Source organism: Arvicanthis niloticus, chromosome 24 (genome assembly GCF_011762505.2).
Source record: "Arvicanthis niloticus isolate mArvNil1 chromosome 24, mArvNil1.pat.X, whole genome shotgun sequence".
NCBI classification, from domain to species: domain Eukaryota; kingdom Metazoa; phylum Chordata; class Mammalia; order Rodentia; family Muridae; genus Arvicanthis; species Arvicanthis niloticus.
In genome coordinates this window covers 26,066,024-26,349,708 of record NC_133432.1, presented here as the reverse complement: position 1 = coordinate 26,349,708, position 283,685 = coordinate 26,066,024, and the positions used below count along the sequence as shown (strand labels likewise).

Genomic DNA, 283,685 nt, shown 5'->3' with positions numbered 1-283,685 from the left:
GATGACAGAGAGAGAGGGAGGAGGAGGAAGAGTAGGGGGAGGAGGGGAGGAGGGGAGGAGGAGAGAAGAGAAGAGGATAGGATGTGGGAGAGAAGTGGACAGGGAAAAGGGAGGGAGGGAGAGAGCGAGAGAGAGAGAGAGAGAGAGAGAGAGAGAGAGAAGAGTTAAATTTATAGCAAGCAGGAAGTGGAACTTGGTCAGCTGAGGCGGCGGGGAGCGGAAAGTGTTTGGTGAGGTTAGGATTTCAGTTTAGCAACTGTCACAATATTCTAGAGATCTCTTGGGCTACAGTGTGTGTCCCGCATTAATGGCTAAGATAATTAACAAAATCATAGAGTAAAAACTTCACTGTTTATTTAGTAGGGGGACACGTTGGCCACATCGAGCTTGTGGCGGTCAGATGACACCCTGTGGGAGTTCCTTTTCCCCTTCTCCCCTTCTTTCATTCGAGTCTCGGGGTTCGAGTTTAGATCCAGGCTTGGCAGAAAGCATTATTTTGAGGCAGGGTCTCCCTGTGTTGCCACCACGGGCCTGGAATTCATAACTTAGAGCAGGCTAGCCTCTGAGCTATATGGGTCAATCCTCCTGATACCGCTGCCTCTGGAGTGCTGGGGCTGCAGGCTGGGTCACCACACCCAGCTCTCTTCTGTAGCTTCTGGAGCTGCCTGCCTTGTTTGGTTGCTGGCTCGGCTTTCTTCACACAGTTCATGAGTTCCTGGCAATCTTGGAGCTTATTCCAAAGTGAGAAAAATGTGGTTACAAGTTGTTTCCCTGCTCCCTGTGGCATTTGCAATGCTAAATTTAACAATGAATAAACCTGACAGGATGTTACACTCAGGAGACATTTCAATGTTTCATTTTGTTTTGTTTTTTAATCAGAGGTGATGAATTTTCACTTTTCAGCTCTCAGAGACTATTCTGGTTTTGTTTCATTGGCTTGAGTTTTGTTTGTCTTTGTTGTTTTGCTTTTGAGACAGGGTTTCTCTGTGTAGCCCTGGCTGATCTGGAACTCACTCTGTAGACCAGGCTGACCTTGAACCCATGGAGATCTGCCTGCCTCTCCTCCCCTAGTGCTGAGCTCGAAGGTGTGTGTCAAAATGCATGGCTTGCTTTTTGTGTTTTAATTTGAAATAAGGTTCTCTGGAGCCCAGCCTGGCCCAACACTTACTACAGAGACAAGAATAATCTTGAACTCTGGACTCTACCGACTCCGCCTCCTGAGGATTGAAACCAGGACCTCAAGTATGACCAGCCAGCGCAGTACTGGTAAGTATATTAGCATTCTCTAAAAACACAGAGCTGAGCTGGGCAGTGGTGGTGCACACCTTTAACCCCAGCATTTGGGAGGCAGAGGCAGGCAGATTTTTGAGTTCGAGGCCAGCCTGGTCTACAAAATGAGTTCCAGGACAGCCAGGGCTACATAGAGAAACCCTGTCTCAAACAAACAAACAAACAAACAAACAAACAAATAAAATACAAAATAAAAATAAAAGCCAGGCGGTGGTGGCGCATGCTTTTAATCCCAGCATTTGGGAGGCAGAGGCAGGCGGATTTCTGAGTTCAAGGCCAGCCTGGTCTACAGAGTGAGTTCCAGGACAGCCAGGACTACACAGAGAAGCCCTGTCTCAAAATAAATAAATAAATAAATAAATAAATAAATAAATAAATAAAAAAAACACAGAGCTGACAGAATGAAAACATGTATGGGTTTATGGGAGTGGCTTACGGGCTGTGGTCTGAGCAGCCCCAAAATGGCTGACTCACAACAGAAAGGCCAAGAATCTGGTAGTTAGTTGTTCAGTCCAAGAGGCTGGATGTCTCAACAATCCCAATATGGTGCTGGGGGTGTGGAAGATTCCTGGAGAGCCGCCGGTCTTCAGTCTATGTTGGAATTCCAAGGAAGTTTGTTCTAGAACAAACAAAGAAATGCCTCAGCAGCAGGATAGATAGACTTCCCTGCGAGAGCCAGAGTAAGCAGGTGACCGACATGGCCTCTGAGAGCTTACATCTCAGACTGCAAGCAGGAGGCAGAGTGTGAACTCAAAATGGTTTAAGTCTTTAAGTTCTCAAACCAGGACTCCCCCCGCCCCCCAGTGATGTACTTCCTCCAGCAAGGCCACACTCCTTGATCAATTTGGGATCAAGCATCCAAATGCCAGGGATTATGTGGACCATTGTACTCAAACTCTTACAAAGAGCCAAGCCAGTGAGGATTTGGGACTCTTCTGTGCTGAGGGAAGATCGCCTGCCACTAACTTTTCCCTTCCTTCCTACAATGGCCGGGAAGTGTCACTGGCAGCTACTGAGGAGGCTGTAGACCCCCATAAATGGGACTGGAGACATTGGAAGAAGAGGGAAAGTCCTATAAGGTAGCTGACTTAGGGTTTCTACTACTGCAATGAAACACCAAGATTAAAAGCAAGTTGGGGGGCTGGAGAGATGGCTCAGTGGTTAAGAGTACTGACTGCTCTTCCAGAGGTCCTGGGTTCAATCCCCAGCAACCACATGGTGGCTTACAGCCATCTGCAATGGGATCTGATGCCCTCTTCTGGTTTGTGTCTGAAGAGAGCAATGGTGTACTCATATTCATTATATAAATAAATAAATCTTAAAAAAAAAAAAAAAAAAAAGCAAGTTGTGGAGGAGAGGGTTTATTCAGCTTACACTTCCAGGACAGGAACTCAAACAGGGCAGGAACCTGGAGACAGAGCTGATGCAGAGGCCTTGGAGGGTGCTGCTTACTGGTTTTCTCCTCATGGCTCGATCAGCCTGGTTTCTTATAGAACCCAGAACCACCAGCCCAAGGATGACATCACCCACAGTGGCTGGGACCTCTCCTGGATCTCATGGAGCTGGATCTCATGGAGGTATTTCCTCAACTGAGGGTCCCCTCTTTCAGATAACTCAAGTTGACATAAGATCAGCCAGCACCGTGGATAAGAGAAGGGTGGTGGAGAGAAAGCTGGGAGTCGGACATTGTTGGTAGAAGAGATAAGCCTGCCCAGAGGTCTGAGGGAGCCAGATCAGAACCTGCACATGCGTGGCATAGGAGGACAGACCAATTCCAGAACCAGCCTATGGAGCCACGGTAAGCTCTAGACTGACGAAGTGATGGTCAGCTGTGAGCAGCCAGGAGGGGCGGGCTGAGTTATTCATGCCAGACTCAGCATGTCCCCCAGTGCCACCTGCCCCGGTGATCTGGCCACAAACCACCTCATCTAGAGAGCTGGCATTAAATAACATTCTTAAAAAAGGTCCACAGTGAAGAATGTAGGGGCAGGGTATAGACTTAGTTCAAATCCTGATTCTGTTACCAAAAAAAGTTAAATTACCTATTGTTCCTGTTTTGATTACAAGAACCAGCCACGGGATATCTCAGACTCATAGGGTACAGCCCACCGAGGCAGAGGAGACTTGGGGACAGGAGCTGGGAGTGGGTAGTCACCTTATAGCCACAGTCAGGGAGAAGGAAATGTGCTACACACAGCTCTGTCTCTCTCTACTCACACTGTTTAGGGCCCCTGAATGATGCTGCTGGTGGCTGGATCTTCCCCTGTAGAGTGAAAAATTATAAAGGCCATTTTATGAAATATGTGTAGATTTCTTTGCCCTTAGACCTGGGCAGAAAAATGCAGGTCCCAGAACGTGGAACTGAAAATAAGATTTCAGGACCCCCAGGACACTTGCTGGATGAATTACATTCCTCAAGACTCAGGGAGTGGGCCGGGCGGTGGTGGCGCACGCCTTTAATCCCAGCACTTGGGAAGCAGAGGCAGGTGGATTTCTGAGTTCGAGGCTAGCCTGGTCTACAGAGTGAGTTCCAGGACAGCCAGGACTATACAGAGAAACCCTGTCTCAAAAAACCAAAAAAAAAAAAAAAAAAAAAAAGACTCAGGGAGTAGGCCCACCTATGGGTGGGAGAGGCCCAAGGCAGGAAGACACATTCCTGACTACAGATAAAGATGCTGCCACGTAGGTAGGGCTATAGCCGGAAGAAGTGAAGATAGTTAATCTGAAATAGTTGGTAAATGACAGGGTGGGACACAGTGACATGGTAAACCATTCAGGGTGGGTTTCTCTGGAATGTTTCACTATTCTTATGTTATGTATCCTTGGCAACCCCTCACCCCCTCCCCACTCCCCTGGTTTGTGGTTTTCCTCTTTAAAAGACCATCACTGGAGGCCAAACCTTGCTCTTGAGAGAGAGCTTGTGGTTTGACCACCGGCCAACTTCCCTAATAAAGCCTCTGCTGATTGCATCCAGGTATGGTTTCTTGTGATCTTTGGGTGGTCATGATTTCCTGAGACTTGAGGAAGGGTCTCCCGAGTATGGGGGTCTTCACTCCCACCAGCCAATCTCATTAAGACTTTCCCCCCACAGGCATGCCTACAGGCCAACCCAATGTAGACAATTCCTCATTGCAATGTTCTTCCCAGATGACCACAGACTGTATCAAGGCATTAAAGCTGACTTCCATGCTTGCTGTGTGGCTCTAAGTAAGTAACTCGGCCTCTCTGAGCTTCCAGCCAGAAAGAGAAGGAAGCATAATCAGTTCCTCAAGGATTGCTTGGACTAGGGAGTGAGTTCAAGATAAGTTTGGGCAGCTAAGTCAGAACTTGTCTCAAAGAGAAAATGAAGGTTAAGCTATACATTCAACAGTAGAGCCCCTGCCTAGAATCCCACCCCCAGTGGGTTAGGGGCGTGGCTCAGTGGTAGACCACCTGCCTAGAATCCCCCAGTGAGGGGCTGGGGTGTGGCTCAGTGGTAGAGCCCCTGCCTAGAATCCCTCAGGAAGGGGCTGGGGGCGTGGCTCAGTGGTAGAGCCCCTGCCTAGAATCCCCCAGGGAGGGGCTGGGGGCGTGGCTCAGTGGTAGAGCCCCTGCCTAGATTCCACCAGTGAGGGGCTGGGGTTGTGGCTCAGAGGTAGAGCCCCTGCCTAGAATCCTCCAGTGAGGGGCTGGGGGTGTGGCTCAGTGGTAGAGCCCCTGTCTAGAATCCCCCAGTGATGGGCTGGGGGCATGGCTCAGTGGCCTGGCCACCCCACCCCCCAGCAATTGCAGGTCTCCTGTGCAGGCCATGCTGGTAGGCATGCACACAGATTGAGGAGAATGGCAGAGCTTTGGGCATTCACAGAAATTGGGACAGTGAGGACGAGCCTAGAGACAATTGTCCCACGATAGGAAGTGAGTCCAGAGGTGTTCGTACAAGGCTTCCCGCTCGGACTGAGCCTAGGACAGTATTGGATTCTAGTTTGCTTTTTCTTTTGCTGTGATAAATACCATGACCAAAGCCAGTTAAGGGATGGGAACGTGTTTGACTTACAGGTTTCAGTCCACCGTCAGGAGTCATCGAGCCAGGAAACTCAAGACAGGAACCTGGAGGCAGGCACTGAAGCAGAAGCTATGGAGGGTGCATGTGACTGGCTTACTTGCCTTGGCTGTCTTTCTTACAACCTCCAAGGCCACCTGCTCCAGCATGGCACCACCCACAGTGGTCGGCCATGCCCACCTCAATCATTAATTAAGAAGACAGCTCCACAGATTAGCCTACAGTCCAATCTGATGGAGGTAATCCCTTAATTGGCAGACTCTCTCCCCAGGTGTGCCAAGGTTTGTGTCAAGTCGACAAAAACTAACCCTTTAGAATGTCTTAGAACTTTAGGCCTGTCTGTAGATCGGCTGAAGATCTCGGCGGGTTCTCAGCCGGCTTCTCCATTCACCTTGGCTGCTAAATTCTTAATTCTGAGTTGCAGATAACTAAGCCCTCCTGAACCAGCCCCTGCCTAGGACACTTCCCCTAACAGCCCTGGCTGTCAGTCCCTTTAACTTTCTCAGAAACTGCTCTGGGACCCGATGGACACAGGCTGAGTGACGGAGGTGCTGTCCCCACCCCACCCTTGGCACGCAGCCTGGACTTGGGTTCCTCTCTTCCCAGAATTTCATCCCCTGAGTGGTGTTACATATTTTGTCCTCATTAACCTCCTGAACCTTCTAGAGAGAGGATGGTGACGCCCTGTCTAATTCTTCCTCCGTGTAAGGAGTGGGTGGAGTCAGGGGAAGTAACAAGACCACCCAGGGCTGGGGATCAACCATCCAGGCAGGGGATTTTCCCAGGAGGGTGGAAGAGCCAACAATTCTAGCCTCCCACCAAGGGCCCTTCCGTCCTGCCCTCCACCAGCAGCCAGGCCCTTCCCCTTTGTGCCGTGGCTCTTCCAGTTTGATTTGGAAATCCAAAGAGGCTGTCAGGCCTGCTGTACAGACTCCTCTAGGCTTCCATCCACTGTCATATACTCTTGACACCATTAGAGACCCAGCATCCTAGAGGTAGCTCAGTCTTCCTCTTCCCTCCTCCCTTCTTCTCCCTGTCCCTCCTCCCTCTCCCTCAGTTTTCTTTTTCCTGTCTTCTTCTTCCTCCTCCCTCTCCCATCACCTCAGCTTTTTATATTTGATGCAGGGCCTCACTATGTAGCCCTGGCTGGCCTGGAACTCTCTGTGTGAATCAGGCTGGCCTTGAACTCACAGAGATCCACCTGCCCCTGTTTCTCAAGTGCTGGGATTAGAGGCTCACTGTTATGTTTAGAATCAACTCTTTTTTTTTTTTTTTTTTTTCAAATTTAATTTATTTTGGGCTGGAGAGATGGCTCAGCGATTAAGAGTACTGACTGCTCTTCCAGAGGTCCTGAGTTCAATTCCCGACACCCACATGGTGGCTCACAACCATCTGTAATGAGATACGTGTACTCATATACATAAAGTAAATACATCTTTAAAAAAAATTAATTTATTTTTTAAATTATGTGCATGTGTTTGCCTTAGTAATTGTTCTATTGCTGTGAAGAGTCACCATGACCAGGGCAACTCTTACAAAAGAAAGAATCTAATTGGGAGCTTGCTTGCAGCTTTAGGAGGTTAGTCCTTTACCATCATAGGCATGGAGTGGAGTAGTAGCTGAGAGCTTTACATCCTGATCCACAAGCAGCAGATCGTGAGAGAGACGCTGGGCCTGGTGTGGGTTTTTGAAACCCTCACCTACTCCAGGCCACACCCATCCCAACAAGGCCACGCCCATCCCAACAAGGCCACGCCCCCTAACTCTTCCCAAACATTTCCACTGAGGACCAAGCGTTCAAACAGATGAGCCTATGGGGGCCATTCTCATTCAACCATCCCAGTGTGTATACCTGTGTGTGCCACATGCATTCAGGTGTCCACAAAGGCCAAAAGAGGACATCAGATCTCCTTAAACTAGAGTTACAAATGGTTGTGAGCCACCAAGTATAGGTGGTGCAGACAGAACCCAGGTCCTCTGCAAGAGCAGTATGTAATCTTAAACCTAAGTCATCTCTCTAGTCTTCAACTCTTTGTTTGAGACAGGGTCTTACTACATAGCTCAGTGTGGGTCTCTCACCACCATGCTTGGTCCCTACCCTGCCATGTGCTTCCCATTCCCAGGCATAGACAACACCTCTTCTTCATTCATAAAATACCAGTCATAGGATTACTCCAGGAACTTCAGGACTCATGTGTGAACTATTCCATCCTGTCCCAGGCCAGAAGCAAAGACCAGGGCCAGACTATCCAGGCTGAACCCCCTTGTCAACGTTTGTCTGGACTTCCGGGTTAGGTTGAAATGACGAAGGGGGCTGATGAGGGTGGTCCAAGCATCCCCTTCTGTCTTCTGCTGCCTCCCTTGATCAACTCTGCCAAGGATGCCCAATGAGCCCACGGCCCCTCCATCATGCAGAGGTCCTTGTGATTCAGAGGACAAGTGTCTGGGGTTACACAGACCATGGACAGCCAACAGAAGGCAACACTTGAGCTGAGAAGGATTGGAACCTCGGTCAGGAACAAGAGGTGGGTGCAGAGACCGTAGATGAAGGGTACAAGAGTCGAGGGCTGTACGAGAGCCAGGAGCCACCGTCCTGGTGACCTCAGGACCTCAGAGCTGACTCTGGACAGCTCAAACTTCTCATAGCAGGAAAGTTATTGCCTCTGGCACACCAAGTGCCTGCAGCCCTGTAAGTCCCCAGGATTCCCAAGGATAACACCCCTCAGCCTGGGCCAAGCTTTCTGTGAGACCCACAGTAGTGTGGCCAAGGTCTAGAGAGACTTCCCTTCCAGAATATCTTCCCTGTTGGGGGCCGACTTTTAGCAGAAAGTGGCTATCAGCTTTGCAGCCATCTTGAGCCATATACCCTGACATGTGACTTGGATTACAATAGCCTACAACAGCTGAGCACAGTCTGATAATCTTGGTTTAGATACCTTGGGTGTGTGAGATTAAAGGTGTGTAATTTAGAAGTGTAGAGATCAGATTTAGAGACAAGACCTAAGGGCATGATTAAAGGTGTGAACTTCTAAGCCAAAAGACATGGCTTAGAAGTGAGAGATATAAAAGGCAGAGGCAGACAGAGATCAGAGAGAGAATCAGACTATAGAGAGAGAACCAGACACAGCAGAGAGAAGACAGGTAGCAGGCACTTGGAAGAGAACTTGGAAGAAGTAACTTTGAACTTGGAGGGACTAGGAGCTAGGGACTCAAGACTTAGGACTTAGACTGAAGAATAAACGGGCTTGAATTACACTCTGCCTGGTCTGCATTCTTCGAGTCCGTCCTCACTCTCGCTCTTGCTGAACCCCGACCCACGGACCCGCGGACTGGAGCGGCAGCTTGGGCCGGGATACAGTGGCCGCCCAAACGTGGGTCGGCCCGGGCCTCAACATTTTGCGTGGGCCGCGACATTTTTTGGCCGCCCCAACGTGGGGCTAGTGTGGACCCCAACACTTCCCTGTACTTTGCATGCCCAAGGTAGAAACAACCCCCTTGACTTTACTCTGTGGGGTCAGAGCAGGAAGTATCCGATGCTCTAACACTGGGACTCCTTCTTCTTCTCTTCCACACACTGCTTGTCCATTCCTAGTTTCCACTACTCATGTCTTGGGGCGCACAGATTCCTTGAAGAAGCCAGTATTCTTAGAAGCGCCTCAGATCCACTGCCAAAAGCAGGGGTGGTGAGGGCTGGCAAGATGGCTGTATACCACCAGGCCTAATGATCTCAGCTCCGTTCCTGAGATCCACATGGTAGGAGAGAACTGGCTCCCGTGATTTTTCCTCTGACCTCCACACATGTGCCCATTATACACCAAATCAATGAAATCTAAGAAAAAGGTCAAAGGGTGTAGATACAGCCCTAAGTGGGCCAGTGGGGTGGGCCTGCCTAGCCCCCTGCTCTGCAGGCTATAAGCAGTGGGGTGGGGCTGTCTAACCCCCTGCTCTGCAAGCTATAAGCAGTGGGGTGGGGCTGCCTAGCCCCCTGCTCTGCAGGCTATAAGTAGTGGGGTGGGGCTGCCTAGCCCCCTGCTCTGCAGGCTATAAGCAGTGGGGTGGGGCTGTCTAACCCCCTGCTCTGCAGGCTATAAGCAGTGGGGTGGGGCTGCCTAGCCCCCTGCTCTGCAGACTATAAGCAGTGGGATGGGGCGGCCTAGCCCCCTGCTCTGCAGGCTATAAGCAGTGGGGTGGGGCTGCCTAGCCCCCTGCTCTGCAGGCTATAAGCAGTGGGATGGGGCGGCCTAGCCCCCTGCTCTGCAGGCTATAAGCTTAGTACACTTGGTTCCCATGGAAAGAGCCAGTTGGGTCTCTGGAGAGATGGACAGGGCCAGAAGGAACCCTCTCTGTGCCATGAACCTTGGTGAGCTGGGTTTAATCCCTGAGACCCACACGGTGGAAAGAGAGAACCAATTCTCCAAAGTGTCCTCTGACTTCTACATGTACATCATGGTAAAAATACACTTACCCGTGTGCATCGTGCACACAGAATAATGATTAATAAAGCTCTTGCTGCATTTGTATGTGTGCATCTGTGCATGTGTGCATTCATGTGTGTACATGTAGGCGCATGTGCGTGTGCGTGCATTTGTGTGTGTGCATGCATTCATGTGTGTATGCATGTGGGTACATATATGTGCACGTGTGTGCATGCATGTGTGCATGCGTGTGTTTATGCATGTGTGTGTGCTTGTGTATGCACATGTGTGCACGCGTATGTGTGTGTACACGTGTGTGTGAGCATACCTGCGTGTGTGTGTGCATGTGTGTGTGCTTGTGTATGCATGTGTGTGTGCACCTTGCATATCTGTGCGTGTGTGTGTGTGTGTACACGTGTGTGTGAGCATACCTGCGTGTGTGTGTGCTTGTGTATGCATGTGTGTGTGCACCTTGCATATCTGTGCGTGTGTGTGTGTGTGTACACGTGTGTGCATATGTGCATGGACACATACATGCCATGGAATGCCTGTGGAGGTCAGAGGGAATCAATTCTTCCCTTTCACCATGTAGGTCTCAGGATTACACTCAGGTCTTCATGCCCAACAGTAAACGCCTTTACCGAGCTATCTTGCTGATCCAACACCCATTTTGTCTGCTTACTGTTTCTTTCCCCTTCTGGGCTCAGTGAGACAGAAACCAGCGTTTTTATGTGAATTTGAGTGTATTGGAACAGCCAGGTCTGAGCCAGCTCAGAGAGTGTCCTCTTGGGAAGTGCCTTTAGTTCCCATGGTCAGGGTTAAATATAGGGACATGACACAGTACAATGTGGAAATGGGGGAGGGATCCTACAGACAGAAAACCAGACAGGAGCAGAAGGCTGCACAAGACAGGCTCTTCCCACCTCTCCATCACCGGATCTGTCGGAAACACACGGTTCCTTAGACATCACTGGACATCTCCATTTAAAATCCTCAGCTCCAGGTGGGGCTGGCCTCCAGCTGGAGACTCAGGAGGCCAAAGCAGAGGGATAGCAAGCTGGCCTGTAGAGTCAAAACTTAGTGAGACCCTTGTCTCAAAATAAAAAGTAAAAAAAGAGGGCTGGGGGCGTGGCTCAGTGGTAGAACCCCTGCCTAGAATCCCCCAGTGAGGGGCTGGGGGCGTGGCTCAGTGGTAGAGCCCCTGCCCAGAATCCCCCAGTGAGGGGCTGGGGTGTGGCTCAGTGGTAGAGCTCCTGCCTAGAATCCCCCAGGGAGGGGCTGGGGGTGTGGCTCAGTGGTAGAGCCCCTGCCTAGAATCCCCCAGGGAGGGGCTGGGGGCGTGGCTCAGTGGTAGAGCCCCTGCCCAGAATCCCCCAGTGAGGGGCTGGGGTGTGGCTCAGTGGTAGAGCTCCTGCCTAGAATCCCCCAGGGAGGGGCTGGGGGTGTGGCTCAGTGGTAGAGCCCCTGCCTAGAATCCCCCAGGGAGGGGCTGGGGGCGTGGCTCAGTGGTAGAGCCCCTGCCTAGAATCCCCCAGGGAGGGGCTGGGGGCGTGGCTCAGTGGTAGAGCCCCTGACTAGAATCCCCCAGGGAGGGGCTGGGGGCGTGGCTCAGTGGTAGAGCCCCTGCCTAGAATCCCCCAGGGAGGGGCTGGGGCGTGGCTCAGTGGTAGAGCCCCTGCCTAGAATCCCCCAGGGAGGGGCTGGGGGCATGGCTCAGTGGTAGAGCCCTTGCCTAGAATCCCCCAGGGAGGGGCTGGGGGCGTGGCTCAAGCATAGCATATTTGCCTGGTATGTATTAGGCCCTTGGTTCCAATCACACATGTGCACACACACACACACATACACACACACACACACACACACACACAAAGCCAGCCACACAGTACTGGGGTCTCCTCGTGTGGCTGAGGTCCTCTCTGGACTCAGCTCCAGACAATGTCCCAAGGAAGGGGATGGTGTATGTCTGTGGCAGAGCTGTGTCTGTGGTAGAAAGCAATCCATCTGGTCAGGGGCACGGATGGTCTGGACCTGTCCAGGAGTTAATGGGAGGACCAGAGGACCTCAGAACGGGGCAGGTATATAACAGGGCAGATCTATGTTCAGTGGGTTGACATGGGACAGCTAAGAAAAAGATGGCAACCAGCAGCAGCAGCGGGAGCCAGCTGAGGTAGGTACAGGGCTGTCTTCAAGAGCAAAATTTTGAAAAAGTCTTTCGTGGTGGTTTGTGCCTGCAATCCTAGCATAAAAAATAATTAAATACAATTGAAATGGACACAAACACAGGCTAGGATGTAGCCCAGTGTGTAGAGTGCTTGCTTACCACGCAGGACGCCTGGGTTTCCTTCTCAGCACTGGATAAACCAGGCTCACACCTCAGTGATCCCAGCACCCAAAAGGTAGAGGCAGGAGGACCAGAAGTTCAAGATCATCTTCAGCTACATAAGGAGTTTGAAGACAGCCTGGGCTACGTGAGACCATTCCCGTCTCAAAAAAAAAAAAAAAAAAAAAAAAAAAAAAAAAAATTAAATACCATTCTTGTCTCACTGTGCGTCCAAGAGTCTGGCTTCTGATTAAGGACAGCCCAGGGCAGGACGACACAAGTGGTCACGGTATCTGTCTGACTCTCTCTGGGGGTTTCTCCACCATCCAGATAAGCCCTGGCCCTGGCCTATGACTACTGTGCACACCCATCATTCTCGGGGTTCAAGGGTTCCAGCTAGCCCTAGGCCACCCACCTCCCTCCTCTTTGTAAACACTCTGGATTGCTCTTCAGGACAGGCAACCACCTGCTCACTCAGGGCATGGATTAAGATCTACCAAGCAGGAGGTTTTAAAGACCAATTAATTCAACCTTTACCTTTTCCTTCCCCTTCTGGTTTGTTTGTTTGTTATTGTTGTTGTTCTGTTTTGCTTTCATTTGTTTTTAAGACAGGATCTCGTGTAGCCCAGGCTGGCCTCAATTTACAGACAAGCACCTGCATCACTACTCCAGGATTAGACAGTGCTGGTTATGGACCTCAGGACTCCACGTGTGACAGGCAAGCATTCTGCCAACTTGTCCCCGGGCCTAGTGCCACTGCCCCCCTCCCCCCACCTTTTTGGAGACAGGATCTCTGTAACCCCAGCTGGTCTCAAACTCCCTATGTAGGAGAAGCTGGCCTGGGACTTCCCACAGCTACCTCCCATTCCTAGGATTACACGTGTGTGTGTGTGTGTGTGTGTGTGTGTGTGTGTGTGTGTGTGTTGCTACAACCAATTTCAACCTTAGCTTTTTACCTGGAGATGTGGGTAGTGGGGAGGTCTAGAAGGAGTAACCGGGATCACTCAGAGTGAGAGGATTTTGAAGGGGTTGAGGATGCAGATCAGTCTGGGGTACACAGAGAAATCCAGTCTCCAAAAACAATAACAGAGCTGGGCGGTGGTGGCACACGCCTTTAACCCCAGCACTCGGGAGGACTCTGAGTTTGAGGCCAGTCTGGTCTACAAAGTGAGTTCCAGAACAGCCAGGGCTATATAGAGAAAACCCTGTCCTGAGAAAGAAAGAAAGAAAGAAAGAAAGAAAGAAAGAAAGAAAGAAAGAAAGAAAGAAAGAAAGAAACAAACAAAGAAAGAAACAAAGAAAGAAAGAAACAAAGAAAGAGGGAGGGAAGAAGAGGGAGGGAAGAATAATAGCAAAAAGTAGTGTGCTGATTCATGCCTTTAATGCCAGCACTTAGAATGCAGGGGCAAGTTATAGGCTAGCCAGGGCTAATAGTGAAAGAAAAATATGAGAGAGAGAGAGAGAGAGAGAGAGAGAGAGAGAGAGAGAGAGAGAGAGAGAGAGAGAGAAATAAGAATGGGGCTGAAGGAGATGGCTCAGTGCCTGAGTGCTTGTTCTTGCAGAGGACCCAGGCTTGGCTCCCAGCACCCACATGGTGGCTCACAACCATCCATAACTCCAGTTCCAGGGGACCCCATGCCCTCTTCTTATCTCTGAAGAGATTAGACATACACAAACATACACACAGGCAAAACATGAATACACGTAAAATAATATAAATTAAACAAAAAAGAAAATGCTGGATTATCAGGAGAATCCGTTCAAGGTTATCTTTAGCTACATAGTATGCTGGAGACAAGCCTGGGCTACGTGAGGTTCCATCTGAGAGGGGGTGGGGGTATGGAGAGCCCAGGGTGGAATCCTGTTTGTTCTCTAAGCCTTCCTGTCTCCCCGCCAAATTACTATTTGGTCATTTGAGAATTTCCTTTACAGAGGTGCCTTATCTATCTGTTTAGGATTGTAAACTACTTAGGGCCAGCCAGCCATACCTTGCCTGACTTCCTGCCTCACTGGGTGAGGTCTTCCTTGTGGCACCAGCTGTCACCCACCCTCCCCTTGGGTCATGTTGTTCCTAAGCTGCCTGCCAGGCAGAAACATGCTGTTGCTTTTGTCTGGGCACCCTGCCAGCGTCCACCTGGCACAGGTGGCCCTCTCTATCACCAAAGCCACCCTGCTCCAGGAAGCCTCCACTGCGTCCCTTTCCAACAGTTGACTGCACTGTTCCAGGCATCCCCACCCTTGGCAACCTGGGAAATGATGAGGGCAGAGTCTTTTCTTGATCATCTCATCTGTGATGTGGAGCAGGGCTGAGGATGGTAAGCCCTGTGTGGCCTGGACTAGGTCAGAGGCTGGGATCTATTTTGCTTTGGGAAAAGTCAATACTAGTTTTGAGAGCTACAGTTTCATATATGTGTCCTGCCCCTACCCCCACCCCCCATCCCCCATCCCTGTCTGGGCTTCTCTGTCTGGAAGTGTGGGTTGCACCAGGCACAGTTTCCAAGCTGTACCACTTTCTCTTTCTCCTCTTCCTTCTCTTCTCCCTCCTCCCCCTCCTCTTCTTCTTCCTCCCCTTCCTCCTCCTCTTCCTCCCCCTCCTCCTCCTCTTCCTCCTCTTCTTCCTCCCCCTCCTCCTCTTCCTCCTCCTCTTCCTTTTCCTCTTCCTCTTCTTGATTTTTATTTCATTAGATTTGGTTTGATTTGGTTTTGGCTTTTGAGACAAGATTTCTCTCTGTAGCTCTGGCTATCCTAGAACTCACTAGGTAGACCAGGCTGGCCTCAAACTCGAGATCTAACTGCCTCTGTCCCACATGCTGGGATTAGAAGCATGTGCCACCATATCCAGCTCTATTTCGCTAGTTTTAATTGCACATATATGTGTCTGTGTAGGTATGTGTACCTGAGTGCAGACACCTGTAGAGGCCAGAAGAGAGCATCAGATAACCTGGAGGGACAGACGTTTAAGAGGATGCAGCAAGTGATCTTAACTGCTGAGCCGTCTCTTCTTCATCAACACCCATTCGTGTAAGCGACACTTCTTGAGAAACAGACAGGGGTATGCAACGGTTGTTTTTCCAACACAGAGGTGAGCCAGGGAAAAAGGTGCCTTTTTGTCTGTATGTGCTGTTCTTGCAGAGGATCTACCTTCAGTTCCCAGAACCCACACTTGGCAGCTCACCCTGCTCATAACACCAGCTACAGGGGATCTGATGCCTTCTTCCTGTCTCCAAAGGCACCTGCACACATGGTACACATACAGACAAGAAGGCACACACGCGTGTACATGCACGCGCATGCACACACACACACAAATAAATAAAAAAAGAGTGAAAGGCTGAAGTGGGGCTCTGGCTTCCACATGCAATGTGCACATTGTTGGTATTTTGCCCAGGCTCTGCCCACAGTTACCTGGCAACAGCTGAGTGTGCCTGATTCACTATAAAAGGGGCTGCTTGCCCCCCTCCTCTCTCTCCATGTGCTCATGGCTGGCCTCTACTTCTCTCTCTCTCTCTCTCTCTCTCTCTCTCTCTCTCTCTCTCTCTCTCTGCCTTTCAAATTCCCTCCTCATGCCCTGAATAAACTGTATTTTATACTATACCATCATGTGGCTGGTCCCTCAGCATGGGCCCACAGAGGCACCTCCTTCCCCTACACCTGACTGCACATCCAAACATACTCCTTCTCTCTTTATTTTTATAAAACATAACACACACACTCGCTGGCTAGTGAGCCCTGGAGATCTGCCTACGTCAACTGTCCAAGCTCTAGGATTATGCTTGATCGTGTGCCACCAATGCCTAGCCAGCCTCTTTTGTAAACTTTGGGGATCAAACTCAAGTCTTCTTGCTTGCCTGGCAAGCACTTTACCACCTGAGCCATCTCTCCATCTTCAACCACAGTCTTTGGCTAGGACGCTGGCCAAGCAGGACAGGCATGAGTGCCCCTCCTGGGTCCATGGTCTCCTCTATCTTTTTTTTTTTTAAGTTTTATCTATTTATTTTATGTATATGTATAGCTGTCTTCAGACACACCAGAAGAGGGCATCAGACCCCATCACAGATGGTTGTGAGCCACCATGTGGTTGCTGGGACTTGAACTCAAGACCTCTGGAAGAGCAGTCAGTGCTCTTAAGCGCTGAGCCATCTCTCCAGCCCCTGGTCTCCTCTATCTTGTTCCTCATGTTCTGTCTTATTGTAGGCCAGGGAGGCCATTGTTTGAGACACAGGGACATGGTGTGGGTGACCCGGCAGACTTCAAACCCTGAGTCTTAACATCTTACTTTGAAAGCGTCCCCCTGCTCAGGTGGCCCAGGTACACATATGTAATGCCAGCACTCAGGACATCAAGGCGGGAAGATTATGACTTCCAGGCCAGCCTGAGCTATACAGTGAGATCCTGTCCCAAAAGAAATGCATATGGCGGGACACATGCCTGTAATCCCAACACCTCTGGAGGCAGGTGTAGAAGAGTCAAATCAAGTTCAAGACCAGCCTGGGCGAAACAAAGAGACCCTGTCTATCCTATCAGGGCTTGGGTAACGACTCATTTGGTATCTTCCAAGCATCATGACCCAATTTTGATGCCCAGTGCCTAGAAAAAAAGCCAGGTGCAGCAGCCTGTGTTTGCTAACCCAGGTCTGGAGAGACAGAGAGATCCAGGGGTTCAGTAGCCAGGGAGCTGAGAGAGACTGGTAAATTCCAGGTTCACTGACAGACCCTGTCTCAATAAATAAGATGGGGCTGGAGAGACGGCTCAACAGTCAAGAGCACTTGCTGTTCTTGCAGAGGACCCAAGCTCCGATCCCAGCACTCACACAGTAGCTCACAACCATCTGTAACTCCAGTTCAGGGGACTCTGACACCCTCTTCTGGCTTCCTCAGGCACTCGGCACACTATACACGCAAACACAACACTTACATGTATAAAAACTAAATTAAAAGAAAAAAACAAGGGCTGGAGAGATGGTTCAGAGGTTAAGAGCACTGGCTGCTCTTCCAGAGGTCTTGAGTTCAATTCCCAGCAACCACATGGTGGCTCACAACCATCTGTGATGGGGTCTGATGCCCTCTTCTGGTGTGTCTGAAGACAGCTGCAGAGTATTCATATACATAAAACACACGCACACGCAGACACGCACGAATGTTGAAGGTGAGGGAGACGAACCCAGGTATATGCGAGTTAAAGTACAAAGGACCCGAGACATTTATTTCTGATAAAGACTGCCTAGCCCAAGCTGTGAACTGAAAACATTTCCCTAGGGTTCCAGAAGCTTCCAGGCGGGCCCCAGCTCAGGCTCAGCACTTGGCCCCTGGAGAAAGCCCTTGAAAACTCTCAGGAGCTCCTCTCGGCCGGGAGGCTGCCCACGTGGTGCGTGTGATATCGTCGCATGCGCACTTGCTCCTCTAGGCTGGACGCGGAAGTGCTCGAGCAGCTTCAGAAGGTTCGGGGAGAGAAAGGGGTAGAGGCGGGTCAGTGAAGGACCCTAACTCTGTCTGCTTTTCTGTGGTTCCTGACCCCATCACTGACCTGATGTGGGGAGTTTAGAGGAATAACCTAGCTCTCTTTCCATCTCAGTTTCGATATCCCCCGTGCAATCGTTTGAAGCTCTTGAAAACCACAGCAGAGGTTAGATAAGATCCTTTAAAGTTATTAGTGTTGTTACTGCTATCACTATTGCTGTTGTTATTGTTGTTACTATTATTATTAGTTGGGGGGACATGTGTGTCAAGGAGCAGTGGGCCAGTGAGATGGCTCAGTGAGTGAAGGTGCTTGCTGCCAACCTGACGACTTGAGTTTGATCCCTGGGTCCCACATAGTCAAAGGAAAGAACCAACTCCAATAAGTTGTCATATGACTTCCACAAGTGTGCCGAGGTGTATACATGCTGTGTTATGTGCATGCTGTGGTGTGTGCATGCTGAGGTGTATGCATGCTGAGGTGTATGCATGCTGTGGTGTATGCATGCTGAGGTGTATGCATGCTGTGGTGTATGCATGCTGAGGTGTGTGCATGCTGAGGTGTATGCATGCTGTGGTGTGTGCATGCTGAGGTGTATGCAAACATGCTGAGGTGTGTGCATACATGCTGTGGTGTATGCATGCTGTGGTGTGTGCATGCTGAGGTGTGTGCATACATGCTGTGGTGTGTGCATACATGCTGAGGTGTATGCACACATGCTGTGGTGTGTGTATGCTGTGGTGTATGCATACATGCTGTGGTGTGTGCATACATGCTGTGGTGTATGCATACATGCTGTGGTGTGTGCATACATGCTGTGGTGTGTGCATACATGCTGAGGTGTGTGCATGCTGAGGTGTATGCATACATGCTGTGGTGTATGCATGCTGAGGTGTGTGCATGCTGTGGTGTGTGCATGCTGAGGTGTGTGCATGCTGTGGTGTGTGCATGCTGAGGTGTATGCATACATGCTGTGGTGTATGCATACATGCTGTGGTGTGTGCATGCTGTGGTGTGTGCATACATGTGGTGTGTGCATGCATAAATTAAGTGTAACACACAACAAATCAAAGCTTTACAAATCAGCTTTCTCTTCTGTCCTTTTGTGAAAGTTTCTGTTTGGTTTTTGTGAGACAAGGTCTCACTGAGTAGCCTTGGCTGGCTTAGAACTTGCTTTGTAGACCAGGCTGGCCTTGAACCTCATAGGCATCCTCCTGACTCTGCCTCTCAAGTGCTGGGACTAAGGGTCTATAACATCGTGTCTGGCTTTCCCTGTCCCTTTGTAAGTGACAGTACTGAAATGAATGAAGATATTCTTTTTTTTTTTTTTTTTTTTTTTTTGTTTTTCGAGACAGGGTTTCTCTGTATAGCCTTGGCTGTCCTGGAACTCACTCGGTAGACCAGGCTGGCCTCAAACTCAGAAATCCGCCTGCCTCTGCCTCCTGAGTGCTGGGATTAAAGGCGCGCTCCACCACCGCCCAGCGGCGCCCTGCTCTTGCCTGCAGACACACTGCCTCCTCCTCCAAAAGTCTCCAATACATCCCCACATGCCTGCCTCCCCTTCACAGAGATGGCTCTTCAGATCCCTACAGGCGTGGGGTGTCTTTTCTTCTGGGAAGCTTTGTGCCAGCCCCTGGTACTTCAGCTCTGCCTGAGATGTGAAAGCAAAAGCTTTTAGTGGGCTCCGCCTGAACTCAGTTCACCTCTCTACCTGTTGAGCCTCGCTGTTGGGAGTGATTTCTGGCTACCTGCTTGCAATTCCAGTTATGGCCGCGAGGGGGCAAGCGGCGACCACTGGGAAACCAGGCCTTTGGTGGAGACAAGGGAGAAGGGATTAAGTCAACCCCGCCCAGGCTTCAGGGACTTGACCAAATGGCAGCAAGAAGCGACCAAGGCAGCAAGCACCAGCCCAGTCCACTCACCAAGCGGATATGACCAGCACGAGGAAGACCGCAAGCAGGATGGCCAGTAGGATTGACAAGAAGGCAATGATGACCACAGTCCCCTCGCTCTGGGACCCTGGAGCTCCTCGGAATGTCTGGGCTGCGCAGGCAAGCAGGAAAGAAGTTATTTAACCCAAAAGGGGGGCCTTTGGGCAGCTTCCAGATCAACCATCCTGCGCTCAAGCTGGGGACATGTGCGAATCATGGAGGGACAGACTAGAGCAGGGTGGTGCTGTGCTTCCTGATAGGGGAAGACCTACTTTCCCCAGCCCCGTGATGTCCCCAGGTCCCTTGGTGCCCCCCACCCCCACACTAGTTTTTGACCTCTTATGTCCTCCTACCTTGCTGCAGGTAGATCTCCTTGGACCACATCGTCTCAGCCACGGGTCCCTTGGCATTCATCGCCAGGAACTTCACTCTGAGCAGGAGACCAGCACTGGTGATGGGGGCGCCCCATGGTCCAGAAACCCTCAGACTTTGGTGCCTGGGAGCCTGTCCTCTGTGACCTATTCCAGCTGTGTGACTCACTTTCATTGAGCCTCTGTGTGTGTGTGTGTGTGTGTGTTAGATCACTCAATACAAACATCTAGTGAGGGAACACAGGGACCAAGGCTGGTCTCCACCTATGAATGCATGGTCAGGATCTCTCATGGTATTTGGGCATTGAGCTGGGGGATTATTACTTTAAAAAGATGTCAGGGGGCTGGAGAGATGTTCATCGGTTAACAGGACATACTAGACACATGTCAGGTAGCTCAACTTTGGTTCCTGGGGACCAGACATGTGTGGATTCTAGGAGAACCCTAATCCATGTGAACAAAGCCACGCACAGACACACAAGCATAGTTAAAAATAAAATAAATCTTTCTCTCTCTCTCTCTCTCTCTCTCTCTCTCTCTCTCTCACTCTCTCAGAAAGAAAGATGGCTCCATGTTTAAGAGCACTTGGAATTGTTGCAAAAGATCTAAGTTCGATTCCTAGCATCCACATGGAGGCTCCCCACCTCCTGTGATGGGCATCAGGCACACGTGTGGTACACAGACATACATGTAGGCAAAATACCCATACACCTAAAATAATGCAAATAAATGTGGGGAAAAAAACTATGTAAGGACCTGCCCACAAGCCCCCCCCCCCCCCGTGAGAGGCTGGGGTGTGCTAGAGTACGTCTAGACTTTCCAGGGCCCAGGTTCCATCCCTAGCACCACAAACATAAATAAGGAAGGAAGGGACAGAGGGAGGGAGGGAAGGAGGGAAAGAGGGAGGGAGGGAAAAGACCAGGGAACCCAGCCACTCCACGTGACCTCAATGAACCACCCGGTAGCTGCCCCGGGTCTCTTGTTCGTGCCAGGCAGGGTGACCACCGCCCCCCTCCAGCTTTGTTGCTTACCTGTAGGGGCCTGCCCCCGGCAAAGGAGAGTTACAGCCCTGGGACTCCAAGGAACAGTTGTTGTCATTCCCAACACGGAGGACTCGGAGCCCGCTGTCAGGATGGCCACCCTTGTAGTGTACCCGGCTGGCCCTCAGCGTGAGGTAGTAGCCATTGCGGTCAAAGTTGGCAGGGGCGTGCGCGTCCTCTACCTTCCGTGGGGCAGTAAAGCTCTGGGCGGCTGGGGGTGGCACTGAGGGTCAGCTGGCACGTGGACAGAACCACGTGATCCATCCTAAGTACCTCCCTCCCAACGCCCCCTGCCTGCTAGACCTCTTAGACCCCAGCCCTGCCTGCCCACTTCACAGTGAGAGAACAACCGCACTTACTGTTGCTGTGAGCCACCACCAGCCAGATGGGGTCTGGGTCAGAGAGGTTGACATTCTCGAATTGGCCCAGGGGCTGCTCCAGCGTGAAGGTAGATTGTGTGAGTTTCCCCTCCAGGGTGGCACTGGGGAGCTGGGGGACATATTTAATGCTCTCTGGGGAGGGTGAGAAAAGAGGGCACAGGTAGGCTGAGTGCAGCTTCAACCAAAGAGGAGGAGTTTGTCTCCAAAGCCCCAGAACAATGGATCAATGGGGGATTAATTAAATGTCTACCACATTTAATTACTTACTTAATTTATTTTTCTCCCTTACCTCTCTGTCTGTCTGCCTGCCTGCCTGTCTGTCTGTCCGTCCGTCCGTCCGTCCGTCTGTCTGTTTGTCTGTGTATGTCTGTGTCTGTCTATCTGTCTCTGTGTCTGTGTGTGTGTGTGTGTGCGTGCGTGCGTGCGTGTGTGTCTGTGTGTGTGTGTATGTGTACATACCTATGTATGCCACAAGTCTAAGGACAACTTTTGGGTTGCTTCCCCACCATGTGCATCCTGGGGTTCAAACTCTGATCACCCGACCTGATAAGCGTCATTAGCAGCTGAGCCATTTTACCAGATCCAAAATTAAGAAATGTTTAGGTGAGATGCCCTTGGTGGGTGTGGAGTTGCTAGACCCTGTCTTGCTAGCCCACCAGGGAGGAGTGGCAGTATATCACTGGGTGATGGGCAAGGAGCAGCAGGTGGACAGAGGGAGGCTCAGGAGGCTCAGATTTGGGGCATCCAGAACCCTAGTCTGGGCTTGCCCAGAGGCTCTGGGTGTCACTCCTGCTCAAGCCATGTGGTCCACACTTGTTTGTCTGACAGGAACGAACCAGAGCTGGACATACACAGCAGAATGCTTACCTCCCAAACATGAAGACATGAGGTTAGCCCAGAACCCGTGTCAAAAGCCAGCCACAGTGTGGGATGCCGTAGGGCACCTGTAATCCCAGAGAGAGTGAGATGGAAGACAGGGACAAGAGAACCCTCAAGCTGATTGGGAGACTGGCCAAAGAAACACTGTCTCAAAGAGAAGACAGAAGGTGAGTACCAACCCCCATGGTCATCTGGCTGACCTATACACACCCTATATAGTCACACATCTGTCCCCTCATATGCACATGTGTGCAGAGACAGAGAGACAGAGAGAGACAGAGACAGAGAGAGACAGAGAGAGAGGACACAGACCGTCTAGTGGGGCCAGAGGCTGGTCCATTCAAAGACATTATTTGTTCCTGTCTTAGTTCTTTGCCACTTCCCACCATCTTCCATCTTCACCGTGGTCACATGATCACGTCAGCCCTCCTCCCTGTGACTCCTTCTCAGAGCTACACAGTTTCATATGCCATAAGGACCTCAAGGAGGCACTGTGGCTCTGCCCTCCCCACAGTCCTCCCAGAGCAGCTCTCCGCCCAGGACCAGAGCCTCAGCATACCTCCAACTCCAAGCCCCTAACACTGGGGCAATTGGAAAGATGGCATGGGCTTTTCTGCAAGCTTCATATCAATTCAGGGCTGAGCCGAGATGGCTCAGTGGTAAAGGGGTTACCTGCAAGCTTGAGGACCTGAGTTCGAATCCCCGGCATCCACATACACAGCTAAGAATGCTAACATACATGTGCCGTCCCAGCTATGGTGGACACAGGCAGGTCCCTGGACACTGACACCGGAGGTGCTCCTGGTGGTCCTCTGGGCTTCACAATGCACTGGACAGTGACACAGCGGTATAAACACTTTTAAATTTAATTTTGGGCTAAAAAGATGGCTCAGAGGTTAAGAGCACTGGCTGCTCTTCCAGAGATCCTGAGTTCAATTCCCAGCAACCACATGGTGGATCGTGACCATCTGTAATGCCCTCTTTAGCATGCAGTAGTACATGAAGGCAGGGCACTCTTATACATAAAATATATGAATAAATAAATCTTTAAACTTAATTTCTAGATCAGATGTGGTGTCATGCATTTGATCTCAGCGCTCAGGAGGCAGAGACAGATGGATCTCTGTGAGACTGAGGCCAGCCTGGTCTACGTAGTGATTTCCAGAACAGCCAGGGCTATGTATAAAGACCCTGTCTGAAAAACAAAAATTCCTGTAGAATTAATCATGTCCAAAAGTCCAGACTAGATCCTTTCCAAAGCATCTGGCCTGGAGTAGGGGTGCAGGCTAGATTTCTCCTGCCTCTAAACCAGGTTCTCAACCTGTGAATCGCAAACTCTTCGGAACAGCCACCTCCAAAAATATTTACATTGTGACTCAAGGCAGTAGCAAAACTACACTTATGAAGTAGCATCAAAAATAATTTTACGGTTGGGATCATCGCGACATGAAGAACTGTACAGAAGGGCTGAAGCATGGGGAAGGTTGAAAAGCACCTTTTAAACTCTTTGTTGTCTGAGCCAGCGAGATGGCTCATTGGGAAAAGCCGCTTGCGGCCAAACCTGATGACCCGAGCTCTGTGTCCAGGTTCTATTAACTGGCTCTCAGAAGCTCCACAGGGACATCACAACATGTATTCACACACACACACACACACACACACACACACAAATAAATAAACTACCTCAGAAGACTAAGGTATCCTACATACAGTAGGTAGTTAATATTGTCTTCATTTGAGGGAAGAGGAATGGCGGTAAGGAGAGGAGTGGTTATTTAGGAGCCATTGGTAAAAATGTAGGTGTGAGAACCCAAAGAGGAGAGGACAGTCTTCTTGCTCTTCAGCTTAGGGACTGAGGGACAGACACCTGTCTGTCACCATGTGAGGAGGGCTGACCGCCTGAAGCATCCAGGAACCCAGCCCACAACCAAGGGAGGGGATCAGGAGGCACCCAAGCTTCAAAGGAAGTATTCCATCCTACAGGGGGCTGAGTATATGGGGGCACCCCCCCACCCCAGCCTCACTCACCCAGACCTGTCCCAGGCTGGACACAAGTCACCAGCAACAACAGGGGCAGCAGCAGCACGGACTGTTTCCTGTGGAGTCCCATGGCTGGCCTGAGCTCCAACTGCTGTCCTTTCTTCAGGTCTGTCTACTGTGCAGCCCCAGCTACTCTGCCTGGGCTGGGCTGCCTGGGGCTGCTACTTTAGGGTGCCCCCTCCTCCCATCAAACTGGTTGGACAGGTTCAGGGTCTGAGGCTATAGGCTCTGGGGGATTCAGCATCACAAGGGATGGGTCCAGAAAAAAAACAAAAAACAAAAAACCAAACAAACCAGAGCAATGAGGGAGACAAGCCAGGACGCCTGCACCCCACTCCATGAGGGCCTGGGCTGGGAGGGGCCAGGTATAGAGCAGGCTGCTCTGGGTGTGGACTGTCCCATAAAGATCCTGCCTTGCCTGTCCTGGGTCTTGGCCACTAGAGCACCTCACAGTCCCCTTGTGAGGGAGGGAGTCCCTTCACCTTCTAGACAAGGCACACAGAAGGGAGGTGCCCCTGCAATGTCACCCAGGCTGAAGGGCAAAACCTTGTTCCAGCAAATGCTGGCCCTGGGACTGACATTTTCTTTCTCTCTCTCTCTCTCTCTCTCTCTCTCTCTCTCTCTCTCTCTCTCTCTCTCTCTGTCTCTCTGTCTCTCTCTTTCTGTCTGTCTGTCTGTCTGTCTCTGTCTGTCTCTTTCTTTCCTCTGTCTCTCTGTGTCTGTCTGTCTGTCTCTCTCTGTCTGTCTCTCTCTTTCCTCTGTCTCTCTGTGTCTGTCTGTCTCTCTCTTTCCTCTGTCTCTCTTTCTGTCTGTTTCTGTCTGTCTGTCTGTCTGCCCCCCCCCTTCTCTTTCCTCTGTGTCTTCAGATAGAATCTCTAAGCTGGTCTCAGACTCAGCATATAAGCACGGATGACCCTGAACTCTTGGTGGTCTTTCCTGATTGCTAGTTCTCCTGATTACAGGAGAACTCTGCCTCTGCTAGCAAGTCAAATCAAAAGGTTAGGCTACAACATAGTAGCTGACTCTCTCCACTAAACAGAGGGCAAATGCCAGACTTGTTTAGCTGCCCAGGTTTCCGCCAGTATCGTCTAAGATCTGGCAAATGAATTTGTTGAATGACTGGTGATGTGGAAACTTCTCTTCTCACCGCGTTTGGCTCTAGCCTGGGACTGCCATTTTATTTTACAGCACCAGGTGGGTGACTGGAATAACAGGGCACCATTCCTTTTGGGTTCCAAAAGTGCCAAGCACCAGTGAGAACCAGCGTAAGGAGAGTGGGTCCCGGATCCCCAAAGGGGCCAAGTAGTGCCCATACCGAGCCCCGGGGAAAAGTCTACCCCTTTTGACCTTTCTTACTGTGTATTTTGGGGGGTGACTCATAAGGTAGGTGGGGCTTGCTACCTCCTCATACAAGTTAAATAGTTATACACCCAAAGACTCACCCAACTCTGGATCACCAAATAAAGACGCAGCTCCTTGGCAACGGTCACACCCATAGTCTTAGGGAGATACAGCGAAACTGTGTGCCCCCAAGGGTTGACCACGCTTGCCTAACATCTTCCAAAGAGAGAGCTAAGGGCTTTGGGCCAGAGAGAAATAATAACAGTACTTGGTGTCCCTTACTCCAAGCCCTTGTCAAGTGGGAAACGCTCTAAAGTTCTTTGACCTCACCCAGGTCTTGGGTGTTTCTACTACAAGATGGTTCAAATGCTACCAGTTGTACTGTGTGTCTCTCATGATGAGCAGCCTGCCACCTCTGAAGTCCCGAGAGAGCTTCCTGCATCCACCACCAAAAACTAGAAAGTACTTTCTCATTAGGCTGAGCAGTGAAACACCTGCCTAGAATCCCCCAGCGAGGGGCTGGGGGCGTGGTTCAGTGGTAGAGCCCCTGCCTAGAATCCCCCAGTGAGGGGCTGGGGGCGTGGCTCAGTGGTAGAGCACCTGCCTAGAATCCCCCAGTGAGGGGCTGGGGGCGTGGCTCAGTGGTAGAGCCCCTGCCTAGAATCCCCCAGTGAGGGGCTGGGGGTGTGGCTCAGTGGTAGAACCCCTGCCTAGAATCCCCCAGTGAGGGGCTGGGGGCGTGGCTCAGTGGTAGAGCCCCTGCCTAGAATCCCCCAGTGAGGGGCTGGGGGCGTGGCTCAGTGGTAGAGCTCCTGCCTAGACTCCCCCAGTGAAGGGCTGGGGGCGTGGCTCAGTGGTAGAGCTCCTGCCTAGAATCCCCCAGGGAGGGGCTGGGGGCGTGGCTCAGTGGTAGAGCCCCTGCCTAGAATCCCCCAGTGAGGGGCTGGGGGTGTGGCTCAGTGGTAGAGCCCCTGCCTAGAATCCCCCAGTGAGGGGTATGGAAGAGTGACTTTGGGTTCCATCTCCAGCATGCCAAATACAATCAAAAGCTATAAAACCACAACAAGAAAATAAACAAACAAAAAACCAGGCATGATGGCATAGACCTGAAATCTCATTTCTCCCAGGTTGAAGTCATGTTGGACTGCACAGGAAATTCCAGTTTAGGGTGAGATTTTTACCTCCAAAATACAAAGAGTGGCTAGAGAGACGGCTCAGCAGTTAAGGAGCACTTGTTGCTCTTGCAGAGGATCCAGGTTCAATTCCTAGCACCCAGGTGCTGGTTCACAACTGTGTGTAATTCCAGGGGATCCAATCTCTCTTCTGACTCTGAAGGCGCCAGGCATGATGTGACACACAGATACATGCAGTCAGGACATTCATATCAACAAAAAATAACTCTTTTTTTTTTTTTTTTAATTAAGGTGATGGTGGCACATGCTTTTAATCCCAGCACTTGGGAGACAGAGATAGGTGCATCTCTGAGTCTGAGGCCTGGTCTACAGAGCAAGTTGCAGGATAGCCTACACAGAGAAACCCTGTCTTAAAACTTGAAAAAATCAAAACCAATCCAAACCAATACCACCAAGAACACTAAAACGGGGCCCTGTTATGTCATCTTATATCTACACCTATAATCACAGGAGTCTAAGGCAGGAGAATTGACTCTAGTTCAAAATCAGCCTGGGCTACTGAGCTATAGAGGGCTGGAAGTAGGGCCAGGTTATATATACCCTTTCAAAGCGCGCCCCCAGGAAGCTGTTTCCTCTGGTGAAGTCCCACCTCCTACAAATTCCACAACCTCTCACCAGACTGAGTGGGCGACATTTCATTTTCAAACCAGTAACAGTCTGTGTGATTCAAAGTTTCTTTGAAGTCGTGGGGCCTCTGTACTGAAACTTCAGTGGCTCGAAACTGAGGTGCTGCTGTCAGAGGACAGAGGGTGGAGCCTACGTCTGACTGGTCACCCAGAAGCACCCTAGGAACATCCAGGTGGGGTGTACTCTGGGAAATACTGATTCCCAAGGAGCAATACGACCCATCTTCTTAGCCTCTGTCTTCCTGCTTCTCATCAAACGCTTCATTTACTTTGTTCTTTTTGCAAAGCTAAGGATTGAACCCTGGGGTCTTATGCAAAACAGACAGGTGCTCTACCACTGAGCCACGCCCCCAGCCCCTCACTTGCAGATTCTAGCCAGGGTCTCTCAGTTGAGCCATTCCATCACCTCAAAAGGTGATAGACTAAAACAAACAACAACATGACAACAATATTTGGACTCTTCTACTGTAGCCCAGGCTAGCCTCAGACTCTTGCCTCAGCCTCCCAAGTGCTGAGATTGCAAGCATGAGCCTTCAAGCCCAGTTTGCCTTCCTGCTTCTTATTAACCCTTTTATTAGATCTTTTTAACCTAAGCAGTCCCACGGCACATGGAAGATTTCACATTGCCCAAATACTTGGGGTAGCTTTAGGCTGGTCCATGCCTTGTCCCACACTATCTTTCCTACCTACTTTTTCCCCCCCAAGATTTTTGTTTACTTTTTACTCTGTGTCTGTGTCTCTGTGTTGGGGACTGTGGATGTCTATGTACAGGAGCCCTTGGAGGCCAGAGGCGACAGATCACCATAGAGCTGGAGTTATAGTTGTGAGCCACCACATGTGGGTTTGGGGAATCGAACTCAGATCCTCTGCCAGAGCAGAGGGTGCTCTTACCAGTTGACCTATCTCTCCAGACCCCCCTACCTTACTTTCTTGACCTGTGCTTTCACACCCTTCCACCCAGCTGGTTGATCACCTCACAGAATCAGTAATGACACCCAACCCCCACCTCTCCTCCTTCAACCCTCCCTGAAATCCCCTGCTCCCGTGGTGGTGGTGCCACACCTCCAGGAAGCCTCTTTGTGCCCCACCTGCAATGCTAGGTCATGTGTCTCCTTGGGTTCCCCCTGACGTTCATGTTGTCTCTCTCATGGTGCGTCTCCCTAGCACCGGACTTTCTAAGCTAGTTCCAGCCATGTCTAGTGGAGGGCGCCTCAGGAAAAGGTGTCAGAGATGTCTAGAGGACCAGTCCCCTCCCCGCCACTCCCAAGGGTGAGTGCTGTCCTGGCCCCATGGGTGAGAGATGGAGACACAGACAGGGTTCCAGTCACAGGGGCTGAGGTGGCCAAGCCAAGCCCAGTGGCTCTGTGAAACATGCTGAGGAACTTGGATTATTTTCATTGAGCATAGGGAGAGAGGACAGGAGAGGGAAAGGGAGAGGCCAGTGTGCTTAATGAGACATTCCTCTCAGCCCCTCACTGGAGGGAAGCCAGGCAGAAGAATGGTCGTCAGGGAAACACATTCTTTTCTTTCTCCTGGGTCCTCTGGCCTGTGTCACTCAGGAGGAGTGGCGTGAGTGCCTCGGGAGGCCAAGACTGTAGTGTGAGACACCAAAGGGCGCTGGACATCTTCTGGGTTGAATGTTCACCTCACAGAGGGGAAACTGAGGCAGGGAGAGATGGGCAGAGCTTCCTGATGGGACTAACATAGCAAATGAGGACAGAGAGCTGGGTGTGGGTTCTCTGTCGAGGCTGGGACAAGCAAGGAGAGATGGACGGGAGGTACAGGGTCAAGGATGGGGTTCCGTAGCTCTGGTTTTTTTTAAACTATCCTTGTCTGACCTCTGACCTCTGACCTCTGACCTCCAAACCCTCCACAGCACATATTCGTGTGTCTCTTTTTCTTTCTTTCTTTCTTTCTTTCTTTCTTTCTTTCTTTCTTTCTTTCTTTTTCTCTTTCTTCTTTTAAAACAGGATTTTATTCTAAAGCCCAGGCTGACCTAAAATTTGAAGTAACTGTTCTTTTAACCTCTCTGATGCCAAAGTGTAGTAAAAATATAGACGTCTGTCTGCAAAAATAGTTTTAAATTATTATTTTATTATATGAGAATGGGTGTTTTACCTGAATGTATATTATATGTGCACCAGCTGCATGCCTATTGCCTAGGGAGGTCAGAAGAAGGCATCAGATCCCCTGAAACTGGAGTTACAGATGGTTGTGAGCCACCATGTGGTTGCTGGGAGTTGAACTCAGGTCCTCTGGAACAGCAGACAGTGCTCTTAACCACTGAGCCATCTCTCCAGACCCTAAGACAGGCTTTATTGCACTAGTTTATCATGTGTGTGCTGGAGGAAGGGGGCTGTGGACATGCCCTAGCATGTGTGTGAAGGTCAGAGGACAACTTTTAGGAGATGGTTCTCTGTTCCCCACGTGGGTTCTGGGGACTGAATCTGTGTCCGCAAACTCAGCAGTGAGGGCTTTTACCAGCAGATGCGAGAGGGAGGGAGTCGTCTGAGGTCTGTTCCCAGTCCGTGTTCTAACAGCTCTGCTCTGCTGACTGATGAATCACAGTGCAGTCACCCCTGGTCCTGGATGGTTTTTTTTTTTTTCCACAAAGAATTTGTTTTTGACTGATGAGCCATGAAGTTATGGGCCAATGCGTGTCATGGCATTTCCTTATATAGAGTCCCCGGGGAGCATTTAATAAACCATTCTTGGGACCAGGGACATAGCTCAGTAGTAAAGCACCTGCCTAGAATCCCCCAATGAGAGGCTGGGGTGTTGCTCAGTGGCAGAGCCCCTGCTTAGAATCCCCCAGTGAGGGGCTGGGGGCGTGGCTCAGTGGTAGAGCCCCTGCCTAGAATCCCCCAGTGAGGGGCTGGGGGCGTGGCTCAGTGGTAGAGCCCCTGCCTAGAATCCCCCAGGGAGGGGCTGGGGGCGTGGCTCAGTGGTAGAGCCCCTGCCTAGAATCCCCCAGGGAGGGGCTGGGGGCGTGGCTCAGTGGTAGAGCCCCTGCCTAGAATCCCCCAGGGAGGGGCTGGGGGCGTGGCTCAGTGGTAGAGCCCCTGCCTAGAATCCCCCAGGGAGGGGCTGGGGGCGTGGCTCAGTGGTAGAGCCCCTGCCTAGAATCCCCCAGGGAGGGACTGGGGGCGTGGCTCAGTGGTAGAGCCCTGCCTAGAATCCCCCAGTGAGGGGCTGGGGGCGTGGCTCAGTGGTAGAGCCCCTGCCTAGAATCCCCCAGTGAGGGGATGGGGGCATGGCTCAGTGGTAGAGCACTTGCCTAGAATCCCCCAGGGAGGGGCTGGGGGCGTGGCTCAGTGGTAGAGCCCCTGCCTAGAATCCCCCAATGAGGGGCTGGGGGCGTGGCTCAGTGGTAGAGCCCTGCCTAGAATCCCCCAGTGGGGCTGGGAATGTGGCTCAGTGGTAGAGCCCCTGCCTAGAATCCCCCAGTGAGGGGCTGGGGGCGTGGCTCAGTGGTAGAGCCCCTGCCTAGAATCCCCCAGTGAGGGGATGGGGGCGTGGCTCAGTGGTAGAGCATTTGCCTAGCATATAGGGGACCCAAGTATAACCCCCAGCAGCACAATAGAGTAATAATAAATACATAAACTTCTTCCCACTGGGTGCAGTAGCTAATACTCGTAATCTTAACACTTGGGAGGTAGAGGCAGGGAAATCACAAGTTGGCTGCCAGCCTGGGTTACATAGCAAGACCCTGTCTCAAGAAGAGAACAAAAGTGATCAACACCTTCAGCCTCAGCATTCAAGAGGCAAGAGCATTCAGGGATCTCTGAGTTCAAGGCTAGCCTGGTCTACGTAGTGACCAGCCAGGCCAGCCAGGTCTACATACTAAGACATTGTCCTGCTATGTCCATACAAAGTCAAAAACCTCTTTACAACCCGGTTGGTGCTAGAGCCTCCTCCCAAGATGCCTAGTGCTCCTGTTGTATGGAACCCTGGGCCAAGATGTCCCACCAGGGTCTGATGGGGCCCAGCAGCCGCTGTTCTGGACCACTGGATTCTGTGACACCTCAGCCAGTAAAGCCCAGGCCAGGAGATCACAGGTGGCTTCCAACGACGGCCTCCAGATGACCTGAGGTAGGAATCTACCTTCATGAAACATTAGGAATTTGCCAACACCCTTGCGCCACCGGCTGCTATGAAAACAACTTTCTCGCGGTTAACAGGAGCTGTTAGTACCATGGCTATGCATCTTGGCCAGCCTCTTGGACAGGTACATGCTTTCCTTGGGTATTTAGTTCATTCCTTCATCGTAATCCCACTGTGGTGTCAAAGTCCTGGCAGGGCTGGGACAGCAGCGAGCCAGTGACGAGTGCCGGTCAGTGAGCTCTGCTGTGCTAGCGAGGCCAGCTTCTTACAGTTTTATTTTATTTTCAATTGCTTTAAACAGGGTGTTTTTAGTCAGAGCTGTTTTGTTTTTTTTTTTTTTTAAGATTTATTTATTTATTTTATGTATACTTCAGACACACCAGAAGATGGCATTGGATCCCATTACAGATGGCTGTGAACCACCATATGGTTGCTGGGAATTGAACTCAGAACCTCTAGGAAGAGCAGTCAGTACTCTTAACTAACTGCTGAGCCATTTTCTCCAGCCCCTTAGTCAGGGTCTCTTTTTTCTTTTATTTGGTGGGGGGCAAGTTTTGAGACAGGGTTTCTCTGTATAGCCCTGGCTGTCCTGGAACTCACTCTGTAGACCAGGCTGGCCTCTAACTCAGAAATCTGCCTGCCTCTGTCTCCTAAGTTCTGGGATTAAAGGGATGCACCACCACTGCCCAGCTATTAGTCAGGGTTTCTTTTCTTTTAAGATTTATGTATTTTATATATGTGAATACAATGTTGCTGTCTTCAGACACCCCAGAAGAGGGCATCAGATTACACCCATTACAGATGCCTGTGAACCACCATCTGGTTGCTGAAAATTGAACTCAGGACCTCTGGAAGAGCAGTCAGTGCTCTTAACTGCTGAGCCATCCCTCCAGCCCCTAGTCAGGGTTTCTATTGCTGCAGTGAAACATCATGACCAAAAAGCAAGTTGGGGAGGAAAGGGTTCATTCAGCTCACACTTCCACATTGCTGTTCATCACCAAAGGAGGTTGGGACAGGAACTCAAACAGGGCAGGAACCTGGAGGCAGGAGCTGATGCAGAAGCCATGGAAGGGTGCTGCTGACTGGCTCGCTCCTCATGACTTGCTCAGTGTGTTTTCTTATAGAACCCCGGACTACCAAATCCACCATGGGCTGGGCCCTCCCCCATTGATTACTAATTAAGAAAATGCCTTACAGCTGGATTTCATGGAGGCATTTCCTCAACTGAGGCTCCTTCTCTGATGACTCTAGTTTGTGTCAAGTTGACACACAAAATGAGCCAATGCACAGGCTCTCACTAATTTGTGTAGGCTGCCCTGAAACTTGTTATGTAGACAAGGATGGTCTTGAGCTCAAGGAAATCCCCTGCCCCCGCCCCCGCCCCACCCCCTGCCCCTGCCCCTGCCTCCTGAGTACTGGGTTCAGAAGTGTGTACAAATAACATTTGGCTCAGTTTTTTAAAAATTTATTTTTACTTGAGTGTGTGTGTATGCACATGTGTATGTGTGCACGCACGTGTTCGTGGTTGTCCAAAGATAGCATAAAAGGCCTGGCTTCCCTGGAGCTGGAGTTCCAGGCGGTTGTGAGCTGCTGACGTGGGTGCTGGGAAGCGAACTTGGGTCCTCTTGGAAGAGCTGCAAATGCTCTAACTGCCGAGCCATCGCTCCATCATGCCCGCCTTTCAAATTACTATTATTCTGCAGGAAGAGAGGGGAACGGAGAGAGCTTGTGTACCGGTGGAGGTCGGATGCCACCTGTGAGCTGGAGCTCTCCTTTCATTTTTACCGGGTTCAAAACAAAACAAAACAAAACAATCCTCCATTTGCTTGTTCCTTCCTCTGAAAGGGAAAGAGCCACAGCAAGCTAGCACATGGTTAACTTTCTGCCTGCCATCTTGAGGCCTGGGTCTTGAGACTCTAGGGCAATGTAATGGGGGGTGGGGGGGTGAGGGCTAGTTATCTGTGAAGAAAAGCTACTGGTTTACTTTATATGCTGGTATAATTTTAAAACAACATTTTAAATTTATTATTTATTTATTTGTACATTTATGAACGTGTGTGTGTGTGCGCGCGTGCACACTCGTGCGCACGCCAGTGAGTGAAGGTCAGAGGTTCTCTCTTCCTACCATCGATCCTGATGATGACGAAACTCAGTTTGACAGGCTTCAGCAGCAAGCAAGCACCTCCCCCCCCTCTCCCCCCCCCAGAGCCTTCTCACCAGCCATCTTTGTTCTGCTCTCTTCTTTGGTACTGGAACAGTTCAAGAGGCTAGGGATGTAAATTTTCCCTCAGTTGTTGGTAACACCTTCATGAAACTTGGACAACGACTGAAAACAAGTCTCTGGACTGGGGAGATGGCACTGACTGCTCTTACAAGGACCCTGGTTCAACTCCCCGCACCCACACAGTGGCTCACAAACGTCTGTAAATGCAGTTCCAGTGGATCAACTCCGTCTTCCGACCTCTGTGGGCGGCAGGCACAATTTCAGTGCACACACGTACATTCAGGCAAAACACTCATACACATAAAACAAACAAATCTTAAAACAATTTTTTTTTTTTTCAAAAAAAGGCTGTGTTATTTTCTATTGGGGTGGGGAGGAGACGTCCTCAGGTACATGTCCTGAATATCTGTCACTCTAGAAGTTAAGGGGCGGGGGAGCATGGAGCGTTCAAGACCTAGTGAGTTAACATATCAAGATCCTGTCTCAACACACACACACACACACACACACACACACGCACACACACACACACACACACGCACGCACACACGCACGCACGCACGCACGCATGCACGCACTGATGTCCCCCCTCCAGAACTCCTTTTTCTGGAAATCTGATAGAACTCTCCCTGGGATGGTACACCCATTTTTGGTGCATAAAGATCTCCATTCTCACTTCTGTGCGTGTTTAATTTTCTGTTTTTGAGGCAGAGCCTCAGACTGTGTATGAGAACGATCTTGAACTCCCGATCGTCCAGCTTCCCCACCCATCTCCAGAATGGTGGCCTCAAAAAATCACAGTAATTCTCCAACCTCAGGGCCCTGACCGACACCCTCTCCGTCTCCCTCTCTCCTCCACCACTCCCACCCTAACACCGATTCCATCCCCTCCACCTCACCCCACATGTGCTCCCAAGCCTGCCCTTTCCAGGTTTCTTTCCATTCACTACTTTGTAGAGACTGCAAAGGCATACTCTCGCCCCCGTGTGTCGGCGGCGAGAACCAACCCAGACTGCAAAAGTACCTACAGCAAACCACACACAGGGCATGAGGATCTCAAAGTCTGGGGATCCTTTCGCAAGTCTAGCTGATCCTTGAGCCCTGAGAGGATTTATTCATACACCTTAAAAATAAAAATCTGGTACTTATCTTGTATTTGCAGGTGAAGAGGTGCAGAGGACGCAAAGGGGCGGGAGGGAGCATGCTTGCCTTATGTTTTAGAGGTCAGGGTCAGAGGACAACTTGCCAGAGCCAGTTCTCTCCTCCCACGTGGGAACAACTCATGTCAGCTGACTTGATGGCATTTTATAGTCCCTTCATTCGTCTTTTAATTCAGCAAATACCAGTGGTCCATGGAAACAAGACAGGTGCTGGGACAAGTTGGTGCGGGGAGGTTATCTCTCTCTCAGTCCCAAGGGAGGTTGCCCTGTCCTGGTCCACAGGGCCCTGGGCTCGCATCTAATCCAATTTTAAAAGCTGCTCCATCCACAACGTTTCTCCGGCCACTGGAGCATTTGGCTGGGTGCAGCTTCTATCTGTACCTGTGAGATCACCTCTGAATGCTGGGGGTTCGGCAGGATGGGGAACAGGACTCAGAGGCAGAGGTTCATCGACTTGATAAATATCTACCACTGAGGCCTGTGCCAGGAGGGCGAGTCGCTTTGACCGCTGGATCCTGAAATGTGAGTAGGTTTCTCTGTTATTCCACAAGCACAAATTGGCGGTAATCAAGGGACAACGCCAGGACACCACCACATGCTCCTGTCATAGAGCCAGCCTGAGCAACACTCCTGCATAGTAACATTTATTAACTTCCAAAGAGCTTGATCAGACAAGTCCCGTGGGACATGGGGTAGGGTGGCTAAACAGTGTGGGCAGGCAAGTCAATGAGCCACAAGGGTCGCCATTAAAGAGAACGCGGCAGCTCCGCGGGCTTGGCCTGGATGAGCCGGAAATACATTCTTCCCTGACCCCCTAAGAAGACAGGAACGCAGATGGAGGCCGCCACATTCTCGCGGGCGCCCCCGTGTGGTGATGTCCGGAACCACTGGCTTTGTCCCAGAGATCTTTCCCTTTGATGGAGAGTGTACAGTGAGTGGCTCTCAAAGATCCACTAGGGTAATTGGGAGAGAGTGACCCTAAGGATAATTTGAGGGCATGGCGTCTCGCCAACAGCAATAGATCCCACAACTGGACAGGTGTCAGTCTGAGATTCAAAGCAAGGTAGAGTCCTCCAAAGTCGCAACCAGCTTTGCCCGAGACGGTGTCTAACACTGTATGTGGTACATAAAGGCAGATGTGCAATAAGTGATCCGTAGTGAGCAGAGAAGCGTGCAGAACCATCTCTCTGTGTGCACAGGGACTGGGATAGGTAGCTGAGCTGATGTTAACAGCCAGTTACACTCCCTAACCAGTGCACTGTGACCCATCCTCAGAAAGAGCGAGAGGACAGTAGTGGTATTTCCATGACTGCAGCCCACCCCTGGTTGTTGGGTAGGATGGAAGATGGTCTGAGCCTCATGATGGGCCGAGCCCAATCTACTAACTGCCCAGCAAGGCCACCTCCTGGGGTTGGGTGCTTTGTTATGGTTTGCTTTGTTTTGTTTGAGACAGACTCCCGCTAGTAAGCCTGGACTAGCCTGGAGCATATGACCCTCCTACCTCCACCTCCTAAGTGTAGGAACCACAGCCTGTGTTACCTGTCTCCTCCTGGGTTCGCTGACGTCTGGCTAAGGTAGGGGATGAACTGGCCACCTTCTCTAGCCTCACGTGAAGGAGGTTAAGTAAACCTGAGCTGACCTTGACCATCTACAAAAGCATTTACAGAGTAAGGGATATGAACCAGAAGCAGAAGATAAAGCAACCCGGCAGACAGAAGGGTCTGTGCAGACGCACGGCCCCACCCCATCCCCCACCCCACAGAACCTTTGTACCTGCTGTCTGCCCCCACCCCAGGCCCAAGCTGCAGAGACCAGGCTACGGGCTGAGACTGGGAAGAGGGCCCAGGCCAGGCTCACAGCCCACCGGCAGTGTGGCAGCCTCGCTGGGGGGAATATGGTGAGTCATGTAACGTTTTCCCATGAAGGAGCCAATCCGCAGCTGCTCAGGGGTTTCCGCAGGCCACCACAGGCTGGAGCTGCAGGCGAGAGAAGAAAGAGGGGGGATGCATTACATCCCTACCCCAGAATACTCCCCCCTCAGCCTGTCCCCTCACCTGCCCTCCTTTTTATTCAGTACATGAAATATGTAGTGCATAAGTATATGTATACACATCTATGTGTGTGTGTGTGTGTGTGTACATGCATGTGCCTGTGTGGAGGACAGGGGTTGAGTTGGGGGGTGTCTTCCTCTACCTTACCTCTAAGGAAAAAAATTATCTGTTGGGGAAGGGGGTACACATGCCATGATGTGTGCACAGAGGACATAGGACAACCGGCAAGAAAGTTCTCGGGCTGGAGAGATGGCTCAGAGGTTGAGAGTGCTTCCTGCTCTTCCAGAGGTCCTGAGTTCAATTCCCAGCAACCACATGGTGGCTCACAGCCATCTGTAATGGGATCTGATGCCCTCTTCTGGTGTGTCTGAAGACAGTGACAGTGTACTCACATACAATAAATAAATAAATAAATCTTAAAAAAAGAAAAAAGAAAAAAGAAAAGAAAAAAAAAAAGGAAACAGTTCTCTCCTTCTGCCATGTGGGCCCCAGTGATCAAACTCAGGACATCAGGTTTGGTGGCAAGAGGCTTTACCCACTGAGCCATCCTGCCAGCATTATCTTACCTTTGTGAGCCAGGGTCTTTAATTGAAACCTTTATTGACTGGCTGGCCACAGATTCTAGGGATCCCCCTGCCCATCCCCATGAGTTAGGTTACAGACACACACAACCACATTTGGATTTTGTTGAGTGCTGGGGATTCAAACTCGGGTCCTTGTCTGTGCAGGAAGCACTTTACTTGTTTAGCTGTCCCCCTAGTACCCCTTCCCTCTGTTTTGGAGCCATCTGGAGAGGCATCTCATCCAGGCGTACCCCTTAACCTACCCTAGTGGCAGTTACCAAGACACTCCAGGGGTCATGGAGAAAAGACAAAGACTGGGGAAAGAACCCTGGCCCCCCTGCCTGTAGCATCTACTACTGTAGCATCTGCCTGACACCCTGGTGACAGATGCAGAGTGGAGCTCCCCTCCACACTGCCTGGAAGGACATCAGCCAGCTGGGAACTGCAGTACTCAGGGGAAGCTTTCGAGATCTAGGGATGGGGACAGGGAAGGGTCCAGGTGGAAGAGGCGCCTGCAGGGTGACGCCATCACTTACAAACGTGTAGTGGAGGCTGCCAGGAAAGCCAGGAGCAAGAGGCCGGACAGGGCAGAAAGGACAGAAGTGATGACGATCATACAGCCGCTCCGACGGCCGGGCCATGTGTCAATGGAGTTGGGGTTCTTTCCTGCACACACAGGATTCATTCAGAGGCTGCCCATCCACCCCAAGGCCAACTGTCACTCCCCACAAGCTCAACACACTTGAAGGTGTGGCTGCCCCATGGCCCCACAGAGCCTCCGAGTCCATTTATCTTGTCCTTTTCCCCAGCCTGGATCAGTCATTCCTCCAGCCTCTTCTACACTGGGCTCACCTTCTAGACCATTCCCTCCAGGTCCCTACCACAGGCCCAGATACACCAGGCAGATCTCACGATTCACCTTGTCACCGTCTTGCTCCCTACAGCCTGGAATTGAAGGCCTTCAGATGACAGGCATCTGTCACCCTACCCAATTGCCTTGGTAGCCTGACTCTGAAGCAAGTGCCACCCCCAACATGGCCTCTAGGTGGAGGAGGATGCTTGGGCCCTTCTCCCTGCACACAGTAGAGAGGACCTGGGGCTGAATGAAGCTGGGGCTGGGCACCCAAGCAAGGGTTGATAGCTGTCAAGATGGAACTGGTCGGGCACACCTGTAATCTGTTACTTGGCAGGATGAGGCAGGGAATCTCAGGTTACAGGCCATCCTGGGCTACAGAGGTGATTTAAAGTCAGCTTGGTCAACTTAGACCATATCTCACTATATAAAGTAAAAAGAGGCCTGGGATTGTAGAGCCCCTGCCTAGAATCCCCCAGTGAGGAGCTGGGGGCGTGGCTCAGTGGTAGAGCGCCTGCCTAGAATCCCCCAGTGAGGAGGTACAGCCATGGATTGGTGTAGTACAGTACTTCCCTGGTTGTGCGTAAGATTCAATGCTTAGTACTAAGGGAAAAAAAAAGTTTGGTGTCATTGTGATGTTCTGACCCAGGTCCCACCCTTCAAGCAAGAGTTTCATTTATGAGTTGAGTCAGTCTTAGATCCCTCACCCCAGCACTACCTTGGTGGAGATAAATGGGATTGGACCACTTCGTCTCAGCCTTGGGTGGGCCGCCAGCATCCATCACAAGAAACTTCACACTTAAGAGACAGGAAAGCAATGGGGACAAGATAAGACTCGGATGTCTTAAGTGGGCATGGGGGCACTGGCCTGATTATCCTAGGTACTCCGTAGGCTGAGGGAAGAGAACCAGAAATTTAGTGGCTGCCTGGTGATTTTGCAAGACCTTGCTTCAAAATAAAAGGTAAAAAAAGTGTTGAGGATTCAGCTCAGTGGTAGGGCTTCTGCCTAGAATCCCCCAGTGAGGGGCTGGGGGCGTGGCTCAGTGGTAGAGCTTCTGCCTAGAATCCCCCAGTGAGGGGCTGGGGCGTGGCTCAGTGGTAGAGCCCCTGCCTAGAATCCCCCAGTGAGGGGCTGGGGCGTGGCTCAGTGGTAGAGCCCCTGCCTAGAATCCCCCAGTGAGGGGCTGGGGCGTGGCTCAGTGGTAGAGCCCCTGCCTAGAATCCCCCAGTGAGGGGCTGGGGGTGTGGCTCAGTGGTAGAGCTCCTGCCTAGAATCCCCCAGTGAGGGGCTGGGGCGTGGCTCAGTGGTAGAGCCCCTGCCTAGAATCCCCCAGTGAGGGGCTGGGGGCGTGGCTCAGTGGTAGAGCCCCTGCCTAGAATGCACAATCTCTTGGGCTCAATACCAGTATAACAAAATAGAAGTTTAGGTCCCTGGAGTTTGTGGGGCCAACCATTTTGAGAAGAGGGTAGGCTTCAAATTAAGAGCCTTGGCAAAGGCATGTGGGTGGAGTTAAGGGTGTGGTCAGAGCCTGAGGGCCTGGAGAACAGGGAGGGAAGACTTGGCACTATGCTATCTCTCAGGAGTGGGAGCTCTGGGAAGAGAACAGAGTGGGCCCAACGGACTGATGGAGGGAAGCCAGCACTAGTGGCTGACGGGAAGGGGGAGGAGCGGAATGGCTGTGAGGAAGATGCTATTGCCAGCACAGATAAAGGAGCCGAGGGCTGCCACTATGGAGTCTCTCTGAGGGCACCTGGGCTCTTCATCTCACGATGAACACTGAAGAGAACCTTGTTTGAATTCTAGCACAGCAGGCCCTGGTTTCTTCATTTGCACTACAGATTGGGAATTCTGTCAGATCTGCTTGAGATCAGTAACAGTGGTCTTATCCAGAAACCCACATTCCCCTTATAGAACACATCTGAAAAGGACTCTCTGAGTTTTGTTGTTGGTGGTGGTTGGTTTTCTTTTGTCTATTGTAGCCCAGGCTAGCCTTGAACTCAACATGCAGCTGAGTATAACCTATATTCCTGGGTTTCCTGCCAATTTACCTCTTAAATGCTGGGATTACAGGCCTGCACCACTACTCTTGGTTTCTATGGTGCTGAGATGGAGCCCAGCTTCACATGTAGAGTGAACACCTACCAACTGAGCTGCAGCCCAGCCAGCTGGTCTGTGGCTTTAACACTTAAGCAGTAGCTTGTCTCAAACTCATTATGTACTGGCACCTGCCTGGCCTTGAACTCACAATCCTCCCACCTCTGTCTCCAGAGTGCTGAGATCACATGAGTGTGTCACTACGATGATCGGCTTACTGAAAGGTCTTTTTGGTACCTTACTACAACTAACAAAGAGGTGGAGCTATATGGCAGGCCATAGTTCAGAAGAAGGGGACAGGGTCTGAATCTTAGACCAGGAAGTCCCACCTCCTCACTGAAGACACCCAATCCCAGGGCAGGGGCTCCGGACAACACACCTGTAAGGGCCCTGGCTGGGGAGGGGAGCATTGCAATAGGGTCGCTGGTAACAGCCGAAGTCATTGCCCACCCGGAGCACGGGGACACCTCCACTTCCACGGGCCAGGTCCTCACACGGCAGCTGATCCAGGGACAGGGGTAATGTCATATAGTGGCCGTCAGTCAGCAGCTGTGGGAAGGTCGGGATCTTAGCAGCAGTCTGTGGGTTCTGAAAGTCCCTGGAGGCTGGAGGAAAAAAGGGACAGATAGAGGCAAGAGCACCTGTCCTCCGAATTTCCCATGAACACGTCTGGACTGCTACATACAATAATAAACAAATGCAAAACAATTATTTTAAAGGGATAGAGAGCAGCAGATTGTGTCTGTCCCAGGATGCAATCTTCAGAGGGCTTGGCCTGATTTCTCCAAATGACATAATGGGAAGGTCTTAGGGCAGCAGTCCTGTGGGTTACGACCCCCTTTGTTGGCTCCAACAACCCAGGGTTGCATGTGAGATATTTACGTTACAATTCATAGTGGTTGCAAAATTACAGTTATGAAGTAGCAATGAAATAATTTTGTGGTTGGGAGAGTCACCACACCATGAGGAACTGTATTAAAGGGTGTCAACATTAGGAAAGTTGAGAAGCACTGTCTTAAAGTGACCAGTGTTTCAAAAGGGCACGCTGTGATTTAACACTCAGTCTGGTACAGAACTTGCCTAGCAATGCATAAACCCTGGCCTCTATCCCTGCTACCACATGAACTGGGCATGGTTGTGCATGCCCACCAGCCCAGTGATTGGAAGATGGAAGCAGCAAGCCCAGAAGTTTAAGGCCTCTTGGGCTATAGAAAACCCTGCCTCAAAAAAAAAAAAAAAAAAAAAAAAAAAGGAGAGGTAGTCCCTGTTAATCTCAAAGGACTGACATTGCCTACCCTGCACTCAACATATCTCTGGCCAGAGTACAGCCCTGACCCCCACATCTAGAGACAAAGTCAATATTGCCATCCACTCAGAACCTCAGGTATCTCCGCTCAGCCCGTGCCCTCACCCCAAGACCCCAAAGTCCTCACCACGCACCATTGCTGAAAGCCACCACTAGCCAGATGGTGTCATTAGTTGAGACATGCTTATCAAAGACGCACCGAGGCTGCTCCAGAGAGAACGTAGTGGCTGTGACCTTCCCTCTCAGGTCCCAGCCTGTTATCTGCGGTGTGTAGGGAATCAGGTCTATAGCCGTGGAGGACAAAGGTGAGAATGGAGATAAGCTTGGCAGTTCTGTGGGGCTCCCCCTCCCCTCCCCCACTCTCCCCGGCTAGGAGGTGGGTGGAACGGGTTTCCAGAACCCGGGGCCTCAGGTTTGGCTAAGAGCATCCGTTGGAAGAGTTTACTCACCTAGACTCAGGCTTTGTGGGAGCCACATAAGTACCAGGAGAAGCAGGGGCCGAGGGCGAGGCTGCCTCCAGGTGAGCGCCATGACTGCCACAGCACTTGATCAGGGCTGACCAGGCTTAGGGGCTGGTCCTGTTTCACTCCACCTCCAACACCTCTGGCCTACAATTGCTGGTCACATGGAGGGCCATGAGAGCAGGAAAGACCTGAAACAGTGACTTCACCCCCCCCCCCCATCACAGGGAGGGGCTCAGTGGGCTCCTGCACAGGGGCTCTACTCCAGAACTAAACTAAGGGAGACGAGCTATTTAGGGTCGGCCTTTATGTGACCCCCCCCCCACCTCCACCCCAAAGCTGATGTCTAAGTTGTAGTACCACCTTACTCCCTGGCCCTGGGAGGGAGACTCCCCTCCTCTATCTGGACCCAGAACCACATGCCTAGGATTCCTGAACTCTGGGTGCCAGGAGCCACCCTCTGGCCATCCATGCTCATCCAGGAAGTGAGGAGAGGGGAGAGCCTGACCTGGTCCAGCCCCAAAGCAGCTCCCAGACACTGCCCTCCATGTAACTAACCTGTGCCCGGTGCAGACACATCCTCCTCAGCTCTGAATGTCCATTCCCTTCTCCAATGGAAGAATTAGACCCTATGAGTCTTATTCTATGTTGTTTTAAGTTTGTTAGTCTGTTTTTGAGACAGGTTCTCATGTAGTCCAGGCTGGCCTCAACTCACTATGTAACAGAAGATGACTTTTGAACTCTCTTTTCTTTCTTTCTTTTCTTTTCTTTTCTTTTTCTTTCTTTCCTTTTCTTTTTTGGGGGGGTGAGGGTGGGGTTCAAGACAGGGTTTCTCTGTGTAGCCCTGGCTGTTCTGAAACTCACTCTGTAGACCAGGCTGGCCTTGAACTCAAAGATCCACCTGCCTCTGCTTCTCAAATGTTGGTATTAAAGGCATGTGCCTCCACCGCCTGGCAGTCTTTAAACTCTTGATGCCCCTGTCTTCATAAGTACACTGTAGCTATCTTCAGACACCCCATAAGAGGGCATCAGATCTCATCTTATTCCAGATGGTCGTGAGCCACCATGTGGTTGCTGGGATTTGAACTCATGACCTCTGGAAGAGCAGTCAGTGCTCTTAACTGCTGAGCCATCTCACGAGCCCCTGTGTATGCTTTTCAAGCAGGCCTTGCTAGGAATATCTGACTGGCTCAGAATTCTTCCTATGTAGTCCAGGCTAGCCTTGAACTCATGATCAGGTGTGCACTACTATAGTGGCATGGATGTGCCTTTTTTGTTTGCTTTTGAAGGCCTGGGTTGGTACCCAGTGCCTTGCAACCATGCTGACGTAGTCACTTTTCTATTACTATGACAAAACTCCGTGCCCAAGGTGACTTATAAAAGAAAGCATTTAGTTGGGCTCACGGTTTGGAGGGTTAGAGTTCATGATGGTGGAGCAAAGGCCTGAAATACCTGGAAGTTCACATACTGATCCTCAAGTAGGAGATAGAAGAAAACACTGGAAATGGCTTCTAAAACCCCAAAGCCCACCCCTAGTGACATACTTCCTCCAACAAGGCCACACCTCCTAACCCTTTCCAAACAGTTCTACCAAATAGGGACCAAGTATTCAAACATATAAGCCTATGGGGCCCATTCTCTTTCAAACCACCACACATATCCCCAGCCCCTCACTGGGGGATTCTAGGCAGGGGCTCTACCACTGAGCCACGCCCCCAGCCCCTCCCTGGGGGAGTCTAGGCAGGTGCTCTACCACTGAGCCACACCCCAAGCCCCTCACTGGGGGATTCTAGGCAGGGGCTCTACCACTGAGCCACGCCCCCAGCCCCTCCCTGGGGGAGTCTAGGCAGGTGCTCTACCACTGAGCCACACCCCAAGCCCCTCACTGGGGGATTCTAGGCAGGGGCTCTACCACTGAGCCACACCCCAGCCCCTCCCTGGGGGAGTCTAGGCAGGTGCTCTACCACTGAGCCACACCCCAAGCCCCTCACTGGGGGATTCTAGGCAAACACTACTGCTTAATCATCCCCTGAGCTCTTCACTAGGGTATTCTAAATAAATTTTCTACAGCCCTAGGTCGGTGGTTTTGAGTATTTTCATAAGATTCACAGTAGGGATAGCTCCTCAATGAGAGAACAATTGCCTGGCATTCATATGGCCCCTAACTAACTAACTAAATAAATAAAATTTCAAAAAAATTATTTATTAAATTAAAAAGAAAGAAATATTTATAAAGTTGTATGGCCACCAGTGCTGATGCCAAATCCCTTTCATTATCCTAAGTGAGGTTTACTCTTAAAGAGTTTTTCTTGGTCCTCACTGACTCCAGCTCCTCTACCAACTCCTGGTCTACCTTCTGTCTCTCTATACTTTGCCTATAATGGATGGCTTATAGCAGTGGGCTTTACTGTTGGGTTGAAGTAGTAAAGACTGAACGCGGGACTTAGAGCGCACCAGGCAAGCATTCCCTACAACTCTACCCTGCCCTCCTTTCTATTTTTATTTTTAGTGTTGGGGACCAATCCAGAGCTTTGCATTTGCCGGGCAAACACTCTACCATCGGGCTAAATCCTCAAGCTCACGAAGGAGCCGCAACAAATCTTAGGATGGATCCAGGGGTCTCCGGCATGCTAGGGGGTGATAGTCCCACCCTCTCTTTCCACTTTTAAATTTAAAGCAGTCTTTCTTCCTTTCTTTCTTTCTTCCTTTTTGTTTTTTGAGACAGGGTTTCTCTGTGTAGCCCTGTCTGTCCTGGAACTCACTCTGTAGACCAGGCTGGCCTCGAACTCAGAAATGCGCCTGCCTCTGCCTCCCAAGTGCTGGGATTAAAGGCGTGCGCCACCTCTGCCCAGCTTCTTTCTTTCTTTCTTTCTTTCTTTCTTTCTTTCTTTCTTTCTTGACAGTTTCTGTGTGCAACAGCCCTGGCTATCCTAGAACTTGCTATGTAGACCAGGCTGGCTTCAAACTCACAGAGATCTGCCTGCCTCTGCCTCAAGAGTGCTGGGATTAAAGGCCTGTGCCACATGGCCCCATTGCTCAGTACATTAATAAGGGTTTTTATTGCTGTGAGAAAACCCCATGACCAAAGGCAGCTAACAACTCTCAGATCACACTCCATCCCTGAGAGGTCAGGGCAGAAATTCAATGCAGGAACTGAAACAGAAGCCATGAAGGGACTTTGCACCTTACGGCTGAAGCCTGCTTTCTTATCTAGCCCCAGACTACCCACCTAGGGTGCCCACAGTGGGCTAGGTCTTCCCATATCAATCAGAAATCAAGAAAATGGCCCACACTTGCCCACATGTCAGTCTGGTGGGTGTTTCCTCAATTTGAGGTTCCCTCTTGCCAAATGTATCTAGCTTTTGTCAGATTGACAAAATAAAACAACAACCACTACAACCAAAATACTAACCAGGACACGGGAGCTGGCCTGGGCCTGGGACCCAGGACCCCGACCCCCACCCCCAACTCCCACCCTCCCCTCAACCTCTGAATAGACAAATGGCCCGGCTTCCTCATCCGGTGTCTTTGCAGGGCTCAGACATGAGTGGTTCATCTTAGGATGAATGTACTATCACGTGCAGATACCAGACTTTTTGTTTTTTTTAATGGGCTGTTTCCACTTTTTTGACTATTAGATACATTGCTACACATATTTGCATACAACTTTTGTACAGACATATTCTCGTAAAACAGCCCTCTGTAGGTCCCTGGGCATAAGCTCATGTGAGTTTTTGAGGAACTAATGGCAATGTGGCAATGTTTTACATATCTGGCAGTAATGGGTAAATGCCCAAATTACCCACCCAGTACTTAAGCAGTTATTTTTGCTGTGCTGGGTTTATATTTGGTTTCGTGCTTGCTTTTGAGCTATCTTGTTCTATGTCCTAGAACTGGTGGAGGCTTTCCCACCTTGTCCTCTGGATGGCTAAGGATGCCTGGCCCCAGTGCCTGGTATGTTTCTTAGTTTTGAATTACCCTGCCAACCAATCGCTCGGCATTGTTTCAGGGACTTGAGGGTCATTTGCCTCAATTTCAGATATGCTCTCATGTCTACTGCTTTTTAGATGGGAAAAACAAAAGCCTCATGAGAATTAGCTGGTTTTTACCACCGAGTTATGCGGTCCCTGTGACGTGTTCGTATGTGTGCATGTCACTGCCTTGGGAGGTCAGAGGCATCAGATGTCCTGGAGCTGGAGTTACAGGCAGCTGAGTCATCCAATGTGGGTGCTGGAAACTAGACCCACAGTTTTTTGCAAGTATGTACACTTAACTATCAAGCCATGTGTCCAGACTCTGTCCCCCCACACCCCCCCAAATTTCCAGCTGGTGGGGCACACCTTCAATCTTAGTACTGGGGAGGGAGAGGCAGACAGATTCCTGTGAGCTCAAGGCCAGACTGGTCTACAGAGTAAGTTCCAGGACAGCCAGGGCTACAAGGGAAATCCTATCTCAAAAAATTATTTCTATGGGTATACGTGTGCACATGCGTAAGGAGGGCACTGGTGTCCTGAGGCTGGAGTTGCAGGCAGTTCCAAGCTGCTGGTCACCAGTGCTGGGAATCAAACTTGGGCCCGTCCTCTGGAAGGGCAGCAGTGCTCTGAGCCGAGCGCCTCTCTGGCTCCCGTCTGGTTTTGACGTGTTCTTCTGCACTCTGTTCCTCTTCTGAAACTGTGTCATCAGGTGTGCGATTTGAGGCATCCTCTTCCTGAATCTCAACGGTAAAGCACTAAGACTCCGTAAGAGATGGGGGGGGGGGTTGACGAAATTTGGGGGCGCATCCCAACTGCTGTGCTGAGGCAACATAAGATTGGGGTCTGGGGTGCAGCTGAGTTCGGGACTCTGCTGAGGAAACCGACGGCCTTTTCCCCAGAGCTAACAACCTGAGTCTTGGGCTCACAATATTTTTAGGGCCACCTGAAAATGTCCTTACAAACAAAAGAAGACAAGAAGGGAGACTGTAAGGCAGAGGTTGGAGTGCTGTGAGAGGCACATGACATGGTCACTGCACTACGTCCCGGTGAGGCCTAACCACACTCCACCATGGACAGGGAAGGGGACAGGGACCAACGCCTCTACCGGAGGAGCTTCAGAAAGTTAGTGACTGCTGGGGACAGGAAGCCACTTTTCCCTAGTGGTGTGACCAGGGCTGAGCTACCCACATTTCTGTAAACCCCTCTTCCATGTGTGTGGGGCAACTCTAACAAAACTCTGTAGCTCACAAACAAAGGACATGAACACAGGCCGGGGCCTGTCAGGGAGAGGGGGTTAGTGAAGTGGGGGGTGGGGATAGCAGAGGGTAACAGGAAGTGAAAATGACCAAAATACGGGAAAAATAAGAACTTGCCATGTGTGCTGATCTACACCTGAGTCCCCAGGATCCCAGGAATTAAATAGTGATCCAGTCTCAAAAGCCAGGGCCTTAGAGGACGGCCTCAGAGGGTCCCCATCCAGTCACTACACCTCCAAGCACCCTAAACACTGGGAAGCATGGAGATGGCACCCCTCCCTGTGTGAAGAGCGCGTTGTGACAGACACTATATAAGAGGCCGCGGTGACAGGACCAGTGCTGGGGACCACAGGGCAAGGGGCATAGGTGTGTCACAGGAGTCCCGCCACGGAGCTCAGCAGTCTTTGATTCACTTCCTAGATGGGAGATGAATGAGCATCAACAAAGATGGCTCCTGTTCCACCACAAGCAGCTCAGTGTGACATACATGTCATCACAGACACACAAACACACACACACCTCCCCACAGATGCACGTTGGCTATAGGGTCTTTATTGCAAATAAAATCTGAGGTATGAGAAGCTGACCAGAAGCTGGGAGTATGGTAGTCCCTGCTCACCCCTTGCTGGGTCACCAGTCCACCCAAGGCTGGAAGGGCCGTCCCATCCGTGCGCTGAGGTAGCTCCAGCTTACGCTTCCACAAGTACAATACTGAGGGTGCCCATTTTCCAGGCAGACCCCAGCCCAGACAGGATGGTGGCAGAGAGGCAAGAAGCCCAGACTTTAGGAGGAGGTGCAACCCCAGTGGGCTACACAAACCCAACAAATACTTTTGCCTCTCAACAAAGGCACACCTTCCTGCCCACCACCCAGGGGCTCTGGGGTGGTCGACAGAGGCAGGCCTGAAGGTCACTGCTGTTCCAGGCAGTCTTCGGTCACTCCCTGGGCAGCGAGCTCGGCCAGCACATTCTGCAGGTAGTTGGGGTCCGGATAGCCGTGGCCTGTCACATTGCGGTCCATCTCAGTCTTGTGGTGGATCTCGTTCCACACCACAGTGTCAGTCTCACCCGTGGTGCTGGAAGTCCCCACGGTAAAGATAAGTCGTCTCTTCCAGGCCACCTTCAGGAGTTCCAGGACCTGCCGGGAAGAGGGAAGGACATCCCTTTGATGGCCACTGAGGCTCTGCTCTGACACACTGCCCTTAGCTCAGGAGGTGGGCCACACAGGGCTCCGGAAGCACTTCCCACCAGCCTTGACCCAGCCCAGCCCTCTCTTCCTTCCTTTCACCCTGAGCTGGCCTTCCCTCCAGATCTGACTGGACTAGCGACCTCTCCCCTCCTGTAGGCCTCCTACTGTGAGGTCCTCCACACATAGCTTGGGGGAAGGAGTGGACCTCAGTGGGAGAACAGTTATCTGGGAACTCCACCTCAGAAGGACAGAGAGAAGACAGCTAGCAAGATGGCAGTGGGCTACACAAACCTGATGAACCAAGCTGGATGCTCGGGACCATGTAATGGTCAGGGAAGGATCCAGAGCGGTCTTAGGATTCCTGCATGAAAGCCGTGTACAGCCCTTACAGCCCCATACCCCAAATAAATGAAGAAAAAACAAAAAACAAAAACAAAGAAACAAGTCCAGCTCATCACCTGGTAGCTGGAAGAGATGTGTTTTATTTTTTGAGGAGGAATTAGGGCCTTGCCTATATACCTGAGGGTGGCTTTGAACTCTTGATGCTCCTGCTTTCATCCAAGTACTGCAGAAACGTGCACTGTGCCCAGTTTATGGGGATCTGTGCACACCAGGCAAGTACTCACAGGGAGCAGCCAGGAGAGCTCCCCTTGCTGGGGTCTCAGACGCCTGGCCGGAGGCAGGCCTGGGGCTCCCTCAGCCTTGTCGGGGCCCTGCCCTTCCCCAGGCCTATATCCAAGCTCACAAGTCAGTCCTTGCTGAGGTCCCAGGCTGGCAGGTGTCCCTAGCGTTTCCTGTGGCCCCTCACCACGCTGACCCCGCATGGAGCCCGGCTCTCCTCTCTGGAGCTGCTGTTCAGGTCAAGTCTCCCCATACATAGTGGGCCCCTGGTTAAAGGAAACAACCGGCTGGGGGTGGGGACTTACCTTGCGGCCCTGAGGGCTATCTGGCAGGTAGCATTGCCGGGGAAAGCCTCGGGCAGTGAATGGTTTCCCAGGGCTGGGGTGCTCTGGTCCCTGTGAGAAGAACGGGACATCGTGATGGCAGCCAGTTGACATGGCCTCCCTCCCAGCCCTTCAACCTCCTGACGCTGGCCCGGCAACCTCGTCTTCCCTAAGACACTCAGAACTCCACCAGGGGTGAGGACAGCACTCCTGCTTTGAGTGCCTTTCTTCATGACCCCCTGCATCAGGTTTCTGATATGAAGTCTCAGGATTGAGTCCCTTAGAAACAAGGGGCCTGCCCCACTCTTCAGCCTTCCTGCCCTGCACCCCACCACCTACACAGCACAGTCATGGGCCCCCAATTCTCCAGGCCCCAACAGTGCTCTTCATGTTTTAAGCTCGGTCTTCTGCCCGGACCACATGAGCTCGGTCGACTCCTCCTATGGGGAGCTCTCATTCACTCAGAGAAGGGCCAAGGGACTTCCAGTACTCAACACCCTAGCATTCCTCCAGGAGGGTTATCCTGACCCTGTACTGGGTGCAGGCGGTGAGAACACACTGGCCAGGCCCCTCACCTGGATGCCATGAGGGATGTTGTAAACAATGAGTATAGTCCCACAGTCTTCGTGGCCTGGGAGGGACATGTGGAACCTGAACACCTCCATCTTCCCCCACGGCTGCGTTCCAGTCTTCTCCCCATAGATGGTTTTGCAGGATGGACACTGCAGACTCCCATCCTAGAGAGGGCGGGTGAGACAGAATGAGCTTCAAGTCCCAGCACACAGGACAGCCACGTCCAGATGGCACGGTTGATTCTGGCCCCATGCAGTCTCTCCGCAAGGAACCCGGACCTCAGTGGTGCACTGTAGAAGGGTACACTGTGTACAGAGTCCTGATTCTCCATCAGTAAGACACCAGGAGACTGGCACGTGGCCGGAAAATGACGGTCCCGTCCCACTTAGTCACTTTCACAAACCTTCCTGCACATGGCTGTCACGAAGTGGACAAGGAAGTGGGCCTCAATGACTACTGTGTGACTTGGTTCCCACTCCCAGCCTGATTAACAGGACAGCAGCTGGGTCAGCTGCTCCGGGCCTGAGGACTCTTCCTACGTGACATGACACGCAGCCTGCAGTGAGGAGTGGGTCCTAGACAGACGAGTTTGTCTGATTTAGCTATTTATTATTAATTTGTGTGTGTGCATGTGGGGGCTAGCAGACAACCTATGGCTCTGTCCTTCCATCTTTACATGGACTCAGGGGATTAGACTTGTTCTGGAAGCTCTTCTGTATGTCTGCCCTGTTTGTTTGTTTGTTGTCTGAGGCAGTTTTAACGCAGTCCAGGCTGGCCTTGCACCCAAGCCTCTTGCATGAACTTCCTCAATGCTGAGACAGCAGGTATCCATGCGTGCAGTCCTGAGACTGTTCATCTGTGCATGGTTTACTACTCAGAACTCTCATACAAGACATGTGCAAGTGACATACGTGGACGTTGTAGTGTGTAGGGGATAGAGCCCTAAAGCTCAGAGGAGCCTAGGATCCCTCCTGCAGGCAAGCTGGAGAAGTCATGTACTTTAAGCCCTGTCCAACATATTCCTAAAGCTTGTGGGGGGGACTCAGGGTCCCAGATGTATACTCAGAAACATCTTTTTCTGATGCTGTGGGTGGAACCCAGGGCAAGTGTTCAACCACTGAGCCACACCCCCAGCCCCTCACTGGGGGATTCTAGGTAGGGGCTCTACCGCTGAGCCACTAGCCCAGCCCCTCACTGGGGGATTCTAGGCAGGGGCTCTACCACTGAGCCACACCCCAGCCCCTCACTGGGGGATTCTAGGCAGGGGCTCTACCACTGAGCCACACCCCAGCCCCTCACTGGGGGATTCTAGGCAGGAGCTCTACCACTGAGCCACACCCCCAGCCCCTCACTGGGGGATTCTAGGCAGGGGCTCTACCACTGAGCCACACCCCCAGCCCCTCACTGGGGGATTCTAGGCAGGGGCTCTACCACTGAGCCACACCCCAGCCCCTCACTGGGGGATTCTAGGCAGGGGCTCTACCACTGAGCCACACCCCAGCCCCTCACTGGGGGATTCTAGGCAGGAGCTCTACCACTGAGCCACACCCCCAGCCCCTCACTGGGGGATTCTAGGCAGGGGCTCTACCACTGAGCCACACCCCCAGCCCCTCACTGGGGGATTCTAGGCAGGGGCTCTACCACTGAGCCACTCGCCCAGCCCCTCACTGGGGGATTCTAGGCAGGGGGCTCTACCACTGAGCAACGATCCTGGCCTAGGCTTTTATTGGTCTAATCAGGGGTGATCCCAAGCCTTGTCACCCCATGGCTTAGCAGCTGCCCTTCAGCCTGTTGCTGTACTAGCACCCAAGATATCTTGGCTACTTCTTTGCTTTGTTTTCTTGAGACAGAGTCCCTATATGTAGCTCAGGCTGTCCTAGAACTTAATGCTTCTACTGCCTCAACTTCCACAGTACTGAGATCACAGGTACGTGACACCACACTGAGGCAGTAAGGTCAAAGAGAGTCATGGGGACCGGTCCCTGCGCCCCACCAGACTGACTGTGGTACCTTGTTCCCGTTGCAATACATGGCCAGCAGGCACAGCAGGTGGAAGGCATGGCTGCACTTGGTGAGGCGGCCCACGACCATGGGCCCAAGGACCTTGCTGTCAGTCACATCACTGTACCCAGAAGCCACAGACAGTTTCTCCATACAGATGATGCAGTCCTGCAGGGAGCACATAGCACACAGTCACCACTGTGCGCCCACTTTATGGTGACAATGAGCCAGTGCAAGGGAGAAAGTAAAGTCCTGGCTCTGTAGAAGAAGGGGATGCTAGGCCGCCAAGTCATCCCACAGCCTATTCTAGAACACAAGACCACATAGGTACCTCTCACCTATGTCCTTGAAAAGCTGACCAAAAACCACAGGCCATGAGGCAAAAAGAACCACCCAATGGCTCTTACTACAGACAAGAGCCAGAGAAAAAGGGGTTCCTTAGACAAGGCCACCTTGTTCCTTCACAAAGCTGGCCTGAGCAGAGTCAGACAGTCATGCCTACCCGACAGGCCTGGGGGGAAAGCACACTGCTGAGGACCTCAGCTTGGCTATGAGGTAAGAATGAGCTCTAGCCACCTCCTCTTAGTTATGTCTAACCATAAGAGGCTGGAACCAGTAGACCCTGAGGGCTGGGATCCTCCTCCTAGAACACATACCTCTTCGGGGGCCACTTTCAGCTCCTCAGTGTATTTTCTGATCACCTGCTCCGGCTCGGGCTTAGGTATCCCTTCTGGAAGAGAACGGGATGTGAGTGCTGTCCCAGGCATGCAAGATGGGAGAGCAATGCTGAGGGAGGAAGGAAGCAGGCAGGCAGGCAGAAGTTCCGGCTGCGAAGAGGAAAGGTTAGCAGGGCTGAGACAAGAGAGTTAGCACAGGACGCCAACACCTGACCCAGGCTACCTGCTTACAGACAAGGCTGGTCCAACAGGGGAGATCACAGAAGCTGACCAGTATGGACTCCTGAGCAATATCCCCCCAGGAAACCACCCCAAAAGTGTCAAAGACACTTGCTCAGAGAGCAAAGCACCCCAGGAGATCCTGGCAATGCTGCCTGTCCAACTGTCAACACTCTTCTGTAGAAATTTCAGTGAGAGAGGTTGTTTCCAGTCTAGCGGGCATGGGGAGGGGCAACATGAGCATCTGTGTGCACTGAGAATGCTGTCACACCTCACTGAGTGATCCTGGGAATGGCTGCTGGCTGTGCATGGAGATTAGGGGAGCCCTGAGGCAGGGACCAGAACTCTCCAAGGAGCAAAAGAGTTGGGACAGTGGGCAGCAGGGTCCCAGAGTCTCAGCCAAGCCAGAGAAGGGGCAGAAAAGGGACCAGGGAGAAGAATGCAGGCATGAAGTAAACACCCTGCCAGGACTCCACTGTCATCAGAGGTCACAGTGGTCTCCTGTTTGAGGCCATCTTGAAGCCCTCAGCCCATGGCTGCAGATTTATAACCTGAGAGCCGGACCACATGACCCCTCCTGCACAGAGAAGCAGGTGAAAACCACATGGCAAGGCTGGAATCAGGGGACATAGGGCTTGATCTAGTTCATATGTTATGACCAAATCTGAGCACTTCAGAGACCCTAGAAGTGCTGCTGATAGGAGGTGTCAGCTGTTAGCTCCTGGGGAATGTAGAAACCAGCAGAAGGTACTACACACCTCATATATCTTATACTCACCAAGGCACACAGACACACACCCCTACCTCTCACAATCCCGCAAACACTCATACTCTGGCCACTGGCAAAGAAACCAAACAAAAAGATCAACATTCTTAAGCTACCACAGAGGGGATCAGGGAGCCTTTCAGAAGAGCCCAGTCAGTCAGGCCTGGTGGTACAACGCCTTGCAGTAGCCTTGGGCAAACAGCAATCATCCATCTCACAAACTGCTCTGTGGCTACAGAGGTCTCGGAACCCTCTTCCAGCACTAGCCCTGACCTCCCTCTGTTTGGGACCAGCTAAGCATGTCGCTGCCCACCTGCCCACAGCTTTCAAGAGCTGAAAGGAGCTTCCGTTAACGGCATTGCAGGGGCACCTATACCCAAGAAGGCCTCATGTCTGTATTCTTCCCCAACAGAGTGGGTATATGAAGAAGCTGCCAGCCTGTCCTGCACAAATCTGCCTCTACAGAAGCAGAATTCCAATGTGTGCAGACAACTAGGACTTTTAGCTTAGCTGGTAGACTGCTTGCCCGACATGCACAGAGCCCTCCCTCCCTGGGTTCTAACTCAATGCTACATGAACTGGACCTAGTGGGAGATACCAGCATGATGATCAAAGTTCAAGGTTGGTGAGGCCACCTGAAGAGATGGCAGCATCACGATCTGCACCAACACTGCAAAGTCCCACGTCCTCAGTGACAAACCCATCACCCAACAATGCCGATGGGGAAATGCCAGTAGCTACCTGTGCTGGCAGACAGGGCAGGGAGAAGAGGTGCAGAAGAAGAAAAGGGCCATGGTGGGCAAAGAAGAGAGTCCAGGCAGCAAGGTTTGGAGGAAGCTGAGCAGGGCTAGAGAGTGTGTGTGAACCGGAACTACCTTTTACGGACATTTTCCTCAGCCTCTTAACTGAGCTGTGACTTTTAGAGGCCGGACGGGAGGCGGGAGGGCCGGTGGGCCGGGGTGCACGGCTAAGACACACAGGGAGTCCAATGGCTGACAGCACACTCGTCATGCCTGCACGGGTGCGAGATCAGACATGCAGAGGGACAAAGGTTAGAAGGAAGCATTTCACACTTGGTGTTCATGACCCTGCTCAGAGTGAAGTGGTGACACTGTGCATGGCCATCGAGACAAAAATCTCCCCAGGAGAGGGGATCTGATCACTGGAAGGGCACCAGTGCTTCGACAGGCCAGACACCAGAGAACCTGGACTCCCAAGTTCCCCAGGAGTCTACATAAGCAACTCCCAAGCCTGTGCCCACAGTATGTGGGGACAGAGTAGAGGACAAGGATGGTGGCTTACAAGAGCAAGGGCAGAACAGCCCAGGGGCCTCCTGAGTGGCGTCTCCCATGCTGAGCACAGGGAAGGAAAAGACAGGAATGTGGCAGGGTGCAGCCAAGCTGTGGCAACAGGGGTAGTCCCAGCAGTGCTGGCTCCAAGAGCCTGGGGCCTTCCCTTGACCCTTTCTTTGCTAGAGCCACTTGGCCCGGCTGTGCCCTCCCCTCTTGGCTTGTGATCATCTGGCCTCTACTGAGATGCTTTCCACCAGCTGCCCTCAGCCCTCTGGACTGTGTGTAACCGTGGCTGACACTAAGTGTCAACCTGACAGGCTCTAGACCCACCAGGAGACTTGCCTCGGGACACATCCATGAATCTCCAGAGTAACTGGATTAACTGGGCAAAGATCGCTCTGACTATAGGCAACTCTGTCCCTGGGCTGCTGTCTGGACTGACAGAGGAAAGAAAACCAGGCCACCAGTACTCATCTTTCCGGCTTCCAGACTGGGATGTGACATGACCAGCTGCCTTCTCCAGCATGTCCTCAAACTGAGACAAAATAAACCTAATTCTTCCTTCCTCTCTTCTCCTAGCTCTTTCTGTCTGGTTTTCTGTCACAGGAGGGTATAAGTAACCATATACAGCTTCAATGACACTGCTGAGGTGGGGCCGCTCCCCCAATGAAGCCACCCCAGAGCCCCCAGCTGTGGCTTCCTTCATCTACTGGGAAAAATCTGCAATGGGCACTGATGCTGACACTGGACACGGTCCTGTCTCCATAGGACTACCCCATTGGGACCCACACTTTCCCTAGATGGACACTCCCCTGAGGATGCCCCTTCTCTGCATCCTCTGATAACCTGACACTTCCTGGGAAAGACTGTTCTATTGCTGGAGGTCCTTGTCCCTACCACACTGTAAACCCCTCCCACCACCACCACCACACACACATACAGAAACACACATGAGTTCTCCCAGCTCTTAGTCTGATTCCAAAGGCCCTCCTTCCAGAAATAGATGCCCTGGCTTCTTAGCCACCGTGATGGCAGCTTCCCCGGTCCTCTGAGCAGGCCTCCAGTGCTGGCCCAGCCCTCCCACACCCCACGCCTTTCTAGGATAGGTTGAACTAGAGAGCACAGCCCGCAGCAGAGGTGCTGAAGAAGAGCTGAGGAGCCGCAGGGCTACCGCGCTCCACGAGGTAATGAGTAGGTGGTGCTGGGGACAGAAGCAGAGGCCAGCCACCACCTGGGCAGCACAGCAGAGGCAGGATGGGGACTGTGTGGTGGCCTCTCACTAGGAGGCACGAAATGCACACAGGAGAGGCTTATTGGGTGGGGCCACCAGAGTGGGTCATCCCACTCTAAGGATGCACCTGAGCTCAAATGCAGTTGCCACAGGAAATGGGAGTTCGTGGCAAAAGGACAAGGAGGTGCAAATGGCAGAGAGATGGAAGGGAGAGCGATGGATTAGCTTTCCTTAGGAAAGCCCTGATAGTTACTCTGCCTCCTGACTGTGCAATGTGACCGGATGCCTCACATATTCACTGCCATATACCCTGCCATGAAGAACTGTGCCCCGTGGAACCATAAACCGAAATAAAAGCACTCTGTACTTAAGGCTCAGGTCAGGTATTTAGTCACACGGCAAGGAAAACCAGTACAATGATGCTTCCCTCACATCCCAGGGGCTGAGCAACTGTGCTCTCAGCCAGGAGGCGTCACTGTACACACTGTGGGTGAGACATCACGCCACCATCACCTCAGCCTCTTCACTGTGTGCCTTTTTTTTTTCACCTAGCTATCTGAAATCCCTCAGGCTTGTATCATGTCCTCAGCATGAGCCCACAGGATAAAGATGCCACTGACCTCCTGTTGTGTGCTCAGCGCCCCGGGCACTGTGCATATCTACAGAGGAGCACCGAGATCCCCTGAACCACCACTGTCAGCCCCAGGAACCAAGTCTCATCCTTCCTGCCCCTCTGACACAATGTCCAAGCCTACCACTCCAATCACAAAAGCACCCTACACAGGAATGAAGAAAGGCCTCTGGGGTGGGGATGTGGCTCAGAGAGCAGGGTGCTTGTCTCGCATGCACGATGCTGACTTCCATCCTCAGTGCTTCGTAAGCCGGCGTGATGGCGCACCCCTCTCATTCCAGCACTTAAGAGATGGAGGCGGGAAGATCTGGAGTTCACAGACATCCTCAGCTACACTGAGTTTGAGGCTAGCCTGGGCTATATGAGACTGTTTCAATAACAAAAAGTTCCCACTTCAAGGTCACGTAACAATGAAACAGGAACACCAAGGACCACGCCGTGTCACTGTCATGGCCACACACTATCCAACAGCCGACATCACAGGAAAACCCCTCCCACCTAACATAACCTCTCCAGATGCCAAGTTCAAAGGTTCTTCCAAATGGTTGAACTAAATTAAAGCTCCTCCTGCACCCCACTGAGAGACTTTCCCTACGTGTGAGGCGAGGCCAGGCTGCATGTGACTTCCCTGTCCACAAGCTTACAACATCTAACTAGCCAGTACAACTATAGGGACCTACTTACTGAACAAGAACTCAGTTATCTAATTCCCTCTATCAGCTGTAAAGGACCAAGAGCCAGTGCACTGTTCTGTCCTCATCTAAAATAAATTTTTCTTGCCAAGCATGGTGGTGTATCCCCTTAACCATAGCACTCAGGAGGCAGAAGCAGGTAGACAGATCTCTGTTCAAGGCTGAGTTCAAGGCTGGCCAAGGTTACATAGTGAGAACCTGCTTCAAAAATAAGTAATTTAAAAAAACATTTCTTTTTAATTAAGTGTCTCTTTGTGTCTGTGTTTGGGTTTGTGCATATGAGTGTCACTGCCTACAGAGGCCAGAGTGGGAGCCAGAGTTACAGGCATTCGTGAGCTGCCCAGTGTGTGTGCACAGGACCAAAAAACTTCCCTTAAATGTGTGAGCGTTTTGCCTGCACAGATGTATACTACCACGCGTGGTGCCTGCACGTCAGAAAAGAACACTGGAATTGCAGTTACAGAGGTGGTTAACCTGTCACGTGGGTGCTGGGACCCAAGCCTAGGTCCTCTACATAGGATCAAATGCTCTTAACTGTTGAGTCATTTCTCCAGCCTGCCTTTCTTCCCACACACCCCATAAGTGGCAAATGACCTCAGTAGTTCCCCCGAATATGTCTGCTAAAGTACCAGCGTGCATGGTTACAGAGATCTTCAGTCTCTCCCACAAAGCCAAGGGCACCCACACTTCCTCTAAAGACAGCTCTCCCGAAATGGACAACCATATTCAAGGTACCTCTGGGATCCACCTGTCTACGGCACAGCCATCACCCCTGTCAACACTCTTGCTGTAACTCAGGACATCAATACACCACAAAGTAGCTAAAGGAGGGATGGAGAGATGGCTCAGCAGTTAAGAGCACTGGCTGTTCTTCTAGAGGTCCTGAGTTCAATTCCCAGCAACCACATGGTGGCTCACAACCATCTGTAATGGGATCTGGTGCCCTCTTCTGCCATGTAGGTGTACATGTAGACAGAGCACTCCTACATCTAAAAATAAATTAAATAAATACATAATACAAAATAATAAGAATTATACTGTGTCTTACTTAGCACAAGGTGGGTATTAAGGAAGGAAGGAAGGAAGGAAGGAAGGAAGGAAGGAAGGAGGAGAGGAGAGGAGAGGAGAGGAGAGGAGAGGAGAGGAGAGGAGAGGAGAGGAGAGGAGAGGAGAGGAGAGGAGAGGAGAGGAGAGGAGAGGAGAGAAGTTAAGTTCAAACCAGACAGAATTCAGGAGGCTGGGGCAAAATGATCAAGAATTTGATGGCAGCCTAGGTGACAGACTGAGCTACTATCCTAACAGTCAGGAGGTTGAGGCATTGGGCCTACATGGAGTCTCTGTCTCAAACAAGACCTAACTAGGGCTAGGTATGTAGCTCTGGGGGCAGAGAGCTTGCCTAACACGCACAAGCTCTGAGTTGCACTCCTAGCACCTCGTGAAGCAGGCACAGTGCACATGATAGTCACTCTGTCACTTGAGAAGTGCAGGCAAAGAGATCTGGAGTTGAGGGCCTTCTGTCTCCAACCAGGGCCTGGTAGGTGATCTCTGAGTTCAAGGTCAGCCTGGTCTATAGAGCAAGTTCTAAAATAGCCCAGGGCTACACCAAAAAAAAAAAAAAAACTCTGTTTCAAAAACTTAAAAAAAAAAAAAAAAGATGGGTAGATGGGTGGATCCAGGAGGCTAAGTGAGAGGCTGGTGGGACAAGGCCCTTCATCAGAGCCCAATGACTTGAGACTGATCCCCAGGACACGATAGGAGAAAACTGACCCTACAGGCTGTTTTCTGACCTCTATATACATGAGATTCCTGAAAACCCCACGACCTGACCACCACCACTCCCACACATAAATAAATGTAATATTTAAAGTTTTAAGGCCTAGGAAGATAGTACAGCCGGTAAAAAATTACTGTGCCAACTATGAGGAACTAACTTTGATGCCTAGGACCCACATAAAAAAGCTAGGCACAGTGGCTTCATTTGTAGTCCCAGTGGCTGGGGAGGCGGGGCCAACCAGATCCCAGGAGCTATCTAGCTGGGTAGTCAGCCAGCCTAGCACAGCCTGTGAGGCCCAGGTCAATGAGAGACGACTTTAAAACACAAGGTGATTGGCTGCTGAAGACACAGCCTGAGGTAGTCCTCGGGGTCCACCTGCATGCGTGCTTACAAAACACTAACCCAAAACAGAGACAGCTCAACAATTAAAAACACTTTCTGTTCTTGGAGGTTTGGTTCCCAGCACTCAAACCAGGAAGCTCGTAACTGTCCGTGTTTCCAGTTTCAGGAAATCTGATGCCTTCTTCTGGTCTTTTCAGGAACCTGTATTTATGTGGTACACATACGTGGTTCTGGTCCATACATATACATAATAAACAAATCACAACATACACAGACCTAACTGGGGCCAGAAGGTCTCCTGACTCCCTTGAGGGCCCTGGGAGGAAATGCTCTAACTGCAGTCCAACTGGCCGTAGATGTAGAGAGGTGTCCACCAGGCCTGACATGCCCCGGGGATAGAGAGGCTCCTACATTTGCTCCCTGGAAGGGTGAGGTGGGGGAGTAATCAATCATTCCAAAGAGGCACTGATCCCCAAGAAGTCACTTTGGATTTCCCTGAGGACTCAAAGGGTGACAGGGCCTTCACTCCACCATTCCCTCCCCAATAAGCCCGGTGGGTCACAGTCTGTTAGGACACTTACCTGCAAGCGCCTGCTGGACCCTGCTGGGCTTTGGCATCTGCACGGGCACAGTGGTAGGGGTGCTCCCTGGGCTGCTGGAGGAGGGACCACTGGGGAAGGAGGCACTTGAGGAGAGAAGAGAGCAGACTCAGTGAGTGGCCCACAGCAAGCCTGGGAGGATCCCTGGCTGGACTCTCTCAGCAGCAGTGGGTGGAGGCCCAAGTGCTATTTTCTTGGGTGGTTCGCAAACTCTGAAGACAAGGCGTTCAACCAGGTTTCATGTGGACGCTAAAAAGACATTTCTGCCACTTTCATACGGTGTTCCAATTAAAAACTGAAACACATACATGCATGCATACACATACGTGCGTGCGCGTAGAGCATTCAGGCCAATTAGATGGCTAAACACTTTATTGTGCACGTCCTATCACAGAGGTGGCTACTCTGAGTTTAATTCCCAGAACCCAGAGTGGAAGCAGAGAACCAGTTCCAGCAAACTGGCCCCGGATCTGCGTGTGGCTGCGGCACGTGTGCCTCCCCACACACTAACTAAGTAAATACATGCAAAAGAAATTTAAGGAAGGCTCTCTGCTGGGCATCATGGCACACGCCTGTAATCCCAGCACTCAAGGGGCTAGCCTGGTCTATATAATGAGTTCAGAGGCACCCAGGAGTCAGCCTACATCTCAAAAGACACAGAAACAGAAATGAAACAGGAATGATACCTACAGAGTTCAGCAGGCGGGCCACTGGGTGGTAAAGTCAGTATCACACACTATGCAACCAGACAGTTCCAACACTATTTCTGTGAAATTCCTATCAAAATAAAGCTTATGAATTTGGTATTTTTAGTAAGTGAGTGCTTATCTTGTATGTAAGGCAACTGTAGGTTCTAGCCTTAGATCTGTTAACAAAAATTAAAAAATTTAAAGATTTTAGTTTTAACTATATACATGTGTTGTGCATGTATATGGGTATGTATAGTCGTGTGTGTGTGTGTGTGTGTGTGTGTGTGTGTGTGTGTGTGTTTGCTCTCACACAGAGACCCCAAGAGGGACCTGAAGTCATAGGCAGCTGTATCCTCAGGGCTTCAGGCCAGCCAGTGTAGCCAATCAGTGACTTCAAGTTCAACGAGAGACCCCACCTCAAAAAACCAAAACAAAAGAAAAGAACAAAAACCCAACCAAAGAAAACACAAAACAAAAAGAAAGAAATAAAAGAAAAAAAAAAAAAAAGGAAGAAGCAAGAAGCAAGTGGATCTCCATGAGTATGAGGCCAACCTGGTTTATGTGGCAAGTTCCAGGCCAGCCAAAGTCACCAAGTTCAACACCAGCCTGAGCTACACATGGAGGTTTACAGCCTGCCTGAGCAGCTTCCTGAGACCTTGTTTCAAAGCAAAAAGAGAACTTGGGGTGCTGGTGAGATGGCTCAGTGGGGAAAAGCACCTGCTGACGAGTTCAAACCCTGGAACTGATGTGGTGGAAAGAGAGAACTCAGCCCTGAAGATTTTCCTCTGATCTCCATGTGCAAGTAAATCAGCAGATACAAGTATACATGTACATATGCATGCACACACACACAAAATACATAAATGTAAAAAGGAGACTTGTGTTTGGAACTCAGTGGTACAGCCTTGAGTGAGGCCCCGGTTCAGTCCCTACTACTACAGAATATACGGATGCATGCCCACGGCACACAGGAACACCACATATACAGAATATACGGATGCATGCCCACGGCACACAGGAACACCACATATACAGAATATACGGATGCATGCCCACGGCACACAGGAACACCACATATACAGAATATACAGATGCATGCCCACGGCACACAGGAACACCACATATACAGAATATACGGATGCATGCCCACGGCACACAGGAACACCACATATACAGAATATACGGATGCATGCCCACGGCACACAGGAACACCACATATACAGAATATACGGATGCATGCCCACGGCACACAGGAACACCACATATACAGAATATACAGATGCATGCCCACGGCACACAGGAACACCACATATACAGAATATACGGATGCATGCCCACGGCACACAGGAACACCACATATACAGAATATACGGATGCATGCCCACGGCACACAGGAACACCACATACAAGACATTCTGGCTTGGAGCAGAGCTCTACTTTGAGAACAGTTGGCTAAAGGCCTGAATTCCTACCAGCTCCTTCTCCTCCTTCCCACTCCTGAGGGAGGCCCTTCTGGGTCCTTCCATGCATCCCTGCCTGTTCTGATGACGAAATGTAAAGATTACAAAACCTTCCCACGTGGTCCCACACAGAGGCGCTCCTCACTCGGGCACAGAGGACGGGCACTGTCTGGCTCTTGCAGAGCTAAGGGCACACCAAACACTGCCTCTAGGCTCTGCCCCAGACCTGCCATACACACTGCCACAGATCACAGAAGTGGAGGGTGGAAGCTGCAGGCGGCTGGTGACCTCATCCAGCTGGGAAGCCACACACCCAACTGGAGTTGGGCTGAGGGACAGCCTCCTGCAGGGTCTGAAACAGAGCAGTGCTCCAGGGTTGGCCTGAGTGATAACACGGGCTTTATTTGCCAGGCAGTGGTGGCGCACACCTTTAATCCCAGCACTCAGGAGGCAGAGGCAGGTGGATCTCTGAGTTGGAGGCCAGCCTGGTCTACAAAGTTCAACAACAGCCAGAGTTACACAGCAAAACCCTGTCTGGAAAAACAAAAAGGTGTTTTGAGTTTCTTGCGAATAAGATAGCCCCATGTGGTGGGGCTTCCTGTCCCCTCTATTCTCAGCCCCAAAAGAAGGCAAGGCTGGGGGCATTATGGGTGCACTGAAAGCCAGAGCTGGGCTGAGGTTTTGATGTTACTCAGCTTGCAAGCTCCCCCACCTCCCCAAGCCTGTTTCTACCTCTCCCCTTCTTTTTTCCTTTAGCTATGGTAACATGCAGCCAAGGTTGGCCTAGAACTCACTGAGTAGCTGAAGATGACCCTTGACTCTGGCGTCCAAACCCTGGAGTGTTAGAATTATAGGTGTACACTACCACACCCCACTTGCACAGTGCTAAAGATTAAACCCAGGACTCTCTAGGCAATACTCTGCTAACTTAGCTATAGCCCCAGGCCACGTGCCCCTCTTTAGATAGTCTCATATATATCCCAGGCTGTCCTTGAACTCAGCATGGAAGCCCGGCTGTGCTCAAACTAAGTGCCAGGATTACAGATGCATGCCACCATAGCAGGCTGTTCCTCGTGCCTCTCCTCCCACCCCTCTCAAGAGGGTCATCCGTGGCGTGAATCACTTGGATGTTCCATTCGTAAGCGAGGGCACTCAGCCCAGCATTCTGGGCAGCACTGCAGAGGCAGGCAGACCGCCCAAGTTTGAGACAAGACAATACATAGTAAATTCCAAGCCAGGCAGGGTCACACAGCAAGACCTTGTTTAAAAAGACAAAAATAAACAAACATAACAACCATGCCCTTCACCCGCTTCACCTCTCCAGGGAGCAACGAACTTGAGCCCAGAATCAACAGTGCCAGAGAACCCAGAGTTTGGCTCTACAGCTTCCCAGCATGAGAAGGTTGTCTAGGGAGAAAGCCCATGGCCCCACAGAGATGGGGTCCCGGCTACTTCCCCACTCCCAGGTCTTCGCTCACCAGAAAGACACATGAATGGAGAGAGAAAGCTGGACTCCACAGCAAAGGCAGCTGAGAATAAGAGACAAGGCCTTTGAGTCTTCGTGTGATATGCACAGTGTTCAAGCGAGTTTCTGCATGCATATGGGGGTATGCGGACATCATGTCCGACATCACACTCAATTGTTCTTCTACCTTATTCATGGAAGGATCTCTCAATCGAACCCAGAGTTCACCAATATGGCTGCTTGCCAACCACCTGACCTTGCTCTGAGAATGGAATTCCAGGAGGAGAGCCGTGCCCACCAGGCATTTGTGGTTTTCAGGGGCCCCAAACTCCCATCTTTACACTGAATAACCAATCCTCCCCATCCTGACTTTCAATGTTCTATACAGACAGAGCCTGACAGTCCCAGGCAGAACAAGGCTCAAGTCAAAGTAAATCCAATGTCGCCCCATCCCCCACCCTGGACTTGGGCTACATTCAGCTCCCATTTGGACAGACGAACAGTGATAGTCTCTGAGGTAACACTACAAAATGGCGTGCCAGACCCACTCCAGAGCTTCCATCCCTATATATGGTGATGAATATAAAACCCAATATAAAAATCAAGATGCCTCATGACTTCCAGATGAAGGAAAAAGACAAAGCAGGCCCCCAGAGGCCGCACTGAATTGAAAGATCCACAGCAACACTAGAGAAAAAGGAAAAAGCAGAGGCCAGCAAGATGCCTTAGCCAGGGAAAGAGCCTTGCCCCAGGCCTGATGACCAGAGTTGGATCCCTAGGAACATAGGAGGGGAGAACTGATCTCCACAAGCTGCCCTCTGCCCTCCACACTTGTGCCATGGCACGATGTGTCCTGTGCATGTGTGAATGTGGACACACACATAAATGTAATGACAAGTGTTTAAAACAGCTGAGCACGGTGGTACACGCCTTTCACCCCAGCTCTCAGGAGACAGAGGCAGGTGGAACTCTGTAAATCTGAGGCCAGCCTGGTCTACACAGTGAGCTCCGAGACAGCCAGAGCTACACAGTGAGATCCTGTCTCAAAAAAAAATAAGTTAATTAACTAAAATTTAATAAAAAGAAAAACCCTGGACCTGCAACATGTAACACTCTAATCTCAAACAGGACAGTGGCTGACCCAAGGACCCATGGCAAGAACGGGAACGAGGCAAAGCCTCAGTTCTAGTCACACGGCAACGGCAGCCAGACTTCCAGGGCAGTGGCGATGGGGAACGGAGGCCCCTCAGAGCAGCACTGGGAACACAGCAGAGGCTGCTGGGTGTGGTGGCTCATGCCTGTAATCTCAGCGGTCAGAGACTGAAGAGGATGGTGAGTTCAAGCCAACTTCCAGTTACACACAAGGCAGCTGACTACACTGCAAAGTCCTGTCTAAAAGCAAACAAACAAACAAAAAAAGGAGGGTGGGGTGGGGAGGGGAATTGTGGGAGGGGGCAGGGCGAGAAGGCTTAGCTGGTAAAGGGACATGCTGCCAAGCCTGAGGATCCACAGGTTGGAAGGTGAGAAGCAACTTCATGAGCAATCCTCTCATCTCTGCACTTAATAGTGTGGTAAGCGAGTGCATACTTGTGCATACACACAAAATCGTATCAAAACTACAATCAGGGGCTGGGGAGGCAGGTAAGAGCATTGGCTGCTCTTCCAGAGGACCCAGATTTAACTCCCAACACCTACAAGGTGACTCACAACCATCTGTAACTCCAGTCCCAGGGAATCCAACACCCTTTCCTGGCCTCCTCAGATGCTCGCGCACATGCGCGCACACACTATACACATATTTTAAAAACATTTTTTTAAAACAAGGTGAGCAGGTCCTGAGGCAGGACCTCTGACTTTTATGTGTATGTAAACGCATGTCCACAGCACACATACTCTCTTGTCTTACGTAAGTTTCCAATCATGTGTTAAGCCACATTCATGGCTCAGCTAGCTGAAGCCTGTGGGACACAGGCTGGACACACCTGGCTACTGTTTCAAAGCTGCCAGCCCTTGTCACCACCCTTCATCAAAATGCTAGGCAAGTTGTCCCGCCCAGCTTACAGAGCCGGGCGTGAGCAGGACACACTTTGGAAAGTTTTCAAGCACCCTCATTAGAGGACGTGTTTTGCTGCTTAAAGAGATAAAACTGCAGCTACCAGGAAACGTCCTTACACCCAGAAGCTCAGTTACAAATGACACAGCTTTGTCTGGAGTGCATGTTTCCAGGGGGCACAGGCAGTTTCACCTAGACTGAGCAGAGGGAAGGGAAACCACAGGAGTTTTACAAAATAAAAATCTAAAGAAAGGGTATGAGTCTCCACAAAAGCCTGAGGTGTTTCTCTCAGTCAGGGGCTCAGCAGCAGGCAGAGTAGGTCCCAGGCTCCCTCAAGCTCCGCTCTGTTCAGACTGGCCCTGTCTGACCACTGCTGCCTCCCTCCAGACAGCTCAGTAAACTCTCATCTAGTGCTGCTGACCCTCCCTTGGCTGTAAGACCTGCTGCCACAACCCCTGGGGAGAACGAGGCGCCAAATGTTTGCATTTCTCCCAGTGCCAGCTGGGGGAAGAGACCAGAGGGTTAGTTAAGCCCCAAGGCTCTACACCCCATCAGAGCAGAGTTCGTGAGGAAGGCCACAGAATAATTAGATATGGGAGGCTGGCGCCATGCCACCAAGCCTGAGGGCCGGAGTGCAGCTCCCAGGACCTGGTGGTGAAGGGGAGAACTGACTCCAACAGGCTGTACTCTGACACACACACACACACACACACACACACACACACACACACAGGAAACATACATGTAATTTTTTTTAATTTGAAAAGATATTGAGTAAACGTTTGCTTATCCAGACTGGATAGGTTTGAGCAAGTGAAAGGATACCCCTCCCATCCTGAGAGCCCTGAGGAAACACGGATGCACAGTACTTATGACAAGAGGCAGCCAGCTTGCTCTGAAGCTGTCCAACCAACACAGCAGGCTGGCCCAGTTCCCCTTGTCTCCTGCTACCCAGCAAGTAACAACAGGCAGCCCCTATCCAGAAGCAAGCTGGCCCAGTGACCTCCAGCATCTGCCTGGCATGCCAGAAAGTCCTAGCAGTGTCTGTAGGTCTGGACACGGGGCAGAGAGGCCCCAAGCTTCAGGAGCACCATCTGAGGAGAAAAGATCCAAGAGCAAGGCTGACTCATCCTGAGTCCCCGGGTAGAGCTCTGGTGAGTCGCTCCCCAGTGGTTCATGTCTATGACCCTGGTACTCATGAGCTATTTATTACTTGGGAGAGGGAGAGTGTGTAAAGGAGCAGAGAGAGAACGAGAAGGAAAAGAGCAGAAGGGGAAAAGAAGATAAGAAAAAGAGGACGAGACAGAAAGATTTACCTCCGCTTGTAGCTATTCAACAAAGCTGAAACTTTGCCTCAGTGTCCTAGGCTGACCACAGAAACCCATTCCCTTGCCGGGCGGTGGTGGCGCACACCTTAAATCCCAGCACTCAGGAGGCAGAGGCAGGCGGATTTCTGAGTTCGAGGCCAGCCTGGTCTACAGAGTGAGTTCCAGGACAGCCAGGACTACACAGAGAAACCCTGTCTCAAAAAACCAAAAAAAAAAAAAAAAAAAAAAAAAAAAAAAAAGAAAAAAGAAAAAAGAAAAAAAGAAACCCATTCCCTCAAAGACTGACCTACACACTAAACCGAAGTAGCAGGAGAGAAGAATATCCCGGGGAGCCCTGCAGACTATGTCCATGTAAAGCCTGCACAGGTCTGGTGATGCCTGTCTGGACTCCCAATTTCCAGGGAGATAGACCTACATGCCTCACAGTACACATGCCCCAACTCTGGAGAAAGAACCTGAGAGGATGGTGATCCAAGCCCTTGATTCTCCCTTGTCCAGCAGGCCCCGCCTCTCATTCCACACACTGAAGCCAGCTTCAGTGCCTATGTGTCCCACACAACTAACTGCTTTTCTTTTTTTTTTTTTTTTTTTTTTTTTTTGTTTTTCAAGACAGGGTTTCTCTGTATAGCCTTGGCTGTCCTGGAACTCACTCAGTAGACCAGGCTGGCCTCGAACTCAGAAATCCGCCTGCCTCTGCCTCCCAAGTGCTGGGATTAAAGGCGTACGCCACCACCGCCCGGCTGCTTTTCTTTTTAGGGTACTACCAGTCTCCTAGGCACCAGGCTAGACAGACAGTATACCACTGAGCCACACCCCAGCCCCTCCCTGGGGGATTCTAGGCAGGGGCTCTACCACTGAGCCACGCCCCCAGCCCCTCCCTGGGGGATTCTAGGCAGGGGCTCTACCACTGAGCCACACCCCCAGCCCCTCACTGGGGGATTCTAGGCAGGGGCTCTACCACCGAGCCAGGCCCCAAGCATGGAAGATTATAGATAAGTCATTCTAGTGCTAAGCTGACCTGCAGGTCCTCATCTGCAGACTCCAGGCAGACATCTCTGATGTCCATCCCTGCCCATGTCATAAGAGTAAAAAATAAGTTTGTCAAGGTTATCAAAGCCCTGGGCAGCTCACATTTGTTCAGGTGGGTTTTACAAAATACTACTAGCTTTTGTAAGATGCCTGTGTATGCAGGCACTTTTTTTTTTTTTTTTTTTTTAAGTGGTGGTGCTGAGGATGGTGAAGTGATTGCTTAACGCTCTAACAAAGGAGGAAAAAGAAGGATGGAGAACTCCAGACCAGCCTGAAATACAGAGAGACTTTTTCTAAAAACAAAACAAAATTTAAAGAAAACAAAAACCACATAAAACACCAGAGCCAATGCGATGGTTCAGTGGGTAAAGACTGCTGTCAAGCCTGATGACCCCAGTTCAATCCCAGACCCACACATGGTAGGAGAGAACTAACTCCCACTATGCACTGTGGCACCTGCCCTTGCAGGCTCGATTGCCCACCCTCCCCCCTCCCTCCCCCAGACGCCCTCTCTCTCTGACACATACACACACACACGCACGTGATGAAGTAATTTTTTTAAAAAATACCATCTAAAGCCAGGCCTGGTGGCACACGATGCCTTTAATCCCAACACTCAGGAGGCAGAGGTAGGAGGATCTCTGTGAGTTTGAGGACAGCTTGGTCTACAAAGAGAGTTCTAGGACAACCAGAGCTCAGAGAAACTCTGTCTTGAAAAAAAAGAAACAAAAAAACAATCTGGCTTTGGGGCTGGAAAGATGGATCAACAGTTAAAAGCACTGGCTGCTCTTCCAGAGAATCCAGGTTCAATTCCCAGTACAACATGGTGACTTATAACCATCTGTAATTCCAGTTCTAGGGGATTCGAGATCCTCTCCTGGCACCAGGCATGCACGTGCACAGACACAGTACAGGCAAACCAGCACACACTCAAAAACGAAAACAAAAAACCATCAAACCAAACTACAACATCAAAATCTCACCTTGCTTTGCATGAGGGCATAAGCTATAACCAACACCTGGAAGACTGAAACAAGAAGACTGACGTCCAGGCCAGACTCACCACCTGGTTTGGAGGGGCTCTGACGTCATCCCCTCTCTTGGGCGCTGCATCCCAGACTGTCCTTCCCCACCTACCCTGCGCTACTCAGAACTGAACAGTGGCTCAGGGTTAGAGCTGCTGTCCCACTCTGTATCTGCTCACAGCAGAAGTCAGCGAGTACTGTTATTCCAAGTATCCTCTGGGTGCAGAGCACCCTCAGGCAGTATGTAAGCCCTGGCAAAGGTCTGCTGCACCCTAGGACCCTGAGAGAGGACTGTTGAGTTGTGGATAATCGTGGGTAATAGCCTATAATACCAACACTGAGGCTGAGGCAGGAAGCTTGTTCAAGGGTGACATACTGAGTTCTAAGTCAGCCTGAGCTACAGAATGTGCCTATTTAAAAAAAAAACAAAAAACAAAACAAACAAACAAACAAACAAAAAAAAAAAAACAAAAAAAAAACAAAACAAAACAAAAAACCAGAGTTGGAGCTGTGCTTAGTTGGTAAAGTGCTGGCCTGGCTGGCATTCCCACAGCCCTGGGTTTGGTCTTCCAGCACTTGAGAGGTAGAGACAAGGGGATCGAGAAGTTCAAGATCGTCCTCAGCTATACAGGGGATTTTGGGGCCACTTTGAAGCTACATGAGACCCTATCATCAAAAATACATAAAAATTAGAAAGATTAAAAGACTGCTGACCCCAGAACGACTGGGACTCAGCAATCAAAAGTGTCCTGGCATGGTAGCTCCATGGAATGTCAACGTGGGCAGCCAAGGAGGATCAGCACACAGGTGGCACTTGCAAAAGACAACACACAAGGAGCAAGCAGGCATGAAGGTGCAAGGCTGAGGGAGACACTTTCCACAGGGGTAAAAACAAAGTTATAACTGGTACCTGGCTCCACTGGAGGTGGACGGTCCTGAGGACAGGAGCTGTGGCCCCAAGTGGGAGAGGCTGGAATGGAATAGGGACTGGTTGCCTGGAACAGGAGGTGCTGCACCCCAGGGGTTGGTGGTGTTCAACCTTGGTGCAGATCTAGCCCCAGACAGTGAAGGTTTATTGTATGGGGCAAAGGCCTGGTGGGCCCCAGTGACAGTGGCAGTCCGGTGGGGTGCTTGGGGGGCAGGATATGCAGGCAGGTTGGTCATGGAGTGGCGGTAGCGACCTGACACAGGGCCAGTTCCACTACCATGGAGGCACTGTTGGCAAAAGCAGATGAGTCCCATTTGGCGTGGGACAGCGATGTCTGAAGTCACTGGGTAAACTGGCCCCACTTGGCGTCGCACACTCCGGCAGAAGCTGGAAGTCTTGTTGGTTTGAGTTAGGGTGGCATAGTTGACAGTGTAGTTATACCCCAGTGGGGCCAAGTCCACGACCTGGATGCCCCGGGCCACTTGCTGCTCCAGATAGTCACAGATTCGAGCTTCATAGGCTACCCAGGATCCATCGTCGCCTAGCCACTCCCAGACGATGCCCTGGCCTGGGGCAGAACTCTGTGAGAACAGGTGTCTACGCACAGACCTCATGGTGCCTGTAGGGAAGATCAGGACCCATAAGAGAGAGCCTCCTGCCGCTCTACATGCTCACACTGCAAGTGTACACGGCCATACCCATTCTTCTGTGGGTATGTGTGTGTGTGTGTCCATGTGACACCATTGGCATGTCCATGGTATCAATAAATCTGTGTGCTTCTGTTTTGTATGGATGACTGTATGTCTATGTGTTTTTTGTCTGTATATGCCTAAGTATCTACGTCTGCACGTATGTCTGCCCATGCCATGTCTGTGTACCTGTGTTTGTGTATGTACATCTATATATGTGTGTCTATATCTGTGTGTGTGTGTGTCTATGTTATATGTGTGTATCCATCTGTGGTATGTGTTTGTCAGTGGTGTGTTCACAGTATGTATGCGTCATGTTTGAGTACGTATGTTTGTGTCTGTGTATGTGTCTGTACATGCTTGTATTTGTACGTGTATGCATATGTCTGTGGTATATGTGTGGCATGTCTGGGGGGCATGTGTGTCTGCTTATGTGTGTCTGTGTCTGTATGTGTCTGTGTCACTGAAGATGGACTCGAGGGACCACACATATTCTAGGTATGGGTTCTACCACTGAGCTGCATCCCCCAGCCTCAGTTCTTTCCCCCCAGTAACTCAGTATCATCACTGTTGGTAGATGGTCAAATGGCTACTTGACTCAGGACTAGCACATCCTATCTCATCCAGATTTCACCGTAGGGTGCAGAGGCTCACAAGACAAAGGGCACCAAAGGTCCAAGTCACAAAGTAATGGCCGGCCCTCTCTGGCAAAAACAGTTAGCAGCTTTCTTGTCAAACATGGCTCATACTTGTTAAGGCTTTCTTTTCCCTCCATTCTCAGCCTCCCAAGTACTGGAATTACAGGCAAGAAGAAGATTCTCGAAACTACCATAGCATACTAATGCATGCCAGCCAGTCTGCTGAAGGAGGATGGAGCCAGGAAAGCCTCCACATGTACTCCCAGCACATCTACCACTACTACCACTTTCTTTTAAAACAAGACTTCGTGCATCCCAGCCTTACCTAGAACTTACTATGCAGTCATCAAGGATAGCATTGAACTCCTAACCCTTCACCCCCACCTCCAGAATGCTACAATTACAGGTATGTGCTCAATGAGGGTTTAGTGCTGGGGCTAGAAGCCAAGGCTTCCTGTGTGACAGGTAAGCACTACGCCAACTGACCTATATCCCCAGCCCTGGGAGCTATTATTAATTGAAGCACACTCCAATCAGATATGTTCATGTAAAGAAGGGATGGAAGGTGTGGCAGTCACAGTCAAAACCTAAAACCTAGCTTGATACCCAGCCCAAGCCAGGCACCGTAGGGTGCAGAGGCTCACAAGGCAAAGGGCACCAAAGGACCAAGTCACAAAGCAAGGGCCCGCCCTCTATGAGGCAGAAGGGTCTTACCAGTGTCCTGGCGGAACTGAGTCCAGCTGGGGAGGTCGATGATGTAAGGGGCCAGTGAGGGGTCAGCTTGGCCTAAGGGGATGCTGTGAGCCAGGCTCCCCAGTCCGAAATGCTGGCCTCTCTGCCGGACAAACTGCTGCTCGATGAAAGAGCAGACAGTGGCACTGTAGGGGTGCCAAATGCCAAGCCCATCCTGCCATTCCCACACAGCCACCACCACGTGGCTAGGGTACACCTGCGGCAGAGACGAGCTTGGAGCCATGGCCATCTTCTGCTTTCTCTGAAGACTTCACACCACGCTGGGCTGCAGGTTCAGGTTCATTGCCCAGCACCTCGAGGGGACCTAGAAAAAGACACAGCATTTACTCACACACTGGGGACCTTGTCAGGCAGCTAAAGAAAACCAACTTTTTTTCCTTTCGAGACAGGGTTTCTCTATGTAGTCTTGGCTGTCCTAGAATCCATTCTGTAGACCAGGCTGGTTTTCAACTCAGAGATATACCCGCCTCTGCCACCCAAGTGCTGAGATTAAAGGAGTGTGCCACCACTGCCCGGCTGCCTGAAAACCAGCTTCTCTACCACCTTCAGGGCACCTTGGATCAACTCTTGATCCCCATGTCTTGCTCTAGCAGACAGGATAATTAAAAGTCATTCTTGGAGAAGGTGACCCCACCCCTCACCAGCTACAGCATTTGGGAGAGCAGCCCCACACCTCACCTGGGCCCAGGCGGCACAGTAGAGCTGGTCCTGGTGACATGGGTGAGGGTGAGCTGGCCCAAGGGCATGAGAGTGGGAGAGCTGGTCTTGCCCCTTGCTGGCTTCACCACTGGATGATCTAGCCAGGGCAGCACTGAAGATTCACCCTGGTGGTGTGGGTGTGGGAGAGCTGGCAGGCTGACCAACTCAGCTACCACCAGATCCAGGGCTTTGAGCTGGCCCACCCCAACATCTATGGAGCATGTAAAGGGGGTACTCCTGCAGATCCAAAGCCGCAGGAGATCTGTGAGGAGTCCCAGTGAAGATCCAGTATTGGTACTGTAGCAGAAGCCAGAAGACTCAAACCAAACCAAGGACTCATTGCAATGAACATTTTTAAGTAAAGATATCTGGACATAAGGGTACACTGTGGGACACACTGTGACACACTACAGCTTCCAGGATGAGATACTTTTTGTTTATTTTTTATTTTTATTTTTTGTTTTATGTTGGTGGGGGAAGTTGCAAGGATAGTGGATAAATACGAAAAAACATGAAGATGTGTGGGACTGGGCTGCATCATATGAAACTTACCAAGAATCAAGAAAAAAATTTTAAAAGTCATTCCTGTTCCTTACCCCCACCTCAGCAAACACTCCAGATAGGAGCACAGTGAAAGTGGGGTGCTGATCGCCCAGTCACTGCCTTCTGATTCTACGACTTTCTGCTCAGTGTTTTCCATCCGTCCTTCCTTCACATGTGGCGATGTGCGCAGACAGGGCCTACACATGTCACACATCCCAGCTCCTCTCTGCTGAGCCATGCCCCGGCACTCAGTGCATTTTTAAGTCACCCCAAATCTTTGTGGACAAGGCCACAATGACCCTGTACATTTGTGTAAGAGCCCTACAGCTCCCAATGCAGGCTGTATTTGTCAGACAGAGTAAGTCCTGCTACAGTATCCTCACAGATGTTCTGTAGCTCAGAATCAGGGCTCCAGGACACCCTTGAGGCAGTAGCTGAGGTAGGACTTACACACAGATACCTAGCTGAAGAGATGGGCTGTCTGCTCTAGGAACTAAGGATCCACATTTAGACTCATAGAAGCCACAGAAAAACTGGGTATGCTTGCTGCCTGTATCTGTAATCCCAGGTCTCAAACACAAATAGGTGAATCTCAAAAGCTTGCTAGCCACCCAGCCTAGCCAAAATGGCAAGCTTCAGGTTCAGTAAGAGTCCCTGTCTCAGAGCAGTAAGGTAGAAAGTGATAAAAGACATGAGTCCTCCTCTGACCTCTGCATGCACAAACAGGCACAAGCACGCACGCACCTGTGCACATACATACCACATGTAAACAACAGCTAAGGGACTATCACTGACCACAAGAAATCCTAGATAAAAAACTAAAGTGCTGTGCATACTTTATTTAATCCAGCACTCAGGAGGCAGACACAGGCAGATCTCTGTGAGTTCAAGGCCAGCCTGGTCTCTATCACAGCTAGGACTGTTACACAGAGAAACCCTATCTTGGAAAATGAAAAAAACAACAAACAAATAAACAAAACCCTAAAGTGCTCCCCGGCTGTCTCCACAGCCCTCCCTGAGCCTTGCTCAGCAGCCATCTCCTTTCTACTCCATCTTCTGAGAACTTACATCCTTCCTGCTCAACTTGTGTGACTCAGGGGGCGTGGCTGAGTGGTACACCGCCTGCTTAGAATCCCCCAGTGTCACATGAGCTCATGACCCTGCACACCCTCCTTCTGCCAAGCAGAACTCTACTGAACAGGAACACACACAGACACAATTCTGTCCCATGACAACAGCCCAATACCCTATTCACATCTGTAGGCCAAGCACCCAGCAGGCATTCTACACATGCTAGCCTAGAACACAGCTGGAGACACTGACGTCATAACATGCCCAGAGCTGTACCATAAGAGATCTGCCAGGGCACAGTCCTGCACCAGCTCTTTGACCCTGAGCTGACAAGTGTCCCCTTCAGTCTCCTGATTCTTACAACCAGCTTCCAAAGCTCCCATCAAATTCCTTCCCTGTTGCCCAGGTGGGGAACTGAGACTTGCTCAATCATATGGCAGCACACTCTGGAGCCTCCTAGACTCTGCTAGCCTTCAAAGCTGAGAGAGGGCCAAGGCCATGGTCCTAGAAAAGACAAAACCAAGAAGCGCAGGCTCCAATGTCTCTCTCAGCTTGCCTCGTTTCGTTGAGAAAAGAGATGCTGACAGTTATATGAAGTTATCTTCATGAGAACTAAGCAGACAGTATAAAGCACCCACCCAGCTGGGTGTGGCGACACATGCCTATAAACACCAGCACTACAGAGATGGAGGCACAGAGTTTGAGTTTGAGGCTGTTCCGTACCATATAGGAACTGTCTCAGAAAGACAAACACAAAGTGTTAAGGACAGTTGAGATGGCTCAGTGCCTGAGTTCAGACTCCCAAAGCCTATGCAAAAAAAAAAAAAAAAAAAAAAAAAAAAAAAAAAAAAAAAAAAAAAAAAAAAAAAAAAAAAAAAAGTAATGTGTCTATAACCCCAGTCCTGGAGGGGTGCACACAGGCAGATTCTGTTCTGCTAGCCAGCTAGCCTAGCTGAAATGTAACAGAGGTGACCTCCAGCGTCAGTAAGAGACATTGACTCAAAATATAAGTTGGGGAAAAGGACTGAGGAAGACATATTGATTGACATCAAGTTCTGGTGTCCTATGCATCCTCCCAGGAGAGTAACTAACACACACACACACACACACACACACACACACAGAGAGAGAGAGAGAGAGAGAGAGAGAGAGAGAGAGAGAGAGAGACAGAGACAGAGACAGAGACAGAGACAGAGAGACAGAGAGAGACAGAGAGACAGACACACACATACAAAATTTAAAAAGCTGTGTGTAGTGGAACACACCTATAATCCCAGAACCTAAAAGGCAGAGACAGAAAGATCAGAAGTTCAAAGCCAGCTTGAGTTACATGAGTGGATGCCAACAAATTATCCACCCAACACAAGCCCGAGGCAGATCTCAACCGCAGGCTTTCGCCTTCCTGCTGCCTACTCACCAAACACCCTTCAGGTAGCAGAGGGAAGGGAGGCCATAGTATGCAAGCAAACACAGGTAATGAATCTGGCTTGTGAGGACACTGAGCAACAACTCTAGGTGCCAGGCTGGGCACCAAGCCCTCCAGGCCTCCAATAAAGGCCTAGACACTGCCTGAGGATGAGACTTGGGGTACCCTGGGCAAGGCTGGCTCACCTCAGAATCTACAATTTAAAGTGCTCATAACTTAGGCATAAACCAGAGGTTGACATCAGAACCTGCAACTCCCAAGATGGCTTAGGCAGCCAGGACCTGCAGCTTACAGGTATGTTCCAACATGTCTGTCCATCCTCAGATAAACCAACTTCCAGAGCGCTGAACAACAGCCAGGGGTATGGCGGAGGTACTAGTTCCAGCTCTCTGTGAAGGTGAGGCCACAGCAGACCCTGAGTCCACCACCACCACCTCCACAGTTGGGCAGTGCCCTCTCATAACGATCTCTCCATCTCTGAGACCTCATGCCCAGCTACAGCTGACTCTAGCAAGTTCCAGAACATTCCAAGTCGTTCCCAGCCATCAGCCATGGATTCTGTTGGTACCTCACTAAGCAAGCATGCCAATCCTTCCAGATGCCAGTAAGTCTTCCTCTTGAGCCTTCTGGCACATATCATCACAAGGGAGGTGACTCCACCCCCCTATCCCCTTTAGCATAGAGGCCAGAATCATCCCAGCAAGCCTGCATGTCTTCAACTTAGTCTCCTTGAGGGGACAGCTGGTACTGTCTCCCCATATGGGGCTAGATAACTTCAAATGTCCCTCAACACAGGGCATGAAACCCCAGGACAAATGAGGAGACACAGGGCTAGTGAGATGGTTGAACAGTTGGACACCTGCCACTAAGCCTGGCTACTTGAGTTAGATTCCCCAGGACCCATACAGCAGAAGAGAACTGACTCCTGCAAACTGTCCTCTAATCTCTACCCACAAGCTATAACACACACATGCATATGCACATACAAAGAATATAATAAAAATATAGGGGAGACCCACATATGCCAGGATCCTGGGCTTTTTGAGTTGGTACCTAGACAGGCCCACCAACTTGCTGCTGGAACCCCACAACCGTGCATGGTAGCCCCATGTCCATGTCTACTCTCTTACCACAGCCCCAGACAGCACCAAGCCACACTTAAAAAACCTAATTTGTTTCAGCACCTAATGGTGGGGCTACTTAGGTTATTCTTAATTATAGAAATTACACTAATTGGATGTGGGAAAAAGCCTCAATCTGGAGGCAATATAAACATACTATACAATATGGGAAGTTCTTTTAATACTGGGGATGGCACCCCAGACTGCCACTGAACTATATACCACCAGCCCTAATAGTGGAGTTTTTATGAGACTGGCTCTGGCTCCAAATTGACCTTGAAGTCCAGGCAATTCTCTTCCTTTAGCCTGTATGTGATCTGTTAGGAGCATGAGCAACTACACCCAGCTCTTTAAAAACTTTTATTATTTATGCTTTAATTATGTGCATCGGTGAGTCCAGGCTCCTGCAGAGCCTTCAGATGCCCCTGGAGCTGGAACTACAGGCAACTGTGGGCCGGGCTAGGAACGGGGTACTCTGGAAAAGCAGCAGGCACTCGTAACATCTGAGCCACCTCCAGCCCCTTTTTTATAAGACAGTCTCACTTGTAGTCCAGGTTGGCGTGGAACTCTAAGAAATCCTCCTTCTTCCGCCTCCCACAGAGCTGGGATTATAGTGTGGGCTCCCACATCTTACTCTAAGCTGTTTCCTAGGTCGTCTGAGGTAGGTGCTTTCCATGTAACGTGGGTCTGAAACTCTCCACCCAAGCAGCTGACAGAGCTAACAGATCTATAAGCAGAAGCCCAAAGACACTTCTCAGAGGCTGAGAAAGCCTACACAGTTAGATTCCAAGTACGAAGCCAAGACATTGTTTTACTTTATTAGAAAATCCAGTGTAAAACAAACAAAGAAAAAAATAAGGGCTGTGAGATGACCTGAGCTCGATCCCTGGGACCACAAGGTAGGAAGAAGAGCCTGCTGCCAGCGCCCTCCACCTCATCTGTGCACTCCACACCACAAACACATGGGGAGTACAAATACAGTATGCAAGAATGGAATTCTTTTTTAAGTTCGGGATGTGAGACTACAGTGGTACAGCACTGCCTCACACTGCCCTGGTGTTCAACCTCAGCACCAGAGGGGGAAAAAAAAAAAAAAAAAAAAAAACTAAAACAAAAAGCCACAAAATTAAAAACTGGTGCTGAGGGGGCTGAAGAGTGGTTGAGAGCACTGGCTGCTATCTCAGAGGACCCAAATTCAATTCCTAGCACCCACACGGCTGCTCGCAACATCTGTAACTGCAGTTCCAGAGGACCCAATGTCCTTTTCTGGCCTCCGTGGGCACTGGGCAAGCACATATATGAAGGCAAAATACTCACAAGACTAAACAATTGTTTTAAATTGATTTTGAGGGTGGAACCCAGACACTCATGCTAAGCATACAATCTGCCGGTGAACCACACCTAATCTCAACTCCTAGTTTTTCACATTTTTTCAACTAAGAAAGTATTAGTTTCTTCCTTTAAAATAAATATAAGGGGCTAGAGAGATGGCTCAGTATTTAAGAGCACTGGTTGTTTTTCCAGAGGTCTAGGGTTCAATTTCCAACATCTACATGGAAGCTCACAACTGTCTGTAGCTCTAGTTCTAGTGGACTGACACCTTTCACACAGACATATATGCAGGTAAAACACCAATGCATATACAAGTAAAATTATTTAGAAATTAAAATATAAGCAAATATAAAATAAAATAATCTGAGGCTGAAGAAATGCCTAGCTGGATAAGAACATTTGTTCTGCAACCCTGAGGACCTAAGTTTGAATCCCCAGCACTCAAGTAAAACAGCAGTGCCAGGCTGTACACATCAGTAACCCCAGCACTGGGGCAGACACAGTCAACAGACAGATCCTGGGAGCCAGCGGGCTGACTAGCCTAGCTGAAGAGGTGAGCTTCTAGTTGAGTCAATGACCCTGTCTCAAGGCATTAAAGAAGGAAGAGACATATAGAGGAAGACAGGCAATGTCCTGGGCTAGCCTTCCCATACACACACACAGGCACGTGTACCGTCAATCACATAGACACACACACACACACACACACACACACACACACACAGATTAAAAAAAAAAATTTTAACCAGACACTGGTGGCACACACCTTTAATCTTGGGAGACAGGGGCAGTTGGATCTCTGAATTCAAGACCATTCTGGTCTAGAAGGAGTTCCAGGACAGCTGGGGCTACACAGAAAAACCCTGTCTTAGAAAACAAAAACAATTAAAAAAAAAAAATCTCTTTAACATGCGAAACACTGATAGAGGGACACAGCTCAGTGACAGCACTCACCTAAAATGTCAAACACGTTTAAAAGGTCAGACGCACCACCAAACCAAGCCAGTGCCACCGATGTTGCTCAAAAGCACTGCTGTGGACAGCTGCTCCTATCCCTGTAGGGTTTCACTGATGGGTGGGGGTTAGGGGGAGCTGATCATCAGAGCAACTCCCTGTCAACACCCCCTTCCCATCCCTGAACTCCAAGAAAAACAAACCACCCAGGTGACGCCAGGGGATTACAACAGTCCTGTGACTGCAGACATGTAATCTTCCTTGTTTTACTGTTCTGCAGTGAAGGGGGTCAGGCCTGGTGACCTTCGTACAACTTACTGTGACTTTGAAGTCCTAATCTTCCTGCCTCTGCCCCAAGGGATTGGGATACAGGAACACTCAAGAGCTGAAAGTGTACCTTAGTGGTAGAGCATCTGCCTACCATACACAAGGCCTCGGGTTCTATAATTAGCACAGAACAAAAGAGAGCAAAGAAAAGGAAAAACAAAAAAAAAAAAACCAAAAAAAACCCCCAGCAGCAAGCTGCTCAAAACCACATGGGGCCCAACTAAGCAAGCAAGCTCTGTGGGCTGGAGGCCAGCCTGAGATACTAAGGCCCTGGAAGTGCCCAAAGGTACCATAGCTCCCAAGACTGCCCAGGATAAAGAGAGACAGCAAACCTCCTGCCAACACCAAAAGCTAGTATTTTAGAGTGTTCTAGTTACAAATCTGCTGCCGTGGGGCAAAAACAATATGTAAACTAACAGGAGTGACAGCATTCCAGTCAGACCATAGGAACAGCTGAAGTGGCTTGGTGGTAGAGCACCTGCCTAAGAAGGCCCACGCCCCCCTCCCCCCAAGAGATCAGCTGGGAGGTGTGGCTCAGTGGTACAGCACTTACCTAGAATCATCCAAATAGAGGTTAGGGGCCTGACCCAACAGTTCTGCACCTGCCTAGAATCCCCCAATGAGGAGCTGGGTGCATGGCTCAGAAGTAGAGCCCCTGCCTGGAAACACACAATAAAGGGCTAGGAGCTTAGCTCAGCTGTAAGCAATTGCCTAGAATTCCCTAGGAAGGGGCCGGGAATGTGAGTCGATGACAGGGCATTTTATTTGCCTAGGATCATCCAATTAGAAGTTGAGGGTATACCCCAATACTGCACTTCCCTAGAATCACCCAGCGAGGGGCTAGGGATATGGGAGAATGCTGACTTAGAAGCATTCTAGTAAGAGGCTGGGGCCTAACACAGTGATAGAGGATTTGCCTAGCACATTCAAGGTGCCTGGTTCAATCCCCACTGCCTATAAAAACAACAAACTTCTCTATAGGGGAAAAACCCTACAGGTATGGAACTAGGCATTGGTGGTGCAGGGCTGTAAGTAAGTTACTCCAGCCCCTGAAAGGCGGAGGTAGGAAGACTGTAAAGGACAGCCTGGCCTACAGAGAAAGACTGCCTTAAACTCCCCCTCAAAAAAGTAGAAATATAAATTAGAAACTTGAGAGAAAGATTAAAACCAACAAGGTCAGTTTTCTAGCACTTGGAGGTAGGAACATGAGGATCAAGAGACCAAGACTGGACAGGGCACAGTTAGAGACAGAGACAGACAAATCACTTTTTTTGTTTTTTTTTTTTTTTTTTTTTTTTAAGACAGTGTTTCTCTGTGTAGCCCTGACTGTCCTGGAACTCACTCTGTAGACCAGGCTGGCCTCTAACTTGTAGACATCCACCTGCCTCTGCCTCTCAAGTGCTGGGATTAAAGGCATGTACCACTAAGGTTGGGACATCAAGGTGACTCAGTGGACAGAGGTGCCTTCATGTAAGCCTAACAGCCTGAGTTCAAGTCTCAGAACCCACATAGTGTCACCCCACACAGATAAATACAAAGAAACTAAGGTCATCTTCAAATATATATAGGGGGTTTGAAGTTAGTTTAGACTACATCAAAGTGTCTCAAACAAACAAAAAACCATAATGGGTGACTCAGCAGATACAGGTGCTTGTCACCAAGCCTGAGCTCAGTCTCCAGGATCCACTGGCTGAAGGAGAGTCAGCTCTTACAAGCTGCCCTCTGACTCCACTCCTGTGTACCCACAAACACACCACACACACACACACACACACACAGAGAAAAACCAGCACACTAGTCAGTACACACATATAATCCCAGCCCTTAGGAAGCAGAGGTAGGAGTACCAGGGTTTCATCATCCTTGACTACAAAGTGAACTGGAGGCCAGCCTGGGCTATAGGAGTACATGAAACTCATCTCAAAAAAATAGAAAAACATAAAAATTTTGAAAAGCAGACCATGCATGAAGAACAATGTGTGTGCATTAAACCAGCTCTGATTTTACTTGTTAAACAATTACCTAAGACACTGCTCAATCAGCTTTGAACTCCAAGTGCCACCCAAGCCCAATCTGTGGGCTGAGGGACTTTTCTCTGTAGCCCACAGCTGCATTCCTTACTGGCCTCAGAATTCTCAAACTGTCTAAAGTTCAGCTGGTAAATCCTTGCTATATAAGCATTAGGACCTGAGCTCAACTCTCCATAATCCAAGAGTTAAAAAACAAAACAAACAAAAACCCCTCAGGTACAGTGGTGCATAATCCCAGCAAGAAAAAGGCAAAGACAAGAGAATCCCTGGAGCTCACTGGCCAGGGTCAGGGCGCTCCAGAAGAAACCCCCGGCTCAAAGACATAAGGTAGTGAGAGTGGTTAAGGAAAACACTATCAACCTCTGGCTTCTACACATGTGAACACATAGCCACATATCCAGGTACATACATGCATGTGTGCATGCACACACACCAACACACACACCCACTCATGCACATGCACACAGTCTGAAAGCATGCTGGCTTCCCTTCCAATTCTCCTTTGTCCCATGGATTTCCCAGGCTCCCCTGTGTTTCAGGCCACCTTGAGAAAACCAGATTCTTGCTCCCTCTGAACCTTCTGCCCACACCCCCCACAGCTGCCTCAGGCCTGTGCGATCAGGCGTGCATCCACTGGCAGCATCTGGTTTTGGCTCTTCCATCTCCCATATTCATAAGCACATGCTCCCAGCTGGCCCCACCAACTCATCTCTGCTAGACTCACCTCAAATCCAAGTGCAACATGAACCCTTCGATTGTCTGTTCTGATCTGATCTTGTCCCTTCCTCCCCTCCTCACAATCTGCAGAATGAGCTTCACATTCTCTGGGGCAACACTCACAGCCATCATGATATTGTGGCACAAATCCCAGCACTCTGGAGGCAGAGGTGGGAGTGTCAATCAAAGTTTGATACTCTATGCAGCCTTTAACTATGTAGAGAATTCCAGGCCATTCTGGGCAGGACTCTATCATAAACCACCAAAAACGAATTTGAAGATCTGTGTTCTCTCTCCACCATGTTCTCCTCCACCCCAAAGACTCTCCTCACCCAACCTGAACTCTATGTATGGATGTCGATGCAGGAGTGGGTGTGGGCATGTGTGGAAGCCAAGGGTTCATACTAAGTGTCTTTCTTCCACAAGCACTCGTCACCATGTAATCTCCGTAAAGACTAATTTTGTGTCTGGGTGCCAGTATCCATGGCAGACACAAGATGGGCCCCAGGAGTTACAGGCTTTTGTGAGCCACCTGATGTGGGAGTTTTAAGAGAGCAGCAAGTACCTTTTCTTCACCAATGAGCCATCTCTCCAAACCTGGCCGCCTTATTTCTTGAGATAGGATCTCTCTCCCTGAACCTGGAGCTCAACATCACCAGGACAAGCTGGCTGGCAGGCCCCTGGGGCTGACTTGCTGTCTCTACCTTCCCACTAGTTATAGGGGTTTTGGTGTCCCACACTCAGTCTCAAGCTTGTGTCTAAGTACTTTACCCACTGAGTCAACTCCTCAACCTCCACCTACATTCTCAATTAATACATTAGGGGCTAGAGAACTGGCTCAGTAGTTAAGAGCACTGACTGCTCTTCCAGAGGTTCTGAGTTCAATTCCCAGCAACCACACGGTGGCTCACAACCATCTGTAATGGGATCTGATGCCCTTTTCTGGTATGTCTGAGGACAGTGACGGTGTACTCACATACACAAAATAGACAAATAAATTTTAAAAAAGATTATTTCTTTTGGTGCTAGGGATGGAACCCAGATCCTGACTGTGCTAGGCAAGGCTCTAATAAACTGGTCCATGCCCAAACCCCTCACTGGCAGGCCACTAAGTTACATCTGAGCCCAATTTAAACACCATGCTTTGATGTGCCCAACAGAGAGAAAACACATTCTTGATTTCTACAGTTATCTATCCTTCACAGAATTCTGCTAAAATCCTTCCAGTCCCCAGAGCTTTGGTGTAGCTTTGTGGTGCTGAGTAAACTTACAAATTAAAAGAAAGTGGTAGTGTGGGCCTTTAATCCTAGCACTCAGGAGGCAGAGGCAGGAGGATCTGAGTTTGAAGCCAGCCTGGTCTACATCTACAGAGTGAGTTCCAGGACAACCAGGGCTACACAGAAACCCTCTGTCAAAAATATAAACACATAATAATAATAATTTTTGTAAAGCTAAAAGAAACTCTTTGCTTTGTTTTGTTTTTTGTTTTGTTTTTTAAGATTTATTTATGTTATATATATGACTATACTGTCACTCTCTTCAGAGACACCAGAAGAAGGCATCAGATCCCATTGCAGATGGTTGTGAGCCACCATGTGGCTGCTGGGAATTGAACTCAGGACCTCTGGAAGAGCAGCCAGTGCTCTTAACTGCTGAGCCATCTCTCCAGCCCGGTTTATTTGTTTTTTAACTTATTCACTTTTGAGACAAGGTCTCAGATACTCCAAGCTGGCCGTGAACTCATCAGGTACCTAAGGATGACTCTGACCTTCCTCCTGCTTCCTCCTGCATGCTAGGACCACAGGCCTGAAGCAACATACCTATGCAGTGCTGGGGACAGAACCTAGGGCTTTGAGCAAGGTATGCAAACACTCTACCAACCAAGCTATATTCCCGGTCTCTAAAACAGTTAGGTTGGCACACACTTAGGGAGACAACCCACAGCACACACACGATCAGCGTTAACCTGCTCATGAGCGAAGCCCCCAAAGCGAATGACCTGTTTAAACATATACAAATATGCATGTTAACAGATACACATAGAGATTTACTACTGTATGTTTGTATGCCATATATATTCAGAAGGGTGACAACGGAGGGGGCACTGCATCCCCTGTTGCTGGAGTTATAGATGGCTGTGAGCTGCCTGACACGGGTTCTTGGAACTGAATTAGGGTCATGTGCAAGACCAGGAAGTGTTCTTAACCACTGAAGCTTCTCTCTACCCTTAGACCCCTTAAAGGCTGTACAGAACCACGAGCACACTGGAGACCTGGCTCAGTGTATGCACATCTTTGGGTGACAACGCAAGGCCCTCAGATCCGGCTCTATCTGCCTTGTGCCCACATTCCCAGCTTCTCCACAGTCACTCCAGTTGTTCTAGCCAATATGGCTACATTTACAGCAGCCGGGCCCTCCCCCTAGCAGCTTCCTGACTATGCAAATGCTGACACTCCTTCCCGCTTTCTCCTGCTCATCTGAATTTCCAGTTTGTCTTACTTTACAGTCCCATAGTCTTACTTTCCAGCTGGCCTTGGCCATGACTTCCAGAAGCCCTTCTGACCCTGCCTACCTACCTCCTCCTGGAGAGGGGTTTACCTCCTGACTTACCTCAGCTCTCTACACATACCGTGACACCGTGTCACTACCTGGTGCATATGTCTTTCTACCCAAGGAGTGGCCAAAAACAGGAGATCCTGTCTGGCACCCAGCAGATGTTTGCTCAAAAGAAATGAATATTTCTGGTTCCAATGCAGTAATAGTGACCCGTTTCTCTAGCCTATAAAGCATGGGTTTGTTGGTTGTTTTTTTGTTGTTGTTTTTTTTGTTTTTTGTTTTTTTTTTTAGTTTTGAGATAATAGCTCTCTGTGTAGCCCAGGCTGGGTTGGGATTCAGTACATATCCCAGGATGGCCCCAAACTCATGATCCTCTTGCCTCAGTTTATTGAATACTGGGATTACAACTTACAAAACCTTGTAAGGGTGAACTGGCTACATAGCCCAGGCTAACCTCAAACTTGCAGTTCTGCCTAAGTCACCTGAGTATGGGATGGCAGGCATCTATCATCTTGTTAGGCCTATTTCCTTTTTAATTTATTATTATTGTGTGAGTATAGGCTTGTGTTTGAAATGGAGGGGTGTAGAAGTTGGGGAGATGGCTTTCAAGAATCTAGTCTCTCCTACCATGGGATCTGGGGATAGAACTCAGGTAATCGGGTTTCTGCAGCAAGGGATAAAGTGTTATTTCTTTAAAAAAAAAAAAAAAAAAAAAAAATTTGAGGGGCCAGTCAGATGGCTCAGCAGGTAAAGGCACTTAATGACAATCCTGATCACCTGACTCAGATCTCCAGAACTCACCTAGTGGAGAGAAGTGACTCCTGCAAACTGCCCTGTGACCTCTGCACGCACACAAATAAATGTTTTGTATTTTAAGTAATAATTAAAAAAATAAAATGAGTGTTTGGAAGTGCTGGGGCTTGAACCCAGGTCTTGTGTGCGGGCTAAGCACTTTACCAAAGCTGTTTCCAGCCCATAAAGCATGTCTAAGACTGGCTAGGCAGAAGCAGTGCCGGCAAGGAGCCAGCTGAATTTATCTGCAACAGCTTGCAATCAACAATCAACTCCCAGGCCTCATTTCACTCCTGGAACCCCAGAATCCCACCATCCGTGCGGCCTGCTTCATTATGTATGTGTCTGTATAAAAACATGTGCGTGTGCACAGATGCGGGGTGGGGGAGCTCCTTGAGGACAGCAGACAGCCTGGGTTACAGTTCCTCAGGTTCCATCAACCTTTGTTCACCCACCAAATAGATGGCTGACTGCCTAGAACACCCCAGGGGTTCACCTGTCTCCTCCCTAGCATAAAACCACAGGTCCATACCACCATGCCAGGTTTTTTTTACCTTGGTTCTAGAGAGCGAATCTGGACCTTCCTGCTTGCCAGACAAACACTGAGTGGACTGAGCCATCTCCCATCACTGCCCACACCCACCTTCTCCTTTGAAAACCAGATTTCAAAAGCAGCAAGGTTAATTTCCCCACGGCTCTCACCTCCTCTTCACTGAAGGGCTGGCACCAAACTGTCCCTTCTTGGTGGAGGCACCAGATAGATCCTCAGAAGCAATAACTTGTCTGAGCTCCCATCTTGATATGAACAGCAAACAAGAACCGGGCAAATCTGAGGGCTTGCTGGCTCAGCCACACCAACTCCGAGGTACCGTTGCCAAAAAGATGATTAAGTCTTCAATGAAGAAACGGCAAGAAAAAAAAATGAGCGCACAGATGTTGGGTCCCGTGTGCTGTGGCTGGCGACTGGAAATTACCAGGCTTATTTCCCAACAGCCTGGGCAGGGAGCAGAAGGTAAGGACAGTCTTTCTCAGCCCACTCAACTGAACCCTTTCTCAGAAAAGCCCGTATGAGGACTTCAGAAACCAGTCCCACAGGACGGTCCATGAAGGAAATCAATACACCAGAGAGGATAAAAATTTGACCAAAGTCACACAGTAAATAAACAAAGAGACTAGATACCTGAGCGGCTAAAGTCAACCTTGATTTTTTTTTTTTTTTTTTTTGGCTACTGGAAAATCTACATGACAGATCTGTTACTTTTTGTTTTTGAGCAGGGTCCACAGTATATAGCCGAGGGCTGGACTGGAACTCCTGAATCTCAATCTTCTGCCTCACAAGTGCTGAAATTTCAGGCATAAATCACCACACCTGGCTAACACTTTTTGGGGGGTTGTGAGGGGTCGTAGTGTCTTACTACGCAGCACTGGCAAGCTTTAACAACCCTCAAGCCCTAGTCTCCCAAATGCTGGGATTATAAGCCTGCAACACATCGCCGGGCTCTCTAGCACTTTCAAGGGGCTAAGACAGCATGGAGAAACAGAGTTCCTTAAAGGTCTCGCCTGTGTACACATTTCGTATTTACGCCACAGTGGAGGCAAAGCTAACGCGGGCAACGCCATCTGAGGGATAGGATGAAAAGCGGAGCTTCAAAACAGAGACACCCCAAAGTGCCCCTGGGACCCAGTTTGACACAGACTGAGAATGGAAAGGCAAACGCCTCCAAAGTCCAACTCTCAGACAGTGGTGGATCCCTATCGCCTGGATGTAGCGTGTTACACACACACACACACACACACACACACACACACGCTCTGGATGTAGCGTGTTACACACACACACACACGATCTAGGACTGAAACTGTTCCCTCAGGGAACCAGGGTAGCAATAGCCTCACTGCTCTTCCAGGTCCTGTAGGACTCAAACTGCCAGGGATGCGACCCCCGTCTCTGCAAAAATAGGGCTCTTACCACACCCAGCCCTATCCCTAACGCTCAGAGAGTCCCAACAGCGACTTCCTGCCTCCAGGACCCTAGTACCCAGGTGCCCAAGGGCTCCCAACGACCCCAGGACTCACCCATCCCGCCGGCACGGCCCTCCCTCCTCGCACGACCGCCCCCTTCCGGTCTCAGCTTGGCTCAATAGCCCCCTCTCCTCAACCCACCCACCCACCCACCTTCGGGACCCCAGCCTGAGCGCCAGCAGGTGGCCCGCCCGTCCCGCTCACCGAGTCTGAGGGAAGCAGAAGGAACAGGTTGAGAGGACCGCCGCCCTCCGGGCTCAGCTCCGGCTCGGCCTCGGAAAAACCCCCGAGTATATCTCCGACTCCGAGCGGGAGGCAGCCGGAGTGAAACTCGGCGTCGCAGCCTCCAAGCGCCGCGCTGCGCATGTCCCTCTCACGCGGCGCCTTCTGGGAAATGTAGTTCTGGTGATGCTGAGTGGGCTGAACCAAAGCGCACCAGCATATGTAAATGTACCCACCCTTCCTTCTCTTTCCCCTACTGACTTACTCCTTTATTAATTAGTGATGCATTTGATTTTTTAAAATAATTTTTATATCTTTTTATTATATGTATATATTCTGGAGGTGGGTGTACTTACAAGGGTCAAAGAACAACTCTAGGAGTCCGTCTTCCGCGTCCACCTTCCCATGGGTTCCACAGATCGAACTCAAGGTGTCAGGCTTGTCAACAAATGCCTTTACCCTCTGAGCCATATTGCCAACCCGTGATTTTTCTTTTTGTGGTGTTGAGGATCAAAGTTAATGCAAGCACATTAGGCAAGTGTCTTACTACTAAGAATCCCCAGCTGTAAGATTCACCTTTTAGGGGTGGAGAGGGTTCAGGATCTCATATGCCTAAGTGTGGCTTTGAATTTGTTATGTAGTCTAGGCTGCCCTCAAACTCCTGAGCCTCCTGCCTTTGCTTCCTAATTGCTGAGCTTACAAGCACGGACTTAAGAAACATAGATTTTAAATTTTAAAATAATCTATTTTAAAATGTTAAGCCTTGGCTTATGATGGCATGGCTCACTGGTCGAGCACTTATCTAGCAAGTAGGCAGGAGACCCTGGATTTGCAAAAGAAGTCCTTGAAATTCCACTTCACGTGACAGAGCCTGCTCCCAGCTCACCCAGCAGCCAGAGAAGTGGAGGAGGCCTGCCCTCAGCACCATCACTGAGGAGAGAGAGTGCTTGCTACTGTTTTGCTTGGAAAGGCAGAACTGTGTTGCTTCCTGCCTCTGCTAATTGGTCTCCATCTGACACTCCAGAGGGACAGTCTGATAAGACACAGCTGCTTTGCTCATTATTTCTGATGAATGGATGGCACCTGGCATTTCCTGGTGCTGATGGTAGCCACCCAGGACCCACATATAACCTATAAAGCCAGAAAGATCCTTAACTTCACAGCCCCAAGGAAAACATGTATGTCCCCAAAAGCTCTACATAAGTCCCTATTAGTGGAGGTTGGAGGAGTTTTGTTTATTGTGGAGACAGGGTGTTATATAGCCTGGCTTCAGAGACGGCCTACGAATACTAATCTTCCTGTCTCTACCTTCTGAGCCCTGGGATTGCAGGTGTGAACTGTTGGTCCCAGCTTTATGCAGTAGTGGGGAGGGGTGCATAGGGAACAGGGAGACCCAGGGCATCCAGCATGCTAAGCAGAGCTCTAACTCATGTCATATTCGAAGCCCCAGCCCTCCAAAGCATTGAATGAACTCCTGTCTGCCGATTTCCATTTTGCAAGTATGAACTCACAGATTCATATTTTTTATTTCCTTGTGCAAAGATGGGTCATGCCACAGCATGTATATAGATGACGGAGAATATGTCCTTCAGTTCTCTCCTGCCACCACAATGAGTCCTGGGATCAAACCTAAGGCATGAGCCTGTGGCAAGTGTCTCCATCTGCTGATCAAGCCATTTTGATGGTCTCGTGTTCACACTTAATTCACCTCTAAAGTTTAAGTGTTAACTAGTCACTTTTTTTTTTTTTTTTTTTTTTTTTTTTTTTGAGACAACCATTCCCTATGGAACCAGGCTGGCCCCGACCTCACTGTGTAACCAGTTTGTTTCACCCCTCTAGCCTCATAATTTAAATTGTGTGCATAAGCACAGAATTAAAACTGCGTTCTTCTAAATTTGCCTTAAGTCAACTGAATTCACATCCCAGCCAAATATCCTTAAAAAGTGGAGAAAACACCCCACCCCGTCTTTACATTCTTTTCAGTAAGAATGCAGTTGTTTTCTGCGCCATGGATCGGCTTTTCACGGCTTTGATGATACCTCTGGGCCACACCTCTAGCCCATTTTTCTAATATCTAAACAAATGAATTAAACAAGATTTTTTTTTAAAAATTGTTTACTCTTTATTCCCCTGCCTTTCTTCCTTCCTTCCTTCCTATCCTCCCAAGTACCTTCTTCTCTTTCTCTCTTCAAATCCATGGCCTCTTTATAATTTAGATTATATATATATATATATATATATATATATATATCATATGCATTCTATTATATTTACATATTTGCATATATATATGTATATAGTTATACAACCTATTCAGTCTAATGTTACTTATATGCATATGATTTTGAGGCTTAAACAAGATTTTTGACATTTTCACCTTCTATATGACAATCTCCCATCTTTTAATGACTAATTTTCATGCACCTTCCCTTTCCCCTCAGCTTCCGTGAAGCACAGGGGCAAAGTTTTCAGCCCATCCTTGAAGCGTTTCTGTAGGCTGTACTTGAGGCCTCTGGGACAAAGTCAAATGTAGGAAGCTGCCAGCGACACTAGAGACAAAGGAGGTTTGGGCAACACATGTCACGATAACCTCCAGCTGCTGGCCAGTATCCTTCCTAGGCCCTTTTGAGGTCAGAAGAGCCCATGCTCACCTCAAACTCCCTGTGTAGCTAAAAGTGGGTTTGAACCCCTGACCTTCCTGCCTACTCAGAAGTAGTGGATCTCGGAGTTCAAGGACAGCCTGGTCTATAAAAGTAAGTTCCAGGACATCGAGGGCTACACAGAGAGACTCTAGCTGGGGCGGGGGGGGGTGTGTGTGCAAGGGGGAGTTAAATGAATTTTAGAGACTGGAGAGAGACAGCTCAGTGGCTAACAGTGCTTGGCTACTTTGTAGAGGACTTGAGTTCAGTTCCCAGTACCCACATGACAGCTCACAACCATCTGTAACTCCAGTTCCAAAGCCACCTTCCCCTGGCCTTTTCAGGCACTATGAGAAAATGGTGCACAGACACACATGCAGGCAAGACACTTGCACACATAAAAAGATCTTTTAAAAGTGTTAAAGAGCCAGGCAGTGGTAGCACACAATTTTAACCTCAGCACTTGGGAGGCTGAGGCAGATGGATTTCTGAGTTTGAGGCCAGCCTGGTCTACAGAGTGAGTTCCAGAACAGCCAGGCTTACACAGAGAAACCCTGTCTCAAAAAACAGCAACAAAAAAGTGTTAAAGAAATTTTCTTAGTAAACAAGAGTGGTGAGGTATATTTCTGAGCAGTACAAATTAAGTTACAAGAGGGATGGAATAGAAACATAAAATAATTATGTCATTAAAAAATAAAGCTGCGCCAGGCAGTGGTGGCGCACGCCTTTAATCCCAGCATTTAGGAGGCAGAGGCAGGTGGATTTCTGAGTTCAAGGCCAGCCTGGTCTACAGAGTGAGTTCCAGGACAGCCAGGGCTACACAGAGAAACCCTGTCTCGAAAATAAATAAAGCTGGGCAGTGGTGGTGCATGCCTTTAGACCCAGCACTTGAGAGGCAGAGGAGGGCAGATCTGAGTTCGAGGCCAGCCTGGTCTATAGAGTGAGTTCCAGGGCAGTCAGGGCTATGCAGAGAAACCCTGTATCAAAACAGGACAAAACAAAGGACCTTTCTGTGTGTGTGCACACGTGTGGAGGTGAGACAACTTGCACAAATCTGTTCTTTCCTTCCACCATATGGGAACTAGGGATTGAACTCTGGTCCTCAAGCACTGAGCCATCACGCTAACCCAGGTTGCACATTTCATCTCTGAGTAATGACAGGTTAATTACTCCCTTGCCACCTTTGATGTGTCTCTCTTGGGAACGCACTGCCAGGCTCTAAGTGAGCATAATCTACCTTCCTCATCAGTCAAGGGAGATCACACAGTGACGAAAAGACACCACCCTCTCCCGTGTACCCATAATGCTCTGTTTTCCTTTTGGTCTTTGTTTTTCTGGGATACGGTTTCTCTGTGTGGCTCTGGCTGTCCTGAACTCACTCTGTACACCAGGCTGGCCTGAAATTCAAAGATCCACTTGCCTCTGCCTCTCAAATGCTGGGGATGGGACATCTTGCCAGCTGAAGAGCAGCAGGCCCCACCTGCAGCTCAAATTCTTGTCAAACTTCCTCTGTACCCCAGACACAGCTACTTCCTCTTTGTTAAGAGGAAATGAAAAAGTTGAATGAAAGACATGTTCTCTGAAACTTGAGGACAAGGAACAGATGGAGTTTCATTAAAGAAATGCTCCCCAGCATGTCCCCGGGAGTCACACTCACAGAACAGTGCCTATTGGGGCTCAGCAGTTAAGAGCTGTCCTGCTCTTCTGAAAGACCCAAGTTTGGCTCCCAGAACCCACATGGGGCAGCTCACATCCACCTGGGACTCCAGCTTCAGGAGATGCAATGCCCAGTTCTGGCTTCAACAGGCTGTTCTTGCTGAGGACCTAGGCTTGCTTTCCAGCATCCACAAGGTGGCTCATAACCACACCCTCTTCCAGCACTGCATACACATGGTACACAGGCATACAAAGCAAAATACCCAAACACACAAAATCTTAAAATGTTTTTCAAAATATTTTCCAACATATTTTTCTATGGGAGTCACATAGAGGTCAGACGTTAGAGTAACTTGGAGCAGTCAATTCTCCATGATGTGGGTCATTGGGGCCTAACTCAGGTCTCCATACTTCACAGCAAGTACCTCCAAAAACACTGCCCCACCCCAAAATACATTTGTTGTTGCTATTGTTTGTTTCTTCAAGACAAGGTTTCTTTAGGTAGCCCTAGCTGCCCTGGAACTCACTCTGTAGACCAGGCTGGCCTTGAACTCAGATCTGCCAGCAAGTACCTTTGCCTGCTGAGCCATCTCCCCAGCCTGATCTAGTCTGTCTTTGACACCTCTCCAAGGCTTTGCTACCAGTCACATTTCCAGACAACACTGGCGTATCAAGGCCTTCCCCTCCTCAGTAGACCAAGAGTCAATCTTGCTCATTGGTTAACACAGGTTTATAATACTAGCACTTAGGAGATAGAGGTGGGGGTCAGAGGAACTCAGGAATTTAAGGCTAGTCTTGGTTTCGGGAGACTTCCTCTCAAAAAGTCAGAGAAATCAGTCTTGGGCATGCTAGGCAAGCATTCTGCTCCTTACTACAGCTCCAGCCCAAGCCGAGTCATGCACTTGCCTTCAGGTGCTATATTCCAGCATCTTCTGGTTTCCAAAGGTCTGTACCTAACAACTGTGCATAGCAGGCAAATGTTCCTTTGGCCCATGAAAGCCCTGAGTGTCACATCAAGTTGTTAGAAAGGCTGAGCAGCTGCTGAGTCTAGCGGTGCATGCCTGGAGCAGGCTAGGAAGCACTTGGCCTAGCTCTTGGGAACAGAAGCAAATGGACCAGGAAACTCAAGGTTGTCCTTGGTTATGCCAAGCCCAAGTTTGGTTGTGCTACAAGAGATGTTATCTCAAACAAAGGAAAGGGGAGTGGAAGTGTAGCTCAGTGGTGCAGTGCTTGCTTAGCCCTGGATTCTTTTTTTTTAAAGATTTATTTATATGAGCACACTGTAGCCATCTTCAGACACATAAGAGGCCATCGGATCCCATTACAGATGGTTGTGAGCCATCATGTGGTTGCTGGGAATTGAACTCATGACCTCTGGAAGAGCAGTCAGAGCTCCTAACTGCTGAGCCATCTCTCCAGCCCTAGCCCTGTATTCTGTCCAGTCTCACAAAAAGAAAGGCTGTGTGCTGGGTGGTAGTGCATTATCTTAAATCCCAGCACTCATAAGGCAGAGGCAGGCAGATCCCAGTTCGAGTCCAGGCTGATCTACAGAAGGAGTTCCAGAACAACAAAAGTTACATATTAGAAACCCTGACTCAAATAACTAGGCAGAGTGGTATTCGGCCCACTAAGTGGGGGGTTTCAAACCCTGCAGGAGGGAAGTAATATCTTCCCACTGGAGATGGGAGTGAATGGACTTAGGAATAAAAATACACTGAGGCAGCTTGTAATGAGACCAAAGGAAATCCCAGCCACCCTTCCCTGAGGCCTCCAACCACCAGAGACTCCTCAGAACCCACAACCATAAACCCCTAGAAATCCTGCCCCACACACCTTGGTGACCGCCCAGAACTACAATTATTTTGACAACCCAATTGGGACAATATTTTTTTCAGCTTTGGGCTTGTTATCTATATAGTTAAGGTTTTAATTTATGTGTATGTGTATATCTCTACATATGGGCCGCCCACATGCAGGTGCCATGGAGGCCAGAGGAGGGCATCAACTCATGTGGAGCTGGAGGTACAAGTGGATCCCGGCATATACTGTGAGCCAATGGGTGTGGCTGCTAGGATCTGAAATTGGGTCCTCTGGAAGAGGAGCAAGTGCTCCTAACCCCTGAAACTATCTCTCCAGCACCTATATATTCCTCAGTGCTTTGCTTCCACATAAGTGTGCACATTTTGTGCACTCCTGGTACCCATGGAGGTCAGGAGAGCCAATCAGATCCACTGGAGCTGAAGTTACAGATGGCTGAAAGAAGAGCCTCTGTGAGGTGCTGGGAACTCAGCCGTAGTGTCTACAAGAGCAACAGTGTTCTTAATCGCCAAGGCATTTGTTCTATCTGAAATGGGGTCATCCATAGCCTACGAAAGCCTCCAACTTGCTCTTTAAGACCGAAACTGACCCTGAACTCCTGATCCTCCTGTCTCTACCTCCCCAAGGGTTGAGATCAAAGGCATGAGCCACCACTCCTAGCTTTAGACAGGTAACTTTCCACCAGGTGACCTGAAGAAAGGGAGCAGGAGTCCCCTTTCCTTCCTTACCCCACTGGAGGCAGGTCATGGCGCCAGCGTTACAAGCTTCCTTGATAGCCTAAGAAGTCAGTCTGGCTGGGCCTTCCTGGGTCTTTCAACAGTTCCCATCTTCATATTGATCTCCCTGGAGTTGCTACCTCATACAGCTACTCCTGACAGCTGCCCAGAGCAGGATCTACAAGTCTACATAGGTATACAATCCAGTTTAGCTTCTAACCAATCTAGCTGGCTGCTCGCAGGAGGTCCAGCTGTCCTTACTGCATTATGCTACTAGCACCCATGTGAGATGGATGTGATCTCCAGTCACCCTACCCTGATGTAACCACCACCAATCCCACCCCACCCCATCTCAGACATAGGAACTAAGCCACACTCAGAACCGAGTTTCTTCTTGTTTCTTCTTTTATTGCGGAAGGGATACAAGGTGGGAGGAGGTGTGACACTTCCTGGTGACACCAAAAACAATAGCAGCCAGGGTCAGGAATGCCACTGTGGCCAGGCCTAACCCAAGAGCCACAGAGCTTTGAGCAGAAGAGGTCCAGCCCTCCACAGCCTGGTCATTTGCCTTTCCAAGGAATATCAGGGGCCCTACAGTGACATCAGCTTCATCGGTCACTATGAAAGACCAGAACATGGAGAAAGGTTTTGTTTTGTGCTTAGTGCTGACGAATCATACCAAGGTCCTCAAGCATGTTAGGCAAGAACTCTACTGAGGAATCAGACTTCTACGCCCCTTAGGACTTCTAGGGGGGGATTCTAGGCAGGGGCTCTACCACTGAGCCATGCCCCCAGCCCCTCACTGGGGGATTCTAGGCTGGGGCTCTACCACTGAGCCACGCCCCCAGCCCCTCCCTGGGGGATGCTAGGCAGGGACTCTACCACTAAACCTTTCTCCCAGCCTTCAGGTCTGGTTTACTGAGACAGGGTTTCCCTATGTAACCTAGGCTGTCCTTGAACTGTGGTTTTGCCCGTCTCAACCTCTCCAGGACTGAGAGAGATGACAGATGTAAGCTACTGTCAACTCTCAAGTTGAGTCCAATTCCCAAGGATTCAAACTTTGCTGTGCCTCAGTGGACTGAATAAGGCATCACCTGATCATCCACATGTTCTCTTCTATCCTGTGTCTTATCTAAGGATCGATAGAACTACCCCACAAGTCTCTGGGAAGAGACACTCAGCACCCTCCCACTTGAGATTCAACAGACCCAGAGGGCATTCCTTAAGTCAATCATCTCAATGGAAGAGAAGGAAGTGACAGCGGATATCTTAAAGAGGAAGAGGAATAAGTGTCCCATGCCCGAGACATACCGTGCCTGCGGTTTCGAGAAGCTAGCTTGGACCACTGGTAGAGTCCATGGGTCTGTGAAGAGCTTGAATTACTACAGTTGCCAGCGCTGCAGCAATCACAGATGTCAGCATCGCCCTCTACTGGCGACCAACTGAGTAGCAAGACAAAAGGCTTAACTTAGATAAGACAGGAAGATGTTTGCCATTGTATAATGGAAGAGAAATCGAGTGAGTAGCCGCTGGGCGCCCACACACCAAGAGCCTGGTCTCCTCACCTCTGGGAAGTCTTGTTGAACGAACAGGCTTTGTTGACCTTATCGGGGATCTGGTTAGCTGGAGCGACTTTGAGATGGCAGGTGATATAGAGCTGAAAGAGAGTTGTGAGCTGGCTGATTTAAAGAGGTGTGGACAGCTTTTTGAAGATTTTTGCAGGAAGCCAGATGTGATTACACAGCATTCAGGAAATAGGGCAGGCAGATAGGTCGGAGTTCAAGGCCAGCCTGGACTACAATGCAAGTGTCAGGCCAGCCATAGCCATAAAGTGAGATCCTGTCTCAAAAAAAAAAAAAAAAAAAAAACACAACCACAAAACCAAACCCAGGCAGTGGTGGTGCTGGCCTTTAGTCTCAGGAGAGGTAGATGGATCTCCAAGTTCAAGGCCAGCCTAATCTACATAGTTCAACTCCAGGCTGACCAGGATACATGTAAGACCCCGTCTCAGAAAAAAAAGCAAAATAAAACAGCTTAATTAAAATTTAACTCTTGGCCCGATTCGTGTTTATGGTGCTGGGGAATCAAGCCCAGAGCCTTGTCTATCTACACGAGCTTGACGACAGAGCTCCAGGCACGGCTTAGCTTTCGCTTTGGAGACCTGGCTCATAGCTCAAGCACAGTGGGTCCTGGGAACTAAAACCAGTCCTCCATAGGAGTTGTTAACTGTTGCACCATCCCATCAGCTTTGGGACTTTGTTGTTTTGGGGGCTCGGGGTTGGGGGGAGAGACAGGGTCTCACTATGTTGCCTTGGCTGGCCTGGAACTCAGATCCACCTACCTCTACCTCTGGAGTGCTGACATTGATAGTATGCATGACCAGCTAGTAGTGTATGTATGCCAGCCATTTGGCTATTATTATTATTATTATTATTATTATTATTATTATTATTATTATTACTGTATGTGTGCCAGCAATTTAGCTTTTTAAAAATTGTATTACTGTGTGTTTTGCCCGCACATACGTCTGTGTGCTACATGCATTGCCTAGTGCTTAAAGAAGCCAAAAGAGCATTGGATCCCTTAGAACTGGAGTTCCAGATGGCTGTGAGCCACCATGTGGGGTCCAGCCCTCTGATAGGGCAGCCAGTACTCTTAACCACTAAAGCATTCTCTCCAGCCATTTTACCCAGCTCTCAGGGTTAAGGAGCACCAAGCCCTGACCTGTGAGGGCCTCTCTGAGCATTTTACCAGGGTAAGCCACTTGCTTAAAGGAAGCAAGTGTAGAAACAGCAGGAGCGTGAAGGCAGACTAGAGGTCCAGGCTTATGCTCGGCTGTGGGAAAAGGTCATTACCGTATTTCTGGAGCTGTTGGCGAAATGGAATACATCCACCGTGAACTGAAGCGTCTCTGGCCGGGGTCTAGGGGCTTGAAATGCCGAAAAGCTCTCAGATAGACCATCCACAAGGCAACTTGGAAGGGAAGAGGTGAAGAGTAAGCAGCTAAGGCTAGCACATCACCCAAGGCGACAGAAGCCAGGTGTCTTAGTTTGCTTTCTGTTGCTGCGATTTAAAAATTGACTAATGGCTAGTGACAGTACCTGCCTTTAATCCCAGCACTTGGGAAGGAGAGGCAGGCAGATCTGTGAGTTTGAGACCAGCCTGGTCTACAGAGTAAATTCCCAGACAGTCAAGGCTACACAGACAAACCCTGTCTTGAAAAAACCAACCAACCAAAAAAAACAAAACAAAAAAAACCTGACCAATAGCAACTTGTGGGGAAACCCTTGGCTTACAGGTTGCAGTTTCTCTCTGTAGGAAACCAAGGTAGGAACTCAAGGTACCTAGATCAGGAACTGAAGTACAGGCCAGAAGGAAAGAAACTTAAGGCTAACTCAAGTTACATTTTTTTTCCCCAAGTCTTGATTTTTATTACTTAAAAAAGGCGCATATTTTGCTTTCAGACTCTGCTTGTGCCTTCAACACTTTCACAATGATTTTCTGCTCCTCAATAAGGAAAGCCCGCTTGATCCTGTCGCAGACACACTTGGCACACATGGATCCACTGTAGGCCCTGCTGACACACTTCTTTGTCTTAGACAATCTCATAAGGACTCTGGGTCTCACAGCAGGAACCAGAACCCCTCACACTCTGCCACTGCTGGGGCACACACCACATGCTGATTTAGGTAAACAATCCTGTTGCTGAGGGTTTACAGACAGCCTAGTTTTGTTAGAGGCTGTATTGTAGGAAAGCCTGTATCAAATGCTGGACCATCCTGAGTGCCCCATCCTGAGTGCCTCTAAGCACCATCCCTGGAAGAGGCTCAAAGTTACATTTTTAAAATGAGGTTTTGTGTGTGTGTGTGCATTGATATTTTGCCTGCATGTGTGTTGGATCCCCTGGAACCGCAGTTATAAGCTGTCTGGGGATTGAGCAAGTGGTGGGGATTGAACCCCGGTCCTCCAGAAGAGCAGCCAGCCTCTCGGTTACATTTCTTACATAGCCCAGGCCTACCTGCTCCAATAGGCTGGCTCCTCCTACCTCAGTTAGTAATTCAGAAAATGCCCGCAGGAGGAGTTACTTCAGCTGAGGCTCCCTCTTTCCAAGTGTGTCAAGTTCAGAACCAAGGTTAGCAGTCTCACCAGACATAGTGGCTCACACTTGTGTTCCCAACACTCAAAGGACCTAGACAAGGTTTTTTTTTTTTTTTTTTTTTTTTTTTTTTTTGACAAAGTAGAAGGAACTTTGAAGAGAAAGAGGATCAACTGGAGAGTGAGCAAAAGATAAAGGGGGTTAATCTGACCAAAATGCACACATACGAAAATCTCATAACACGCCCAATTCATTTGTTAATATAGGCTAATAAGATAATTAAACCAAAGGACTATAAAAATGACTCCCTAGAAAGCAGGCCAGGCCTCACCCGTGGGAATCCACGAGGAAGTGATAGGGAGAGGAGTTCGGGTCCAGCAGAGATGAAGGCGTGGCCACACAGTAGTCCACAAACAACTGCAACGGCGGATGGCTTCCGGTCTGGACTTCTGCCTGGAGGTGCGCTACCTCTCCCAGGTGGAAGGCGGGAGAGGATTTCTCAGTTTTCCAGTTTTCTGAAGGGGCACAGAGAGGGGCTAGAAACAGCCTAGAAGCATCTGCATTCCCCCTACCAACTCCTCCAGCCCTCTGACTCACCCTCCATCAGGCGAAGAGAGAAAGCCAGTTTCTCCTCCGAGGACACAGTGGCTCTGAAGGGAACCCAGGTTGGCCGGATTGGGTGGCTGCTCACATTGCCCTGCCTATGAGAAAAACTCAGCTGCTTCCTTATAAACCCAGCCTGGCGCAGTTTGTGTGGGCTTTGGGACAGTATCATAGCCCTACCCTGTGACAGACATCTGAGATGTATAAACTCCGTAGCCCGGCTAATGTCCCCAAAGCCTGGGCCGGTTCCTTAACCCCCTGAATGCCTACACCTGACAGCAACCAGACATTCCAGCCATGGGGACAGACACCGAAGCATGGATAGACAGGGCTGAAGGTGGAAGCTCCGTTAGTTCGCTGAAATCCGGTCTGTATCAACTTAAACCCAGGTGAAAGGCAAACAGAAGCTGGAAGTGGCAGAGCTCCCGGGAGGCCGAGGCAAAAACAGGAATGGCCCGTTCTGACTCCATTTCAAAAAGGGCAGGCTGGGGGCATGGTTGACGGAGTGCTTGCCCAGCATACACTTCATCCCCAGTGCGTCATAGACCATGCCTGTAGTCCCAGTACTCAGAAGGTCCAAACAGGAGGATCACAAGTTCAAAGTCACCCTGGTCTACACAGCAACTGCCAGGTTAACCAAGCATAAAGTATAAATAGTGAAACCCTGTCCAAAAAAAAAAAAAAACAACAACAACAACAACAAAAAACAGTGAACAAAACCAAAAGCCCTACCCCTGGATAACTATGGTACAGACCTATCATCCCAGCACTCCAGAAAGGCGGAGGCAGGGGGATCACTGTATGAGGCCAGCTCTTTCTACATAGTTAAGACAGCCTCAAAAACAAAACAAAAAAACAAGCATTAAAAAGGTCAGACACAATGAAGTATCCCAGTGTAGAACCCCAAGAGGATGTCCAATCTGGGCATAACGGCCCATACCTGTAGCCCCAGAGCTGGAGATGCCGAGGTATAAGATTAGGGCAGAGTCATGGGCAGACTGTAATACATGTTCAACTCTGTGACAAGAGATCGTCATCTATATAGTGTTCACCTAAAAAGTTGTCTGAGCCAGGCAGTAGTGGTGAACACCTTTAATCCCAGCACTTGAGATGTCGAGGTATATCACCAAGTTCAAGGCCAGCTAGGCTACACAATTCCAGTTCACCCTGTGAAAAGATCCAAAACAAAGATCTGCTAGCCTACAGGCTGTAACCCAGCATTTAGGAGGTGAAGGCAGAACGATCCGAATCTGAGCCTGGGCTTCAAAGAATCCTGTCCCAATTTCATCTCTCTCCTCCTCCTCCAAAAAGCAATCAGTTCCTTAATACAGACCTGCCTCAGACTTTCCCCCCAGCAGGCTGCCTACCCATACATGAGACAATCATCACAACTGAAAAAAAAAAAAAAATTGTCCTTGTTAGGGCAAAAATCCTTTTTGGTTTTTTTTTTTTTTTTTTTTTTTTTTTTCCTGAGACAGGGGTTCTCTGTGTAGCCCTGGCTGTCCTGGAATTTACTCTGTAGACCAGGCTGGCCTCAAACTCAGAAATCCACCTGCTTCTGCCTCCCAAGTGCTGGGATTAAAGGCGTGCGCCACCACTGTCCCGCTGTCAAACATGCTACTTGAAGGCAGCCATATCCAAATCCAGAAACCCAGCAGTGCATCCCACACTGACCTGGGGTATCGGCACTCAATGGGTACCTCCACACGGTTAGTCCTTAGGATGGACAGGCCTCCCACAGGGCGAGGGTCATGGAGCAGGAAGGTGCTGTACACCAGGGCATCCTCCGTCACCTGAAACAAAGGTATAGTGTTAACCAGATCCAAACCACATACCCTGTGGATGCTTGCTTGGCCCATGGGAGGGTACAGGGAATCTAGCCTAGGAAGGCAGACAAGGCTCAGGTCAACCTGCCCTCTGCTGGCCAATAAAGAAATTAGAAGCTGGGTTACAGAGAGCATGCCAAGTTAATTAAACAAACAAGTTTAATTCCAGCCCTCACATAGTGGGTCACAACTGTCCATAAGTGTGTAGGATGCACATACCTACAAGCAAAACACTCACACACATAAATCATAAAGCTTTTAAGAGGTTGAGCAGTAGCCGGGCAGTGGGGACACATCTTTAATTTCAGTACTTGGGAGGCAGAGGCAGACAGATCTGAGTTTGAGGCCAGCCTGGTCTACAGAGAGTTCCAGGATAGCCAGAGCCACATAGAGAAACCCGGTTTCAAACAAAACAAAAAAGTTTAACAGCTGCTATTAGTTTTGGGAAATAGGTTGGGCCCAAGTTGGCCTCAAACTCAACAATCCTCCTGCCTCAGCCTCTCAAAAGAGGACTACTTGAATTAGAAACCAGTGTTAGGAGTCCACCAAGTTCTACCTTCGGATACCTATGAGTTTCCTGGGCTTATGCACTAAGTGTGGGTGACCTCCACAGCAGCTACACCCCAGGAAAACTCACCCTGGCATAGATGGCAACTTCCCTACAGCTGTGAGGAATCAGGCCCCCCACCCCCACAGCCTCACTCTCCTCGTCTTTCCATATGTTTTAGCACACTCCTAGACCCTAAGCAACAAAGGCAGAATCATAGGCAGCTGGCTGGGAGGTGTTGGGGGGAAGTGATTGAGAGGAAGCCAGTGAGATCAGGTGAGGAACTAGGCAAGATCCAGTTGGGCTTAGCCAAGGTTCACGGGCACCTGGCTCATCTCATTTGCTTGGCCCTACCACCCCACCCACTACAGCTGAACCTTTTATAAAACAAGCCTTCCTGTAGCTTCGGCTCTCCTTAAGCCTGTGATCCAGGACGCTCTGTGATCCGGGATGACCTCAGACTCCTAATTCTATGGCCTCTGCCTCCCCAGTGCTGGATTGTAGGCACCTGTCACCATACACTGGAGTTTTGTGATACTGAGGCTCAAACTCACGTGCCTTATGCCTGCTAGACAAGCGCTCTGCCAACTGAGCTCTGTCTGCAACCCAGTTGAAATGCTTAAGGTCATTATGTTAATAAAAAGACTTTCATAATACCCTCTGCCCCATACGTCTTTTAGCTCAAGGTTTCCAGGCATGGTGGTGCACCCCTGTAAACCCAGCACCAGGAGAAGCAAAGGCTGGGGTTATTTCTATAAGACCCTCTCTCAAAAAGCCAAGTTCAGGGCGCATTAGCTCATTGGTGGAGTTGTTATCTTGAACGTGCAAGGCCCTAGGTTCGATTCCTGGCACCTGTTATTTTCTCTACCAGAGATTAGGTCCAGGTCATTATTGCTTTTGTTTTGTAGTCTTTTACATATCCAAGGCTATCCTTAAACTACAATTCTCCTGCCTCTACTTCCCATGTGCTGGAATTGTGCACACGTGTTAACCATGGTTTTTTGAGGGTTTTTTTTTTTTTTTTTTTTTTTTTTTTTGATTTTCGAGACAGGGTTTCTCTGTGTAGGTTTCTCTGTGTAGCCCTGGCTGTCCTGGAACTCACTCTGTAGACCAGGCTGGCCTCGAACTCAGGAATCTGCCTGCCTCTGTCTCCCAAGTGCTGGGATTAAAGGCGTGCGCCACCACCGCCCGGCTCTTTTGAGGGATTTTTAATGCCTCTGACAAGCACCTGAGCCTCTGCATCCCTCTCCAACACTGAGTCCCATCACCCTTCTAGTCTGTTCGTGGGGAGGGACCTCAGATCTTCAGGAGAAGTCAAGAGTCCTAAGAACAGTACCTAGCTGCGGTGGTTTATGCCTTTAATCCTAGCACTCAGGGAGGCAAGCGGATCTGAGTTCCAGGACAGCCAGGGGCTTCACAGAGAAACCTTATATTGAAAAAAACAAAAGCCAGGAAGGGGAAAAAAATGAATCAGAGTGGTCCCAAGAACACAGCTACTTCCAACCGTTCTCCATTCACCAGCTTCCAGCAGAGCCCGAGATCCCCTGGCGCCTCACCCAGCCCAGGCGTCATCTTCCTTCAATAACCACTCCCGAACCACAGTCAAAGAAGACAACCCCATCCCTCAACAGCTCCATCACCAGATCACCTCCCGGCATCCGTTCCCCTAAGGAAGCCGAAGGATGCCACGCCTCACCTGTACCCCGCTGCTACACTCATGCAACTGGGCGTTGAATCTGACCACGTCAGTATCCACAGATACACGGGGCTGACAGCCTTCTGAGCCAAGGGTGAGGTCTCCGGGCTGCACGAGCTTCCCCGTGCCAAAAAGGTCTCTACTGACAGTCACCACTAGCTCAGCTTCCAGACACTTCACCTCCACGGGTGATGAGGACCCTACTGGGGTGGGAGTTCCATCTGGCAAAAGCCACAGAGTCTGGGGATAGCACAGCTCCGGGCCTCCGCACAGCAGGAGACAAAGGAAGAGGAGGTAGCTTGGCGCCATGGTGCTGTCTAGAATACAGCTGGGTGCAGAGTAAGGGGCTGACACTACCCGGTGTTCTTATATCACTGCACGGCCCACCCTCCCACCTGAATTCCCTCTGCTTCCCTCACTCTCGGGTGGAGCCATCATCAACACATTATTAGACCTGTGGCCTAACTCTCATCTGGGCCAACGATCAGAACCTGGGTTATAGTTGTAAGGATACCCCAGGTGATTCCTAGTCGAGGTTTTTATTTGATTGGTTGGTTGGGGGTTTTGTTGTTGTTTTGTTTAATTTTTTTGTTTTGTTTTGGGTTTTTGTTTTTTTGTCATTGTTTTGGGTTTTTGTTTGTCATTGTTTTGGTTGGTTGGTTGGGTGGGTTTTGGTTTTGTTAAGGCAGGGTTTTTCTCTGTGTAGCCCTGGCTGTCCTGGAACTTGCTCCATCTGTAAACCAGGCTGCCCTCAGATTCAAGGGATCTGCCTACCTCTGCCTCCAGAGATCAAAAGTCTATGCTGGGATTAAAGGCCTGTGTCACACCAGGCTCCTACTCAAGTTTTCCTTCTTTTCCCTGGGGAAAACACAGCGCTTCCTGAATGTTAGCCAAGTGCTCTACCACGGAGTCAGGCCCCAGTCCCTTACAGGCAGATTCTGGGCAGGTGCTCTAAGCTTTAACCCCAGCCTGTCTGTCTGTCTGCCTGCCTGCCTGCCTTCCTTCCTTCCTTCCTTTCTTCCTTTCTTTCTTCTTTTCTATTTTGAGATAGTTTAAGTTGCTGTTCCTGGCCTTGAACTCACTCTGTGGCTTGGCAAGCCAGAACTTCAGTCTTCTGGCCTCAATCTGTGATGAGAGGCCTGAGCCATAGAGCCTGGACTTAGCACATTAAGGCCTGGTCCGGGGCTGGAGAGATGGCTCAGCTATCTAAAGCACTGACTGCTCTTCCAGAGGTCCTGAGTTCAATTCCCAGCACCCACATGGTGGCTCACAACCATCTGTAATGGGATCTGATGCCCTCTTCTGGTGTGTCTGAAGACAGCTATAGTGTGCCCACATATATAAAATAAATAAAATTACAAATTAAACAAACAAAGCCTGGTCAGCCATAATTCTTCACTCTCTCCCTATTTCTACCTTGTGTTCAGAGCTGTACTGCTGAACACTGGAAGCCCAGGGCTCCAGGCTAAGGGTCATCAGGCTGGAGGGGACCCTGGAGAAATTCTGGAAGATGCAGGGATTCTTAGAAACAGCTGGGGATTCCTGCCAAGTAGAGATTAAAGAGGCATTAATTGGGTGTCAAGAGAAAATATTTGTGCCTGAGACCAATTCAACAGCTTTACCCTAGGGGTAAACTGACAGTCAAAGCAAATTAAATTCATTTATTTGTCTATTTCATTTATTCTTCATACTTTTTTACTTTGTTTTTCCAGACAGGGTTTCTCTGTGTATATTTCTGGAAGTCACTGTATGGACCAGGCTGGCCTTGAACTCAGAGAGACTGAGTGCTGGAGTTAAAGGTGTGCGTTGCTGCCACACACCCCTCCCCACTTATTTATCATAATTTTATTTTACTTTATTTTTAATGGGGGGTTAACACAAAGTCCCACAACCACCAATTCTGTAGTCCTATTTCTCAAATCTGGGGAACCTGCAGGGGTTAGCACATCTGTCGTGCAACAGAGGAGTCTTCCCCCCCCCCAAGGAAAAAAGTAAGAAGGAAAGAAAATACACATACACACACACACACACACACACACACATGCACACACATGCATACACACACACACACACTCCTGATCGTGGTATTTCCTCTACCAGGGAAATACTGATTTTTTTTGTTTTTTTCAGACAGGGTCTTGCTGTGTAGCTCAGGCTGGCCTTAGAACTATTGTAGCCCAGGCTGACCTTAAATATATAACAATTTTATAAATAAATAAATAAATAAATATGTTATATAAATATATGTTATAAATAAATATATAACAATTTTCCCAGTTTAGCTTTCCTAGTACCAAGATTGCAAGGTATAAGCCACCACACCCTGTTTTATTTTAAAAAAACACATTTATTTGGTGTGTATGGAGGGGGTGCTCATGTGCCACAGTATGCACGTGGAGTCAGAGGACAACTTTGGGGGTTAGTTCTCTCCTTCCACCGTGTGGGGCCCGGGGATCCAACTCACGTAGTTAGGGTGTACAGCTCTCACCTTTATGCGCTGAGCCGTTTTGCCAGCTTCTATGTTTCTATTTCTTTCTTTCTTTCTTTCTTTCTTTCTTTCTTTCCTTCCTTCCTTCCTTCCCTCCTCCTCCTCCTCCTCCTTCTTCTTCTTCCTTTAGTTAGATCATCCATGCTACCTGACTATAGGTTTTTTGTTTTGTTTTACTTTTTAGAGCCTTTAGTCTTACTGTGCCACTCGGCCACTTGGTCTAGCCTTGAACTCTGGGCTAGAGTAATTTTTCTGTCTCAGCCTCCAGATTTTTGCCACCCTCCTAGGCTTCAACATTTTTTTCTGGTGGATATATTTACATAAACTATTTTGGGGGGATGACAGGGTCTTCCTATGTATCCTAGGCTGGCCTCAAAATCAGATTCCTCCCACACACTGTGAGGGTGTACACACTAGGGAGGGCAGAGGCAGGTGGATCTCTGTGAGTCCCAGGCTAGCCAGGGTTACATGGTAAGACTTTATCTCAAAAAGCAAATGAATACATAAACTCCAAAAACTCAGGAGGCAGAGGTAGGTGGATCTCTGTGAGTTTGAGGCCAATTCCAGGCCAGCCAGAGTTACATAGTGAGATCCTATCTCAGACAAACTGCAGAATCCTCCTGCCTCTGCCCCCTGAGTGCTAGGATTCTGGGCAGGCTACCACCCTACCCAGCTTTGATTTCTTATTTTTGAGACACTGGGAGTGAAAACCCAGGACCTTGTGCAGGCTTTGGTTTTAGTACAGCTTGGCACAGATATCAAAGGACAAATGATTCACCTGAATACATCTGAGGGACAATGCTCCCTCCACTCATTTTATGGGAAACAGGCAAGGAGCCCTAGTTACGCAGAGGCAGCTGTGTGAGCCAAGATGGAGAAGGATGCTCAGGTGGGCCTGTAGAAAGGCTTAGTCCCTGGAGCCCAAGCCCTGGGAGATGAGCCTAGAAGGCTGGTGAGGTGGGCCAAGCAGGACCCTGAGGATGTCAGGCTAAGATGCTGGCCTTATCCTGTAAGAGTATCGACATGCTGAAACTGATACATGACGTAGTTAGCGCTGGGTGGGAGGAGGGAATGGATGGCTATCAGAGGCAGGTGTCAGTGACAGCACCTCTCCTGGCAGGAACCATGGAAGGGCTAATGGTTCCTAGGAGTCGGAGGCCTGGTCTCAGGACCCTGGCCTTGACAGGCTTGTTATCCACAGTTGTGTTTGCTGGCTGTGCTGAGAACAGAATGAGGAGGACTGGAGATTGACGATCAAAGTTAACCTGTGCTTCGAACTCACATCCCCATTCCTCCCTGAACTGGGGTAACTAACCTTCCCAACAGGACTGCAGAGAGGTAGGGGGGAGCCAGAGATTTGTAAGGCAGGGGTGGTGACACACTCCTGAAATCACAGTACTTGCTAGACTGAACCCAGCCTTGGTTCTAAAGTAAGAGAGAGTCTCACAAAAATAAAGAAAGGAAGTTGTTGAGATGACTTAGCAGATAAAAAGTGCCTGCCTCAGAGTCTAAGGATCTGGGCTCAATCCCTGGAACCCACACAAAGAGGGAGAAAGACTGGAAAGGTAGTTCAGTAATTATGAGCACTTCCTGCTCTTCCAGACATCCTGAGTTCAGTTCCCGGCACCCATAACACCCATAAAGGGTGGCTTGCAAACCACCTACAACTTCAGTTATAGGGGATTGGACCTCTCCAGGCCTCCTCCTCAGACATTTGTTTGCACACGGCAGACACTAACACACACACACACACACACACACACACACACACACACGTACACATAAATAACCCTTTAAAGATAAATAGCTGGGTAGTAGTGCCGGCAGCAGGTAACATGGGCCTCTAATCCCAGGACTTGGAAGCAGGGGAAGACGGACCTGAGTTCGAAGCCAGCCTGGTTTACAGAGTGAGTTTCAGGACAGCCAGGGCTACACAGAGAAAGGGGCAGGAAAGATGGGTCAATAGTTAGAGGGTTGGAGGATTCTAGATGAGTTTGGTCTGGTTCCCAGCACCCACATTGCAGCTCAGAACCATCTGTAAGTCCAGTCCCAGCAGGTATAAGATGCACAAAAACTTACACAGGCACACACACATATACATAAATAAAATATATAGGGAGGGTTAGAGATATGGCTCAGTTGTTAGAGAAACTGTTGCTATTGCAGAGGACCCAGGTTCTATTCCCAGTGCCCACGGGGTAGCTCACAACTGTCTGCAACCCCAGTCTCAGGAGGTCCAACACCCTCTTCTCACCTCCAAAGGCACCGGACATGAATGTGATACACAGGCATATATGCAAGCAAAACACTCACAAGGGGGAAAGTTTTCAATGTTCTATCAAGATTTTGTCGTTGTTGTTCTTGTTGATTTATTTATTTATTTATTTATTTATTTATTTATTTTTGAGACAGAGTCTCTACGTAGCCTTGGCTGTCCTGGCATTCACTATGTAGATCAGGCTGGCCTCAAACTCACAAAGATCCACCTGCCTCTACCTTTCAAGGGCTGGGATTAAAGGAATGCCTGGATTTTCTATAATATGTGGAGTCTGGGGATTGAACTCAATGTGCCAGGCCTGTGCAGCTCACCCTCTGAGCCATCTCGCTTGCTCTGAATGTTGATCCCTCCCCCGCCCCCGCCCCCACCCCACTTTCATTTTTTTATGTTGTGAGAGGGTCTCTCTAGGTAGTTTAGGATAACCTTGATCTCACAATGCAACCCAGGCTGTCTCTCCACCAACAATGTCTGCTGTTGGGCTGTCCAGCACAGGCATAGGGAACCATCAAGCCTTTCTGCAACCTGAGCCTGGAAGGGAGGAGCCGGCAGAGGAGGGAGGGGCCACCTGGCCTCGTAGCTCCTCCTTTTCCTCGGTGTCCTTCCTCTAGGGCTGCTCACAACACTACGGACCACCTCCACTGTCCCTTAGCCTCTCTCTGCCCCAAAGGTCAGGTGGGGACAGGCTGGGGCCACCAGCAGCTCCATGGCCAAGGATATCGCCTCTTCTCTCCTTCTAGCTACGGAAAGAAAAGAAGAAAAGTCTGTGTTGATCTGCATCTGGGGGGCCCTTCCCCCTCCTAAAGTTCCCGGAACAGAGGCAGTGATTGAAACTTGGATTATCTGGAGACCGAGGGACAGAAAGAACCCAGAACATCCCCACAGGTATGAATCCTCTAGCTTTGGTGGTGGTGGTGGTGGTGGTGGTGTGTGTGTGTGTTCTCTCTGTGTGTCCTTTGAGAACCTCCAGCGCCCTTTCTTTAAAAAAAAAATCTTAATACTTCATTTATGTATTTATTTATGTGTGTGCAGGCATGCACACGTGACAGTCACAGGGTAACTTGCAAGAGTGTTTCTCCTCCCGACATGTGGGTCCCGGGAATTGAACTTAGGTCATCAGACTTGGCAGCAGTCACCTTTACCTGCTGAGCCAACTCATTGACTAGAGACCCTTCTGTTTCATTCTATGACTTCATAGCCACAGTTTCAATCAGCCAATCAACAAACAATTCCTGAAGACCCCATGCCATGTACAACTACTGAGTGAGATCTGCCGCTCGTCTTGGAGGGCAGATGGGGACACTCATAGCAATAGCTAGCACATTAGAGCAGGGCAGAGACTGGGGAAATCTTTTATAAACATTGCCCGTTTAATGTGGCAACAAGTATAAGGGAAAGAATATGGGACCATTTTGCAAATAAAAACAAAGAGGGTTTACAGCTTCTAATCACCTGCCCCACCGGGGCTAAAAGGAATTCTGAGAACATTCGAGAACCCTGGATCAGTAGTGAAAAACACCTGCTGCCCTTGCAGAGGATCAGGGTCCGATTCCCAGCACTCACAGAAGTCTAGAACTCACAGAAGTCTAGAACTATAGGTCTAAGGGATCCAATGACATACACACACACACACACACACACACACACACACACATATGCAGGCAAAACACCCATATCCATCAAATAAGAAAATATGTATTTAAAAGAACCCTGCAAGGCAGATGTGCGGCAAGTGCCTGTAATCCCCTTCAGAAGCAGAAACAGGAGGTTTGAACTGAGTTCAAGGTCGTTTTTGGCTACATAGGAGTTTGAAACCGGCTCTCAAGAGCAAACAAAAAAGCCATGGCCATTTAGGACAGGGATGAAGCAACCTCTGTTTCTGTCCCTGAGAATAGGACAGGACCAAAGTATAGGAGTTAGTTTGAAGTTGAGGGCTGAGGGGCTGAGGCCTTATTCACTGAGCATGCCATAAGTCAGGCTGATGGGGTTTGAAGTCCCTGCAGGCTGCTACGGGGGAAAGTGGCTTTCTCTCCAGCTCCCAGGCTGCAGAAGCAGGGAATACCATAGGTGCAGTTGAGGATTTCTGGCAGGGGCCTTGGAAGATAGCCATCCCTCAGGGAGGGAAGGGAACTGGCCGAGGGCGGGGGGACCCTTAGAAGTGGGTGGCCTGGGAGCCATGGGAAGGCCCAGGAAACTATGTATCCGTACCAGAAAAGATTGGCTGGTCTCTGCCATCCTTCTTACAATTCTCGGTTCCCGTGTCCCAGCTGTCCCCAGTCAAGGCAGGAGGAACACAAAAGGTGATTATTCTGCTGGGGGCTATCCTGGGCTTCCATGAATAGCGCGTTGAAAACCCTGTGTCCACATCCAGATCCGTTTTCACCTCTCTGCCCGAATGCACTGTCTGCATGCCAGAGTGGAGTCTAAAGCCAGGGAGAGATTCTCCAGGGAGGGGCACCTCAGACTCCAAGGATCCCACACAGGACCATTTTTCCTCTGTCCATTCCTACCAGGCCAACCCCCAAGGTGGCTGGGAGGCAGGTGTGCACGCTTCTCTTCTCAAGCCCACTTAGCCACCCCCCACCCCCACCCCAGCTTTCTTCTGCATCTGTGCTTCCTTCCTGACTCATTATCCGCAGTCCTGAGAACCTGATCAGCTTCTGAAACAGCCTCCGTCTGCCCCCTGCCCAAACTCTCAACACCCAGATCCACACTCCTGCTGAAGCCTGCAAGGAGAGGGGCACCTGTGGGACCGTCTGGGGTGCTGAGAGCACACACTATGTAGACTTTCACTGAGAGTCACAGGTAGAAATATGGTTTTGTTTTTTTTTCATTTATTTATTTAATTAATTATTCATTTATTTATTTGCAGACAGGCCCTGGCTGGTCTGGAACTCTCTTTTAGGCTGGCTGTCCAACTGATAGAGGTCTGCCTGTCTCTGGGATTTATTTATTTCTTTACTTAGTTTTTGAGAGGGTTTTTTAGTTTTTGAGGGAAAGCTGAGCCTGGGTCTCGGTATCTGTAAATAGCGCAAGCTGGCCTGGTACGCAGTAGGTAGCTAGGTTTTGCCTCAAACTTGTGATAGTCCTCCTGCCACAGAACTGAATCACCATAACCACCTTTGTTTGTTTGTTTGTTTGTTTCTTTCTTTCTTTCTTTCTTCCTTTCTTGTGTGTGTGTCTGACTTTTGAGACAGGGTCTCCTGTAGCCCAGGCTAACTTCAATCTTGCAGTGTAGCTGAGGATGGCCTTGAACTCTTTTTAAAAATATCTGTTTATTCAATCTGTATGAGTGCTTTGCCTGCATGTGTGCATGTGTACAGTGTGTGTGCTTGGTGCCTATGGGTCAGAAGAGCCAATCAACTCCTCAGGAACTGGAATTAGGGGTGACTGTGAACCACACGTGGGTGCTGGGAATGAGCCTGGGTCCTCTGCAAGAGCAAAACATGGTCTTAACTGTTGAGCCATCCCTTCAACCTGACCTTGAACTCTTGATCTTCCTGGCCCCACCGTGCGTGTGTGCGTGTGTGCTTGCGTGCGTGCGTGCGTGCATGCGTGCGTGTGTGCGTGCGTGCGTGCGTGTGTGTGTGTGTGTGTGTGTGTGTGTGTGATTGCGTGATTGCAGGCATGCACACACATAAAGTACATGGGAGGCCAGAGGTTGATGTCAGATGTCTTCCACAATCATTCTCTGTGCCTTATTCTTTGAGACAGAATCTTACTTAGGAGGCAGAGGCAGAGGCAGGCAAATCTCTGTGAGTTCAAGCCCAGCCTGGTTCACATAGCCAGTTCTAGGACAAGGCAGAGCTGTATAGTAAAACTGTATTTTAAACAAAAGAAAACAAACAACCAAACCAAAAAAACCTCCAAAAAAGTAGGAAGGTAAGTAATTAAGTTATTAGGGTGCTTGCCTATCTTGTAGGAGGCCCTAGGTTTGATCCCCAACATAGAATGGGGCATAGTGCTACGTAATCTGGGCACTCAGGAGGTAGAGGCAAAAGGATCACAAGATCACACTTAGCTTCGTAACAACTGGAGGCTAACCTGGGATACATTATAACCAGTCTAAACAACAAAAAGAAGCAGCCATATTGCTGGGTAGATCACTTGCTTATCATGTGTGAATCCCTTGGTCCAAGCCCCCCTCTACCGTACCCAGGACCACACAGACACAAACACCCAGACACCCCCATGCCCACAGACACCCAGACATACAGACAGAAGCAATGAAAAGAAAATCTACTGAGCAGATTTGAGAGCACACACCTTTGATCCCAGCATACAGGAGGCAGAGGCAGGCTGATCTCTGAGTTCTAGGTCAGCCTGGTTTACATAATGAGTTTCAGGACAGCCAGGCCTACACAGAGAAACCCTGTTTCCAAAAACAAAACGACAACAAGATGATAATAATAAAATTAACAAGTAAATAAATAAAAGCTAAATATATACCTACAACCCCCTAAATTTAACTGGGTTATTTAAGTACCACCCTTGGTACCAATCACACTTGGGGATATGAAGGCCTGGAGGATGAACTCTGAGCCACTGGCTCTGCTGTGGTTGGAACCCACCACCCTGCCAAGCATATGGCATCCTTTATCGTTTTGCACAGCCTTGGCTACAGCCAAATGCAATCCCCTTATGAATCTCTCTCTCTTTCTCCTTCCCCTTTTGTGGTATTGGGAATGGACCCAGAGCCACCTATGTGAGTTCAGCAAAGACTCTACCACTGAGCAGCAACCCCCAGCTCTCCAATAGGGGATTCTGGGTAGGCCATTTACTGCTGAGCCACACCTCCAGATCCTCAATAGCAGATTCTAGGCAAGCGCTCTCCCAAGCCACATCCCGGCCCAGATCCATCTTTCTCATCTCCTAGCTCTCGCACCTGTCTTTGCCTCCACCAGGAATGTCATCCCCATGTGGATATGTCCTTCCCCCTGCAGCTGGCCCATGCAGCTGGAAGTAAACACGGAGGATCTTGAGTCACAGATGTTCCAGCTGTGACTTCTCCTCAGATTCTTGATGGAACCGTCTGAAAAGCCATCCATTGGCTGGACACCCAAGGAAGCAGAGATGCACATTGGCCCCCAGCCGGATGAATGGAGCAGGGGATGGAAGCCTGGGGATGGGGGTGCTACCCCCCTGCCCCTCCCCCCAGCACTGTCCTTCCTCCTCCTGTTCCCACTAGGTAAGTGTCCCCAGACACTCCCTGCTTCTTTCTGGCTCTCAGTTCCCCACGTTGTCCAACCATGGTGGGAGTCCAGGCATGGTGGCACAGATTTGTGATCCCAGTACTTGGAAAGTGGAAGCAGACAGGTCAGAGGATCAAGGTCATTCTCAGCTACATGTCTGGTCCCAGGCTAGCCTGGGCTACATGAGACCCTGTCTCAAAACAACAAAAATGAGCCAGGCAGTGGTGGTGTGGGCCTTTAATCCCAGCACTCAGGAAGCAAGTGGCTTTCTGTGGGTTTGAGGCTAGCCTGGTCTACAGCCAGGGAGACACAGAGAATCCCTGCTTTGAAGCAAACAAACAAACAAACAAAAAACCCCAACACTAAACAAAACCAGGACAGGCCAGCTGGCTTGGCAGTGAAGGTGCTCCTTGTCACCAAGCCTGAGCTCTTGAGTTAGATCCCTGGAGTCCATGAGGCAGAAAGAAAGAACCAGCTCCCACAAGAAGTTGTCCTATGGCCTTAACATGTGCCGCAGGCTATGCACAGGCCAACATTCATGTCTATCATTTATGCACATGACACATGCATGTATACACACACACACACACACACAGTAGGAGTGGGAGGATACAAATTCAAGGCCATTCTCATGCCGGGCGTTGGTGGAGCACGCCTTTAATCCCAGCACTTGGGAGGCAAAGGCAGGCGGATTTCTGAGTTCGAGGCCAGCCTGGTCTACAGAGTGAGTTCCAGGACAGCCAGGGCTACACAGAGAAACCCTGTCTCGAAAAACCACAAAAAAAAAAAAAAAAAAAAAAAAAAAAAAAAAAAAAAAAAAAAAAAGCCATTCTCATCTACATAGCAAGTTCCAGGTTAGCCTGGGCTTTGAGACTCTATCTAAAGAAATCATTTTAAAGAGACTGGAGAATATGGATCACTGGCTAAGAGCACTGGACTGGCTGGTCTTCCCAAGGATCCAAATTCAATTCCCAGCACCCTCACAGTGGCTCATTTGTAAACATTTGTTAACTTCAGTTCCAGGGGATTTGGTGCCTTCTTCTGGCCTCTGTCGGTACTGCATATGGGGAACAGACACATGGGCAAAACACCCACACACATTAAAATACACATTAAAATAAAAATAAATTCTATCCGGGCAGTGGTGGTACATGCCTTTAATCCCAGCACTTGGGAGGCAGAGGCAGGCAGATTTCTGAGTTTGAGGCCAGCCTGTTCTACTGAGTGAGTTCCAGGACAGCCAAGGCTATACAGAGAAACCCTGTCTCAAAAAAACCAATAAATAAATAAATAAAAATTCTAAAAACAACAATACAAAAATGGCCAGTGAACTAGCTTGGTAGATAAAGGCACTTGCTAAAATCACCAATGTTCAGTTAATGACAGTGATCCTTTGACCGCCACACACATACACACATATGAATGCAATTTCAAATTTCTAATTCTGCAGCGGTGCCACATGCCTTGGAATCTCAGCACTCACTAAGCAGAGGCAGGTGGATCTATTGAGTCGGAGACTAGCCTGGTCTACAGAGAGAGTTCTAGGACAGCCAGGGCTAAACCTGTTTGGAAAAAAAAAAGAAAAGAAGAAAAAAAAAGTAAAGTAAATAAATTAACAAATTCTTTTTTGTTTGTTTGTTTGTTTGTTTTGTTTTGTTTTTCAAGACAGGGTTTCTCTGTGTAGCCCTGACTGTCCTGGAACTCACTCCGTAGACCAGGCTGGCCTCGAACTCAGAAATCTGCTTGCCTCTGCCTCCCAAGTGCTGGGATTAAAGGCGTGCGTGCCACCACTGCCCGGCTATTAACGAATTCTTAAAAAGAAAAAAAAAAAAAAAAAGATACCAAAAGTCTGCTTTGTTGAGAAAGAAGCCTTGGGGTAAAACTCCTGCAGGTGGCTGAGAGTACTCATGGGAGTTTGTTGTCGAGTAGACAAATGGGTCAGGGCAGATCTGCAGTGGACAGTGGAACACAGGGGATAAGGAGGTTGATGGAGATCTCCAGATGCAGCGTTTGGAGGCGGGGCCTCCAAGAGCAGGGGTGTTCCTGTCAGACCCCTGGGGGAGGGGATGCTGTGAGAAAAGACCAGTCCTCCAGAGCTGGGCAGAGACTCACCTCCTTCCCTTCTGTTTCAGCCAGTGCCCTCCAGCCCACTCCACTGCCCTTTCCAGGTAGGTTCCGCCTCTTCCCCCTCATCTGTTCCCTCATCTGTTCATGGATATTCCCAAACTGGCATGGCCCAGCCACACCAGTTTGGTAGAAGGTTCCCGTGGCATCTCCTGTAGCATCCCGGTCTCATGTCCCCACTGCACCAGCTTGTCTGCATTTATTTACAGAGCTGAGGCTGGTAGGGGGCCCAAGCCGCTGCCGAGGGCGCCTGGAGGTCATGCACAGTGGTTCCTGGGGCAGCGTTTGCGACGATGACTGGGATGTTGTAGATGCCAACGTGGTGTGTCGTCAGCTGGGCTGTGGCCTGGCATTGCCGGTACCGCGGCCCCTCGCCTTTGGCCAGGGCAGAGGGCCCATTTTCCTGGATAACGTGGAGTGCCGCGGGCAGGAAGCGTCTCTGAGCGAGTGTGGCAGCAGGGGCTGGGGTGTCCACAACTGTTTTCACTATGAAGATGTGGCCGTCCTGTGTGATGGTGAGGGAAGGAGCGGGGCTGTGGAGCCAAGAAGCTAGCAGGGTTCCATGTGGGGTTTGAGTGCACAACAGAGTTTCTTTTTGTTTCCATTACTAGGGATTGAACCTGTGGCCTCATGTATGCTAAGCAATCATTTTACCACTGAGCCACATGCCCAACCTGCCCTCTGATACTAGGCAAGCGATTTATCACCGAGCTGTGTTCCCTTCCCCCCCCCTCTCTCTGTCTATCTATCTATCTATCTATCTATCTATCTATCTATCTATCTGAGATGAAGTCTCATATAGGCCTGGCTATATGATTCTCCTCTTTCCACCTGCTAAATGCTGGAATTCCAGGTATGTCCCCTCACACTAGGCTTAGCCCTCCTGCCTTTTGAACCGACCACTGGGGTCACCCTGACCATAAGCTCTACTGAGCATAGCTCTGCAGTAGAAACTCAAGAGTTGACATTGAGAAGCATTTTCTAGCCAGCGAGGCTTATGAAAACATAAGCTGGAGCTGGAGCCTAGACTTTCTAATTCTGCAGATCTAAGGTAGGGCCTAAGAATGTAATGTTTCTAGTAAGTTCCCCGGGGTTGTCAACTGCATTAGGACTTAGGCTTAAGGGATTGGAAATGTGGCTCAGTAGTTAAGAGAACTTGCTGCTTTTCCAGAGGACCCAGGTTTGAGTCTCAACACCCACGTGGTGGCTCACTCACAATCACCCCTAATTCCAGTTCCAGGTGATATAGCGCCCTCTTCTGGCCTCCATAGGTACTACATGCATTGGGGGGGGCCCAGATATACAAAAAGGCAAAATAACCATATCCATAAAATAAAAATAAAAGGGCTGCAGAGATGGCCCAGTGGTTAAGAGTACTGGTAGTACTCACGGAGGACCTGGGTTCAGTTCCCAGCATCCACACGGTAGCTCACAGCCATCCAGAATGCTTCTGAGCTCTGCAGACACTAGGCGTGTACAGGGTGTACGAACATACATACATACCAAGCACTCAGACTCATGAAATAAATCTACAAGAATTATTAAAAACAAATCAATAAACGAAGAACAATAAAGAACACTCAGCATGGGCCTCTAGTCTTTCATGTACACCTGCATGGATCCTTGGACCTACACACACACATTCATATACCACACATGCAGGGCACTCTCAAGCACTTTTGAGCATGCACATGCGTGTGCAGGCACACACACACACACAGGCATCAAAAAAATAGAGAATCTGGGCCTTAGGCATGGTGACACACCCCTGGAATAACAGTGTTCCGGAGATAAGAAGAAAAGTTCAAGTTTATTCTTACCTTCATAGCAAGTTAGCAGCCAAGTAGTGGCTCTCCAGATCCAGAATTCAGGGCTTTGGTCTCAAAAGCAGGTATCTCAGGGGTCCTGTGTGTGTGGATGGCGAACAGAAAGATCCCTGTATCTTTGCTTCCACCCTGCTTTCTCTGCAGAATTCTTGCACACACAGCCCCCAACAAGGAAGGTGTTGACCAGTATAGCACCCCCTACAGTCCTCCAAAATGGGAAAGGTAAGTCATATTGGTAATATGGACCCTTGGTAGGCTAGAGGAGGTGAGGGAAGTGGGGGTGAGGGCTTCAATGTCAGGCCTACAGTGTAGAACAAGGACCCTATGTAGAGGGGGGAAGCCTAGAGGCAAGCAGGATGTCAGGGAGCGCTTCGTGGAAAAAGAGGTGTGGCAGCTACATCTTACAAAGTGAGGTTTTCTCCGGGCAGCTGTACATGACAAACAGGCACATTTTACAAAGCGAGTAGAGCAAGGACGAGAAAGAGAGGCTGGTTTTAAGTCAGGATGAAATAATCTATTCTGGTTATCCCGAGACCCGCAGTCCAACTCTTTGGACCGCTTAGCTTGGCCAAGCGGGTGGACTGGCTAGCTTACCCCAGCTGTGGGGTATGGGTCCTGCAGTCCAGGTTGCTGTCCCTGGGGAGGCCTGATGCATTGATGAAGTAACGGAAAAAAACGCCTCCTCATCACCCTGTAAAATGCTATTTGCCCCACCCTCTCCATCCACTGTCACCAGGTGAGGGCAGCGTGCGCCTGGTGGGTGGCGCCAGCCCGTGTCAAGGCCGAGTGGAGATTCTGCATGGTGGCCTCTGGGGCACTGTATGCGACGATGACTGGGGGATGCAGGATGCTGCTGTTGTGTGCCGCCAGCTGGGCTGTGGAGCCCCCTTGGCTGCCACCACTAACGCCTTTTTCGGCTATGGTACCGGGCATATCCTGCTGGACAACGTTCACTGCGAAGGCGGCGAGCCCCGCCTGGCAGCCTGCCAGAGCCTAGGTTGGGGAGTGCACAACTGCGGCCACCACGAGGATGCTGGGGTGCTCTGTGCAGGTGCCAGGGGCAGCGGGGGCGGGGCCAGGCTAGAGGGGCAGGGCCTTTTGCAGGAGTAAAGGTGGGGAGGAGAACTGGAAGAAACTAAAGGCTGAGTGGGAAAAGGGGTTGGCTAACTGTACTTTACTGATCTTTCCAGAAAGGCTTTGAAATTGCCTGTACTATTCAGATCTGCTCTGGGGATAACTCATTCAGATAACTATTCAGATAACTCATTCTCACATTCTCAGTAGCTCTATAGAATATCATAGTATTCCTCTGTTATTAGGAATGCCTCCAGAATTTTCTAGCAGTTTCCAGATATTCTTCATGGATGATTTCAGAATAAAGCAATAGTATTCTAGAATTGCTCCCTCAAAGATTACTTGCAAAGAGCCTAACTGCAGAACCTTGCCCAGCTATCTGTAATCTGTTCTAATAATAGACTGTTCCTCCCATATGGACCCTCTCCAATTTGGGAGTGTTTTCAGCAAATTAAAGGTAGGCATTGCAGCAGAATATGTAGCTTATTTGATGGGGTGCTCACCTGCCTAGCATGCATGAAGCCCTGGGTTTAATTTCCAGCCCTACAGAAACCGGGCATACTAGTAAATAAAGCTCTAGTACTCCTTGCTTACATAAAACCCCGTTAAAAAAAAATAAAGTAAAATAAAAATATGAAAACAAAAACAAACAAACAAACAAACAAAAAAAAAAAAAAAAACACAACTGGGCCTGGTTGTCTGTATCTTTAATCTCAGTTCAAAGAAGACAATGGCAAGCTGATCTCTGTGAGTTCAGGGCCAGACAGAACTACTTATTGAGACCCTGTCTCAAAATAAAATAGAAGTGATTTTTGTCTTGTTGAGGCAGGGTCTTACTGTAGCCCAGGCTAGCCTCCCTAGTTGCAGGCATTACAGGCACTAGCCACCATACCCAGCCTAACAGATGGGTTATGGTTACTCTTACATCCTGGGGAATCGAACCTAGAACTTTGTGCCATATAAACTCTGCCACTGTGCTAAATACACCCTTAGCCCAGCAAATAAAACTCATGGGATCACAACGCCATTTCTCAAATAGACTTTTTTTTTTTTTTTTTTTTTTTTTGGTTTTTCGAGACAGGGTTTCTCTGTAGCTCTGGCTGTCCTGGAACTCACTCTGTTGACCAGGCTGGCCTCGAACTCAGAAATCCGCCTGCCTCTGCCTCCCAAGTGCTGGGATTAAGGGCATGCGCCACCACTGCCTGGCTAGACTCTTTTCTATTAAGTGGAAAGTGTTTGTAGCAAACCAAAAGCCATCATTCCCAGCTTACAGATGGGAAAGCCGAGGTCCTGAGAGGCATCAGGAGCCCTAGCAGAATCACAACTAATCTTCTCAATGAAGCCCATGCTCTGTCTCTTTTCCAGCCTCATTTTATTGATGTAGTAGGATGAAGATTCTTCAGTCTTTTCTTTTAACCTAGCCTTGAACTCAGTACCTACATTTCTGACCCTACATTTCTGACCCACCAGCCTTTGGCTCTGCAGTGCTGGGATTGCAGACATGTATAACCACACCCATTTTGTGTGATATTAGAATGTACCTAGGACCCTGTGCATGCTACCAACTGAGGCAAGCATTCTACCAACTGAGCTATATATATCCCAGGCCATAAAATGGTGGAGTCTTTTTGCTGTAAATTCCTTAGAAATGAGCATGGGGGTCTTTAGTGGGCAAAACTCTGCATCTTTCCACTTTGTACACACTAGACTTCTAAGAACAGTGGGCACAGGAGAGCATGTAACAGGCCTGCACACATGTGTGGACCTCACATAAAGGACTGTCAAAGCTGGACAGGGCTCAGTGTATTCCAGCCCTGGGTGTAGTTTGTTTTCTTTGGGGTGACACCCTTAGCCCTGTGACTGACCCTTCTGTCTTCTCTCCTGCTCTAGTTCTAAGCCCTCCAACTTCCACAGCACTGCCTCCGTCTGTCACTAAAGAAGACTGGGCGTGGCACACTGAGCCAGCAGGTAAACAGCCCAGTCTCCCGGCTGGTAGGGGTGGGAACTAAGGACGCTCTTTTAGAGACACAGGAAAGGGATTTAAGTGAAGGCTTTGGGGCACGTGATAGAGATGGGTCGAGAAGAGATGAGCAGATGGGAGCACAAATGACACCCAGAGCTCTGAAGAATTAAACGTGGATAAGAGCTTTTTCTCTGTAGCCCTGGAACTCCCTTTGTAGAGAGGCTGGCCCCTAACTCACAGAGATCTACCTGCTTCTGCCTCTTGAGTGCTGAGATTAAAAGCGAGTGCCACCACTGCCCCGGCCAGCCTCAAGAGAGCTTTTTAAAATGTTTGAGTCAAATCAGCGCTTGCTGCCAAGGTGGGGAATTGTGAGCCCATGGAAATTGGGAACCAAGGTGAGACGTACGTTTGGAATTAGAACTACGGGTGACGAAAAATTACGATAATTTAAGATTCAGGAGTTGCAGGATGTTAACTCGGGTGGTTGACTGCCTGCCTATCAAGAACAAGCCCAAGGATTCCATCTGAAGGAACTATCACATAAACCAGGCATGATGGGTCACCCCAAATTGAGGCAGGAGGCCTTGGAATTCAAAGCCAATTGAAGTTGCACAGCAAGATTTTGCCTCAAAACCCCCGAAGCTTTTAATCCTAGCACTCCGGAGGCAGATCACTTGTGAGTCTGAGATCAGCCCTATCTACATGGTTGAGTTCTAGCCCAGCCAAGGCTGAGAGCCTGTCTTGGGGAAAAAAAAAAAATGGGGAGGAAAATCCTAAAAGATGTTTATTACTGGACAGACTAGACTGTACGGGGTGACTCTGGGACTGAGGCAAGGTAAGGTGTGGTTGTGGTAAATGGCCTTCTTGTCCCCTTCAAAGGCTCCTTTGTCTCCACAGCTACAGGAGTTGGTGCCCTGCCTTCCAGGGATACCATGCGGTTCACCACGGCAGCCTGGGCCTCAGGGAAGAAAAGTAAGTGGCCCTGCCCCGGGTCCAGCAGAGGGTGGGAGCGGGTGGGACCCGGGCTGCAGTAGGGAGCCTGCTGCCCCAGGCCATCCACTGTGGCACCGGCCTGTACGCCCCGCAGGCGGTAGGCTGAGGCTGGTAGGCGGCCCGAGCCCTTGCCGCGGCCGCGTGGAGGTGCTGTACGCCGGGGGTTGGGGCACCGTGTGCGACGATGACTGGGACTTCGCGGACGCACGCGTGGCCTGTCGCGAGGCGGGTTGCGGGCCCGCGCTAGGCGCCACGGGCCTTGGTCATTTTGGCTATGGCCGAGGCCCTGTGCTGCTGGACAACGTAGGCTGCACTGGTACCGAGGCTCGCCTCAGCGACTGCTTCCATCTGGGCTGGGGCCAGCACAACTGCGGCCATCACGAAGACGCTGGAGCACTGTGCGCAGGTGAAGCTGTGGCGCGGGAGGGGTGGAGTCCGAGATGGGGTGGGCGGGGCCTAGCGCCTAGGAGATGAGATGTGGGCGGGGCTCATGAAGAAAAAGCGCAAGCAGGGCGAGGGCTAAGGATCAGGGGCGGGGCCATGCGCAAGCGCCCAAAAGCGATATGGGCGGGGCTGAATCAGGAGGGGAGGGGTATCCTGTGCGGGGCGGGACAAGACTTGGTTGAGCAGGGCGGTGCTTGGACCCTCACGGCCCTGTGGGCGGGGCCTCTTGTAGCAGTCACAGTGGGAGTGGGGCTGAGTCTGAGGAAGCATGGGTGGGGTCGTGCGCCGGAGCTCCCTGCTGTGTGAGCGGAAGCTGCGTAGCTTTCTGGCTGGCCTAAGACTGGGAAGGCGAAAGTGAAGCAGTGCGCAGGTTTTGTGGGCGGGGTGGTCTGAGGCCCTTTGTGGGCGGGGCGTCATAGCTGGCGATGGGGTGAGGGATAGATGGGGTCGGATGAGGAATAGGCGTGGCAGGCTCTGCTGCACTGCAGCGGAAGTATTGCGCATAGCGGGGGTAGCCGGATGCCCCTCAGCGGCTGAGCCGTAGGGGTGTAACCGGAAGGGCGAGTTCTCTGCAGGGTGAGAAGAGGGCGCGGCCAAGAAAAGACTCGTGCCCTGCTATCCGATTAATAAAGAGCTGTGTCCTTTATTCTCTCCCTGCTGAGTCAAGGTTCCTTACTAGCTACTAGTGATTAGTAGGAAGCAATCTGCTTTCCCAGAGCTAGCCTTTGACTTCAGAGATGCCAATGAAAAGAGGCGTTTACAAAGTCTGGCAGGACCTTGTCAATCCCTTCTGTTCCTTGCTTGCTGTAGAAAGTGTTATCTCTGCCTTTACTTGATGCCCAGGTCTAGGGGGCCCTCCAGTATCCTACTTTAGGTTGGCAGTTCTTCTGTCTTTCTGTCCAACCTGGGAAGGTTAGAAGAGGTGATCTAGCTCTAGGTAGCACGTTCCCCACCATGACAGCCATCTTTTTTTTTTTTTTTTTTTTTTTCTTATGCCCCTGTTGAGCCAGGCCCAGAGGAACTGGGTCTCCAGGTCCAGCAGGATGGTTCTGAGACCACCCGAATGCCCAGTCCTCGGCCCAGAGATGGTAGGTGTCTACTGCCACTGAAACTCAGGTTGGGACTTTAGGGATAATATCAATCTGGAGTGAAATACCACTAAAGCAACCTAGAAATTTCTACACTTGGGATCAAACTGAAGAAATGAGACTCCTATCTTGAAGCAGACAGTGAAAGAATGCAGAATTAGGCATGGTGGCCTATGGCTTTCATCCCAGCATTCTGGTGTCTTGGGTCAGAAGGACAATAACTTCAAGGCCAGTCTGAACCACATACAAAGGCTCAGGGAAAAACAAGCAACATATTAGCCCAGGAATGCAGGTGTAGAAGTGGGGACAGTAAGCTTTGGGGGACAGGATAAGACAATGGTCATAGTTTACAAAACAGCCTGTGGCTAAGGGGCTGAGACTGTCAAGGGTCTTACTACGTAGCTCTGGGTGACCGTTGCTATATAGAACAGGCTGGCCTCGAACTCACAGAGATCCAGTTGCCTCTGCCTCCCTAGTGTTGGGATCAAAGGTGCGTGCCACCTTGTCCGGCATTATTTATTTTTTGTGTCTTTGTATCTGTGTATGTGCATTCATGTGTTCACACACATGTAAACACAAAACAGTATGAAGGAACGTGAAGGTCAGAGGACAACCTGTGCGAGTTGTTCTTGGGGATAGAACTGAAGTCATTTGGTTTGGTGGCAAGTGCCCTCGACCATGGAGCCATCTCTTGGGTCCCATGAGCCCATGGGCTCTTCTGACCCAGGGCCTTATCTCCAATACAGGGCACCTCCGTCTTGCCAGTGGAACCCACCGATGTGAGGGGCGCGTAGAACTCTTCCTAGGACAACGGTGGGGCACTGTTTGTGATGATGCCTGGGACCTACGGGCAGCCGTTGTCCTGTGCCGTCAGCTGGGATGTGGCCAGGCTCTCGCAGCCCCAGGCGAGGCCCACTTTGGCCCAGGCCGAGGCCCAATCCTCTTGGACAATGTCAAATGCCGAGGAGATGAGAGTACCTTGCTACTGTGCTCTCATATCCGCTGGGATGTCCACAACTGTGACCACAGCGAGGATGCCAGTGTCCTGTGCCAGCCATTGTGACCCAGATGGCTCTGCACTCCATATCATATCAAAGGAGCCTATAGGGGAACTGTCTCTCCTTTTCCAGGATGCCTTCCTTTGATAGCTCCAGTCCCTGGTTCCCCTTTCTCCCCGTGCATGGGAGAGATGCAGTACCTGCCTGAATCCTCTTACTGTGTGGCCTGAGACTGTTACCGCCTGCTAAAGGCCCAATACAGTGAACATAGCAATGTTTTGCTCAGTCAAAACAGAACATGTGGGAGAATGACTCACTTCTCTTTGGGGGAGCTCTTATATAGTACCCCTGTTCCTTCCTCTCTACACCCATATCCATGAGGCTTGGGGTCTCTGTAAATGCCTTCAAACCCTTCCAATGACCTATCTTGGTCTCTCCCTAAAAGAGGGGCGACAGAGGGGGTTGAGGTGCTCTTTTCTATACACTGGCAGGGGACTGCAGAAGATCCCAGGGCATCACCTTCCCTGCTGGGTGATGACTTGGATTCAGATGGTGCTCGGCTGAACAAGGGGGCTTGCAGGGGCCAAAGCAGGGACCAGAGGAGCCCTTCCCGCACCATCTCTGATTTCCACTGCCCCCAGCACAGAGCCTCCACTTTTTGCAGTAGCAAAGAAGCCTGGAGGCCCATAGCCACTGTTCCTAGGTGCCAAGTCAATAAAGCATTATCCCCCAGTCTTTTAACTGAGGTCATTGTTTGAGAACCTGTACCATGGCAGCTGGAAAGACTCCAGGAAGGACTTTCTGGAGAAAACTGGCGTAGAGATGAAAGGCTATGGTCCAAGAGCAGCATCCAGTTCTCCAAGGGCCTATCACAGCCTCGAAACGTGGAAATGCTGACTCACCACTGCAAGCATCGGGCTCCTTAGAGGAGCTTCTGGTCGTCTTCTCCATTCTTTATTCACACACAAATCTAGATCCAGGAAAAAAGACATGCAGCATGCTGGTGCATGCCTGTAGTGCCTGGGCTGCTGCAGAAGGCCGTGCTGAGGGAGGTTTCAGGCCAGCCAGAGCTATAGAGTGAGAGAAGCTGACTGAACAGACCCAGAAAAGAAAATGACAAAATAAAACACAATCTCCTTTGGTAAACTACACCTGTGATATTACCTCTTTAAAGGAGTCACAGGAGGGAGGGTCAAGAGTTCAAGGTCATCCTCAACTACATAACCACTCAAGGCCAGCTTGGACTACAAGGGTGGGCAGGGCGAAGACAGACCACAACACAGGATCCTGCCTGAATTGGTGGTGGCAAAAATCTGTAATTCCAGCACTAACGTGCTTAAGCAGGTGGACTGGGAGTTTAAGGCACCCCGAGCTTCTCAGAAGGCCGTACCACCGCCGTTTTCTTCCTTCGCCTATGAACTTCTACTTTAGTTTTGTTTGGTTTTGGTTTTCAAGACAGGTTTTTGCTGGGGAGCCCTGGCTTTCTTGGAACTCGGCCTGTAGGCCATGCTAACCTTAACTTCAGAGACCTGCCTGCCTCTGCCTCCTGAGGGCTGCTGTGAAAGGTGTGCCACTACGCCTGGCATACATCTTCACGCGTGAGTCGTTATATTTTGTTCTCATTCATTCCTGCCCCCTTTATGCCTCTGCTCTTCTCTGATGCTTCCTTTAGACTCCATTCCTGCTTACTTGAGTTTTTTTTTTTTGTTTGTTTGCTTTGTGTCGCTTTTGCAGGATTGGGGATTAAACCTGGAACCTAAATCATGGAAGGCAAGTACTCTTATCACTGAGCCACACAGCCAACTTTTACCAATTCTGTTTTTTTTTTTTTCTTTTTGTTCCACAAAGATTTATTACTGTGTGTGCCTGTATGTCTTGAAGAACAAAAGATGATAATGATGATAACAAGCATCCAGTTCTATCACTCTCAGATTCCCTTGGCCCAGGGTCTCTCCCCAACCCTGAGCTAAGCTAAAGGCCGGCAAGCTCCGGAAGTCATTCCGTCTCTGCCTGTAGTACCAGAATTACAGGCATTCCTGGTCACTCTGGTTTTACTCCTGGGTGGTGGGCATCCCCACTCAGGTCCTCAACTTTACACAATGATCACTCTTACCCATCGATAAGTGTTTTCATACATGGCCGTATGTTACCCACATGTATACCCTGTGTTTACCAAGGTCACAAAGTGTTGGATCCCCTGGTAGGAAAGTTATGATGGTTGTTAACCACACCATGTGGGTGCTGGGAACTGAGCTCAGGTGCTCTAATTGCCAAGCCATCTCTCCAGGCCCCTCTTATTTAAAAAAAAAAAAAAAAGGTAATGAATGCCTGTTTGAGAGTATGTGTGAGGTACCTCACAGGAGTTCTTTCCTTCCATCATCACATGGGTACCAGAGATTCTTGATACCTGCTGAGCCATCACGCCAGCTTTGGGGCCTTCATCTATTCCATCATTGCGACCCGATGTCCTTGTCTCTATGTTCCTAAGGATGACGTGAAATTCTGAAGAGGCAGCACACGTTAGCCTCCCTTGTGTATTTGTTGCTGCACCAAGAGGCAGCTGGGATTGACTTCCTGTAAGGTCAAACTCCAAACTTCCAGGGTCTTCCCACTCAGGGGAAGTGTTCTTATCTACTGTGCAGACGGAGGAAACAAAAGATCAGTGAAAGGTCCAGGGTTTTGCTGGGTCATCAAAAAACATCAGGGGCCAGGTGTTGGGATTTCCATTAGCGCCCCATAAGCCTCACCGGCCAGGACACAGACAGCACCGGATAGGACGTGACGTAGCTCTGCTTTTCCGGGCCCCGTCAAGTCGCGCCTTCCTGCTGAGTCACCGCAGGAGCTCAAAAGAGTCGGCCCCGGTGTTAGCCGAAGCCACGCCTCTATCTTGTTGAAGGATTTTGATTGGGTAGCTCGGAAACTGGTTCAGCCAGTCGCAGCAAACTGCAGATTGCTGGTTGGGTGGGGCAGGGGTGGGGCCGCCTCTTCCAGACCCTTCCATGCCGCGGGGCGGGTCAGTTTGCGGAGAGTTCTTGGTTTGGTCTGACAAAGGAATCGTGTCCCCGGTGCAGCCCATATAAGGGAAGGAAGGTCAAGCGTTCCCAAGACACAGGAGTTTGGGCGACATTTTCAGTCCCTGCGGACATTAGCCGATTACAAAGAGCATTTACCAACAACAACCTCTGCGCCACAGGGCTGCTTTTCTCCACTCCACCCCCCCTCCCCTTTTGTAAATGTTTTAGTCAAGGTCTCTTGTAGTCCAGGGTGGCTTCCAACATTACCGAAGATGGCCTTGATTTTTTGATCTTTATTTCTTCTTCTGCCCACCTCCCCAATACTGGGGTTACAGGTGTATGCCACCACTGCTTGATTATGCAGTTCTGAGGAACCCAGAACTAAATGTATGCTAGGCAAACACTCGACCAACTGAGCTATATCCTAAAACCCTCTACCGATATTTTCAAGAAAGACAATTTGCTTGGTTGTTTTTGGGTTTTCGAGACTTTTTCTGTATGGCTCTGGCTGCCCTGGAACTCAGTCTGTAGACCAGGCAGGCCTCAAACTCAAAGATCTGCTTGCTGAGATTAAAGGCACCACCACCACCCAGCTTTCTACAGAGGACATTTAACCCACAAAGGACTGTTAAAATTATAAAACCAGTTCACAATAAAACCAGAATTGGAATAGGGTGTGGTGTCACAATAGTGTAAAAAACAACTAAAATAAATAAAAGAGAGATTAAGGGGGCTGGGATGTAACTCAGTTGGTAGACTGCTTGCCAAGATTCAGAAAGTCCTAGGGTTTTCTCAGTTTGGGCCAGAGAAAGGGTTCCACAGGTAAAGGCATAGGATATCAAATTGTGATGACCTGAGTTCAATCCCCCAGCTATAGTTGAAAGAGAACTAATCTCCATAAATTGTCTTTGTGAACTCGAGTGCGCGCGCGCACACACACACACACACACACACACACACACACACACACACACACAATTAAAATGTCATAAAAAGGCCGGGCAGTGGTCGCCCAGGCCTTTAATCCCAGCACTTGGGAGGCAGAGGCAGGCAGATTTCTGAGTTCGAGGCCAGCCTGGTCTACAGAGTGAGTTCCAGGACAGCCAGGACTACACAAAGAAACCCTGTCTTAAAAAACAAAAAAAAAAACAAAAACAAAAAACAAAAAAAAGTCATGAAAAATTAAAAATCGGCAACAACAAAAAGAAAATAGATTTTAAAAAAGGAAAGAAAACAAAACAACAACAAAAATAACCTTAGTGTGGTGGCTCTCATGTGCTTGAAATCCCAGGGGTGGAGACAGATGGTCACCCTCAGTTATACAGCTAATCCAAGCCCAGCCTATGCTGCATCAGACACGGTCTCAAAAACAAACCAAAATTAAAGAATTGGAACAGGTTCCCCACCTCTGACAAACAGGAGCAATAAACAGAGGGGGTTTGTGGTTGTGGTTTTGTTTTGAGACAAGACAATGTAGCCCATGCTGCCCTGAAATATGTTGTGAAGCCCAAAATGAACGTAAATTTCTAGACTCCCTTACCTCAGAGACAGAGTCTCACACTGCAGTCCAGGCTAACCAGGACCTCTAGCAAGTTTCCTGCATCAGCCTCCCAGTGGCTGGTCTTCCAGATGTGAACTACCTCGGGTGGGTAGACTGAGGATTTTAACACAGCCTGCTATACCACAGCAACTTATATGTATAGCATCACCCTGCTTGAGTGTCTGTCATCTTAAGACTGGCCCTTCCAGTCCAGTGCAAGTTGGTTGTGATTCAGTCTTGGCATATGGAGAAACATTCTTAGAGCCAGAAATGACCTGCCCCACGGTGAACTACAGAGCGACTGGGGCTCCAGTCTTTGCATTGGCATTGGCTACTGTTTCCCTGGATAGGGAGGGGTGGTGAGAAGCTGCAGACAAGGAGGCACCTGCTCTCTCTCACCATAGTTGATTTTCTGTCTCAAGATCTCTGTATGAGTTAGAAAAGTCTGTGTCTCTGCCAAGCTTAACAGTTCAGGGGAGCCCTTAAGGTATGATAAATATCTTGTGCCATCCATGTGGCCTCTAGCCTCTACCTTTTTTTTAAAAAAATATTTTTTTTTAAAGTTTTTATGTGTATTGGTGTAAGGGTATCAGATCCCTTAGAACCTAGAGTTATAGACAGTTGTCAGCTGCCATGTGAGTGCTGGGAATTGAACCTGGGTCCTTTAAAAGAACAGACGATGCTCTTAACCACCAAGCCATCTCCCCAGCCCCATCTCTACTTATTAAGTGAGGAAACTGAACATCAAAAATAGTGCTTTGGCCGGGCAATGATTGTGTACGCCTTTAATCCCAGCACTGGTGAGGCAAAACCATGTGGATCTTGAGTTTGAGACTAGTCTTGTCAAAGTGAGTTCTGGGACATCCAGGGCTACACAGAGACACCATGTCTCCACCCCTCCACCTCCCCCCCAAAAGTGCTTTGGGCCAGCGATGAAGCTCACAGGTAAATGTAATTGCTTGAAACAGCCTGACAACCTGACTTCCTCAAATTACATAAAAGTGGGTGAGGACTGACTCTCTAAGGTTATCTAAGTTTCTTGTGCACACACCTTCACACTCTCACTCACATACATACATACATACATACATACATACATACATACACACACACACACACACTAAAATCAAATGGGAAATACCAGTTCTGGGTCTGGATGGATTGTACTTTTAATCCCAGAACTTTGGAGACAGAGGTAAGTGGGTCACTGTTGAGTTCCAAGCCACAGCTATGTAGTGGGACCATATCTGGTGAGGGGAGGGGGACAAAAACCTGGCCTGGGATGTGGCTCAGTTGGTAAAGAATTTGCCTAGCATGCATGAAGCCCTGGATTTGATCCCCAACCCTGCAAAAACTGGATGTGTAGCAGACCCCTGTAATCAGAGCACATAGGAGGTAGACTCAGAATTCTCCTACAGAGCAAGTTCAAAGCTAACCTGAGCTACATGAGACTTTGTCTTAAACAAAAACAAACAAACAAACAAAAGTAGTGTTGAAGCCTTAGGAAGATGCATTCCTCATGTCTGTTAGGTAGCTTTCTGTCACTATGGGAAATACCCAAGAGAAAACAAAGTTACTATTTTCTATTCTTATTATTCTGTGTATGTGTGTATAATGTATACATACGGATGCAAACATGCCTGGGCCACCACACACACATGGAGTCATCTCAGGGACAATTTGTGGGAGTCAATACTCTCCTTCTACCATGTGAACCCTAGGGAATCCAACTGAGATCCTTCAGGCTTGGTATCAGGCACCTTCACCTGCTGAGCTGCCTTGCCGGGGCCCCAGTTGTTAGGGATTTCAGAAATTAAGCATCTGTGGGAGCTGCCTACACAGACTGCTTGGCTCAATTCCCCCCTGAATTTTGTTCATAATTTTGCACATGTAATGCAAGATGGCCACAATGTCCTGATCCTCCTTCTGCCATCTCCTGAGGACTAGGTTTACAGGCAGGACTCACTGCCCTTGGCAAAATCTTTACTATCCCAGCACTTAAGAATCAAAGGCAGCAGGATCTCTGTGAGTTCCTGGATAGCCAGAGCTACACAGTGAGACCCTATATTGAACTAAACCCAAAAACAAAGCCAAAACTCTTTGCAGTCTTTGTCTCTTTCTCTCTCTCTTTTTTTTAGCTTTTTAAAAAAATGTTCATGTGTGCCTGAGTATGTATATATATATATGTACACACATACACTCACAGGCACACGTGAATGTAGGAGCCCTCGGAGGTCAGAAGACATGTCATATCCCCTTGTGGACCACCTACAGTGGGTGCTGGGACTCAAAACCATGTCCTCTACAAGAGAAGTATTGCCCTTAAAGTCAGAACTATCCCCTTAACCCTGCCCACGCCCACTGTTTTTTTTTTTTTAAGAATTCATTTTTTCTCCATTTATTTTTATTTTATATTCATTGGTGTTTTGCCAGCAAGTATGTCTGTATGAGGGTATCAGATCTGGAGTTAAGAGATCATTATGAGCTGCCATAGAATCGAACCCAGGTCCTCTAGAAGAGCAGTCGGTGCCATCTCTCCAGCCTCCCTCACCCCCAGCCTTTGGCCTTTAGGAGTCTCGTACACCCTTGGACTTTCTGTGTAGTTGAGGGTGACCTTGAACTGCTAATCTTCCTGCTTCTACAACCTGGTACTTCAGTTGCAGGTCTGTACCACTGTGTCCTCCCCCAGGCTGGACTTTTCTTGCCGATCATACAGAGAGAAGAGACAGTCCAGTTGCCTAGTCTGGTGATGTCTGCATTGTTCTACGCAGCCATCCATCTTGCCCTGCTTGGGTCCAGCCCAGCAGCTTCCGGGATGACACTGGCATCTGACCAGCTTGGTCAGCGCCTTCTCTCCCTCTCCCTGTCTCTGTCTCCAGCAATCTGTCTTCCTGCTTGCTCTTGTGTCAGATATCTCTCTCTCTCTCTCTTTCTCTCCCACTCTCTCTCTCCCTCCCTCCCTCCCCTTCTCTCTCTCTCTTCTCCTTCCCTCCTCCATTCCAAACCCCTCTCTCTGTCTGTCTGTCTCTGTCTCTCTCTCTCTCCAAAGTCTCATATATCACAGGCTAGCCTTAAACTCATTATGTGGCCAAGGTTGACCTTGAACTCCTGATCCTCCTCCCTGACACCACCCCCACTTCCCTATAGCAGGGATTATAGGTACATGACACTAAGCTTAAGTCAAACAGATGTTTGTTTACATCTGCTCAAAAAGAAATCATACAACTACAGTCAAGGTCCAAACTGATTAAGGACCCTACTTCTTTATGATAAAGCCCCAAAGCTTGTTGGACTGTCTCCATTTGACACAGGTAGTCCGAGCTGCCCTGAGAATGTGAACCCCGCCCCCCCATCCCCCCCCCCAACACCAGAATGGGTGCTTGGCTTCATTGGAAGTAGAACTGGAAGGACGGATGGTGTGGGTCTCAAGGTCACTTCCTTGCCATGTGGCTTCTTCCAAAGTGCTCAGAGAAAGCCTCTTCCTCGTGGTTCACTTGGAGTTCGAGTCTTGTGCCTCTTTTCTGTCCCTTTGCTCAGAAAACTTAGTTGTCAACATCCTCCCTCTGGGACCCAAGTTGGTTTATTTCCTTTCCTGTGTTATTTTCTTTTTGCATTGTTGGGCATAGACCTTAGGCCTCGCTCTTCATAGGTTCAACCACTGAGCCAGGCTCCCAGCACCTTCCTGATGGATTCTGGGTGGATGCTTTACTGATGGGTCCTCAGCACCTCGTTCACTAAGGGATTCTGGGCAGGTGTTCTACTGTTGAGCCACACCCCCAGCTCCAGTCCAGATCAGCTCCACTATCCCGAATCCTGGTCATCTAGGGGAATCTACTCTTATTCTGTTGTCTTAGTTAGGGTTTTACTGCTGTCAACAAACACCATGACCAAGGCAACTCTTATTAAGGACAACGTTTAATTGAGGCTGGCTTACTGGTTCAGAGGTTCAGTCCATTATCATCAAGGTGGGAGCATGGCAGCATCCAGGCAGGGATGGTGCAGGAGAAGCTGAGAGTTCTATATCTCCATCCGAAGGCTGCTAGCAAAATATTGACTTCCAGGCAGCTAAATTGAGGGTCTTAAGCCCACACCCACAGTGACACACCTACTCCAACAAGGCCACACCTTCTAATACTGCCACTCCCAGGGCCAAGCATATACAAACCATCACATCTGTCTTTGGTCTTCAGCATCCCCAAGGGTTCCAGTCCCCTGTTGGCTCTTTCCTTCCCTGCCTAGAGACTAGACCAATGTCCTCACTCCATGTCTGAACTCGGCTCCCTTTTTCCATCTCACAGCCGTGCTGACCCTATCTACTCTGAGGTTCTGATTTTGACTTTCTCAGCTCCTGGTCTATACAATTTAGGGCTGTTAGAGAAAAATGTCAGGGTGGGACAGATGGCTGCCTCCTTAGAACATGACCTCTGGGCCCAGATGGCTGGAGAACGGTCAGTCTTTGTAAGCCTTTAGTCAACCCCCCCCCCCCCACACACACACACACATACACACACTCCAGGAGTTCCCGGAAACCCACAGCTTGTTCTCTAGGCTCCTCCCCTCCTGCCGTGACTCAGCAACAGACTCCAGCTTCTACCTTCAAGAGAAACAGGTTCCCGGGAACCTCCCTGCTGTCCACTCTGTAGTCTGTCCCACTCACCTGTCATCTCTCAGGATGCTCCTCCTTTCCACCACCTTAGAAGATCCACTGTCCCTGCCAAGCTACCCCAACCTGCCAGCCCGATTTTCTCCGGGCTCTTTTATTGATTTTTCAAATCTTGCTCTCTTTGTTTTGAGATAGGGTCTCACCATGTAGCTCTGGCTATCCTGGAACTTGCTATGTAAACCAGCTGGCTTCAAACTCTGAGATCTGCCGGCTTCTACCTCCTGAGTGTTAAGATTAAAGGCCTGTGACACTACGCCTGACCTCAACTCTTTATTACTATGTTATCTAAGACCAGGTCTCACTATGTAGCCCAGACTGGCCTTGAACTCTTGATCCTCTCGCTTCTGCCTCCTGAATGCTGAGATTACAAGCCTAGTCCCTACTAGGTTATCTTCAAATCTTTATCTTTATTTCATTTTTTTTTAATTTATTGGTTTTTGTTGTATTTTCTTGCATTTATTTTTATTGTGTGTCTATATATCTGGTTATGCTCCTGTTCCAGATCATAGGTAGAGGTCAGAGGACACTTGAAGATTTTTTTTTTTTTTCTAACTTATGGAGCCCAAGGATCAAATTCACATCCTACTGTGTACCCAGTACATTTACCAGGCGAGCCATCTTGCCAGCACTGTGGAGGCTGAGGCAAGAGGATCACAAGATCAAGGCCAGCCTGGGCTTCATTTAGAGACCCTATAACAGAACCAAACAACACACACACAAAAAAAATGGCTGCTGGTACACACAATCTCAAAACTTGGGAGGCTGAGGCAGGAGGATCAGAGTTAAGTTCAAAGCTATCCTGGGACACATGAAACCCTGTTTTAAAGAAAGTGCAGCCAGGCAGTGGTGGCGCACACCTTTAGTCCCAGTTGAGGGAGGTGAGACATGCCTTTAATCCCACCATTTGGGAGGCAGATCTGAGTTCCAGGCCAGCCTGGTAAATAACCAAGGCTACGCAGAGAAACCCTGTATCCAAATAAATATAATATAATACAATACAAAAGTTAGTGCCAGGGCAGGTGAGGTTGCTCAGTAGGTAAAATCCTTACCATGCAAATCTGGTAAATCTGGAGAACTCATCTAAAAATGGAAAGAGAACTGACTTCATAATCTTTTGCCCATCCATGGACACACACACACACATACACACACCACACAATATACACATATCGCAACACACATAGACTCACACATATCAAAATACAAACACAGATCACAGTACACATACATACCACAATATACACACCACAATACACATGCAACACACAGACACACACATATCACAATACACATCACAATACACACACAGACACACACATCACAATACACACATACATATCACACACACACCACAACACACAGAGAGACACACACATATCACAGTATACATCACAATATACACACAGACATACATATCACATACACACACACACCACAATATACACATATCACAACACACACACAGATACACACATATCACAATACAAACAGACACACACACACATACCACAATGCACACATATCACAATACAAACACAGATCACAGTACACACACACACATACCACAATACACACACAGACACACACATCACAATACACACATACATATCACAATACACACACACAGACACACACACACACTATAATAAAGTTTTAGGGCCAGCACCATGGGTCAGTCAGTAGAAGCTCCTGCCTGGAGCCCTGACAATCTGAGCTTGGTCTCCAGATCTTACATGGTGGAAGGAGAGAACTGAGTCCCACAACTCATCCTCTGGTTTTCATGCATGTGCACACACACAAACTTAAAACAAGTAAAATACAAACAAACAAGTACAATGGAAGCCTGCCCCCATGCAGCCCTTGCTCCAGTTTTTCCTGGATGAAGAATCTGAAGGCTCAGCCACTGCCCACTGCTCACGTCTCATGCCTCCCCCACATCCACATAATAAATTGCGTTTTAGCTGGTGACATGGCTCCCTCAGGAATGGCACCTACCTTGAAGCCTGCCACCCTTAACGCCCTGCCCTTCTAGGACCTTTTTAAAAAATCCTTCCCTCCCCCATCCCTAGAACCCAGGAAATCTCCCAGGAGGAAAGAACAAGCCAGAAAATCCCCAGGATTCCACGTGGTTCTTCTGATCTGGATGGCACAACTGGCGTTCAAAGGATCTGGGGAGAAGGCAAGAAAACATGGGACTTTTTTTAGCATTAACTCAAGTGGCTTGTTTGGAGCCACTCCGTCACTGTCACTGGTGTGTCACTTTCAAACAAAAGGGCCAAGATCAGAAACTCAAGCCCTTTGTTCAAGGTTAATCAGGTTTTTTCCTGGATTATAATCAAGTGTAAAAACTTAACCCTCTAATCCATATGTGGATAATGTTTGGTGGAGGACCTTTAAGGATAGAATTAGGGAGTGGATGATGTTATAACGCTGGCTTTAGTGGTATTGTAGGAGGAGAAGCCAGAATGGTGGCTCACACCCGGAATCCCAGCACTCTGGAGACAGTTAGGACCAGCCTAGGCTATGTGGAGCCAGACCCTGTCTCAAAACCAAAACCACAATAATAACGATGGGAACAGTAGCAGAGGGGGCTGGGGAAGAGGAGAATAAAGAGAAAGAGATTCAAGCTAGCATACTTATCCTTTCTGAGCCATTGAGACTGCATTAAAATGCAGGGAGGTGGCTCTCACCAGATTCTAAGCCACCAGGCTCTCAGGCTTCCCAGCCTCAATAATCATAAGGCAAATAAACTTGTTTTGTTTTTCCAGTGCTGAGGATTGAACCCAGTGCACAGCCTTGGCAAGCATGCTACCACTAAACTGCATCCCAGCTCCTAAAACAAAATTTATTTTTTGAAACAAAGCCACCTTATAAATCTCTGATTACCCTGGAACTCACAGAAATCTGCCTGCCTCTACCTCCCCAAATGCTGGGATTAAAGGTCTATGCTACCATGCCCGGCTTTAAACTTTTTTTCCTTTTTTAAAAATTTTTTTATTTGAAATTTTATTATTTTTAATTATGTGCACATGTTGTGTGTGTGTGTGTGTGTGTGTGTGTGCATGTGCTATGGAGCATGTGTGGAGGTCAGATCACAACTTGTGGGAGCTGTTTCATTCCTTTTACCATGTGAGTTCCAGGGATGGAACTCAGGCCTTCAGGCTTGTGGATAAGGGTCTTTGGCTACTGTGTCTCATCCTTTGAACCGTTTTTTCATTTGCATTTTGAAATGGGATCTCTCTCTGTAGCCCAGGCTAGCAATTTTCTTGCTTCAGTCTCCTCAGTGCTAGAATTACACACACACACACACACACACACACACCACCACCACCACCACCACCACCACCACTGCCACCATAATCATACATAGAGGAGCGTATGGGAGTCACCAGCTTAGTTCCCATGTCCTGGCCATCTTTCTATTCCCATTATGCAGTAAGTATTGTAGACAGAGAGAAGCACACGGACTGACTAGCTGTGGTGCATATACTTGGCTGAGGCAGGAGGAATTCAAGACAAGCCTCAGCTACATAGTAGGTTAAGGTTAACCTATGCCAAGCCAGACCTTTTAAGGTGAGGGCAGGCCAAGAACTTTTTCTTCCCTCTTGTCCAGTTCTCTAGTAGGAGAGAAAAAGGCTTCACATAGGGCTGGGGGCGTGGCTCAGTGGTAGAGCCCCTGCCTAGAATCCCCCGGTGAGGGGCTGGGGGCGTGGCTTAGTATTCATATATTTTCTCAGCTCGACTGAGACCATGGACTCTACTCACAACTCCAAACACACAAAAAATTCCCAGTATTTGGGAGGCAGAGGCAAATGGATCTCTGAGTTTGAGCCAGCCTGGTCTGTAGCGTCTGTTCCAGGACAGCCAAGACTGTACAGTAAAAGCCTGTTTCAAGGAAAGCAGAAGGAAGACGAGAAGGAGGAGGAGGGGGAAGGGAGGAAATAGGAAGAAGGGTTCACACATTCCTGGCTTCGTTGTGAAGAAGGGTTGTCCTTTTTCTCGTAACACCAGAGATCACCATGAGAACCCACGAGACACAATGGTATAGCTCTTTGAAGGCCGTTTCTACCAAGCAAGACAACCTACAATGACAAGTGGTCTGTGGCTGGAAATCTGCCAGCTGGGGCTGCTTACACTGCATAAGGGATTCCTATTCTGGATGAGCAAGTCCCTCTTGCTGTCCCATCCAGCCCACCAACCCCCAGCTCCCAACAGGAGAGAGAAGACACCTGCCCGGCTCAGAGGCTCTAGCCAAGGAGACAAGCTCTGTGCTCCTGAGTCACGTTGACTCACAGAAGGCTCGGGCTTGAATAGGTGCCTTTTGTCCTTGCCCATCCCCATGTTCAGAGCAAGGAGTTGGTGCTGGATGTCCAAGCCTCCCTGCTGCTTCTGGCGCAGCCCAGGCTCCCGTCTGCATGCTGTGTCAGCGCCAGTCTTCCTATTACATGACCAAGTGGGATTTGTAGTCTCTGAGCATTAGTGCCGGGCTGACTCTGCAGAACAGTGGCCAGTGCCAGCTCTCTCACCCTTTCCAGGAGATTCTACAGCCACTTGGATACCTTTTCAGGCAACTCAGCCTGGCCTCCTTTTAGGGACACCCCCCACACACACACTAGGATTTGAATCTGAAACATCCCCCCATAGGCTCGTATTTTGAAAACTTGTTCCCCTATGTAACAGTGTTGGTTTTTTTTTTTTTTTTTTGGGGGGGGGGTACTTTTTGATGGGACCTAGCTGAGAGAGTCATGTCTTTGTGAGTAGATGGACTGTTGAAAGTTATAGGCTGTTTCTTGTTTCTCCTCCCTCCCTCCTTCCCTCCCTTCCTCTTTCCCTTTCTTTCTTATCTTTATTGTTGGTTTTATTTTTTAATTGTTTTTACTCATGAAGCTCAGTTTATTCTTCAACTCATAGTCCACCCCCAAGTACTGGGATTCCAAGTGTGTGCCACCACACCCAGCTCCCATTGTATTATTCCTTATGTTTCAGTGTGATGGTTTGTATGTGCTTGGCCCTAGGGAGTGGCACTAGTAAAAGGTGTGGCCCCTGTTGGAGTATGTGTGGCCTTGTTGGAGTAGGTGTGTCACTGTGGGTGTGAGCTTTAAGACCCTCATCCTAGCTACCTGGAAACCAGTATCCTGCTAGCAGCCTTCAGATAAAGATGTAGAACTCTCAGCTCCTCCTGCCCCATGCCTCCTGGATGCTGCCATGTTCTTGCCTTGATGATAATGGACTGAACCTCTGAACCTGTAAACCAGCCCCAATTAAATGGTGTCCTTATAAGAGTTGCCTTGGTCATGGTGTCTGCTCACAGCAGTAAAACCCTAACTAAGACACTCCTGCAGTCTGGAGTGGACTTGAACTATGTCGTGAAGGATGACTCTCACCTTCTCTGCCTTGTTTTTTCCATCTCTGAGTGTTGGAACTGTGGGCATGCATTTCCACACCCAGTTTATGTGAGCCCAGGGCTTCTTCCTACATGATAGGCAAACTCTCTACCCGTCATCTCTAGCCGCACGCCTAATTTATCAATGAAATGTTTGATTTTGCTGTTTATATATAAGAATGAACATTTCTTGGATTGGACTGAAGTTGACCAGTGCTCAGCAGTCAAGAGTCCTTTAAACACACCAAGCACCCGTCTCTCTGCTTGTGGTCAGCTGGCTGCCCTGTTTCCAACACTGTAACTCTCTCTCCCATGAGTCTTTGCTGTGTATGGGAGTTCCAAGTATCAAACCAAATACTCATTTCAGATGCTTTTTTTTCCAAGTTCCAAACTGCCAGTCTAAGGACCGGACTTCAAGAGACGGTGCAGTGGGTAAAGTGTTCACTGCACAAGCATGAAGACATCAGCTCAGATCTCCTAAATCCATGGCACTGTAATCCCAGCCCTTGGGAAGGTGGAAAGAGGAGGACCATTGAAACTCGAAAAGTCAGCCAGCCTAGCCAATCAGTGAGCTCCTGGTTCAGTAAGAGACCCTGCCTCAAAAACTGGCTTGCATGCATCTTGAGAGGTTGAGATGGGGCATTGAAAGGGGTTTTAAGGCCACTGGAGCAGTACAAAAAATACAGAGAGAGAGAGAGAGAGAGAGAGGAAGAAGGAGGAGGAGGAGGAGGAGGAGGAGGAGGAGGAGGAGGAGGAGGAGGAGGAGGAGGAGGAGGAGGAGGAGGGAAGGGAGAGAGGGAGGGAGGGAGGGAGAAAGAGAGGTGGCTTTAATACAGAATCTTGTAGGAAACCAAAGATCTAGATTGGTAAAGCCCTTGACCCACGCTCAGATAGCTCAGGTTGCTAAGAAGTTTCTAGCTCAAGCTACATTGTTCCTCTACTTCCTGAAAAGAATTGATTTATCTTTTTATTTGAGACAATTTATTTTTTTTTCTTTCTTTTCCATTTTCTTTGATTGTACCCAGGGTGTTACTTTGTAGCCATAGTTGGCCTGGAACTTGCTATTTAGATGCTGAGGCTGCTTGTGAGGTAGATCAGCTGGACAAGGTGCTTGCCACCAAGCCTGAGGACCTGAGTTCAATTCTCCACACCCACTAGGTAGAAGCAGAGAACCGGTTCCTACAAGTTCTCTTCTGATCTCTCTCTCTCTCTCTCTCTCTCTCTCTCTCTCTCTCTCTCTCTCACACACACACACACACACAGACACAGACACACACAGACAGACAGACACACACACACACACACACACACACACACACACACACACACGCACGAGTCAATAGGGCGTAGATCAGCCTGCCCATATTTCCAACAATCAGAAGAAGGCAAAACTCGTCTGAGACCAGTTTAGTATGAATTTCTTTTTATTGCACACATGTATTTATTTAGTGATTTATTTAGTGGGATGGCATATGTGCACCACAGCGTGTGTGTGTGTGTGTGTGTGTGTGTGTGTGCGAGAGAGAGAGAGAGAGAGAGAGAGAGAGAGAGAGAGAGAGAGAGAAATAGATTGTGAGACAATGTATTGCTATGTAGCCTAGGAGCCTAGGGTGACCTTAAAGCCCTTTCAATTCTGCTCTCTCTGCCTCTCAAGCTCAGGGACTTCAGGCATGAGTCAGCACACCCATTTTGTAATTGGTCTTTTTTTTTTTTTTTTTTTTTTTTTTGCAATGTCTTGTGTAGCTAGGGTTAGTTCACTCTGTAGTCCCACCCTTCCACCTCCACCTCCCCAGTGCTGGGATTACAAATGTGTTCTATGATAGGCACCTAATTGTACCCCTAGATGACAGAGCAGAGTGTTTGGCCCCCACACATTGGGCGTGGCATGCATAATACAGCCAAGGCAACAGATGGAGAAGCTAGAACGTACATTTTCAAAGGCCTTTCAGAAATTCTACTCAGGCAGATGGAAAGATACTGATACTCAGGGCTTAGCTGCAAGCCTTGCTGATACAAATGGCAAGATTCAACTCCTCTCCTCTCCTCTCCTCTTGTCTCCTCTTCCATATTGGTTTTGCTATGTGGGCAACTGCTCTGGACCTTGTGAGCTCCAGGCTTCCTCCTGTTCAAGCCTCCTTAGCATCTAAGACCACAGATGTGGACCATAACTTAGACTGGAAGATTTCCTTGTTATTGATGCTTGAGTCAGGGTATTGTGCTGTAGCTTAGCCTGGCTTGGAGTTTATTATGTAGTCCATAGTCTTGAACTTGGAGCAATCCCCCTGTTTCAGCCTCTCCAGTGATAGATTACTGGTGTGGGCCATGTTACCTGATTTTAGATTGAAAAGATTATTATTATTATTATTATTATTATTATTATTATTATGAGACAGAATCTCACTGTATATAGCTTTGGCTGACCTACAATTTGATATATAAACCAGGCTGGCCTTGTATTTACAGTGATCTGCCTGCCTCTGGCTCTTGAGTGCTGGGATTAAAGGTGTGTGACACCACATTCCACCCTCTTTTGAAAATTTAAATTGTATTTATAATTATTCTTATGTTGTGAGTATTTGTGTGTGTGCACACCTGTGCACGCACACGTGTCCATGAGCCACAATATGTGACACACACTGTGGCTTCTGGGGGGTCATACTTTAGCCCCAAAATTTTCATTTTTAGACAGAGTCTCACTATGTAGCCCTGGTGAACCAGATCTTACTGTCTACCTCGGCCCCTCCAGTGCTGGAATTAAAGATGTGCTTGACCACACCTGACTAGAATGGAATATCTTTGTATCTTATTTTTATTAATCTGTATGAGTGTTTTGTCTACATGTGTGTCTAAGTACCTCAAGTGCACAGTGCCCTCAGAGGCCCAAAGAGGGTATCTGATCCCCTAGAACTAGAGTTACAGACCACCGTGAGCAGCCATATGGGTGCTGAGAAACTAACCAGAAGAACAGCCAGTGCTTTTAACACTGAGTCATCGCTGGGTGGTGGTGGCGCACGCCTTTGATCCCAGCACTTGGGAGGCAGAGGCAGGTGGATTTCTGAGTTCGAGGCCAGCCTGGTCTACAGAGTGAGTTCCAGGACAACCAGGGCTACACAGAGAACCCCTGTCTTGAAAAAGCAAAAAACAAAACAAAACAAAAAGACACTGAGTCATCTCTCTGGACCCTGTGCTCATTTTGTTTTGTTTTTAAAGACTGAGGCTCACTGTGTCATCCTGGCTGGCTTGGATGTCACTCTGTAGACCAGGCCGGTTTCCTCTGTGCTGAGGCATGCATCATTATGCTCTATTTACTATAAGGGGATATCTTAAGGAGCATTCATCTGGGTTGGGAACATGGCTCATTTGGTGAAGGGTTTGTCTTGCAAGCATGAGGCCAATCCCCAGCACCCATGTAAAAAATACTGGGGGTGGGGTGGGGAGGGGAGGGTGGGGATGGTAGGGGTGAAGACAGCCGAACCCCTGGGGCTTGTTGCCCAGCCAGTTTAGGCTTATCTGTGGTGTCCAGGCCAATGCTGTCTTAAAGAAGGTAAATGGCTTTCCTGAGGATGACACTCAAGGTTGTCCTCTGGTGTATATATGTACACCTATACACACAAAATCACAGATATACAGACATATGCATAAAAATGATTCTATATCCAATTTCTTCCCTTTATAGTTTCAAAACCCAGAGAGAGAATGTACTTGCCCAAGGTCATCTAGCAAGTTCCATGACAAAGTCAAGGTCTTTAACCCTTGAGTCCTGCCTCTCAGCACAGGCCTCTTCTGCTGATTTAGGACCTACTATAGAGGCTGCTCACTGAGATTCTCCCATCATCCTTTGCACCAGAACCTGGTGTTGTCTGCCCCTACTGCAAGCTGCCCATGTTAGGGAAGAGATGGGAAAGCAGACTCAGGACCCGGAAGGGTACATTGTTGGTAGATTGTCAAAGACAATGCTGCCACTGCCACTGCCACTGTCCCCTTATGCACTAATTTGAGGATGTCTCCAGCCTCTGGAAGAAACCAGCAGTCAGAGGACAGGGCTGTGATGGTTTATGACTGCAGGCCACTGATTTCTATGGCTGGCCTGCTTGTCTGCCAACTCAGCCGGAGAAGATGCAGTTAGAAGGTCATGTCCTCCAGTGTGGGAGAAGGATGGATGATGACCTTGTGTCAGAACAGTCTACACAACTGAGGCTCCTCCCTCTTTTTCTGAGCAGATGCCAAGATAGATCAGGCCTCACCGCTGGAGCGGGAGTAGGTGACCGCTGCAAGGAGCCCAGAAGGACTGCCTGCTTTTATATTTCAAACTCAGCTAGTCAACTCCTGTGTGGATTTAAGTTGATCACATAGTCTTGCTGTATTTCTGCCTTCTTGTCGGAAAAACAGGGAGAGGGCTTGGGGCAGAGCTTAGTGGTACAGAGCTAGTGGTGGTGTTCTTGCCCAGTATGTGCGAGGCCTGGGGTTTAAGCCCCAGCACTGTGGAAACCAGACCTGGTGGCTGGAATCTGCAATCCTTCCACTTGGGAGGTGGAGGCAGGAGGGTCAGGAGTCCAAGGTCCTACTGAGCTATGTGGTTTTGTTTTTTTACATAGGTTCTCACAGTCTAGCCTTGGCTGGTCTAGAACTCACACAGATCCTGTTCCCTACACGAGCTGACAGTTAAAACGTGAGCTATCATTCACAGCGTTCTGGCTTTTTTTAAGTTTTAAATATTTAATAGTGTATGGCTGTGTGTGAGTGTGTACATGTGTATGTGTGCATTCTTTTGTGTGCTTTGTGTATGCCCATGTGTGTGTGTGTTGTGTGTGTATGTGTGTTGTGTATGTGTGTATGTGTGTGTTGTGTGTGTGTACATGTGCGTGTTATGTGTGTTTGTGTGTGTGGTGTGTGAGTGTGTGTTGTATGTGTATGTGTGTGTGGTATGTGTATGTGTGTGTTTGTGTGTGTGTGTGGTGTGTGTGTTTATGTGTGTGTTGTGTGAGTGTGTGTGGTGTGTGGTGTGTATGTGTGTTTTGTGTTTGTGTGTGTGGTGTGTTTGTATGTGTGTTTTGTGTGTGGTGTGTGCATGTGCATTTGTGTGTGTGTGTATGTGTGTTTTGTGTGTGGTGTGTGTGTGTGGTGTGTATGTGTGTGTGTGTGTGGTCTGTGTGTATATGTGTGTGTGTGTATGTGTGTTTTGTGTGTGGTGTGTGTGTGTGGTGTGTATGTGTGTTTGTGTGTGTGTGGTCTGTGTGTATATGTGTGTTTGTGTGTGTGTGTGTGTGGCTTGTGGAGGTCAGTAGACACTTTTTTGGAGCAGGTTCTTTCCCTCCACCTTTAAGTGAGTTCTGGGATGGCAGTCAGACTGCCAAGCTTTCTGATGTCCTTATCCCCTGAGCTGTCTGTCTCATCCACTCCCTACTCCACTCCTCCCTCCCCTCCTTTTTTTTTTTTTCTTTTGTCTTTCTTTTTTCTTTTTCTTTTGTTTTGTTTTGTTTTTGGAAACAGGGTTTCTCTGTATAGCCTTGGCTGTCCTGGAACTCACTCTGTAGACCAGGCTGGTCTCGAACTCAGAAATCTGCCTGCCTCTGCCTCTTTTGTCTTTCTTTAAAGCCTGTCTTGGTGGTAAAGGTCTTTAATCCAGTGTGTGAAAGGTGGACCTATGAGAAGGATCAGGAGTTTAAGGCCAGCTTGAGGCTGCATAGAGAGTTGGAAGACAGATCATCTCAAAATAGAGAATAACAACAACAACAACAACTATTTTACTTTGAAATAAGGTCCAAGTCAGTCTAGATGTTCTCAAGTTAATTAACTAATTAATCCATTCTTTCTTTTCTGATACAAGGTCTCACTGTGTAGCTTGGGCTGGCCTTGAACTCTTGACCTTCCTGCTTCTACCTCCCAACTCCTGGTATTACAAGTTTGCTATCCACCTTTGCATCATTTATTGGGCTGTTTAACATCACTCAGGCAGCTCTGGTGAGGAACTGACACAGACTGGACCAGGGTCTACAGGGAAGAGGGGTGACTCAAAAGGCTTCCTCAAAGGAGAGCCAGAGGAAGTAGGAAGGTTTTGGGGTTTTTTGGTTTATTTTTTACACTAGGCTCTGACTATTGCCTGGTGTTATGCTAAGAAAAAAGAGCAGGCCAAATCATGTGCAGAAGATGGTGAGCAGAACTATTTCTAGAATTTCTCTTCATTTGGTATGTCCCTTACATGCTTGGCAGAGCAGCACCCCAAAACTGCATTCATCACTTACTAACCTCATTCATTCATTCATTCATTCACTCCTGTTTTCTTGTTTTGGATTTTTCTTTCTGTACTTTATTTTGTGTGTGTGTGAAGGAGCACATGCACTGGTGTGTGTGTGTGTGTGTGTGTGTGTGTGTATGTGTGTGTGTCTGTGTAGGTCAGAGGACAACTTATAGGAGTCAGTTCTCTGCTTCCACAAGGTGGGTCCCTGGGATTGAACTCTGCTTGTCGGGTTTGGGGGTAAGCACTCTTTTACTCACTGAGCCATCTTGCTAGCCCTCTTTTTGGATGACTTTTTATTTAATGGTACAGGTCTTATGTCTACATGTATGTCTGTGTACTGTGTGCATGTCTTGTGCCTGCGAAGGTCAGAAGCGGTGTCAGATCCCTTGGAACTGGAGCTACAGATGGCTGTGAGCCACCATGTGGGAGGTACACATTGAACCCAGGGTCTGTGGAAGTGTGGCCGGTGCGTCCCTCCAACCCGTCTGTTTTGGAGTTTTGAGACAGACAGTTATTCTTTGTTTTTTTTTGTTTTTTTGTTTTTTTTTTTTGTTTTTTTTTTTTTAAGATTTATTTACTTATTTTATGTTGTGAGTACACTGTAGCTGTCTTCAGACACACCAGAAGAGAGCGTCAGACCCCATTACAGATGGTTGTGAGCCACCATGTGGTTGCTGGGAATTGAACTCAGGACCTCTGGAAGAGCAGTCGGTGCTCTTAACCGATGAGCCATCTCTCCAGCCCCAGACAGTTATTCTGTAGCTGAGTTTAGTCTCAAATTTTTGGGCAATCTTCCTGCCTCAGTCTTCCAAATGGTAGGTAGGATCAGAGGGATTGGCTATGCCATGCTTGCATCGTTCACATGTTCAATTTCTTTATCATTTTGTGTGTCTGAGTGCTTGGCCTGCATGGGTGTATGTGCAGCCCGGTGCCTATGGAGGTCAGGAGAAGACATCGGCTTTCCCTGGAACTGGAGTTACAGGTGGTTGTAACCTGCCATGTGGGTGCTGGGAATTGAACTCCGGTCCTCTGCAAGAGCAGCAAATGCTTTTTACTTTTGAGCTGTCTCCCATGTTACACGTTCTGTATGCTTTCAGTCTACCAGGACCTGTGATAACTTCTGATCCTTCAATAGTGATGAAGACAATATGCACATCTGATTATTTTCTATCATTGTTAAAATATCTTGTGAAGGGCCTGGCGGCTCACACCTGTCACCCCTGTATTCTCGGGCCTAAGGCACACAGTTAGCTAGGAGTTCAAGGCCAGCCTGGGCTACATAGTGAGTTTCAGACTAGCCTGGCTACAGACTGAGACTATTTCAAAAGAAAAAAAAAGAAAAAACAAATAAAACAAAAACCAAACAGGTGGTAGACCTGAGGTACCTGGTACCTGGGAGGCAGAGGTGAGAGGATTAGGAGTTATCCAAGGTTATCCTTGGCTACACGGGTTGAAGTTCCCCTGAACTATATGAGGCCAGATCTTAGAACAGACAAACAATCAGCATTTTCTAAAATAAAAGGGAAAGCTAGAAAAACCAACCACCACCATTTAACCAGCCCTCAACTAGACAGACAAAATCAATCAGAACAATAATAAAGAGGTTTTGTTTATTATTTAAAAGTGACTTCATTCCTGGACAGGGGAGGGACTAGGTGAATACAGAAAAAAAAAAATTTGTGGGGTGGGGAACGTGACTCAATCGGGCAGCATTCATGTGAGACCCTGGGTGGCAGCCTCAGTACAGTGAAAACTACCAATGAAAACATAGAACTCTAACCCTGCCTCCCAACTCCTGAATTACTTAGCCTGTCACTTAACGTCCCTTATATTCTGAGTCCTAACCCCATTAGAATTTTATGATTTTGTGTCTTTTGAACTATCTTCATGTTACTCGTTCTGTATGCTTTCAGTCTACCAGGTCCTGTGATACCAGACAGCCAAACAACCTATCAATAAATCTGTTTCAGTTGGCCCAGGTAGGTAACAGTGAATACCTTTGATTCCTCCACTGGGGAGGCAGAGGCAGGATGATCTATGTGAGTTTAAGGCCAGCCTGGTCCACAGGCTCTCTCACTGGGTGGGGAATTTGCTAAGTAGGTTAGGCTTGCTGGCCAAGGAGCCCCCATGAGTCTGTCTTTCTCTGCCTTCTTGGGGCTGGGATCACAAATCTGTATTACAGCACTCAGGTTTTTTGTTTGTTTGTTTGTTTTTTAAATGTGGGTGCTGGGCTCAAGTTGAGCACAGACTCCCTACTGTCTCCTCAGCTCCTTCAGTCTATGAGGGCTAGTTGGACCCCTTGTTGCTGACCCCCTTGTAGAATCTTTTTAAGAACCTCTGTCCAGTTGAAAGTTGTTGTTTTCTTTCCAAGACAGGGTTTCTCTGTATACTCCTGGTTGTCCTGGTACTCACCCTATAGAACAACCTGGCCTCAAACTCACAGAGATCCACCTGCTTCTGCCTCCCAAGTGCCTTGTTCAAAGCCATTCACCACCACCCAGCTGAAAATACTTTTTTGTATGGTGTTGGTGGTTGAGTTTTGAAAACATTTTGTTAGAGGCAGGCGGATTTCTGAGTTTGAGGCCAGCCTGGTCTACAGAGTGAGTTCCAGGACAGCCAGGACTACAGAGAAACCCTGTCTCGGAAAAAAAAAACAAACCAAAACCAAAAACAAAAAACAAAACAAAACAAAAACCAAAAAAAGAAAACATTTTGTTTATTTGCTTGTTTTGTCTTTTCAAGACAGGGTTTCTCTGTGTATCCCTGGCCTTCCTAGAATTTACTTTGTAGGCTGCCTTTGAATTCGTAGATCTGCCTGCCTCTGTCTTCTGAGTGCTGGGATCACTCTACCCAGCTTTTGATTCTATTTTTCAAGATTTGTTTGGTTTGGTTTTTGTTTTTCGAGACAGGGTTTCTCTGTATGCAGCCCTGGCTGTCCTGGAATTTGCTTTGTAGACCAGGCTGGCCTTAAACTCAGAGATCTGCCTGCCTCTGCCTCCTGAGTGCTGGGATAAAAGGCTTTGTGCCACACACCTGGCTTCAAGATTTGTTTTTATTTATGTATTTGTTACATTTGTGTGCCCAAGAAGGCCAGAAAAGGATATCAGATTCCCTGGAGCTAGAATCACAGGCATGTGTAAGCCAGTAGACTGGAGTTAGAACCCAGTAGGCTGGGAATTGAACTTGGGGCCCTATGGAAGGTCAGCAAGCAAGCTTAGCCACGGAGCCAGCTCTCCAGCCCCTTATCTTTTTTCTGTTCTTTTCCTGTGTCTTGTGTATACCATAATGACCTTGAGTTTGCTACCTAATCAAGGACAACACCGACATTCTGGTCTGTTCATTTCCTGGGTACTAGAATTATCTGTGTGTGCCACCACATTTGGTTTATATGGAAGTGGGATCTTCTATCCTCTATTTTCTTTCTCATTCATTCATTCATTCATTCATCTTTAAGATGCCCTGTCTGGGCTGGAATTTACAGCAATCTGCCTGCCTCTGCCTTCCCGATGCTGGGATTAAAGACCAATTGAGGATAAAACAAATAAAAGGAAAGGATAGAGGTGCTCCTAGGTGTGGCCAAGGAAAAAGTTTATTATAGATACAAGAGAGACAAAGCAAGAGGCAGACACATCTGGAAGAGTCCAGAGTGATCACGACCCTCAACCATGAAGAGAGAGGAACCAGCCAGGAAGCCAGAGGTACAAAAGGAGCCAAACAAAAGGTGGGTAAACAAAATGTCTGAATTATGTAGGGATGAGCCCCTGGGGGAAGGGCAACCCAGCCTCCCTCACCCGGGCCCCAGGTAGAGGGTGTGTGTGTATTCGCAGGGCTTGCTACCCTTACAATATAACTGGTAGGAACTGAGGGAGGCCAGAACCTGGAGGCCAGGTTCACTTTGATGTGTTAAACAGTTACCTCATTTGTTTGCCTTGGGATTCAAACAATTGTCTCCTATTTTCTTGAGCTGAGTGCTCTGTCGGCTTTGTGTATTGTTGTGCCCTAATGTACAAAGTCATTGGAATACGGTTGTTGTTCAACGTGTTGAGTAGATGAAGCAAATAAAATATGCAGTCAAGGCCATTGTGTTGCTACATGCCTATAATTCCAGATCTTTGTCTGGAGCCACCTTGAGAGCTATTAAGACCCTGCTTCAAACCAAACAATCCATCAAAACACAACAAAAATAAAATACGCAGTCAAATCTATAGGGGGTGTGAGTTCAGGCAGGCGTTGGTCCAGTTTACTGGAGAGGAAGAAGGGAGTCCCCCAGGGTCAGTCCGCATACAGCTACACCATTTAGGGAAAATAAGCAATATACCGGGCGGATATGTGTCATTCCATGATTCCATCCAGTTAAGTCGGATGTTAAAGTGCATCATTGGAGACTGCAAGTTTGGTGTGTGTGTAGACAGTTGTCCAAGGGTTGCATCATTTACGCGGCCATCTCTAGGGCAGGGTCACCCTTTCGATGGTGGTGGTTGGGCAGTTTGGATTTATGGTGTCTGTACTTCTTTTGCCTACTTTATACTCTGTTCTTCTCCGACCCCCCCACCAAGACCAGTTACTTCAATTTCAGAGAGTCCAGATCTGAGGCCCTGGCTTTTTCTCTCCTTCCAACTGCCCAGAGGCCATGGGGCGAGGCCGTGAATCAGCACTAGCTTAGACTAGTGCAGCCTGCATCCCCGCCAGGGGTCCCCAGCGGCTGCGGGTTTAGACCCAGCCCCCAACCCGGTCCGCCTCTGCCTGCGCGCTATGCCCAGTGGGAGATGTAGTCTCCACCGCCCCTTTGTCCTTGGTCTACTCTGCAATTCAGTTTTCTATGGGTCAAACTACAATTCCCAGGAGGCCACGCGCCAGAAGCTATGCAAAAAAAAAAAAAAAAGGGGGGGTTCCCTCAGGGGCCAAGGTGAGGTGGGTTTGACGAAGCTAAAGATTTATGCTGAAGTGAAGAAAGGGGCACATTAGGGAGCAGTGGAGAACTGGGGATAAGTTGAGAAAATCGCGAGGAGCCACCGCGAATGTTTCAATAGGGAAGAAGCCCAGTAAATGCAGGGTCGGGCGGGACCGGGCGGGGCACGCGCATGCGCGAGTGGGAGGTAACTTTTACGTCACTCGTGTGGGCGGGACCGCAGGGGGTTGTCCGCCCGCGGCACGCATTGGAGCCGCAGCCTCCTTGCGCCGGGTCCTGCGGTCGCAGCTCGTGCCGCCTTCTTCTCGTCCTCGCCTTAGCAGCTTGCTTCGTGGGTCGGTCCCTCCGACACACGAGCTCCAAGCCGCTCCTCTCTCTTCCTAAAGCCCTTCAAGGCGGTCTTCAGTTTCCTTCTTTCCAGCCGACCCTCTTCAGTCCCGCGAAGATGGTGGACCGCGAGCAACTGGTGCAGAAAGCCCGGCTGGCCGAGCAGGCGGAGCGCTACGACGATATGGCCGCGGCCATGAAGAACGTGAGTGTCTCCTCCCCTCCCCCCTGCCTCGCCCCAGCCGCTCCCGACACCGCGTTCCTCGGCGTGGAAGGCATGCTTAGGGGCATGTCGTCTTGTCACGACTGTAGGGTCACCTCTCCATCTCACTCCTTGGAGGGATTGGGTCCGGGTCCTAGTAAGTGTGGCTCATGCACCCGAGTGGTGACGCGGCCTCTTTCCCAGCCTTTCCAAGTTCGGGGCTGGGGCGGGGTCTTGCGTGGCTGGTCTCTGCTGTGGGTTGGGGGTCTCTCTATGACCCTGAATGTCCAGAGACCTGAGTTGGGGGCCGTGCGCATCCTTTGTGCCCCACTTCCCCTCCTCCCAGCTTAGGCGTGGGGGCGGGGGGACCGCATGGATGCGGTTCCTCTTTCTCTCCCTGGTGTCTGGGCGGCGCCTTTCCCATTCACTCAGCAGGTCTCCCAGTTTGCCGCCTCCCCACTCCATCAGCACCCCCCAACCCCCATCTTCCCCACTGACACATCTTTTAAAGACATTTCGGGAAGAAAAAAAAATGTACCACCCCCCCTCCAAAAAAAAAAAAAAAAAGAAAGAAAGAAAGAAACCAAACCCGGCCTCAATGATGTAAAAACGAAACCACCTTGCTCACGTTTTTCTTAACAAAAGGCTTCTTTTACCCTTTCCCCCAATGCAAGCCTGTTAGGAAGGGAGGGATACGTGTGTGTCGCTGGCATTTCCATTCATGGCCCTCTATATGGCACCTTTATTTTTCATTTTATTTTTCATTTCAAAGGGTTAAATATAATGCCTGTGCATGTTAACTGACTGAGACATGCAGTTTCTCTTTTAATTGCAGGCACGAGTCTGCAGAAATTCGTATGCGTGTAAAAAATATTCTGTCTGATCTGATACTGCAAACAAAGCGGTGGTGGGAGGCAGTATCAAGTCATTCCAGAAGATTCTGCATTTGTCATATTGCAGAGAGCCTAGACTGGGTGGAGGGCTGGGAGGAGTTATTTTAAAGGGAAAAAAAGTCTTTAAAAAATTTTTTTTTAAAATGTATCTGAGGTTTTTTTTTCCCCCTGACCAAATGATGCATCCTCATTCTGATGAGAAGAGAATACTGTCGCATTTTTGTCTGAGATGCAAGATCCTAACTAGTTTGCACCATTTTGTCAGTTACAATCAATTTATTAATGAATTGGGGACCACTTTGCCAGCAGAGGTGGGGGAGAGTCCTGAACATTGCAAAATTCCATAGAAAAATTAATATTCAGGTTTTCAAAAATTAAGAATTGGATTTTCCACTCCCTTAATATCTAACTTCCTGCCTTATGTAACAAAGGTTGTTAAATGCATCTCTGGTGTGAAGTGGGTGCTGGAGTGCTCCTTCCCTGTTAGACCTTACAAATGAAACAGTACAGAGAGACTATTTAATTTTAAATGATTTTTTTTCTTGTTTTTTTTTTTTTTTTTAAAAAGGCCAGGTACTAATCCTTTCCTAATTAAATGAGCTACAGATGTTTTTCACGTTACAAAAAAATAACTATTGTATTAGTGTGTTGTTACAGTTGCCTTTTTATAACAGTTTAACGTTTAAAGGATACAAGTTGGACTTCCAGGAGGTCACTGGTGGAAATGTCTTCAGTTTGTGATATCTAGACTCTAATTTTCCCCTATTTCTAGTTCCACAGGAGAGCGAGTGACCTCGCACCTATATCCATAGCAACCCAGTGATGTCACACACAATGACACAGAGGCTGCAATGCACCTAAGGGCTGGTAGGGAGTTTTCAGATGGCATTTGTCCAAGGTAATGCAGAAATGAGCTGATAAAGCCAGGTGGCATCGAACTCTTCATCTTCTCCCAGATGGGCCTTGGTCCCCAAAGTAAAAATTTTATTTTCTTTTTGAAATGGCCAGTGACATCTAGACAAGCCCATTCACCTTAAACTCCCATTAGCAGAAGTTGATAGGATACATTCATGTTTTTAACATTCATCTCCCTTATTTAAAAAACCCAACAATGAGGGAATGAGTGGATTTCTAAATAAAGATGGTCAGAGTGAAGAGGTTGGGTGTGTATTTAGGGTTATCTCAACGAAACGGGTTTTCATAAAAACCTCAAAAAATGGTGGCTTCCTGCTGGCCATCTGCAATAGCTGTTAGGGAATAAAAACCCAATACAAAATAGTTTCCATCTAAATATGGGAAGGTTGTGTTTTACTGACAGTACTTTGAAAGAAAGACCATTTGTAAAATAAAGACCTTTTTTAAAAGAAAGTTTTCTCAAACCTATTTTCTGTGGTTTTGAGGAAATTACTTCTCAGTATGAATTTTCACACAACCCTTAACTGAAAAAGGGTTGGTTCCTCAGCCCGCACAGCTCATCCATCTGCCGTGTGTGAGGGTGAGAGTCCCTGAGTTCGGGTCTCAGCACCAGAACAATTGGAACAGTCCTCATTCCAGAATTTAGCATGAAGAAAGAAACATCATTTTACCACTCCAGCTGAGCTCTCCTGTAAGCTGAACTCTCGATGATGAAGGGACCTAGGTTTAGTTGTATCTAGGGGAGTTATTGTGGGAATGCTGTGGTTGGAATCCGTGCACAGCCTTTTATGTGGGTGAATAGGATAGAGATCGTGATTGGGCAGTATTCCGAAACAGAGTTAGGTCATTTAAGATGTGTGTAATCTTGTATTTAAGCAGAATGCCTAGATGGGCCCAACCTGTTAGATGACCTCATAGCTCCCTTCATCCACATTTTCAGGTTCTGACATCTTACTTTCTTTGGCCAATCACCGTCCAAAATGATGAAAATGTAATAAAGTCCTCTACCTGTCTTACAGTCTGTTTTCTTATCAGTTCTTAACTCTTTCTGTGCCTGTCTTAGAGAGTAATTGTATCACAGGTATGTATGAGATACAGTGTTCGGGAATAGCTGCAGTTGCAGGCTTCTGCTGAGGATCTTGGGTGAGGGGGAGACTGCAGGGCTGTAGTCCGTCTTTGGCTTTCAGTAGCCTCTTGAGAACTTACTATCCTGAGTGGGCCACTGGTATTTGCCTCCTGCGGGAGACCATGTTTTGGACTAGTCACTTCCCTGGAGTTAAGGGTTAGGCACTCTTAACCAGGGCATTACGTACGCTAGCAAAAGTCTGACAGTTACGTAAACATGTCTTCCTTGTGGGATCAGTGGGTTTTAAAACCCTTAATCTCTGAGTTCTTCAGTAGCCCGATCAATAGCCTTGGCCCTAATGGACAAGAACCTTTGCAGGTTCTTCTGGGTGGAGCTCTGCCAGTTCTTCTCAGTCATGGGGTTTAGGCATCTTGGAGTGGAGATAGCATATAACTTTGTTTCTCATGTTATCCTTTAAATGCTGAAATGAAGATTAAATTATTTTTTCCTTTTTCTCTTTAAGAATTACCAGCCATGTGTGTATAAGCCAGAGGACAGCCAGCTTTCAGGAGTCCTCTTTCTGCTATGTAGGTCTGGGGAATTGAACTTGGGTCATGAGGCTTGCCGACAAGCACCTTTACCTGCAGAGCATCTCACCAGCCCCTAAGTACTTTTCTCCACCCCCACCCAAATAATTGGAAAAAAAATTCTCATGTGCCTCCTGAATTCTTTGAGATAAAGGATGTGTTTAAATATGTATGTTACCATTATATTCTGATTAAAGGCAGGCCCCAGCAGCTTGGGTCCATGTCCAATACTTCAGGGGCTGTCACTTACGACAACTAATTCTGTATTATTGAAAAGGGAGAAAATTATGTTGGGTTTTTTTTTTTTTTTTTTTTTTTTGTTTGTTTGTTTCATTTTTTCTTTTTTCTTTTTTGAGACAGGTTCTCACTGTGTAGACCAAGCTGGCCTTGAACTCAGAGCCACCTGTTTCAGCCCCTTTGTCTGCCTAGTGCTGGAATTACAGGACTGGATACATCACACCCATCTGATATATACTTGGTTTTTTTGTTTTGTTTTTAACACTCACAATTTAATGGCACTTGGTACTTCATACATCTTTAAACAGCCATTGCCCCCAGTTCAAAAATGAAAACTGGGTGTCTATGGCTTGGGAAGTAGAGGCAGGAACACACAGGAATACTTGAACCTGCCAGAAGGGGGTGAAACAAGGCCTTCGTTTTAAAAAAAGGTGCTGGTCTGGACTGCAGTTTGCTGGGTTTCAGAACATAATTCCCTACTCTGGAATATGCCCACCACCAGCCCCAGTCATTGGTAATTGGTTGTCTTTTTGTCTTTATTTTCAAAGTCTAACTCTTTGATAAAGCAGAGGAAGGCTTTTTTAGCTAGGTTTGTATTTCCATTTAAAGAGTCACAGTACTTAAAAGCCATATGATGTTCACTTAAACAAACAAGAGTAATTCATCTGAAATCAGAGCAAACTGTTAAGCCCTGGGAGGCTGTGGAAACATGGCTGGTGCTCTTGGGAGCCCAGGGCCTACTCTTGTGAGTGACTTCCCTGCAGAGCAGTAGTCAGTCCCTCAGGAACACTCCCCAGGCAGTGACTGAGCTTGCTGAGCTGTTGAAGCTTGAGATGGGGAATGTGTCTCTGTTACCAACCCCTCGGCTCAGGAGAGTGCTTTTCCTCTTCTTACCTGCAGTTAGACTGACCACAGCCCTTTATCTGACTGGGCATCTGATTCTCTAGTCCTACCAGTTTCATAAGAAACATGGAAAGGATTTCTTTTTGTGTGTGTGAGTTTTGCCTGCATGTAAGTTGTATCAGGTACATGCAGTGCTTGTGAAGGCCAGAAGAGGGCGTCAGATGCCCTGGACAGGAGTTAGAGATAGCTGTGAGCCTAGGTGCTGGGAACCAACCCGGGTCCAGTGAAAGAGCAGCAGCTGCTCTTACTGCCAAGCATCTTCCTGGCCCTTCTTTTTAATTCAGAGAGACAGGGTTTCATGTAGCCCAGGCTGGCTTCAAAGCTGTTACGTAGCTGAGGATGACCTTGCATTTTTAATCCCCCTGCTTCCCCCTCTCAAGTGCTGGGGATAAACACCAGGGCATTCTGCATGCTAGGCAAGCACTGAGCTACATCTCCCACCCTCTGTTTAACAGTCCATTTTTTAGTATTGAGACAGGGTCTCACTGTGTAGCCAAGGCTGCCCTCACACTGGTAATATATTAGAGGTGTCCGTCACTGTGCCTCACACTTGTGCCTCACATGAGCCCCTGCATTCCGTCTTCCTTACTGAATATTCCGGTCTCACTATGGCGGTGCTGCCTTCCACCATTTTAGGCGATAAGCTATATGCAGCTTATGGCCTTTCCTTTTTTTTTTTTTTTTTTTTTTTTAATTGTCCTTAAATTCCATTTTAGGGATTGGTTATCACTTTGGTTATGAAACTATCATCTTTTTTTTTTTTTTTTAAGATTTTTATTTTACTTATTTATATGTATGTGGACTCAGGTGGCCACAGAGGCTAGAACCAATGAATTCTGAATCTGGAGTTTCTAGCCCCCCTGGGGTGTATGTGTGTCATAATTAGGAACTCACTGTAGTGGAGACTGGCCTTGGACTCGGGGTCCTCAGGCATCTTATTTGCCATGCTCGGGATTGAACCTAGATCCTGTGTGCCATGTGTGTACCACACCTAAGATACATGCCTAGTCCTCTTGCTGCTTTTGAGGCAAATTCTCAGCAATAAATATATTATTGCAGGGCAGTGGTGGCGCATGCCCTTTAATCCCAGCACTTGGGAGGCAGAGGCAGGCGTATTTCTGAGTTCGAGGTCAGCCTGGTCTACAGAGTGAGTTCCAGGACAGCCAGGGCTACACAGAGAAACCCTGTCTCAAAAAAACCAAAAAAAAAAGAAAGAAAGAAAGAAAAAAAAAGAAAAGAAATAGGATTATGATCTGTGCCAGCAGACTCACCACCATTTTTTTTTTTTTTTTTTTAAGGGCAGGACCATGCAGTTCTGGCTGTCCTGGAGCTTGCTATGTAGGACCATGCTGGCCTTGAATTCAGATCTCTCTGCCTCTCTAGTTCTGGCAATTAAAGGCATGTAGTGCTACTGTGTGTCACCATGCCTGGCCCTTTTTTTCTTTTTCTTGTTTAATTAGTTTGCAAGGAAGTGATAGTGTAGGCAGTAGCCGTCTGGATTGATTGATTTATTGATTGTTTGAGGCAGGTACTTGCTGAGTGGCTGGCATGATATGTATTATGCAGCCCAGATGGGCTGGGTGGTGGGATTACAGACATCGTCACTTCCTTGACCTGAATAGAATGATTCCAATGTGCAGGGAGCGTTAGCTTTGCACATTGATTGGTAAAGAGGAAAAAGCACTATGTCTTTTTTCCAATATGTAGACAAAGTTGCATGTAGACCAGACTGGCAAGTACTCGCCATGTAACCCTAGGCTGATCTTGAACAGCTGACCCTCTTCTAGCACTTTAGTACTGGGATTACAGGTACCACTTGAGCTGCCCAGGATGTTGTTACATACATAGATTTTTTTTTTTTTTTTTGAAGATTTATCCCTGGAGTTCAGGTGGTTATGAGACATATTTCCAGCCCTGTTTTCTGGCTTTTTTTTTTTTTTTTTTTTGAGATGTCTAATGAAGCCAGACTGACCTCATAATCCTAAATGTCCAATTCTCCTGCCTCTGCTACCCAGACTCTGGGATTATAGGCTTGTCCAACCATGCCTGATTTTATTCAGTGCTAGGAGTAGAGTCAGGACCTTCTACATGGTAAGTGGACCCTCTTTGAACTCAGCCACGTCCTCAGCCCACACTATAAAACATCTTTGGAAGATATGAACGTCATCATTTTGGTATCTTCAACTTTGTGAAAGTCGGTATGATACTCAGGCTGCCATATTTAAGCATCCTTTGTCTAGGAGCTGAGTCTGTGCTGCTTGTACTTTGAAGGCCTAGAAGCCCAAACTTTTTTTCTTCTAGTGTTGCTGAAAGGTGAGCTCAGGATTACATGTTTACTTACCGACTATACTCGTGAGCTCCACCCACTTCTGCTCACCTTAATGACTTGTTCTCCTTGTGCTACTGAGGCTGGCTCCAAACTGCTTGACAGGCATCTTCTCTCCTCCAGAGTATATAGGTACCCTGTTAACTTCATTGAAGTGTGTGTGTGTGTGTGTGTGTATTTGTGCTTGTGAGTGCGGTGCCTGTAGAAAATGTGGGTCTTCTGTAACTAGAATTGCAGGCAGTTGTGAGGCATCTGCCATGGGTGGTAAGAACTCAGGTCTTTGGAACAGCAGACTGGCCTTGAACACAGAAATCCATTTGTCACCTTGTAATACTAGGGTTTGAATGTAGAGCCTCACACATGCCAGGCAAGAGCTCACCCCTTGCACTTCAGCCTTTGCCCCCTTTCAAGTTAGTGTCTAGGCCACTGCCTTAATCTTATGTATGAAGTCACTATGAATACATTTCTTTTTCTAAATAATTTTATTACATCATGATTAAGTTATATTGAGAGACTGTTTAGGTCAGAAAAAAATGTGGGAGTTGGTTATCTCCTTTTACTGTGTAGCTGTCAGAGTTCAGTCTCTTCTAGCAGATACTTAGACTTGCTGAGCTATCTCACTGGCCATGAATATCTTTTCGTTAGTGACAAGATATGAACGAGCATGTAGCTCAGGTTGTCCTAAATGCTTTCTGCCTTAACCTTTTGAGTTCTGGCATGATAGACTTAAGACTGCAAGTAGAGTCACTGTACAGGTGGCTCAGTGGTTAGAGCACACAGGTCTCTTTAGGAACATGCATAATCCGCAGTATTTCATGCATAAGGCAGCTCCTGGGGATTCTACACCTTACCCTCTTCTGGCCTCCATGGGCACCTGCACACGGACATGTATTTAAGTAAAAAGTTAAAAAAAAAAAAAAAAAAAAAAAAAAAACCAAACATGACACATTCACATACAGAGCCCCAAGTGTAAGTCCTGGGGAAATAGTTGTGTGTACATATGTGTATAAGCATGTGCATGTGTGTATACATACATGCACATACAGTACCTGTTTTCAGATCTGAACCAGCTTAGCTTCTTGGATCACTTGTGTTCAGGTTGATCCTAGACTTAGTAATATTTCTCATTCTAGTTGAGGCAGAGTTCCTCTTTGTAGCTTTGGCTGTCCTGGAACTCTGTGTAGACTGGGCTAGCCTTGAACTCAGAGATCAACCTGCCTTTGAGGGCTGGGATTAAAGCATTACATCATCAGGAACATTAAGATTTTAAGATTCAGTATTAATGAAACTTTAAGGTCTTGTAGCTCAGACTGGCCAGGAGCTTGAACACTGTAGCCAACGATGAGCTGGGACCTCTGCTTCTGTTTTTCATCTGGGATTGTAGGTTTTCACTACCAAGTCTATTGGGGGTTGGTTTTGATGTACTTTTGAGGGCTTGTCAAATGACTCAGTAAGGCTGCTTGCCCCTGACAATCGACCCCTTCAGTTCTAGAACCCACATGGAGGAGGGAGAGGACCACCTCTCACAAATTGTTTTTTGACCTCTACCCATGTGTTGTGGTGCCTATATGCTCACACACAGTAAATACATTAATTTTCTGAAGTTTTAGAGGCCAGGTATAGTGGCACATGCCTATACCGTAGCAGTAAGGCAGCAGTAGGAGGATCTTAGGGTCTAGAGAAGCCAGTTCTTTTCTTAGTCTAAAAGGGGGTGGACTTGTAGCTCAGTTATGGAGATTTGCCTAGTGAGGCCCTGCATTCAATGTCCAGTGTCACAGAAATAAGTTGAGTGGTCTGGAGTGGTCTTTTGTGTTTTGTACTAAAAGCAGGAGGTTGTAGAGGGGAGTATGTGTACGGTACATTTATGAGGTACATTGCAACCCTTTACTCTGCCCTTTATTGCATCCCTCCCTACTTTTTTTTCGGGGTGGGGGGCCGGGTAGAGACAGGGCCTCTTTTTTGATGTTGTTGTTGTTTTTCAAGACAGGGTTTTTCTCTGTGTAGCCCTGGCTGTCCTGGAACTCACTCTGTAGACCAGTCTGGCCTCGAACTCAGAAATCCACCTGCCTCTGCCTCCCAAGTGCTGGGATTAAAGGCGTGCGCCACCACTGCCCGGCGAGACAGGGTCTCTTATAACATAAAGTGGCCTGGAAGTGATCTTCTGCCTTCCGGTTTTTGAGATTATCTGTGTGTAAGTGTGCACCTCCTTTTGCTACTTTGACTTTGCTACATTGACTTTATTTTCTTTAAAGAAAACTTTAAAAAAAATAAGGTTTGGTGTAAACTGCAACCCCCTCCATGTACACACACAGATACACACACAAACACTCAGCAACTCTCCACTTTACAGCATATTGGCAATTTGAGTCTAAATACTTCGCTGCTTTCCTGGCCCCCTTTGGGATTATTTACCATTTTGGAAGATGGCTTTTTGACTACTTAAAATTACCCCTTATTTGCCACAGATGCTCAAATTACCAGTAGTATCTTTGCATTCAAATATAGCAGCTTCAAAGTATAGAGTTTTTTCCCCCTTAGGACATTAAATCCAGATGGTAGATAATTTATTTTCCCCTCTTGGTGTTAAAAAGATGCTTAACCATCAGCTCCTATTGCCACAAGGGACCTGAAATCCTGGGTGGGTTGGGAGTGGGTGGAGATGGTGGTGCTGAGTACCAGGCTGGTGAGTGGGTAAGCTTTCTGCTCTCCATGGAGAGCTCCTCTGTCTTTGTTCTTCTGCTTTTTCTTTCCTTTCTTTTTAAGACAGGCCGTACTATGTAGCTTTGACTGTTCTCAAACTCACTATGTATACCAGGATAGCCTTGAACTCAGGATGCTAAAACTGGTATTAAAAGCATGTACCACCATGCCTGGCTTGCTGCTTTTTCTTAATTGTGTTCTTTAAACTCTGATAGAATAGCTCCCACCCAATTCTTGGAGATGGGGTGTGTATTAACTCCATTCTGCTTTTTGTTAGGCACTGTTGTCCTGTGTGTGTGTATGGGGGGGTGTGGGGGGGGTGTCGAGGGTGGAAGGAGAAGGGAGGAAGTGGGGTAGGAGGTCACAGGCAACTTACAGGAATGTGCTCTCTCCTTCCATCACGTGGGTCTCCTGGGATTGAACTCAGGTCCTCAGGCTTAGTGGCAAGCACCTTTATCCAGTGAGCCGTCTGTCTCCCCATCCTCTGTTAACCTTTCTTAACCCACAGGGGCAGCTGAGTGAGGCCCACACAGGCCTCTGCTGCAGCATTAGTTTGTGGAGGCCGGAGGTCTGGAGTCTTCAATTGCTCTTCGTTATTTTCTACCTTATTGTTACTATTTTAATTTTATTCTGTGTGTTAGAGGGTGCGTGGTGCAGAACATGGTAGAAGACAACTTATAACAACAGTTGGTTGTCTTCTTCTGGGTAGGTTCCTGGGCTCCAAGTCTTCGGTCTTGGTGGCAGGCTTCGTTATACTAAGCTATCTTACTGACACCTTCCAGTCTTTACTGTTGTTTATTGAGACAGGGTCTCCTACAGACCCTGATAGGCTAGATTGACTGGACAGAAAGTCCTAGCACTTTGTCAGTCTCCCCTGCTGTTGGCATTTCATGGCGTGGACTGCCACATGTGTCTTTTTATATGTGTGCTAGGAGTCAGAACTCAGATCATCATGTGTGTACTGCAGTCCCTTTGCCCACTGAGCCATCTCCCACTGTTGTAAATAATTCTTCCTTTCAATAGGCAGCAGGGTGTGGTGGCATGATCAGCTAACCCCAGTCTTCTGGGCCTCTAAAAGTTTTTTGCTTTTGTGAGCTACATGAATTGTCTCTCCCACAATGGGATTTGGCCACTTAAATATTTATAAACATATATTCAGATTCAAATTTTATCCAGCACTTGGGAGGCAGACACAGGTGGATCTCGGTGAGTTCAAGATTGAGTTTGTATTGACATTGGGGTCTGTGGTGCATGTTTCCACAAGCAGCCACGTTGCTGACCCTTTTTCCTGCATAGTTCTAGGTGGAGTCCCTGTAGACCATACTGACCTCTAATTTCTGTCTGTTCTGCCTCTGTCTCTGTGTGACTGCATTTCAGTGTAGAGGCACCACATGGGGCTGCTTGTAGTTTTCTTCCTAGATTTGCTCAGGCTGGCCATACATTTCATTTCTTTCTATCCCAGACTACCAAAAGTTGGGGATGCTAGCACGGTGCTGCCTCACTGACGTAGTGTGTGTTGATATTGGTGTGTATTCCACTGCAGATACTTTTTCACATGGAATTTTTGTTATTAACTATTGACCTCATGATTCAGTATGTTGTAAGTAAGTATCACTTAGTGCAGGAGACGTTGAGAGTTTTGGCATTAGGAGCTAAGTGCTGTCGTGCCGCTACCAGTCCTGAAGATGCTGCTAAGAGGGAAGAGATGGATGCCAGGCACTAAAGTGGAAGTACCTCACTGGAAAGAAGTGGACCCAGGAGGAAGGTAGAACCTTTTTGTCCACCAGAAATGTCACCATTTTAGCCAGGTGTGGAGGTACAAGCCACAGTGTAGCTCCTCAGAGGGCCAGTGTGAAAGGATTGCTTGAGTTACTGGATTGAGGCCAGCCTGGGAACCTAGTCAGGGAGCCCTGCTCTTTTTGTTTTGTTTTTCTTGTTTTAGTTCAAGACAAGTTTCTCTGTGTAGCCCTGGCTGTCCTGGAACTTGCCCTGTAGACCAGGCTGGCCTGAAAACTCAGTACACCTGCCTCTGCCTCCCAAGTTCTGAGATCAAAGGTGAGTGCCACCACCACCCATCAAATCCTGGTTTTAAAAAACAACAGATAGAAAAAACAAAACAAAACAAAACAACACACAACAGATAGACTGGAGAGATGGTTCAAGGGAAAAGCTTGCATTCAGACTTTCTAGACACACCAAAGCCTGGTGTGGTAGTGTCCATTTGTAACCCCGGTGCTCTTAAGGTGAGGTAGAAAGCAGAGGAACCCCAGAAATTCACCAGCTTAGCCTAACGTATGCAGTGGAAAAAATGAAGGGACCACACTTCAAATAAAATAAGCCCTGGTTCAAACAGTCGGAAAGAAGGGAAGGATTCTTATGCCCAAGATTGCCTTGACTTCTGCAAGCATGCTGTAGTGTGTGTGTGTGTGTGTGTGTGTGTGTGTGTGTGTGTGTGTGCGCGCATGTATGTACTGTTTATTATTCATTGAGGAACTATCTAAGGGAAGAGATAGAAATGATTTCTATTCTTCTCAACAGGAAGTTTTAAACAATTGTTATCATTATAGATACATCGCATCCAGGGAATCGTCCAGGCCCTGAGCTGTTGAGAAAATAGCAAGTCTGAAGTTGTTAATGCCGACTTAGAAGGGAGGCTCTTGTTTAGTTAGATGGAAAAGGAGTCTGATGGTGCAGGCTTGTAATCTCACTATTCAGTAGGCTGCTGAGGCAGGAAAGTTGAGTCCCAGACTAGCATAGCAAGGCCATGTCAGCAAACAAATAGAGACTGTGCCCTGCATTTTCAGCTTACAGCCATCCAACTCAGCCATTTGAGTATAAATGAAGCCTGACATTTCACCTTTAATCCCAGCACTCAAGAGGCAGAGGCAGGCGGATCTGAGTTCAAGGCCAGCCTGGGCTACAGAGTTCCAGGAAAACCAGAGCTACTCAGAGAAACTCTGTCTGGAAATACAAATAAAGCATCAAAAAGAAAGCAGAAAAGTCAAGGAAGTGGAGTCATAAGTGAGTGAAAAGGAGGTGTGGGGTAGGGAGGGATAGATGGGGACAGGGAGTTTGGGGTCGATGGTTGAATGCCTGGATCAGGGCACGAGAAAGAGATGGATAAAGGATCCAGTTACCTTATGCTCAGTCTATAGAACACTTTTTTGAAAGTTGACCCATTAGGTGACTTTATGAAAGGCCCCTAGAACAGTACTAACTCTCAAAGTATTAGTTCACTAAGGCGGTGTTGGAAGGGTAGCCCAGTGGCTGCATGTGGGTTAACAGGTCCAAGTCCTGTATGGTCTCATGTAGCTCAGGCTGGCTTTGAACTCACTGTAATCAGGGGATGACTCCAACTCCCTGGGAGCTGGGATTATAACAGTGCACCACCACGCCCTTCTTGCTTTCTATAGAAGCTCTCTGCCCATGTGTGCAGTTTGGCTCTGAGCCCCAAGACCCTTTCAGATTGGTAGGCGTCACTGATCTCCAGGTTGGTCCAGACTGGAGCTCAGTCAGTGTCTTTATGCATCATAGCTGGAAGTACTGAGGTTGAGTGGTGGGAGTTGACAGTTTCACAATGGCTGGAACATGCAGGCCAGGGTGCTGATGAAGACCCGGAAACTGCACTAGCAAGGGGAAAGGGAAAAGGGCAGGTCTAGTGAGGCTTTGGTGTCCTGGGATTTATCCCAAGGCCTGTACATGCTCAGCTACCATCACACCTTACCTGGGGCTACCGTGAATGAAAATATAACATGAAAGAGCTGGAGAGATGGCTCGGTTGTTAAGAACACTGGCTGCTCTTCCAGAGGTCCTGAGTTCAATTCCCAGCAACCACATGGTGGTTCACAACCATCTGTAGTGTGTCTTGATGTCCTCTTCTGGCCTTCAGGTGTACAGCAAGAGTTTGCAGTGCTGACGGATGGTTGGAGAGCACAAGACGGATGGATGCTGCCACTGTAGACTTCTTTACTCACTTGATAGGGTGGCACTGTGTGTTCCTGGCCAGCCCCATGCTCAGAAGCCCACCACTCAGCCTTCCTAGTACAGTAATTAAAAGTGTGCAGCTGTACCCAGCTAAGATTTTCTGTGGTTGGTTTTAGAGACAGGGTCTTATTGTATAGCTCTGGCTGGCCTTGTGCCTCCCTCTCTTGTGCCGTGATTAGAGGCATACATGCATTACTGTGCTGAGCCCCCAGCTAAGTTTAACCGTGTATTTATTCACTGTGCAGGGTGTGGGTGCTGGTATGTATGTATGTGTGAGCCATGGAGCAGGAGTGGGTTTTCCTTCCCCACCCTGGACCCTGGGGATAGCATCAGGTTACCCACTGGATTTGGACTATTTTAATTGGGAGAAGAGGATGTGTGTGGAGGCCAGAGATCAGTGTTGGGTGTCTTGGATAGTTCTCCAGATTATTTGCGCAAGTACTGTAGAGGCCAAAATGACTGGGAGCTCTTAGAGGAAGAGCAATCTTCTCAGCCTCAGGCTGTGTGGGTTACTGGGGTGGGGGATCACATTCCTCTGAAAGGGTGGTAAGGAAGGGCCAGCATTTCCCACTCTTTCAGAGGACACAAGTTCAGTTCTTAGCACCCAGCCCAAGAGTGCCTCTAACTCCAGATCCAGGGCTGCCCTCTGGCTTCCCACATATAACATACATGCAGACATGAATACAATGTGTGTGTGTGTCTGTCTGTCTGTCTCACTATGTAGTCTTGGCTGGCATGGAACTAATAGAACTTTTAAAGAAAGTTTTATTGCATTTATTTTTATATTTTTGTTTGAGAGTGACCCCAAAAGCAAAAATACAAAGGGGCCAGAAGTTTAAGGGAAGAGGACATTGACTTCAGGAGAGGAAGAAGCAGAGGGCAAAGGCCAGAGAGGAGGGAAAGGTGGTGGGGGTTAGTATGACTCCGGGCAGCTGTGTTTAAGGACATTTTAACCGACTTAGGTTTACCTAACTTTTAGAAAAAAACATTATTTTGACAGCTAGGCTAACATGATTCCTGGACATGACATGTCTGTATTTTTATTTACTGTTTAGGAGAGTAGCTGGTCTGGTCTGCCTCAGCAGACTGGCTGGGTTCTCTTTCTCTCCAGGTTAGGGGGAGCTTCTCCCTATGGTAGCAGATAGCTACTTAGCTGTAGGAGGGTTCAGTTCACAAAGTGGAAGAAGCTGGTTCCCCCCACCCCCCTTTAAATAAGTATTATTTTGTATGTGGGTGTTTTGCCTGCATATCTTTGTGGACCCACGTGTGTGCAGTTCATGTAGAGTCCAGAAGAGGGCGTCAGATCTGCTGATGATTGTGACTGCCCTCAGGACTATGGAAATATGGAAGCTGGGTCCTGTGGAAGAGCTAGCTAGCTACCTGCTGCTCCTAACTGTTGAGCCATGTCTCTGGTCTCAGATTCCATGTCTTGAGGGTAGGTACTACACACCTGGAAGGAAAAGGGTGGGCTCACAGCCGTCTTCATAAACATTGGGCTGGATTTATCCAGTGTAGATTCAGTCACTCCACAAATATTGACAGTGCCTTTTAGGATACCATGGTGATTGATGAGTGAGTCACTGGAGCAAACTGGTCACAGTGGGGCACTGATCTGAAAGGCAGAGGGTTGTTTCTTGCATTGGTAGGTAGGAGGTAGCACCCATGGCCTCCTCCACTAGAAGCAAGTGTAGGGCTGGAGAGAGTCCTAGTACCCATATAAGAAGACACGCTTGGTGCCACCTGTCTGTAATCCTAGCCCTAGGGAGGCAGTGACAGGTGGCTCTCTGGAACTTCCTGGTCAGCTAGCTTTGCTCACTCAGTGAGATTTAGGTTCAGCGAGATAATATCTCAGGACAGTTAAAGACATCCAGAGTTGTCTTGACCCCGGCTCCATTACACATGTCAACATGAACACAAAATGCAGGTGCTTTGGAAGTCTTGGTTTTTGCTGTCCCCCCTCCTTTTTAAAAATGATTTATTTTTGTTTTATGTATTGTTCTGCCTAATTGTAGGTGTCTGAGGGTGTCAGATCCCCTGGGGCTGAAGTTAATAATGGGCAGTTGTGAGCTGCCATGTAGCTGCTGGGAATTGAACCCCGGTCCTTTGGAGGACAAGCTGGTGCTCTTTACTGCTGAGCCATCTCTCCAGCCCTCCTTTTTTTTTTTTTTTTTTTTTTTTTTTTTCCCCCTTACGATTTATTTGGGGCTAAAGAGGTGGCTTGTACTTAAGAGCACCAGACAGCTTGGAGCTCAGCTTCCATTTCCATAGGCAGAGGGCAGTCACAGCCAGCAGACCTGATGCCCTCTTCTGAGTTCTACAGGAACTGCACACATGTGGGTCCATGAATATATGCAGGCAAAACACACATAAAGTAACATGATTTAAGGGGGGGGGGGGGCAGCCTCTTCCACTCTGTGAACTGAACTGTTGCCTGACTCGACTGCAGCTAAGGAAGCAGCTACCTGCTGCCGTAGAGAGTACAGTTCCCAGCACCTGCACGGTGGCTCTCAGTGCCCTGCCACTGCCCCTATTTTCGAGACAGGATTTCTTTATGTAGTCCTGACTGCCCTGGAACTCACTCTAGATCAGGCTGGCCTCGAACTCAGAGATCTACCCAGCTCTGTTGTTTTGAGACAGGGTCTCATGTAGCCTCTGTCCACTTGAGACAGAAACTTGTGTGTGGTCCTGGGGTGGTCTGGAACTGATTCGCCTGCCTCCTGAATACTGAGATGACAGGAATATGCCACCACCCCTTAGAGGGAGGTGGCTTTGATCCTCATGCTGCTCTGGGGTGCTGGGACTGGGGAAAGACATTTTCTCACTTGGAGTCACACCTGTAAAGTGAGTTTATTTAATTGCCCACTTTGCAGGGTAGCTGTAGAAAGAACTTGGTGATTTTTTACAAAGCCGAGAGTTCCAGCCCAGTTTCATCCCCTCTGAGAGTGTGACCTTGGCCCTGACCATGCCATGGATGGCTCCCTTTTGCCCTCTTACCCAACATGGTAGCTCTTAGCAGAAGAGCCACCTGCTCTGGTGCTTCCTGTCCTGCTGCAACCTCTGAGTTTCCCAGGCTGTTTTGTTGCCCTAAGGAGACAAGCTTTCTGAGCCCACTCTAGCACTTGGGAGGTGGAGGTTGGGGAACAGCCTGGGCTACATGACATTCTGCCTTAGACACAACAGGAAGGACCAAAAAAAGTCACACTCTTCCTCAAGAGACTGAGCCCAGGATCCATCATAAAAAAATCCATGTCCTCAGTGCAGCCCAGGTGCTGAGTCCAGATGTTCTAAGAGGTTTGATGCATTGAGATGTTCTCTTAAGTGCCATCCCTTTAAGCACATGCTCCCTTGTCACACTGTTTGAGACAGGGTTTTAATACCCAGCCATGACCTTTTACCTTAGGCTACTAAGTGCTAGCTCATTAGGTCTTAAAGAGTATGTTGCCTCAAGATTACTAGGATAAGCTTGTGTTGGGGTTCCCAAGGTTACCCTTGGATTCATTGATTTGTCAAAGCCAGTCTGCCCTTGGCTGAGATTGATTGTGGTGAAAGTTGGCAAGGCCCAGTCTGCAGAGGAAAGGCCAGGCATGGGCTGTCAAGGACATGACATGGGGTGATGTCAGGTGCAGCCAGACAAGTGAAAGACTAGTGCCCACCACACCAGGAAAGTCTTCTGAAGACCTTAGGTATGGGGGCAGGGGGTGGGCACTTTCAAAGCACCCAGGATGCACGGGAAGCTTAAAACCATGTGGTTCTTATCATGGGGGAGGAGTGGTGAGAACCTTCCCAAGATCCAATGCCCAAATACCAGCCAAGGGTCAGCCTTAAAGACTGGCCTTCTAAAGATAGCCTTGGCGAAGCTTTCCTGTTAACCCTTCCTGCACAGGTGCCATTTGGGTTTAAGGTTCTTCAGTTATATAACATCACATTCTTCCTCGAGTTTTAGTTTAGTAAGAGATGCCTGTAGGATACACAAGTAATTGTAACCAGCCAGAATTGTGCCTGGTTAATTTTTCAGTGGTTTATTACATTGCCCAAGCAGCGTACACATTCTGGAACATTCCGCAGATGCCTGTGCATGCTTTGCACTTTGCCGCCTTGTTTCTTCTCCCACTGTAGGATCTTTACTGCATTTACTTTTTTTATGGCTTCTTATCCATGTTATGCAATGGTAGTTTCGACTCGTATACAAGGTTTAAAGCAACAGTGAGCAGAGTCCCCGTGTGCCTCATGCCTCAACACAAGCAGAGTCTCTCCCTGCCAATGCCCTCACCAGAGTCATGTTTGTGGTTCATGAACCTGCATTGTTACATCTGAACTTTGGAGGACAGGATCTTGTTTGATAGTCTGGGCTAGCCTTGGACACCCTACCCTTAGCCTCCAGAGGGCTAGCTAGGGTTGCAGGTGTGTCCCACGGCACTCTGCCATTGTCATGTCTGTACCACGAAGCATTGCAGTTTACTTTAGGGCTCTCTCTTGGTGTTGTGAAGAATTTTACAAAAGGATCCATGTTTGTTGTGGCAGCACCACACAGGAGCCTGTCCCTGAACTGCTGCTCTTCCCTTTTCGTGTTAATTGCCCCAATGCTTTCTTTGTAGGGATTGTCGGTGTTGTCTGATTGTCATGCTTGTTTACATTTACCACCATAATTGTTATTTTGTACCTTTTACCCAAAAGATAGTGCAGGATAGAAAGTTCTTTCCCTTCATGCTTCTTTTCAGACCCACAGTCTCCTGTATGTGGGGATGACTAGGGACATCTGATCGCTTTGCCTCTGCCTCACAAGTGCTTACAGGCACACTCTTGTGTGTGGTATTAGGGGATTCAGACTCAGGCCTTAACTGTGTAATAGTTCCAGGGATCCGACTCTCACGTAGACAAACATAAAATACCAGTACACATAAAATAAAAATAAATCATTAAAAAATAAATTGTGCTCAGCAGGGTCTTGGGAGTGTAGGGCAGAGGATCAGGATAAGTTCAAGGTCTTTTTTTTTTTTTAAATTTACAGGAAGACTAATTTCATGGAGTTACAGACAGTTGTGAGCTGCCATGTGGGTGCTGGGAATTGAACCCAGGTTCTGAAAGAGAGCCTGTGCTCTTAACCACTGAGCCACCTCTCTAGCCTTCATGTTTTGTTTTTTTTTTTTTCTGAGAGACAGCATGTGTGTGTCTCTAGGTAGAGCAGGCTGGCCTCAAATTCTCAGAAATTCTCTTGTGCTAGTATTAAAAGTGCATGTCACTATGGCTGCCCTTACTCTTGGCTGTGTGGCAGTGTCATAGTGCCGGGCTTGAAGCTAGATTGGTGCCCCAGACTGGCCCAGGATTCTTCTGCCTGAGTGTTGGAATTGCAGGTGTGCTCTGAATGACCCAGTACTCTGGGGCTTAAGGTCAAGTCATCCTGGTATTTCCCCAGAGTCTCCGTAGTCGCCAATCCTGGGAAAGAACAGTTCTGTTCTGTAGTGAGATGGGGAGAGCAGTGGGTGCTGCTCATACTATTTCTGATGTCTTTCAGTCACTGATAGAAACTTCAGCTTGAGGTAGGAGTTCAGAAAGGTCATTCCCCCACCCCACACTACAGGTTAAAGTCAGCAGCCTTCCCATGATTCTAGGCCAGCACTTTAGTCTGTGCTCTATCTCCACCATCTTAGTTCTGAAGCAGAGCACAGCTCTGAAGGACAGGGATTTACACTTGCTAATTTTCTAGGTACAGAGAAGAAGTCTGCTATCAGGGTCACATGATTGACAAAGAGGGCATCTGCTATCAGGGTCACATGATTGACAAAGGGCATTGGTGGTGCCACCTAAACCTAACCCAGGAGGCAGAGCCAGACAGATCTCTGCAGTCTGCCCAAGGCTGCACAGTGAGGTGTTGTGTTCACCTCCCAAAAAAGGGAGAGGTTGATGACAATTCAGTGTTGGTGTCACTTCCTGACAGGCTTTGTATGTCCCATGATGAATCATCTATTTGAACATTACTAGATTTTTTTCACCTTTAAAAAAAAAAATTCAAAAAGCCTTTTGGGCCAGATGATGGCTCAACTAGGAAGGATACCCACCTCCAAACCTAAGGATCTGAGTAAAATCCCTGGGACCTAAATTATGAAAGCACCACATGTACATGCATAAATGAATAAACAATAATTTTTAAAATAGAAAAGTATTTAGGTACTAGGGGACCCAGGTTCAGTTCTTTGCACCCACAGAGCAGCCTACAACCATCTGTAACTCAGTTCCAGAAGCTGACTCTGGCACCATCAGGTACCGCACACACGTAGTGTGCATACACGCAGCAAAACTACCGTGCACATAATAGAATAAAAATACTGAGGGGCGTGGAGATAGCTTAGTGGTTGGACTGTGATGCTCTTGGAGAAGACCTAGGTTTGGAGTGCCTCATAACTGCCTGTTATCCCAGCTCCCGAGGACTTGATGCCTTATTGCCTCTGAGGGCATCTACACTCAGATGTGTACAATTAGAAATCAAATACAGGGTTTAAAAGTGTGTGTGTCTGCGTGCACATGCCTAGGGCTGTGGGTGGTGTGACATATTTTGAGGCTGAAGCTGTAGAAGGTTGGGCACTGTTGTGTGGGTTCTGGGAACCAACCCTGAGTCCCGTGAGAATAAAAGTGCTCGTAATTGCTGGGCCGTCTCCCCTGCTGACTTCAGTTGTTTTGGAATTGCAGCAGTGTCTCTGTGGAGCTATGGTTGTCCTGAAACTTGATTTATAAACCTAGCTGTCCTTGAACTCACAGATTTCCTGCTGCTTCTACTCACCGCCATGTCCAGCTGACAGAAGGGTTTGGTTTTGGTGGGGTTTTGTTATTGTTTTTTGAGGGGGCTGGTTTTTTGTTTTGTTTTTGAGACAAGATTTCTCTATGCTCTGGCTGTCCTGAAACTCACACTTGTAGACCAAGCTGCCCTGAAACTCAGAGCTCTCCCTGCTTCTGCCTTCTCAGTGCTGGGATTAAAGGTGTGTGCCACCATGCCCAGTTGACTTAAGATATTTTTAAAATGTATTTATTTATGTATATGAGTACACTGTAGCTGTCTTCAGACACACCAGAAGAGGGTATCAGATCACATTACAGATGGTTGTGAGCCACCATGTGGTTGCTGGGAATTGAACTCAGGACCTTTGGAAAAGTAGTCAGTGCTCTTAGCCCCTGAGCCATCTCTCTTACCTGACTTAAGATTTTTTAAGGGGAAAAATAAATTGTTTCTGATACTGGAGATTCTAGGCAAGCACTTCCCACTGATCCCTGTCCCCAGGCCTCTGTATTTTTTGTTTTGGTACAGGGTCCCTCCAAGTTCCCCAGGCTGGTCTTTATCCTGCTCTGTTGCTCAGGCAGACCTTGGACTGTCTGTCCTCCATCTTCTGCCTCCTAGTGGCTCAGTCTGTGGGGCTGCCCACCTGGCTCCTTCCTTTCTTTGAGCTTAAGGTTTTCCCCTCTAACTTAGTTTTCACTGGCAGAGAGCATGGAGAATGTTCCAGATGTGGTTGAGTTACTCTAGCTAAAGGTTGCTGTTGCCCTTACACAACCTCCATGTTGCAGTTGGCCACAAGGAGACAAACTTCTCTCTCCAAGCACTCACTGCTGCTTCTGGGCTCTGCAGCCAGGGCAGAGCCACCCGTGTAGTGTGCTGATGAGGTCACTGGAGCTTTAAATAGCACCCAGCTCTTGAAATAAGGACAGCATGATTTAGGGCAAAGGCCAGAACTTGATCTCCATGGCCGCAGGCACTTGAGCTCTTCTGGCGTCTGAGACGGGGATTGGGTGGCACCGCCACGGGCCTTCAGTTTCTACAGAGACTGTGGACAGGCTGGTGTCTGGCTGTCCGGGCAGCTAGCGCTCTGCAAGCTGCTGTTGGGGTTCATGGAAGGAATGTGAAGAGTTAGGGAGGAGGGAGGGGAGGGTCAGTGCGTCATCAGGAAGACAGACAGCCGAGGAGGTGGCTGTCAGGTGGCTGTCCATGAGGAAGATGAGGAAGGCGGAGGCAGCTTCGTGGGGAGTGCTGGTGCTTCTTCAGAGACATCTCTCCCTACTGTAGCACATACTTTGCCATGAATTGAGCACTCCATGGTGGCTCAAGCCTTTAATCCCACCATGCCAGAGCCAGAGGCAGGTGGGGGTGTTCTAGGTCAGCCAGGACTACATTGTAGTGAGGCTTTGTCTCAGACACCTAAAGATAGCCATGCATATAGAGAAGCATTTTTTTTTATGGGTATGACAGTTGGGATGCAGCTCAGTGGTAGAAGGCCAGGCTGCTGTGCCAAAGGCCCTGGGCTTGATCCTAACACTTCCTAAAAAGTAGTGGTGGGGCTACACAGATACAGCAGGCAAAGCCCAGAGAAGTGCAGTGGCTGCTCCTCAGGTCACCCAACAGGCTTTCGTCTTCTGAGGCCTCAGGACTCAGCAAGCGTTACACAGGTGGTCCACACTTAACAGTCCACCGTGGAGGGCCTAAGGTAGAAGGGCAGGGAGTTCAAGGCCAGGGCTTGTTTTGTTTGTTTGTTTGGTTTTGGGGGGATTTGGTTTGGGTTGGGGTTTTTTTTTTTTTTTTTTTTCCTTGTCAACTTGACACAAGCTGTGGGCAAGGCTGTATGGAGGTATTTTTTCTTGATTAGTGATGTGTGTGGGAGGAGGTGACGCCCAGCCCACTGTGGGTGGTACCAATTTCAGGCTGGTGGTCTTGGGTGGTATAAAAATGTAGGCCAAGTAAGTCTTGGGGAGCAAGCCAGTAAGCAGCCCCCCCATGGCCTGACTTCCTTCCTCCCAGTGATGGAGAGTGACCTGAGAGTTTTAAGAAATATATGCTTTTGATCGTGTATTTATTACAGCAGCAGGAACCTAACGGAGGTGACGTCAGCCTGTGTCCGTCCAGGGTGCTGTGGGCACAGGGTGGTGATAACATTGCAGCTGCAAGCCTCCCTTGTCTGATGAGCCAGAGCCTCATTCCTAACTCCTGCAGATCACTAGGAATGAGGTGGCCAGGGCTTAATTTCAGGTCCTGGGCTCAGAGCAAGGTGTAGTGCAGATGAAGCCTGGGTTCTGTCTCCAGCACTGAGTGGCGCCATACTTGTCCCTTGTTTTTCCCATTGCTGTGAATTGGACCTAGAGTGTAAAGGCGCCCTCTGCTGTTGAGCTGCAGTCCCGGCCCTGAGCATTGTTGGAGCCGCAGACGGTGTTAGTCTGTCTCCCTGGTCTGCTAAGATTCCACAGTGGTCAGGAACTTAGGTTCTTGGTTTTTTCTTTTTTTGGTTTTTTGGAGACAAGATGTTTATGTAGCTCTGACTGTCCTTGAGTTTTTACTGTATGGAACAGACTGGCTTCAAACTCAGATATTCTCTGTCTGTGGATGGTTTACCAACATGTGTCTGTGCATCACATGTGCCTGGTACCTGCAGAGGCCAGAAGAGACATTAGATGCCCTGGACTTTAGTTACAGATGGCTGTGAGCCACCATGTGGGTGCTAGGAAGTGAACCCCAGGTCCTCTGGAAAGAGCAGCCAGTGCTCTCAAACTCACAGAGCTTGCCTGCCTCTGCTTCTTGGTTTAAAGGTGTGCGCCACCAACCTCCTGGCTTTCCTGGTCCCATTTTTAAATTCTTTATTCCATTTATTCGTGTTGGGGGAAGTTTATATGGTACGTGGGGTTCAGGGGCAACTTGAAAATCGGATCTGGCCACTATAGATCTCAGTGTCAAACCTGCATTGAGACTTTACAGTAGGCGACTTCACTCTCTGAGCCGTTCTGCCTGGCCCAGTCACCCAGTGTTGACTTCCTTTCTGTGGTGTGTCATCTGTTTGTTGTTAGGATAGGAGTAGAAAAACTTCCTTTTGCTCAGAAGTCAACTTAAGGGTGACTCATTCTTTCCCAGAGGGACCGAGACTTAAATAAGGGCACTGGTCAGGTCAAGAAGCTCGCCCCCTTTCTGAAAACATAGCTATCTCGTGCTAAGATTGCTAGGTGCCTGTGTATGTGAGAGGATTGGACTTGTCTTCTAGGACAGGCTGACAGTCATTCTGTGAAGGATGCTGTTGCTTGTTACCATGGAAGCCGCCTGTGCTCCTCCTGTTGCTCATTCCCCTTGTGCCCAGGCAGAGTGCAGTCTGTCTGCCTGCCTGCTAACCACCTCGATGGCTGATGGACCTGTTGTGGGTGGTGTAAAGATTTGCTTCTCCCCATTGTCATCTTCTCTGTTGTAACGGTACCTGGTCCTTCCTCCTCAGGTGACAGAGCTGAATGAACCACTGTCCAACGAGGAACGGAACCTCCTGTCCGTGGCCTACAAGAACGTGGTTGGGGCTCGCCGCTCCTCCTGGAGGGTCATCAGCAGCATCGAGCAGAAGACGTCTGCTGATGGCAATGAGAAGAAGATAGAGATGGTCCGCGCCTACCGGGAGAAGATCGAGAAGGAGCTGGAGGCCGTGTGCCAGGACGTGCTGAGCCTGCTGGACAACTACCTGATCAAGAACTGCAGCGAGACCCAGTACGAGAGCAAGGTGTTCTACCTGAAGATGAAAGGGGACTATTACCGTTACCTGGCGGAAGTGGCCACTGGGGAGAAAAGGGCGACCGTGGTGGAGTCGTCTGAGAAGGCCTACAGCGAAGCCCACGAGATCAGTAAGGAGCACATGCAGCCCACCCACCCCATCCGGCTGGGCCTGGCACTTAACTACTCCGTTTTCTACTACGAGATCCAGAACGCCCCGGAGCAAGCTTGCCACCTGGCCAAGACCGCCTTCGATGACGCCATTGCCGAGCTCGACACTCTGAACGAGGACTCCTACAAGGACTCCACTCTGATCATGCAGCTGCTCCGAGACAACCTGACGCTCTGGACGAGCGACCAGCAAGACGACGATGGCGGGGAAGGCAACAACTAAGGCCCAGGTGGACTGGCAGCGCACGCTGATGCTACTACTGCAGTCTTTATTTTTTTCCCATGAGTTGGGGGTCGGGTGGGGGAGGGGAAAGGGAGGGCTGACCTTCCCAGGGAGAAACCCACGACTGTCCTGTCTTTGATTGCCTCTTTGACATTTTTGCCAAACTACCACTAGTGGAAAGTCAGGCTAGCTGTGCTGGTATCGGAGTAGCAGCCTCACACAGGCACCCAGTGGACTGTTGTGCAGGCTCGTGCAGGTGGAGCTGTCTGCCTTTAGTTAACTTATTGCTAGACGGTAGGGTTCTAAGAAGAAAAACCGGAGATGGATGGCCCTCGTTCAGTGCGTTCTGTGGTTCCAGTAAGGATTCTTCTGTCCACACGCTCTCTTCTTCAGTTCCGTGCCTGTTTTCTCTCTGTGGCTATGCTTTTTTTTCTTTCTCTCTCTCTCTCTCTCTCTCTCTCTCTCTCTCTCTCTCTCTCTCTCTCTCTCTCTTTTTTTTTTTCTTTCCCCGGGGTGTATACCAGAGAAGTTATAGTTTAAATTACCCAAGTGGCCAGGCTTAGAGTGGAAGGCACAACTTTTATTGATGAGTCAGTCATGGCCCTATATTTGGAAGTCTCTGACAGGTTAACAGTATTAACACTAAATTCTAGTTTACAGTATTTCTACATGACAGCCATACATGACACCAAGCCATTGGTTCTGAGTTTTCCTTTGTCTGTTCGGCTTTACATCTGTGTCCAGGGTGGTCTGGCTGTTCATCAGCTCTTATCATGGGGACAGTCCGTTAGGTTCTGCTTGATGGGTGCTTGGCAGGTGGCTGTGGGGAATACTTTTTTTTTTTTTCTTGGTTCTTCTCTACTCTTTAAGGTAAGCCCATCACAAAAATAGAAACCGTTAAGTACCACACACACACACACACACACTCACACACACACACACACACACACACACACACACACACACACAGAAAATGGAGAAAATTCAGGTCTGTATGTCATTTATCAGAAGACTCCTGCTCTCAGCAGCCAGGGCTCCGTCCCAGTGTCACTGCCTGTTGAATGTTTCGCAGCACCTGAGTCTCCCGCACCTTGTGCTAACAGCATGCAGGTGTCCCGAGGTGTCTGGCAGACTGGATTGTAGAGGTGGGGGGTGGGCAGCAGGACGTGGAGCATCTGGTGCCAGCAGCTGAGCCAACAGGAAACCCACTGGGAAGAGGCAGTTCACTCGAGGGACCCTGGTCCCTAAGCCCCTCTCCCCGGCTCCCCGCACTCCTTTCCCAAGTGCTTAGTGGACGGTAGCTGAGGTTCAGCAGGAGGCTGTGCTCACCCGGTTTGACCTAAGCTTTCCTGGTTTTCCTTTTTGAATGAAATCATAGTTGTTGGGGATCAGCTTCTCTCTTGTGAGGTCGCTGCACATGTGACATTGAAGGAAGCTATGCTGCTATGTCCTACATGGTCCGTCTCAGCCCTAGGTCCCTCATTCTCACTGTGGATAAACCTCTCCACAAACATGCCCTGTTGCATGCAGAGTGTGCAGTTTATGTCTTCTGGAGAACCCATGGTCTCGTGGGTTCCCAAGACGGGCAGCACCCAAACTTGCTTTACTGTCTTGAGAGGCCAGCAGCCACCTTCTCTTTACTGAAACCAAGCTCCCACTAAGTTGAGTACGCTTAACAGGATGCTGCGGTGACGTGGCTGTGAAGAACGAGGCCCCTCTGCAGTCCTCCCAGCATGCCCTTCCTCAGAGGCCCTCCTCATGCTAGTGTGCAGTACCCACTAACGGAGACCCACGGAAGACCACAGTGGAGGAAGCTTAGCCACCAGAGCCACGGACACAGGGCTCGGTGGGGCTTCACCCAGTTTGTCTCCTTGTCCGCAGTGAGCATGTCCGTGTCCCGCTTGTACTGTTTGGAAATTACCTACTGGAATTGCAAACCCTAGTTTCTCTTTCAATTTCAGCCTTGACCTTTGCTGTGTTCTAGAGAAATCATGTGAGGGTAGAACTGAAGAGGGAGCAGGACACCTGCCGTGAGCCCGATGGTTCCTTCTCCTTCCTTCACTGTTGAGAAGCGCACCTGCCTCTGACGCTGTCTCCAGTGCGGCCCGCGGTTGCTCCTCCATCCTATTGATACAGTATTGTGCATGCTGGTGTTGTATTTCTATACGGTAGCTTGACATTTATTAACTTACACTGTAGGTGTTATGTACTCCTATGACAAAAAAAAAAACAAAAAAACTTAAGACTTCAAATTTTTTTTAAACTTTTTTTTTTTAATTTAATTTTTTCCTTTCAGGGGTAAAGTTTGCTTTACCAAATAGTGATTGTAACAAATTGATCTGTTTTGGATGTTGCTATAGTGACATGCAGTTCTATATTTTGTTTTTCAGGGGGGAGGGGACAAAAGAAACACCAGTGTTAGCTTACTCTTAATGTCTGGTGTTTGTCATGGTGAAATTATAACTATTACAGTGTAGGAGAACACGCCTCCGTGCTTTCTCGTCATGTTATGCAGTGAAACTATTTTTAAGGTCTAATCAAGTGATCCCCCCCCCAAACTCCGTGTTTCGCTAAGGAATTATTTCGCACACGGACCATTCTTAGCAGTCTCCTCAGTGATGGAATATTCATGGGTGTGAGTCATTACGTAGCCGTCGTACATTGAGCAAAATAAACTTACAGATCTGATGTCGGCGGGACCCAGCTTCATTTAATGGAATTTAACTGCTTTGTTTTTGAAAATTTGATTGGAGGTGGGTGTCCTCCACCTCCACTTAGGAATGAGGCTGGGCGGTGGGGTGCGGATTTGGCAGTACATAAAATCAAAGGTGGGGGTGTAGCTCAGAGGCTCAGCTCTCACCTAGCAGGTGGGAGGGTTAGGTTTGACTTCTCAGCATAGTGGGGGGGCGGATCGAGCAAGTTGGGTGTGGTGGTTTTTACACTGGTGATCCCAGTACTTGAGACTCTGAGACAGGAGATCACAAGTTCAAAGCCAGTTTACATTTATTACACAGTGAGACAATTGACTCAGACTTGTGGGTCCTCTGGATTCGGGTGCCTCACATATCACGTCCCCCTTGTGCTGGTTCCGTTGGTGTTCACTTAGGAGTGATGGATAGGCCTAAAGAGTGGAGGCTGGGCGGCAGGAGCTAGGTAGGCTCACTGTCTCCCAGGCAGAGTACGCTGAAAGATCAGCCTGCTACCCGAGTGCTGGAATGACAGGCCTGGACCTCTGAGTTCCAGGACAGCCAGGGTTACACAGAGAAACCCTGTCTGGTGGGGTTCGGGGGTAAATGTACTAGTAGCCAAGAGGCACATAGCAGCACCCTGGATGCTAAAGTAAGGTCTTGAGTTCAAAGCCAGGTTGGGTGACCAACATAGGGAGAGCCTGTCTTTATAAAGAAAAGGCAATACAGAAAATGTGGTGGGCAGGGGTTGGGAGTGCTGCTGTCGGAGTGACCCACCCGTGTACTTGGGTGGGTCACTCCATCCAGGAACTCTGGAGGTGGGAGCATGGTAGGCTCTTTCTGCCCAAGACATACACTCTGGTTACTGCTGTTTACCTCACTCTATTTATGTGTGATTACCACATGCATTGGCCTTGACACTGGTCAGCTGAGCCTGCATGTTGACTCACAGGGTGATGGAGTGGCCAAGAATGGCAATCTGGGCCTCAGAGCAAGCTTGGGGAAACGGCCTCCGAAAACCAACCCAGTAACACCGGGCTCTATTTCTGGGAGTTGACATTCAGATTCATTGGAACGCTGAGGTTTGACAGACAGCTTGCCTGGTGGGCCTGCCTCTGTCATCTTTCCAGCTCTGGTGTGGCAGCCTACAATTAAGTTTGTAGAGCCACAAATCTGGTCTCTTGTGATAAACTGGGTATCTGTGGGCAGGGCATGGGGAACTGATCACATCACACAATTGAAAGACAAAAAGGGACTTGGGGGAAAAGCCACTTAGAGCTAGGACGGTGGTTCTAAACTTTTCTTATGCTGTGACCCTTTCATTTCCTCATGTAGTAACCCCTAAACATAAAATTATTTTTATTGGTACTTCATAACTGATTTTGCTACAGTTGTGCAACCAGAAGGGGTCTTGGCCACAGATTGAGAACCACTGGGCCAGAGAGGCTCTAACTTGCCAACACCACCAAACAGCTGGGGGTGGCGGTGCACTGACTATAATCTCAGGCAAAGACAGATTTCTGAGTTTATATGTGAGTGAGATAGATGGGGTTTATGTAGCCCAGGCTGGCCTCAAACTCTTAAATTCTGCCTCCACCTTTCAATTCCTGAGGTTATAGATGGTCACCGCGCCCAACCCAGCCTTTGCCCTGGTCTTACGCAGCAGAGCCCATTACCTACATTGTCAAGGCCCAAACTACCTGTCTGGTTTTTGCCAACACCCAGCAAAAGCACCAGGTTTCTTCCCTCAGACCTTTAGAAAGGATGGCTTGACTTCTGCTTTGTGCTTCTAGACATTCCAGACCCATCTTTAGTTTCACATCACATATAGCCGGATTTTCACAAGGGGGATCTTAATGGTTGTCGAATTTTCTTGGGTTTGGGTTGATTTGGTGGTTCTCGGGATAAGACCCAATGCTTGACCACTCTGCTGTTGATCTTCTTGCCCCCACCCCAGCCAATCACTAGGGAACATTTGACAAGTGTTGTATGGCTGAGTAGTCCCTGCTTGCCAGGGGATCAAGCTATGCCCTAGCCTTGGTTATTAGTGCTTTAGTTAGAGGGAGAACTTTGGATTCCACAGGGGCAATAGCGCCTTCCGAAGATACTTACCCCATATTGGTCAGTAGAAAGGGGTTTTGCCAGCCTGCCAGGCATCGGTAGCAAAGATTGCCTTTAATGGCAGCACTCTTCAATTCGAGGCCAGCCTGGTCTACAGGATGAGTTCCAGGACAGCCAGGGCTACACACAGAGAGGAACCCTGCCTCAAAGTGAAGGTGTGTGTGTGTGTGTGTGTGTGTGTGTGTGTGTGTGTGTGTGTGTGTGTGTGTGTTAAGGGTGTTCCATGGAGTTGACTTTCTGCAAAATGGTGCTGAATTCTGGGTGGAGTAAGGGGCGGGGGGTGGGGGAGAATGGAAGAGTGAAAACCTGGCCCCTCAATCAGGAAACTAAGAGTCAAGACAGATTGAGGAGCAGCTAACAGCTGGGTAAGCCCACAGGAAAGACCAGCCTGTTCTGATTGTTAGCATTTTAAGTTAGTCTTTGGGTATTAATTATTCTAACTAAATGTCCAGATCCCCACTGTGACCCCATTGTGGGGGCAGAAGCTAGAGAAGCCATATCATTGCTGTATGTGGTGTATTAACTTAAAAAAGACAAAGTCTTTGTAGATCATGCTGGCCTGGAACTCAATGCCACCCACCCCCAACGTTTCCTCCTGAGTGCTAGTGGTTATGGACAAAATGAAGCTGGGTAAGAAGAAAGTAACAGAACGTGGAAGGTAGCTCTGTTGTAAAGTGTTTGCTCATCACACATGAAATCGGGCCAGGTGTGGTGGCGCACGCCTTTAATTCCAGCACTTGGGAGGCAGAGGCAGGCAGATTTCTGAGTTCGAGGCCAGCCTGGTCTACAGAGTGAGTTCCAGGACAGCCAGGACTACACAGAGAAACCCTGTCTCCGAAAAAACAAACAAACAAACAAAAAAACAAAAAAAACAAAAAACAAAAAAAAAAAACAATCCATGCACATGAATTCTGTCACATGCACATTACTTCTGTCAAGACCACCAGGTGTGAATGTAGTGGGTCACACTCATGGAGGCTGGAGCATCAGCTCAAGGTTGAGGGCTGGAGCCAAGGCTCGGTTGTGAAGAGTGTGCACCGTGCTTTCACCAGGACTCAGCACCCACTTGGCAAGCCAGGCAACCTGTGCTCCACAGGACCATCAACTGGTGCTTGCTGGCTTCCAGCCTATCTGAGGAAATTCAAATCCCAGGTTCAGGAAAAGACCCTGGCCCAGGAATAGATACAAAAGCGATAGAGAATACCCCAACACCCTCTTCAGGCCTCTATATATGCCTGTATACACACGCCCACACAAAATCTCTTTTAAAGTTGCAAAGTGTTACATCCAAGACTAGCTTGGATTGCATGAAGTCAGTCTCAAAAAGAAAGAGGAAAGAAAAGTTAAAAGTCGAGGAGGAAGTTGAGAGATGATGAGGTATAAAAAGAAGTAACAGCATTTCTGAGGTTCAAGGCCAGCTCCCATAAATTTGAGACTAGCCTGGACTGCTTGAGACCGGGTCTCAAACAAACAAAACATAAAGGTTTTGCCAGGTTTTTAAGACAGGTAGGAGCAGTGTTGTGAGTTCGATGCCAGAGTCATAAAGTTGGACTTGGTCTCAAAACAAAGAAAAAAAACAAAAAAAAAAAAAACCAAGAAGCTACAGCGTTAACTGGCCTGACCCTGAACTATTACCCGATTGCAAAACGGAATGAGGCTGCGTACAAAATCCTGGAGTTGGGGTTGCTGGGATTCAGGAGTCTTCCTTGCCCAAGTCTGGGATCCGTTTCCCCAAACCCTCAGGGACCCCAGCACCGATGTCCTCTGCCTCCCCCTGGTGGGCACTGCCGGTTCTGCAGCTGTCCCGGTTAGTGCGGGCGGGTATCGGCTTCCATCCTTGAGTCCAGACCCTGATGGCAGTAGCGACCTCGAGGCCAGCCCATCTAAGATCTCCATTCCCGGATTTCCGCGTGTTCCCCTCCCCAAACACCTGGACTACCGACGAAGACTTGTGCTGCCTGTGTGTGCCCACCGGAGAGCCAGGCACCCAAGAATGGCCACTCCCCCACCGCTGGCCATTGCGGACTGCCCAGGTACCCGGCTGTGAGCTAGGCGGGGCCGCGGCTTAGCCCCGCCCCGCCCGGCCAGGAGGCTGCCTTCTAGCCGGCTCGTGGCATGAGCCAATCACAAGCCAGCATTCTGCCTCCGTGCCAATGGCTGGCCTGTTGCTGGGTCTCTTATCCCTTGGAGTTCGCCTGCTGCGCCCGCCGCAGCACTAATGCGGAGCTTATCCTGGCTTCTGAGTCCTCTTCTCTCCGCTCTGTCTCCGCCTTTGTAGTCCTTACCGAATAATCTGCTTTGGGCTTTTTTAGGGCGTAAAAACCTCCACGGGGGTTGTCCTTGAAAGGAGGTGACCTTAGAGGATGGTGCATCAGGCTCCAGGTGGTCCTCGCCATTAGGGTTGTCATAGAGACAGTGACCCGCTTTCTGTCCTCTAAGCTTGCTGCAGTCCCACATCTCCAGATTACCTTCCGGAAACGATCCCAAGATATCTACATTGTTCCTGTGTCCTTAAGTGGGGAACCGGGGCTCAGCATCTTTGCGATCCAGTTCACATACTCTGGATGACCAGTATGCTAAGTTTCATCCCCTCACACGCTGACCCTCTGGTAGTGCGCTATGACAGGCACGGGCTACACAACTGGAGTCCTGAGGACCTAGAAGCCAGTCCCTTCTCTCTGTAGTATTCAAGCCTCCCGGTCTACCTGGTCAGCTCTGGTCAGATATTTACACTTTCAAATGAATGCTAGTCAGTTAGGAATTAGCTTGCAACAAGGTCAGAAGAAGATAAGAGTGTCGGCGCCTCCCTTGTCATTTTCTAACCTAGAGTTAGGGAGATGAGGCTTGATGTGGAGGTGCACGTCTTTTATCCCAGCACTCAGAAGACAGTGGCAGGCTGATGTCAGTAGTTCAAGGCCAGCCTGGTCTACATAGCAATTCCAGGACAGCTAAATAGACAGCTACATAGAGAGACCCTGTCTTAAAAAAAAAAAAATACTAATAATTAGGGAGTTGGTTACACTTATTACTTGGGTATGTGTGTGTGCACGCCCGCGTGCGTGTGAGCCCACGGGCACGCACGTGTATGTGTGTGTTTACGTATGTGTGAGGGAGTTCTCTCCTTCCACCATGTCGTAAGTCTCAGATATCATATCCAGGTCTCTCCTCAGACTTGGCTCTGGCTCCTTTGCTCACGACACCATCTCATTAGCTCAAAGATCAGTTTTATTCTGTCATTCAGCTGTGCCTCATCTTCTGTCAGGGAAGAAAAAATCAGGGTTTGAATTCACATCGCACCGTGTCCCACGTATGCAGGGCGTACCATTTAGCCTATCTACCTCATGTAGACAGCTGGGTGTTGGTGGCACAGGCCTTAAATTGCAGCACTCGGGAGGCAGAGGCAGGTGGATCTCTGAGTTTGAGGCTAGCCTGCTTTACAGAGTGAGTTCCAGGACAGCCAGGGCTACAGAGAAATCCTCTCTCAAAAAACCAAACTAACCAACCAACCAAATAAACACACACAGACACAGAGCTAGCAAGCTATACCTCATAGCTCAGGTTTGTAATCCCAGATACAGGGGTGGGATTGGTATATGGGGGTGCTGAGACAGGAGAATGGCAAGTTTAAGTCAATAAGATCCTGTCTCCAGATAAATTGGGTATGGAAAGGGGGGATTAGACCTCTTGCCTAGAATCCCCCCCAGTGAGGGGCTGGGGGTGTGGCTCAGTGGTAGAGCCCCTGCCTAGAATCCCCCAGTGAGGGGCTGGGGGCGTGGCTCAGTGGTAGAGCCCCTGCTTAGAATCCCCTAGGGAGGGGCTGGGGGCGTGGCTCAGTGGTAGAGCACCAAACAAATGCTTGATACTCACTGGCTTCCTGCTCTTACTCCAGGGAACTGGCTCAGTTGCAGCACACACACAGGGCTCAAAGCCCTGGGTTCAATCTCCAGCACCACAAAAATGGAACAGGAAACTGAGTGTGGCAGCACATGGTCATGTACATTTCTAATCCCAGCCTTTGGGAGGCTCAGGCAGGAGGATCAGAAATTCAAGGCCAGCCTAAGATGGAAGGAGGCACCTCAGTTGGTAGAGGGCTTGCCTAGTAATCAGAAAGCCCTTGGTTCCATCCTTGTCACTACAGACACCGAGTGTGACACGTGTCTAATATTGGAGGTAGGATGATCAGGAATACAAGATCATTCTCAGCTACACAGCGAGCTCAGGACTGTGCTGCATGAGATCCTGTTTTTAGAAAGGAGGCAGCTGGAGCTGGGCGTGGTGATGAATTCATCACCTTTAATCCCAGCACTTGGGCGGCAGAATAGGTAGATCTCTTGAGTTTGAGGCCAGCCTGATCTACAGAGTGAGTTCCAGGACAGCCAGGACTATAGAAAGAGACCATGTCTCAAACAAACAAACAAACAAACAAACAGGGAGGGGCTGGTGAAGCTGCATGGTTCAGTAGTTAAGAGCTTATGTTGCTATAGGAAAGCTCAATTCTCTGTACCTACGTCGTGTGGCTCACAACTACCTGTAACTTCAGCGCCCTCTTCTGGCTGCTGCAGGCACCTGCACTCATGTACATATACCTACACACATAGATGTAATTTAAAATGTGGCTTTTTAAAAAGAGAGCTGGCTGTATGCCTTTAATTCTAGAACGTGGGAATCAGAGGCTCTACAGAGAAACCCTGTCTCAACGCCACCCCCCAAAAGAACCTGAGCAACAACAACAACAAAATGCAAGAAAAAGCAGTGGTGGCGCACACCTTTAATCCCAGCACTTAGGGGACAGAGGCAGGCAGAGGCCAGCCTGGTCTACAGAGTGAGTTCCAGGACAGCCAGGGCTACACAGAGAAACCCTGTCTCGAAAAACAAACAAACAAACAAAAAGCAAGGAAAGGGTTTATCCTGGGTATATGGCAATATTGCTAGTCGTCACTGAAGGAAGTCAGGGCAGGAACCTGGAGGCAGGAGCTGATGCAGAGGCTATGGAGGGGTGCTGTCTACTGGCTTGCTCCTCATGTCTTTTCTCAGCCTGCTTTCTTATAGAACCCAAGACACTTGCCCAGGGATGCCCCACCCACAACGAGCTTGGCCCTCCCCCATCAAGCATTAATTAAAAAAATGCCTTACAGCCATATCTTATGGATATCTCTAAATTCAAGGCCAGTCTGGTCTACAAAACGAGTTCCAGGATAGCCAAGATTACACAGAGAAACCCTTTTTGAAAAAATAAATAAATAATGAAATAAATAAAATAATAAATAAATAAAATAATGAAAAAATGAATAAATAAAAAAATTAAAATATACTCCAAAAACTGACAGTTTGCATGAAACGCCCACGAGTACATGAATGGTCCTCTGCTGCCTCTAGTGGCCTAGGCTGGCTAATGGATGATTGACAGCTAGCAGGTGTGGGTTCTCAAGAGCATTAGACACAGTCTTGAGCAATTCCTATCCGAAAGGCGCACTAGGGAAAACCAAAGACCTGAGATCCAGATGTAGGTGATAGACCTGCAGTAACAGAATGGGCAAGCAGTCCAGAGGTCCAGGCCTGGTCAGTCCCACAGTAGGGACATCTCAGTAGCTTTGGGGGCCCTTGGAGACAGGCTAAGGGTAGAGCAGAGGAGCCCAAAGCACACTCAGAGATCTCTCTTCTTCTCCTCTCCTTTTCCCCCTCTCGCTCTCTTTCTCTTCCCTCACCCCTCCTACCCACTCCCTGTTGGCTCCCACGTGTGTGCCTGTATGTGGAGGCCAGAGGACAGTGTCAGCCTCCAGAAATGCCGCCGCCTGCCTCCTTCGAAACAGGTTCTCCCAATGGTCTGGAGCTTACTAACTAAGCTAGGCTGGCTACCAGCAGGCTTCTGGACTCTGTTATTCCTGCCTCACTAGTGCGGGCTCCAAGCATGCTCAACATACCCAGAAGCTTTTACATGAGTAAAAGCCCCCAGAAGGCATTGAACTCAGGTCCCCATGCTTGCTAGGCAAGCACTTTAATCAACTGGGCTGTCTTCCCAGACCCTAAAACTGGGCCTCTTATCCCATTAGAGAAGACTCTAATCTGGTAGAGTTTAGAAGTTGGTCAGAGAACCCCTGGGTATGGTAGGGTGTCTGGGAGAGTAACCAAGGGACTTCTCATAGCAGGGTGCTGGGGATATGGGCTTCATTCAAGGGCAGTCTCAAAGCTTTGGAAAGGTGGGCTTCCTGCCTGGGTGTGGCTTCTTCGGCCCTGAAGCACTCTGAGGATCAAAGACTTGACATCCAGAGCCAACTTCCTCTTCCCCTGATGCCATTGCTCTGGGACTTCAGGACCCCTGCTGCAAGATCTACCTGCATGGATATTGTGGGGTCTGAAAACTAGGGAGCATGGCTCATCTGTTATCACCTGCCTGCGGTACCTATCAGCATAGCAAGATCCAGGCTAGCCTACAAGATCCTCCCAGCCCCGCCCCCAGTCCCTACTCACAAGAACTAGTCATACACTTCAAAGCTCCCGGACCCACAGCCCAACAGGCTCCCTTCCTCCCATTCCCTTGTAACCACGAAGATTTCTCCCCCTCTTTTTGAGAGTTGGAAACATATTTCCCCCCTTTTACTTGTGGAGTGGCTATTCTGGTTTCTTTACTGTGCTCCTCGAATCCAGATGCTGGCTGGGTTCAAGGCTTCAAGACTGGGAGAGCATCCTGATCTTCAAGAGGATGAAAAGGATGCTCACATCTGAAAAGGCAGTGCTATGCCCAAGTAGCAGAGACCCAAAGTCCACCGACGAGCCAATTCCAACGTAAACATGTAAGGGTCTTTATTGCGAGCTGAAGGCGGATTTCTGAGTTCCAGGCCAGCCTGGTCTACAGAGTGAGTTCCAGGACAACCAGGGCTATACAGAGAAACCCTATCTCAAACAAACAAACAAACAAACAACAAAAAAAAAAAAACAAAAAAAACCCCAAAACAAACAAACAAGCAAAACAAGCTGAAGAGCAAGGACTCTTACCATCACCGGCATAGCGGGTCAGAAGTGAGAGTCCGGCGTCTAGGGGTGCAGGGTATATTTATTGTGGTTACAGCAAGCTTGGGGAATCTCTCTCTCTCTCTCTCTCTCTCTCTCTCTCTCTCTTTCTTTCTTTCTTTTCTTTTTTCTTTCTTTGGTTTTTCAAGACAGGGTTTCTCTGTATAGCCTTGGCTGTCCTGGAACTCACTCTGTAGACCAGGCTGGCCTTGAACTCAGAAATCCGCCTGCCTCTGCCTCCCAAGTGCTGGGATTAAAGGCGTGCGCCACCACTGCCCGACAAAAAAATTATTTTTTTAAGATTTATTTATTTTATGTATATGAGTGTACTGTAGCTGTCTTCAGACACACCAGAAGAGGGCATCAGATCCCATTACAGATGGTTGTGAGCCACCATGTGGTTGCTGGGACTTGAACTTAAGACCTCTGGAAGAGCAGTCAGTGCTCTTAGCTGCTGAGCCATCTCTCCAGTACTGCTTGGGGAATTTCTATATGGGTCAGCAAGTTAATATTTTAAAAATGGTCTTTCTAGTGTAATCTGCAGGAACCAAAGCGGGGGTGAGGGGGCGACAAAACCACCTGACAAACAGGATGGCTAGGTTTTTCATTTTCTGCAGACTGTCTTAGGTTATCTAGCTGTACCTTGACCCTGCTGCAGTAGCCTGGCTGGCTGTTGCTGGGGTGTGGGGGAGGGACGGGGTTGCTATAGGATGTTTACTTAAGTGGACTTTGTGGTTTTCTTTCTGGAATTGGAGTTTAACCCCCGGGACCTTTTAAACATGGAGTTGGTTGGGCTTCACAGTGGCACAAACACATAATCCCTACCGATGAGCAGACACAGGGTCTAACCTGCACAGAGACAAAGCTTCCATCTTCAGCACTGCATAAATCAGAGACCGGACCGAACTTGTCATTCCAGAACTCAGCAGGGGGAAGCAGGAGGGTCCATAGTTCAAGGTCACACTCCTGCTATGTAACAACATGGAGGCCAGCCTGAGCTATATGAGATTCTCTCTATCATTTATCTGCATATCTATCTATCTATCTATCTATTTTTTGGAAAGATAAACAAAGGATTCATTGAAATGGGGTGCCATGGGGGTTGGGGATTTAGCTCAGTGGTAGAGCCCTTGCCTAGCAAGCACAAGGCACTGGGTTCAGCTCTCAGCTCTGGCCAAAAAAATATATATATTCACCATGCCTGGGGATATATAAACGGGGTCCCATGTAGCCCAGGCTGACTCCAAACTCTCTCTGTACCTGAAGGATGAGTTTTAACTTTTATTTTTTAAAGTTATTTTATGTATATGAGTACACTGTAGCTGTTTCCAGACGCACCAGAAGAGGGCATCAGATCCCTTTACAGATGGTTGTGAGCCACTATGTGGTTTTTGGAAATTGAACTCAGGACCTCTGGAAGAGCAGTCAGTGCTCTTAACCACTGAGCCATCTCTCCAGCCTCCGACTTTTAACGTTTGATCCTCCTGCCTCCACCTCATGAGTGCTGGGATTACCAGTGTGTGTCACCACACTCCATATATGCAGTGTTAGGGATCGCAATGACTGGATCCTAGGACTTTGTGCTTGCTAGACAAGTGTTCCACCATCTTCGTCCCAGCCTTCCACGATGCTTCTTTTGAGTTGTTTCCTTCTTCTGCCCCATCAAGAGCACAGACTTGGACAACCAGAGGGTGCTGGGCCCAGAGGAGATAGGTGCTTGGAGGGCAGATGTTACCACTAAGAGATGAATAGGAAAATACAGAACTGTCAGGCGTGGTGATGGCGCATGCCTTTAACCCCAGCACTCTAGAGTCAGAGGCAGGTGGATCTCTGTGAGGTCCAGACCAGCCTAGTCTACAGAGAGAGTTTCAGGACAGCCAGGGCTCCATAGAGAGACCCCAGTGTTGAAAAACAAAACAACAAACAAAAACCCACAAAGGAACAAAAGACACAGGCTGGGGGGCCGGAGAGGTGGCGTGTCAGATAAAGAAGGGTGCTTTTTGCTGAACCCAGGGACCTGAATCTGAAGCCTGGTAGCCACATGATGGAAAAAGAGAGCCAACCCCACAAGCTGTCCGATGACCTCCATATGGGTGTTGTAATATGCCTGTGTGAGCGTGCACACATACACACACACACACACATAGGTGTACACACACATGAATTCATACGCATGCTCATTCATGGGCTCTGTCTCTCTGTCTCTGTCTCTGTCTCTCTGTCTCTCTGTCTCTCTCTCTCTCTCATACACACACACACACATAGGTGTACACACACATGAATTCATATGCATGCTCATGCATGGGCTCTGTCTCTCTGTCTCTCTGTCTGTCTCTGTCTCTGTCTCTGTCTCTGTCTCTCTCTCTCTCTCTCTCTCTCTCTCGTTCTCTCTCTCTCACACACACACACACACCACTACAACTACCGGAACTCAGCAGGTAAGCTGTGTGTCTGGAGTTCTACTCCCAGCAGGACAGTAACCAAGCATGGGTAGCACAGTCCTATAATCCCAACAATCAAGAAGTGGAGGCAGGAGGATCAGAAGTTCAAGACTGTCTTCAGCTAGTGATGTTCAAGGCCACCCTGGGCACAAAAGGATGATAATGGGGGTCTCCTAGAATAATTTATGGAAACTTAGTATACAGTCTTCAAATAGAATGTGGTCCTGGGGTGGATCGTTGGTGAACAGGAGGGAAGCTGAAACCCCGAAGTAGCTGGGGACTGAGGTCCCCAGGTGAAGGAGCCCAGGCTGCCTGAAGGAAATTTTAAACATTGTGGTTTGGGTTCAGCTTGTGGATTTGGGTCAGTGACAGTGACCAAAAAATTACAAGAAGTGATCTCAGAAGTGCCTACAAAATCTCTGATCCTACCTGAGCTTGGGCAGCAGCAGGATCCAGCCTCCCAGGACCTCATGAGGTGGGCCTAGGGCCTAGGGGAGGAACCTGTCTTGCCACTCTGCTCTCCTCTCTGCTCCTTCCTCCTGACCTGGTCAGATTGCCTGTCAGAATATAGGAGCCCCATCAGAATGTAGCTGATCTTAGGGTGTCCCCAAGCAGGATTCTTTTGCTTTTTTGGGAAGGCTGAACTGTCCCCCTTTGCCACCCCTAGGACTCTAAACCTTGGTGTGGCTGACATCACCGTGTGGTGCCAAGTAAGGTCTTCTGAGGCCACAGAGACATCTCAGCAGTCCCGACTCCAGGTACAGGAGAAAGACACAGCAGATGGTCTCATGCCACACTCTGGGGAGGCCAGAGGAGTCTCCCTGAGACACAAGCTAGCTCTCCTTCTCTGATGGCTGATGGGACAGAGCCTCTCAGCATGGAATTCAGGGGTCTCACTGAGGTGTGGGGCTGAAGCCCCTTCTCCCTGTTTGGATGTCCAGCCAGGATTTGGAGACAATATCTCCTCTTCTGCCCCATAAAGGCTAACAGAAGCCGACTGAGTTAGAGTTTATTTATTTATGGTTTTGGGGAATGAAACCCTCGGACTATGCACTTGCTAAGAAGTTCTGAAGTGAGGACAAAATCAAGGTGTGACCTTGGCCCTGTCTCTTGTTGACTCTAGTCACAAGCAGTTGACTAGTTGGTAGCTGTATGGCCTTTGACTGTGTGACCAGCAGCCCCTGGGTCACAGAGGAAGGTTCTCCCCTCCCCCCCCCCATCATTTCACCTTTATTATCCTCATTTGTTCAATCAAGTATCTGTTCTGTGAAACTTTAAAAAAAAAAAAAAAGTGGGGGCTGGAGAGATGGTTCGGCACTTAGAGCATTTAAGAGCTCTTCCAGAAGTCCTAAATTCAATTCCCAGCAACCACATGATGGCTCACAACCATCTGTAATGGGATCCAATGCCCTCTGCAGTGTCTGAAGACAGTGACAGTGTACTCATACATATAAAATAAATAAATAAATAAATAAATAAATAAACCTTTTTTAAAAAAAAAGTGGGCCTAAATACCCAGAAGTCCTCTCCTCTGTTAGATTTCTAACAAAAAGTAATGTGAATGGAGATAGTATTTCTTTTTTAATTAATTAATTAATTTATTATGTATACAGTGTTCTGCCTGCATGTATGCCTGCAAGCCAGAAAAGGGCACAGGTCCCAGATGGTTGTGAGCCACCATGTGGTTGCTGGGAATTGAACTCAGGACCTTTAGAAGAGCAGTCAGTGCTCTTAAGCACTGAGCCATTTCTCCAGCCCCGTATTTCTTTTTCTTTCTTTCTTTCTTTCTTTTTTTTTTTTTAAGTTGGAAAATAACTTTATTTGCTCTAGGAAGTCACCAGAGTCCTCTCAAAACTGGAACTGCTTCTTGGTGCCAGCAGCCTTGGTGACCTAGAGCACACTGAAGCTCACTCTTTTGTTCAGCGGGACAGGTGCACAGACACCTGTTTGTGCCACCACTGTACTTTGGTCATAGTAGAGATGGCCTGAGTGGATGACAACGGTCCTTTGCATCTTTATCTGTCTGGTCAGTACACCAGACAGGATCCTAGCTTGGATGAAGACGTTATCATTGAAGGGGCATTTCTTGTCTATGTAGATGCCCTCAGTGGTGTCCTTGGGCGCCTTGAGACCTAGACTGATGTTCTTATAGTTTTGAGTGAGTTTCTCCTTGCAGATTTCTCCCAGAAGAACCATTTCTTGTGGGCTGGAGAGATGGCTCAGTGGTTGGGAGCACTGGCTGCTCTTCCAGAGGTCCTGAGTTCAATTCCCAGCAATCACATGGTGGCTCACAACCATCTGTAATGGGATCCGATGCCTTCTTCTGGTGTCTGAAGACAGCACAGTACTCATATATAGAAAATAAATAATTCTCTAAAAACCAAAAAAGAACTGCTTCTTTTTTGTTGTTTTTTGTTTGTTTGTTTGTTTTTTCCGAGACAGGGTTTCTCTGTGTAGCCCTGGCTGTCCTGGAACTCACCCTGTAGACCAGGCTGGCCTCGAACTCAGAAATCCGCCTGCCTCTGCCTCCCAAGTGCTGGGATTAAAGGCGTGCGCCGCCACCGCCCGGCTAAAGAACTGCTTCTGGTTTTTGAAAGATCGTGGGCTGCTTTGGGGAAGCGCAGTTGGTCTGAATGTTCCCCATCTTTCGGGCAGCATGAGAAAAAAGGGAGCTAGTGTTCCTAACACAGTGCTGGACCCAAGAGCTATGGCAGAGCTGGCTAAGTGGCAATGTGTCAGAATTCCCAGACCATCAAAGTCATCCTAAAAGCTCCTCAAAGCCCCATCTCCAGCCGTGCGGAGGACAGAGACGCAACACTTAATCACCGCCCCCAAATCCTCTCTAAACCTTCATCTCTACTGTAGCACATTTTCTGGATAAAGTCTGGTAGGAGCTGAAGGTACCAGAATGGATCCTGCCGCCAAAGGACAGCACACTGTGAGATGCTGTATTTAAGACTAATTCTTCTTGTCCATTTGAAAAGCATCAGTTGTTCCAAGTAAAAATTATTTTTTAAAGAGGGACTGGAGGCCAGGCGGTGGTGGCGCACGCCTTTAATCCCAGCACTTGGGAGGCAGAGGCAGGCAGATTTCTGAGTTCAAAGTCAGCCTGGTCTACTGAGTGAGTTCCAGGACAGCCAAGGCTATACAGAGAAACCCTGTCTCAACCCCCCCCCCCCAAAAAAAAAGAGGGACTGGAGAGAGGTGGCTCAGTGGTTAAGAGCACTGTCTGCTTCTCCAGAGGTTCTGAGTTCCATTCCCAGCAACCACATGGTGGCTCACAACCATCTGTAATGAGATCCAATGCCTTCTTCTGGTGTGTCTGAAGACAGCTATTATATTTATATGCATACTATAATATAAATATAATATAAACTAAACTAAATAAATAAATCTTTAAAAATTGTGTGTGTGTGTGTGTGTGTGTGTGTGTGTGTATCTGCATTTCAAACTATGGAGTCTGTTCCTCTTGAGTTCCCCTGATTTTAAAGCTGGGCCAATCTGTCTTTCTGTCTCTGGCCACACCCCTCCCGCAAGCCTGTCGTTTCTTGGAGATTTGCTGTACCCAGTTGTTTTTCTCTGTGTACCCAGTTGTTAGGTAGCAGTGATTGTATACCTCTTTGCAGAGTTAATCTGAGGAGATAGTCTGAGGGCACTTCAGGGCAGCCTTGCTGAAGCCTCCTCTGATGCAGTCACACCTCTGCAAAGCCAGAACATCCTTAGCGCCAACCACAGGACAACTGGTCCACAGATCCAGACTGGAACCCAGCCAGCTTGATTCTCCAGGCTCTGCCATGGGCGTGCAAAGTCAGCAACTGGAGGAGGGAGAGCTGTCTTACACACAGTGAGGCCCTTTAGCATCTCAAGATGGACCTGCACTGAACAGCCCTGGCCGGTGGAGAGGTGGGGCAGAGCCCTGACTGACAGGCTCAGACTAGTACTGCTAGCTGGACCAGAAAGGTTCTTTCTGCCAGAACTTGCACTGGCTTCATGCCTGCTCCAGGTGTTCCGATCCAGGGGCTGGATCAGAACTAACATTATCAAGCAGCTGAGAGAGTTGGGGGAGCAGGGGACAGGGCGTGCCAGATGGCTCCCCGTGGGAAGCTGCTCCTCCCATGGACTCTGGGAAAGCAGGGTTGTGGGTTTAAGAAAGAATGTGGGTGGATGTGTCTTGCTACAAGCCTGGGGCTCTGGGACCTTGGAGGTAAAACTGTTGGGTCCCCTGGATTTGTATTATGTCTTTTTTTCCCCTTCCATTTTCGTGTGTGTGTGTGTGTGTGTGTGTGTGTGTGTGTGTGTGTGTGTGTGTCTGTGTGTCTGTGTAAGCCTGAGACGGAGGCTGGGAATTATTCTCAATTGCTCTTCTCTCTCATACATTGAGACATTGCTTAATCAAACCCAGAGCTCTGGATATGGCCTGTCTCTGGATCTCCACCTCCCAAGGCTGGGATTACAGGTGAGTGCAGGCATTTCTGTGGATTCTAGAGGTTTGAACTTTGCTCCTCATGCTTGCAAGGCAAGCGTTTACCCACTGAGCCATCCCCGCCTGCTCTTCATAGTTTCCTAATAGCTTCACTATGTTCCCCAGGCTATTCTTGAACTCGAGGTCTCCCTGTCTTCCTGTCCAGGCACTAGGAATGCAGGCATGCATTATTACGTAAACACAGCTCTCCTTGTTTCTTCTTGAGACACGGTCTTCTATAGCTCAAGATGGCCTCCAGCGCACTTTGTAGCTGAGGTTGGCATTGAGCTCCCTCACCTCCTACCTGGGATGGCATCCACCATTACAGTTGATGTGGTGCTGAGGGTGGAACCCGGGAGGGACCCAAGCAACCACTAATGCTTGGCAGCCACTCAACTAACTCACCTACATAGTAAATCTAGTTTGCTTTTTTGTTCTTATTATTTTTTGGTCATTTATGTGTATGCTCCTGTATGTGTGTGGACACTGGTATGAGTCTATGTGGATGCTGTGGTCGGCATGTGAAGGTCAGAGGGCAGCTTTTAGGGGTCTGGGAGATTGAGGAGATTAGATTCAGGTCCTCAAGGTGGAGCAGCAAAAGCCTTTCCATGAGCCAGGCAGTGGTGTCGCACACCTTTAGTCCCAGCACTTGGGAGGCAGAGGCAGGCGGATTTCTGAGTTCGAGGCCAGCCTGGTCTACAGAGTGAGTTCCAGGACAGCCAGGACTACACAGAGAAACCCTGTCTTGAAAAAAAAACAAAAAACAAAAACAAAAGAAAAGAGCCTTTCCATGTTAAACTATCTTGACAGAGACAGGTCTTACCATGTAGCCCAGACTAGCTTGGAGTACTGCATCCTCCTGCCTCTAACTTCTGAGTACTGGGATTACAGAGCTGGACTACCATACCTAGCTGCATTCCTGGTCTTTAAAAAAAAAAAAGACTTTTTTGCTGGGCGGTGGTGGCACACAACTTTAATCCCAGCACTTGGGAGGCAGAGGCAGGCGGATTTCTGAGTTCGAGGCCAGCCTGGTCTACAGAATGAGTTTCAGGACAGCCAGGGCTACACAGAGAAAGCTTGTCTCGAAAACAAAACAAAACAAAACAAAACAAAGACTTTTTTTTAATATGAATATATGTGCACCTTTGTGCTTGCCTTCGGAGGCCAGAGGCATAAATTCCCCTGGATCTGGAGCTACAGGAGGTTGTGAAGCCACCTGATGTGGGAGCTGAGATCTGAACTCAGATCCTCTGAAAGAGTGGTCCATGCTTCTAACCACTGAGCCACCTCTCCAGTGTCAATCTCTTAGACTCTGGGGCACTGGGCTCTAAAGCCCCCTGGAGTCCCTCAGCTCCCTCTCTGGGATCGTGAAGGATGGATGGGCAAAGCAAAACACACAAGGGAGGAGCTAAAACTTGTGTAATTGCTTTGACGGAGGAAGGCTAGTCAAGGCAAGCTCTCTAGAGCAGGCGGATGCCGTCCGTCTTGACAGAGATGTCAACTCCAATTCTCTGTCCATTGCTGAGAGCCCAGGTCCCATTCTGCAGGTGTCTGCAGGTGGGGTTAACCGGGCCAACACCTCAGGAAGCTGCTAGGAATTGCCACACTTCCTGTACCTGCTCTACAATCCTCCTCTTCCTCCACACCTGGCCCCTGGAGATTGTCGCTTTTACTATTATTTTTAATTTGTATCTGTCTTGTGGTATTGATAGAGTTTGAAAGCAGTTTGGCTTGGAACTTGGTTGTTTGTTTGTTTTTCGAGACAAGGTTTCTCTGTGTAGCCCTGGCTGTCCTGGAACTCACTCTGTAGACCAGGCTGGCCTCGAACTCAGAAATCCACCGGCCTCTGCCTCCCAAGTGCTGGGATTAAAGGCGTGTGCCACCACTCCTGGCTTGGTTTGGAACTTGCTACATAGCCCAGGCTGACCTTGAACTCCTGATCTTCCAGCCTAATGCCTCATAAATGCTGAAAGTACAGGTGTGAACTTTATAAACGGAGGGTCTCGGCACGAGATGTATAAAGTAAGGCATGACCCATGCAAGGCACGGCTGAGAAGAAGGTTTTCATTGTAGATAGAAGGGGGAGGAGAACAGACAGAGGCATCTGGAAGAGTCCAGAGCAGGGAAAGAAAGTAGTAGATTGGCCATGGCCAGTGGACTGGACTCGACCATGAGGCAGAGGTGAGGTGGAACAGGAGAGGGAGACAGAGTGTGGGCGGAGAGACCAAGGGAGGAGTATAAGAGGACAAGAGAGTGCATAGCTGAATAGGAAGCTTACAGGAAAATGAGAGGCTGGGGAGGGAAGGAAGCCTCAGCGCAGGAGGTGGGGGGGCGGGGCGGAGGGAAGAGCCACAGGTACGTCTGATACTTAGGAAACCCAGAGGCTAGCTTGCCCTTTGATGTGCTAACAGGGACTGTGGACAAGGAAATCGCTCATTAATGGAGAGCAGAGCCAGAAGCTGGGGGAGAGGAAAGTGCTTTGGATCTGACAAGTAGTAGATCAGGCTGGCTCTTTCTTTCTTACTTTTAAGATGTTTTCATATTGCCGGGCGGTGGTGGCGCACGCCTTTAATCCCAGCACTTGCGGGGCAGAGGCTACACAGAGAAACCCTGTCTCGAAAAACCAAAAAACCAAAACAAAAAAAAAAAAAAGAAAGAAAGAAGAAAAAAGAAAAAAGAAAAAAAAGAGATGTTTTCATATGTCCCAGGCTTGCCTCAAATTGGCCATGTAGCCCAGGATAACCTTGAACTCCTTTCTGATCCTCCACTTCTGGAGTGTGCCACCAGACCCAGTTTATTAGATGCAGGGGATCAAACAGTACTTCTTACACTCTATTGAGCTACACCCCAAGCTCCTGGGGTTTTTTTGGTTTTTGTTTGTTTGTTTGAGACGGCAAGTATGTAGCCCAGGCACTCCTGGAACGCACTCTGTAGCCCAGGCTGGCTTCAAATTCACGATGGTCTTGCATCAGCTTCTGGGTACTGGAATTACAGGCATACACCATCATGCCCAGCCTGGTAAACTTTAATCTCCAGGTTACTCCTTTTCCCCTCCTCTTCTTAGGGGAATGTTAGGCTGGACCCAGGAAGGGCCTGAACCCATAGTGGCCACTTAGCAAAGACCAAGGGTGCTCCAGTTTGGAACAGTCATCCCTAGCCCACCATAATAACTCTGGAGTCTGAGACGGTGGTGAGCAGTAGCTTCCAACTTTTATTTGAGAAAAAAACAGAAAAGTACAAGTATCAAAAGAGTACAGATTGACAGAGGGGGGTGGCTAGTGATGGCTACTGGGGAAGGGCAGCAGGCTGACGGGGCTTCTACTTGGCTCCAGACTGTTCTGACTGCCCAGCTTCTGGGCCCCCAATTTGGGCGCGGGCCTCGAAAGTGACAGGAATGGTGATCTCCGCTGATTGTGTGACTGCTTTTGGCAGCGGAGCCTCCACCGTAAGTGTGCCCTCAGGGGACAGGGAAGAGGACACCAGGGTGGGATCCACACCTGGAGGGAGCCTGGACACGCAGAAAAACAGGACAAGGGTTACACATCCCTCCTGACCCGGGGCCCTCCGCCCTGGGTCCGCTCTCCCTACCCCCACTCCCACCCTCCATGAAAGGAACCAGAACTCACGTGTATTTCCGGGTGAAGCACCGAGAGATGTAGCCATGTTCGTCCTGCCTTTCTTCGTGCTTGCCTGTGGGTGGGAACAGAAGGAGGTCAGAGGCAGTCCTCTGCTGTCCTAGCTAAGGAGTGTCTAGAGACCCAAGGAGGCAAAAAAATTAGTGTGATGGGATGCCTGACTGGAATCTTAAAACTTTCCAGAAAGTTCGCTTCTGAAATTTGGGATGCGAAGGGTCCCGGCGCTGGGCTTGGCTCTGACCCAGGCTTGGATACCACGTAGTCATACTCAAAGCTGCGCGCACGCCCCCTCCCCGGCTGGCTCTAAGGACCCTATTTGGGGATAAGGTCTTCCAGAAGGTGCGTTAGGTCTTCCTTCATTTTGTTTCTGTGCTGCGCGTGGAACTGAAGGCCTTAAGGCCTCCGGGCAAGCCAGGCAAAGCTCTACCCTGAGCTACATCCTCAGCTGTCGGTCCTTATCATCGAAGATGACAGAGCTTTTAGGAGCAACCCGCACCCCCGTGTTCCGGGGCAAGAGAAGCAGGTTAGGGAGAATGACGCGGGCCTCCAGGTCCCTGAGCTCATTTCTAACTTTTCAGGGTCCTATCCCTCAGGGTTTCAGTCCCCCACCCCCACCCTCCACCCTCCTCGGCCACCACGATGCTCGCTCCAGCAGCTTCATCCCCTCTGGGGGCCAGGGAGACTCACCAGTGATCTCCACCACTCCTTCCTTGGTCTTGACTGTGAGCTCCTCGGGAGCGAAGTGGTTGACGTCCAGGGACACGCGCCAGCGATCGGCAGTCTGTCGGATCTCCGAGACACCGCTGCTGAGCTGCCGGTTGAGAGCGCGGCTGAAGGCGGGTGCGGCCAGGGTCACCGCCGCGGGGCCCTCGGCGGTCGCGGCGGGCAGCGGGCGCACGTAGCCGGGCCAACCGGCGGAGCTGAACCACTGCGACCACTCATCGGGCAACCGAGGTACCCCGAAAGCTTGATCGAAGAGGCGGCTGTGGGCAGGGTACCAGTCCCGGAATGGTTCCCAGCTGGGGCACCGTAGCAGCGAGAAGGGCACGCGGCGCTCGGTCATGTTCTTGGCTGTGCTGGTCTGGGCTGAGGATCTAGAAGCTCTGGGCTGAGGATCCGAGAAGTGCCGGACTGGAGCCCCAGCTGTGCTTTTATGGGTGCCCAGCCGGGTATTTTTAGCAGGCGGTGCTTCAGGTCTCTATTAATGGCAATGACCGTCTAAGGGGCCGTCCCTCGCCGCCCCTCCCCTCTGCATTCCTCCCCCAAGCTTGCAAAGGGGGCGGGCAGGCGGGGACAGGAAGGTTCTGCCTCCATCTGGAAACTTCTCTAGTTGGAGAAAACAAATGACCGTAATACCGGTAGCTGGAGCGGTTCCCACTGTCGGGCTTAGAACTCTGCAGGCTGAAGGGCGGTGGCCTGGGGCCAGCCCCATCTTTTTATTGAGAATAAACCAGGAGGGGTTAGGTCCTTTGTGTCGCAACTGAACCCGGTCTGAACCAGAGGGAGGCCTGTGGGGACACACTAATCATGGCACACCTGTGGAGGTCTCCGGACGACCAGCAAGTCTAGCTGTTGTCTTCTGTCATGTGTCTCCTGGGGAGCAAAGGCTTGGTGGCAGGCGCCTTAGTCCACTGAATATCTTTCTGACCCTGAGACAGACAGACTGACTTTCTTTCTTTCTTCTTCTTTCTTTCTCTCTTTCTTTCTCTCTTCCTTTCTTCTCTCTCTTTCTCTCAATTTCTTTCTTTCTCTTTTTTCTCTCTCTCCTTGAGACAGGGTTTTTCTTTTTTTATTTTGATGGTTTTTTGAAAAAATTATTTTATGTGTATTAGTGTTTTGCCTGCATTTATGTCTGCGTGAGAGTGTCAGATCTTGGAGTGCCATGTGGGTGCGAGAGGGTACTATAGGGAGAGCAGTTAGTGCCCCTAATCACTGAGCCATCTCTCTGGAGACATCAAACCTGGAGCCTGCAAGCTGGATGGGTAGCGAGCCCCCCTAGTATCCTCCTGTTTCTGCAACTGCCTCACCCCTCCCGCCCAGCACTGGGGCTCCAGGCACAGGCCACCACACTCAGACTTTTTTTTTTTTTTCCTATGTAGTTGTGGTTGTCCTAGAACTCTTTAGACTAGGCAGGCATGGATCTCACAGATCGGCCGGCCTCTGCCTCCGGGAGACTTGGGATTAAAGGCGAGAGGCATCACACACTCAGCTTTTATGTGGGTTGCTGTGTGTTAATTAGGTACAAAAGAAATTAGGGGGGTCAAAGGGCTACCTGTGGTGTCTATTAGTATACCAAAGGGTATGCTAGCCTGGGGCTCACTCAGCTTCTCCTGGCTCTCCTCAGCCCTTCTCACCTTGCCCCTTACCCAAAACGTTCCCAGCTCTTGGGGTTCCTCTCCTCCAGCTTCTCATTCCTGTATGTGCTCTCCTGGCCCTCTCTCCGTCATCCCTCTCTCCTGGTCCCCTCTCCCTCATCCCTCTTTCCTGGTTCCCTCATCCCTCTCTCCTGGTCCCCTCTCCCTCATCCCTCTCTCCTGGTTCCCTCATCCCTCTCTCCTGGTTCCCTCATCCCCCTCTCCTGGTCCCCTCTCCTTCATCCCTCTCTCCTGGTTCCCTCATCCCTCTCTCCTGGGCCCCTCTCCCTCATCCCTCTCTCCTGGTTCCCTCATCCCTCTCTCCTGGTCCCCTCTCCCTCATCCCTCTCTCCTGGTTCCCTCATCCCTCTCTCCTGGTCCCCTCTCCCTCATCCCTCTCTCCTGGTTCCCTCATCCCCCTCTCCTGGTCCCCTCTCCTTCATCCCTCTCTCCTGGTTCCCTCATCCCTCTCTCCTGGGCCCCTCTCCCTCATCCCTCTCTCCTGGTTCCCTCATCCCTCTCTCCTGGTCCCCTCTCCCTCATCCCTCTCTCCTGGTTCCCTCATCCCTCTCTCCTGGTCCCCTCTCCCTCATCCCTCTCTCCTGGTCCCCTCTCCCTCATCCCTCTCTCCTGGTTCCCTCATCCCTCTCTCCTGGGCCCCTCTCCCTCATCCCTCTCTCCTGGTCCCCTCTCCCTCATCCCTCTCTCCTGGTTCCCTCATCCCTCTCTCCTGGTCCCCTCTCCCTCATCCCTCTTTCCTGGTCTTCTTTGCCCCATCTCTTTTTGCTGGCATCTCTCTCTCCCAATCTCCTTCTCTCCTCTCCTGTCCAGGCCCAGTCTGCTGGCCAGCCATATTTATTTCAGTTTCTCTGCTCTGGACTCTTCCAGATGCCTCTGGCTGTACTCTCATATCTGTAATAAAAACTTTCCCCTCAACCACAGTTTAGAAGAATCATGTCCTCAGTTTATTCATTGTGGACACAAACTCAGTCCCCATGCTTGCACAGACAGCTCTTTATCCACTTTGGGGTCTTCCGAGGCCCTCCTTTGTTTTGTTTTCTGCTTGTTTGGTTTTTGTCTTTCTCTGTTAGTTTTTTGAGAATATGGTCTCATGTAGCCCTGAGTAGTCTGGAATTCTCTATGCAGTCAAGAATGACTCTAATTCCTGATCCTCCGAAGCGCTGGCTGGGATCATAGCCACCTGCCACCACACACAGCAGGAATGTGGTGTTAGACAGCTGGGGGTTCACCGGAGTGTCAGCTCCCAGACCACCAGACTGCTTGAGTCTCACTGGTTCTGTGGCCCTGGGTGGTGGGGGGTCTGTAGAAGCTATTCTTCGTTCTTTACTCTCTCCCACTGCAAGATTCGGATGACCAGGATGCTAATAATGTTGATGTCATCCGGCAGGCATGAGAGTCAGTGACATCATATAAGTGAAGATGTAGCCCAGGGCCTAGTGAGTCATAGTTAATTATTGGTTATTTGTTATCCACCTTGGTTCAGTCATCCCTATCCCTCAGGGGGTGGACCTGAAAAACCAGGCTGCTTTCAAAGTTGTAGCAACCCTGCTGCCTGTGTTTCTCAGGACTGGGAAACAGGCCACACCCCCAACCCCTCACTGGGAGATTCTAGGCAGGGGCTCTACCACTGAGCCACGCCCCCAGCCCCTCACTGGGGGATTCTAGGCAGGGGCTCTACCACTGAGCCACGCCCCCAGCCCCTCCCTGGGGGATTCTAGGCAGGGGCTCTACCACTAAGCCACACCCCCAGCCCCTCACTGGGGGATTCTAGGCAGGGGCTCTGCCACTGAGCCACGCCCACAGCCCCTCATTAGGGGATTCTAGGCCGGCATTATACTGTTGAGCTATATCATCATTGGTTATCTTACTTTTAAAAGATTTAATTTATTATTGTTAATGAGTGTGCATGATGGGGTTGGGGGAGGTGTGTGTGTGTCATGGCATGTATGTGAAAGACAGATGATAATTTTGTGGAGCTGGAGCTGGTTCTCTCTCCTTCCACTTCTTAATGGGTTCTGGGAAATAGAATATAACATGTTCTCTTTTTTAAAAGACTAATTTATTATTATTTATGTATATGAATGTTTTGCCTGTGTGTGTGTATGTATGTGTATAAGTGTACCATGTACTGAGGAGGCCAGAAGAAGGCTACAGGTCCCCTGAAACTAGGTTTCAGATGGTTAGGTTGGTGGAAACCAAACCTTGGTCCTCTGCAAAAGCAGTCAGTGCTCTCTCCAGCCACTGTGACAAGTGTTTTTTTCCCACTGAGTCATCTCACCAGCTTCCATTGTAGTTTTGGAGAGGGGGAGGGGTGTCTCACTGAATCGTTCAGGCTGGCTTTCAATTCTTCTCTGCAGTATACACTGGCCTTGAGCTCACTCACTGTCTCTCTCACTCAGCCCCCATGAAGTGTGGATTAGAGGTCTGCGCCAACAGCTCTAAGTTCAGTTTCTTTTTTGTTCTTTTTTCCTTTTTCTTTTTCTTTTTCTTTCTTTTTTTTTTTTTGGTGGTGGTGGTGGGAGACAGGGTTTCTCTGTGTAGTCCTGGCTGTCCTGGAACTCACTCTGTAGACCAGGTTGGCCTCGAACTCAGAAATCCACCTGCCTCTGCCTCCCAAGTGCTGGGATTAAAAGCGTGCACCATCACTGCCTGGCCTTTTTTGTTCTTTTAGTTTGTGTGTGTGTTCTTGCACCTGCACAAGCATTGTTGGGGTCAGAGACCAACTGGTGGAAGTCGGTTTTCTCCGTTAAAACCAACTCTGGATTGGCATTCTTGGTAGTTAGTGCCTTCATGTCAGCCCTCCTGTTTCCTTTTGAGAGAGAATTGAGTTTCCTATATATCTCTTGGGGTGCAGCTGGGTCACTAGTCTGGGACCACTTCAGAAAGCCTTTTGAGTTACCAGAGAGGTCTCTTAGAAACCAAGAGAAACACTCATGGCCTCTGCTCTCTCCCTTACTGGGTCACATTGTAACTGGGAACTCCTGCCGAACCCATCTCCCCAAGACGGTGTTTTAGGAAACTTAGGCCTTTGTTCCCAGCCACACCCATGCCCAGCTCCATAAATCTGTGGTGAGGTCAGAAACCTGGGAGGATGCTCACCGGCTCCTGCCTGCCCACCTTAGCCCAGACTGGAGTCCAAGGTGCCCCACCCTATCGGGTGCTGTCAAATACGATTACGAACGCTTTTAAATGTGACCTTGCTGGGCCCAGCCTCGCTTGGGAGGTGGGGGCTGCCAGCTCTTTGTAGACACAAACTTCCTTCATCTTGCTTTAGACCAGGGCAAGGAGAAGTTATAGGGATTGATGTCATAGCGAGAGGGGTTTTGCAGTGCGGGGCAGGCATCCCAGATACCCTGCTTGGTCACTGGGAATCTGAAACCCACCCATCCCCCCCCCCTTTTTTTTTTGTGTAGATTTTTAGACTGGGTCTCATTTAACCCAGGCTGGCACATATGGTTCTTAATCTTCCTACTGTCCCTTCCCATGCTCTGGGATTACAGGCATGAGACACCAAGGCAAACTTTCTGTTTTTCAGGAGAGAAATGGTTCCCACTAGTTGTCCCCTGACCTTCACACAGGCACCATGGCACACACAAACACACACAAGAAAATGCCAAAGCAAAAGCAAAACTTGAACTATTGTTGGGTATATGTATGATTTATATATGTCAGCTCGGTGTGGAGAACGTGAGTCGGTTCTCTCCATCCACATTTTGTGTGTGTGTGTGTGTGTGTAAGTGGTTGTAGATGTTGGAATTTTGTTTATTGCTTGTTTTGGAGACAGTATCTCCCTGTGTAGCCATGTATGGCCAGGAATTTGTGTAGAACAGGCTGGACTTGAACTCACAGAGTCTGGTGGGCCTCTGCCTCCTGAATGCTGGGATCAAAGGAATCTGCCCCACGCTGGGCTTTTCTTCCTTGAGTTTGAGGCTGGGTCTCACCTTCCTTTGACTCTTTTTATCTGCCTGTGCTTTCCATTTTACCGTAGGAGTCTGAGAATACAGAGCACACCATACATCTGGCTTTTTTTTCCCCCAGACAGGATTTCTCTGTGTAGCCCGGGCTGTTCTGTAACTCACTCTGTAAACCAGGCTGGCCTCGAACTCAGAAATCCACCTGCCTCTACCTCCCAAGTGCTGGGATTAAAGGCGTGTGCCACCACTGCCTGGCCATCTGGCTTTTTAAAACATTTATTTTATATGGATTGGTATTTTGTCTCCTGAATGTCTATGTGAGGGCGCTGGATCCCCTGGAACTGGAGTTACAGACAGTTTTGAGCTGTCATGAGGGTGCTGGGAATTGAACTCCGGTCCTCTGGAAGAGCAGCCAGTGCTCTTAACTGATGAGCTGTCTCTCCAGCCCCTAATTTAAAAACAAAATTAAATGTATTTATGTGTGTGTATGTATACCTGTGTGAGTTTATATGCACCATGCATGTATATATAGGTGCCTTTGGGTGACAGAGAGTGTTGGATACTGGGAATTGAACCCACATCCTTTGGAAGAGCAGCAAGTGTTCTTAACAGCTAATGATCTCCCCACTCCTCTGTTTTCTTTTTTGAGACAGCATCTCCTTACATAGCCCAGGCTAGCCTGGACTTCACTGTGTGTGTAATGTAGGCTGGTGTGTAACGTGATAACCTCTCTGCCTCAGGCCCCACTGCTGGGCTTAGTGTCCATCATGCCTGACTTCCCGTTCATCTTCAGCAGACCAGCCTCATGACCAACCTGTTCCATCACCAGGGCGGGGCCTGGTAGCTCTCTGAAGTCTGACATGAGAAGCAGGTGGGGGAGAAACTGGGTTTTGGGGTCAGACAGGCAGGGCTGGGCTTGAAACTTGGTGCTGGTCTGATAGCCTGTTAAACCTACATTTCATGATCTGAAAACCAGGGCTAATTCATCTGCCTATTAAAAAATTCTTTTAAGTACATTTATTTGTGTCTGTGGTGAGGGGTACACATGCCATGGTCCATGTTTGGATGCCAGGAGACAACTTGCCAGAGTCAGTCTCTCATCGTGTGCGTCCCTGGGATTGAACTCAGGTCATCTGGCTTGGCAGCAAAAGCCAAAACCCAAAGCTCTCACTTGCTTATTCTACAGAGCTGTGCTGGGTCCAAACGCCCTGAAGTGTGTCCAGTGAGCTGGCACCTCTCTTAGCCTTCAGGTTCTTATTTTCATTTTGTTCTGTTTGTTTGTTTGTTTGTTTGAGACAGGGTCTCACACCATGTGGCCTTAATTGACCTGGAACTCACTGTGGAGACGAGGTTGGTCTTGAACTTGTGATGTCTTCCTGCCTCAGCCTTCCAAGTGTGTGCCACCACACCCAGTTTGTGTTCTTTCATTTTGGACATTGAGGCTTGTGTGTGTGTGTGTGTGTGTGTGTTTTATGACATATATCAAAATAGCTTCTAAGGACATTGTTTCTCAGACGGTGGTGAGCTGGGCCTGAGGCACCGGGCTGCTGTTCTCTGTACTCTGGAGGCTGAGGCAGATGGGTCAAAAGCAAAGGTCTGCCTGGGCTACAGAATGAGATCATATCCAAAAATAAAGAGCAAGGAAAGGGGGCTGAGGAGACAGCTCAGTGGTTATCTCTGCAGCTATGAGCACTTGCTGCACACTTCCAGAGGACCCAGGTTCGAATCCCAGCCACTGACTCTAGCTGTAAGAGATTCAAGTTCTCTTCTGGATTTACATGCATGTGTGCACAGACATGCATGCAGGCAAAATACCCATACACATAAAATAAATAACAAAGTCAAAAGACCGCATGGGGTATGGCTCAGTGGTAGAATACCTCTCTGTTATCATGGAGTCCTGGGTTCAATTCTCAGCACTGGAAAAAAAAAAAAAAAAGAGAGAATGGGAGACACAGAGGGAAGAAAGGGATGGTAGAAGAGAGAGAAAGAGGAAGGTGTAGAGGAATTGTGGTCCAAGCCTTCAATTCCAGCATCGGGGAGCCAGAAGCAAGCAGAGCTCTCTGAGTCTGAGATTAACCTGCTCTTCAATGAGTTCAAGGCTAACCAGAGATGTATGGAGGGGTAGGGGTGAGCATGAGGGGTACGGGGTGGGGACGGGGAAGAAAAAGGAGCCACGTTATCATCTAGAGATTTCCCTGAATTCCATGGCTAACAGGCCATAGCCCTATGCCTTTCATTGCTGTCTGTCCGCAGAGTCTGGGGTCTCCTCCATGGAAGGGCCCCTCCTCTTGTGTGGAACCTCAAAGTCTGGAGTCCTCTGAGGAGTGAGCGCCTCCTCCCTTTGCGAAAGTGCCTGAGTTTTTGGCCATGCCAGCCACACCCTTGACAGGCCTCTGCCAGCTGCACCCCAGCCAGCCCCGCCCTTTCTGGCTCAGCCTCAGAGAACACTCTGGAGTCTTCCGGGAGCTGCCAGGCAGAGAGGCCCGACAGCTGATGGATTGCACCAGTCACCGGCTTTACTGGGTACCAGAAATAAGCACAGTCATCCGTGTAACACACTCGACTGGCTGGGGTCTCTCCCAGAACATCTCAATGTGTCTCCCTGGGAGTCCAATTTCCCCACTGCCCTAAAGGTCATGAACCCCCATCATTTCTGAAGGGGGGGGGGACCAACAAGGGGCCAGGTGACAGGGCTGGGGAACCATTCTCCATCCCCAACTGCTCTTGGCTGTAGAGCAGAGAGAATCTGTCTAGCTAGGGAGTCTGGGGACCTGGATGCTTCTGACCTTGGCCAGAGGCCAGCAAATGTGACTCATTTTCTTCGTCTGCACAATGAGACCATTGGACTGGATGTTCTGGAAGTCTCCAGGGCTGTGAATCAAGTTTCTCCTCTGCTGTTGCCTCCCCCACCCGCTGTGCTATGTGCTTCTTCTCTGTGAAGGCTAAAGGACTGGAGAATGTTTGGGCAGTGTTTGACCAAACTTAGACTTTCCCTAGGCCTTTCTTTACACTCCCTTGTCAAATTCAGTTGTAGCAAGACCATGCTAAGTGAGTTTTGTGTGGGCTATTAAGATGGCTTAGGAGGTAAAGGCACTTGCCACTAAGCCTGATGATCTGGGTTCGAGTCTCAGGGCTCACAGAGTGAAAGGAGAGAGCAGACAAGTTGTCCTCTGACTTTCTACATGTGTCATAGTATGTGCGGTATACACTCACACATGTGCACACAAATATATGTCACAAAAAGAATCTAGAATTCTTCTAGCGGGGCGGTGGTGGCGCACGCCTTTAATCCCAGCACTTTGGGAGGCAGAGGCAGGCGGATTTCTGAGTTCGAGGCCAGCCTGGTCTACAGAGTGAGTTCCAGGACAGCCAGAGCTACACAGAGAAACCCTGTCTTCTTCACCATCCTGGTGTTTCTCCCTCATCCCAGCCCAGCCTTGAACTTTCTATGTAGTTAAGGACGAGCTTGAATTTTTGGACCTCTTGCCTCTACCTCCTGAGTGCCGGATTGATTACAGGCACCTTCTATCATGTCCCTTTCCTCCTCCTCTTCTTCCTCTTCCTCCTCCTGTTTTGTTTTTTCAAGATGGAGTTTCTCTGTGTAGCCCTGGCTGTCCTGGAACTTGCTCTGTAGACCAGGCTGGCCTTGAACTCACAGAGATCAGTCTGCTTCTGCCTCCTGCGTGCTGGGATTAAAGGTGTGCACCATCACCACCTAGTACACTTCCTTTTGAAATATTGTACTTTATGTGTATGAGTGCTTTGCCTGGGCATGTGTAAGTGCACTGTGCCAGAAGAGCGTATTGGCACCTTAAAAATTGGAACCACAGACATTTGTGTGCCACCGCATGGGTGCTGGTCGTCTGCAAGAGCACATGCTCTTAACCTTTGAGCAACAGACCCACCACCCACACCCCCTTTGAAACAGGGTCTCTTGTAGTCCAAGCTAGCCCAGCCTGGAATGCAACTCTGTAGCTGACTAAAGGTATACATTGCAGCACCTGGTGACCTTGAATGTTTAGTCCTGGCTCCACTTGGGAAACCTTTCCCACCATCTGGTCCTAACCCTGCTCCTTGACCCAATTACCCGAACAGTTGAGCTTATCCCTGCCCCGACCCCTCTATGATCCTATGTGTGTCCACATGACAGCATGTTATCCACACATAGCATGATCTGAGGCCACCTTCTGACCTCCTCTGGCAGAGCTCTCATACATATAAATAAAAATAAATAAGTCTTTAAAAATAATAAAACAAGGGGGCTGGAGAGATGGCTCAGCAGTTAAGGGCACTGACTGCTCTTCTAGAGGACAGGGGGGAAGGTTTCAAATCCCAGCACCCACGTGGCAGCTCACAACTGTCTGTAACTCCAAGATTTCATATTCACATAGACATACATGCAGGCAAAACACATGAAATAAAGATAAATTAATTTTAAAAAAATCTAGCCTGGTATTGTTGTTCGTGGTACAAGCCTTTAATCTCAGCACTTGGGAGGCAGAGGCAGAACTCTGTGAGTTCTAGGCTAGCCTGGTCTATCTACATTACCAGTTCCAGGCCAGACAGGGCTACCTAGTGAGACACTGTTTAAAAAACAAAACAATATTAATGATTGTAAGGTCAAGAGTATGGTAGGAGCTCCCCAAACCCATGAGACCAGCAGTCCAGTCTTGAGATGGGCTTGGGTGTCCCCCAAGACAGTTCTAAAAAGTAGCCAGGTGGAAGTGGGGGCCTGGAATCTGGGGCATCTCATTTTGGGGGCTTGCTGGATATATGGTGACTAGAGCCAAGTTTGTTAAATAAATATACTTTTTGTTTTTTGTTTTCAGACAGGGTCTCTCTGTGTTCCACTGGCTGTCTGGGAACTTGCTCTGTAGACCAGGCTGGCCTCCAACTCAGAGATCCACCTGCCTCTACCTCCTGAGTGCTGGGACTAAAAGTCATGACTGCCCAGCTGAATACACTTTTTGATGACAGATGCAGGCTTCGCTTCGGAGGGGTGAGTTCCGTGTCTGGAAGTACCTCAGAGAGGCTTCTGAGGATGAGGAATAGCAATGGCCTCGACCTGATTTATGTGTCACACAAGCTTGGGGGCTCTCATTATAGAGAACTGATTAAAGACACAGGGACCTGGGGACAAAGCTTCATTGGTAAAATGCCGGTCCTGCAAACCTGAGTTTGACTCCTAGTACCCATTCAAAAAGAAGCCAGGTATGACGATGCATGCTTGTAATTCCAGCGATAAGAAGATGGAGACAGAATAATTCCTGAGCCTTGTAGACCAGCCACCCTAGGCTCTGGGCCAATGACAGACTGTCTCTCAAAAAACAAAGAGGATGTCACCTGAGGAACAACACCCAGGATTGTCCTCTAGTCTCCACAGGCACACAGATGTGAACTTCCACATACACATAATTTACAACCCCTCCAACACACACACACACACACACACACACACACACACACACACACACACACACACACGGTGGGACGCGGACGGGGGTGTCTGATCTCTAGCTGTTGTATGTTGGGATAGAAACCATGGGGGTGCTTCATGTGAATCCCATCTGATAAAGGTTTACCAATATAGGAGTAGCTACATCCCCAATCCCGAAGAGCTAGTTCCAGAGTCTAGAGCCTGGAGTGCCAAATGGCCGACATCCTGGGGAAGGATGACCCCGCCCATTCTCCAGGCAACGGGGGCAGGGATCCATATTTCCTGTTTTCTAGCGGTGATCCCGGTCAAGTTCTTGGTCCCGCAAGGAATAGAGCAGAGGACAAGCTGAGCCTGAGTCCCCGAGGCACTGGGCGCGAGGTTTTTTTTGTTTTTGTTTTTTATCTTGCAAATAACCAAGGAGGCTCAGAGGGGTGGGAGCCTCCCGCGGGGAGGTAGCCCTTAAACCATCTTTCCACGACTCTCTGTCTCCCTCTAGTGCCTGCTCACTGCCAACAACCTTATCATTGAGTCAGGGTTTCTGGAATTGCTGGGGGGTGGGGAGGGGGTGGGGGAGGGGGTGGGGAGGGGGTGGGGAGGGGGTGGGGAGGGGGTGGGGAGGGGGTGGTTTATTTTGTTTTTGTTTTGTTTTTGCCTTTCGTTTACGCATTCGATAAACATTTCAAAGGTAACTACGGCAGGGACGGCGCACGCCTTTAACCCCAGCACTCCGGAGGTAGAGGCAGACAGATCTCTGCGAGTTTGAGGCCAGCCTAGACTATAGAGTTCCAGGATAGCCAGGGCTACACAGAGAAACCCTATGGGGGTGGAGTGGGGGAGTTTAGGGAATCAACGAATGGATGAATAGCCGAGGGTGCATTTTGGAAATAACATTGTACAGTCTTGGGGAGGCATTTTCTTTTCCCTGTGGCTGTTTGGCCTGAGACTCGGACAGGATAAAAGGTCTCTGCGCTTTTAAAAACGTAATGGTAGACTGAGATGCCTCAGTAGCTAAAGGCACTTGGCAAAATGAGCTTGGTAACCAAGTTTGATGCTGGGAACCCATGTAGGAGAGGGAGGAGAGAACTAACTCCACAGAGTCCCTCTCTGGCCTCCACATGTACACTGTAGCATGTCCCACACAGGCAAGTGAAGTGTAAAAACAAAGTAGGGGTTGGGGAGATGGCTCAGTGGTTAGCTTTTACAGAGGCCTGAGGTTTAATTCCTAGCACCCATGTGGTGGCTCACACCCACCATAACTCCAGTTTCAGGGGATCCCACCTCCATGGGCACAAGGCATGTGGTCCACATGTATACATGCAGCCTAAACATTCCCCACTCAAAAAAAAAAAAAGGAATGAATGAGAGAAAAGGAAAATAGAGAAGCTGTGTGTGTGTGTGTGTGTGTGTGTGTGTGTGTGTGAGAGAGAGAGAGAGAGAGAGAGAGAGAGAGATATTTTGTTTTGAGACAGAGCCTCTCTGTATAGCCCTGGCTGTCCTGGAACTCCCTATATACACCAGGTTGGCCTCGAACTCGCAGAGATCTGCTTGCTTCTTCCACTTAAGTGCTGGGATTAAAGGTACATGCCACCATCACCCAGCTGTAACTCATGTTAAAAGATAGCCTTGCTATGTAAACCCCAAACTGGCCTCCAACACCTCCTGTCTTTGCCTTGAGAAAGCTGGCATCAGAGGTCTGCAGCACCATGCCCATCTGGACCAGGGCTCATGAGAGGGCCTTGTGTCCCTTCAGAGAGTGTGCACGGGGCCTGCTCTGCTGAGAGACTGGCTCCTTACTTCCACCACAGTTCCAGGAAATGCTTGACACCAGGTTACAGTCTGGGGGGAGTCGTCTCTGTTGGTTAAGTGCCTGCCGGGCAAGCATGAGGACCTGAGTTCGGATCTCCAGCACCCACGTTAAAGCCACGTATGGTGGCAGACATAACCGTAGTGCTGGGGTTAGAGGTGTGTGTGTAAAGCAGAGACAGGAGGAGCCTAGGAACTCCATGGTCATTTAGTCCAGCTAATTGGTGAGAGACTCTGATTCAGATTAGGGTGGAAAAGCTTAAATAGAGGAAAGACATTTAATGCTGGTCTTTGTCCTATACACACACACACACACACACACAAGCATGGCCATACAATGTATGTACACACTACATATCACACACACACACACAGTACACACACACAATACACACACACAGGTTAAAACCCATCACTTTGGGACAAAAAGGAGAGTAGACAGGAGGAAGAGGAACAGGACAAAGCTCATCGAGGACACGGTGACCGGTGACTGAAATCCCAGTAATCAGGAGACTGAGGCAGGAGAATTATTACAGAGAGTTCTAATCTAGCCTGGTCTACTAGGCTAGTCAGAGTTACATAGTGAGACCCTGTCTCAAATAAAAAAACATGGCCATACACTGTACATACATACCACACACACACACACACACACACACACACACACACACACACACACACACTATCCCCCACTGCACACCACAAAATGACACAGCTGGTAAAGGTACTTGCCTCACAAACCTGGTGGCCAGAGTTGGATCTCACATAAATGTGGAAGGAGAGAGCTGACTCCACACACATGCGGTTGCACATGCATCCCCACACATCTTGCACAGGTACATACAATAGTGTGTGTGTGTGTGTGTGTGTGTGTGTGTGTGAGAGAGAGAGAGAGAGAGAGAGAGAGAGAGAGAGAGAGAGAGAGAGAGAGAGAGACAGGGTTTCTCTGTGCAGCCTTAGCTGTTCTGGAATTTGCTCTGTAGATCAATCTGGCTTTGAACTCACAAAGATCTGCCTGCCTCTGCCACCGGAGTGCCGGGGTTAAAGGTGTGTGTCACCACTGCCCAGTATCACACATAACAATTTTAACAAACAGCCCACAAACCCTCCAGGTTGGAAGGACATTTTCTTGACTCCATTTTTCTTCCCACTAGAACTTCAGAAGGCTATACTCTTGCTCAGAGGTAGGTGGCCAGACATGATGGGACCTGGTTCCTTGATGCCACCCACCTCTTCCTACTGGGAGCCTCAGGAAGAATGAGAGCCCTACTCAGTCCTTACAGGGAGAGACCCTGGTCCTCCCTACTCCCTGCTGGTCGCAGTCACAGAGACCCAGTCGCAGCCTGTCACCCGGGCACCTAGTGTATTTATTACAGTCCGAATGTTTTCCCGCACTGCGGAGAAAGAGGGAGGGGGAAACAGAGAAGGTGGGAACCCGGATCAGACCCCAGACTCCTCCCCCCACCAGAGCCCAGGGCATCTGCCCTATTGGGCCAAGGAAGACTTTGAGATCCCTGAGGGCCCCAGCAGGGGGGTGGGTGCCACAGAAGAGGGCTGGAGGGGGGACCACCTCATCCTCATCCTGTTCCAGGCTGAGGGCTTTGGCTGGAACATACCACCCCAGTTCTGAAAGCCTTGACCAAACCTGCCCCATCAAAGCCTGGTAAGGAGGCCTCCCTTGGGCAGGCTCCGAAGTGCACCGCGTGTTAGTTAACTTGTGACAGTGAGCTATCATTTGGCCCATAACCCAGATGGCAGCAGCCGGTACCTGTCTTCCCAGTAGCCCTTCACCTGTTCGGTCATCTGACTGCATTGTTTGGGTCCACGATAACAAAAAAATGCCGCTGCTTTCTACCCGCGTCCTTTCTTATCCGACCTGAATTCCCAGTCTCTCACTTTTAAGACAGGTTCTCCTGTACCCCAGATTGGATTCGAACTCACTATGTAGCCTAAGATGACCTTGAACTTCCGGTCCTCCTGCCTCTACCTCCAGAGTGCTGGGATTCCAGGCATGCAGTAGCATGCTCGGTTTTATGCTTTGTTTGGGATGGAACCCAGGACTTCATGCACGCTAGCCAAGCACTCTACTGACTGAGTTCCGTCCTCAGCCCCTGAACTTCCTACCTTTGACTTCAGGGTTAGATACAGGTGTGGTATATGCCACCTCTTGTGCTGATGAAGGCCTGGAGGGTGTGGCCTTGGTGTGGGGGCAAGGGAGAGAGATGGGGCCAAGTGTGAACTTCTCATTCTGCCTGGCAATACACCAAGAGTTAGGTGGTCCTTCCTTCTCGCTTAGATCTGGCTGGCTTTGCCATTTTCAGATCCACCCCGTGGGAGTTAAAGAGGAGGGGAAGGTCCCAGGCTTGGCACCTTCCAAGCTGTGCAGGGGGTCCACTGAGCTCAGGTGAGGTGACAGCCAACGGTGGACGCTTGTGCCATACACAGGCGATGGGCCCCAGGCTGGTAAGCTGGCCTTAAGCAGAAGAGGGGGCATGGTGATCTGATCCCTGTGTTCGCAAAGGCTCTTTGTTCCCTGGGCATGGCGGGTGGGCAGGGCGTGGGGATGGGCACACTTCCGGGAGAGGACAATTCGATTCCTCCTCGTCGGTGGGTCACCCGCCCTAGAGGAAGCTCTTCTCTAGTCCCACTTGCCCACGTGCTGCCCCACCCCCACCCCGGGAGCTCTGTAGCAGTATGGGGATACAAGACCCCTCTTTCCCAGGTCTCAGGGCCCCAGCCTCTCCTTGTTGCAGGGCCTTCCAACCCTAGATGGGTCCGTCTGGGCTTAGAAGCCTCCACTCTCTGAGCTGCTCCGGCTGTGGTAGCTGGGACTGCGGCTCCTGGAGGCACTGCAGGAGCGGCTGCGAGTCCCGTGACTGCGGCTGCTGTAGCTTCCATGGCTGTGGCCAGGGCTTGGGCTCCTGCTGTGGCTCCGGCTTGAGTAGTCGGTGCTCAAGCAGCTGGAGGAAGAGGAGGGGCTGGGCCGGTAGTAGGGGATGGGACGCTTTCGGGCACTGTAAGAGAGAGAAAATAGATCCTAGCCCACCCAGAGCCCCAAACTCTGCCCATCCGTGGCCCTCACTCGGACCTCAGTCCCCATCCAGCAGTGGCCAGGGCTTCCTGCCTAAGTTTCCCCTGAGTCTTGGCCTCAGGGACAACCCCAATTCCAAACTTCTGTGTCCTTTGCCAAATTCATATTGATTGTTTTGTTTTTCCTTGTTTGCCTGCAAGGCAAAAAGCACAAGTTCTTTATTGATCGGAGTGTGGGTTAAGAAATGTTTTCTGAATAATGAAGTTTATTGGGTCTGTGTGTTTCCGTTTCTCCTGTTTATTATGCTAGGGAGAGAGGAAAGTGCCTCACAAAAAACGAGGATGTTCTAGTTCCGCTCAGGTACACCCTGAACTTCATGAATGAAAGTTTCTGTTCCTTTAGATTTTTTTTTATATGTTTGATTATGGGTCTGTGTGGGTGTGTGTGTGGGGGGAGGGGGTTGGTATGTGCGCATGTGCAGGGGGCATGGAGGCTGGAGGTTGTTGGATGCCCAGGAGCTGGAACTTCCATGTGTGTCCTGGGGCTTGAACTCGGGTCCTCTGGAAGGGCAGTAAATGCTCTTAACCTTGGAGTCATCTCTCTAACCCCAAATTTTATTTTATTTTTATTTTCTAAGGAAGGGTTTGCTATACTTCATGCTGACTTCAGACTCACTGTGTAGCCAAGGCTGGTCCTGAACTCTGATTCTCTATCTCCTGAGTGCTATAATCACAAGCATGTGCCACCGGACTCCCCCCGCCCCCCTTTTCTTCTTTCCTTCCTTCTTTTCTTGCTTTATTTTAGACAGCATCACTATGAAGCTCAGACTAGCCTGTAATGTTCAGTTGCCCCAGGTTCTGAGTTCTGAGGTCACAGACGCGTCCATTATGCCCAGCACCAATGAAACGAATTTCTTTATTGAGACAGAGTTTCATGTAGCCCAGACCCGCCTCCAGCCTACTGCGTAGCAGAGGACGTCCTTGAACTTCTGACCCTTCTGCCTTTAACTTTCTGAGTGCTGGGACTGCAGGTTTTTGTCATCAGTCTGTGCATGAAGACTCCGTGACAGAAGGTTTGTGGCACACTGGGTTCTATGCATGTCCTACAAGTGTTCTCGTAACAGAGGCACATCCATAGACCTTTGAGTGAACAGGGACGACTCAGCAATAAACTCAATGATGGCTTCTTTGCAGTCAAGTATTAGTGAATATGGCCAAGTCCTGTTTCTCTGCCTCCTCCATCCCTTCTCGGAATAGAATAGCTAGTTTTTTGTTTTTTGCTTTGTTTGTATGTTTGTCTGTGTTTTTTTTTTGTTTGTTTTGTTTTTGTTTGTTTGTTTGTTTTTCAAGACAGGGTTTCTCTGTGTAGTCCTGGCTGTCTTGGAACTCACTCTGTAGACCAGGCTGGTCTCGAACTCAGAAATCTGCCTGCTTCTGCCTCCCAAGTGCTGGGATCAAAGGCGTGCGTGTGCCACCACTGCCCGGCATTGTCTGTTTTTTTTTTTTTTTTTTTTTTTTTTTTTTAAAGATAGCGTTTCTCTGTGTAGCCTTGGCTGTCCTGGAACTCACTTTGTAGACCAGGCTGGCTTTGAACTTTGGAGATCTATCTGCCTCTGCCTACCAAGTGCTGCGATTAAAGGCCTGTGCCACTAGTGCCTGGATATATATATATTTTTTTTCCAGACAAGGTTTCTCTGTGTAGCCCTGGCTGTCTTGGAACTCAGCAGACCAGGCTGACAAGATTTAGACTTTTATGGTCACTCAAAGGGAATAAGGAGGAGATCTCTGGCCACTGCTGTCTCTGTTCCAGCTTGTCCCCACCTCCCACCTCCATCCCAACCCTTCACTCAGCTACCTCCCGCTGGCCCAGAGTTAGTTTGAAGGTAGGAGGCTACGATCCAGAGAAAAGAAAAGAAAGTGGTTAAGAGGGCTCTAATGCCCGATACAAGGGTTAATTCTGAGGAAGAAAACCAGTTCTGCATTAGTAGGAGGAGGAGGCAGCCTGGGACAGAGGGGCTGAGGTGGGTGCCCAGCTGGGAAATGTGAAATTCTGGCCATCTTAGGACCCTCGGTGTAGAACTGAGTGTATCTGGGATGCTATCTCTAGCTCTGAGTAAAGGAGGCAGCCGTATTGCTTTCTTGGAGACTCAGACTATGGAGGATTAATGGTGGTGGTTCTTGAGCACTGTGGGGCTTGACCCCTTTGGGACCTCATATCAGATATTTACATTGATTCATAACAGTAGCAAAATCGTTACGGAATGGCAATGAAAATAATTTTTATGGTGGGGAGAGATGCAGCATCAGGAAGGTTGAGAACCACTGGACTAAGGAGACTTAATCTGAGAAGAGTGTCTTGGAGTTAAAAAGGATTCTTACAGATTTCAGCTAATTAGACACATCTGGTCACTGAGGGCCAGAGAGGGTACATTCAGTCTCCCCTGCCTCAGGAAGGCAGGGCAAAGTTGGGCTCAGAACCCTGCCAATGGCAATCTAGTCATACTGGTGTAATCCTGGGCTAGGGTAATTTTCGATTTGTTGGCACTAGGGATTGAATCTAGGGCCTCACACATACTAGGCAGGAGCTCTACCATTGAGCCACGCCCCCAGCCCCTCACTGGGGGATTCTAGGCAGGAGCTCTACCATTGAGCCACGCCCCCAGCCCCTTCCTGGGGAGTCTAGGCAGGGGCTCTACCACTGAGCCACGCCCCCAGCCCCTCACTGGGGGATTCTAGGCAGGGGCTCTACCACTGAGCCACGCCCCCAGTCCCTCATTGGGGTATTCTAGGCAGGGGCTCTACCACTGAGCCACGCCCCCAGCCCCTCATTGGGGTATTCTAGGCAGGGGCTCTACCACTGAGCCACGCCCCCAGCCCCTCATTGGGGGATTCTAGGCAAACATTTTACCAATCTTTTTCTTTTGAGCCAAGGTCTTGCATGGTTTCTCAGGCTTGCTTTGAATCCCCCCCACCCCAATTCTACCTCTTAGACGGGATGAGAGGCCTGAGCCACCAGTCCCAGCTTTTGGGTGATTTCATCTGCAGACCCAGACCCCTCTAGTCCTCTGTCACCTCAGCCACACGCCTCATTCTGCATGGGGGGGAGGGGGTGTTCCTCAGACAGTTGCTCCAGACACTAAGTGTGCTCTGCCTCCTCCGCCAATTCCCCAGGGTGTTGGGAGGTTAGTGAGAAAAGGAGACGCAGATGGAAAGCGGACCACCACCAGACTAGCTCACATGAATATCACTTGGGCTGCCTGTGGAGCCCGGTCCACACGGCCCCCAGGCTGGCCACAGGCCACACAGCAGGAGGTTCCTTAAGATGAAGGAGAAAAGTTCGTATCATTGAGGGTGTGATAGACACGGGGAGGGAAGGAGGAGCTCCAGATGGACGAATGCAATCTTCCAGAGCTGAACTCCAGACCAGTGGCTGGCCACTCCGACCCACGTACAGACCAGCTCCGATCCATGGCGCCTCTTCCCTCCCAAGGTTGTCACTTCTGCCTCTGATGCTCTGGCACCCTCGTCTCTCCCCAACTCTTAGATGACCCCTGGGTCCAGTAGTTTCTCTTGGCCCAACCCATCTCTCCTTTAGTTCTTCCTCCCTCCTCCCTTGATAAAACCCTCCTCCTCAGTATCAGGATCAGATCATTCTAAAAGGCCCTCAGGCCTGTGAACCTTGACTCCCTGACATCCCTGGCTACCAATTAGAGTCCGTAGCTCTAGTCTCTTCTCTCCCCTTTGTACCTGGTGATGCGTCTCGGCTCCATGAAACTGGGCGAGTCCCGGCGCCGCTTTCGGATTGGCGAGTAGCTGCGGGAGCGACGCCGGGTGCGGGTGGCCTCAGCCTCGGCGTGCCTCGCACGGCCTTCGCTGTCCTTGTCCCTGTGGGACCGATCAAGGTGAGGAATTCCCGCCATCTGGGCCCTCAGTCTGGGTTCTTTGCCATCCGCCCCCTCCCACCGACACTACTTACCGGCCAAGAGGTTTCTTGGGCGATGGTGAGAGGCTGGGGCTGCGGGTCCTTTTGTCTGGGGAGCGCGAGCGGGATTTGGAGGGCGAGCGGCTGGAGCTCCAGGACCCCGGATGGGGACCCGGGCTGCGCGATGAGCTGTTCCCTTCGGGGCCGCCTCGTCTGCCGTGCGCGCCTGGGGATGGCGAGGTGCTTGCGGGCCGTGCACGCGGGGGTCGCTCCTTTGTCCTAGAAGAGGGAGTGCGGGGCAGGGTTCGGTGGAGTGGACTGCGGGCCATGAGAGACATAGGTTGCGTGGGACGCAGTAGAGATCCATGAACCCACCCCAGAGGTCGTCGGGCAGTGGTGGTGCATGCCTTTAATCCCAGCACTTGGGAGGCAAAGGCAGGCAGATTTCTGAGTTCGAAGCCAGCCTGGTTTACAGAGTGAGTTCCAGGACAGCCAGGGCTACACAGAGGAAACCCTGCCTCGAAAAACAAACAAAACAAAAATAAGCAAAACAAAAAAAGAGTGTCTTAACGTGTGTGGGCTGGAGAGATGGCTCAGCGGTTAAGAGCACTGACTGGTTTTCCAAAGGTCCTGAGTTCAATTCCCAGCAACCACATGGTGGCTCACAACCATCTGTAACGGGATCTGATGCCCTCTTCTGGTGTGTCTGAAAGTAGCTACAGTATACTCACATAAAATAAATACATACATAAAATAAATCTTTAAAAAAAAAGTGGTAGCGCATGCCTTTAATCCCAGCACTTGGTAGGCAGAGGCAGGCGGATTTCTGAGTTCCAGACCAGCCTGGTCTACAGAGTGAGTTCCAGGACAGCCAGGGCTACACAGAGAAACCCTGTCTCGAAAAAAAACCAACAAAACAAAAACAAAAACGAGGCGTCAAAGGACAAATTGGGGATTCTATGTGGGATTATTAGCAAGGGAGGGGGAACTCCGTCGGAAGTGATGGAGTGACGGGCTGCCCATGGAATGTTGATAGGGTAACCCCAGTTGGAGTGATCAGCGAGGGGCCGTATGTGGGGTGACCAAGAAGGTCAATGTTTGAGGGTGACTAGTGAAGGGGTACTCCTGTGCAGTGTAGGCAGGAGGTCGGCTCACCGTTTCCCGTGTCCGCCGTGGCCTCGCTCGGAGCCCGGCTCAGGCCCAGGGCCCGGGGCGCCGCCGCCGGAGTCGCTGCTGGAGTGTGCCCCGCTGAGCGAGCGCGAGGAGCCCCGAGGCGGAGCGGGTTTTGCACGCCGGCGGCCCCTGCGGCGGGGCGTGTTGGCCGAGGACCGGGATCGCCTCCTCCTCCTCCGCCGGCGCCGGCGCCTGGCTGTCCCTCCTGCCGGGCGGCCCCCGCGGCCCTGCGATGACGGCGCGGACCGGGGGCTCTGGCTGTCCTTCCCACGAGCGGGCGGGGTGGGCGCGGCGGCCGCCTTGTCGCAGGCCCGGGGCGAGCTGGGCTTCTGACGGGGAGAGATGCAGAGAAGGGCACGGAGGGGCGGAGAGGGGGCGAGAGAGGCCGGGAGGGATGCAGAGAGGACCGGAGCAAAGAGGGTTGAGGATGCATCGATGGACGCCGGAGGGCGGGGGAGAAGCAGAAGAGGGGCGGGGAGGGTGCAAGCGGGATGGAGAGGTTGGAGAGAAAAAGAGAGGGATCGAGGGGGCGGGAAGGGGGACGTGAGAGGGCAGTGGGGTGGGGGGGGGGAGAAAAGGAGAGAGGGCTTTCACCGGACCTAGGCCGCGGGCTGCAGCCCCGGAGCATCGCACACACGGTTCCCGCGCCTGCCCTGCCTCTACCTCTCCTGAGTGTTCACCTTCTGGCCTTAACATAGCAGACCATGCAAGGTTGTTGGCATGCACAACACAAGAGGGACGGAGCGGTGGGGATGGAGGCTGCGGGGGAGGGGGAGCTCCAGGATGGGGCACCAGAGGGATTGGCATTGTCCCCGCATGGGGGGGGGGCAGACGATTTCCCCCCAGTAGAGAGAAGAGAGAGGTACGACACTGGTAGGTCAAGCCAGGGCCAGCCCACCAGGGCCAGGCTCCCCCCACCAGGGTAAAGGGCATGGGGTGGGAGTTGTCACACGGCACACAGATGGGGGAGGGGGCAAGATAACTGAACTCAAAAATTCAACCGAAGAAAAGGAGTCAAAAACAGAAATAAAAAAGAAAACTGAAATAAAAATAATAATAATAACGGAAACAAAAATACCACAAATATCATTATATACCCAAATCAAAATGATCTGCTGGGGAAACCTGACTTTATTATTATTATTATTTTCTTTCTGTTAATATTTGGCTTTGTTTTGGCGACCCTGCCGAGAGCTCAGGGATGTTCAGTAGCTGACCGACTGTCTTTCTGTTTATCTCTTTTCTTTTTCTGTTTTTTTTTTTCATTTCTTTTCTTTCTCTTTTTTTTTTTTATTTTTAACGTTCTGATTTTTTTTTTTTAAGTCCCTCTTGGTTAACGTCCACTTACCAATAAAGTGGCACTTCCTCCTTTAGTAGGTAAGTTGTGTAAGAGAAGGGAAAAGCGTGGCAGCATAAGTTCATCATTAGAGTCACAAAAATGCAAGAGAGACAGAGAGAGAGAGAGAGAAACGCAACCACCCCCGAGGCCGGTTCACCGCTAGCGGACCAGCAAATGTCCGGCTCCTTGGGCGTCAGCCAGTGCCCTGGGCTGACATCTGAATAGAACTGTTAATTTATTTCTTTTCCAAGAGTGAGTTAGGACCAGAAAGGGAACCTGACACCATTCGAGGTCCTGGCTGGGAACTAGGGATGGAACCTGCTACTACCTCAGCACCACGGAGCCCTGGATAAGTTAATAGCTCCAGTCTAGGCCTCAGTTTCCCCATCTGCACCATGAGGGTTTAGCTTTTGCTTCCCAGTGTCTCTTCCAGGGTAAATAGTTCCGGTTGTGCCCCGCTCCCCAGCCTCCCTACCCCGCCCCCCTTCACAGAAGGACCCTCCTGACTTTGGGACCCAACCTTGCAAGAGCAGATGCTACTTACTATTCTTGTCACTATTCGGTTTATAGATTTGTCCCTGACACTTCCACAATCATTACCCAGCCTGATCTGCTGTTTGTAACCTCAGGTTTGCTTGCTCGAGACAGAGTTTCACTATGTAGCAATAGCTAGGTGTGAGAATGGTTTGCTTCTGCTTCCCAGGGCTGGGGTTAAAGGCCTGCATAATCCTGCCAGTGCATATTCTTTCTTTCTTCCTTTCTTTTTTTCTTTCTTCCTTTCCTTCCTTCCTTCCTTCCTTCCTTCCTTCCTTCCTTCCTTCCTTCCTTCCTTCCTTCTTCCTATAGGGTTTCTCTGTTTAGCCCTGGCTATCCTGGAATTTGTTCTGTAGACCAGGCTGGCCTAGAACTGGAGATCCACCTGCCTCTGCTTCCTGAGTGCTGAGACTCAAAGCAGGCACCACGGCTACTGCCCACCCACTGCCACCCAGCTCTTTTCTTTTGCTTGACAGGCTCTCCCGTACTACAGGCTGGCCTGGAGTCTAGAATTCAATATGCAGCTCAAGATGACCTTGGACTCAGGATTCTACAGATGTCACCTCTTAAATGCCGAGATTACAAAAGCACATCACCCTGCCCAACCTGTTTTGTCTTTAGACACGATCTTACTATATAGCCTTGAACTTGGAATCCTCTTGCCTCGGTCTCCTGAATGTTGGGATTACAGGCTTGTGGCGCCATTGCTGGGCATAATCCCAGTTTTTAGGATTTAAAACAGGTCACTAAATCCTTAATGCTATTGGCTGAGGAAGGAAGAATTGGCTTCATTAAGGACCAATGAGGGACTTTCAGGTACCAGAAGGGGGTCTAAGCTAAGTTTGTTCAGGTTATCTTGCTATCACTGGAAAGGAAACATGATTTCTTTGGCCTGGCTTTGGATATTTCTGGCAGAGGGGATGAGGGGCCCAGACCTCTCTTCAGGGCTCCAGAGCTAGAGCCAGGAAGTAGGCCTCATTGACGGAATGTATAGCTGGTTTGTGATTGGTTGTGATTGGCTGAAGGAATCAATGAACACCAGCCATAGCTGGTGAATACACTGTGGGAGTCAACGAGCCATGAAGACTTCTCTCAGGAGAGCTGGTCTTTCTCCCAAAGCACTGGCAGGCATAGGTGACCAGGGTGGGTATGATCTGGTAGTCAGTCACCTGTCCCACTAAGCAATCTTCACTTCCTGATCAGCTTAGGCTAGGGAAACTGGAGGCTGATCGTTGTTTTATTTTAGACAAGGTCTCTTGTAGCTGAGGCTGGCCTGAAACTCGGAACTCTTGATCGAGTTGAACTTCTGATTCTTCTGCCTCCACCATCCGAGTGCTGCGATTACAGCTGTTTTTATGCAGTGCTGCAGATCAAACCCAGGGCTTCATGCATGCATGCTAGGCAAGAACTCTACTGACTGAGCTACACCCCTGGCCCCATTAAAAAAATTCAGACAGGGTCTCATGTAGCCAAGGCTGGCCTCAACTTCTCTGTGCAACCAAAGATGACCTTGAACTCCAGAAAATTCCTGCGTCTGCATTACGTGCCCAGATTACACTGTGCCCAACTTGAGGCTGGTTGTTATAAAGATTCTCAAAAGGCATCTCCAGAAGAACCCTCAGCTTCCTCCCCAACCCCAACAGGCAAATAACATCTTACAGTCCCTGGTCTGTACCAGGGTTCTCTCATTGAATCTCCTTCTAGGAGGCAAGTGAGAATGATAATGTCTTTAGGATCTTCAAACGCATCCTATGCCCAGGCTGGTCAGCTTGTCAACTAAACAGAGATATCAAGTAGGAGAGCCTTAGGAACAAATGCATGGTAACTCACAACCCAGCATCACCATGGTCCCCTCCTTTAAGGCTACCCTGCTCAGGGGAGGCAGCAAGGCCAGTGGTGAAGGAGTGCATACTGAGATTGGGACTAGATTGGAATAGAGCTAGAGACCTGGTTTAAGGCAAGAAACAGGATGGGTGGGGGAGGGGAAGATCAAGCCCCTGATACTCCTTGCCATAGACAAACAGGAAGCCCCTCCCACCCTCCCCGGCAGTACTCCAGATAGAACCCAGCACCTCATGGGTGCTAGGGAAGCTGCCCTACCAGCGAGCCACAGTTCCAGTTTCCTCCCTGTCACATGAACAGGGTTCCATGTAGCTCAGTTAGGACTCACTATATAGCCAAAGTTGGCCTTGAACGCTTTAAGTGTTTTTTTTTTTTAAACTAAAAAGGTGGTCGCTTACCCCCATAAAAGTCATGCCACCATAGCATGGATGGACACTTCTTGCCGGATATGGACTTTTATTCTTCCTGTCTCCATCTCCGTGAGCACCAGGATTACAGACATGAACCATCCTGCCTGATTTATGAGTTCTTTAGCTTATAACCCAATGCTTCTTGCGTGCTAGGCAAACTTGGCAACTGAGCTAATAATCCCCAGTCCCACACAGACCCATCTTGACTTCCCTTGACTTGGAGGTGGGATAGAGTATTAGGAACAGAAAGGATCTGGATTGGATGTCTGAATACCCCTAAGATGCTTCTGTCCCCAGCCATTGAGGTCCAGGCCAAGATAGGTGGCTTCCTCCTACCTTCCTACCTAAGTCTTGAAGTCTCAGCTTCACTCCGCTTTCCTGTGATTCCTTTTGAACCTACTGACCTCACCCAAGCTCAAGAAGAACCCCTTGAGGGGATTTAAGTTGGTTGTGAGAACTTATGCTAAATCTCATGCTAGGTGGGACCCTGCTTCCCCACTGATAAGATGGGGGTGAGCAGAATCTTGGCTGGGTTGGCCCACAAAGGGATTATCCTGTATGTTGGCCCCCAGGCTAAAAGGATCAGAGCAGGGGATGAAGGCCTGGGGACAGATGGAAAGAGTCCCCCTGCAGCCCAGGATGGCAGAAGATAGGAAGACGGGACTGTCAGGGAGTCCTTGGGGGAGGCCAGGCCACTCATCCCTCCAGAAGCTGCTAAGAAAAGTCACCATGATCCTGTCAGAGGTTGCACCTCAGCCTCAGCTTGGCTGGGCCTCCTTCCTAGGGGTTGAGTGAAATTCAGGGCTTATGGAATTCCTTCCTTCCTTCCTTTTTTCTTCCTTCCTTCCTCCCCCCCCTCTTTTGTGTATGTGTTCCCGTGTATGTAAAGATGTATTTGTATGTGTTTTACATACAATTACATACAAATATGCATGTGGAGGTCAGTTATCAATCTTGGGTGTCTTTCTTCAGGGACCAGCCATTCTTTTTAAATTGTATTTGTAGCAGATATATATATATATATATATATTTTAAATTACATTTATTTATTTAGTTATTCGTGTGTGTGTGTGTGTGTGTGTGTGTGTGGAGAGAGAGAGAGAGAGAGAGAGAGAGAGAGAGAGAGAGAGAGAGAGGACAACTTGAGGAGCCTTTGTGAGTTTTAGGACTGAACTGAGACCACTTGGCCTGACAGCAAGCACCTTTACCCACTGAGCTATTTTGAGGACCCAGGGTTAGTCAATTAAGCTAGGCTGGCTGACCATCAGGCCCCAGGCATCTTTCTGCCTTTGCCGACCCAGAACTAGGATTAGAAGTACAAGCCACCATCTTTGGCTTTCTGACGTGGGTTCTGGGCTTGCACTCAGGTCCTCTTGCTTGCTAAGCAGACACTTAATACACTAAGTTATTTTCTCAGCTCTGCTAGTGACATCATTTTCCCCCCTTGAATAAGAAAAATGTAAAGGTCAAGAGCAGTAAACAAGGATGGAGAAAGGAGACAGTGGAAGCACAGGGGGACCAGGGACAGAGGCAAGAAAACACCTGGAGTGATCTGCCTTTGTGTCCCCTCTGAACCCCAGGACTGCTGCCTGCTTGCCTCTATCCCACTGTCTCCCCTAGTTGAGATCCTGGAAATCTTGAAGGACAGAGCCTCCAAATCCTCCTCAGGCTAAGGCTCCTCCCTCTTTCAGACTCCCAGACCTTATCCCCCCTGTGAAGAACAACGTTGTCATCTCCCTCCCAGGAAACACCATTAAAGATAGCTAGAGTGTCCTGAGGAATGAGTTGGCCTGACCCTTCCTGGAATAAACACAGGAGAAGTAGCTAACCCTTCCCTTTCCAAAGCTGAAGATGGAGAGTTATCAAAACCTCACAATGGCTACTGAAACTTCAGGAAGACTGGAAGCTGATGGGAGGAAGGGATAGTGGTATCCTAAGGACCCACTTCTGACTACCATTTTCCTTGCAGCTAGTTGAGCACTGGAGTGGCCATCACAAGTCTCCTGTGATATAATGTTTGGGAGCCGCTGTTCTAGGGGTAGGTAAGCTAAGATTTTATACCATTCCAAAAATCACCCTTGGCCAAGTAGGTTCTTAGGGTCTAGAACCCGCCCCTGGCCCACTCCAGACCCTCTGTAGTGTCTCTATCACCACATCTAAGTCTCAGAGCTATGACTCTCTGTGGTAGTAATGCCTGATGTTGTCCCAGAACCTTGAAGCTTGTACCTCCAAGCTCCACTGCCATAAAAGGACTTGGCGTAAATCTAGAGTTCATACAGCCTGGTGTAGTCAGCCCCTAAGGGTGCAATGGGACTTAACTTTTAACTTGACCCTCAAGGTTCTCACACCCCATTCTTCTACTGCTTACTGTCTAGGTGGGCCCCAGAGGACTAGAACATGTGTGACCAAGGCTTCTAGCTAGAAGCTGGCAAGGATGAAGTTTATGGGTTCTGCAACCACTCCGGACAGAAGCAATCAAATCAGCCCCACTGCAAGCACACAGTACAGGAAGAGACATGAAGATTGAGTGTTAGACCACACGTAAGTGCGTTCAGCCAACAGTGAGGATGAGGGGGAGCAAGGGGGGGAGCTTGGGGAGGGGCTCAAGACACGGAGAGGAAGAAGCAGAGAATGAAGAGAGGATGAGCCTGCAGTCATCAAGGGTTAGGGATGGAGAGTGAAGGGAACCAAACCATAGCCTGAGGGACAGTTCGGATGGCTCAGCTTGGAAAAAGGGTAAGTGAAATGTTAGTTAAAGAAAGAAAGAGAGAAAGGAGAAAAAAAATCAACTTAAAACAAAGTGGAGGGAGGGAAGGAGAGAGACAGAGAGAGACAGAGACAGAGAGAGACAGACAGACAGAGAGACTGAGATTCAAACCAAGCAGAGTGGCTGCACTTATCTGAGCTGAGACCCAGGGAGCAAGTGCACAGCTGGGCTGGGGTACCTACCTTCTCAGTGGTCAGGGACAGGAATGCAACAATTAAAAAAAAAATCTCTGCACAGGGAATGCAGGACACTGGTGACTCCAAATGGCCTCTGCTCTGAGCCAGCAGAGAGGAAAACGGCCTGCCCAGTGGCTTCTGGATATCACTTAAGAAATGGAAAGGCCACTTGTCAGCCACCTCTGTTAGAGTCTTTTCTTTTTCTTTCTTTCTTTCTTTCTTTCTTTCTTTCTTTCTTTCTTTCTTTCTTTCTTTCCTTCTAAACCTCTAGCCACAGACTCGATGGTCAAGCTTTCCTTAATTCTTTACAAACTCCCCAGAGGGCATGCACACAGCAGCTAATGAATGCAGAAAACCACAGGATAGATAGAGAAGGAGCAGGCAGCTTGGGAGAGAGACCCAATTCTGGAGGAGAGAGATGGAAAGGAAAACAGAGAGGTGGGGCATAGAGAGAGAGAGAGGAAACAGAAAGGTCAGACAATGAGAGGAACACTGGTTAAATGAGGCCAGTGAAAGGATGCAGGGGTGGGATGGGGACCACATATTTAAAAGGAAAAACAACCACAGGCTCCATTTGGAAGATGGATCTTGCCTCTCCGATCAGCCCCATGGCTTCCCTAAAATTTTATTTTATTTATCTGCTTTTTTTTTTTTTTTGACACAGAGACCCACATAGCACAGGCTAGCCTTGAATACCCGATTCTCCTGCATCTATCTATCTCTCAAGTGCAGGGATTCCAAGTGTGCACCACAATACCAGATTTCATGTGGTGCTAAGGATCCAGTCTTAGTACGTATTGTGCGTTCCAGGCAAACACTGACAACTAAGTCCCATTCATAACTCTCTTTCTTTTCTTCCTTGCACATAGTAGGCCAGCACTCTACTGCTGAGCTACATCCCAAGTTATCTTTTTTTACTTTTTATTTTCTTTCTTAGACTAAGTTTCTTTGTATCATAGGTGGACACCACCAGGCCTGGCTGTACTTTTCAGAATCCAATGGCTTGTCCCCAGACTAGAATAGTGCTTCTCTCTAGCCTAGAATACCTGGCTTGGAAAACTTTACCTGAGTTAAATTTGCAGCTGCTTTCAGGCTCTCTCTCTCTCTCTCTCTCTCTCTCTCTCTCTCTCTCTCTCTCTCTCCAGGGTTTCTCTGCATAACCTGGCTGTCCTGGAACTTTTTCTGTAAACCAGACTGGCCTTTAATTCAGAGATTAGATTGCTTCTACCAAGTCCTAGGATTAAAGGCCTGACACTGACTTCCCCTGCCTGCCAACAGCACCCAATAAATAACACAGGAAAAGTCCCTTTCTCTCTGTATGGTCCCTAGTTTCTTGCAAGGTCCTCTGTGAACTCAGAAACACTAGTATTGTTAATGTAAAACATGAGATGATTCCAGTTCCCTGGGGTTAACAAGAAGGCTAATTTTCCCTTCTTAGCAAGTAATATTGGTATGGCTGCTATTTTTTATTTGGAGTTGTGTTCCCTTTTAAATTCTGATCACAAGAGAGGAAAGTATATAAAGATATGGTCATGACTATGTAGATTTGGAGTCAAACACCATCTCTGCATTAGAAGAAAAGCTCCCACAGTGACACACACAAAAGCAAAGTTCCAGACACAGAAGAGAGAAAAGGAAAAACAAAACCCAAAACAAACCCAGAAAGATAGCTCGGATTTCTGTACATTACAAAATTGTTTTCTTTTAAATAAAGTAAAAGTAAATACAAACCATAAAAAACCAAAATAACAGGAAAAAAAGAGACATTAACTCCCCCACCCTCAACTAAACAAGATATGGAATTTATAGTATTACCACGTTTCAAATGGGAGGCTAAAAAACAAACAAAGACATAGGTGGGGTTAAAAATGTTGAGCTTCTCCTTTTTCCATATCTTTCTTTCTCTCTCTTTTTCTTAAAGATAGCGTCTTAATACCCAAAGACATTTAAAACATTTTTTTTTGAAACAGTGAAGGAACCATTGACACCCCACCCTCCCTTTATCTCACCTTTCTGGGTACAGAAGAACCAGTTTCTTTAACACCTCCACCCCCCAGTCCTTTTTTTTTTTTTTGAAAATAGAAGATCCAAATGTAGGTTGAAGACCCAGGATGGTCTCAGACGTGCAGGAGTCAAGGGTGAAGGATAAGAGTCTGAGCTATGACTTGTGATAAGAGTAAACAATGTTCTTGGAAAACACCTGTGGCTATGTGAAAAGGAGGTCCTGCTTTGGGCAGGAGATACTGCCTAGACCAAATGATGACTCAGGACATTTGGCACAAGCCGTCTAGGTACTGTTGCCATTTTGTCTGCACAGCAGGCATCTGGTTATTGTAGCCATTTTGTTAACACATGTACAGGACCCTTGCAAGGGGCCCTGGGCATGGACATTTCTCAGATTTGCAAGACCCCACAAAAGGGATCAGAAATAGGATAACACCTGGTTTGAAAACAAAACAAAACAAAACAAAATTGTGTTTTGGGCTATCTCAGGAGGCCACAGATGAGAGACTTGTGCTTGTAGGTCTTTTGTGCTTTGGAAATTTGGAGATGGCCATGCTCCTTTCAGGTTAGCCCATCAGTTCCAGCCCTTGCTGGTCTGCTTTAAGACACCTTTTTGTTCCCTCTCCCATACCCAAGACAGATCCAAGAAACAACACTGTCTTTACAACTGGTGACCTAACCACAGCCCCAGGAGTAGGCCAAGAACCTGGCATTCTTTCCAGGTGGGACAGCCTCAAGGTGGATTCATCCTTAGAAATCCTGAGGATAAAGCTTTGTGCCTGTTTCTTTTCACCTTCCTCTCTGACACCGCAGGAGGAAGAGAATTTCAGAAAAAGGGAGGGAGTGAAAAAAAACAACTGAAACCAAAAAACCAAAATGAAACTGACATGTACAGGTTTGTGTTGGCTGCAGAGACCTGAAGTGTGGGGAGGGGCAGCTTGTGTATGGTGCGGGTGAGGCATCTTGGGTAATGCATGGTTGCTGTGGAAAGGACCCCCGCTAGCCTACCCCAAGTTCCTGAGCACTCCCAGAGGCCCTGTCAGCATTGCAGTACCTTCTCCCTGTGAGGCCTCAGCCTCATACTCTGATCGATAAACAGATGGGGTCCATAGCCCCTTGAGTGGTCCATGTTGGAAAAAAAGGTCTAGTGCTTTCTTTGGGCTCCTAGGATCACCTCACTTGCTTGCAGATCTAGAGGTGATTGTATCCCTCCCAAGGATAGGTGGGCACAGTCTGTGGTGGGGGTAGTAATGGTAGGAGTGTTATAGTTGTCAGTACTCATAGGCCTGGGAAGAGAGGCTGACAAGTTGGAGACACCGGTCCAAGGTGGCCAAGTATAAAAGGCTCATTTCAGGGTCCTGAGAGAAGTGGGAAGGGATAATGGAAGGGACTAAGGGGAGGGAAGGACTCAGTGAAGGGGTAAGGGCTTTGATGTCATGTGACCTGCTGGAGTTTGAGTCACTTCTCTTTAGTTCCTGACTGATGTGTTTACAGTCCGCACCTGCTCCCTGAAGGCAAGAAACCTCGGTTCATTCCCCAGCAGCGGATCCCAACTATCTACGGTCAGGCGTTCTCTGACCTTGCCTTTGCCAAGACGAAAGTAGCCCAGGCCTACAGGTGCCCACGCACCCCCAATCCCTCACCAGACCACCAGGTCCAGGTGGGAACAACATCCAACCGACATCCAACCGAGCAAGGCACCCGACACTCCTTGTGGAGCACAGGTCAGAGGGATGGGAACAGGGAGAGCAAACATCGGGTCACCTGGAGACCCATTACGGCCCTGCCCTTTTAGCTACCCTGCCCCACCCTGCACGGCGCAGTCCGCGCAAGCGGCGAGGCGAACCCTCCGCAAAGCCAAGCGTACGTACATCGGGCGGGCTGTGCGCCGAGCCGGGGCGACCCCCGTGCGCTCCGCTTCGCTGCCTGCTGCCTCCGTTCTGCTGGGGCGACCCCCATCCGCTGCCGCCCGATGGGGAAGGCGACCGACTCCCGCTGGATCGCTGGCTGCCTGTCTTCCGCCCGTCATCTCGATGCTTGGGGCTCAGCCTGGGGGAGCGGAGGGATGGGGGGAGCAGGCGTGGGACGCCCCCTCTGCAAGTGACCTGGTTCCCAACTCGCGCTTCCACGGCGAGGACACCCCGAGCGAGCCAGTCCTGCACTACCTTGATTTCCCATTTAAGTCCTTCCTCCAGGTGGACACCAACTTGCTTCTGGCTGATGAATTTTGGTCCTGGGCACTGGACCCGCACCCCAACCCTTAGGAACACAACAATCTCCTATACCCCATATATATGTATATTTGATCTCATCTAGCTCAGGCTGGCTTTCAACTCCACATCTAGTCTAGAATGACCTTGAACTTCTGACCCTCCTACCTCCATCTCTGAAGTGCTGGGAGTGCAGGCATACACTACTGCAGTTGGATTATGCAGTTCTGGGGGGTCAAACCCAGAGCTTCGTGCACACCTGGCAAGCACTGTACCAGCCTGCCCTGAAGCATCCATCACCTTTGAGCCCACCCCGAGGGTTCAGCCTACCTGCTCGGTGATCCGGAGTCGCTGTAGTGTGAGGACATTGAGGGGCTGTGGGAGCTGACGCTGCTATGGTGGTGGGACCTTCGGCCTGGAGACTCGGTGTGAGGTCTGGGGTGGGCAAGAGGAGTCAGCCTGATGGAAGTGCTATTTGCCTTGGTCATGGTGTAGCCTGGCCTGACGTCAGGGACTTGGGGTAGGTAACTCAGAAAGGTCACTGTGGGATCAGCCCCACCCCTAGCAAGGTCTCTTATATAAATCACCTGAATGGGTCTGGGTGTAGGGTCTCCAAATCATCTCTGAGAGTTAGGGAAAAGCACTTTTCCTGGAGACAGTCCCAACTTCCAAAGACCTGGTCTTGGATAGGAAGGGTGTGGCTGAAAGGGTCAAGGGACCCAGGCTCTGTCAATCCTAATCGGCCATGGCTCACATGGCTTCCTCAGCGAATCTTATCTTTTCTGTCTGGCACAATTGGAGAGCTACCCTTTTTAGTTCAAGTTGCCCTTCGGGGTATGACTTATGGTGAGTTTAAGAGGTTGGTTTGGAGGTGCTAAAAGGCCAGGTTTTCTGGGGTTAGGGGAGCAGAGGGTGTGTTTACCTCTTTCTCTCTTTGTTTTTTTCTTTCCGTTTGCTCTTGAGGCTTCTTGATCTGCAGGGAGCAGAGACCAAATCTGAGAAGAGTGGGGGGGGGGGTGTGGTGTGTGTGTGTCCAGAGAGTAACTGTGTAGCATGCTGGAGCCCAGCTCAGCTCAGGAAAGGAGGCCTGGAAGGTCGATTTGCTCTTCTCTTAGGCCTGAACTTCCCTGGCTGAGAGGGTTCTGCCCATCTCACCCCATGGGGTACAGCCAGGCTTTATGAAGAGAGGTGTGCATGCATGTGTTGCTGGCAGGTACACTTAAGCAGGGGCTCTACCACCGAGCCATGCTCGGTGACTGTGACTCTGTCACAGTCTGCTTTTCATGTCATGTTTAATGATCTCACTCCATATCCTGTTCCCTCTCTGATGCCACCAAATCCTTTCAAATCCCAAACAAATACAACAAACACAGAAATGTACTCCCTACAAGAGAGGAAGGACTGGGAAAGGACCTGGGAGGGGGAAATCTGCTTGCTTTGGGCCTCAGTTTCACCTGGAAGCTGATGTTAGTAGTACTAGCTCACAGGTCCAGTCTTAGTCAGAGGGGCTGCACACAGTTTATGGCCACTAGGGGGCAGCAGAGGCCCATGCTACCCATCCATTCTGGGAGGGAGGAAGAGGGCAGAAATAGGAGCGGGTGCTAGGGGGTGGGAATTGAGAAAATAAAAAAGGGTAGGGTGGGGGAGGTGTATAGGCTTTTCTACCTCCAAGTACAAATGGCCTTTTGTAAATGCCACCAACGGAAGGGCCTGGAGACTCTACACCTGCTCAGGGCAGTAGAGAGGGGGTCTGGTTTCCAGAGTAAGGGCACAGTTGGCCTACACCTTTTGACCCCTGATACTGAGCTTTCTACTAGCTTATGCCTGGGTCCCCCTCTTTCCCGTAGTCATCCCCGAAGCCAGCACCATGGCCCAGCAATCAGGCCTTTAGAGAGCCAGCAACCTATACGCCAAAACTTCTGGGCATCCCATCTTCTAGCCACTGAGCCAATCCAGTTCACAGAGACGCTCTGGCCTGGCATGCCCCATTCCATGCAATTTGGGGTCCTGATGCTTCTGCTTTCAAAGAGGGTACCTCCTGACACACCCTCTGGACACACCCCCTGGACACACCCTCTGCAATTCTTTCTGGAAATTCTTGGGGCTGGCCGGGCCGGTGGTGGCCCACACCTTTAATCCCAGCACTTGGGAGGCAGAGGCAGGTGGATTTCTGAGGTTGAGGCCAGCCTGGTCTACAGAGTGAGTTCCAGGACAGCCAGGGCTACACAGAGAAACCCTGTCTCGAAAAACAAAAAACAAACAAACAAACAAAAAAAACCAAAACCAAAACCAAAACAAAACAAAAAAGAAATTCTTGGGGCTGAAGTGGGGCAGGCAAAGAAAGGCTAAAAGCAGTCCTGCGGTGGGAGGGGGGGGCTACCTGTCTTTCGGTCTCATTGGCATCAATGAAAGAGTCCCTGGAGGGGGAGCCAGACTGGATCCCCACCCCCACCCCCCACTTCTATGGCCTTGGTCCCTAAAGGAGACCGGCAACCTTTGTATGCCCGTTCAGGAAAGCATAGCTCACCTGTATCGTCTCTTCCTCCGGGACCCAGAATCGGACCTGTAGGGTGAGAAACCCTCCTGAGCCTCCATGGGAACAGCTGTTGAGGAGCCCAGCCCAGGGAATGGCCAGCCCAGGTCCTGAGCCCAGGGAAGGAGACAGGCTGCAGGGGTGGGGGGTGGGGGTGGGGTGGAGAGGGCAAAGTACCTATCTCGACGGTGTTTCTTCACACTCTTCTTCTTTTTGCGCAGGGGGGAAGCACTCCCACAGCTGTGGAAATGGGTGGGCGCCAGTGAGCTTGGGGTGGCTGATGTGGATCAAGGCCTGGAAGCTGGGAAGGGGCCCCACGTTTTGAAGCCCAGAGCCCCCTTGGATAGAATGACCTGAAGCTTTATGGATCAGACTGGCTAGACCCCTAAAGTTGATGCTACTGCCTGCCTCTTGAGTCACCTCTTTGACCTTTGTGTGTGTGCACAGATGCATACGTTCCTGCATGCATGTCAGCCTTGAACATCATTTACGAGGTACGAGGTACCCCCCGCATGTATTTATGTATGGTGTGTGTTTGTGTGCACACGGCAGGGGCGTACATGGAGCGCAGAAAAATGAAACAGCCTCTGCAGAGTTCTCTGCTGCCACTATGGAGGTCCTGGGGACTCTACTCAGGTCACAAGGACTGAGGATTGTTGAGCCTTTTCACCAGACCTGTGTTTTCTGAGTCAGGGCGTTTCACTGGCTTCTGGGACTTGCTGGCTTGGCTAGGCTAGTTGGCCCATGAGCCCTGGGGATCCATCTGTCTCTGCCTCCTCAGTGCTGGGATTAGAAGCCTTTGTGTGTGTGTGTGTGTGTGTGTGTGTGTGTGTGTGTGTGTGTGATGTGTGTGTCTGTGTATCTGGGTGTGTGTGGTGCATGTGTGTGTGCTGTGGTGTGTGTGTGTGTGCTGTGGTATGTGTGTATGTGTCTGGGGTGTGTGTGATGTGTGTGTCTGTGTATCTGGTGTGTGGTGTGTGTGTGTGATGTGTGTGTCTGTGTATCTGGTGTGTGGTGTGTATGTGTGTGTGTATGATTCTAGGAGTCTCACTCAGATGTTTATGCTTTCAAGGCAAGCACTCTCCTGCCTGAGCTATCTCCTCAGAACCTTTATGTTGTTAGCTTAGTTATTTTTGTTTGTTTTGGAGACACGTCTTGCTGTGTAGCCCAGGCTAGCCTTGCGCTCATGATCTTTCTATCCTGGCCTCCTGAGTGGTGGGATCACAAGAGTATGCTCTGTATCATGAGGGGAAGGGGAAACATTTGGAGGGGGGAGTGTCTGGTTTTCTTACAATGCTGAAATTAAAGCTCAGGGCCTTGCACTAGCTCTGAGCTAGTCCCCAGCCCTGAGATCTTTGGGCTTGGTATGTGAACAATGGCACCAGAAAGTCCAGTGTCCGACCTCCTGTCTCTGGAAGGTGACTTTGGGTTCTTTCCCAACCACAGGCGTCCACCCCCAGCCCCCCAGACCCCTCCACCCACCCACTCTACCCTCCCTTCCTGTCTCCTTCATCACTGACCTGCACTCTGACTCTAGTCTCCTCTTTTTGCTGAGGGTGGATGCAGAGAGAAAGGACAGACAGATGTTTCCGGTTAGCTAGTGACCCTAGCTTGTACCTCAGAATGAGGGGGCGACATAGAGTTGGGGGAGTTGTAGTTGAGGTCCAGTTATAATCCCCTTCCCAGACACACACACACACACACACACACACACACACACACACACACACACACTTGGGAGGATGGTACTACCCCCGTGGGGGCGGGACTTAAAGTGGGGCAGAGCTTAGGGCGTGGGCAGGACTAAGGTGGAGGGGTTAAGCTGCAGTGTAGGAATTCCAGAAAGGGAGAGGAGCAGGTTTAAGCTTGCAGCTTCCAAGTGTAGCATCTGTGTCCCGTGTGTGTCCAAGATGGGAGCCCCAAGGCCCTCCCCACCGCACCCTAGGGCCATGCTCCACTCTCACCGGCTCCTCCGATGACTGCCTTTCTTTTTCTTCTTCTTCTTAGGAGGGGGCGATGCGGAGCTGCTGGACCAGTGCTTGGTCCTGAGCGAGAAGGGGCGGCAGCGGGAGGTGAGGGAGGCGGCCCCGTATTGCCCTCCCCTCCGCCGCGGCGGCCGCTCACCTGTACCCCCGGTGCCCACGGTAGCAGGCGACCGGGCAGTCGCAATCCACTGGGCCGTCGTCCTCATCGAAGGGTGGGTATTCCAGGCCCGGCTCCAAGCCCTCCATTCGTCGCGGGGTCTCTGCCACGCTAAGGAGAGACAGAGCCGCTGCCCATTCGCCTCTGAGAGTGGCCTGACGCCCTCTGGGTTATTTGTGGCTGGGGAGAGGGGTCTGTGCTTGTAGACCAGGGGGGGGGGTTGCTGTCCCCAGCTCTGGAGGGTCTGATGAAGATCTGTGTTACTCCGGGGCAGTGGTGTGCAAAAAAAAAAAAAAAAAAAAAAATGCCAAGCCAGGTAGAGCAGGCCTGTTACACCATCTACTAGGAATGCAGAGGCAGGAAGTTTTCAAGTTCAAGGCCTGCATGAGCAACCTAAATTAGAATGAATGGAAGGATGAATGAATAAATGAATGAATGAATAAAAGTTTGGGGATGCAGCTTCGAGGTAGGGCACTTGCGTAGAATTACCCAGGGAAGGGCTTGGGGTCCCAAGCTCAGATGTATAGCACCCGCCTATAGGGAGGCCCTGGGTTCCATTCCCAGTAAAACGCGCGCGCGCGCGCGCACGCGCGCGCGCACACACACACACACACACACACACACACACACACACACACACACAACGGGAATGTAGAGTTTGCAAAGGACCCACCTAGCTCATCTGCAGACCTAAGCTGGGTGAGGTAGGGCACACCGCAGGAGTTCAAGGCCATCCTTTGGTACTTAGGGAGTTTGAGGCCAGCTGGGTTACAGGAGAGTCTGCCTCAAACTACAGTAAAACAATTAGGTCCATCTTGTTTATTGAGCTCCTTCTTACCCCTCTCCAAGTCTTCTCCCAGTGGCTGTTAGCCTGTCATCTTATCCTGGTGTCCCCACTGGCCTCTCTTTTCCCTATTCTTTCAGAAAGCCCCTCCCCCATCGCTGACATCTGCCTTTCCAAATCCCTGAGCGCACCCGTCTCCTTGTACCTCCCCTCCCTCCTCTTTTCCTTCAGCCTTGGCCTCAGCCTCTGAAATATTCATAGCCTCTCCTCACCCGCCCTCCCCTCCGAAGCCTCCAGAGGCCTTCTGCACTTCCAAGCTCCAGCTGCCGGCTGTCTTCATCAATCACGGCTAGCGCCGCCAGAGGGTGTGTGTGGGGGGAAGGAGGCTCAGCTCTCTGCCATCCCCAGCTCTGTATCCACTCCTCATCCGTCTCAGAATCTCAGAACTCCACTTCACTCAGCAGGAGCCAGCCATCCCTGGGTCCCTAACTCCCAGCTTCTCTGCCAGCCTCCCCACCCCCAGGCATCCTGTGCTGCAGATGCCTGGTTTGTGGATGCCTGGTTCGGCAATGCAACTGCTATCTGGGCATTCACCTCCCCTCAGGGACTCGCAGGAACCTTTAGCACAATGGCTCTGTCCCTAAGCCACTATGTGACCTGGGACCTGATTAGGTCCCTGGCTGAGCCTCTTCTTCAACATAAGAGTTTTTTTTTTTAAAAAAAAGATAACTGGATTGTTAAAACATTCTTTAAAAAATTAATTTACTTACATATGAGTGGGAGTGGGGCTCACATATGCCACTGTGAATGTGGACAGCCCGTGACCATCACCTCTCTCCTTCCACCATGTAGACTCTGGGATCAAACTCTGATCTGATCCTTTGGCTTAGCAGCAAACTCCTTTACTCTCTGTGCCATCTTGATAGCCTACATTTCTTTCTTTCTTTTTTAATGGAACAAGCCCACAAATGATCTCCCACAGTAATGGGCTGCAGGGTGGCAGCTCCTTCCTCCTCTACCTCCCTCATCTTCCATTCTGGTGGAGATAGTTTCCTGGCTTCAGAAGAACCCCCCCACATTCACACACACACACACACACACACACACACACACTCACACACACATTCACACACACTCACACACACATTCACACACATACTCACACACATACTCTCTCTCACACACACTCACACACACATTCACTCATACACATTCACACACACACACTCACACTCACTCACACACACATTCACACACACATTCACACACACACTCACACACATACTCTCACACACACACACACTCACACACACATTCACTCATACACATTCACACACACTCACACACACACACACTTACACACACTCACATACACACTCTTGAGGGCTGCCCACATTCTTTTCTGTACAGAGGAGGGAGGCCAGCACGAGGGTACCAGCTTTGGATTCTCAAGACGGATTTGATTCCAGGAAGGAGTGTGCTGCCTGACCCTGAGGGACCTTATCTATACAAGAGAAGAGAATCCCCTGGCTTTGAGCAGAGGATTAAGTAAGATTCCCCCCCCCCCCAAGCTCCCAACATAGAGGCTGGTCCGTGACTGGAGCATGACCTGGTACCTGATTACTTGGGGGGGGGGGGGCATCTGCTGGCTTACACATCACAGATGCCTCTTCCTGGAATTGATGTGGGAACAGCAACAGCACATAAAAGATGGAAGGAAGGGAGATTGGGAGACTGGCTGTAGTGACATGGCTAAGGGGAGGCTTGACAGCAGGCATGGTGGTGGCACACACATATAATCCTGGCACTCAGAAGGAGGCAGGAGGATCACAGTTTTGAGGTCAGTACGGGGTGAACCTTTTTATAGAAACTCCATCTCAATAACTAAATAAACACATAAGAAAAGACTGACAATGGCTCAGTGGGAGAAGGCATTTGCTTCTAACAGCCTGAGTTCAATCCCCAGAACCCACATGTCTCATCGGAGGGAGGGAATGAGTGCCTGCAAATTGTCCTCTGACCTCCACACATACACTGTGATGTATGCATTCTCTAGCCTCCTCTCTTTGTTTCTCTCAAAATAAACAAATAAAAAGTAAGAATAAAAAGGGCTGGGAATCAGCAGACGGCTTGGCAGATAGCTTACTGTACAACCATGGGACTGGAGTTCGGATCTCCAGCACCCACATAAAAAGCCAGGTGTGGTAGCATACACCTGTAATCCCAGAGGTAAGGGCTGGAGTTAGGAAGAGCCCTGGGCCTCCATCAGTCCAGAGTGGTGAGTACCAGGTACAGAGAAACTCTGTCTCAAAAGATCAGGTAGAGCCCAGTGGTGGTGGTGTATGTCATTAATCCTAGCACTTGGATGGCAGAGGCAGGTGGATCATTGTGAGTTCGAAGCCAGCCTGATCTACAGAGTGAGTTCCAGGACAATCAGGGCTTTACAGAGAAACCCTGACTATATACACATGAGTGAGTGCATACACTTGCATACATAAATGCACACACATTTACCATGCACATATACACAGGACAAAAATAAAAACCCCAGGCAGAGCTGGGGAGATGGCTCGGTGATTAACAGTGTTTTCTGCTCTTCCAGAGGACCAGAGTTCAATTCAGTTCCCAGCACCATGTCAAGGGACTCTTAACTACCTCTAACTCCAACTCTGGGACAACATGTTGTCCTCTTCTGACCTTGGCAGGGCATATGTGTGACCTTGGCAGGTTCTATGTCTGACCTTGGCAGATACTTGCACACACCCACACATCCACAGGCATATCCACACAGATAAACTACAATCAGCTGTGAGGTCATTCATTTGAAGTAATTATTAACTAAATTCTGTGTTTAAAAGACAAAAGCTGGGCTGGAGAGATGGCTCAGTGGTTAAAAGCACTGACTGCTCTTCCAGGGGTCCTGAGTTCAATTCCCAGCAACCACATGGTGGCTCACGACCATCTGTAATGGGATCCAATGCCCTCTTCTGTTGAGTTTGAAGAGAGTGACTATGTACTCACATACCATTATATATATATATATCAAAAGCTCAAGGACCAGGTCTGTGGGTCAATGTCAGGGGCTTTCCAGCACACAGGAGGCCCAGGCCTTGATCTGCAGCACCACACAGGCATGTTTTAAACCAATAGGTCTCCATCAAGATACCTACTCACTTATAATTGGAAGACTGATTTTATTTTTTCAAAAGAAAGAAGAAGCCGCCATGTGTGATGGGGCCTAGCTCAGTGATAAAACCCTTCTTTAGTGTGAGGCTTTCAAATTAATCCCTAGCACATTAAAAACAATAGTTATGACCCAACTTGCAAAATCCCTGACAGCCTTGGGGCCAACACATAGATATATCTGGGAGGCTTTGGGGCGGGGTGGTGGTGGTGCTAGAGAGACTCATGTGATCATATTGCCTGCAGAAGACCAAGCATCCCCTACCTTTGATTCAAATCTCTCTGCTCTTCCTGATCCTGAAGCTGCTGGCTTCCTCCCATCTGTCCTTGTCTCCCTCCACTGACATGTTCAGCCCCCTGAAGTTCTAGGTCCGTCACATCCCACACAATTCCTCAGCCACACAAATGCCTGGCGTGTAAAACACAGTCTTTAGTGAAACTGTAAAACATAGGGACATCACACCTAAGTTGTGGGTGAGCTGCTGTGAGAGGGGGAGCCTCAGTGAATTCAGACTTGAGCATGATGAAGCTTAGATAGAAAATCAAGGCCCTCCCTGTGGGCAATGCCTAATAGAGAACCTTTCTAGACTTTGTAACTGCCCAGTAGCTTGGCCACTGATATCCTTCATGCATGCCTTGCTCCCTGCTTCTTCCCCGTTCCCTATACATTCCTTCTCTGATGGCTCCATCTCCAGGGTACCTTCCTCTGTAACGATCAATTTCATTTGAACAAACTGATTTAATGCGAATGATTGCCTGTATAAGTGTATGTGCACCATGTGCATGCAGTGTCCATAGAGGCCAGAAGAGGGAGCTAGATTCCTCCAGAACCGAAATTACAGATGATTGTGAGCCACCATGTGGGTACTGGAGTGGATCCTGGTTCTCTGCAAGAGTAACTAGCGCTCAGAGCCATCTCTCCAGCCCTCACCCCCGCTTCCCCCTTAGGTTTTTGGAGACAAGGTCTCTCACTGAACCTGGATCTCACTGTTGGAACTAGAAGAGCTAGCCAGCAAGGCCCCAGCATCCACAGGGTTCTGCCTCTGTAGTGCTCAGCTTGCAGACGCACACTAGCACACATGGCTTTTATGTGAATGCAGAGAATCCAGATGCAGCTTCTCCTGCCTTCCAAGCAAGCATTTCCCCACTGAGCCATTGCCCTGCCCCTATTTATCACCAGCACGTCAGCACGGTTTAACTTTCACTTTTTGTGTGGCTATGGCCTCACATGCTGAACGCCAGACTTCCTTAACATTTTTTGCTCTTAATCCAAGTCTGTTACCTAGTTAATGGTTCATTATATCGATGAAATACGTCTATGGGTATGGGAGGATGGAGTGTCATCCCACCATAGAGGTGACCAGCTCAGGCATAGACAGTTGGCTATGAAGTGAAAAGGTGTCTCAAGGCCGGATGCAGTGGTGCTCACCTGTGATCCCAGCGTTTGGGAGACGGAGGCAGGAGAATCAGGAGGTGAAAGTTAGCAAGTTGGAGGCCAGTCTAGGCTACATGAAACTAAAAACAGAGAGGGGGGATGGGGAGATGGCTCAGTTGGTAAAGTGCTTCCCGTGCAAGCAGGAAGACCTGAGTTCCATCCCAGCACCCATGTAAAAAGCTGAGTGTAGGGATGTGTCCATGTGATCCCAGCACTGAGGAAAGAAAGACAGGAGGATTCCTGGAACGGGCTGGCCAGCCAGTTCAGCTTGACGGTGAGCTCCCAGCCAGGGAGAGTCTGTCTCAGAAAATAAGGTAGATGGAAATTGAGGAAGATAACCAATGTTGATCTTTGGCCCCAACATATATGCACACACACGCACACGCATACACACACGCACACACACAGCATACACACACGCACACACACGTGCACACACATGTACACGCACACACGCACACGCATACACACACGCACACACATACACACACGCACGCACACACACACGCGCACACACACATGCATACACACATATACACACACATGCACACACACATACACACACGCATGCGCACACACACACATGCACACACACGTACACGCACACACATATACACACGCACGCCCGCACACACACATGCATACACACACATATATGCACGCACACGCACACACGTGTACACACACGCACACACATACACACATGCATGCGTACACACACACGCATACACACACACACGCACACACACATACACACATGCATGCGTACACACACACGCACACACACATACACACACACACATACACACACACACCCCCACACACACACACACACACACACACACACGGAAGATTGCCTTTCACTGGATGTTCTTTATATCATTTTTTTTTAATTCAAAAGAGACTTTTGAGGGGTAATTTTAAAATTACATCTATTTATTTATTTATTGAGTGAATGTGTATGTGAGTGCGTGTCGTGTGTGAGCATGCGTGCTACAATGTACCTGTAGAGGTCCGAGGATGACTTGCTGGATTTTATTCTCTCTATCCACTTTGCAAGTCCCAGGGATCAATCTCAGGCCATCACTGGCTAAGTCACCTCGCTGGCTAGCACGCCAACACTCTGGTTACTTAACTGGTTTTGTTTTCCTTTAGTCAGGAGTCTATTGGTCCAACCAACAGATGAGACCCATGATAATCGCGGGCGGGATCCTGGGCAAAGGGTCTTCCCGTTCTGCCCATCCACTCGGCCATCGTGTGGCTGGCCTCACACAGGCCTTGAATGGTGGCAGGAACAGGAAAGGACTGGATCTGCATTCTTTTATCCTGTGCCTCCCAGTGCAGGGCAAACATTGATCTTGTGTCTATTATGATAATTGCTAGTGCGGCTGCCAGACAGCTTTTCGAGGGCTTTCCATGTATTTATCTCATTAATCATTGAATATTCAGAACAAGCCTTTGACATGGGAATCGTCATTAACATTCCTGTCTTATTGATGATGAGGTTCAGAGAGGCCACGCCACGTCTAAAATTAGACGTGTTGAGAAAATGACTAGACTTTGTTCACACTGTGTTAGGAAGTTGTTCGTAAATATTGCCTCTGTAAGCCTGCTTTCCCAGACACTTTGGTATATTGTATAAGCATGAAACTTTTGAAACAGTAGTGGCTGGCTGCTGAGATGGCCCAGAAGGTTAACCCACATGTTGCCAAGTCTGATGACCTGAGTTCATGTGGTGCCCAAATGGGGAAAAGAGAGAGCTCATTCCTGCAAGTTATCTGCCACATGCATGGCATGGTACACACACATTTACACACACACACACACACACACACACACACACACACACACACACAGCAGGAGAGTGTAAATAAACAAAAGCAAAATATGAATAGGTATGCTTTTGGGAGGTGGTGGAATTTTGTAAGGTGGGGCCAGTTGAAGGAAGTGAGGCATTGTGGAGGATATCTTTGATTGACACATCTTGTGCTGCTCCCTTCCTGTCTCTCTGGCAGTTTCTGGCCACAGTGATGTGTGCCATCTATCCCAGCATGCTTCCTCTGCCACGGTGAATTAAAGCTCTGATACCATTAACAAAACAGCCCGAGTTGTTGAGTACTTTGACCACAGGTCTGGAATGGTAACAAACACACCGTGTTCCCACCCAGGGATGCATCATCCAAAGAGAAACATCTCCAAACAACATTCTGCTTCCTGTCAAAAGCCTTCTCCTGGCTTCTGGCTCTTTTTAGGGTTATTTCTAGACATGGCAGCAATACAATATTCTGATGGCAGTCTGGAGTGAGGATTGTCCCAGGAAATGATCACGCTTGTCAGTCAGTTAACACACCAGCAAAGGGACCTCTTCTTAGGGGTGATCCCATCTTTGTTGTGAAGCCAGTGTGAACTCATAAGACCCCCAAAGACCCACAGGGTGGGGCCCCTTCAGTTTGGGTCTGCCTTCATTGTTTACAAAAAATTTTCAAATTAGATTTATTTTATTTTATGTGTGAGTGTCCTGTCTGCCTGCTTACATGTGCACCATGTACGTGCTTGGTGCCTACAGAGGTCAGAAGACAACATCGACATCAGATCTCCTGGGACTAGAATTGGGGATGGCTGTGAACCACCAAGTGGGTGCCAGGAATTGAACTTAGGTCCTCTGGAAGATGACAAGTGCATTTAATCACTGAGCCAATCTCCTGCCACCTACTCTTGTTAACTGTAGGGGCTTCCAAATTTGGGGGTAAGGGTATATTTATGTGGTAGAGAACTTACCTAAAATGCCCCAAAACACTAGTCTATAATTTGTGGAATGTCAAGATTGGAGACCAAGGCATAAATACAGGGACTCCAGACTTTATAGAGTCAGGAGGAAACCCTAGACTTGGCAGGCAGCATGGAGACAGCCAGGCAGAAGGGAACCAGACATGTGGTCAAAGTACATGACACAGACAACTTGAGCTGTTTTGTTAATGGTATCAGAGGCTTAATTCACTGTGGCAGAGAAACCATGTTAGAAGTCAACGGAAATTGAGAAGTTGTCAATTGAAGTCAATTACTGAAGACAATTGAAGTCAAAGACAGTTGGGCGCATGACTCAGGCAGGTGATGGTGGTGGCCACCCGGCAGCAATGGGTGTTTGCTGTGTGCCGGGTATTAATCCTCACACATTTATTTATGGTTTTCTCATGCTGGGGATAGAAACCAGAGCCTCCTGCATGCTATGCAAGGGATTTACGGCTGAGCCCAATCCCCAGAGTCTTACTGGGGTGGGAGGTAGATTCTTGGCAGACACTCTACAGCTGATTCATACCCCAGCACTTCACAGAGGATTCTAGGCAAGAGCTCTACCATTGCGCCTAACACGCCTACGAGGGAGGCATCCTACCTTCACTTTAAATATAAAGTTACGAAGAGCTAGGGAACTCAAAGGTCCGCCCAAGTCACATAGCTGGGGCTGTGGAGCCAGAGGCCAGGATGTTCACCTTGGGCTCAGAGATTTTGATACATGGATGGAGCCTTCATCTCTCTCCCCTATATATCAAAGATGTAAAAACTGGCTCAGATGCCAGGTCCATAGGAAAGCATGTGGCCAGGCAGTGGCAAGCCCTGCCTCACCCTTGTGTGCACCTCAGGCCCAAGAACAAGCTTGGTTTCAGCACCACGGATAGCTGCCAGCCTCTCGGAAGCTGAGTACATGTTGGTGTAGTTGTTGCGGTTCTATTATTAATGCCTTAATCTCTGTTGTATGTGTGAGTGTGAGTGCTGTATATGCGTGTGGGGTATGCGTATGTGTGTAGGGGGGTATTGTGCCCACGTATATGGACACACAGGTAGGAGGAGGACAACAGCATCTTGTTCTGTCGCTGTATGATTCTCTTGAGTCAGAGTCTCTCACTGAACCTGGAAGGAAGCTGGCAGCCAGCAAGTCCCAGAGAACCCTTCCTGCCACCCACAGTGCTGAACTCCTGCTGGCATTACAAGTGTGTGCCAGCACACCCCGTGTCTTTAATGCCATTATATGCACCTAGTTAGAAGGCTTTTGGTTTAACCCTCTCCCTACATGAGTGATGAAACGGGAGCTTTGTGCAAAACTTGGGAGAGCTATGCTGTAATAGAGATCACAAGTAAAACCAACAGTGATCCCGTTTTCAGGCTGGGACTGAAAGCCCAAGTGGATTAAATATATGTTTGCCTAGCATGTATGAGGCCTGGCACTCCATTCCCATGGCCTAAACTGAGCGTGGTGGTACATACTTGCAATCCCAACACTCTGAAGGTGGAGGCAGGAAAATCACAAGTTAAAAGTCAGGCTGGAGAGATGGCTCCGTGGTTAAGAGCACTTGCTGTTCTTGCAGAGGACTGAGTTTGGTTCTTAGCACTCACGGCAAACGGATTACAACCACCTGCAATTCCAGTTTCAGGGGATCTGATGCTCTCTTCTGGCGTCTGTGGGGTCTGCACATGTCCATGCTTTCTCTGTCTCTGTTTTTTGTTTTGTTTTGTTTTTTTTGAGATAGGGTCTCACGATGTAGCTCTGGTTATTCTGGAATTACCCTAAGTAGACCAAACTGGTCTTACCTGCATCTGCCTCCTGAGTGCTGGGATTAAAGGCTTGTGCTACTATGCCCAACTGTTAAAAAAACAAACAAAACCAAAACCAACCAACCAAACAAACAAGGAATAAAAGAAGTTCAAGGTTATCCTCAACTACATAGCAAATTCCAGGCCATATTGGAATACATGTCACACACACACACACACACACACACACACACACACACACACACACACACACAGAGAGAGAGAGAGAGAGAGAGAGAGAGAGAGAGAGAGAGAGAGAGAGAGAACACACATACACACACACACAGACACACAGACACACATACAAAATTACTGTTATTTTTTCTTCTCTTCTCTCTCTCTCTCTCTCTCTCTCTCTCTCTCTCTCTCTCTCACTCACTTGCTTTTTTGAGTCAAGGTTTTTCTGTGTAACATCCTTGGCTGTTCCGGAACTTTCTCTGCAGACCAGAAACTCACCACAAACCTACAAAGATTAACAACCCTGGCTGTCCTGGAACTCACTCTGTAGACCAGGCTGATCTCAAACTCACAAAGATCCACCTGCCTCTGCCTCCCAAGTGCGGGATTAAAGGCGTGTGCCACCACCACCCTCCATCAGAAACCATTTACAAATATTTGTCATTTGTGTGTTTGCGTGTGTATGAATGCATGCTACATGTGTGCAGGTGCCTAAGGCCAGAAGAAGCCTTTGGGTCTCCTAGAGTTGGAGTTGCAGACAGTTGGGGGTAGCACAACAAGGGAACTGGCAACTGAACTCTGATCTGCAGATCAGTTATGGCTCTTAACTGAGGAGCCATCACTCCAGGATCTGATTTTTTTTTTTTTAATCCAGTGTGTTTCATTAAGGTTGCACACAGGCCCATGAGAGAGGAGTTACTTGCAGGATAACTTAACAGGGGCTACACCCACTAAAGAAAATGTTTTTTTGTTTTTTGTTTTTTTTTTTTTTTCATCTCGTGGGCCAACAAGACGGATCAGTGAGTAAAGGCACTTGCTGCCAAGTCTGATGACGTGAGTTCAATCCCTAACACCCACATGGTAGAAGGAGAAAATTAACTCCCAGAAGCTGTTCTCTGACCTCCACATGCACACCCTCGCATGCATGTACACTAACGCACAGTCACACAGATGCACATACAATAAGTAAATAAATGGTAGAACAAAACCTAAATGTTTCTTTCCTAGCGACCATGAACTGCTCATAGAACCTTGGAGAGGGTTTTCTTTTTTTGAGTCAGGGTCTTTTTATATATCCCAGGCTGGTCTTGAACTCACTGTGTAGCATGGCAATCATTCTGTCGCAGAACCTGAAATCATTAAGTAGGTTTTTGTAGAACAAAAGTGGACAGAAGTCTGGGGACTCAGGAAGGCATCTGCTTCTGAGCTGGGCCACTGCTGAGGGAAAGACCAGGAGCCCCTCCAGCTTCTTGTACAGCCTCAGTACCAGGTAGGGAAAGGACCATTAGCAAGGGGGACCCTCTGAATGTGTCCTGGAAGATTTGCTGAGTACATTGTCAGGCACAGCACTGGGCTACACTTTGCCATCTCTTCAATTCTTCATTTTCTACAGTTTTTTCTCCCATGCTGGGGATTGCATTTAGGACCTCCAGCATGCTAGGCAAGTGCTCTAAGGCTGAGCCCCAGGCCCTCATTGGGGTTTTTTAGGCAGGAGCTCTACCACTGAGCCACACCCCCAGCCCCTCACTGAGGGATTCTAGGCAGGGGCTCTACCACTGAACCACGCCCCCAGCCCCTTACTGGGAGATTCTAGGCAGGGGCTCTACCACTGAGCCACACCCCCAGCCCCTCACTGAGGGATTCTAGGCAGGAGCTCTACCACTGAGCCACGCCCCCAGCCCCTCACTGGGGGATTCTAGGCAGGGGCTCTACCACTGAGCCACGCCCCCAGCCCCTCACTGGGGGATTCCAGGCAGGGGCTCTACCACTGAGCCACGCCCCCAGCCCCTCACTGGGGGATTCCAGGCAGGGGCTCTACCACTGAGCCACACCCCCAGCCCCTCACTGGGGGATTCCAGGCAGGGGCTCTACCACTGAGCCACGCCCCCAGCCCCTCACTGGGGGATTCCAGGCAGGGGCTCTACCACTGAGCCACACCCCAGCCCCTCACTGGGGGATTCTAGACAGGGGCTCTACCACTGAGCCACACCCTCAGCCCATTGACATTTGGCTTTCTACAATCTAGGGCACATCCCATGCTTATTCTGGAGTTCATTTTACAGGTAGGAATAACCAACTTACTGACTAACTTGTAGCTAGCCTGTGGCCACACTGTCAGTTGGTTGCAGAAGTCCCCTGGCTGGTAGCCCATAGACAGGACCCAGGTGGGCAGCAAATGGCCCTCAGGGATCCTCAGTTGTCTGTACCTTGTCCATGAAATCCTTCATTCACCATCCCCTAATGGCGCATCTGGACAACACCTCCTGCCCCTCACTCCTAGTCCTCCTCCAGTTGCAGTGTGAGATGGATCCTCCCTTACCACCATTCAGGCAAATACTCACATGTGGGCCCCAGGCCGGTCCTCCCTGGTCAGTACGCCCTCCTTCTCCATCAGCATCTGCCGGAATGTCCCGACCTTCTGCCGGATCTCCTCTTCTGAGTACCTGTGGGGAACAGGGGACATGAGGGCTTTGCCGCTAACCCTAGGTCACTCCTTCAGCGCACCCCCACCTGCTCTCCAGCCCTTGCTCACTGCCCACACTACAGTGGCATCTACTGTTTTATAGGTTTGTTACTCTATCTCAGTGTACACTCTCCCCCCATTTCCTTCACTCTCCATGCCTCCCCACCTACCTTCTGCTTCGTTCAATCTCTTCCTTCATCTCCCTTATTTTCTCCTCCCTTCCCCTCCCTGTCATCCTTTCTCCCCTCTCTGTATTTTATATTTCTCCCCCTCCCTCCCTCCTCCCCTCTCTCCCTCCCTTCTCCTTTTCTTTATTTCATTTCTATGAGTACACTGTCACTGTCTTCAGACACACCAGAAGAGGGCATCAGATCCCATGACAGATGGTTGTGAGCCACCATGTGGTTGCTGGGAATTGAACTCAGGACTTCTGGAAAAGCAGTCAGCACTCTCAACTGTGGGGAGCCGACAGAAGGTGGCTATCGTCCTTGCAGCCATCTTGAGCCATATACCCTGACAAGAGACTTGATTACAATAGCCTACAACAACTGAGTGCACTCTGATAACATCTTGTTTTAGATACCCAGGATTTTCTCTTGGGTGTGTGAGACTTTTTTTTTTTTCCCTTGGTTTTTCGAGACAGGGTTTCTCTGTGTAGCTCTGGCTGTCCTGGAACTCACTCTGTAGACCAGGCTGGCCTCGAACTCAGACCTCCCAAGTGCTGCGATTAAAGGCGTGCGCCACCACCACCTGGCATGTGTGTGAGACTTAAAGGTGTGTAATTTAAGGGCATGACATAGAGATCAGATTTAGAGACAAGACCTAAGGGCATGACTTAAAGGCATGGCTTAGAAGTGAGACATATAAAAGGTGAGAGGTAGACAGAAGAAATTATTATTAAGTATTAGGCACTTGGAGTAGGCACTTGAGACTCGAGACAGGCAACTTGGATTAGACACTTGTACTTGGATGAGACTCGAGACTAGAACTTGGAACTGGAAACTTGGAACTTGGAGGCACTAGGGACTAGGAACTAGGGACTAGGAACTCAAGACTTGGGACTTGGACTAGGAAGAGAGACTGAAGAATAAACGGGACTGAATCACACTCTGTCTAGTCTCCATTCTTCGAGTCCATCCTCACTCTCTCTCTTGCTGAACCCCAACCCGAGGACCAGAGCTTGGGGCAGTGCGGGCTCTAACAATTTAGCCCCCAAGGCTTTTGGCAGTGTGGGTTCCAACATTGATAGAGTGGTCCCTGACATTTTGGCCCCCAAGCGTGGGACAGTGCAACTCTCAACATTTTTGGCGCCCAACATAGGGCAGCTTGGGCCACAACACTCAACCACTGAGCCAACTCTCCAGCCCCCTCCTTCTTAATACTGTTTATTATTAAGCTCATGGTACGAACTGTAAAAGTTTTAATTCTTACTTGAGTATGGCTGTTTTGTCTGTGTATCTGTGGACCACATGTGTGCCTGGTACTCAAGGAAGCCAGAGCAAGGTAAGAGATCTCCTGTGACTGGACTTACAGATGGCTGTGAACCACCATGTGAGTACTGAGAATCAAACCTGGGTCTTCTGGAAGAACAGCTAGGGTTCTTAACCACTGAGTCAGCTCTCCAACTCCTCTTTTAAAACAGTGTCTTGCTGTGTAGCCCAGGCTAGCCTGTAACTCACTTGCAATCCAAGTTGATCTCTACCTTTTAATACCCCTGCCTCAGTGTCTCAGGGCTGGGGTCACAGGCTGCCCCTCAGGGCTGTGCACACACAGTCCATGCCCGATGTGGCACTAACAGTTTTCTGGGGCTGTTAGTGAATGAGTCTTGGGTTATAGCCTCCAGGGTTTCCACTCTTTAGAATGGAAGACAAGGGTTGGAGAGATGGCTCAGCCATTAAGAGCACTGATTGCTCTTCCAGAGGCCCCGAGTTCAAGTCCCAGGATGCCAGAATTCACTCTGTAGACCAGGCTGGTCTTGAACTCACAGAGATCCACCTGCCTCTGCCTCCTGAGTGCTGAGATCAAAGGCGTATACTCTCATTCCCTGGGTCTTTGTTTTTGAGACAGGTTCTCGCATAGTCCGGGCTGACCTCAAGCTGGCTGTGTCGTCAAGAACAATCTCACATCCCCGATCTGTGTGCATCTCCCTCTGAGGTGCTGGGACTGTAGACAATGTGCCACATCACATGGTCTTAGGTAGTACTAAGAATGGAAGCCAGGGCTTTAGACATAAGCAATCCTAAACCCCAGCCCCAGCCCAAGGCCTGAGTTTTATTGAAATTTGAAGTGTGTCATATGATAGAGGCCAAGGGCTGTCTCTGGAGCTGGTAGATCCTAGTCAGGTTCCCATATTCAGGCCTGTGTCCATTGGGAGTGGGAGTGTCTCACTAAACCAACTTGGCACTAAACAATTTTAAAAGTTTTTTTTTTTTTTAATTTATTAATTTATTTTTGGTCAAGCATAGTTGCCTTTAATCCCAGCACTTAGAAGGAAGAGCTGGGGGAATCTTAGAGTTTGAGGCCAGTCTGGTCTATATAGCAAAGTTCAAGGTTAGTAAATTTTTATTTATTTAATGTGTGTGAATGCATGTGATGTGTATACATGCATGCGTGCATATCTGTGCATGCACATTTCTCTGTGTGTGTGCAAGCATGTGTCTGTATGTGTGTATCTGTGTGTGTGTCTGTGTGTGTGCATGGTATGCACGTGTGACTCAGGCCAGGAGTGACTTCTGAGCCCAGGACCATCCAGCTCAATGACTAGATTAAGGGGAAACCACAGTTTAAATGTCATGGTGACTTTGCAGGAAGCCTGGTTACTTAGAAAAACCTCTGTCTTCTTGCCTGACTAGCTCGGCATCTCTATCCATTTTATAGATTGTGGAAACTGAGGCCTTGAGTTGTTATTTATGTTTATAGGTCTTTATGCTTTCAACACTGGGTATATCCAGGGCATGGGGAATGCATTCCTGGGGCTTCTGTGAATTGGAGCCTCGTCTAAAGAATAAATGACCAGCTAGGCTTCTGGCTCTGCTTAGCTAGTCCACAGCCTACTTCCTTGCAGGATTAAGCTGCTGTTTCCCAGTGTCCTTCAGACTCAGCACCAGGCTCCAACCCAGACACCCAGCCCTCCCTGAACACTTCAACCCTATTCCAACCCTTCCCTTGCTCTGCCCAACCTTTGTTGACCCTGCCAAAGCCAGCATTGTAGACTAGGATCAACGTTCAATCAGCCTCATCAGATGTGGCACCTGCCACAAGCCTGATCAGGCCCTGGCCACATCCCAATTTTGCTTCTAGATCCACTCACCATGCCAGGCCAAGCTCCCTGCTTAGTCCTGGTCTAGGCCACGCCCCACCCTGTTGCACCAATATTCTGGGCACAGCTCCACCACATCCAGGGCAGGTCCTTTCAATTAGAACAGCCATGCCCCACAGCCTCCCCCCATCCACTGTTGGGGCACCAAACTCTAGCGTGCAGCCCATCTCAGTCCTGGCTGCACCCCTCTCCGGCCTCCTCTTACGTTGCTCTGCCACACAAAGTCCCTGGGCACAACTCTACCACTGCCAAGAGCTCAGACAAATAGCCTCGCACTTCTCCCGGAAGTAAAGCCATTCATTCCCTATCCAGGCGCCCTTCTGGAGAGTTTAGCTACACCCCTACTCTGCCATTCCTCCCCGTGCCTCCATACTTACATCCACACTCTTGCTCTGGCTTTATCCTTCCTTACTCCTGCTAGACACTATGCCTAGCCCCGCCCCTCCCTCTGCACCCAGCCTCAGTGCGTGCAGGACGGCTGCATAGACTGGGTGTACCCATTACAACCACATACCAACCATACCCTTTGGTAGGCCCCGCCCTTGCCCACTTCTCCAAGCATAAAGCACATCCCAACCACGCCTCTACTCTGACTCCTCCTCACCAGGTACTCAGTCTCTGGTCTTGCCCCGCCCCATTCTGCTCTGATTCCGCCTACTATATCCAACCTGTCTGTGTCTGCCCTGCCATGCTGTAATAAGCCCCGCCCCCGACCTCCAGCATAGCCACTGCTAGCCACGCCCCACCATGCTCACCACGCCCTAGCCCCGCCTCTGACAGCTCCAGCGCCAAGTCTCGAACAGTTTGATCTCGCCCCACCCACATCTCATCTGGCCCCGCCCCTCCCGCCACGCCCTACTCACCCCTGCTCCTCCATCATCTCCTGCAACTCCATGCACTTGAGCTCCACGCGCCGCTTGCGCTCATGGTCCAGGATCTCCCGGTGCGCGCGCTTCACCAAGCCCGGCTCGGCGGCGCGCAGCTCCTCCTCCGTGCGCGGCCAGGACCCGGACGAGGCGCCGGGCTGCGGGAAGCCATTGGCAGCGTCCGGCGGAGCTGGCATGCCGGTAGCCCCGTTGTTCACGGTGGAGGACATGACACAGGTCCTCGGCGGCGTGCCCTGCGGGACAGATAAATCACAAGGTGGGGTGGTCACTCACCTCTTGGCCACTGGCTGAGCTCTCTATGACTTAATCCTGGAGGTTTAGGGCCCACTCGTGGCCCTAATCCGCTTGTTCTCACGCTGTAGAGGGAGGGGCGGGTACCGTCACTTCAGGACATGAATGTATTCCACACCACTCTTTCGCCATCTGTACAGTGGGTGGGTGCAGGCCAGATCTTTGTATTTTGTTTTTCCTTCACTTATTTTTCCTTAGACAAGGTTTCATATAGCCCAGCCTGGCCTCCAACTTGCTATGTAGTCGAGCGTGACCTTAAACTTCTGATAGTTCTCAGTCTCCTAAGTGTTGGGATTTACAGGCATGCGCCATCACACCCGGTTTATGCAGTGCAGGGGATGGAACCCCAGGCTTTGTCCATGCTAGGTAAATGCTCTACCCCCGCTATGCTCCAGTCCCTCCAGTCCCAAATAACTTTAGAGAAAATCTTATATGACACTACTGACATGGCTCAAAAGATAAAGACATTTGCCACCAAGCCTGGCTAGAGTTCAAAACTCAGAACACATACACACACACACACACACACACACACACGCACGCACGCACACACACACACATACACACGCACACACACACGATGGAAAGAGAGAACCAACTCTTGCAAATTGTCCTCTGACCTTCATATACCGAAACTGTATGTAGCACATGCTCACACAACCCAATAAATGACACAGAAGTTTTTGTTTTTGTCTTCTTTTTTCTTTTCTTTCTCTTTCTTTCTCTTTCTTTCTTTCTTTCTTTTTTTTTTTTTTTTTTTTTTTTTGAGACAGTGTTTTTCTGTGTAGCCCTGGCTGTCCTGGAACTCACTCTGTAGACCAGGCTGGCCTCGAACTCAAAAATCTGCCTGCCTCTGCCTCCCAAGTGCTAGGATTAAAGGCGTGCGCCACCACTGCCCTGCTTTTTTGTCTTTTTTTTTTGGTTGCTTGTTTTGTTTTTCTTGAGACAGGGGCTCTCTGTGCATCCCTGGCTGTCCTGCAACTCTCACTGTGGACCAGGCTGGCCTCCAACTCAGAGATCTGCCTGCCTCTCCCTCCTGAGTGTTGGGATTAAAGGCATGCGCCATCATGCCTATAGGGCCTATGAATATAAAATTTCAAAAATCTTATTTTCTTGTGCTGGGATGAAACCCCAGGACTTCATAAATGGCAGGCAGTTTACCACTGAGTTACAGCTTTAGCCTTAAAAAAAAAAAAATATTCCTGGATTTGACGACACATGACTTTGGTCCCAGCACTTGGGAGGCAGAGGCAGGCAGATCTCTGAGTTGGAAGCCAGCTGAGTCTGCAGAGAGAGTTCCAGGATAGCCAGAGCTACAAAGAGAAAAACAAAAACTAAAATAAAAAGACATTAAGAACTTATTTTATGTGTGAAAGTCTTGGCTACATGTATGTATGTGCATCATATGTGTGCCTGAGTTAGTCAGAAGAGAATCCCCTGGAACTTGGTTTATGGGTAGTTGTGAACCACCATCTGGGAATTGAACCTGGGTCCTCTGCAAGAGCAACAGACAAGTTCTCTTGACCACTGAACTGCCTCTCCAGTCCAACTTCAGCTGTTTTGTTTGCTTGTAGTGCTGGCACTCAAACCCAGGACCTGGTACCTGCCAGGTAAGTGCTTAACATCTTTGGCTGCATCTCCAGCCACCGGGCTCAGATTAAACCAGCCATCGCCCAGGACACACTGTTGTAGCTTTGTTCAGTGTACTGCTGACTTCCAGCCTGCATCCACAGCAACCCTGCAGGAATGGGGGTTTCTCCCCTTTCATTCTCTTTTCACTCTGGGTGTAGTTTCAGTCTTCACTGCATCTGGCTAACTCTTCCAAAGCTAACGTTGCAGGGGGTAGTCTCAATAGGAGCACCTCTCCTTTGTTCTGGAAATACTGCTCCCAAGGACTGCCCAAGGTGACATGGAAAATTAGCTTTCTAGAGAGCCATGTCCTCTGAGTGCTAGGGGTAGAGCAGAGGCCTGGTTTGGAGGCAAGAAGCCTTGACACTGGTAGGCCAAAAGTAGAAAACACACACACACACACACACACACACACACACTCTCGACACACACACACACACACACACACTCGACCTCTATCTTAACAGAGGGAACCGCCTCCTAAGCTATTTCCGGGTCCTTTCTCCAAGGCTCTGCTAGTTGCTAAGCAACTGAAGGTCTCATTCTCAGGGTGTGGGATGCAAAGGATAGAGGGAAGGGTTGGGCATGTATAGATTGGAGCCATCTCAACAACACTCTTTCCTCTCACTCCTCTGGGGATTTGCACATGCCAGGCAAGCACTATCCCAACTGAGCTATTACCTCAGCCCCAGTTAGCTTTTTTAAAAATGGCCTGGACAGATATCTCACCAACAGGGTTATAGACCAGGCTCCTTTACTCTTTGCTGTGTGACCCTGAGGATATTACTACCCGTGTATGTCTGAGTCTCTGATCCCCAAATGTGGCTAGGAACACCATCCACATTCCTTATGATGGGTGAGCTTCTGGAGACTTACAGAAGGAAGTTGCTTGTGATGGTTTTAATTGTCAATTTGACACCATCGAGAATCACCTGAGAAAGGAGTCTCAGTAAAGGACTGTCTGGCTTGAGTTGGCCTGTACGCATGTCTGTTGGTGGTTATCTTGAGTACATTAATTGAAGTGGGAAAGACCTGTCCACTGTGGGTGGCATCATTTCCTAGGCAGGGAATCCCAAACTGTTTAAGGGTGGACGGTGTGAGCTGAGCACTGTCACGTGTGCTTGAATTCATTGCTCTCTGCTCTTGGCTGTGAATATAACATGACCAGTTGCTTCAACTCCTCAACACCACGACTTCCCTGCAGGGATGGAATTTAACATTGACTTGTGAGCCAAATGAATCCTTGACCTCTTGAGTTGCTTTCGTCAGAGTAATGCTTTTTTTTTTTTCTTGGACAGGATCTTACTATAAAGCTCTGAGCTGGACCTGGCCATGTAGACCAGATTGGCCTCAAATGGACAGAGATCTGCCTGCCTGTGGCTCCTGAGCACTGGGATTAAAAGCCATGTGCCATAACTTCTGGCCCTTGACAGAGTATTTTATTACAGCAACAAGAAATTGAGACACAATCCTAACTCATCCCTCTTCGTCTCTAACCTAGATAATTTCCCACCTCTTCCCATGGAACAGCCCTGAACCTCAAACTCAGTTCTCCTCAGTGGCACACACACATATACACACATACACATATACACATATGCATACAAACAACACACACATATACACACATACAAACAACACATACACACATACACATATATGCACACAACACACATATACACACATATACACACATATACACACAAACAACACATACACACACATATACACACAATACACATATACACACATACATACAAACAACACACACATATACACACATACAAACAACACATACACACATATACACATATATATACACATATACACATATATACACACATACACATACACACATATACACACATAAACACATACATACAAACAACACATACACACATATACACACATACATACAACACATACACATAAACACACACATATATATACACATACACACATATATACACACATACACATACGCACATATACACACATACACACATACATACAAACACATACACACATACACATATATGCACACAACACACATATACATACACATATACACACACCACACATACACACATACATACAAACAGCACATACACACATACACATATATACACACAACACATACACACATACACATACACACATATATATACACATACACACATATACACACATGCACACATACATACAAACAACACATACACACATACACATATATACACACAACACACATATACACACACCACACATATACACACATACATACACACATATACACAAACACTTATCCCCCACATCTACATACACATCACACATACACATATATAGACAAACACACACATATATAGACACCACACACACATATACACACCACACACACCATACCACATACCACACACATACACACACATTTACCCCCCACATCTACATACATACCCACCCACATACACCCACACACACACAAAACACACATACACACATAAACATACCATACCACACACACATAAACACACCACACCACACGCACCACACATACACAACATGCACACATCTATACACACATACACTCCCACCCACTCACATACACACACACACACACACACACACACACCACACACACACACACACACACACACACAATTTTGATCCATCACCTCTGACCTCACTATGGTTCCCATTAATCTACTTATTCTCGCCTGTGACATCATCTCTGTCCCCCATCTCAGCATCTTGCCAGGCCTCCCTGCCCTCAGACCCCTCATCTTCCATGAACAACATGGAACATCAGCCCGGGCCACATTAGCCGACTCACGTCTTGACTCAATATTAGACTCAAATAGCCTGTTATGTTGGCATATCACTGTGGCACAACCTTGCCGTCATATATCTTCCCTCTTTCTTACCTCCAGGTCTGCCAACTTGCAGCTCACTCTCCCATAATGCTCTTTGTTTTTGAGATGGAGTCTTACTCCATAGTCCACACTGATCTCAAACTGCCACGTCTCCCAGGTTGGCCACCAATTCACTTTGCCCACCCTCAGCCTCCTGGGTGCTATAGTTCCAGGTTGTAGCCACCATGCCTAGCTTCTAGGATGCTCTCTCTACAGACTCCCAGCCACACTCACAGGCACAGTCAACTTTAAGAAGCCTTTCTGCATCCTGATGGCTGGTGCCACCCTCTCCAATCTCTTGTCACTTGCTGTTGTCACTGTGGATTTACAAGCCTAGGGTAGCCCTGGAGCTTCTGAATCTTGTTATCAGTCAAGTGCCTACATAAATGGAGTTCAGTGAACGGAACTGGAACAAATCAAAGACTGTTACAAAAGGTGGGTGGGGTAAGAACACGTGGCACAGTCAGTCCTGCTGTCTGCACACTCACCTTGTTCTGTCTTCTTAGTTTTCCTTGTGCTGGGAATGGAATTCACAGTTCTTCCCATGCCTGGCAAGCTGTCTACCACTGAGCCATGCCCCCAGCCCCTCACTGGGGGATTCTAGGCAGGGTCTCTACCACTGAGCCACGCCCCCAGCCCCTCACTGGGGGATTCTAGGCAGAGGCTCTACCACTGAGCCACGCCCCCAGCCCCTCACTGGGGGATTCTAGGCAGAGGCTCTATTGCAGAGTCACGCCCCCAGCCCCTCACTGGGGGATTCTAGGCAGGGGCTCTACCATTGAGCTATACTGCCATCTTGGGATTTTACCTCTTGCCACATTCTGTTCTAAACCAGCTCCTAGCCTCTAACTCCCCTATTTGGTCATTGCTCGGGTTGCTCAACTGGGTTAAAATTTCTGTTTTCTTCTTTTCCACCCAAGGAGCTTCTATTTATCCTTTGGAGTCCAGCCCAAATATTACTTCCCCATGGAAGTCTTGATCTAGGTGGGGGGTTTGAATCACTCACTCCCCTGCAGTTTCAACCCACATGTCTGATATGACATTGGGGCTGGAGAGATGGCTCAGTGGTTAAGAGCACTGGTTCTTCTTCCAAAGGTCCTGAGTTCATGTCCCAGCAACCATATGGTGGCTCACAACCATCTGTAATGGGATTTGGTGCCCTCTTCTGGTGTGTCTGATATGGCATTGGGTCACTGTATGTCTGTCTGTTCAGTGTATGTCTGGCTACCATTCCTGGCCGTGAGCCCTTAGAACTGGGGGAGCACTGCCCTAGCTTCTCAGAGCAGATCCCATACTCACGATGCAGTGGGGGCCTGAATGCTGTAGGAACTTTTGAGACTTCAGCCCCTGGAACCTATCTTTACGATCTCTTGTTTTGAGATGCCTGAAATAGTTTTGCTCTGTAGTCCTAATGGGTTTGAGATTCTGTATGTAATCTAGGTTGGCCAACTTTTACTTTGATCAGTCCTGCCTGCCCAGCCTCCCAAGCGTTGGGATTACAGGCGTGGGTCATTGCACTGCCTGACATATTCATGTCCCCTTGTCTCACAGAGTCTCACGTAGCCCAGACTTGCCCTTAAAATCATGTATAGCTGAGAATAACTTTGAACTTCAGAGTGCTGGGATTATATGGATGTGCCAACATGCCTGATTGGCATCATCTTTTACCAAGTCATGTGAGACTCAAGAAGGGCATACTGTGCTGATATAAGCCAAAACACCGCCAACAGTCCCAATCCTAAAGTCTAAAACATGCAACTTTTGGAGGAGGGGGTCAACATGATCTTTATGCCTAGAATCATGTGATGGACTGTGGAATAAACACAGACACTAAAAATACTGTGGAGAATCACCAACAAGGCTGGCCAGACGACTCGGCAGGTAAAGCTGCTTGCTGCCAAGGCAGATGCTCTTGACTTTGAGCCCTGGAATGCACAAGTGGAAGGAGAGATCCTCCAATGCTCTCGGCTTGGTTTCTGACCGCCACAGGTGCACTGTGGCTTGTGTGCATGCGCACAGGCATAAACTGATTTAAAACGGAGAATAATCTATGGGCTATGTGCATAAGGTGTACATAAAACATAAATGGCTGGGCATGGTGGTACATATCTGTAATCCCAGTGTGAGTAGGTGTGTTTGTGTGTGTATGGGGTAAGGCAGGAAGGTTGTGAGTTCAAGGCCAGTTTAGACTATGTAAGTATGTAAGACTACATAGTTTGCTTCAAAAACAAAAAAACCAAAAAACAAAAAAACCCAAAACAAACAAAAAAAACCAAGTACTCTATTAAGTGAGTTTGGTGATAACCTAACGTGTAAGGTGCTTGCTTTATAGGCACAACAACCTGGGGAAGGTGGAGACAGGTGGATATCTGGAGTTCACTGGCCTACTTGATGAGCTCCGGGTCAGTTAGAGATACTTTCTCAGAAAACAACAACAACAGCAACAACACAACAACAATAGCAACACAACCAACCAGCCAAAAACAAAGAAACAAACCCCCAAACCAAAGTGGACAGACACAAATGTGGCTTCCATACACATGTACACATACAGACACACACACGCACACAGACACACACCCACACAGACACACACACACACACACACACACACACACACACACACACAGTCTCTCTAAGTCTTGGACTGGAGATGTGGCACAGTTGGTACAGCTCTTACCTGGCATGTGTAAAGCCCTCGGTTCTATCCCCAGTATCCCACAAACCTGGATTGGTGGTGCATACCTGTCATTCTGCTACTTGGGAGATGGGGGCAGGAGAATTACAAGTTCAAGGTCACCCTGGGCTGATGAGTTCTAGACTAGCCTAGGATACATGAAACACTGTCTTGAAAAAAAAAAGAAAAAAAAAAAAAAAGATGGGGGCCTGGAGAGATGGCTCAGCAGCTAAGAGCACCGGCTGCTCTTCCAGAGGTCCTGAGTTCAATTCCCAGCACCCACATGGTGGCTCACAACCATCTGTAATGGGATGTGATGCCTTCTTCTGGTGTGTCTGAAGACAGCTACAGTGTACTCATATACATAAAATAAATATATCTTTAAAAAAATCATAGGTTGGGATATAGCTCAGTGGTAGAGAGCCTACATAGTCTGCATAAGACACTGAGCTCAACACACACACACACACACACACACACACACACACACACACACACACAATTCTAAAATCTTCAAACGTACAATTGAAATTGGAAGCACTCTGTCCCCTAGCATTTTTGATAAGGGCCCTGTACCCAGTCTTTTGATCTATTATAACTGGCTGATTCATTTGTACTCAAATTAGGTGTAGGCTTCTAGCAGAGGACCACGGTGCTCTGTCCTTCCCCACATGCTTGCTTAGTGAGTGGACGATCTAGTGCCCCGAAGATCAGATTCACCGAGGACACAGTCTGGAAGAGCTCGTGAATAGAGTCACAGCCCCAAATGGCTGAACAGATGGAAACAAAGCAATGAGTGCAGAAAGGTAGAAAAGGGATTTGGAGAAACAGAAACAGCACATGTCCAATCTGGGTCCCCAAACTGTCTAAAGTTGGAATGAGACAGAACGAGTTTAGAAAGACTATATGTAGGAAGCACTGGGGGACTTTCAATGACCACACACCCAGTTTAAGTCGACATGACAGGCTGTCAGAAGTCCAAGGTCTCTTCAGCTACATCGACAAAAATATCATCCTGGGAGGAAGGGAGACTGGAAGACACAGGTGGCTAGACCCCTGTCTCCACGCATTTGAGGGATTGAAGAGGATTCAGGTCACACCTAGCTGAGACTTCTGTTAAGAGCTGTGAAATGTTGTCAGACTTGGCAAATAAAAACATGAGTTCCCTAGTTAAGTAAAATTTGAATTTCATGAAGTTTGTATTTGGGACAGGCTTCTAAAAATTATTTGAGGTTTCTCTGAAGTTCAGATCTAATTGGGTGTCCTATATTTTATTCGTCAGTCAACCTGTGATGTATCTCAGATTCAAATCTCTGGAGGTGAGATTATCATTCCCTGTCTGTCTGTCTGTTCCTCCGTGTGTCTGTCTGTCTCCAGAGCCTCACTATGTAGCCAAGAATGGCCTGAAACTCTCTTTTAAGATTAAAAACTTTGAAACAGAGTCTCATGTGCCCAGGTTGTCCTTGAGATCAGTTTTCTTCATGGGTTTTTATGGGGTTACTCTGAACTTGGGTGTGCGATCTTTCTGCTTCAGACTCCAGAGTACAGAGACTCCAACACCCTGTCTCTTCATCTATAAAACAGGGCTTAACATAAATCCTTCCTCTCGAAGAGGTTATGAAGAGTGGAGAAACTGATGTATGTGCAATTTCTGTTCCAGCAGATGATAGACACCTACAGTTCCAGCACTTGGGAGGCTGGGGCAGTAAGATCATGAGTTCAAGTCCAGCCTGTGCCATATAGTGACTTCCAGGATAGCCTGGACTACAGTAGAGTAAGACCTTGTCTGCCTTTATCTCAAGACAAGCAAGCACAGAAACACACACACACACACACACACACACTCTGCTGGCAATGTAGGTCAGCACACATAAAACCCAGCGCAGCATAAATGGATCATGCTGTCTGTCACAAACCTGTAATTCCAGCACTCAGGAGGATCAACTGTTCAACGCCATCCTCAGCAACACAGAGAATTTGGGGTCACCCTGGGCTACATGAGGTCCTGACTTAAGGAGAAGAGAAAGAAGAGAAAGAGGTGGCGCTGGGGAGAAGGTGGAGGAGATCCCACAGTAATCTGTAAGAGCTGGAGTCTCCTGGCGGTGAGAGGGTTACAGAGGCTTCCTCCTGGCCTCCTTGGTGTCTCTGGGGAACAGCCAGAGCTGCTGTGTGTTACCCAACACTCCAAAAGATGCTGCTATAGCTGGGAGGAAAAGAGACCAAGCAGCTTCCGTTCAATTATTCAGTGGCTGGAGCTTCCTGGGGCCCCAGCTGGAACCAGAGGAAAATCTTGGCGGAAGCATCTTGCAATAGGATGGCCTGGGCTGGAGCCAAGGTGGGAGCCTGGGGGAGAGAGAGGCAGCCTGGCGTGTGCAAGTGCTGGTATCTCAGGGCTGTGCCTTGGCAGCATGCTTCATGGTCCCTGTCTTCTCCTGTTCACTCCAGAGCTCTCTGTCCAACCACCAGGGCCTGGGCCAGGGCTTGGCTTGACCACTTCTCTGCAGACTCAGTCTATGCTATTAAGCAGGGGTGAGATGCTGGCCCAAGGCAGGCAGGCAGAGCAGGTGAACATGCGCAGCCCAGGAGGAAAGCATAGGCTGTTTTGGTACCGTGTGGGTTTGGGCAACCTATCCAGCCTCAGGCTAGCTCCCATTTTTCCTGCTATATTCTGTGCTACTCAGAACACACTGGCCTTTACTGATCCTTGAGTCTGGACTGTCCGACTCCTCCATTTATTCCGCCAGAAGGGACAGGTGCCACCTCCAGTGGCTTCCTAAAGTATGTCCTCCTGGAGGATGTGCCACTGGGGTCACTACATCACTTTTGTTCTTGTTCCAATATGTTCTGTCTCTGACTGTTTGTTTGTTTACTGTCTCATGTAGCCCAGGCTGGCCTTGAACTCCTTCTGTAGTCAAGGATGACTTTGAACTTCTGATTTTTCTGACTTTAGCTCCCGAGTGCTGGGATTACAGGCACTAATCAACACGCCCAGTGTCTTCAGTACTCAAGATCAACCCAGGGCTTTGTGCACTCGACCAGCTAAGCCATATCCCCAGCCGTATTTTTGAGATAGTGTCTCACAAGGTAGCCTTAGCTGCCCTAGAACTCACTATGTAGACCAGGCTGGACTCAGGCCTCACAGAGGTCCACCAACCTCTGCCTCTCAAATGCAAGGGCTACATGTGTGTGCCACCACGCTGTGCCTACATGTGTGTGCCACCACGTTTAATTTCCCAAACTGGACTTGACTTGCGATTCTTCTGTCTTAGCCTCTTGTGTGCTAGGATTACAGACATGCTACAGTCCCCAGCCTGTCATTGGTCTCTCTAAGGAGAGTAGTCAACTTCATCTATCTTCGTGTCCTTAGGGTCTGGTGGGGGCTGTCACACTGGGCAGCCATCTGTGACCAGCTCTGCACTCAGAGGTGAGGGCAGGAGGATCAATGTCATCTTTGGCTACATAGTGAGTTCAAGACCTGCTTGTGCTGAATGAGTCCTTATGTCAAAATAAACAGCGGCAAAACTCCAACCTGGGGCAGGCGAATGGCTCAGTGGGTAAAACTGCCTGCCACCAAGCCTGAAGACCTAAGTTCAGACACTGACTTACATAGTGGGGGGGAGAGAACTGACCCCACACATTGTCTTCTGACCGCCACATGTTTGTGTCATGGTACACACCCGCTAAACAAACAACTGTAATGTACCGCTAGCCTGTGTTTGTAGTGGGCCTTGGGGAGCTCACGTCTTATCTCACTACTGTCATCTTCAGGGACTTCAGTGGAAGTCATCCTTGCTCCCAACGTCCGGTCTGTGTCCCTTTGACATTTGCATAAACTACATTGCCATCTCTTCCCAAGTCTGATGTCCAGCCCAGTCTCTGAATGAGATAGGAATGATTTGTCTTCTAGCCTAGCTCCTCCCCCAGCCTAGGGTTTCCAACTTAAATTCCCAGATCGGAAGCCTGGATGGCAGGTTCCTGGAGCCGAGGGGCCTCTGCCATGTGATTGTTAAGGAGGTACGGTCTGGGCCATATAGCTCAGATGACATCTGTGCAGACTCCTGAGGTCCAGAGCTGGCTATGCAGAGCTTTGTATGGGATAGACCCCACAAGTCAGGACTTCAGACTAGCAAGCAACATCAACCAAAGATGGCAGACACCCCACACTCTAGGCTAACAGACTCTAGGATAGACCAGAACAGGTAATGTTGGCTGCTGAACACCATACAAAGCAATCAGTAGACAGATATTGAAACCAGAGTTGAGGGCTTAGGATGTGCTCAAGCTAGGTATGGAGCTTGCCTAGAATGCACAAAGCCCCGGGTTCCTCCTTCAACACAGCGTAGGTTCAGAGTGATGATGTACACTTGTAATCCCAGCACTTGGGAGGTGCAGGCAGGAGGATCGGAAGTTCAGGGTCATCCTCAGTGGGCAATCAAGAAGACAGCAGGTGAAGGCATTTGCCACCAAGCCTAATGGCCTGAGTTTGGTCCCCAGAACCCACACATAGTTCAAAGGAGAGAAATAACTCTCCTTCTCTGACCTCCATGTGTAGGCTGTGCTGTGGCATGTGCACACGTGTGTTTGTGCACATGTTCATATATGTACACGTACATGCACAACATAATAAATACATGTAAAAATAATTTTTTACCAACAAAACATTATCCTCAGCTACAAGGTCAGCATGGAAAAATGAAAGCTTATCTCAAAAATAAAATAAAATAAAATAAAATAAAGGCTGGAGAGATGGTTTAGCTGACAAAGTTCATGGCAAGCAGTAGAACCTGGGTTCAAGCCTCAGTATGTTCTTTAAAAGTCAGGTGTGGAGCCGGGCACATGCCTTTACTCCTAGGGTTTGGGAGGTAGGGGCAGGTGGATCTCTGTGAGTTCGAGCCCAGCCTGGTCTACAGAGTGAGTTCCAGGACAGCCAGGGCTACAGGTCTTGAGAAATAAAACAGAACAGAACAAAACAAACAAACAAACAGAATGCTGAGTAAGGTAGTGTGCATTTGTAATCCCTGGTACTTTCTGGCCAGTGAGCCAGGCTCAATGAGACACTTTAAAAATAAAGTGGATGCCATTTGAGAAACAAAACTTTAAAGTCCTATAAGCCAGATAAGCTAGTACACGAATGTACACACACACACACACACACACACACACACACACACACTCAGAGTACACACACACTAGCATTCCAAAACCCAAACCAATGAGCAAGTGACTGGTCATTCCTCCTCCCTTTCACTCATAGGAAACAAAGGATGCTGTCTCTCTTGAGTAACCAACTTCCTCCTCCTTGGAGATCTCTGTGGCCTTTATGGATGCTGGCACCTTCTAGATGGGGATCTTTCTTACAGCTGATGGCACAAGAAGGAAGTTTTGGGGCAATCTGGTAGGGGCCAAGGACCAGCTTCAACTCAGTTGGGGAAGGTGGTGACTTATGGCTAGACTACCATGAAGGGCTGGGCTATTAGCAGATGGTACCAGGTCATGTCTGTGAGGATCAATCCACACAGGACTCCAGGGCTGACACCGGCATGAAATCAGAGGAGCCTGCATGTCTGTCCCAGCTCTCCTTATCCACTACCCCCAGGATAAGAAAATCCCAGGCTATACTGGAAAGCTGGATTGAGAACGGGAAATGGGTTAGAAACCAGCTGCCCAGATCCTTCTTCTTGAGATTGTCAGTTTCCCTCATGAGCCTCTGTGGGATTGGTCTCTTTGTCCCTGGAGAAAAGTCACACTTGGGAGGAAGCTAGACATGGTGGTGGTATCTATGTATAATACCAGCACATGGCAGCTGAGGCAGAAAGATCATTAGTTGGGGGCCAGCCTGGGCTCCTGGGGTGGTTTTTATTGTCATTTGACAGGATGTAGAATCATCTTGAAGACATATCTGTGGACACATCTGTGAGAAATTTTTCTACATTAAGTTAATTGAGGCCGGACAATCTACCCTAAATGTGTGCGACACTATTCCATGGGCTGTGGCCTCAGACTGAATAAAAAAGAATGAGCTCTGAGCACCAACATCTGAATACATGTACATCTGCATACACCCCTGCATACACACACACAGCTGCACATACCACACATACCTGCACATATCATATATACACGCCTGCACATAACACACACACACGAATACACCACACTTGCATATACCATACATGCATACCTGCACATACCTGCACATAACACACACCTGCATATACCATATACATATATTTGAAGATAACACACACACACACACACACACACACACACACACACTGAATAAACAAATAAAAGTTGGCAGGTAATGCATCAACTCAGAAGCTATGGCAGGAGAGGTGAGTACTGGCCAGACAGTGAGTGGCTTTCTCTCACTGGGGAGAGTGTTGGTGGGTCTGGAGCAGATGCCTCCTCTTTCCACACAGTCTCATTTTGGAAAATTCCCTCTATTGACTTGACTCTAATCAGGCAGTCCACCCTGGGCACCCCCCCCAGGTTCCTGCTGGGCCAGCTGAGATCAAAGAGACAGTCAAAGAGAGTTGGGCTGGGGGCTGGAGCATTGCCCGCCCCGCCAGCCTTTCCCATCGATCCAGATGTGCCTGTCGTTGCTAGGCAACAGCCTCCAGTCTCTCCTGGTCCTTCCTCCCCCGGGGGCTGCAAGATTGGGCATTAAAGGGAGTGAGAGACAGAAAGAGATACCATGTTCACGCTCCTGTTTTTCTTTTTCCACACTAAAATCTCTGTTATCAAGCTTGGAGTCTCTTCTGCTGGGGAAACACTCCAGTACTGGGAACTCCGCCCTCTCACCAAATGCACCTTTTATCTTGCCACACATTTACATGTATCTCTGGTATACTAAAAATCCACACAGCCACTGCACCAAAGAGGAGCGTAGTCTCTGAGGAAGAAAGACCAGGGACTCACCAGGAAGGTCCAGCAGAGGGGAGGGGAGCCACTAAGGGGTCAGTGGGAAACTCAAGGCAAGCCTCAAGCCTCAAGCAGGGGCTGGCACACACATCTGTAGTCCTGGCACTTGTGCCCTGCAGGGAAGAGTGTCAGACCTGTGTTGTCAGTAAGGCAAAACCCAAAGAAAACTCACACGGAAGTAAGACCGCAGGCTCCTGATTCCCAGTTTCTGCTTTGAACTTGGATATGATGTGGGAGCCATTCGATTTAGGGAGAATGTCTCTAAAGACAAATCCACACTCATATTTTTGAGTGGGTTGGCTTTTTTTTTCTTTCTTTCTTAAAACGTAGGATGCATTTCATAGTAATTTTTCCTGTTGTTGTTTCAAGTGCTGTAATCTAAAACAGTAAGTCATGTTTTTTCAACAGGCGTTGAAATGTACTGCAGGCTTGTGGGGCTGAGATTGACTAAATAATGCAAGCCAGTCCCTGTCATCTCGGCTTTACTATTCTGCTTGTTTCATCAGCCTGTCCTGCTGATCTTTTCTGGGTTTTTATCTTTTGGGTTTTCGAGACAGGGTTTCTTGGTGTAGCCCTGACTGCCCTGGAACTTGCTCTGTAGACCAGGCTAGCCTCGAACTCAGAGATCCACCTGCTTCTGCCTCTTGAGTGTTGGGATTAAAGGTGTGCGCCACCACTGCCCAGTGATTTGGGTTTTGGTTTTGCTTTTGTTGTTGGCTGTGTGAGCCACACCCTAGCAGTTATTAGGTGATGACCTACTTATACTGAGGCATATTTAGAATTAGGTCTCTTTTTAGGAAGACTTGCCCTGTAGGTGGTAGAAAGAGAGATTTCCTCTTTCCATTGGTCCCTTTTTATTTTTCTTTGGTGTGTGTATGCTCAGGTGAAAGGTTGCCAGTGGAGGCCAAAGATCAACCCCAGGCATCAGGAGCCATCCATCCTGGTTTTTGAGACCTACGACTCATCAATTAAGCTAGGCGGGCTGGCCAGGGAGCCTCAGGGATTCTCATGTCTCTAACCCTCCAGTGCTGGGCTTACAATTGTACACTACCGTGCCTAGCTTTGGGCATCGAAATCAGGTTCACGCGTGTGCAGCAAGCACTTTACAACAGATCCGTTCCCCCAAACCCTTCTTCCCCCTTGATTCCTTCCAAATCTTTTCTCCCTTTGAGATACTGCCTCCCCTGCACCCCAGTCTAGCTGCTGGGCTGGGGCTAGGAGTGGGGATGGGGTGGGGGTGGGGGTGGAGAAGAGGAAGAAAGGCCATGCTGTTTTGAGTTAGGATTCAAGAAATCGAGCTGCCATGGCAGACTTGTGGATGTCACGTGACAACCTGAAGGACTGAGCTCTGCTCTTCCACTATGTAGCCTCCCAGGGGCTAGAACTCGGGCCACATCAGGCTTGGTGACAAGTGATTTTACCCATTGAGCCATCTCCACAGCCCCCAACCCTTCTCATAATGTACCCGAGGGAGACGAGGAACTTAACGGCTCAGCCTGGTACACAGAAAGGCTCTGTCCCAGGCTGGTTCCCTTGGTCCCTTGGTCCTGGCCCCGCCTGCCACTTGCTCAGCCTCAGCCTTACATACAGTATGGTGCCCTTCTGAGACCTCTGCCCAGTATCCGACGCACACACTTCAACTCTGAGAGGCATGGCTTTCCAGGGTCCTTGACAAATGGTAACCAATTAATGTCAATTAATCTGATTATTCTAAATCATTAATTAAGCAGTTAATTAGCAACATCATTGACAATAACCCTTGGATCCCTCGAGGATGGCAAGTGGGGGCTATGAAGGAGGCTCTCAGATCTCTGGGAGGGAAGGGGTGAGTCTCTTGGTATTACATCAGGAGAGATGCCTGTCCATGCGTTTTTCTTGCTTTGCCATCAGCACAGAATCCACTCTTGCCATGAGCCCTGCCTAGGCCCTGCCTATCGTGGAAAGGATGGTATAAGCTGGAATTGTTAGCACAGGTCTGTCATCCCCAGAGGACCAATTACCTCAGGCCTGCCCGGGCAACTTAGTGAGATTGTTTCCAAATAAAAAGCAAAAATAGGGTGTAGGGTGTGTGTGTGGGGGGGGGGGGAGGATACAGTTCAGCGACAGAGCTTTTGCTTAGGATCCCTCAGTGAGGGTTCAGGATGTTGCTGGAGGTATATCACCTCTTTGCATGCACAACGTCCTGGGGTCGATCCCTAGCAGAGGAGACCTCGGTAGGAGAGAAGCCAGGACCGGAAGGGAAACTGCGTTGGCCGAGAGACTGCTCAAAGGTTCCAGAGCTCCTCCGCATCTGCTGCCTCCTCCTTCCCACCTCGGGCCTCATAGCTTATCACCTTCACCAAGGCCATGCGACTCCTTAAGCTGCATAGCAGTCCTGCAGCTTAAGGAGAACAACCAACTATCAGGCCACCTGGAAGACGAGCGAACGAGCATCCTTATGCCAGCCTCTGCGCATGCGGACCTTTGACATCACAGGGCACAGGCCCTTGCCCTTAAATGGCAACAAGCCTGAGAACCTGGGAACAGGGCAACCCTGCCCACTGTGGTTGTATCACTTTTGAGCGAAGGTCTGTGCTTCGGCTTCCATCCCACGCCATAGGATGCTGTGCGGATGAGAAAGATGGGTGAAGTCAAGCAGAGGAGCCTGGTACCTGGGAAATGCTGAACGGGGAGCCAAGAGAGAGTAGAGTGTGTCAGGGGCTGAGCAAGAAGGAGTCTTGAGGACACACAAGAGACAGGTTGACTTGACGCACCCCACAGAAGCTGTCTGAGCAGAGATGAAGGAAGAGGAGGAGGAGGAGGGAGAGGAGGAGAGGCATTTTGGGCAGAAAGGACCACATCATATGTAAGAACGAGACACTGGTCCTCAACTCCATGACAAACAAAACAAAACAAACAAACAAAACAAAAAACCTTGTTTTTGCAATGCTGGAGATGGAACCCAAGGCTTGGTGCACGCTAGACAGGTGCTCTACTGCTGAGCCATAGTCCGGACTTTTAAATATTTATTTCAAGACAAGGTCCAGGCTGGTCTTGAACTCTCCATCCTGCTACCTCACTTGCCTAAGTGTAGGAATCATTCCTTTACGGTTTTATTTTCTCTTAGTTTTCTGGTCCTGGAAACCCAGGGCAGCGTGATGCTGGGTGAGGCTCCGCCCCTGAGCTCCACTTCCAGTTCATCTGCTTCCCAACTCCAGCGTGTCCTGGCATCTGGGTGCCTTAACGTTTAGCCCTCGCACCTCACACTCAGATTCTGAATCCACCAATCAATCAGATTGAGTCCTGGGAATTTTCTTATCATAGATTCTTCTAGAAACACAGAGATAGGCATGCTGCAACATCAGATCACGCTGTGGTGAATTTGGATGTTCCGGGTTGGCCCCTGGTCACGTGACCCATGTCCTGAAAACACCTCATCCCCTTCCTATTCTCCATCTGTCTGAATCACGCTTGCCTGTCTTCAAACAGCTCTGTCTGGTGGGTCCCGCTGGGAGCATCCTTGATGTGTTATGCCGCCTGCCTGAGAAAGATGGAGCCTCACATCCTCACCTGGCAAAAGCCCCCCACAAGCTGCCTTGTGTCTCCTCCTGAGTCCCAATTTCCTTGGCCTTGGGTTTTCTTCAGTTCTCTTCCTCCTTCAGAAGTGCCCTTCGTTCTGGCAAACCTGCATGGATTCTGTGAGGTCCATATGGGATGCTGGCTCTAAAGTCCCCCAGCCAGGCAACCCAATCTTACACCAGAGCCCCGGCCACTCACCGACACTCCCATCTAAGCCACGTGGCCTGCAGAAACATTAACAACTCTAGGCAAAAAGGATACTTTGTATTTGCTGGGCTGGTGCCGGAGCCTCCCGCCCTGGGCAAGCTAGACAAGCAAGCATCATTCCACTAGTTATGCCCAGCCTCTCACTAGGGGATTCTAGCAAGTTTTCTGCTGAGGACAGCTTCAGTGCTAACATGGTTCTGAGTCTTTATCCAATATTCAACATTGGGTTGAGGATGACAACGATTATGAAACTTCTAAGTCAAGAAAGGCGCCAAGCTGGGCTGGGGAGATGGCTCAGTGATTAAGAGCACTGGATGCTTTTTCAGAGGTCCTGAGTTCAATTCCCAGCAACCACATGGTGGTTCACAACCATCTGTAATGGGATCTGATGTCCTCTTCTGGCATGAACTATATATACACACAGAATGACAGAATACATAAATAAATTTTAAAAATTATTGAAATAAAAGAAAAAGAAGGCACCAAGCAAAGGCAAGGTGAGTGACAAATGCAGGTAGGAATGAGCGTTTCTGCTCTCAGGTACTCCAGAGAAGGGGATAGAGGAAGGAAGAACCCGAAAGGCAGTGGAGAGCAAAGTGTGTTTGTGTGTACCTGTAATCCTAGCACTTGGGAGGCAGAGGCAGGGCGATCAGGAGTTGAAGGCTAGCCTTGGCTATGTATCAAATTCAAGAGCAGGGTAGGATACAGGAGACTTTGTCTTCAAAATAACAAACAAACAAACAAAATCCATAAAAAATAAATAAAGATGCAGGGTTGGTAAACAGCTCATTGGGTAAAGGGACTTACTGCTAAACTTGGTAACCTGAGTCCTATCCTTGGGATCAACACCTAAGAGGTGTTGTCCTCTGACCTCCATTGGAGCATGTGGATCTGAACACAATAAATGAAAATAAAAATCTAACAACAACAACAACAAATCCACCCCCAAACACAAGCAAAAATAAATAAATAAATAAATAAATAAATAAATAAATAAATACAAAACAAAACCAGGCAACAGGAATGGAGGTGATGGCTCAGTCAGCAAAGTGCTTGCCCAGCAAGCTGGAGGAGGAGTTCAGGCCCCAGACCCTTGATTTCCTCCCCCCCCCCAAGGTAAACGCGTTTATAATTCCAGTGCTAGGAAGCAGATCCCTCGGGCTTCCTAACCAGCCAGCCTCGCCTACTTGGTGAGCTGCAAGCCAGCGAGAGACCCTGTCTATTAATAAGTAAATAGCCAGATAAATAAAACAATGCCTGCCATTTCTTCCGCCTTCGTATGTGCATGCACATCTGAGTGTGTGCACACAAATACACACACACATTCACACACATACATGCGTGCACACTTGTAAGCATGAGAGCACACACGTATGTGTGCACCCCCACCCATACACACACACATACTCATAAAGAACAAAGGAAGGCATTCTGCAGAGGATTCTGAGAGCGTGAATAGGACCAGATGCTGGAAGGGGGCAGGACTGACCATCAGCAGGGCCAGCTGAGTGTCCCAGCATCCATCTCTTCCAGGATACTTCCGGTGCCTTTCTGGGGTGGCTCAACTGCTCTACCAGTCCTGAGCCCACTCTGCTAACCAGGAGTCTTTGTTGGGTGCTAAGGGGTATGCTACCAGCTGGACATGGGCTGAAGGCTCTACCCTTGGCTTTCTCCCCACCCACTGGTCTCCCTTTCTCTCGAGAAGATTCTAGTCTGGCCACATGCATACCCATCCCTGTCAAGTCTCCTGGGGACTCAGGACCTTCAGTTGTGTGGGCACTTCTTGCCTTGGTGAACAGTGGCTTCTCCTTCAATGGACAGTGGTTCCTTCTTAGCCACAGTTCTTTAGTGTCTGGTGTATTTCTCCTTTTCTCTCTCCCTCCATCCCTCCATCTCTTCCTCTCTCCCTTCTTCCCTCCCTCCTGCTCTCTATTCCAGATTATGTACCCCAAAGCTGGCCTGACACTCTAGGTCCATGGTTCTCAACCTTCCTAATACTGTGACCCTCCCTTTAATACAGTTCCTCGAGGTGTGGAGACCCCCAACCATAACATCATTTTTGTTGCTACTTTGTATCTGTCATTTTGCTACATTGTTCATCCTTCAGTGTTAAAAATCATAATGTAAATATCTATGCTTTCCAATGGTCATAGGTGACTCCTGTGAAAGGGTCTTTGAACTCTGCTCCCCAAAAGTAGTTGCAACCCCCCAGGTGAGAACCACTGCTCTAAATCCTCCTCCTGCCTCCTCCACCGGCCCTGGCTCACCAAGGTTTTTCACCTCTTCACTTCATTACCCTTGCTTCGACTCCTCTGCATCTCCATCACTCTTCAGGACCCATGGAGAGCACCAGTTTTCCCAGGAGCCTCCTCCTGTAGCCCACATCTGTATCTCTGCAGATAGCTTCCATCTAGCTGAACCTCAGAGGGTTGTAACTAACTGTTCATTCCCACAACTGCTCTGGGGAATCTTCAAGGTGAAAGTCAGGGTCAGATTGACCCCTGTGTCCTCTTGGCTCACACAGTGCCCAGGAACAAAGAGACACCCACTGTGTATAAATTATATTGATCCAGATGGTGGTACATACTGGATTTTATTTTATAATAATAATTATTATTATATTAATTATTATTATTTGATTTTTTTTTTGAGACAAGATCTCTCTGTGTAGCCCTGGCTGTCCTGGAACTAGCTCTGTAGGCCAAACTAAGCTGGCCTCAAACTCAGAGAGATCAGACCAGGTTGGCCACAAACTCTGAGAGATCCTCCTGCCTCTACCTCCCGAGTGCTGGGATTAAAAGCATGTGCCACCACCCAGCCAGGATTTTATTCTTATGGAATTCTGTTAAACCCATTGTCTATCACTTCTTGTGCGCCAGGAGGCAGATCCACACTTTAGCAGCCGGTCCTAAGGATGGAGGGTGAGCCCAGCTGAAAGCAGAGCCTAGGAGATGACTATCACCTGATTCTAGCTCTGAGCTCTTTCCACTAAAGTCCTGCAGGATCTGTGATCTCCCCTGGGGATGTGTGACCTACTCAGACTATCTCTGCCAGCAGCTTTGGCCACTCCCTTCAGCAGCCCCTGGCATGGGGCACTGACTGACAAAACCACCTCACTCTCAGGCTCATCTGCCCCATAGTCACCTCTTTCAAGGAAAACACAGAGCCCCCAGACCCTGAGGCTGTGCCCATGTGGGTCATGGATGAGGCTTCCTTCTCTGCTTTCATTAGCTTACTGGGGAAGCAGCCTCGCCCACAGCCGGTCCTTATACAGCCTCACAGGGGCTCAAGCTCCAGCATAGGGGGATAGTGTGCTTATGAACAGTCTCTGAAGACATCTTAGGATGCTCAAGCTACAGGAAAACAACAATGGATGCAGACGTCTCCCTATAGCCCATTTTCAGTGATTTAATTTCATGTACCTATGAGGGTATAGGAAGAAGCCTGCAAGGAGGTATCACAGTCTTAGTGCTTGTCTTTGGGTGATAAGAATGTCTGTCTGTCTGTCTGTCTGTCTGTCTGTCTGTCTCTCTCTCTCTCTCTCTCTCTCTCTCTCTCTCTCTCTCTCTCTGTGTGTGTGTGTGTGTTAGGAATGAATGAACTTTGTACATGCTAGCAGATACTCAACCACTGAGCCATGCCCCCAGCCCCTCCCTGGGGGATTCTAGGCAGGGGCTCTACCACTGAGCCACGTCCCCAGCCCCTCACTGGGGAATTCTAGGCAGGAGCTCTACCACTGAGCCACGCCCCCAGCCCCTCCCTGGGGGATTCTAGGCAGGAGCTCTACCACTGAGCCACGCCCCCAGCCCCTCCCTGGGGGATTCTAGGCAGGGGCTCTACCATCGCCCTACTTGGGGATTCTAAGTAAATGCTTTACCATTATGCTGCACATCTGACTTTGTAAGAAATTTTAAAATTGCCAGGTGGTGGTGGTGGCAGTACACACCTTTAATCCCTGCACTTGGGAGGCAGAGGCAGGTGGATCTCTTGAGTTGGAGGCCAGCCTGGTCTATAGAGTGAGTTCCTTGACAGCCAGGGCTACACAAAAAAATCCTGCCTCAAAAAGTAAATTAAATTAACTTCATTACCACTACATGTGTCCCTGTGTGCACAGGTATGCCCATGCGTGTGCACATATGCATACCACAGTGTCTATGTGAATACCACAGTAGTTCTTTTAAGAATCAGTTCTCTCTTTCTACCTTGCAAGGGGTTCTGGGGATCAAACTCAAGTTGTCAGGCTTGGTGGCAAATACCCTTACTCACAGAGCTGTGGTCACTGGTCCCAGGTCTGATAGTTGGCTTTGATATGTTATACAATGAGATCCCTCTGTTCCTCCCTCTGTGTGTGTCTGTCCCTCTCTTTCTGACATGGTTTTACATAGCTTAGATTGTCCAGAAACCCACGATGCAGTCCAGACTGGTCTCAAGCTCCCAGCAACCCTTCTGGCTCAGCCTTCCAAGGGCTGGGATTATAAGCATGAGCCAACATGTATAACCGAGTTCTTTTTAATTCTTTGTTTATGTTTCTAGGAGTCGGGTTCTTACTCTGTTGCCCTGGCTGTCCTGGAACTCGCTCTGCAGACCAGATTGGCCTCAAACTCAGAGATCCAGCCTGCCTCTGCCTCCTAAGTGTTGAGATTAAAGGAAAGCCCCTCCACACTTGACTCCTTCCTCCCCCGCCCCCCCTTTTTTTTTCTTTTTAAGAAGGGGACATTGATGAGAGAAGCCAGGACCTTGAGTATACTAGGCAAGTGCTCTCACTGAGCTACGTTCCCTAGGATTACCCGAGTGCACCTTTGTCAGCTTGAAAATAGGTCATTTGTAAAATCAAAAGATGCAACACATGTTGGTGTGGTGTTATATACCCGTCAGAGGATAGCCAATAAGTTCAGCCTAGGCTAGCCTGTTTCACATATTGAGACCTTGCTTAAGAAGGAATTCAACACAATTTGGTTCTGCCTGCCTGTCTCTGTCCTCGGTAATTCTGGGAAATGGTGGGTAAGAAGGCACCCCCGCCCCCACCCCAAATGAAGAAGCTGTCTGCATTCCAGGATCAGGGAGCTTCTTATAGCTTTCAGAGGCCCCAGCAAGATGCTGAGGGATCCAGGCTCTGTCTGCCAGCTTCAGCTGGCTCAGCAACCTCTGCAGTGGGCAGGAGGCCAGGGGGAGGCTGGCGGAGGCTGAGGCTAGGCTTCCTGCTGAGGAAACGGTGCTGCAGGCTGGCAGCTTTTAAGATGGTGGGATCCCTAGGGGTTGGTGGGCTGCTCTGGAGCAGAGGTCTACAGAGCCGTGGAAGGGCCTTTCTACAAGTCCAGTGGGTCGCCCAGACCTTAATTACTTGTCCAAATCCCCCACAAGAACCCTGTTTTGGATGATACAAGGCTAAGAGAGCTGGGCTGCAGGTGGAACTGTCATCTTCTGATGCTCATGATCAAGAAGAGAGGGGAGGAACAAGAAACACAGAAGTCACCACATGATAAACAAGACTAGACCAGACTGCAGTTGTGATTGCTGGCAGTGAATTTCTCCCTATCAAAGGACCCTAGACCTCTGACTTTCTCTCTAACCTCCTCACTTCTCTCTCTCTCTCTCTCTCTCTCTCTCTCTCTCTCTCTCTCTCTCTCTCTCTGTGTGTGTGTGTGTATGCCATAGTATATTTATGGCAGTCAGAGGACAACTTGTGGGACTTGGTTCTCTCCTTCCACCGTGTGACTCTTAGGCGTCAAACTCAGGTGATTTGGTGGCACTTGCCTTGGCCCACTAAACGACCTAGCCAGCCTTCTCCACCTCATTCCCTGAGGCAGGGTCTCTCCTTTTTACCTGGGGCTTCCAGTTGCTCTAGGCTTGGCAAAGAGCCCCAGAGATCTGTCCATCTCTGCCTCCCTAGTGCTGGGATTACACGTGAGCACCGCCTTGCTTGGAATTTTTACCACTGAGCCATCCCCCTGGCCCAGTGGTTCTCAACCGGTGGGTCACAACCCTTTTGGCGTGTTGAATGACCCTTTCGCAAGGAGTCACCTAAGACCACCTGCATATCAGACATTCATGTTACGATTGATAACAGTAGCAAGATTATAGTTATGAAGTAGCAACAAAAATAATTTTATGGTTGGGGTCACCACAATACAAAAAAAAAAACTGTATTAAGGGGTGGCAGCAGTAGAAACATCAAGAACCACTGTCCCAGCCCCTGACCCCTTCTTTCTTCTCCATGTTAGGGCCAAACTCCCTCCCACTTCTAACTTCTCCTCATTTACAGGTTACATCTGTCCTTCAGGGTCACCTCCATGAGCCTCTTGCTCCTTGGCAGGTCCCTCTCATTGCCCCCCTTTCTCTTCATTAACGCCTGCCCCCCAGCTTCCTGACCCTTCTCTGGGCCAAGCAGAACCAAGCAGGTCTCTCTTTCCTCCCAGATCCCTTACTTGTCCTAACAAGACACTGCTGTTCAGGCCCAGCCTTCTCCCAGCAGAATTCAGCTGCAAGGTTTCTTTTTCTCCCCAATTCCCCAAATCATTCTCAGCCAGCATCTCCTGTTGCCTCTGTCCTATGTACCCGGTGCTGGGGGTCTTTCGGGTTCTGATGAACCATTCTGGTAGGTATCAGGAGGGCATTTCTGCTATCCAAGAGGTCACTCTAAATCCAGGCTAGAGGTGTGTCTAATCTTGGCTCACCGTGGTATCTTGGATCCTGGTATTATTTTCTCTTTTGGAAGCTGATTCTGTTATTGGGAGGGACGGGTGGATTTTGAAATCGCAGCTGCAGCAGCCGATAAATCAAACCTTGAAACACTGGAGGTGATTTCCACTTCTGCTGATGAAATCACGGACTTCCTGACATGGTGTGTGTGTGTGTGTGTGTGTGTGTGTGTGTGTGTAAATGCATGTGTATTTACATGCACATGAAGGCCACAGGTTGATGTCAGATGTCTTTCTCAATTACTCTCCACCTGTTTGTTTTTGGGGCAGGCCCTCTCACTAACCCTGGAGACTTCTGATTAGTTAGATTGTCTGGCCAGTGAGCTCCAGCTTTCCATCTGTTTCCACCCTCCTAATGGTTAGACTGTGGATGTATATTACAGCACCCAGCTTTTTATACGAGTGCTGGGGATCTGAACTCAGGTCCTCGTGTTTGGATAACAAACACTCTACTGGCTGAAACATTTCTCCAACCCTTGTATTTTCAGATTGTGTGTGTGTGTGTGTGTGTGTGTGTGTGTGTGTGTGTGTGTTGGAAGGGATTGGACCCTGGTTCATTTAGTAAGAAAGTCATCTGCCACTGAACTGTGTACCCAGTTGTCTTTTTATCTCGACACAGGCTCTTGCTAAGTTGTCCAAGATGAACTCATTCCGTAGCCCAGACTAACCTTCACCTCAAAATCCGCCTACCTCAGCCTCCCAAGCACTTGGGATCACAGACCTTCTCTAACAGGTCTGGTTTAACATACAGGTCTATAGAGTACAGCGCTCTGAGAAATCTGACTTTGGTGGGAACTTTGATTGGTCATCTTGTGAGGCTCTATTACACACAGGGACACTGGGGACTTGTTGAAGGTCATACAAGAAGTTAAGATTGGAGCTGGGCTCAGAAATGCCCTTGGACTGATGTCTCCCGCCCTGGTGTTTTTGTTTTTTTTTTTTTTTTTTTTTTTTTTTTTTCCCTCCTGACTTCTGCTAGTCCACAGTGCTCTGGGAAAAGGTGGCCAAGGGCAGCATGGAGGCAGAGATGAGGGCAGCATTGTGTTCTGGAATCCACTCTGGGTCCCAGAGACAGTGGGCTTAGATTACACCAAGACTTTGGCAAAGCCACATCACATTTCTAAGTTTTGTATGGATCCTCGGATCCTCTGCAAAGGGAAGACAGTGTTTATTATTTTTAAGACAGGGTCTCTCTGTGTAGCCCGGACTGTCCTAGAACTCGCTCTGTAGACCAGGCTGGCCTTGAACTCAGAGATTACTGGCTCTGCCTCCTGAGTGCTGGGATTAGAGGCATATATTTCCCCCATCCCCACCCTACCCCCAACTGACGTGTGTGTGTGTGTGTGTGTGTGTGTGTGTGTGTGTATGTGTGTGTGTGTATAGGGTCATTCATGGTCATGTGAGTGTTTCAAAGTGTAGGTTAAGGAAAAGACTGAGGCTGGGGAATGTAGTTTGGTGGGAATGTGCTTTCTTAGCACGTACAAGTCTTGGGCTCCACCCCTAGAATTGCAAGAAAACAAAAAAAGAAAGAAAGAAAGAAAGAAAGAGAAAGAAAAGCAAAAAAAGAAAAAAGAAAGAAAAAGGAAAGAAAAAAAGAAAGAAAGCGAACCTGCCATCTCCTCCCTCGTGAGCGTCCTAAGAAAGGGAAGCCACACTGTTGGCTTTGGAGTAAAGGACGTGTGGGCAGAGGAGGGGACGGAGGTCAAAAGGGAGGCCGACTCCAACAGGGCTGCTGTGGCCATGGCTGTGTGAGGGGCTGAGAGCTAACCACTCAGAAGGGAATGGGCAGCCACCAGCTTTCTGAGGTCAGCAAGAGCCTGCTGGGAAGGGGAGGTGTGGTGAAGGTATGATAGTGACCAGATGGGACTTCTCTTGGAGGCGGGCTCTGGGAGGGGCAGGTTGCAGTAGGGGTGCACAAATGCCAGTTCAGATCACATTCTACCCACAAATGTCCCAGTGACCTTGGGCCGGTCGTCTACCTACCTCACTGTGTATGCCTCAAACTCCACACTTGTAAGTTGACCTCTCGAGTCAAGATCCCCACCCTTATCCTGACCTAGACAACAAGATGTCAGGACAGGTCATCAGCAATACACTTCTGCTCCAGGGACGAGAGCTAAGTGGCTTTGTGACCTTGGGGAAGTCAGTCTATCCTCCTTTCTCAGCTCTGAAAAAGGACCAATGAGATCTTCCTTGGGAAGCACGGGTGAGGACCAGCTGTGTCCATTGCAGTCACAAGCCAATCATGGTGCCTGGTGTGATATCCTCAGCTAACGTGGCTCTCAAAGGAGATGTCCTTTGGGAATCAAAAGACATACTTCAAATACCTCTAGGTATTTCTGTAGGGAATGTTACTTGTAATCTACTTACTAATATTCATCTAGTGCCTTTAGTATAATCGTATCACACACACAGAGACACACACAAACACACAGAGTATAACATATAAATATATATATATATACATATACATATATACATATATATGTATGTATGTATATATATGTATATATAATATATAACATATATACATATATATATATATATATATATATATATATATATATATATATAATTAACAGAGTTTCTCTGTGTAGCCCTGGCTGTCCTGGAACTCACTCTGTAGACCAGGCTGGCCTCGAACTCAGAGATCCGCCTGCCTCTGCCTCCCAAGGGTTGGGATTAAAGGCATGCGCCACAACCATCCAGCTCATTTGCACTTATTTATTTGTGTAGGGGGGCAGATGTGAGTGACAGTGAACACATGGAGGTCAGAGGACAACATGTGGGATTTGGTTTTCTTCTCCCATAATGTGGGATCCACATGCTGGAGAGATGGCTCAGAGGTTAAGAGCACTGACTGCTCTTCCAAAGGACCTGAGTTCAATTCCCAGCAACCACATGGTGGCTCACAGCCATCTGTAATATAGGATCTGATGCTCTCTTCTGGTGTGTCTGAAGACAGCTACAATGTACTCATATAAATAAAATAAATAAATCTTTTAAAAAAGTGGGATCCAGGGGCCAAACTTAGACTGTCTGGCTTGATGGCAAGTGCTTTTACACTGCGTCATCTCACTGGCCTAACACCTTACTGTTTAAATAGCTTCCCACTCATTATATAGATTATCCCAGTAGTTCCACCACAAAAGATTCTGCCCACTCTCTCAGCAAGTGCCCCAAGTCACCTTCAACAACAAAAGAGATTGTTAACATTCCACCTGTTTACACGGTAGGAGACACGCTCACAGAGGTTACATGACTTACCTGAAGTCAGATAACCTATATTTGATCCCCTGTTTCCTGACTTCAGAGGCTGTGCCTCTCAAACCACCCACCACTCACCTCTGAAAACCCAATCCATTCTCTTTTAGTCATCCTTCCAGAATTCCTCCTCCACCCCACACCGGAGTGTGCGATAGGATATAAAGTTTAAGAATCCCAAAACTAGTATTCTGTGGGAGTAATTTCCTAGTCAACATAGTTATATTTCTGGTTTGGGGTGAGGAATTTGATGCCAGCCCAGGTCATGACCTTAAGATGACCCTCTGGGTTCAGGAATCCTTGCTGTCCATTCATGTAACTGTCCTTTGCACTTGATACAGGATACAAAGTCAGTCCAGGAGCAGGTGAGTGGAGAGGTGTCAGGGGACTGAGAAGTTATGGCTGGGATAGAGCACAGACTCTGGAGTGTCACATCTGACCTGAGTGGCCTTTTTCTGGATCTCCCTGATCTGTCCTTATGGGAAGCAGTTGTCAGAAACAAGACCTGCAGGAGGCCTCAGTGTCCAGGCAGGAGCCCTTGAAAGAAAGTGGGAGACGCTGGCAAGCCAGAGGCTGCGTCTCTCTTCACAGTGTTTTATCAGAAATCTACCACAAGGCTAGACCTACCCTGGGCCTTAAAAATTCTTGCAGAATGTCCTTCCAAACTCCCAGTGGCTATTTTCACATCTGCACCCTCCACCCTCTTCCCAGTGTGAGAATAAATGCCAGCCTGCTAGAGACCCATTTCTCACTGCCAGCTCCTACCTCCCCCGGGAAATTGGGTAGCTGGGAAAAAGGCCAGACTGTCCCTTATGCAGGCACCCCCCTGCTGGACAGAGGCCCAGCATCCAGGTTTGGGGGTGGCTGCTCTTGCCACCTCTGCAAGTGATGGGTGTCTACAGTGTCCCTGAATCTGGTTATCCTTTCCCTGGGGAGCAGGTGCTTCTCTTAAGTTGGGGGGAAGGGCGACTGGATGATGGCCCGCTTGGCATGCTCATGGGTTGGACCATGGTCAATTTATGTCCAGGAGAGTATTCCCCTTGACCCTTGAATTCACACTTTCTCCATCACTCTAGGTGAAAAGACAAGCATTCTCTAGCTCTAATTCTACCTCGCCTGACCCCACGGACAGATAACTCCAGCAATTAAGCCCTCAACACCGATCCTCTGCACATCTGGGCCCCCAACTGGGGAGGCCTGAGGTCCAACCCAGCCCAGCCCCTCTGGGAAACACCCCCGCCCCATCAGAGGTTCTTACCTCCCCACTGATCTCTGCAGTCTTCTAGATGCTGGAGCCGGGCCTCAGGGTCCCGTTTGTTCCGGGTCTTTTGCTCGGCAAAGCTGCTCTGTGGCCTCCCCACGGCCCCGCGCCCCTGTCTTCCCGCAAGCGCCGCTGCCGATTGCTGAAATGCTGGACAGCGCACCACCATAGAGGCGGCCCCCTGGCCCGCCTGGAGGCTAGAGCGTCTCAGAGACCGCGGCTCACAGCGCCCTCTGCAGGCCTGGAGTACCCGATGCTGCGAATACGGGACCAGCAGGGGGCGGGTTGTGTCTATTCTCAGCGCTGCCTAAGAGCAAAGGCAGTCATTAATTTGGAATTGGGCACGGTCTTCTGTGTCTAAAGTCCTTACTAGCACTTTCCCTGAAGCCTTGGTGTAGCTGGAGGGCAAGAGGAAATCTCCAAAGATATCCTTGACATTAATGTCCTTGTGGCTGGACCAGGCAGGCTGGGTAGGAGTGTAAAGCTAGAACCCACTGGGGAAAGAATTTTTTTTTTTTTAAATCCAGCCCACTTCTTCTCTTCTCTCCATTTTTTCTTTCTTTCTTTTTTAGTAGGATCTCACGTACTCCTGACTATCAAATTCACTATGTAACTAAGGATGACCTTGAATCCTCCACCTCCAGAGTCCTGGAATTTTGGACAAGCACCAAGGACTAGCTTTGATTTATGCAGTTTTGGGAATGAAACCCAGGGTTTAGTGAAGGATAGGCAAGCACTCTACCAACCAAATTTCATCTGCAGTTGTGGTCCTCTGAGACAGGATGTTGCTACATGTCCGAGGCTGGCCTCCAACTCAGCAATTTTCTGTCTCTGCCTCAGGCTCCGGAGTCACCAGGCCAGGCTGGATAGAGGAGCCCATGAATAAGACAGTAGAGTGTTTGGTATTTCTCGGCTGGAAGTCACGGGATACCGAGTTCGAGTCACTGTTTAGTAACTTTGTGTGTAGCCATGAGCTGCCTGTCTGCACCAGCAACTGTCCTAAAATAGCCCTCTTCCTGAGTATGCAGAATGGAAGAAGCTTAGCCATAACCATGAAGGGAATCCAGGAGTATTGATTGCTCCTTCTTCAGTCCCCTGCAAGAGGCTCCCCATAGCATGTTAGACATGCCAGAACCATCTAGAAGGGGCAGGGCTGGGGTGAGGAGAGTCAGAGTGCAGAATTTAAGAAACTTTTTGGAGGTTTGGAGAGATGGCTCAGCCAGCAGTCAAGAGCTCCGGTTTTCCTAGCGGTGAACCAAGTTCTATTTACAGCATCTACAAAGTACTTCAGAACCATCTGCAACTCCAGTTCAGAGGATCTGTTGATGTCTCTGTATTTTTCTTCCTTCCTTCCTCCCTCCCTCCATTCCTTCTTCTTTCCTTCCTTCCTTCTTTCTTTCTTTCTTTTTTTTTTTTTTAAGTTTTTTTGAGAATGGGGTCTCACTGTGTAACTCTAACTGGTCTGGAACTCACTATGTAGGCTGGTCTTGAACCCCAAAGGTCTGCCTGCCTCTGCCTCTCAAGTGCTGGGATTAAAGGTGTGCACTACCAAGCCTCACTCCCATCACTCTCTTCTAACCTCCCCAGGTACCACACACATGGTGCACATACATGCATGCAGGCACCACACACACACACACACACACACACACACACACACACACACACACACAGAGAGAGAGAGAGAGAGAGAGAGAGAGAGAGAGAGAGAGGCAAATGAGAGAGAAAGAGAGAGAGGGGGGAGATCTGTGCATCTGCATGTATTTCTTGTGAGCTTGTGAGTCTGGCTTGCAAGTCTGTGAGTATATGAGGCCATCTGTGGCTGCCTGCCTGTCTTACTAGAGCCAGTGTGCACCCTCATCCCCACCCCTCCTCCTTCCCACAGGTTTCCTTGCCTGTGTCTTTGGTGTGTGTGTGTGTGTGTGTGTGTGTGTGTGTGTGTGTGTGTGTGTGTGTAAGATCCTTACAGAACAAAGGTCAGGAGTGAGTAAGACAGTGGGCTACAGCTGCTACTGCCAGCTCTGCCACCCCAGAGCCCCAAGGGTGAGTCTTCAGCGGGTCTTCCACCTTCCTGCTGAATTAATATTTCATCAGCTGGGGTTCTGAGCTGGCTAAGCACCAGTTGGACTGCTCCTTCCTTCCAGGGAGAGTCTGCCCTTCAGTCTGTCTGGACTTTCTAAGGCAGAGAGCAAAGGGTTCTGCAAGCAAACCAGTGGCTGGGAGAGGACCTTCAGAGGACCTGCAGTCTCTCCTGGTTTCAGGAGCCAGAACTGGGGTTATGAAGAGGACAGGGGGAAGGCCAGGGAGGTACAGGGCTGAGGTGTGTCCTTCTCCCATCTCAGTGCAGAGATCATCCCTTAAAGGAAGTTGGCTTTTTGAAGCTTGCCACTGAATCTCAGTCCCTGAGCAGCCCTGGCTTCCAGGCTTTTTTTTTTTTTTTTTTTTTTAACTTAAGACTGGACCT

The 283,685-nt window shown here is 49.1% G+C and overlaps 8 protein-coding genes, 1 long non-coding RNA gene and 1 pseudogene across 25 annotated transcripts; 3 read left to right on the top strand and 7 right to left on the bottom strand.

Moving 5' to 3' along the window:
• Window positions 1-17,239: 17,239 nt before the first annotated feature.
• Window positions 17,240-24,459, bottom strand: LOC143437918 (uroplakin-3b-like protein 1). Of its 2 annotated transcripts, none has more exons than XM_076923214.1 (6): window positions 24,148-24,459; window positions 21,220-21,372; window positions 20,852-21,071; window positions 19,803-19,879; window positions 19,441-19,561; window positions 17,240-17,492 (listed from the first exon to the last, which is right to left on the bottom strand). In XM_076923214.1, the coding sequence occupies exons 1-6, from the start codon at window positions 24,227-24,229 to the stop codon at window positions 17,393-17,395; spliced, it is 753 nt and encodes a 250-aa protein (XP_076779329.1). In that variant the 5' UTR covers window positions 24,230-24,459; the 3' UTR covers window positions 17,240-17,392. The 2 variants fall into 2 exon arrangements, with proteins under 2 accessions (XP_076779329.1, XP_076779330.1); XM_076923215.1 differs by lacking the exon at window positions 24,148-24,459 and adding an exon at window positions 22,108-22,535.
• Window positions 21,348-23,184, top strand: LOC143437919 (uncharacterized). Its single transcript, XR_013107097.1, has 2 exons — window positions 21,348-21,843; window positions 22,069-23,184. It is a non-coding gene; the product is annotated as an uncharacterized LOC143437919 (long non-coding RNA).
• A 10,976-nt stretch (window positions 24,460-35,435) lies between the features above and the next one.
• Window positions 35,436-42,413, bottom strand: Upk3b (uroplakin 3B). The gene is made up of 6 exons (XM_076923213.1): window positions 42,125-42,413; window positions 41,810-41,959; window positions 40,749-40,974; window positions 38,993-39,072; window positions 37,958-38,087; window positions 35,436-36,783 (listed from the first exon to the last, which is right to left on the bottom strand). Exons 1-6 carry the CDS (start codon window positions 42,204-42,206, stop codon window positions 36,624-36,626), a joined length of 828 nt encoding a protein of 275 aa, XP_076779328.1. The 5' UTR covers window positions 42,207-42,413; the 3' UTR covers window positions 35,436-36,623.
• A 5,485-nt stretch (window positions 42,414-47,898) lies between these two features.
• Dtx2 (deltex E3 ubiquitin ligase 2) lies at window positions 47,899-88,317 on the bottom strand. Of its 3 annotated transcripts, XM_076923210.1 has the most exons (11): window positions 88,147-88,307; window positions 86,623-86,812; window positions 72,314-72,656; window positions 70,255-70,891; window positions 60,278-60,381; window positions 54,610-54,747; window positions 52,729-52,802; window positions 52,082-52,240; window positions 50,074-50,235; window positions 49,481-49,570; window positions 47,899-48,503 (listed from the first exon to the last, which is right to left on the bottom strand). In XM_076923210.1, the coding sequence occupies exons 3-11, from the start codon at window positions 72,579-72,581 to the stop codon at window positions 48,276-48,278; spliced, it is 1,860 nt and encodes a 619-aa protein (XP_076779325.1). In that variant the 5' UTR covers window positions 72,582-72,656; window positions 86,623-86,812; window positions 88,147-88,307; the 3' UTR covers window positions 47,899-48,275. The 3 variants fall into 3 exon arrangements, with proteins under 3 accessions (XP_076779325.1, XP_076779327.1, XP_076779326.1); XM_076923212.1 differs by lacking the exon at window positions 54,610-54,747 and having other exon boundaries at window positions 88,147-88,317; XM_076923211.1 differs by lacking the exons at window positions 86,623-86,812; window positions 88,147-88,307 and adding an exon at window positions 73,031-73,176.
• A 7,060-nt stretch (window positions 88,318-95,377) lies between these two features.
• Zp3 (zona pellucida glycoprotein 3) lies at window positions 95,378-104,106 on the bottom strand. Its single transcript, XM_076922261.1, has 8 exons — window positions 103,762-104,106; window positions 101,367-101,485; window positions 99,687-99,790; window positions 99,421-99,604; window positions 97,849-97,966; window positions 96,559-96,650; window positions 96,305-96,435; window positions 95,378-95,611 (listed from the first exon to the last, which is right to left on the bottom strand). The coding sequence occupies exons 1-8, from the start codon at window positions 104,068-104,070 to the stop codon at window positions 95,400-95,402; spliced, it is 1,269 nt and encodes a 422-aa protein (XP_076778376.1). The 5' UTR covers window positions 104,071-104,106; the 3' UTR covers window positions 95,378-95,399.
• A 5,018-nt stretch (window positions 104,107-109,124) lies between these two features.
• Ssc4d (scavenger receptor cysteine rich family member with 4 domains) lies at window positions 109,125-124,967 on the top strand. Of its 12 annotated transcripts, none has more exons than XM_076923199.1 (11): window positions 109,125-109,409; window positions 113,468-113,712; window positions 115,849-115,884; window positions 116,050-116,355; window positions 117,811-117,888; window positions 118,403-118,717; window positions 120,631-120,708; window positions 121,601-121,675; window positions 121,755-122,102; window positions 123,151-123,228; window positions 123,975-124,967. In XM_076923199.1, the coding sequence occupies exons 2-11, from the start codon at window positions 113,547-113,549 to the stop codon at window positions 124,289-124,291; spliced, it is 1,797 nt and encodes a 598-aa protein (XP_076779314.1). In that variant the 5' UTR covers window positions 109,125-109,409; window positions 113,468-113,546; the 3' UTR covers window positions 124,292-124,967. The 12 variants fall into 12 exon arrangements, with proteins under 12 accessions (XP_076779314.1, XP_076779315.1, XP_076779313.1 ...); XM_076923200.1 differs by having other exon boundaries at window positions 113,429-113,712; window positions 121,791-122,102; XM_076923198.1 differs by having other exon boundaries at window positions 113,429-113,712.
• A 25,212-nt stretch (window positions 124,968-150,179) lies between these two features.
• On the top strand, window positions 150,180-177,690 carry Ywhag (tyrosine 3-monooxygenase/tryptophan 5-monooxygenase activation protein gamma). The gene is made up of 2 exons (XM_076923197.1): window positions 150,180-150,505; window positions 174,346-177,690. Exons 1-2 carry the CDS (start codon window positions 150,419-150,421, stop codon window positions 175,000-175,002), a joined length of 744 nt encoding a protein of 247 aa, XP_076779312.1. The 5' UTR covers window positions 150,180-150,418; the 3' UTR covers window positions 175,003-177,690.
• A 13,459-nt stretch (window positions 177,691-191,149) lies between these two features.
• On the bottom strand, window positions 191,150-191,903 carry LOC143438223 (small ribosomal subunit protein uS17 pseudogene; annotated as a pseudogene).
• A 5,009-nt stretch (window positions 191,904-196,912) lies between these two features.
• On the bottom strand, window positions 196,913-198,546 carry Hspb1 (heat shock protein family B (small) member 1). The gene is made up of 3 exons (XM_076923196.1): window positions 198,044-198,546; window positions 197,348-197,411; window positions 196,913-197,229 (listed from the first exon to the last, which is right to left on the bottom strand). Exons 1-3 carry the CDS (start codon window positions 198,417-198,419, stop codon window positions 197,040-197,042), a joined length of 630 nt encoding a protein of 209 aa, XP_076779311.1. The 5' UTR covers window positions 198,420-198,546; the 3' UTR covers window positions 196,913-197,039.
• A 13,690-nt stretch (window positions 198,547-212,236) lies between these two features.
• On the bottom strand, window positions 212,237-281,373 carry Srrm3 (serine/arginine repetitive matrix 3). Of its 3 annotated transcripts, XM_076923195.1 has the most exons (16): window positions 281,219-281,373; window positions 251,783-252,039; window positions 247,479-247,580; window positions 234,953-235,081; window positions 234,793-234,873; window positions 234,349-234,378; window positions 233,006-233,068; window positions 232,823-232,858; window positions 231,218-231,268; window positions 230,626-230,730; window positions 229,957-230,134; window positions 218,996-219,342; window positions 217,895-218,119; window positions 217,666-217,803; window positions 217,156-217,234; window positions 212,237-213,902 (listed from the first exon to the last, which is right to left on the bottom strand). In XM_076923195.1, the coding sequence occupies exons 2-16, from the start codon at window positions 252,013-252,015 to the stop codon at window positions 213,654-213,656; spliced, it is 2,046 nt and encodes a 681-aa protein (XP_076779310.1). In that variant the 5' UTR covers window positions 252,016-252,039; window positions 281,219-281,373; the 3' UTR covers window positions 212,237-213,653. The 3 variants fall into 3 exon arrangements, with proteins under 3 accessions (XP_076779310.1, XP_076779308.1, XP_076779309.1); XM_076923193.1 differs by lacking the exon at window positions 217,156-217,234; XM_076923194.1 differs by lacking the exons at window positions 217,156-217,234; window positions 247,479-247,580; window positions 251,783-252,039; window positions 281,219-281,373 and adding an exon at window positions 236,525-237,240.
• Between the last annotated feature and the right edge of the window lie 2,312 nt (window positions 281,374-283,685).

Coding starts and splice junctions, on each gene's coding strand:
- LOC143437918 (XM_076923214.1), bottom strand. CDS start 24,229: ATGGGACTCCACAGGAAACAGTCCGTGCTGCTGCTGCCCCTGTTGTTG. Junction 21,072..21,219: donor GGTGGTGGCTCACAGCAACA/GTAAGTGCGGTT, acceptor TGCCACCCCCAG/CCGCCCAGAGCTTTACTGCC. Junction 19,562..19,802: donor GGAGATCTACCTGCAGCAAG/GTAGGAGGACAT, acceptor TTGCCTGCGCAG/CCCAGACATTCCGAGGAGCT.
- Upk3b (XM_076923213.1), bottom strand. CDS start 42,206: ATGGCGCTCACCTGGAGGCAGCCTCGCCCTCGGCCCCTGCTTCTCCTG. Junction 41,960..42,124: donor CCCACAAAGCCTGAGTCTAG/GTGAGTAAACTC, acceptor CCACGGCTATAG/ACCTGATTCCCTACACACCG. Junction 36,784..37,957: donor GCAGCCTCCACTACACGTTT/GTAAGTGATGGC, acceptor TCTCGCCTGCAG/CTCCAGCCTGTGGTGGCCTG.
- Dtx2 (XM_076923210.1), bottom strand. CDS start 72,581: ATGGCCATGGCTCCAAGCTCGTCTCTGCCGCAGGTGTACCCTAGCCAC. Junction 52,241..52,728: donor TGAAAGTGGCCCCCGAAGAG/GTATGTGTTCTA, acceptor TGCTCCCTGCAG/GACTGCATCATCTGTATGGA. Junction 49,571..50,073: donor ACATCCCTCATGGCATCCAG/GTGAGGGGCCTG, acceptor TTCTTCTCACAG/GGACCAGAGCACCCCAGCCC.
- Zp3 (XM_076922261.1), bottom strand. CDS start 104,070: ATGGCGCCAAGCTACCTCCTCTTCCTTTGTCTCCTGCTGTGCGGAGGC. Junction 96,651..97,848: donor CCAACAGCTCCAGAAATACG/GTAATGACCTTT, acceptor ACTCTCTTTCAG/CTCTATATCACCTGCCATCT. Junction 95,612..96,304: donor TTCTCGAAACCGCAGGCACG/GTATGTCTCGGG, acceptor GGTCTTTCATAG/TGACCGATGAAGCTGATGTC.
- Ssc4d (XM_076923199.1), top strand. CDS start 113,547: ATGGAACCGTCTGAAAAGCCATCCATTGGCTGGACACCCAAGGAAGCA. Junction 116,356..117,810: donor TGTGGCCGTCCTGTGTGATG/GTGAGGGAAGGA, acceptor CTTTCTCTGCAG/AATTCTTGCACACACAGCCC. Junction 123,229..123,974: donor CAGTCCTCGGCCCAGAGATG/GTAGGTGTCTAC, acceptor TCTCCAATACAG/GGCACCTCCGTCTTGCCAGT.
- Ywhag (XM_076923197.1), top strand. CDS start 150,419: ATGGTGGACCGCGAGCAACTGGTGCAGAAAGCCCGGCTGGCCGAGCAG. Junction 150,506..174,345: donor TGGCCGCGGCCATGAAGAAC/GTGAGTGTCTCC, acceptor CTTCCTCCTCAG/GTGACAGAGCTGAATGAACC.
- Hspb1 (XM_076923196.1), bottom strand. CDS start 198,419: ATGACCGAGCGCCGCGTGCCCTTCTCGCTGCTACGGTGCCCCAGCTGG. Junction 197,412..198,043: donor AGGAGTGGTGGAGATCACTG/GTGAGTCTCCCT, acceptor TCCCACCCACAG/GCAAGCACGAAGAAAGGCAG. Junction 197,230..197,347: donor TGCTTCACCCGGAAATACAC/GTGAGTTCTGGT, acceptor CTGCGTGTCCAG/GCTCCCTCCAGGTGTGGATC.
- Srrm3 (XM_076923195.1), bottom strand. CDS start 252,015: ATGTCCTCCACCGTGAACAACGGGGCTACCGGCATGCCAGCTCCGCCG. Junction 247,581..251,782: donor GAGATGATGGAGGAGCAGGG/GTGAGTAGGGCG, acceptor TGTTCCCCACAG/GTACTCAGAAGAGGAGATCC. Junction 233,069..234,348: donor AGACTAGAGTCAGAGTGCAG/GTCAGTGATGAA, acceptor CCATTTCCACAG/CTGTGGGAGTGCTTCCCCCC.